The 288,358-nt window shown below is 42.3% G+C and overlaps 7 protein-coding genes across 15 annotated transcripts; 4 read left to right on the plus strand and 3 right to left on the minus strand.

The window, feature by feature from the left end:
- Positions 1 to 9,320: 9,320 nt before the first annotated feature.
- LOC125426482 lies at positions 9,321 to 33,663 on the minus strand. Of its 2 annotated transcripts, none has more exons than XM_048484791.1 (8): positions 33,523 to 33,663; positions 25,308 to 25,429; positions 21,442 to 21,580; positions 19,813 to 19,934; positions 18,814 to 18,924; positions 17,982 to 18,088; positions 15,427 to 15,517; positions 9,321 to 9,862 (listed from the first exon to the last, which is right to left on the minus strand). In XM_048484791.1, exons 1-8 carry the CDS (start codon positions 33,644 to 33,646, stop codon positions 9,746 to 9,748), a joined length of 933 nt encoding a protein of 310 aa, XP_048340748.1. In that variant the 5' UTR covers positions 33,647 to 33,663; the 3' UTR covers positions 9,321 to 9,745. The 2 variants fall into 2 exon arrangements, with proteins under 2 accessions (XP_048340748.1, XP_048340749.1); XM_048484792.1 differs by lacking the exon at positions 33,523 to 33,663 and adding an exon at positions 31,578 to 31,712.
- An 848-nt stretch (positions 33,664 to 34,511) lies between these two features.
- Positions 34,512 to 53,123, plus strand: SRP54 (signal recognition particle 54). The gene is made up of 16 exons (XM_048484790.1): positions 34,512 to 34,709; positions 38,766 to 38,875; positions 41,741 to 41,832; positions 42,754 to 42,838; positions 44,051 to 44,155; positions 44,730 to 44,796; positions 44,885 to 44,942; positions 46,024 to 46,174; positions 48,318 to 48,466; positions 48,887 to 48,987; positions 49,106 to 49,192; positions 49,340 to 49,413; positions 49,609 to 49,717; positions 50,145 to 50,315; positions 51,141 to 51,236; positions 52,665 to 53,123. The coding sequence occupies exons 2-16, from the start codon at positions 38,798 to 38,800 to the stop codon at positions 52,754 to 52,756; spliced, it is 1,515 nt and encodes a 504-aa protein (XP_048340747.1). The 5' UTR covers positions 34,512 to 34,709; positions 38,766 to 38,797; the 3' UTR covers positions 52,757 to 53,123.
- A 2,476-nt stretch (positions 53,124 to 55,599) lies between these two features.
- FAM177A1 (family with sequence similarity 177 member A1) lies at positions 55,600 to 81,012 on the plus strand. Its single transcript, XM_048484793.1, has 5 exons — positions 55,600 to 55,785; positions 60,215 to 60,394; positions 75,091 to 75,157; positions 77,829 to 77,926; positions 80,421 to 81,012. The coding sequence occupies exons 1-5, from the start codon at positions 55,705 to 55,707 to the stop codon at positions 80,631 to 80,633; spliced, it is 639 nt and encodes a 212-aa protein (XP_048340750.1). The 5' UTR covers positions 55,600 to 55,704; the 3' UTR covers positions 80,634 to 81,012.
- Positions 81,013 to 83,945: 2,933 nt separating this feature from the next.
- Positions 83,946 to 117,937, minus strand: PPP2R3C (protein phosphatase 2 regulatory subunit B''gamma). 3 transcript variants are annotated; one of them, XM_048484804.1, is made up of 13 exons: positions 117,663 to 117,835; positions 111,375 to 111,502; positions 103,634 to 103,738; positions 103,427 to 103,539; positions 99,968 to 100,065; positions 95,953 to 96,023; positions 94,378 to 94,510; positions 91,878 to 91,933; positions 91,717 to 91,792; positions 89,461 to 89,597; positions 88,371 to 88,508; positions 85,922 to 85,981; positions 83,946 to 84,358 (listed from the first exon to the last, which is right to left on the minus strand). In XM_048484804.1, exons 1-13 carry the CDS (start codon positions 117,709 to 117,711, stop codon positions 84,170 to 84,172), a joined length of 1,353 nt encoding a protein of 450 aa, XP_048340761.1. In that variant the 5' UTR covers positions 117,712 to 117,835; the 3' UTR covers positions 83,946 to 84,169. The 3 variants fall into 3 exon arrangements, with proteins under 3 accessions (XP_048340761.1, XP_048340760.1, XP_048340759.1); XM_048484803.1 differs by lacking the exons at positions 83,946 to 84,358; positions 85,922 to 85,981; positions 88,371 to 88,508; ... (7 more) ...; positions 103,634 to 103,738; positions 117,663 to 117,835 and adding exons at positions 106,695 to 107,592; positions 108,274 to 109,063; positions 117,843 to 117,937; XM_048484802.1 differs by lacking the exons at positions 83,946 to 84,358; positions 85,922 to 85,981; positions 88,371 to 88,508; ... (6 more) ...; positions 103,427 to 103,539; positions 103,634 to 103,738 and adding exons at positions 106,695 to 107,592; positions 108,274 to 109,063 and having other exon boundaries at positions 117,663 to 117,836.
- On the plus strand, positions 117,860 to 171,731 carry LOC125426484 (protein only RNase P catalytic subunit). 6 transcript variants are annotated; one of them, XM_048484796.1, is made up of 9 exons: positions 117,860 to 118,051; positions 118,430 to 118,567; positions 121,523 to 122,545; positions 124,346 to 124,393; positions 125,016 to 125,148; positions 139,962 to 140,069; positions 168,334 to 168,482; positions 169,969 to 170,164; positions 171,579 to 171,731. In XM_048484796.1, exons 3-9 carry the CDS (start codon positions 121,554 to 121,556, stop codon positions 171,705 to 171,707), a joined length of 1,755 nt encoding a protein of 584 aa, XP_048340753.1. In that variant the 5' UTR covers positions 117,860 to 118,051; positions 118,430 to 118,567; positions 121,523 to 121,553; the 3' UTR covers positions 171,708 to 171,731. The 6 variants fall into 6 exon arrangements, with proteins under 6 accessions (XP_048340753.1, XP_048340755.1, XP_048340752.1 ...); XM_048484795.1 differs by lacking the exon at positions 117,860 to 118,051 and adding an exon at positions 118,067 to 118,291; XM_048484798.1 differs by lacking the exon at positions 118,430 to 118,567.
- A 3,604-nt stretch (positions 171,732 to 175,335) lies between these two features.
- Positions 175,336 to 190,756, plus strand: PSMA6 (proteasome 20S subunit alpha 6). The gene is made up of 7 exons (XM_048485864.1): positions 175,336 to 175,538; positions 179,201 to 179,295; positions 180,746 to 180,827; positions 183,318 to 183,473; positions 185,002 to 185,180; positions 189,338 to 189,432; positions 190,549 to 190,756. The coding sequence occupies exons 1-7, from the start codon at positions 175,463 to 175,465 to the stop codon at positions 190,604 to 190,606; spliced, it is 741 nt and encodes a 246-aa protein (XP_048341821.1). The 5' UTR covers positions 175,336 to 175,462; the 3' UTR covers positions 190,607 to 190,756.
- Positions 190,757 to 238,106: 47,350 nt separating this feature from the next.
- On the minus strand, positions 238,107 to 242,853 carry NFKBIA (NFKB inhibitor alpha). The gene is made up of 6 exons (XM_048486945.1): positions 242,320 to 242,853; positions 241,048 to 241,156; positions 240,074 to 240,284; positions 239,738 to 239,826; positions 239,364 to 239,624; positions 238,107 to 238,699 (listed from the first exon to the last, which is right to left on the minus strand). The coding sequence occupies exons 1-6, from the start codon at positions 242,589 to 242,591 to the stop codon at positions 238,652 to 238,654; spliced, it is 990 nt and encodes a 329-aa protein (XP_048342902.1). The 5' UTR covers positions 242,592 to 242,853; the 3' UTR covers positions 238,107 to 238,651.
- Positions 242,854 to 288,358: the final 45,505 nt, after the last annotated feature.

Consider the following 288,358-nt stretch of genomic DNA (forward strand, 5'->3'; position numbering starts at 1 on the left):
AGTCCAAGCTAGCCTATTCTCATGAGATCTCAGAAACTAAGCAGGTTCAATCTTGGTTAGTGCTTAGATGGGAGACCACCAAGGAAGTCCAGGGTTGCACCACAGAAGCTGCTAATAGCAAACCACCTCAGGACATCCAGAAGCTGGTTGGAATCTGACAGCACTTTCTACCATCTATACTTGCTCAGGGCAACTGAAGTAAAGGGGTTGCAGTTTCCCTGGGCAAGTAAGAAAACTGAGATATAATTGGCCAGATGCTGTAACCTTTTTCTTGAGCCAAAACTGTCATAAATCCAAACCCAGGGGAGACTAACACTTGAACATATTACCCAAGTTTCTCTTCTTCTCATTCACCATTGTACTTGTCTCAAATGGATTACCAGGTTCAATTAAATATTCTACTTATCATTTACAAAGCCCACAAGTCCATAATGGGCATACAGCCCTGCCTCTCCATGCTCTGCCACAACAGTTCCACTCATCTGGACACGTTCTGAAGGTGCCACCTTGCAAATGGGGAAGATAGACCATAAGATGGATTCTCTGCTTTAGCTCCCAGCTTGTAGAATGGCCTTGCTGAGGAAATGGGGGAGGGCCCCCCCACTTGTTTAAGTTTGCAGAATGTTTAAGGGGATGGAGTGTAAAATGACACTGAACCTCAACATGTAATTGTGAAATAATAGGGGGACCATTCTCAAATACAGTGAAATAAACATTATTCTTGGATATTTATGAACCAAAATAGTTGAGATTGTTTAAAGCCTTGATGTACATAGAATCTGAAACAGGGGTCTGCAACCTGAATATAAGTTGGCTGTGAAATATACCCTTTGAAGGCTAGTACCTTCCTGTTGTCTAGGCCTGCACTTCAACTGTAAGGTAGTCTAAACTAGTGGTTCTTAACTTCTAAACTCCCCCCAGCCAGTAGTAGAGACCAGTTCCCATGGGAGGAAATTGCAGCTTTGGAGGGCAGACTCTAGGACATCACACATCTCAAAAAGGATATTGAGGAGATAGAAAAAGGGTGGTGAGAACCACAAAGGATTGCGAAGAGCTCCAAGCGGATTAGGTGAGTGGGCTCAGAAATGGCCAATGCAGTTCAATGTAGCAAAATGTAAAGTGATGCACATAGGGGCAAAAAATCCAAACTTCACATACACGCTACAGGGGTCAGTGCTATCAGTCACAGACCAGGAAAGGGATTTAGGCGTCTTAGTTGATAGTTCCATGAGAATGTCAACTCAATGCATGGCAGCTGTGAAAAAGGCAAACTCTATGCTGGGGATCATTAGAAAAGGAATTGATAATAAAACTGCAAAGATTGTCATGCCCTTATATAAAACAGTGGTGCGACCGCACTTGGAGTACTGTGTCCAGTTCTGGTCGCCGCATCTCAAAAAGGATATTGAGGAGATAGAAAAAGTGCAGAGAAGGGCAACAAGGATGATTGAGGGACTGGAGCACCTTCCCTATGAGGAGAGGCTGTAGCGTTTGGGACTCTTTAGTTTGGAGAGGAGGCGGCTGAGGGGGGATATGATTGAAGTCTATAAAATTATGCATGGGGTAGAAAATGTTGACAGAGAGAATTTCTCTCTCTTTCTCACAATACTAGAACCAGGGGGCATACATTGAAAATGCTGGGGGGAAGAATTAGGACTAATAAAAGGAAACACTTCTTCATGCAACGTGTGATTAGTGTTTGGAATATGCTGCCACAGGAGGTGGTGATGGCCACTAACCTGGATAGCTTTAAAAGGGGCTTGGACAGATTTATGGAGGAGAAGTCGATTTATGGCTACCAATCTTGATCCTCTTTGATCTGAGATTGCAAATGCCTTAACAGACCAGGTGATCGGGAGCAACAGCCGCAGAAGGCCATTGCGTTCACATCCTACATGTGAGCTCCCAAAGGCACCTGGTGGGCCACTGCGAGTAGCAGAGAGCTGGACTAGATGGACTTTGGTCTGATCCAGCTGGCTTGTTCTTATGTTCTTATGTTCTTACACCATTGCTGAGCTTCCTCCCAAAGCTCCACCTGCCCCCGCAACCAGCTCCAAAACCCTGGGAATTTCCCCAACTAGAGCTGGCAGCCTTTTATCTGTGGCTGACACCACAGAAGAAGAGTTTGGATTTATAGCCTGCTCAACCATGAGGAATCTCAAAGCACCTTACAAACTTCTTCCTCCCCCCACAACAGACACCTCGTGAAGTAGGTGGGAAAGAGAGAGTTCTTTTCATCCCAAGATGCTACTGGCCTTGAATTTAGCTGTTCTACTGTAGACCAACATGACTATCCCCTGAAAATATCACTATCACCTACAGCTGCCAGCTGAATTTTTCTAGTCCGTAATCAAGGATTCACAGCATATCCTGGAAAATAATACTTCTACCTCACATACTTTGACCTATATTATTTACCTGTAACCTGAAGGCGCTATTCACAAGCATCAATACATCATCCAAATCCATAAACTTTTCCCTGAAATGAACTCATATGACACAACAATATTAGCCATCCTATCAAGACTGAATTACTTGTATATCTTCTATCACAATACATTACTTTATGTGCCTGCAATACCCATTTACATTTACATTGGCCAGCTTGAACTGCTTCTACAACAAATTTATGCAAGATGACACAAATCAGACATGAAAAAATAGGAATATTCTAAAACTAGGGACTGAACATTTCAACCTCTCTGAATATTCAGTAGCAGACGTAAAAGCTGGCATACCAAAACAAAAGAAAGGTTTCAGAGGGTGCGTCCAGCATGAAGTGGTTGAATTGGGATTCACATGCAGATCTGACACTATCAAATTTGGGCTCAGCAGCTAGCTCTTGTCAGAGAATGATTGTATCAGAGATACACTATTCATCTTGCTTTGTCAAATCACCACCAGTAGGTAGTTGATCATAAGCATTCTGATTAGACTGTTTAGTCTTGTGATTGGATAACATTTTCTGTTGTGCTCTGCATACTAACCGGACACACCTATTTGTTAGACTGCTGGACCTTCCAGCCTCACTTTCTAGCCCAATACTACCTTTCTTTGATATTCCACCTTGTATTTTGCCAGTTTTTAAAGAGCCACAATTATCCTGATATTTGTTGGGTGTCAAACTCTTCCATGACAATCAGGTCCAACAAATTTCTCACTTGCCTTGCAGGCAATTTCATGGGCCAGAAGGTGGAAGAAGCAACAAAGCAAACAACTATTTTAGATCTGCTCCTAACCAATAATGATGACCTGATTAGTGGAGTGGAAGTGGTAGGATCCTTAGATGGGAGTGATCATGTTCTCCTGGAGTTTGTTATACAGTGGAAAGGAGATGCTAAGCATACACACATTCTAGACTTTAAGAAAGCAGATTTCAGTAAGCTCAGGAATCTACTGGATGCGATCCTGAGGTCAAAAATACTAAAAGAGAAAGGAGTGAATGATGGCTGGGAGTTTCTTAAAAGTGAGATCTTGAGGGCACAATTTCAAACAGTTCCAATGAGGAGGAAAAATGGGAGGTGTCTAAGGAAACCAGGATGGCTGTCTAAAGAACTTTCAACTGATTTAAAAAGGACATGTACAAGAAATGGAAAAGGGGGGAAATCACCAAAGAGGAATAAAAACAAATAACCAGGATGTGTAGGGAGAAACTCAGAAAAGCTAAAGCTCACAATGAGCTGAGGCTTGCTAGAGAGGTTAAAAACAAAACAAAAAGAGGCTTGTTTAGTTATGTCCATAGCAAAAGGAAGAAAAAAGATAGGATAGAGTCACTGCATGGAGAAGATGGCAAAATGCTAACAGGGGACAGAGAAAAGGCAGAACTACTCAACACCTTCTTTGCCTCAGTCTTTTCCCAAAAAGGAAATGGTGCTCATCCAGGAAAATGAAACCAAAGATACAGTAGGAGAAAATCACAGAATAAATAAAGAGGTAGTGCAGGAACACCTGGCTACTTTAAACAAATTCAAATCTCCAGGGCTTGGTGAGCTACATCTCAGGGTATGAAAAGAATTGGCAGAAGTAATCTCAAAACCACTTGCTATAATCTTTGAGAACTCCTGGAGAACAGGAGAAGTCCCAATGCACTGGAGGAGGGCTAATGTTATCCCCATCTTCAGAAAGGGGAAAAAGGAGGACCCTAGTAATTACCGTCCAGTCAGCCTGACTTCAATACCAGGGAAGATTCTGGAGCAGATCATTAAACAGACGGTCTGCCATCACTGAGAAGGGAATACTGTGATCACAAAAAGTCAGCATGGGTTTCTGAAAAACAAGTCATGCCAGACTAATCTTATCTCTCTTTTAGGTAGAGTGACAAACTTGGTAGACAAAGGGAATGCTGTGGATGTAGAATGTCTTGATTTTAGTAAAGCTTTTGACAAGATGCCCCATAATATTTTTGCAAGTAAGCTAGTGAAATGTGGACTAGACAATGCTACTATTAGATGGATTTGTAATTGGTTGACTGACCGAACTCAAAGGGTGCTTATCAATGGCCCATCTTCATCCTGGAGAGAAGTGACTAGTGGGGTGCCACAGGGATCTGTCCTGGCCCCAGTGCTATTCAACATTTTTTATCAATGACTTGGATGGTGGAATAGAGGGCATTCTAATCAAATTTGCAGTGCAGATGACACCAAAATAGGAAGGGTAGCTAATACCCCAGAGGACAGATTAGAGAGCTGGGCCAAAACAGACAAAATGAATTTCAAGAGATAAATGTAAGATACTACACTTAGGCAGAAAAAAATGAAATGCACAGATATAAAATGGGTGACACCTGGCTTGACAACATTACATGCAAAAGGGATCTGGGAGTCTTAGTAGACCACAAACTGAACATGAATCAGTAGTGTGATGCAGCAGCCAAGAAAGCCAATGCGATTCTGGGCTGTATCAATAGGAGTACAGTGTCTAGATCGAGGGATGTAATTGTACCTCTCTATTCAGCATTGGTCAGACCTCACCTGGAATACTGTGTAGTTATGGGCACCGCAATTCAAGAAGGATATTGACAATGGGTCCAGAGGAGGGCAACCAAAATGGTAAAAGGGCTGAAATCCATTCCATACAAGGAGAGACTTAGGCAGCTGTGTATGTTTTGTTTGGTGAAGAGAAGGTTAAGAGATGACGTAATAGCCATGTTTAGATATCTGAAGGGATGTCATATTGGTGAGGAAGCAAGCTTGTTTTTTGCTGCTTCAGAGACTAGAACCAGCAGCAGTGGGTTCAAGGTGCAGGAAAAGAGATTCCACCTAACCATTAGGAAGAACTTCCTGACTGTCAGGGCTGTTTGACAGTGGAATGCACTACCTAGGAGTGTGGTGGAGTCTTCTTCTTTGGAGGTTTTTAAAGAGAGGCTGAATGGCCATCTGTCAGGAGTGCTCTGATTATGTGTTCCTGCATTGCATGAGGTTGGACTTGATGACTCTTGGGGTCTTTTCCAACTCTATGATTCTTTGATTCTAAAACAGGAACTAACAAACCTGGTCACTGTAATCAGACACCAGACAAATCATAGACCAAACCCATAGTTTCCAAACAATTGAAACAGAGTCTCTAAATAATGCAGAACATTCTGTGGCATGTTCTGAAGCACAAACTTAGTTCAGCTCCTGAAGCACATACAAGCTTTCCCTATCATTTATACACTGCAAAAGAAAAGCTGTATTTTGGGGCATCCGTCCTTATTGATCTTGAAACTGAAGATTAGTTTTGAAGGAACATCTGACTTTACCTGGACACAGTCTGAAAACCTCTAAACCAATTCGCGTCCTGTTCCACTTATGATAGAAAAAAGAGATCTAGTCAGGCACAGAACCTCTTCAGCCTAATCTGGGGATAGGGGTGGGGGGAAGCACCTCCTCTACCTGGTATGGGGCCATGTCAGCACATTTGTCCACTCTGCCAGTGTTAGTGGCACCTATATCAGGGGGGAAAGCAAATGGCAGCAGTCGGGCACTACACAGCTCTGTGGCACTTGACCTCGTAGAGCCTGCTGCCTGCAGAGCCACGCCTGTCTAAAGGTGGACGCCAGCATGGCCGGGAGTGGGCTAGGGGTGTTTCCGGGGTTGACCCGACTTTAATCAGCTTCCACCAGGCTTTCGATCTAGGAATGCCTTCAGTTTAGCCAAGATAACTTGTGGCCTAAGTCTGTTTCCCCAGTTGAGCTGTCTAGGCAGCAGCAGGGCTCACCCCTCCCCCCCCACCACTGCATGCTGCATTGCCCAGAGCACCATCGGAGGTGGCACACTGCTGCTTTCATGGCACCATTCCCAGCTGCTGCTGAGCTCCCCGCCCTCTATCTGGATTGGTCCGTTAAATTCAGACTAGTGAAAATCCATATGAATACCAGGCTAGGAACAAAGGAAAATTAACCCCACCTCTTTTAGGTGATTCCATGGGCTGGACAACTGGCATTACTAGGAACAAAGGAAATATTGTTTGTATCAGACTGGAATCTTGTAAATAAAACCGAATTCAGTACAGATACTGTTAAACAAATCCCACTTTTTTGGAAGGTGAGAAGTGCAGGAGCAATGCTACAGTTCCTTTCTATGAGAGAATCCAGTGAAGACTTATGATGTTTGTAACAGCTTATTTAAAAATATAGAAGTATTGTACTTTAGGCGTAGTTTTCTAAGACAGACAATACAACTATTACTTTTGCATTGGTTACAGTTCCTGAAAATGGCAACTTCACCTCAAGGATGCCCAAGTTTTAGCCAACCAATAAAAACATTCAAGTTTTTCTGTACCCAAATTCAAATACTGGGATCAGTTTCTGTCCCGTCCATGAGCTAAAAGGTGTCAGCCTTCTAAGACCAGAAGAAAGATCTCTAACGGATTATTCAAGCCTATTGTGGAGTTCCTGATCACCCATCAGGTCTGTCAAACCAAATCATAGTGATAGGCCCATTCATGTTAATCAGTATGCTAAAACTCATAATTCCTAAAGGCTCTTAAAGGCAAATAAAGGCCTCTTTTTACATAATTAAAAGTACTGAATTCATACCAGTGAAAAGGTAATATGATGTGCCAGAGATATGTTGCCCCAATATATTGTGTTGCTCTCTTCTAGTCACAAGACACGAGGGGCTTTCTGTACCAATATGCTGCCTGATGTGATCTGCTGGACAGCACTGTGTTTCAAAACTGTCCTTTCTAAGGACATCCCAGGTAAAGATTAATCCAGTAAAGAGAAGGCTGCAGCAAAATACTAGAGTTATCCTGCTAGAGTCACTGTCCAGCAGGGTTATTAATACTTTTGAAAACCCTGACCATAATGTTTTGAATGCCCCCTAGTGGTAACTCCACTAAAAAAGAAGAAGAAGAAGAAGAAGAAGAAGAAGAAGAAGAAGAAGAAGAAGAAGAAGTTTGGATTTATATCCCCCCTTTCTCTCCTGCAGGAGACTCAAAGGGGCTCACAATCTCCTTGCCCTTCCCCCCTCACAACAAACACCCTGTGAGGTAGGTGGGGCTGAGAGAGCTCCGAGAAGCTGTGACTAGCCCAAGGTCACCCAGCTGGCATGTGTGGGAGTGCACAGGCTAATCTGAATTCCCCAGATAAGCCTCCACAGCTCAGGCGGCAGAGCTGGGAATCAAACCCGGTTCCTCCAGATTAGCTACATGAGCTCTTAACCTCCTACGCCACTGCTGTTGAACTGTTGAACTGATGAGGTCCTAATGTGGAAATTAGGGAGTTTGGGGAATGGAAAAAAGTAATGGTGAAATATGGGCAGTTTGTTAGTTTTAATTATCATGGTTTGCCATTTCTTAATAAAACAACATACATGAAATATTACACAGGTTTATCCCTTATTTTCTACTGAAGGCTGTTCAAAACCACCAATGTAAAATTGACAGTGGTCCATACTACTCTGAGTCACCCCATTTTACTGAATGTTGTTTGCATCTATAAGTAAGAATAATCTCTTTTGATCAGAACTGTGATCCATCTAGTTCATTATCATCTTTCAGACAGAGGCCAACAAATTGCTCTGAAAGGCAGTATAAACACAGTATGGTGGTCAAGGGCTTCCCCTGATACTGCCTCCCTTTTTTCCACCATGGCCAAGATTCATTGCCCCTGATCCAGAAAGCCTCAGATAGCCCAATATTGTCAGATCTCAGAAGCTAAACGTCAACCCTGGTTAGTATTCGGATGCGAAGTCCATCAAGGAATACCAGAAGTTATGCAGGAGTTTTCAAAACAAGAGATGTTCAGAAGTGGTTTATGGTCTCCCATCCAAATACTAGCCAGGACTAGCCCTGCTTGGCTTCTGAGATTTGAAGACATCAGGTTAGCCTGGGTTGTCCAGATTAGAGCGATTTGCCCTTACTGACATGGAACTTGACATACAGTTGCACCCTCACCCAATTTAGATAGAACCTTCTGTAGTTCTTCACAACCCACTTTGCTTTTCACTACCCTGAAAAATTTGGTATCATCAGCAAACTTGACCAATACACTGCTCATCCCAATTCCAAACAATTTATGTATGCATTAAATAATTGTGGTCTGTGTTCCAATCCCTGTGGACTCCCTATTTTGGATACAGTGAACTAAAATAGACTTTTTCTGGGAGACGGATATTTCATGTCCAAGTAGAAACTACATCTGCTAAAGTGGCCCTTATAATGAGTAGGGTTATTGGTGTATCTCTTCAGAAAGCTCCAACCACTTAATGTACTTATTTTTTCCCTATGAAAGTTGCATGCTTTATCATCTTATCTTGCTTTTCCAAAAGTCAACTTATTAAAAGCCAGCACTACAAAAAATGTATTTTTTTTTAAAAAACCCTATAATATTACAATAAAAATATATCACAACAAACTACGATGCTACAATGACACTCAAGAAAACAACCACAAGATGAGTTTAACATAACTTTACCAGAATATATATATTTTTTGGCCTGGCACTGAAATTCTAGTAATATATTTTTGCCTGGTGGACCTCACGGAATAATATTTCACAGGAAAAAGGAACCGCATTCAAAGCGACTTTGTCTAGTGTCAGCTGTGAGGGCCCCATCTCCATTTACTCACTTTTTCTTCCCAGTGGAACTAAGAAGGCACTGGCACTTGCAGTGTGTCCCTAGATGAAGGGGAAATTGGACTGAATCCTGGTCCAAGTGCTTAGGAGGTAGGTGCATGGGAGACAGCCTGCAAAGAATTCTAGCAAAAGGGTATTTGGTGCTGTTCATAAGGAACTCCCACATTCCACAAAAAAAGTAACCTGTACTACCAGATGTATGGAGTAGTTTGAACAACCTGGAAAAGGTGGAGATTCTTATCAAAAAAGCAGATGCATATTTTAGAGTACACAGTATTTATTTTAAAATGTATATACTGCCTTGCACGAATACTATCAAAGTGGCTTACAAAGTGTTAACACAGTTTGGTAACAAAAGTATCAAAGAAGTATATAAAAAAGCAAGTAGACATAAACAACAGCCAACATAAATACCATCAAAACTAAACATCATATTCAGCATCTAAGAATAAAAAGGACAAAATCTGTAGAAAAAATAGCACAGCAGCATTTTTTGTTCTTTAAGTATGGACTTCTCACTAAAGGGAACTAGATTCTCTTACTATAACCAGGTGAACATATCACGTCTCTGCCTTTCCATTTTAACCCCCAGAAATGGCTGTAGGCTCCACACTCTGCTCATTAAAAAAGAAATAAAACACTGCTATATGAGCCACAACTCTATAGATTGTGTAAGTATTTATATTAAAGAATCTTATATAAGTAAATTTGTTTCAGTGCTTCTCTATCAGCATCTTCCTCCAAGAATACATCATAGAGTAATGGGATTTCTTCTACCCATTGGCTGAGCTGAATGTCCACCTGAAAAAAATTGCAACATGAAATTAACCTTCCATGTGTGAATCTGCTCCTGTGAATATACAGACAGACAGAAACCTTTATTGGTATAGTTGGAATTAATATATACAACAGAGATGATACTTAGACCCATTCAAGAGCTAAAAACATAAATAAATAAATAAAACCATTAATAAAATTCTTGTTGGGTACAGATTTGACAATTTACTTCAAGCTGTTAGCAAAACTAGACAGCCATTGATTGGAAGCAGTGTGAATATACAGCACAATGCAGTAATGATGAAGGCATGTTATAAAGGAAATCAATTCAAATAGTAAGTTGCATGGTGGAGTTGTTACAGGCAAAAGTCTGCAAAATATGCACGGAGGCTTGAATGTCTTGGTGGCACTCAGCCATGGGAATGCACAACACAACAGTGTGAAACTGCAGGGTCAGACTACAGACCTATCTAGCTCAACTAAGTGGCTCACAGAGAAGTCAGGTAAAGGAAGGGTCCCCTGAACCCACCCAAACTATCAGCTAACCACCTTGGAATGGAGATGCCAGAGGCTGAACCTGAGACCTTCTGCATGCAAAATATGTACCCCCACCCCGGAGTCATATGGCTCCCTGATATTGCTTTCTTTCATTTGGACACTAACAAGTTACAGTTCTGTGCAGCTGGTGAACTGCTTTTGCCAGACTTCAAAAAAACTATTTTTGGCCTTTTACTGACTCAGTAAGGTCTCCCCCCCCCCCCCAAAAAAAAAGAACTGCTTTACAATGTGGCAAGTGTCTATTTAGCAAATAAAGGCTAGTGTCACAGGTCATTTTATATAGATACCATTTTCTAGAAATTGTATCAGTTCCCCCTGCCAAGTAAAACTTAAAGTGTAAGTCAGTTGTAAAGTATGGACATGGCTATCTTAGACACGGACTGTCTCCCATATGTCAACACAGCTATTAATTTTAATGGGATATCTCCCCCTGCTTTTAAGGTTCAGACCAATAAGGGCCATCCTTTATTCCCTGATCTGACAATGATCCGCTTCAATATTGTTAACTGAAGAGAATAAAGCCTTTAGCTGTTTTTTGCATTTTATTTAGTTATGTTGCACAATTATTCGAAGTGTTATTTCATGGATTGCATATCTTCTAGGTCTGTGGTACAGAGGGGTAAGCGGCAGTACTGTGGTTAAAGCTCTGCTCACGAGCTGAGTTTGATCCCAATTGAAGTTGGTTTCAGGTAGCCGGCTCAAAATTGACTCGGCCTCCCATCCTTCCGAAGTCAATAAAATGAGTACCCAGGTTGCTAGGGGTAAAATGTAGACTGGAAAAAGTAATGGCAAACCACCTCGTAAACAAAGTCTGCCCAGTAAACATTGTGATGTGACATCACCTCATGGGTCAGTAACATCCTGGGTGCTTTACTTTGCATTGACTAACTGTAATCCTGTGTAAAACTACTTCAATCTAAGGCCACTGATTCTAATAAACATAGACTAGAGTAACTTTACATAGGATTTAACTGTAGCTATTACTCCTTCGGCTCACCTGGAGGAAATGTTCTTTTACTAACTCTGCCAAAGTTATCATCATCATTAAATGAGCTGGTTGTAGCCAGAGTTATCTGCAAATGAAATATGCTCTGCATGTCCCAACAGGTGCAAGAGTAGGAGTTGTAAAAATGCCAGTGCAGAGGGGAAAGCAAGAAAAAACAGAACTGGAATACCCAAATTCAGATTTGTAATAAGCAAATGCAATCTGTCTCCCTCTTTTTAAAGAGAACAAGTTGCAGATACAAATACTTTATCCCAAGAACCATGGGTATTCTACACAGAGGGAGTTATTTTTACTATGTACCCTCATCATCTTCACTCTTCTTGTCCTTGAATTATCCTTAAACTGTTTGTGTAGTTTTCAAAGGTCCTTAATTAGGGACTTAGGACAGATCAGGCATTCTTCTTGTCTAACAGCCATCTAGTTCCCCAGTAGGCACCCTCTATGAGTTGGCAGAGGCATTATCAGACATGGCTCTGGAGACTCCTAGACTGATTATTCTGCTACAGATACCTCATTGGGACTAGCCCAAGATTTTGTAGCTTCTTTGATTGCCTTATAACTGGTCCAACATATGAAAGAGGTCACACCTTGGATTTAATCTTTTACAGCAAGCCTTTGAGGAAAGGTTTGGTTTCAGGGCTGGAGAGTCATCCTGAACCATTATCTACTTAAAACCAAGATGAATGTGACCCCGACACCCTGACACAAGAGGCCCAGTAAAAATGGTCAGCCCACAGAGACTCATGCATCCTACTAGATTCCAAAATGCTCTGGCAGATTTTAAGATTCCAAATATATTTTGCTCAGGCCAAAGTGAAAACAGGGAATGTAATGCTCTTTGCAACTATTGACAAGGTTGTCCCTTGCTGACCTCCCCTCCCCATAGGATGAAACCTAGCCCCCTCGTTTCCCACAGAGCTGGATAGCCTGAAAAGGACTGGGAGATGTCTGGAATGGTGCTGGCAGAGAGTTCTTACTAAATTTGACAGATCTTGCTGAAGAGCCCATTGTAAGACCTGTGAAGTGAAGGTGATAGCAGCACAGAAAGGTTACTTTTCTACTAGTACAGCAGCATGTTTGTACCAATTATTCAAGGTAGCTGAGAAATTTCTGATGCCTAAATCTCAGCCTCCAGTGATCCAGGAATTGACAATTAGCTGTGATACTTTTTTTCAAGCTTTTTGCTGATAAAAATATAGAAAATATGTTCCAATGTAGATGTCAGTTATAACACAGGTATACCAGAAGAAAGGTCTAATACTCAGACTTGGCTATTTTATGGATAATTTTGACCTAGTTTCTATGATGGATGTGGATAAGATTCCAGGATCTGTGAAAGCCACTACTTGTACTTGATCCTTGCCCATACTGGCTGATAAAATCATGTGAGAACCACATCAACAAACCCTATTATAAATTGCTCACTAACTCTAGATTCCTTTTCTTGGCCAAAGAGGAGGTTATTCATCAACTACTTTAAAAAATCCCTACAGAAAAATGATGTGGCCAATTATCACCTGGTTTCTAATACACCCTTCTGGGCAGTGATTGAAAGAGCAGTAATGGACCAGCTCCAAGTCTTATTGGATATCTCATCTGCTCTAGACTCTTTCCAATTTGGCTTCAAGCCAAGCTATAAAACACAGACCCCTCATCTGATTGCAGGGAAAGGCCAAGTCTGTCTGTTGCTGTTTTTGGATTTATCTACAACCTTTGATACAGAAGATGATGTCATCTTGTTGAGGCACTTGGAAATAGTAGTAGATTTCAGAGGAGGTGCCTTGAACAGGCCCAAATAATTCTTCATAGATTGGAAACCAGTTGCTACCAAAGGGCCAGGAGCATGCGGGAGGACTTTTTCTGTCTCCACTCAGAGATTCACCATGTGCCTACCTTTTATGGGTTTGAGAACATGGCAAAGACCTTCTTCCTCACCCAGGCATTTGGTTAGTCTCCCTGGAAAACCCTTCTACAGCTTCTGGCCTGGGGATTATTTTAATGTGTTTTTATTGCTATTTTAATGTGTTTTATTGCTATTATAATTGTTATATTTTATTCAAAATGTTTTTATTATGGGTTTTATTGTTTTAACCTTTGTAAGTCATCTAGATATGCTAGTATGAGGTGAGAAATAAATATCATAAATAAATAAAATAAAGTAGAACCTATCTTGTGGGGTTCCACATGACACAATTCTATTCCACATGCTTTTCAATCTCTGTGTGAAGCTCTTAGGTCAAATCACTTGCAGTTTGGGGGTTGGCTGTTATCAATATGCTAATCGAATACAAAAGACCTGCTACAAAAGACTTGGTTGCAGGCAAACACAACACTCACAAGTAGGTGCAAAGTGATCTGTATTGAGTTGGTGTAAAATCAATACTAAATCAATACTAAATAAGCATACACAGAACAAACCATCACCATCTCAGACACACTTAACTCAGAACAAACAAATGGAACACATGCAAGAACAAAATAAGGTACCACAACCAAAGTCTCTGTACGTGTCACAAGCATTAAAGTCCAGTCCAAAAGGCACTGAGTGGAGACTGTTGTGATGAAGAGTCCTTAGAAATGCTGGTGTCTCTGGTAATTCCCCATTTTGTGGGAGACTGCCTCGTTAGAAGACTTATTCCATGTTGGGAACATACAAGTCTTGAATATGACTTGTGGAAAATACCTTTCCTGTTTAATCAGGCTCAACCTCGAATTTTCTGTAGTGCCTCCTGAAAGTTAGTCTGGCTGTGAAGATTAAAACAACTAAGGACAGAAACGACAAAGGTCTATAAAGTTTTACAAGGGGTGGAGAAAATGGATTAAGGTAGTTTACAGTGCAATCTTAAAGAGAGTTACTCCAGTCTAAGCTGACTAAAATGAATGGGCTTAGACTGGAGTAACTCTGTTTAGGATTGCAATGTTAGTCTGCCCACCCTGTAATGTTAAACCTTGAGGTTAACCAGGTAAGTTGATGGACAATAAATTCTGGAGGGACAAAAGGAAGAACTTCTTTACCAAGCAAGTAATTAAATGGTGTAATCACAGTGAGTGGAAATGGCAGTGAGAATAGACAGCTTTAAAAGTGAATTAGACAGGCTCTGGAGAAGAGTCCATCAATGGCTACTAGCCATGGTGGCTAAAAACCATCTCTATATTCCACAGAAAAAATAATTGCTTTACACCATTCCCCCCTGAACTAATGGTGTTTGAATAGTTAATAGTTTATTCTCACTGTTAGGCCTTTGTCTTTTGTTATTGTTTACTGTTTTTAATGCATATATTTAATGCATTGCTATTGTTTTTATGTATTATTTATTGTTAGCCACTTGAAAGAAAAAATAGGATAGAAACATTTTAAATTAAAAGCAAAATACGCAGAAAGCAACCAAACAACATTAAAGTGAAGCAAGGTAATGCTACAGATCTGACAGAAGTCTATTTCAGTGTCTCAGAACACTCTATTGACCCCAAAGTCCCCAAGCTTTGATAACAGGGATTCTGATGGAGCTTCTAGTATGAAACTGTTTAAGTAGAATACACCAGTAAATTTCATTCTAGTAATCTGGCTTTTTAATGGGGCTATAAGTTTCTCTCTCAATACAAGTATCAAATTAGTTTATCATCACTAATCAGTACTGTTGTGAATGGATCATCTTCTATATAGCTGAGCAGTTTATAAATGTCTCAGACCTTTTGTTCCTCTCAGATTTGATGGTCTTTTGATGTATCTGTCGAAATGAAGTCTAGTCCATGAAACCTTATGCAGCAATATAATGCAATTATTTTAAGGTGCCACAGATTTCTTTATTGCCTAAAAACTAGAGATCAAGTTGAGATTAGGGGCATGAAATCAGATTCTCATTTGTTGGTGATAAGAGTAAGACCACAATGCCTCTTTCAAGAGAGAAGCGAATTACTGGTTTATTGAAGCGAATTACCAATTAAATCCCTAGCATTTTAATTAGATGAAAATGGCTCTTTATATCAAAATCAGAGTGAACAGGCTTCAAATACAGTTACTCACCTGAAAATCTGATAAAGATTCCCCAAGGCTAGGGACTGTGACTAATAATGATCCTTTCTTTTTTATATTTTGATTGATAAACTCCCAGGATCTAGGAAAAATTATTGTAAGAGTTTGTAAGAAATTCTTCCTTCAAGAATTTACCAGCATAGAGAATTCTTAACAATTTACAATGAAATACAGTCGTACAAAAGTGTGGGCTTTATGAGACTGTGTTTAATCATATTAGTTAAAAGTATATAATAATTTTGAGCAGGACAGTTCTAGATTCTTGTAGTAGCCTGAATGCTATCCCAAATCCTTGTTTCAGGAGCTGAGAAAGATTTTCTAGTGATGCAACGATGCTAGCACTAAGAAGGAGCTGCAATAGTATCAGCAAGCTTTTTCTCTTGATGAACAATTTCAACAGACAGAATAATCAGATCTTTTCCTGCCTATCTTATTTTCTTAGTGAATGAGTGCACACATTTCACAACATGCACACATCTACATTAAACACCCACACTAATCCCAGGAAAATAATATAATGCTAGAAACCTAGCCTGGCCTGCAGGAACAGTAGAGCCTTTTGAGGAACAAGATGTTGATTTTCTAGTGGTGGACAGTGAAGTTGTGTCACAGCTGACTTATGGCAACCTTAGAGGTGTAGCTAGGGAAAATGGAGCCCGGTGCAAAATCTGAGGGGCCCCCCCGCCCCAGTTTTAGTTTGTTTTTTGTATTTTTTAGTGTTTTTCAGTTTTTTGCCTGCAAGGGGCAGTTTTTAGGCTAGCAGCACCAAAATTTCAGGGTATCTTTAGGAGACTCTCCGGATGATACCACCCAGGCTTAGTAACATTTGGTTTCAGGGGGGTCCAAAGTTATGGACCCTCAAAGGTGTAGCCCCCATCTCCTATTAGCTCCCATTGGAAACAATGGGGGATGGGGCACCCCCTTTTGGAGTCCTTAACTTTGGACCCCCTGAACCAAACCTCACCAAACCTGGGTGGTATCATCAGGAGAGTCTCCTAAAGATACCCTGAAATTTTGGTTCACCTAGCCTAAAAACTGCGCCCCCTGCAGGCCAAAAACTGAAAAAAACACTAAAAATACAAAAGCGCAAACCTGAACCCCCCCGCCCCAGCCTGGGCCCGGTGCAACGCGCACCCCCTGCCCCCCTTGTAGCTTTGCCTCTGGGCAACCTTGCACAGTTTTCAAAGCAAGAAATGAAAGAAGTGGCTTGTCATCGCCAGTCTCTGCATAGTAATCCTGGGCCCCTTCCGCACACGCAAAATAATGCGTTTTCAAACCACTTTCACAACTGTTTGCAAGTGGATTTTGCCATTCCGCACAGCTTCAAAGAGCACTGAAAGCAGTTTGAAAGTGCATTATTCTGCATGTGCGGAATGAGCCCTGGACTTTCTTGGTTGTCTCCCATATTAACTAGGGCTGATCCTGCTTAGTGTACTCATTTTTCTTGCACATGTATTAGCAAGATTATAAGAAAAATGGCTTGTGCACCATACTTTGAGATATTATTCTGCCCTACCTACTTGCAGAAACTCAAAATACAATTGAGCTAGAGGTCACGATGCGATTGCAATTGCAATGTAATTTGTTGTCTTCCTTTCATCAGACTTATTTGATTCTTCTTCTGATACTGTAGTTGCTAAGTTTCATAACATCATTTTAAAAATTTGACTGAATTTTTATACACACAACCATTTTAATAAAAATTAGGAGATAAACTTTTCAAAAATCAAGACCAAAAAACAAGTCTTGTGTTACTGTAAATAAGGTCATAAACAAACTCCTTATTTTTTAAAAAAGTATGTTATATTAATGAACCTCCTTAAGATCTGTTAGGATCACTAGATCAAGAATTGTATGGTATCAGCTGTTTTAATTGATAGTTCACGACACGAAACAAGATGTTACACCTAAAAAACCCTAGAGGATTTTTTTGTTACTGCAAACCCAAACCTTTTAAAGAAAACACCAAAAGAGCTGTGAATTCATGGTACCGATTGAATCCATAAATACATAAATCATGACTGGCCTAATCACATTAAAATAATATTTCACATTAGTAAGACTTGACATTCAACGTATGTAGAAAGAAATAACTAGATTTCAGAAACTGAGTTTCCTAGTTGACAGTTCTGTGAGAACTGAAGCTAGAAAGTAAGTTTCTCCATTATGCCAACATCCCAGATCTTTGGGTATCATAATGCAGGGAAAATGAAGTACTTCAATTTCAAAGTTATTTTTCTAGTCACTGCTAGGAAAGATAAATACAAACTTGTGTTGGCAGTCTTTGTTTTCATTGCCTATTAAGTATTTGTGGCATTCAAATGGGAAAACAGTTTATTCAAAAGATTTATATCCAGTCACTCAGCCTGAAAAGAAGACTTTTAAGATGGCCTCTAATAACATTCAGAGTTTATTCTGATATACATTTCAGGTCTTTTTGTTCATTAAAAAAATAAAAATGGGTGTAGAATATGGAATGTAGTACTAGCTAGCTGTATTGCCAAACACATATTTCTGGTTCCTAAAGTCTAGAACACACAGCCTACCTGGCCTGTTCCTCTTTGTCAAGGAAGTATTCAAAGACATTGTTCATTACAACAACATCAGCCTTCTGAAGAAGCGAAGCCTGGGTACGTATGTCTGCATTAAGCACCTGAAGGAAGAGAATTTTCCAGCTTAGAATACCATGAAAGATTGTCATTGGACAGTCCTCATCACTAACACCTACATAATAGAAAAAGGTTACCTGCATCAGTTTCTCAAGCCGTTACACACAAACACTTACACTGAGAGATTATGATGCATTCTGAGTTGCAAAGGGATGAAAAACTGAATAAATGTTAAGACAGCTGGGGGAGATACAGGATGCTATCAGCATACGATCAAGTTGAATTGAGGGAAAAAGACGAAAGGATAGCACTTGTGCCCTATCCCAGTTACATTCATTAAATTAATTGTTGTTACCCACTGACTGATCTCCATGGAATAAGCATTACTCAAAATAAGTATGTACCAACAGTGTATAAGGCACAGATCAGAAAAACTGCAAGAATGGAAAGCCATGAGAAGGAACGCCTCAAAATCATCTTGCTAACTACTACATCTTGAGTTGTAGTCCCTCATTCATATTCTGAATCTATATTTTCCTCTGGCCACTTTTTAACTCCAAAATAGTAGAGATCACGATTGGTGCTGTTATGTAGCTGCCCAGAACCCGCTGACTGATTCAACCACATTCCCTGGAAGAACAGCTTCGAACAGCATATTCCCTAGAAGAACATCACTTAGAGTGACAGAAATTGGTGCATTTCTCTAGTTGCTTAGCTAACTTGCGATCACTCTGAAAAGAAAGCAAATGGTCAGATGTGAGCTTTTCACCTTTATTCTTTCACTGAGCTGGTATTTGGCAACAATAACTTCTTGCAGGTGACAAAAATCTGCATTCATTTCAACTCCATAGATCTGAGATGCTGAGCTGTAGAAGTAGCCCTAGAATGAAATTAAAAAGTCTTAGAGGTTTGTTTGTTTTTAGAAAAAGACATAAAATTAAACAGCATTAGAAATTTGCTTTCATTTCTCAGTAGAACTTGATTCAGAAATAGTGTGGTTTAACAATTTGGGGCCTTCCTTTCACAGGATCACATGTTGGCAGGGACATGGGGACGGGGGGGGGGGTGTCAAATGACCCAGGGCACACAAAATCGCCCATCACTGTTCGAGCCACCTCCTCCCCTCCCCAGGCCCTTGGGGGTGGGGCTTGGAGGTGGAGGTGGCTGGGCTGCCTGCCGCAGCACTCTATCCCCCTGCCCCCTCCAGGCCGGCTTCTTCAGGAGGCAGCCTGCAGGGAGGAATGGGGGGCTCAGACATGCATGGGGGCAGGGGGGATGCGGTGCCGTCCCCCCTAGAGCAAGGGTTGTCCACGGACACCATTTCCCCCCGATATACCTCTGCATGCCGGGCTCACTGCTCAAAACACAGCTTAAACATAGGATGTTTATGTCCAAGTATAATTTCTAACAAAAACTAGGTGGATATTTAACATATAGGAATGTCTTACAAGCATCCACAGCATTAACTCTTATGAATACTACACACTGAATTTAACAATTTTGTGGCAAGTAAAACAAAACCAACAGCTGTAAGATAAGTCTCACAAATCATATACTACCCTTGACTCATGCTTTCATTATTATAGTTTTCTGAAACCCTTTAACCCTCTGGCAAGAAAGCTGTCTGCAGATAAAATATGGCCAAACAAAATTTTGAACCAGACATCAAATCTGCAGACAAAAAAATTAGGTACATGAAAACACACACACACACAAAATCAAAGATACATAATAATTTTTTATACCAAATTCCCAAACAAGGTTTTACCCCAAACAGCACTGCACCGAGCCTGGAGCCAATGTCAACCACCATCTTCCCTGTCAAATCAGGTAGAACATGCCGGTATAGGAATTTCAGTTCCATGAGAGAAAATGAATGGGAAATGAACTCTGGAAAAAGCACAAAATAAAGGTATTGTTGGAATGCTGATTAACCACTGTAAAATACAGTTTGAAACAAGTCTTCCCTTCAGAATTTTCATCTCTCACTTGTTGAGTGACAAGAATACTCTCAATATCAGCCATTTGCAGATGCTTTTCAAGTTCTTTCCACCAGTCTGCTGTGACTTCAGATAAACTATCAGAAAGTGAATGGAAGTGATCCTGTCCTACTTTCAGGGCAGCAGGACTCTAAATCCAACCAAGGACATGTGGGGAGGGGAGAAGCAATTTAATTCTTCCACTACTGCACAATTTCAACAGAAAGATCCAGTCAAGTTATCATCTCATTCTTTGAGATTATTCTTTGAGGATCATTTCCCTCAGCTTGTAGACCAAACATATGGTTTGGAACCATTTTAAATTGCACAACTCCAGCATGGCAGGGTACAAAATGAAGTACAAATTAAAGCCTTTCACTTACTGACTTAGGAACTTACTCATTAAGATGAAATGGCCAACTTCATTTGTTTTTAGATGTCAGACAAAAACATTAACAGAATTGCCATTTGGAAACTGGAATCAGTCAATTTTTCAGTGACTGTAACTGAGGTATCATTTCGTTCTTTTGCCAGTGTCGTGTAACTGTTTTATTACTGATATGAGTGTAGAAAGATTCCCATTGAATTTCAGTGATCTAGGTACTTGATAGCCCTGATTTGAATGTTTTCAAAAAGAAAAGAAAACCACACTTGATTAACATTATATTTTTGTTTATTACACTCTTTGATTGCTGGATGGCCCATGAGCCATAATACAGATGTCACTGCTTCCAGCTTTTTCGCGTGATTGGTGTTTGGAATATGCTGCCACAGGATGTGGTGATGGCCATTAACCTGGATAGCTTTAAAAGGAGCTTGGACAGATTTATGGAGAAGTTAATCTATGGCTACCAATCTTGAACCTCCTTGATTTGAGATTGCAAGTGCCTTAGCAGACCAGGTGCTCGGGAGCAGCAGCAGCAGCATGCCATTGCTTTCACATCGTGCATGTGAGCTCCCAAAGGTATCTGGTGGGCCACTGCGAGTAGCAGAGTGCTGGACTAGATGGACTCTGGTCTGATCCAGCAGGCTCTTTCTTATGTTTTCGAAAGACTGGAATAGAAAGTTGCAGCACCAAGCACGCATTTTATGTTCAATGTATTCGGTGGTGTTCTCTTAACAAAGGAGGAAGGTAACCACCATCCATTAATTTTCCAACTACTTTTGGCAGCAAAAGCATCCATTTTACCTATTTCCCATCACATTCAGGAGCCCAATGACAGGAGTTATCTTCCAGAGCACATTTCAATTCAGAAATCATTTGGCTGTAGGGAATACAATCCCTGCTTGAGTACACCCTGGCATGGGCATGTATTGTATTTTGGCAGTGGAAACTCTGGCTTCACTTTATTTCTTATCACATACAGGACCTTCCTGGATTTACTGTGCAGACACTTCTGAGTGCATCACATGCTTACCTAATGGTGCTGTCTGATGAGAACCACAAGTTAGGCAATAATTTCTGCTCATCTTTCCCTCTTCACATAAGGTATCAATAATGTCATCATCATACAGGAATGCATCAATATGCACAGTGGGTTTTGTTTGCTGATGCAGCTGAAGAAAAACGATACACATTGAACAATTACCTTTAATATGCTACTTTAGGATTGAACATAATGTTCCCAGAGTGTTAATTACCCACAGAAGTAGAAGACTCACTATAGACAAATGTTGATTAGGGAACAACATCTATACATATAAAAAGCTAACAATGACTTTGTTAGTCATGCCCTAACGCCGAAACGGCTGGACAGATATCCCCCAAATTTTCACATGACGTCCCTCCCTGTTGCGGGCAGGTAATCGGACCTTCAAATCGCCGAAAGTCCATACCTGAGCCAGGTAAAACATCTTTTTCCTGGTGCACCAGGCCATGAAGCTGGCTCTGTTTAACTGTCACCTTTAGAATGTTCGTGCAGCATGTCTGTGGCCTGAGGGGTTGGTATGAGGGCTTAGAATGTTCACGCAGATGGCCAGAGATGAGCAGTTAAAACAGTAAATAGGTAACACTGTTAGGTAATATGAGTGGAAGTGAAACACATACACACTTTGCCGTGTGAGACGTCAGGTGGGGTTCACCCCCTCACACGCAGGTAACTTTCACTCTCTGTGCCTCACCCACTGCTACCACACAACACACATACTCTCATCCACATCCAGCTCATCCTCACACACCTCACTCTGCCCTCCCTCACATCCAACTACCACTTACCCACTTCCTCACCCATATTTGCCACAGCTCTCTTTTACTAAAAGCGAGCTGGAGTTTGTCTTTTTCTTCTAAGAAAATCTGCGGGGTGGGGGCGAACCAACACTACTGGTCTCCACTTCTTTTGCACGTGGCCCTTTAAAAACCCAGGGAGCTGGCTTCGATCTGAACGCCTCATCACCCTGCCTCTGCTGCCTGCCTGGGATAGCCTCCTTGCCCCAGTTCTGCCTCACCCAAGCCAGGACTGTGCGTGTCAACCAGCCTCATGGACAGCGGGATTCGCACTCTGGACAGTTCCGTTGTGGAATGAAAAGGGTTACCTTATACTAAAAAAACAAGACACCACTATATAACAATGTGAATTGAAAAGGGAAAGAGGGATTCCATTTGACCACCCCAAAAGGCTATGCTGCGGATCATTGGACCTGCATGGACATCTGTGTGGGTTGCGGACTGTGATGAGAAGGACAATTGCCACAGCAAAGCATGGCCGGGCCCCGCTAGTTTCAAATAGGAAAGCCAAGAGACAGAGTGCCTCTAGTGGTCTAACCAGCTAAGGAAAGGGAGTGAGAAGAGACTTCTGAGGAGGAAATCAGACTTGAGAGTATCAGTTTAAGGAAAGAAAGAGGTGACACAAAAGGATGGAAAGGCAATAAACTTAAAGGCCTATCTAGCTGACGCCTGCCCCCTGCTGGGTCTTCTTCTCAGTTGCTCTGCATGATAGACATTGTTTCTGTCAACACATAAGGATCCCAAATGCTTAAGGTTGACTTCTACTACAAAATTGTTGTGATATGCCGTACGGTGCAATCCTATACCCTTTTAATCTCACTGATTTCAGTGGATTTAGGAGAGGGTGACTCTGTTTAGGACTGCACTGCTCATGGTTCACCAAACCTTAGGACTAAAAGAGATGATACTTAGCAATAAATTTAGTCACAATAAAGTAGGTGTGATCTTGATCCAAGATTCTAACAATACATGATATCCATATCCATAGGTTACTATTCACCTCAAACTTTTTTCTACGAAGATTTCTAATATGTGCTGGGCGCCTTTTCAAAATAAAAAAACTAGAAACAAAAGGTAACTCTCTTGTAATGTCTTTGTGTGGTTGAGAAAATCTCCACAGAGTTTTACTTAAACCTGGCTGGATCTGTTAGTTGCAAGAGATGAACTCTGAAGTTTTAAAGAAAGTCAGAGAGATCTCCAGAGGCTATGGAGGCTAGTATACCACAAAAGCTTTTTTGAGGGGATTATGCCAGATCCCCTCTTTTCCTGGGCACCCTCTGGTATTAAATGCAGCATCCACCAGACCGAGTCAAAGACAAACACTCTGCAGGGTGGTTTACAATACAGTAAGCCACAGATCTAATCAACTGATCAAGGCCAGCTGATCAGTAGTGAATGACCCTTTAAGAGCCAGACAGTCAATGACAGTTGGTGCTTTGTCAGCCTATCCTTTGAGAACTGACTTTATAGTGAGAATTAAGAGAACTGACTTATGAGAGAACTGACTTTATGACTTGGGATCAGAAAGTAAAAGGGCCAGGAAAGAACATCTCCAGCCTCTTGAGGGTGTGGTAACATACCCATAGTCCTTCAGTGTAGAGGTGGTTGATAGGGATCTTTCAGGCATTGCTACAGCATCATACAAGTTGGACCTAGGCACATGGCCAAGAATCTGACAAAAGCATGTCACCTGTTTAGGGACAGATTTTCCAACTCACATCTCCATCATTCACAGGTATCTTGGTTTTCTTAACCTCTCCCCACAGCAGTAGCTCAGAGCATTCACTGGACTTCTAGGAGTCCCTCATGCATCCTTGGTATCACCAAAAACCATCAAAAGGAGAGCAAGATTTGAGTTCAATAGCATCTTAAAGACCAATAGTGTTTCCAGAGAATAAGCTTGCAAGAGTCAAAGCCTGCTTCCTCAGATACTCTCAAAAATTCATGCTCAGGAAATCTTGTTGGTCTTTAGGGTGCTACTGAACTTGAATTTTGCTCTTCTTCTGCATGCCAACATGGTGACCCACCTGAAATCAAAAATAAGGAAAAATCTCAAGATGGTTTATTCTCAAATGTAGGTTAACTTTCTGGAACTTCTTCAAAAAACCTTATGTTTATTTTTAATATGGTATGATGCTTGTTACTTTTAGGTGTACTGTGTATTGTATTTCTGCAGACTTTAATCTCTTCTCCTTTTCCCTTCAAGCATTAGCTCCGTATTTATTGCTATTTTGCATTTCAGAAAGTGGAACATAATATTATGAATTTAAATTAAAATGCTACTGAATTTAACAGGATATGAGGAAAATGGATTACAACAGACAATAAAAATAAAAGTAATTGGACTGAGTGAGGGGAAATAAGAGGAAGTAATTCAGAAGGGCAGCTGTGCTAACCTGTTGTGGCTTAAAAAGGGGGGGGGAGTCTTGTGACACTTTTGACTAAAAATTTTATTCCAGTATAACCATTTGTGGAGTAGAGCTTACTTTTGCCAGATGTATTGAATCCATAAAAGCCTTCAAGGTACTCTAAGGATCTTTTAAAATGATATGAAACAGTTGAATTAAAAACAAGAGTATGAATGTACGGCTTTCAACATTGGTGGTGGAAAGTGCCATCAAGTCACAGCTGACTTATGACGACTCTGTAGCAGTGGTGTAGCGCCAAGGGAACTGGGGGGGGGGGGGTGATGCACTGGGTGTGCCCTGGTGCGAGGGCATGGTGTTCTGGGAGTGGGGGTGTTCCGGGGCGTGGTAGGGGCACAGGGCACACATGCCCCGGGCGCAGTTCCTCCTTGGCTTCAACCTTGCCCTGTAGGATTTTCAAAGCAAGAGATGTTCAGAGGTTGTTTTCTATTGCTTGCCCTCTGCATGGACTGAAATAATTCTGAGTGAACTGTAACTGGCCCAGGGTCACTCAGCAGGCTTCATGTGATTAGGGTTCAGATTAGAGTCTCCCGCTCTTAACCACTATACCATGCTGGCTCTCCAAAGCTTTAGGTAGCAAAAATCACAAAATCATGTGCTACATTTACTACTGCATGAAAACAACAGAACTTACTTTTTGAATGGCAAAGTGCTCAGAAGCAAGCATTGCATTAGTGGGCAAAAAATGTCGAAGGTCTTCAGCAATACTTCTGAGAAGAACATCATCGTTATGGGATTTAAATTCATCAAAGTCATCTATAAAACAAAGATAATTAAATGATCATGGGGGCTGACAAGCAATCGACATATGTTGTACAGATGCGATTTGTACTTGGTTTCAGATGGAGCGTTCTTATTTGAAGGGCCATTTCCCAACTTGAGAACTGGCAATTTTCCAACTGGGAGAGGCTGTTGCTCAGTAGTAGACTACATACTATGGATGCGTGAGATCCCCAATCCAACATCAAAAACGCTTTTGAAAGGCTGGAAGAATGACAAAATACTTGTAGTTGCTTGCCTAATACGTTTTTGACACACAACTTTACTTCTTGTTCAGACAAAATATGTTGGAGTAGAAATTGAGAAGATCATGGTAGAATAGAAAGAAACATATATCAATGGGAACATTTATGAGGCATCTACAGTCATGAAATATTAATAGGATCAAAACTCCAGAGGTAAGAATTTAATTTGTAGGTAGTTATACCTCGAATTCAATACAGATCTGCATCTTCTACGTAGAGGCATCTTCACCTTGTTTCTGGCACATGATGCTCAGGTATATCATCTGAGAAGTTAATGAATTGCCAGTTTCTATTACCATGGGAAATTTCCAAACTAATTCAAAGCACTACTTGTTTTTATGGAAGGTACTGTCAGTATTCCAATAGTAAGACTAGTCCTACAGGTTCATCCAGTTTACCATTTAAATTGATGGAAGGGGGGGGGGGGAGACTATGTGGTTACTGAGTGTTAATGAAACAAACAAAACCCAGAAACCTAGTAATTGGAATCTAATTGGCTTACATTAAATGCACTTCTGTCAGAGGCAATGACTCTAAGTATGGCTGCAGAAATTACTGTTGCTTGGATCCTACAGAGTGTGGGTGTAAGGATACTTGGGAAACGGTCCCTTTCCAACTTCCTCTTTTCCCCAGCATTTAAAATTACTGATGCTGGAGGACACAGGTCTCATATGGACCTGGAAAAGGGGACACAGCAAGCAGAGAGAACCAGGAAAAAAATCACCCTACCCTTCCTTTTTCAATGGTGATTTGTTGAAGCAAGGGATGTCACTGGTACCCCCTCATCCCTGTAGTATCCTAGACCACATGGCTGTTTGTCCACAAGAGTCTTTCAATCTTCTGTATCAGTATTTTGGAGGTTGCAGGGGGCTACTGTGAGAAGGCAGGAAAGAACTGTGTCACCACATATGATCCCAGCCTATGTTTAACTCATCTCTTTGTAACTGTCAGTTCCAGACCTAGCCAACCTCCTCCTAATCCTGTAAGCTATGAGGGAACAGTCCATTTTGCTGCTTAAACAATTCGGGGGTGGGAAACTCACAGGATATGATTTACTCTTAAGAGCCACTTGTCTCCTTCACCTTTGGATCCCAAGCCTGAAGGGACTTGCTCTTTACTTGACAATATTTGCTTGGTGGCATGAGAGTATCACACATGCACACTTCCTGGTTCCTATGGATTTTCTTTGAAATGGGTAGGTGCATAGTTTAAGAAAGTACTTCCTTCAGAGTCTTCCTTTTATACAGAAAGCTGTTCAGTGTTACTTTTTCCCAGGACATTCACTTGAAAGGCACCTGCTGTACCAACAAGGGGAAGGAGATGATGAAAGTTCAGGCTTCCATTCCATCTCTTCCATTCCATTCCACCTAGTAAAAGCCAGGCAAATAGGGCAAAAAAAGTAAGATCACATACTTCCTTTAGGCATAGCAAAACTCACTCTCATGGTCCATCCCAACTGTAAAATGTCTGTAATGAACAGATTCTTGAGAGGATGAACAAGACTAAGAAACAACCTGTCCTATTCTCAGATGCAGAAAGACTATGGGATACACATCTGAAAAAGAAGTTGCCAATTGACAAAGCCACACAATTGGAGGAGTAATACATCTCAGAGATATAAATTTCTTTAATAAACTATAGTAATCTATCAAATCCCAGAGAAAAGGCAAACAATATAACATAAAGGAGAAAAACTCAACCCATCAAATGTAGTAGATTTACATGCTACCTTAAAATGTATTGAGAAGCACTTATTTAAAAATAGCAGGGTGCACTTTTATAACCATATAAAAATGTAGCTACATAATTTGCTGAAGCCAGATTGTATTCCATGTGAGGAAAAAGGAAGAATCTCTGTTTCTGCCTGAAATATTTTCACTGGGGGTACTCAGTGAGTGTAAAGAGGGGATTGGAATGTGACAGTTTTTGCTAGCACCTGCTTTGCTGTTTCAGTTTGTGCTATCTCTTGCTTGGCACTATTCCCAGAATGGTATGGCCTTGGTTGAGAAACTTGCCTGTGAAAGTTTCAAAGGAGGCTGAACCAAAGTTCTCTTGATCTCTGTCTGTACTTTTGATACTCAGTTCTCTCAAGAACTATGACCAGTCTAGCCATATTAATAAAGATCTTTCTGCTTTCATGAAGATTCTATTGTATGGACTCAGTAGAAATTCTCCCGGTACTTGAATTGTTACATCGAATTAATCCTTGGACAATTTAATCTTGTTTCCAAAGAACTTATTCAAAGAGGCATCAGAGGGATGGCTTGAAATACTAGGCACTCCCCTCACATCTGGCTTTAGCTCAGCTAAGAACACTCCCTCCCACAAAATATTTGTATTAAGTTTTTGTGATATTTGTATTGGGTTTTCACTGTACTGAACCAATGTTAATTGATTTTTAAGGGTAATGTTCTTTTGAATTGACTCATCAAAACGTACAGAATTCAGAAAAACCTTAAGAAATTACAGAATTAACATATGGAGAGCAACTTACAACATTCACATACACCTAAGTTGTACCACAGAAATGTACAACACATTGGCACCACCTAGGTATGTTTCCAACCCTAAAGCACATTTTGGAGGCAACCACATGTCCTATTCCAGAATAGGAAATTATTATTTAGGTATAGAGAAATTTGTCAATTAAGCTTTGAAATGCATCCGTGCAATGGTACCTGGAAACAAACTCTAATGGATCCAGTCATGAAGTAAGTGAGGAAATAGTTCTACATTGCTCTGAGAATCTAAATGTATGTGGGAAGCCACCCCACAGAATGGCTGGAAGGCATAGCCCAATCCCACTGAATAACTGGAAAACACATGATATAACTACCTGGATGAAGCTGAACAGGTGTGGGTGTCATAAGGGCCTTGAAGGAGACATATTGGAAGCCTATGTACATCATCTTATTTTCCATGGTACAAAAAATGTTGGTAAGAGGCGTGTTAGTACCCTTGACTTGAAATAAGTTAGAATATACCCATATCAACATAGAAGGGCAACCATACTAACTATCTACTCAAATATAAGACTGTCTATGGATTACATATGCTGAATAATGCATTTTTCAATCTACTTTCACAATTGTTTGTAAGTGGATTTTGCTATTTCACACAGTAAAATCCAGCTGCAAAGTGCATTGAAAGTGGATTGAAAATGCATTATTCTGCATGTGCGAAAGTGCACTTACTTTGGCCCCTTCCGCACATGCAGAATAATGCACTTTCAATCCACTTCCACAATAGTTTGCAAGTGGATTGAAAGTGCATTATTCTGCATGTGTGGAAGGGGCCTTTGTGAAATGGCAAAATCCACTTGCAAACAATCACTAAAGTGCATTAAAAGTGGATTGAAAGGGCATTATTCAGCATATGTGAAAGCACCCAGAGTAACCTAGCCAGTCACCTTGCAGCAGCATTCAGCATTGGTACACATACTGCAATGCAGAAGGCCAACCAAGAGTGGTAGATAGGAAAATATGTCCTTCTCAGCAACGATATTAGAAGGAGGCAGTAGGGATGGGTCAGTTAACATTCTAAAGCAGCTAACTGGTAAGCAGTTCTTGGTCCAGGTCCAGGCTGCAAACAGCAGCAAAGGCTGTTAGCCATTCAGAAACCAGATGTTTGCAGCATAGCAATGAAGCTGCTCCTTGTCTTTGATGCCACCTTTTGCTGGTTTCTGGCAGGGATTACTCCCCCACCCAGCTGCGGAGATGGAAGGATATAGCTGCCAGCCAACAACCCCACAGTCACTGTGATGCTCAAGTAAACGTGTCTTTAGAGAAGCTGGGTTATTTCAAGAACACTGATAGGTCTGGCAAAGCGAAAGTGGTGAAACAAGTCAGTGTCCTTCAAATACAGGAAAAGGCACATATAAGATGGTGGAAAATGCCAGCATCAAGTTATAAAGAAGACCACAGAAATACAAATTATAGAAATAGGGCTACACATCTTTTTTAGTATTGGATATATCAGCAGTCTTTAATATGAAAGTTGGTATGAAGAAACATGCTGTGGAATGGTTTGAATTGTTCCTTATTAGCCCATCAAAACCATGAGGCAGATCTCAAAAGGGAGAAAGAAATAAGAGGTGACAAAAATGGGAGATTGTGGGTGACTTTTAACTACTCTCATATTTATTGGGCTAAAGTGTGCTGAAGTCATGCTGTAGAAATGAGATTCCTAGATGTCATAAATGACTGTGTATTAGAACAGTTGGTCACAGAGTTGACCAGATAAATAGTGACCTTGGACTTGGTTCTGAGTTGTGCTTGATACTAGGTGCAAGATGTAGATGTTGTTGCACAACTAGGAATTGTGACCACTATCCTCTTAAGTTCAGTATTCATATTAAAAGTTGGTCCAAAGTCACAAACAATGACAACTGATTTCATAAGAGGAGACTTCACAAAAATGACTGGACTAATAAGAAGGAAGTTAAAGTGAGCTCCCAAAGGTGGTGGGCCACTGCGAGTAGCAGAGTGCTGGACTAGATGGACTCTGGTCTGATCCAGCAGGCTCGTTCTTATGTTATTAAAAGGGAGAATTAAGGGAGTCAAACTCTGGTAGTCTGAAAAACTAAAAAAGACTCCCAAACCTGGTGCTATACACACTACTTTTTCACTTCCATGGGAAACCTGGAAGGGATACTGAATACCACTAGGAATCACCAAAAGCTCTATGGTAAAATTACAACAACAGTCTTTCTATGGTAAAATTACAGTTTCTAGCTATTCCTAGAGCTACCATATTGGACTCCTAGGTTTTCCCCAGAATTGACTTACTGTGCACAGGACTTGGGAGGTCTGGGGATGAGGACCTCCTATGTCCTTATCTCCAGACCTCCCAACAGTTACCGTACCAGGCACAGCCTGACAACCCTATTCCAGGATGCCTGGAATATAACTCTAACTGAAACCACTTTAACTGAGGCACAAAAAGAATGCATACTTCAGGTAATACTGGGTGATTCTAAAAGGATAAACAACTCAAGCAAAAAGTTTTAATTTAAAAAGTGGAAGCTTTTCCTGACTGAAGTGAACAGAAAAGAATGAGGCAGTTGTATAACATCATAGTTCAAGAGGAGGCTTTCACTGTATTTTACTGTTTGTATTTCTTTGGTTTTACTGCCTTGTCCTCTACTCTTGGAATAGATGTTCTGCATTTGTGGTATGTTATACATTACATGTGCTTTTTTCACTACATTGGCTTCTAATTTTGCATTTCTAGTTCAATGTTTATTGGATGCCTTATGCTGTATGATTGTATTGTTTTTATAGGTTCCAATCCTTCAGTCTCAGCAAGAAAGGTAGGCTAAAATGAATTAAACAAATTAAACAAGGACAAGTTGGTCATGTGAGCAACAGAGAATTACAGGAATGGATTGGCAGAGGAACAGAATCAATTCTTTGTATTTGTTTTCACTCTGAAAAATGTGGTGCACATGCACTGGAGCTGCTGTGTTTAGTGTTTGATGGACTGAGTGAAACTGAAGTGATACAAGATGGGCAAACTGAAAACTAATGTCCAGATGACATATACTCAGATTCTTAAGAAACTCAATTGTGAAATTGTTGATCTACTTAACCAGATAGGCAACTTGTCACTAAAACGGGCCTCCATATCAGAGGACTGGAAAGTATCAAATGTTACACTGATTTTTTAAAAGGGCCTACAGCAGATCCAAAAACTTAGAGACCAGGTAGCCTAACACCATTTCCAGGTAAGATAACAGAAACAGATTGTGATAGACCAAAGGTCTGACTTAGTAAAACGAAGCTTTGTGTTATTAAAATATTTATATTAAACAAATAGAGCAACAAAGCCTACTGAGGGAAAAATCAGTATGGCTTTTGCAAAAGGAAGTCCTGTCTCACCTGTCACTTGCAGTTCTTTGAGAATCTTAACAAGCATGTGGATGTATGATCCAGTTAACATCACATACTTGGAGTTCCAAAAGGCTTTTGACAAGGTACCACACCAAAAACTTCTGAATAAGCTTGGGATTCATGAGATATGAAGGTAGGTCTTCTTATGGATTACAATTAAGAGACAGAAAGTAGAGAGAAAGAATAAATAGAAAAAATGGAGCAGTGAGGTTCACAAAGATCAGCATTAAGACTAGAGCTATTTAATTTTCTCATTTATTTAGAATTGGGAATAAGCAGTGTAGTAGCCAAGTTTGAAGAAGATACCACGTTATTCAGAATGGTGAAAACTAAGATTACTAAATAAACTGGCTGAGCTAGCAACTCTAAGGCAAATGAAGCTCAATATGGGTAACTGTAAGGGTATGCTCACTGGAACAAAAATATCCCCAAACTTAAAATATATTCTGATAGGTTCTGAAATGGCTAAGACTGAGAAGGAAGGAGATCTTGGAGTTGTAGTAGATAGCTCAATTAAAACGTTAACTCAGTGTATAGTAGCAGTGAAAAAAACCTGGGGTTTATTAAGAGAGGGAATTAATATAAAGTGGTCAATATTCTAAGGCCTTGTCCAGATCTATGGTACGGCTTCATTTGGAATACTGTGTACAGGCCATGTTGCTATGTGTCAGAAATGACACAAATAGCTGGGGAAAGTGCAAACAAAACCAAGATAAAGAAGTGATTATCATCTTTCCTATGATTAAGTCCAAAAAGTTTAAAACTTCTCAATTTAGGAAAGAAAGGCAAACAAGGAGGGACCTGACCGAGCTTTATCAAATTATGCATAGGACAGATAAGAGGAGAAAGAGGATTTTTTGTACTTCTCCAAAAACACTAGAATTTGGGGCACCCAATGAAGTTGAAGACCAATACATTCAGAGCAAAGGGAAATCTTTTTTTTTTAAATCAATGTCTGATTAAATTGAGGAATTCAACACCAGTGAATGTTGTAATGATCATGAATGGCTTTAAAAGGAAGAGAGAGAGATTCATAGAGGAGAGATCGATCATTGCCTAATAACCATACCTAGTAAAGGGAAACTCCATATATAAAGGCAGCATACCTCTGAATGCCAGTGATAGGAGGTAAAATCAAGGTAAGACCTTGCATGTTGGCCCTCCATGGCAACTAAACCTCTGATTTGATTCAGCAGAGTGTTTCATCAGGTGCAAGACTAACAGTTCATGTCAGTCTCCTCCAATTTTCCCCCTAAATCAGCTGATTATAGGCTACTACCCTAGGTATATTTTTTGGGAGTAAGCCACATCAAAAACCAATGGGGTTTCCTTCTGAATAGTTCTGCCTAGGACTGGTCTCTAAAATATTCTGGTTGTTGTGTGTTTTGCATGCTGTGTGACTGTGGTCTGGTAGATCTTGTTCCTAACGTTTCGCCTGCATCTGTGGCTGGCATCTTCAGAGGTGTATCACAGAGGGAAATCTGTAACAGATTTCCCTCTGTGATACACCTCTGAAAATGCCAGCCACAGATGCAAGCAAAACGTTAGGAACAAGATCTACCAGACCACAGTCACACAGCACAGAAAACCCACAACAACCAGTTGAATCTGGCCGTGAAAGCCTTCGACAATACATCTGAAATATTCGTTTCCCAGCCTTGCAAAGGAAATACAATAAAGTGTCCAGCGGGCAAACAGAAACCTAATTTAAAACAAAATACATTCTGAAACATTCCAGCAAATATAAACAGCAGCGCCAGGATAAAATACAGCTACATAAAACATAACGCATAAAAGTTACTCACGTTAAAACATAAATTACAATGCATACAATAAAGTTATTCATGTTTTACAGTAGCAATAAAGGATAATTATACATGGCCCAAAACACTTGGCGGTAGGTAAGCAATGAAATAACAAAGTCGTCGCTCACTAGTGGTTTTGATCCAATGCAGCAGTCGAGACACCTCCCCTGCACGCGCACCCTTCAGCACCTTCAAGATAGCCAGGCGAGCCGAGGAAAAATCCATACTTAGCGGCTCGACCCTACTGCGCATGCTCACAAACCCAAGCATTACTGTTGGTCCGAGTGCGGGAGTTAAGTTTCGGGAATGAGTAGTCACGGAATCTGCGTACGCATGCGCGGAGTTCTCTCTGGGCGGGAAGTTTACAAGCACGGCTGTCGCTTCTTTTCCCTTTCCCTGTTCGAGATGGAAGTGAACGAAACAAAATTCTGCTCCCTGGATAGGATTTATCCAGAGGTGGAGCAAAAGCATAGACAAATGAAAAGAAAATCCAAAATGATCAATTAAAGCAGTCGGGGTAGAAATAGCTTTTCTAGGAAACAATGTCGCTGCACAAATAACTACAGAGATAATTACTATCCCCCCACCCCATGTGATGCACTCCCCTCTTCGCTTGATTTACAGACTACCTTTGCTTCAGATCTTGGAAATTGTCAAGTCCTCTCCGAAGGAAATAATCACTGAAGATAGAGGCAAGGACCGCCTAGTTTTAAAAGATGCAAAACGACTAGAAATGCAACAGCAAAAAGATCAGGACATCTCCTGACCTGAATTCCAACACTGAATTATAATGTTGGAATATACTCCAATAAGTCCTCGGGTGATACCGCTCATTCATATAGATAGATTCTTCATATTTCAATTCTGGCATAGAACAGACTAAACATCCACCTTAGCCTGCAAACCCACATACACTCAGCAGGGAACGATTCCCACTGAGCAAAGGAATTTCACTTTCTGACCCTGTTTCGGTAAAATTCCTGGTCCTGCCTCCGCACTCAGTGGGAGATTTCGACGGAGAGCCTGAAGTGTCGCCTCCCCACTATGCTTCTTCCCCTTTGACACGAAGTAGGCGAGCTCACAGAGATACCCCGGAAGCGGAAGTTGTTTTTTAAAAAGGAAAATGGTGACTCCATAGGCTGGCCGGAGTGGTGACGTGACATTAGCCTTGGGTGTCAGGTTGGGGGGCAGAGCTGAGGGGTTGGCTGGGGTCTTGTCAGCGACTTTGCGAGGGCGGCTGTGAGGGTCGAGGCTCGCTGTTGCGCGGCCCTCGCGGCCGGGCCGCCTCTTCAGAGGTGAAACTCTTCTGCCTCCGGTGAGTTTCTGTGCGTGGCTGGGGAGTGGGGGACACTGCTCCTGCTCCCGGGATCTCCACTCGGCCGCAGTCTTCCCCGCTTTGTATCCATCTGTTTTTCTAGTCTTGGCCAACTTCTAACAGCTGGATAGCCGCATCTTTAATTCCACGGGAGCAGCTGTTGTGACGCCACAAAGTGCCCCAGTAGAAGACACAGTAGTCTCTTCTCGGTGGCGAAGCTTAGGTCTATGGAGTAACCTGGATATCGTTATGCACCCTTTTCAGCTGTGTCTACTCTTTTGCCTCGTGCAAATTATGCTTTTCATTGTTCATTCACACAACCCAGGGGTGAGATGTAGCAGTGATAGCAGATTTTGGAATTCAAGCTTGCTGGCCTGTAGGCACTAGTTGCTGATAGGGCTTCCTATAATGTATTTTTTCTTAATATTTGCATGAAGCTTGCCTTGTCATTTGCAACGTGTTTTTCTTTCCTGTTTGATGAATTAGGTTAGGTAGTTTAGTATAGGAGTTTCTCAACCTATGTATTTCTCATAACTATCATGCAACTGAATCCATTCCTTGTTCTTAGCGGGAGATAGTTCTGTACAAGGAAGTACCTTAATTTGGTTCTGGTTGGGGACTCAGGATGTTTGATTGACTGTGGGCTGGAAACTACAATAAGACCTGTGTTCTTTACTTAATTTTCTCAAATGATTAGATCTCTGTGCCTTGATCCACTTAATCAGAAATCATGTGCTGAATAGACCAAAGTTCCACCTTAAGCTTTGATTTCTCCTTCTGCTGTTTCACTTTGTTGATAAATGTTCATCAGCTGTTTAAAAGTTAGTGAACAATCCTATCAGTTTCTTCATATTCATGGGTATACCAGATATAAACAGAGGAAAGAGATGTCAGTCAACAGTGAAGTAAGTCACAAAGAATGAGTTTGATTGAAGGAGATCTTTTCAGTGTAAGAAAAGTGGGCAGATGGTCAAGCAGTTCCTCAAGCAGCCATTGATAAATTAAATGCTACCAAACTCCCTGGCCCAGATTGCATTTACCCAAGAGTTCTTAAGGAGCTCAAGAATGAAATTGCTGATCTTCTCACTTTAATTTGCAACTTATCCCTGAAATTGGCCTCCATCCATGAAGACTGGAAGATGGCCAATGTCACACCAATCTTTAAGAAAGGATCTAGGGGGCACCCTGGAAATTACAGGCCAGTCAGTTTGACATCTGTTCCTGGTAAATTAGTAGAATCTATCGTTAAAGATAAAGTTATAAAACATGTAGGGAAGCAAGACCTGCTGAGGAAGTGTCAGCATGGCTTTTGCAGAGGCAAGTCCTGCCTTACAAACTTACTAGAGTTCTTTGAGGGTGTAAACAGGCATGTGGATAAGGGGGAACCAGTGGTCATTGTCTACTTGGATTTCCAAAAGGCTTTTGACAAAGTTCCTCACCAGAGACTATTGAGAAAACTCAGCAATGAAGGAATAAGAGGGGAAGTCCTCCTATGGTTTAAAAATGGTTGAGAAACAAGAAGCAAAGGTTGGGGAAGTTCTCACAAATGGGAAGTTCTCACAATGGAGAGATGGAGGAAATGGTGTCCCCCAAGGATCCGTTTTGGGACCAGTGCTCTTTAACCTATTCATAAATTACCTGAAAGTAGGGGTGGGTAGTGTGGTGGCCAAGTTTATGGATGATACCAAATTATGTAGGGTGGTGAGAACTGCTAAAGATTGTGAAGAGCGCCAAGCAGACTTTTTATAAATTAGGTGAGTGGGCTAAGATATGGCAAATGCAGGTCTATGTAGCAAAATGTAAAGTGATGCGCATAGGGGCAAAAAATCCAAACTTCACATACATTCTACAGGGGTCAGTGCTATCAGTTACAGACCAGGAAAGGGATTTGGGCATTTTAGTTGATAGTTCCATGGGAATGTCAACTCAATGCATGGCAGCTGTGAAAAAGGCAAACTCTATGCTGGGGATAATTAGGAAAGGAATTGATAATAAAACTGCAAAGATTGTCATGCCCCTATATAAAGCAGTGGTGCGACCACACTTGGAGTACTGGTTCAGTTCTGGTTGCCACATCTCAAAAAGGATATCGAAGAGATAGAAAAAGTGCAGAGAAGGGCAACAAGGGTGATTGAGGGATTGGAGCACCTTCCTTATGAGAAGAGGCTGCAGCGTTTGGGACTCTTTAGTTTGGAGAGGAGACATCTGAGGGGGGATATGATTATGCATGGGGTAGAAAATGTTGACAGAGAGAAATTTTTCTCTCTTTCTCACAATACTAGAACCAGGGGGCATTCATTGAAAATGCTGGGGGGAAGAATTAGGACTAATAAAAGGAAACACTTCTTCACACAACGTGTGATTGGTGTTTGGAATATGCTGCCACAGGAGGTGGTGATGGCCACTAACCTGGATAGCTTTAAAAAGGGCTTGGACAGATATATGGAGCAGAAGTTGATCTATGGCTACCAATCTTGATCCTCCTTGATCTGAGATTGCAAATGCCTTAGCAGACCAGGTGCCCGGGAGCAACAGCAGAAGGCAATTTCTTTCACATCCTGCATGTGAGCTCCCAAAGGCATCTGGTGGGCCACTGCAAGTAGTAGAGTGTTGGACTAGATGGACTCTGGTTTGATCCAGCAGGCTCTTTCTTATATTTAATACAAACTGTGATGAAATGGAAACTTTGTTTACTTCTGGGTTGACATTGTTTGCTACTTCCTGTTTTTCTCATATGGGTAGATTTACATATGAGCATGTTAAAAGGATCTTCCCTTGTAGTATGTGTGCACCATGTTTTTTCATGGTGACTGAATTTGTTCCCCTTTCTTTTTTTAGTTGTAGCTCATAATTAATAAGGTAAACATTTGGGTTAAAATGCTTTTGTGCTTTCAGGTGATCATTTTAAACAAGCCATTATAAAGTTGCACTCCAAAATCTACTTGGTGTTATAGCTGGTCTAAATTTTTGCTTACAACCTATTAATATTTGGGAATATTTTCAAACTACTTGAGTCTAACTTATGCCACAGTAAAGTTGCCTTATTTGTCAAATTTACCTCTCTTTAGACAACCTTGTGATGTTATCAAATCTGGATGCCTCAGAGAAAAAATGTCAATCCTTTCTACTAGAAATATTAGGAAATCTTAAGTCAGAGTTATTTATTCTCTGTGTACTGCACCATTCCTCCAAGTTTTTTTTAGGCGAGAGAAGACTGACCCAAGGGCACACAGAGAGCTTATATAATGAGTCGGGACTTGGCTGTCAGATTACATGGTAGAGTGTAACAATGGGAGAGTCCTGATGGGGTTGCTTGTGGTGATGAGAGATTTGGTTTGGCTAGTCAGTAGGGAAAGCTTTCAGAGTGCTCAATCGCAGGAGCAGAATGTTGAATTTCATTTTATCTTAAGATATCTAATGGAAAAATGAAATAGATCAGGCTTTAAGAAATAGCTTTGTGATATTTCTAATTAAATATTTCCATCATTATTCAGTGATTACAGAGGAGGGTGGGAAGCTTTCTGGCTTCCATATAGAGTCTAAACCAGTGTTTCTCAACCTTCCTAATGCCGCGACCCTTTAATACAGTTCCTCATGTTGTGGTGACCCCCAACCCTAACATTTATCTATTTTACAGATGGAGAACCCTGATGCAGAAAGTCTTAGGCAACCCCTGTGAAAGGGTCGTTCAACCCCCAAAGGGGTTCCGACCCCCAGGTTGAGAACCACTTGTCTAAATCCAAGAAGGATTGGGGCAGTGATGTTTGATTTTGTATTGAATACAACCAATATGATCCACTGGGGCTCTTATTCCAAGCATAATGGCAGCATCTCTAAGTACATTAATTTAGCTTATCCATGAACAAAGGCAGTATTGTTAAGAATAACTTTCAGAGCATATATTTCACAGGCACTCTTATTAATTAGTTTTATACAAAATGAAAAGACACATGCTAGTTCTGAAAACAGTTTTATGTTCTTAAAATTAAGAACATTTGCTCACATGTAAGAGGGAACAGCAGGAATATCTAACATTCTTCTAATTTTTCTTTACAGATTACATCTGAATTGTCTTTGAAGCCGCCAAGATGGTTTTAGCAGATCTCGGGAGAAAAATAACCTCAGCGTTGCGCTCACTGAGCAATGCTACAATTATCAATGAAGAGGTATGTAACCTTCATGTATGTGATAGTTATAATACTGGCTGGAAGACAGAAATTACCATATGGGTCTGTTTACTGTCATGAGCAATTTGACCCTACAAAAAAAGTGACCCACATTGAAGCCATGTGGTTCAATTGAGCACATTATTAATCATGTGAAAACTGATTAAAAACTGACTTTGTGGAAGTTCTTGTTGCACACTTGCTTGCTTCTGTGAACTCCAGAAAAGAGAAATTTATGGCAGCACTTAGCTCCGTACACATACTTATTAATGGCGGATGATGGTTTGTTTGTGCTGTTTGGCACTATATGAATTATCCTTGTGCTCACGTTCCTCTCCCCTCCTTGCATACTGCTTATCCATAGAGATATTAATCCCGTGGACCTTCGTTTATCCTGATCATTGTACCTGGTTTTTTTCCTAGGAATATAAGTCATCTAGTTGTCTCATTCATTTACTAATTGTTCAGACTTGCATCCTGTTGTCAGGATAGTCTAAACCAGGGGGTCCAAACTTTTCAGTAGGAGGACAGCATTGTATATTTTACAAATGTTTGTGGGCCGCAAAAAATCAATTTATAGAATAAAATAAAAACAGCTGAGATTTAAAGGCAGTGGTCCCATGAAAATTAGTGATATTTACACAAACTTAACTTCTGACTGGCATGCACTCAACATTAAAAAAGCAGCAACAGAGATATTATGGAATAATGGTCTGTTAAATCTGGCTTTGTTTTAGCTAGCAAAAGTAGGACTGTGCAGAAAAATCCTTCCTTTTACTATTCATTTTTTTTCCTGGTCAGAATGAGGGAAAGCAATGACTAATTATATCATACCAAAGGCACAAATCCTTTCGCGTAGAACTAACAAAATTGGTACATAGTGCAGTTTCTGCTTTTACTGTGAGGCATGATAAACAATGGCTAGCTTTCTCTTCATCTACTATTTTTGCTCTGTCTCATTTAAGCTTGAATACATCCAACAGGAAGACTTGAAAAAGTACGCTTTCTACTGAAATCTGATTCCATCTCCTGTACTATTTGCACTATCTTGGAGAGATGCAAAGCTAACAGTTCAGCCGTATCCAGAATTTGTACTTAGTAGAAAGCCCTCCTCCTAACAGCAAGGCCTCCTCCAAATCAAATCCTGGTCATGTTAATTCATATTTAAAGCAAATGCTCTGCCAACGAAGAGCAGGGTTCAAAGAGACTGGTGCAAGGCCTTTGTGCGTTGCAGCCTGCTTTGTCATCCTTTCAAAGGGATTCTGGAACCAGAGGTATAGATCAAGCCAAGCAGAAGTCAGGGACCACCCACCCTTTTGCAGTAATTCCACTGTTGCCAGCCTATTTTTCAGATGTCATTATTCAGATATGCTTCTAAACCAGGGGTAGGGAACCTGCGGCTCTCCAGATGTTCAGGAACTACAATTCCCATCAGCCTTCTAAACTGACCTTGGAGCGCAGTTTTGCTCTCACTGGAGCAGTGCCTGTGACAGATGCATTTTTGTACATTAAGGCTTTTTGAGCAGGAAGAAATGATTCATGCACAAACACACACCAAGCACTACTGACAGCTCCTGTCAGCACTTGCTCGGTTCTGTTTGTTGGGCTCCCGCTTCTAAACCAGAAGAGAGTGACTAATTTTATGGGAGAGAAAAGGCAAATTCAGCACTTTAATGCACAGGCTGGAATGGGGCTGGCCTGCTGGGCTGTCTGCCTGGTGGAGGTTGCAAGACATGTTCTCTCCCTGCCTCCTCCCTGCCATGCATATACACAAGAGATGAACCAGGGAGATGGGGCGAATGCAACAAGTTTGTCTGCTTTCTCAGCTGAAAGGCTCTGTCCACAGCCTTCTAAGGTGGCTGGCGTGCCAGAGCAGAGTTGAGCACAGGCAACAGGAAGGACACATGAGCCCCCAGCCTGCACTTCCTCGGAGGTGGCCATCTGAGAGCAGATGCCTTGCCCTCAGGCAATGCACGTATTACTTTTTTGTCCTGCCTTTGCCTCAGTTTCAAAAACTCTAGGGTGGCTAATGGGAAAATAGGATGAGCAGCAATTCTCGTTCGATTCTGTTGCTTGACTGCATCCTTAAAGGTTTCATCTTTCCATCTTAAATAGATGAGGGGAGGGACAACCTCTGTCAGCTGCTCTGGACCATGCCTCCCATTCCCCAGCTGGCTTGCAAAAGCCTCCTGACCAGCAGTTGGCACACCTCAGCTGTTGTGAATTAGATTCTGTGGGCCGGATAAAATCTTGCAGCAGGCTGCATAATTTGGAGACCCCTGGTCTAAACAAATATGTTTTCTTTGTAGTTCATGGATCCCTTTTCCAGCTAATTTTTAGTCCATTTTTCATATCTGCATTACAATTATGATTTTCTGGAACATATTCCCTCTAATAGATGTAATCACTCTGAAAAGTCAGTGGCATTATTATGTTTGATATCACAGCTGCCAGTTCTTTAGCTGGTTGTTGGCTTTTCATTATAATTCGAGTCTCACCCAGAGCCTAGGAAGTTGTAACGTATCAGCGTAGTATTATTATGCCACCAGTGTTGTGATGCTTTATGGAGTGCAAGTGGATTAATTCCTGCCACATGGATATTGCAATTGAAATTTTAAGATGAAAGAGAACAAATGAAGGGGCGGCATGGATAAACAGGAAGACTACATGTTCAGTTTAATCTGATTAGAATTAGGATCAAAAGGCGAAATGGAGGCCTAACAGTGTAATCCTAAAAACACTTTTCTAGGACTAAGCTCCACCAAGTAGACCTGTTTAGGATTGCTCCATCAGTGGTTTTGCCAAAGGCTTCATATAAATGCTGGAGATTGCCTTCTTTCTTAAATGTCTATTTTTCTTTACAAGGTTCTAAATGCTATGTTAAAAGAAGTATGTACAGCATTATTGGAAGCAGACGTCAACATTAAGTTAGTGAAACAACTGAGAGAAAATGTCAAGTAAGTCAACTAAGCAACAAAGCATGTTCATGTAGATTTATTTCAAAGTAAGTAATTGGAATGCTGACATGGTGGGTTCGTTTATCTTTGTGTGCTGGCTTTTCTGCCCAGAGACAGGCACATGCTGCTTTTTGCACTTCTTGATTTCACACTTAACTTAAAACAGTTATATTTCATATTTTAAAATAATTGTTTGTGTCACAAATAAGTCTTGTATTGAACTGGAACGGCTTTTCTCTGCAAATGTTGTTTAAATGCTTATAAAATGTAATGTTTAACCCTACTTGAGTAGGTTTTCAGACCTCATCTTTTACCAATGGAAGAGTTTTCTGCAGTTGGGTGGGGGGATTTATTTTTTAGGCCAGTCCCCCCCCCCCCACACACACACACACAAACAGACACTCACAATGTGCCCAGCACTGGTCCGGCCAGGAAAGTTCTGTTCCTCAGGCGGAGTGTCACAGACAGTAATGTCATCTCTCTTCTTTCCTGACCTCCTCTTGCTCCTTGGAATCTACTTGATTTCCAACTGCAGATCTTCACATCCATTCTGAGGGCTTTCTGGCAGTCAGCAGTGGTTTTTCAAGGGGAAAAGGAAGGCAAGAAAGATTCACTCTATAGTTAAGTTTCAAGTAAAAATAACTGAAGGCGAAAAGCACTCATAATACACACAGGAACGAAGTTAGTCTGGCTGTGAAATTTGAATGAATATTATACTAATTGCCTTCTTTCTATGAAGTAAGTTATGTAAAATTTGTTTAGCATAGAATGATTATAAGCTGGCAGTAAATTATTGCCTCATACTTTATTAACACTAATTAGCATGTTTACCAAAAGTCCTTGAATTTAAACAATACTTGTAAGTTAACTTGTGTAGGTTGCAACTTGATCCGATGTTGATTTTTATGTATTATTCTATAGATCTGCTATTGATCTTGAAGAGATGGCTTCTGGTCTCAACAAGAGGAAAATGATCCAGCATGCTGTTTTTAAAGAACTGGTTAAGGTAAAATAACATTTATGGAGGGGTTTTTTTCCCTGAGTACCCATGAGTAGGATTCTGAGTAGACCAGTTCAGGATTACTCTTGCTTTTTTCCTAATCCATATTATTTTTTCTTATCAGTTATAGTTTTCTGCCCTGCCTTCCAATAATTTAGCCTTCAAGGTAGTTTGAAGTGCAAAAAATTCCTGAAGTTTAGTGGTTCAGAGCAGGTGGATTCTAATTTGGAGAACCAGGCAGTGGAGTCTTATCTGGTGAACCAAATTTGTTCCCCCACTCCTGCTGGGTGACTTGGCACTAGTCACAGTTCTTCAGAACTCTGTCAGCCCCACCTACCTCACAAAGTGTTTGTTGTGGGGAGAGGAAGAGAAAGGAGTTTGTAAACCCCTTTGAATCTCCTTATAGGAGGGAAAGGAGAGGCATAAATCCAAACTGTACTTCATGTTCATGTTCTGATATAAGCAGTCTTGAAAAAATTATCCTTAGATAGTGGATTCTTACATTTTAACTAAGACATGATGTTACAAAAAGCTGATTGTTCTCCATAATGATGTAACATTTGTACTAATGCAGGGTTTTCTGTCCTCTATCCAAGTCATATAATCTCATCCAAGATATAATACTGAACCATAATACGTGAAGTTTAATTTTGGCTTGGTGTGATTGGATAGTTGAGAGATCATGCCCCAATTTTTAGTGTGTGGGCTGGGGGAGAGACCGTGGTGGGAGAAGAGCAGGCCAGGTAAGGGGAAAGGACAGCAGTCTTCTCTGTGCTATTGCCCTTTCTGGGGAGATGGAGCAAGATTACTCATCATTTCTAACATAGAAGCTTACGAACCATAGAATGGCCTTGTTTAGTTAGGACTCTTACATATTTGTGCCAGATGAAGGGGCTTTAAGAGTCTAGCTTTTTCCTCACCTGGGAACTTCCATTTTATTATTATCACAGGATGCAAGTGTATCATAGGATGCCACTGAATTATTGTAGTTCCTTGTTTTTTGATCTCTTGGTTATAAAAGCTGCCTTGAGTCTTCCTGGAAAAGGTGGGGTATAAATGTTATAAATAAATAAAACTGTGATCTTGGTTATAAAACTGAAAATAAATTTGTTGCAGAAATGACAGTGAAATCTGTGAACTCAAAACTTTTCAAACATTCTGAGTACACTGCTTCTGAAAATAAGCTATTCAGCATGCATGCATACTTTTGTTTTCCAGCTTGTAGATCCAGGAGTCAAAGCCTGGACACCAACAAAAGGAAAACAGAACATCATAATGTTTGTAGGACTGCAGGGAAGTGGCAAAACAACGTCGTGTTCAAAGGTAATACGCTTTTCACAGTGTATACAATTTAGCTGGATATTTTCAAGGGTAATTTTGTGGCTGTGAAGACCTAATAAAATTTTATGACATGTAGAAAAGGAAAGAACTAATTATCTTGTATGTGTGGGAAAAGAAATGGATGCTACCAGAATTCAAGCAAGCCTTGCTGCTCCTTCATCAAGCAATGGCAAACCAGCATTTGCCATTATGTCTGACTTATACCAAGACCTGTGAATGAACTTTCCATAGTTGTTCCCCAAGAGCAATTGTAGTTATTCTTTTTCCTTTGTTTTTGCTATTGAGACATACCATGTCATATTCCATGCTGTTTGGAGAATGCAGAAAGGGAGTAGTTGAAAAGCCCAGTTCTGCTTGTGGTATGTAAAATCAGGGCCTCTGGTTTTAAACTCTTGTGTAAACATGCTTGTGGAATTGCAGTGTGATAGATTCAAGACACAACATTTCATGCTTTGTGTTGGTGATTACATCCTGTTTTCAGTCATTTGAAATTCTGTTTGGAGGCTTCTAATATTAAGTAAGTGTTATAGGTTTTTTGGAATTTTTAATTTCACAGTTGGCATATTATTACCAGAGAAAAGGTTGGAAGACATGTTTGATATGTGCAGACACCTACAGAGCAGGTAAATGAGCATTTGAGTTTTAGCTATTCAATTTTTGCAAAATGGGCATTGTTCTATGTGACTGATTAACAACGTTGCCGTTCCGTAGGTGCTTTTGACCAGTTAAAACAGAACGCAACAAAAGCAAGGATTCCATTTTATGGAAGGTACGTTTCGTTAATAACTTTGCTAAAAAAATCTTGTTGACACATCTTGAGATGATAGACATAGAAGTTCAGCATAGTGAAGCCAAAAAACTTATACACTTGGATCATTACATTTCTATAGTGATTTTTTAAAAACCTTAATCATAAAGAGGAACTTAATAACTTTGACTTGGTGTCATTATAAATCAGAGGGGAGCCTGTAGGGTAGGGGTCTGCAACCTGCAGCTCTCCAGATGGTCATGGACTACAATTCCCATCAGCCCCTCCCATCAGCCCTGCCAGCTGGTTCTAGTAGAGCTCTGTCAGGATTCTACTGTGCTGCTCCTCTGCATTCCCACCTGCAATATGATAATGTTGAAAGATTTCTGTAAGCCTGTCTATGAAAGGCAGTTCTTAAAATGTATATAATGGGCACATTTACATACAGCATGGCTAAATTTCTGTTCTCTGCATATAACATTCCCATTTTTGATGCGTTAATGGCCTCATGCTGCTTGTAAAAAGTTTGCTTCTTTGCTTCATTTCTGCTCGTTAGCAGGATACCATGACCTGCATTCTATAGTTATTGCCAACATTTTTGTTTATTTGTTTATTGTCAAGTCACAGTTGACTTAAGGCTAACCTGTACGGTTTTCAAAGCAGGAGACAATTTCAAGGTGGTTTGCCATTTCCTGCCTCCATGTCACAACCCTGATATTCCTTGGAGGTATCCCATCCAAATGCAACTGGAGTCAGGGCTAGAGCGTGTGACTGTCCCAAGATCACCCAGCAATCTTATATGGCATGAGCAGGAATTCAAACCTGGGTTTCCCAGGTCCTAGTCCAACACTTTAACCACTACACCATTCTGGCTGTCATTGCCAGCATCATTTCTCCTTTATTACTATAGGCTGGACATTCAAAGAGAGCACTATGTGACTCTGTGTGTGTTATAAAAATCCTTTTTAAATCTGGCTAGTGTCTGAGATCTCAAAATAGTTTGGCAGACATCTGCTTGTATACCAGGAAACTAACAGAATAATCTCATAAAAAGTAACTCTGGTTCTAAGAATTTAAAGTGTGTGTTTTCTGTTTGGAATAGTTACACAGAGATGGATCCTGTCATTATTGCATCAGAAGGCGTTGAAAAATTTAAGAATGAAAATTTTGAAATAATAATTGTTGATACAAGTGGTCGTCACAAGCAGGAAGACTCTCTTTTTGAAGAAATGTTGCAAGTTGCCAATGCCATAGTAAGTAAATACAAGGAATGTTCATTTTATTGGATTTTGTATAGCTGGTAAAATATCTGATGATAATAAAGACATATTTGGAGCTATAATAAATGCTGCTTACAGCTGAGTGTGAGCAATACGAAGCTATGTTTTGCCTTCTTGGGAAAAATTCATTAGACAGCCATGCTAGCTTTGATTGCCTACAAGAAATGTGTTTTTGACGGAACTGTTAGTATGTTCACATATAAGTTTGGTTAGTAGATTTATACAGTGTACTTGTATGTAAGTGTTTTGGAATGCTGTTACTATCAGTACCTAGAATGGGTCAAATAATCATGAACAGATTTCCATACTTCTTGGATCAGGGCCTGTCTTGGCAGAATAACAAAACTGACTGCCTCATGATAGCCTCCATTGGTCTACTCCCCTATTTGAGCCTGGCAAAACATGCTTATGTTTTTGTCCCACAGCTTGACAGAGTGGAACATGGGGCTATGTAAGACAGGAGTAACGCTGGGAGTACATGAATGTCCCAGCCCATCAGAGGTGGTGCATGTAGCAGCCTGTACCCTTACTGACCATGTGCTTCTCTGTAATCTTAATGCATGCAGGCTAGTCAGCACCCTAAGCAGTGGCAAAGCCACTAGGTGGCGGGGGGTTGCGCAACTCACCGGGCGCACCATTTCTAGTCATGTGGGGGTGGAAAAATCCCCCCCTGCGCCGCCCCCCCCCCCCCGGGTGGCGCACCACTCCACTTACTTTTAGGAATGGAGCAGGCCAGAAGCCTGCCTGCATTGCCTGGGCCTGGTGGGAAGGCTTCCGGCCTTCTTCTCCAGCCTGCTCCTTTCCTAAAAGTAAGTGGGGTGGGGTGCACGGGGGGGGGGGGGCACAAAAGCCAGAGTGTGCACCGGGTGCACTCTGGTCTAGCTACGCCTCTGACCCCAAGTCTTGCTTGATGAGAATGATCTCTGTTAGACCATGGGACTGTGACTTACCTTTCAGGCTTGAATGGAACTGGAGGTGGTTAACCACTGGTGCCTTTGCTTGGACATTGTCTGGTCAAGGTTGCTAGGAAGGAGAATTTGATGAAGAGTTAATAAGCTGCAGGAGGTGGATAAAACCAGAGCCATGCAAACAGGGACAGAGTGCTTTGACACCTCACTGGGGCAACACATCCTCTACCACTTAGAAGAATTTCCTTGCTACAGCTATACAGGGCTAACCTCCTTTAGTAGCAGGAGTAATGTGGGCTTTGACCAAAATATAAGAGGCACTGTGTGATGCAGAGATGAACTAGAAAGAAATTGGCGAGGGAACTCCCTTGGAGTTGAGATTAACCTCAGTGTTCACTAGGATGGGAAACTGTTGTAAGGCTCTCTCAGTATGCAGTTTCCGTGTGACAGCTGTGAAAAACAAGGCATGTCCACATTTTGAGTCTTGAGCAATGGTGGCTTTGCTGAGTAATTGGTAACTGGACAGTATCTTAACTGGAAGCAGAAGGGAAATGTTAATTAAAATGAACTGTTCTTACAGATGAGCAAGAAATAAAAGCCTAGTTTAATACATTCAGGAGCCCTGAAGCACAGAGTGATAAGCTGCAGTACTGCAGTCCAAGCTCTGAGTTCAATCCCGACGGAAGTCTGTTTCGGGTAGCCAGCTCAGGTTTGACTCAGCCTTCTACCTTTTGAGGTTGGTAAAATGAGCACCCAGCATTCTGGGGGCAAAGTGTAGGTAACTGGGAAGTCAGTGGCAAGCCACCCGTGTAAACAAAACCTGCCTAGTAAACATTGTGATGTGACATCACCCGATGACCCAGTAATGACCCAGTTTCGGCACAAGGGAATATCTTACATTATATGCAGTAAGGCTGGTGTAAATGGGAAATGCCCATTTTCAATAACAAAACATTGTTAAAAGATGCTTTAATGGGCACTTAAACTTTCATATACTTTCCAATATTTAAGAATTTAAAAGAGCAGCTTCAGAACTTGGTAACATATTTTAAACTATTCAACTTTAACATGTAGGCAAATTATCAGTTAACATTTTGAAACAGATTTTTGTTACCTTTAGCTACATTAGAGAGCTAAACATAAAGTGAGATTCAAACTGTTTTAAAGAGGGTTTAAGTCTTTTCTTTCTTGTATACGACCATTTCTAGCAACCTGATAATATAGTTTATGTGATGGATGCCTCCATTGGTCAAGCCTGTGAAGCTCAAGCAAAGGCCTTCAAAGATAAAGTGGATGTTGCTTCTGTGATTGTGACAAAACTTGATGGCCATGCAAAGGGAGGTGGTGCTCTCAGTGCGTAAGTATCATTTCATGGGGCCTATAATGATCTGTATAGCTTTTGAAAACCAGCTGTATTTAACATTTAAATGGCTCTGAAAGTACTTGCTTAGCCTGGTTTCCTCTTTTATCTTCATTCTTTTTTTAACATTGCCTTCAATGAAAAAATGTACTCGTAGACGTTGGCTTAAATCCCATATCTTCTTTTCATGTGTATTCCTCTCTGTCTATTGCAGAGGTAATCCTCTATTGTTGAGTGCATGTTCTTTGGGTGCTAGGTAGTTCTGCTCATGGAAAATTGTTGTGAGTTAGCTCAATTGGTGTAATGTTCTAAAATGGAATAGTTCAATGTGAAAAGGATGCCTGTAGGTTTTTACTTCCTAATTCTTCAATAATGTGTATTTCTCCTGATTGGCTTACTGTAACTTCTTCCTTGCAGAGTTGCTGCCACTAAAAGTCCAATAATTTTTATTGGTACTGGTGAGCACATAGATGACTTTGAACCTTTTAAAACACAGCCTTTTATCAGCAAACTCCTTGGTATGTATCAACTGCTGGTAACACGAGGGTTTTGTTCCAAAAGTTATTCTTCTGATTGTTTGTCTAGTAAAATGATGGCATTTATGTCTGTGGTTAAAGGAAGTTTTTTGTTTTCCAGGTATGGGAGATATTGAAGGATTGATAGATAAAGTAAACGAATTGAAATTAGATGATAATGAGGCACTCATAGAGAAATTAAAACACGGTAAGTTTTGCCAAAAATGTACTAATATGCTGCTGAGAAATTTAGCAGACCTAATCATGAACAGTCATGAATTATGGGTGATAAGCAGCTTAATTCTGGTTAAACTGTTAATTTGTAACCAAATTTCCCATTTCTGTTGCATTTTAGGTCAATTTACTTTGAGAGATATGTACGAACAGTTCCAAAACATCATGAAAATGGGACCCTTCAGTCAAATCTTGGTAATTTTGGCTGAAGCTTTATCATCTTATCAATTTAGAAAACAATTTTAATGTTTGTTTTTCTTTTGCTTGTTTGGGACATGTGCCATATTTTCTGTAACAAAATACTGAAAAGAACAGGCTGTATTTAAAGGCTGCATAAAACATTGCAAAGAGCTTGATGGTAGTACTTGAAACAATGTTATATTTTTGTAGGGCATGATCCCTGGTTTTGGAACAGATTTTATGAGTAAAGGCAATGAACAGGAATCTATGGCAAGACTAAAAAAGCTGATGACCATAATGGACAGTATGAATGATCAAGGTAAAATTTCTACTAGTTTAAAAACTGATGTAGCAGTGCTGGGCTGCCATTAATTATGTTCTCTGAATTAAGAAAGGCTCCTGGTGAACCGAATTCCAACAACTAAAACAAAAATCTTAACGTGGTGATTAAATAGAAATTGTCTGTACATTCTGGTAAACTGTCAACCTGGTAATATAAAATATTACCAGGTTGACAGGTTATCAAAGTGAACAGACAATCTCTATTTAATCACCACGTTACCACTTTTTAAAAATGATGCTTGGTAGCTTTTATTATTGCAAGTATAGTGACAGTGGCTTGGATTGTAATGCATGTTTTTCTGTGTGACTTTTTGCCCACAGTAGAGAATTCTTTGCTAGTAGAGAGTCCTGCAGTATTTCAGTAGTATCAAATGAGTTGATTCTGCTCTTGCTTCTGATTGTAGAACTTGACAGTACAGATGGGGCCAAAGTGTTCAGTAAACAACCAGGAAGAATCCAAAGAGTAGCAAGGGGTTCTGGTGTTTCAACTAGAGATGTTCAAGAACTCCTGACGCAGTACACAAAATTTGCACAGATGGTGAAAAAGATGGGGGGTATCAAAGGACTCTTCAAAGGTGAGACTCATATGTACATATAACAGTTGAATTGATTGAGAAGACTTTATAACTAAGTAGCTTAATTATAGAAATATCAGTTACAGGCTAACGTGAACATAATTGATACTTCTTGCTTTGTGCTTACGGATTTGTTTTTTAAAGGGAATATCATGAACACCCCTGTGTGGAAACATGGTATACAATTGGTAATCTAGGTACGTTCTAGAAATGAATTTGCTTGTCTTGCAAAAATAGTGACATTTTCCTTCAGAAAGTTCTTTTATCATTGACTCGGACCAAGCAAGGAGGCTGAGATGTAGGTGGTGGCTATTGGAAAGACCACAGTCATTTTTAAAAAAAAGAAAATACGGGACTAGAATTCATTATGCACCCTTTGAATTAAGTAATATTCCTAGCTTTAGTTCAGTGATGTAGTGATCAATACTAATATAGAGCACTTCAACCAGTATTGTAGAAGTGCAGGTGGAGTTCTGCTTCAGGAAAGCAGTTTCCCTGCCTCTTCCTCCCCACTTCAGCCTTCTATACCCTCCATCTGAAATTATGCTCCTGTGAGTCAGTGGACCTAGGAACAGTGCGGGAGCAAATTGAGAGTCAGCACCAGGACGGGGGGAGGGGGAAGTGTAGGAATGAGTAAAAAATCTTCCTAGCTTCAAATTGAAATGGTGTTTCATTGGAGGAATAGGAGGGGTTTTTTTTTACACAAATAGTAATTTATGACAATTTTGTAGTCTTTATAAATGTTGAATTTATGAAGTTCTAATGTGCATGTTTTCTACTGCCACCACCACCACCACCTCATTTATTATTTTTGCCCCTTTTCAGGAGGTGATATGTCAAAGAATGTTAACCCATCCCAGATGGCAAAATTGAACCAACAGATGGCAAAGATGATGGATCCTAGAGTTCTTCATCACATGGGTAATATATTTAATTACTGCTTTGTATAGCAGCCTCAGTACCTCTTGGAGGTGGACTTAATTTAGTCCTGGATGAGGACAATATTGTTAAAATAAAATTGTGTTCTGCATTCATCACTATATTTAATTTTAAATCAGTTGCACTTATGGGGATAACAAAAGCCATAAAACAGGGCCACAATACAGGGGTCTTTAACAACATAAGGCGTTAAATAGCATCTTAAAGATGAACAACATTTATTTTATTGTAAGCCTTCGTAAGACAGAGCTCACTGCTTCAAATGCAGGTGAAAGGTATGAAGAATCAACGCTCCTGACACAAGTTGTTCATCAGAATGACCAAGACATTTTCAGGCCCAGAGCTAAAGGAGATAACAGCTCTGACCAAAAAAGAAGAACAGGAAAGGAAAACACAGTTAAACATTTATAGGATTCAAGGAGTCTTTCTTTAGGAATAATCTTGGAGCCATCTTTTTCAAGGCAGCCAGAACCACTAATGGTTCGCACTAATGAATGCAAGTGATTTTATTTGCTTAGTATACATTACAGAAGGTGTCTCTAGATAGTCAAGGTGTATGGTATTTTAAAAGTCTTACCCATAGTTTATATTCTGTATTTGACCAAAACCTGAATAATTTTCCATTTATTGCCAACTTTACTTGTATTTATATGGAACTACATATTCTCTCCTTGTGCCCTTAATATATTCATAAACCTCAGTTTTTATTTCCTGAGATATTTATGTCAGGATGGCTTTTCTAACTAGTGTCTCTATCATGAAATCAGAACATACAGTAAAGTACACAACAACACTTTCCAAACTCTTTGGGATTCAACAGACATCATAATCATCATCATCAAATTTAGTATACCATTTAGTATACCATGCTCGAAGGGCTCTGGATGGTTTACAACAGAAATCAAACAAAACAGTATAATAAAACCAAAGCATAACTTAGGTATAAATACATTAAAATCTAATCCAAATAAAATCCCAATTATAGGTGGCGCCCAAGAGCTCCTTTGGTTCCTGTCCTGGGGGCCAACATAGCTATAACAATCGGCTGAATTCTGTATGAGGATACTGTGTATGAGGATATTGCAACCAGCTATGGTATAATTTGCACCAGCCCTATAGTTTTTGGAGATGTTAAACTATTCAGGGACTAAATTGCTATAAACTCATCCCAGGAACATTCAGACACAATTTCTTGGCACATTTGGATAGATATGGATCAGTATTTAGAGATCTACTTTCCGTGGTGACCAAATGGACACGCCTACTAGATAGTATGCTGTTGAAGAGCAGGTCTGCATGCCATTGTCAAAAACTGGTTTGTAACATGGCATGGGAGGGCTGTTATGCTACTATGAGGTTTCTCAGACTGTTGTAGTATCACTCATTTGTGGTGTCTGTTTATTCTTCTAGGTGGCATGGCAGGATTACAGTCAATGATGCGGCAATTTCAACAGGGTGCTGCTGGAAACATGAAAGGCATGATGGGATTCAACAACATGTAAAAGAAGCCTTAATAAACTGACTTGATTAACCATATTTGCTGGAACACCACTAAAAGAATAAATCTCCTTCTTACAGTGAAGGAGAGTATTCATGCAGCAAGTGATACTTTCTGAAATTTAATGCTGAGAGTTTCTAGATTTGTTTCTAGAAAGTGGTTATATTTTTGCTTAAATTAGTTCCTTTCTGTTTAATTTTGATGTTACACGAAGAGTTCTTAAGTTAAAATTAAAATCATGTACAAACAATATTTAGAGGAACTTTTTAATTGCCTCAAATGGTAGCCGTTATATTTGTAAACAATTCAGATCTTTGGTTAATGCCAGTATGTCACAAATATACTGTAAAATAAACTTATGTGGTTGTAAATTATGATTTTTATTATGACTTCTCTAGACTTCAGGGGTAAATTTCTAGCAAAGAAATAAGCATCTGACATTGTTCACCTACCTCTAATATATATCAAAGTACTGTTGATTAGCTTTTCATTCTTTCTTTCCTTGATGCAAGTTTTACTTTTGTCAAGTTGAGCACTACCAGACTTCAGGGAGTTTGGTTTTTTTTAAAAGGCTACATCTCTATTCCCCTAGCTCTGCACAGCTTTCTGTTTAATTTTGCACTGTTTCACAGAACTTTCCTCTTAGGTATTTCACATTACTCTGTTGGTACATTCTGACTCAAGACCCAACATCAGATCTAGGCTGAGATCTGATGATTTCCATGTATATCTTTAAGCTTCTTACAACACAAGCCTTTATTGGCATATAGCTTCAAGCTTCTTATATCTTCAGTATAGTGTACAGCTCTTTGAATTAGGTCAGGTGTTGCTTTGATTTTTAGGATCCACTGTCAAGTGTGACATAACAAGGAAAGCTCAGAAGCTGATATGTAGCCATTTTGGAGATCTGCACTGAACACTGGCTACATAATGGAATGGATCCAACGGTTCATTTGGTTTTTGGTGCATTTTGTCCTAAGCCTTTTAGAACTATATTAGTACCGAGATATGGAAAGGAAGAAAGTCACCCCTGAGTTGATTTAATCACAAAGTGTTTGGAGGCAATGAACAAGTATAGGGTTCTTAGAAAAATTAAATCATTATAAACAGATGCATGTACTTGAATGCTTTCCTTTAAATAGAAAACTGCAGTGTAAAGTAACTGATGCTTCTGACATTGGAGGATGATGAGAATAAATTCTTGTCCTGGTATTGGATTAAAATGTTCATAATCAACACGTATCCTTGACAACTATGTAGGGCAGATCCATGGCGTGTTCCAATTTACACAAAGTCAGACTTAGCAAAAAGAAGAATCATGATCAGAAACAGTTAAGTGTACTATTAATCACAGTCAACAAAATCATTAAGAGTGTCTCATTTCGCCCCCCCCCCCCCCGGTTGATGTGTACATGAGTGTGAGTTGGTACTAGCCACTGTTGCTAAATAAGGATAGGCAATGAACTCATTACCTTGTTTTAAATAAACTGTTTAAATAACTTTTCATAAAACAAAAAGCAACCATTGTGATTGCAGAGACAGTTCCATATGACAAATGCTTGTCTTCTTTGGAAATGCTCTGGGATATCTTAACCCAGCAGTTCTTGGCCTTGTTAAAAACAGGAAATATCACCACAAAATGGCTGCTAAAAGGCTGTGCCTAGTCACACAATATTGGGAGTTTCTAAGCCAAGAACATTGCTGCGAGGGAGGCAGTAGTTTCTGAATGGGTGTGCCTTGCTGTTACAACTGGCCTGTTTTGAAGTATTTCCTGCTGTAATGTGGGGAAAAAACAAGGATTGGCTTTTTTCTTTGAGGAAGAGGTGTTTTAGCGAAGGAGGATATGGGCGTTATGGTTGAAATCTCTGGTATAACCTTTTTCTTTGAGTATGCTAACTAGGACTCCTGTCAGTCTCAGTTTCATGCTGAGGTCACCAAGAGCTGCTGCTACCCAATGAAAACGAACTGAAGTAGAAAAGATTTTCTGTGATTCTAGCACCTCTGGTAATAGAGGGGAAGAAATTCACATTCTTCACTTCAGTAATGTATTTTAAGTAACAGGATGATTGTGGATGTTTGCTGTTGATCAGAACCTCAGTAAGCCAGGGGAAAAGATAACCAAGTAATATTGATATTAATACAGCGTTACATAGTAACGTCCTAAAATATGACTTTTTCCCTCTCCCAAACTAGAATCCTTTGACCTGCCCCTTTTAATTGGTGTTTGAAAAAAGCAGCTGTGTGGAGGTTAGATGCATAAATGCTTATTGCTTTTATTTTGTCACTAGGTGCCACACTCAAGACAATAAAAACATTAGAGTACTAGAATGCTGCTGGTCTGCAGTAGGTAAAGAGGAAGAAAAAGATGGCTCGTGTTTGCATCCAGGGTAGCAACATATTAAAGTGTCTAAAGGTTTTTTGTCTCCCCAACGAGGTATTAAACAACAGATAATGCAACTAAATTGAGTGTGGACTAAGACTAGGATTGACATTACTTCTGGTCCCCATATTTCCAGATGGGTCTCCTTGAGAGGAGCCAACAAATACTGAACTAACTTAAAGTCTATAGTTTAGATTCACCTAGCAGGTCGAGAGGCCTGCCCTCAAGCCTTGGCATAAACTGGCACCTGCAAATGACCCAAGCCCAACAAGAAGGTGGCATCCCCAGATCCACCTGCCCGGAGAAATCGAGGCTGGTCTCCGTGGGGCCGGAGAAGCCGCCGGGCGCTATTGCAACTAAAGGCCACCGTCGCTCCCTTGTTCACCTCTAGGGGGCCGAAGCGCACAGGCCCTGCCCGGTATCCCAGCAACAGAAAGGCGGGAGGGACGTGAGTGGCGGACCGGTCTTCCTATGAGCTCACTTCCCAGACCCTCTGCCCGCCAGGAGGGTGCGGGCCTGGTGAGCTCGTGGGAGCCACCGCCAGTTTCCCCTCACGTTGGGTCGCGGGGAGTATGGAGCAGGGGCTGTCTGCCATTACCCTCTACTGCTCACCCGCCGCCGCCTCTTCCTCCGCCGTCATGGAGCAAGAGCAGGTGAGTCCCGCGCGCGAGCCTTTCGGGAAAGAAGGCTGTCTGGTCTCCTCTTCCTGCAAGCCAGTCCTTCGCTGTGCCTTCTTCAGCCCCACCCAGCCCTGTCAGGGAATCCCGGACGACCCTTACCAAAGGGTGGGAGTCCTGTTGTGCATTTCGATTACCCTGCTGTTCTGTTCGCAGGGTTGTTGTTTTTTTTAAAAAAACTATCCCTTTGTCGCATTTTGGAGGAGGGGGGCTGCTTTAACAGTGCGATCCTGAGTAGAGTTACAGCCTTTGATTTGAATGACCGTAGAAAGGGGTGGCACCAATGACCATTGAACGGTGCCTGATCTTGCTTTGATGCTGCTGTTTGAACAACTAGATTGGATTCGCTTCGATTCTCATAAGCTCAAATCTGGTTGGTTTCTAACGTGCTGCTGGACTCCAGGCTGGCTGTTCTGATGCAGGCCAGCCCGTCCACTCTCTGAATCTATCTGTTGTTGAAACAGTTCTATTAAACTTGTTTGCCTTAGCGCCCCCCCACCCCCCCACACACACACACATTCGCACAGTTATGTGTCCCTATGAAGATGTGTGTGTTCCCTGGCATTCCATGTTGTTTAGAGTGTTCTAAAAGCAGGTTCACGCCATAAGAGGAAATAAACCCTTTCTCCTACTGTTTCTTTGCATTTCTTGCCAACCTGTAATCCACATGGACTGTGGTTAAGAGACACCTTCCCTTTGAGTCAGGGAAGAGTTCCTACTGCTGTAAAATAACTACTTTCGCTGTGTCTGTGCTTTAAAGTGATTCATCCTTTTTACAGTTTGGACAGATTTTTGTGGCAAAATTGCTGGTGATTTTTTGACTGCTCACTTGCTGGCCGTTGGGTGGGCACCTCTCTTCAAAGGTAGAAGTTAATAAGAGTTAATGGGCATGGTTGATTGAGTTGTAACAATGGAGCATTGTAATCTCAAAGCATTGCCATTATCAGAGGTGTAATTATTTCATGTTTAAAACCATGAAACTTCTTTATTTTGTGGGACAAACTTCATGAATAGGTTTTTGCTGATTGTCAGCTAGCCTATTGGGGAAGGAAATGTTATTTACATAGAAATTAATGAATCTCTTTGCTATATATATGAACTTCATTCTTCTCACAAATGCTGGAATGAAGGCCTGTTTTAAAGTACACCATCACTCAGAAATTTCAGTACTGATAACTGAAATTTTATATCAGCATTTTGTGTAAGCAGTCATAAGTAGCCACAGTTTTCCGTGTAAATATGAATTTACAAATAACATTTATTATTTCATTTCATTATTATGCCAATGGACTTGCATGTTTTCACATCACATGCATGTGTTCTGTCTTGATTTCTCCTGGCTCATCTTGTAAGCAAATACCCGTTACAAATCAGTCTGTTCAATATTAAATGAAGGCAGGTCTTTACTTTCAACTAATTGTGAAAACTTGGCGAGAGAATTGAAATGCAGTTGTCCTACAACATGCAAGTTGTTTAAAAGGGCTTCTAAAGCTGACACTGGCTTATATCAGTTGACCCAACGTTGTTTAAACAGCTTCATATGTTCTTGGTTCCTGAAACATTGGCAAATATTTAATAATATAAGTGTTTAAGTTATAGTTGTGAAGTGGGAGAGAGATGAAATTGTTAGTGCAGGTACGGGAAAATAAATTTAAACTGGTATTATGCAATTTAATTTACCGTCCCTTGGTCTAAAAGCAGACACAGTTCCCATGTTTGTGGTTTTGTGAAATACCTGTGTAATGCCTAAGAGGTTATTTTTGTAAGATACTTGCAAAATAAATTGTAATCTGACTTCTGGTTCTCATAGAAATCTAGACTTTCTGGTTAATGTTTGTTCAGAGTCTTTATAACAAGTGATTAAAACATACCGACTTAGTAGTTTAGGCATTCTCTGATATAAATAGTGGTAAGAAGAAGGTTGGAGGAGACTGTTAATGGAGCAGTTTATTAGTTTTAGAAACTTAAATTTTTCTGGATGGCTAGTAAATGAAATATATTTTGTAGTAAATTCAAGTTATTTCACTGCTGACATGCTTGTATAAATTTATGCACACAAAATCTCAGGGCCTCCTTGGAATAAAACACAAAATAGGAATCTATTACAACCACTGTTCATTTAACTTTCTGTTAGTTACAGGAATGTTCTCTGTACTATTAACATAAACTTCAGAATAATAGATATATGTACGGTTTGGGATTAATTTATGGTTATTGTAAACTGTACCAAATTTCTATATTGCCATATTTATAACTTTTTTGCTTGCTTGAATGTATGTTTCCTACTGTCTGGTTGGCTTACAATACTTAACCATCTGCTTCTCATTTGCGTATCCTATTTTTTAAAAAATCAATACACTTAACTTAAAGAGAATTTGCTGTTGCCCAATTGTTTTTTTCTCTAATTCATATCAACAATTTTATATACATTGGCCCCTGTTTCAAAATGTATCAATTTTTCATTCTAGTTTCTCAAATCTTTTGATTAGATCAAGGCCTAGAATTGATTTTAAATCAACGGTACTTCCCCCCAAGTATGTTTGCTTTTTAAAAGATAGTGGTGAGGAAGAACTAGACCCAATTGGGTGTAGTAAGAATGTCTTTCCATAACTACTGGCCAGTTCCACAAATCTTAGCTTCCAGGGCCGTAGTATGATTTTTAGGCAGCCTTTTTAAAATTAAGCTCTACCCCAAAGGAAGTATATACAGTGTAATCCCTATAATGTAGAGCATATATTATATATTGGAAACTGTATTATACTGAATCAGATCCCTGGCTCATTAAGCTCAGTACTCACTACTTCAGCTGGCAGTGCTTCTGGGTGTCGTATAGCCCATGTTGGGAAATATCTGCTCTACCTGAATCTCTTTGACTGGAGATATCAAGGACTGACACATGTCATGTCCTTTTCCATTGGGTCTGAGACCATCTTCTCAAACATGGCTAATGTGGAACCATACATTACTCTCTGTTCTTTTTACTTTTATATAATGCCATTGTCTGTGTTGAATATGGTAACCCTTGTGTAATAAAACAGGAGTTGTTCCATTGTGCTAACATTCTGTTATTGCGTTTTGCTTCACTGCCTTTGCAGCTATTCACAGGTTTTTTGTTACTTGACCTTTTGCAGTTTTCTGTTTCTTCTGGCTAAACCAGTTGCCCAATGTTAAATTTATTGTTAAATGATTACAAAAAAATGGAGACAGTCTTTCAAGTGATTAATTTAAAATTTAATGTACAGGACAACCATCAAGTGCTGAACAACAAATAGTCAGGGCTACACCAAGCAGCCCGACCCTGTTCAATCAAGGTAGGTAGTGGAACTCAATAGCTGAGAGCCACTTCTGGTTCTTCTGGAAACAATTCTCCAATATGTAATTTACCCATATTTCAGGAGAATAGTCTAGGTTCTTGCCTGATGGAGCTTGTGGTTGACAGGTGGTTCCCACCTTGAAATAGCCATGATCAGAGGAATGGGTAAGCTGTCAATCTCGCTGAGGTGTAGGCCTCATGCCAGGTATGGAATGGCAAGTTTGTAACTGAGGCTTTCCTGGGTCTGAATGCTGCTTTGTGGGACTCTTGGTACCGTTGCCAATTCTTTACATCTGGCAGAGCTGCAGAAGGAAGGAGTGATGTTGGATCTAGTATGCAGTAGATGGACCAACTAATGCACTTGATTACTTTTTGTGCTTTTAACACAACAGCACTGTGCTGCACTGACACAACTCTGTACCCTTTGAAACTCAAGTCTGTGAACTGGATGTTTCTGTAATTATGAGCCTTATTAGTGTAGCCATAATTTTGTGCATTCAGCAACTATTTTACTTTAGTGGAATGTTTTCCCTCTTGATTGAACAGGAACCACTTTAGGGGATACAGGTTAGCAGGATTCAGCAGGTTCATACCACTTTGGCAGAACCGGTTGTTAAAATGGTGCTTGTAAACAACCAGTTGCTTAATTATTTGTTAGCCTCTTAGTGGTTTCATCACATGCCAGTTGCTGCTTACTAAATAGCCTCTACCTTGTTATGAGTGCAGAGAAAATGTTACCTGTAATACAGATATGAAAGTGATAAGTGATAGTTCTCTGAATTTGCTTAGAACCTGGGTTGGGTATGTCGGGTATTTAAACTATTTCATTTGGGGGTTTAATATGTAACTGTTTGACTCATCATATCATGATCTGTTAACTTACATAAAAAATATGCCACTTCTTATCTGGACTTTCTCAGGTACCTTACATTTTAAAATGTAATATAACACCATAAAATCATTAAAATTAACAAATTATTAAAACTCAGGTCATAGCAAAAAAAACAAGAAGTGCAAATCATTTAGAAGCCTAAAATAAGTCTTATAAAACAGTTCTTTCTTTTGCATTTGATAGTTTCTTTTTTATTACAGTTGCATGCGAATGCCGATAGAGGCTTTGAGAATGTGGAACTTGGAGTCTTAGGAAAAAAGAAGAAAATTCCAAGAAGAGTCATTCACTTTGCAAGTGGAGAAACCATGGAAGAATACAGCACAGATGAAGAGGAAGATGAACAGCAGGAGAAAAGAGATCTTTTGCCTTCTGTTGATCCAGTAGGTTTTTTCCTTGATGATGTATGATCTGTTTCTTAGTTTGTAATCTGTTCTGATTTTGTTCCATTTTAACAAACAGAAGCAATGATTATATCATAAGTAGTTTTTGAAGAAGTTCTAAATCCCACCTTGTCCGTAGATCTGCTGTGTAGCCTTAGGCAACTGACTATTCTCTTAACCGCAAACAGCAATATGGGTAGGCTAGTATCATTCATCATTAAAATATGTATACCCTGCCTTTCCTCTTGCTTTTTCCTTTGCAAAACTGGGGTAGGAATTACTGAAAGAATAGGTTACTTTGGAAACGCTTGAAATGGCCAATAAGTCCAATATTGCTGGCCATAAACATAGAGGTGTGTATGACAAACTCCGACTGTTAACATTTTGTTTTTTCTGTACTGAATTCAAATTTATTTTTAAACTGGACATGTTTTCTGGCTTTGTTAAACTTCTCCTAAAAAAAAATGTTGACTGAAGTGATTTGCTGGAAGAAGGATGAGCGAGTTTTGGTTCTAGTCAATGGTTCCTCCAACCTTTCCTAATGCAAGCCAGACCCTTTAATACAGTTCCTCATGCTATGGTGACCCCCAACCCTAACATTTATCCATTTTACAAATGGAGAACACTGATGCAGAGAGTCTTAGGCGACCCCTGTGAAAGGGTCGTTCGACCCCCAAAGGGGTACTGACCCACAGGTTGAGAACCACTCTAGTCAGTGCCGGATTTAGATGAAGAGAGGCCCTAGGCTATTCCACTTGTGAGGCCCTGTCCAATCCCCCACCCTCATGATTAGAGGAAAATGGGGTCCACAAAATGGGGTCCATTTCAATGAAGTCCTGGATGGACAATATCAATTCAGAAATAAGTTCTAGTGTAAAGTTATCAGCTTAAGACATCATTATTTTAAAATGGAGTTCAAGAAGAATTACTGAAGGGTTGTTTAAAAACTGCAGTGTGTTATGACAGCATGTGTAAGAAAGGCCAATGACAGTGTCAAAAATATTATACACCTTGGCCGGAGGCTCCCTAGATTTTAAAACCCTAGGCTTCAGCATGCCAAAACTATAAGTAAATCTGGCACTGGTTCTAGTGATTAATTTTTTAAAAGGTAGACCAAAAACACAACTTCTGGTACATGTAGAATGGGATACTTTTGTATTGTAGTGTACTTTGTGTCCTCAGTGACAATAGTACTCCTATATGACGTGTAAAATTGCTCAGTTCTCTGAGATCTGGGTTTTTTATATAGAACTGTCATGGACTGTTAACAGGAGTCTGCTTTGTGATGCTTCTGTAAAAATCCTTGTAATGCAGGGAGTTCATAGCACTCAAATTTAAAACTAGGATGCCATCTTCAGAACCCTTACCTACTTGTTTACTCAATCTCAAGAAGAAAATATTTTACTGAATACAATGAATTTGGCATTAGGTATGTTCTGAAATACAAAGCCACAACTCGGCATCCCTCTGAATAGCGGTTCTTTCTCAAAACAGAGCGGTGCTGTTTCTCTACATTGTGGCATAAAAGAAGAAGAGTCGGAGGTGTGTTGCTGTGCAACTATTTTCAAATCACATGGAAAAAAACGATGTGTCTTTCTGCGTCTTTGCAGTAGACTTCATGAACATTTTAAAACGATGCACTAGAGTTAAAATGCATTTGTTACACTTTGTAATGAATATATAAAATGAAATACTCAAAGCATCTTTAGTGATGTCACTTGCTTTTGTTATGGTCTTCTTTGAGAAGAGAAACTTCTTTTAATAATGATCACCTGGAGAAGGACTGTAATTACCTAAGGTATCTTCTGTGCATCTCAGCAGTATAAATGAATTAGCAAAAAATAGGATCCCCAACTGAGCTTTGATGTCTTGGCACAAGTGTAAGATTTATGGGCAGGCAAATAGTTCATGTTCTGATAATACCCTGGTGTCAGTTCATTATTACAGTTGTAAATATAAAAGGCATGTTATACAGCCTAACAGCTGCTGCTTACACATGAATATGTATAATGGACATTCAGAATCTTAACATTTTGGAGCTCAACTGGCTTCTCTACAGCATATCTGCTAAGATGTGCAGAACTTAAAATGTTTTACTTCTGGTCAGTATTCTGTTATGTGCAACTCTGATTTTCACTGTAAATGCAGGTTTACTCCAGTATTCACAGTATTTGAAGCCGTTATCCATATCTATCTGTAACTAGCGGGGCCGGCCACTCGTTGCTGTGGCAATTGTCCTTCTCATCACAGTCCGCAACCCACACAGATGTCCATGCGGGTCCAATGATCCGCAGCATAGCCTTTTGGGGTGGTCAAATGGAATCCCTCCTTCCCTTTTCAATTCACATTGTTATATAGTGGTGTCTTGTTTTTTTAGTATAAGGTAACCCTTTCCATTCCACAACGGAACTGTCCAGAGTGTGAATCCCGCTGTCCATGAGGCTGGTTGACACGCACAGTCCTGGCTTGGGTAAGGCAGAACTAGGGCAAGGAGGCTATCCCAGTCAGGCAGCAGAGGCAGGGTGGTGAGGCATTCAGATCGAGGCCAGCTCCCTGGGTTCTTAAAGGGCCCCAGGCAAAAGAAGCGGAGCCAATAGTTTTGGTTCGCCTCACCCCGCGGAAGTTTTCTTAGAAAGAAAAAAGGCAGTGCTGGAAACTCCAGCTTCCCGCTTTTTTAGTAAAAGAGCTGTGAGTAGGAATATGGGTGAGAATTTAAGTGGGTAAAGTGGTGTGGTTTGGATGTGAGGGAGGGGCAGAGTGAGGTGTGTGAGGATGAGCTGGATGTTTATGAGAGTATGTGTGTTGTGTGGTAGCTTAGCTGGGTAGAGGCACAGAGAGTAGAAAAGTTACTCTCGCGTTTGAGGGGAACCTTCATCCTGGACGTCTCACATGGCAAAAGTGTGTATGTGTTTCACTGGCACTCGATATTACCTAACAGTGTTACTCTATTTACTGTTTTAACTTCTGGTCACCTGCGCGCCGGAACGTTATTCCTAAGCGGAGCATACTCACCCTTTAGGGGCACAGTGAACATGCTGCCGCGACGAACATTCTAAGGGTGACAGTTAAACAGAGCCAGCTTCATAGCCTGGTGCACCAGGAAAAAGATGTTTCACCTGGCTCAGGTATGGACTTTCGGCAATTTGAAGGTCCAGTTACCTGCCCGCAACAAGGAGGGACGTCATGTAAACATTTGGGGGATATCCGTCCAGCCGTTTCCGTGTTAGGGCATGACTAACCAAGTCACTGTTAGCTTTTTATATATATAGATTGTAGTCTTGTGTAACTTGAATAACTATCCTTTCTTCCTATCAATGTAGATTTTTGATCAGTTGTTTTTAAAAGTAGTGCAATAATAGAGAGCAAGCAAATCTATAAGTTAAGGACTGGTGCATCTGGTATTCTGTAATTAATCTAGATTTCTATCAATGGACTTTTAGGTATTCCATACTTGGGTGAGATGTCTGCAGTTCTGTTCTGTTTCAGATATTTCTATGCAGACTTGCCAGGAATACCGGTTTGCTTCCAATAAATTTCACAGTATTGCTGTCCGACACCCATTCTTTGTATAATACATAAATGCTCCAAGCCGACCTGAGACACTTTCCTCAAGTATACTTCTGCTTGGGAAGATCCACTTGCACAAAAGTTGCCGTTGTGAAAGGAAGGCACTGAACTGTCGTAGTAATAGTGCAAATAATATACAAATTAGTACAAAACAGTATTAATTGGCTTCTCAGCCGATGTTGGCTCCCAAGGCAGCTTGAAATAGTTCAAAATTATTAAAAAGGTAAACATAACATGTTGTTGATGGTGGAAGTTGGGATTTTTGCACTCATAAAACTTCAAGGTTTATTTTGTTGTATTTTTGTGTGTTATTCTTGCTGTTTTTTAACTTCATTCAAACAATTACTTACAGTCACATGGCATTTGATATTGCATACATGCTTAGTGGTGTTTTTTAGTTTACTGGTACACATTTTACCTGCTTTTGCTGCTGAAGGTTTCAGATAGATTTGTATCTGTTAATGGATTCTAAATCTTAGACTTACTGTCTAGATTTCTGGCTACCCCAGTGTACACTTACATCGACCTTATTGTATTATTATAACTTAAGAAGCTTAGTGCATTGTGGTATCTTGGTACGGTAGCCACTTGTTTGCTGGCAGTTTGGCTAAATCATTTGGTCTGTCCAGTATTAATATTTGCTGTTTTAAAAATTGACTTTTGACACATTGATTTCTAAAAGTCTATTTCTTCTCACCTGGAACAGATGTTACAGATTTCGTGAAAGCTGAACAAGCACAGAAATTGTGGTTCTTAAAGTAATTTCCAACCTTGTACTTAATTAACGGGCATGGAGTGCTTTTGTGCCAAAAGAACAGTTATTGTTCCTCTTTTTTTCTTTTCTTTTTTTTTACACGAGCTTTACTTGGCAGGAAATTTTTTTCTTCCAAGACTCTCAAATGGTATGTCTGCTTCCGGAGCTCAGGTTTTCCCATACCAGCTAAACATGTATGAATCTGTTTGTATGCAAGCCAGAGCTGTGTTTAGACATACTGATGTTTCCAAATTTGTTATTTTATTTATGGTTCACTAAGACTCAAGGAAGATTACACACTATAAGTCTGTATAATCAATAGGATGAATAATATAATAGGACTAGGATCACAGAAATATCAAATGTGGGACCCTTCCTGACTTCCCTAGGAGACAGGCCATTCCATAAGGTAGAGAACGTACCAGTGTGGGCAGTTGTTGATGGTGTTTGTTTGTTTTCATGGTGGCACATATAAAAGGCCCTATTCAGATTTGTGATGTTGTCATGGTAGGGCATAGGAGAAGAGGCAGTCCTGCAGATTTGAGTGTCCAAGGCCCCAAAGGGCTATTTATGCATTATCACTAATAACACTGTAATGTTAAGATTATTTAGCTGTGACTATAATATTATGATTATTAGATTGGCTGTTTTAGTGCAACTTCTGTTGTAAAGTTGATGTACTGTATTTAACAGAAAGTAAAAGGACCCTGAATGTCACACCTTCCCCTAAAAATGTTATCCCCTGAAAGATTTGTTATTATTATTGGATGTAATTGGAACTTGTATGCAAGTTTAACTATCCCCTCCCTTTTTTCAAAGGCATATTTAGAAAACAAAAACTAATTTTACATTTGAGTAAATGTAGTAACACACAAGGTTTCGTTTGAATTCACTGGAGAGTATTGAACCAAGCACCAGTAGAAAAAGCCTGGAAATCAGTAGTCCTCTTATACTTTGTGGAAACTATGCCTGAATTCTCATGACTCAGGTGGTGAAAAAGCTGCATGGGTTGAGGGAACCTTCATAGCTTTTTGTTTATGTGGTAGAAAATGAACTGTTGAGGAAAAGGAACCCAATGAAAAACTCCAGGTGTTGTGCTGGTGTTTAGGTGGGCACAGCAGTAAAAGGATACACAATGAATAATTAGATAATTTGCATATTTATGAATATTAATGTGATGAAGCTGTGCCCCCTTATGTCACCAGGAATGACTTCAGGCCACTTCCCCTTTTGGTACCAGATGTGATGTTGGCCACACACCCCTTCCATCACTTGACATAATGTCATGTGGCCGGACTCCTTATATCATCAGAAGTGACCGTCCATTCATACATTGGTCACACCACAATACATCAGTGGAAGTGACGTGACCAGGTGCATCACCAGAAATAATATTATCTGGCCACTCTTCCTTACATCAGCAGAAGCGTCATGACCTTATGACGTTTCTTATGTTCTTATGTGTAGTAATGCACTGCTGACCCTGCAGCACCGTGGTAGAACGTTGGGACGCCAACGGACCTCACGACCTTCTGAGGCCATACCGCACCCCCTCCTCATCCCCTAGTCACGGGTCATGAACTATCTGGCTCAGTCACCGGGCTTAGGGACAATGGTCTTTACTTGTAGCAGGTGAGGATTGGGCTCAGGCGCTACGCTCTCTCCGCTACGCGTAGCCAGGTGAGATCATGCATCACATGATGATCTCAGGCCTCCCGCCTCAGCTCTCCCGGAACTCCCCGGTCCTCCCTCCCTGCATACGATAGAATAACAATAAAGGTGCCAGGAACCAACAGCGGGAGGCTAAGCGGAGCCGCGGACCTCGGGCTCCAGCTATAGCGATCTCCACCAGATGTTATCTCAGCGTCTGCGTCACCGTTCTTCACGCTGACCATTAGATTCGACTACAAGCTGGTGCGAAACCGGGAATCCTCGAACCTCCACCTGCTCACATTAAGCGCAGGAAGGGCAGCGATGCCGAAGTCCAGCTGGATAGAAAGCATCCAGGGACCACCGTTCGGTATCGCCCGTCCTCTAGATCGGCGCATCCAGAACCAGCGTCCTAGGACACTCTCTGCGTCGCCCGGAACACGGTGAGTATGGGGCTTAAAAGCAGGGCTTATGACAAATGCGTTAATGAACTGAAGCGTTAAGCGAAATGCGGCGAAGGTCCCCGTAAAGAAGAGCTGCGCAAATTGGTTGAAGATTGAAGCTCAGTGTCCATATGGTACCCAGAGGGGACATTGAATCTTAGGACTGGAAAACATCCGGGCGCCTCTTCGCTGCAAGAGCCTCGTAGCGCCCGATGTCACTGCTACTGGCGATGGGGCACAATGTTGTATGTCGCCATCAGCCTGCAGACCTGCTCCCTTGCTGTAGGCAGCCCTCCTTCGATCTTTCACCTTCAATTTCAGCGGTACTTTTCTCTATCCACTAAATTGGGCGCCTGTCCTCTTCTTGCTCCTTAGCCCATTTCCATTCTCAGCGGCTCAGCGCCCCTCCCCTGCTCCGCCTTCATTTCCATACGCACCTCCGTCGGTACGTAATGGCGGGTTTCAAACTCTGCGCGGAAGCGTGTAGCCACGATCTGCAAAGCCTGGCGGAACGGTCGCGATATTCTCGCATTGTGTACGTCCATTTCACAGATACGAGGGAGAGGATGCGTTGTCCGGCGGTTGTCGAGTCGCCCTTAAGCTATAGCATCCTCACTGGGCTCAGTAAAAGCTGATTAGGGCGTAAAGTCACCAGTCCCTATGTGAGGCATGCTAGAGAAGGCAGTGTGAGGAATCACTTAATGGTTCGGGCGACTGGAGAACCCTGCTCCGCGTGCTCCTGGGCCCTGCACAATTTGTGATCAGGGCGGTTCATGGCAGTGCTTCAGCAGGCAGCCGCCTCTGTGCAATACCACCGCCCTTTAGCTTCGGCTTGATGCGCCGGCAACCCCAGCAATCAGATTGTCCTACCTGAGGCCATCATACGATGCGCCTCGAGTCGCCTACAAAGGCGTTTGTCAAGGATTCCCCAATGCCGGCCAGCCACTCAGGCTTCCTCCACCATCCGGCAAAAGCCAAGAACCCTATGCGAGTTTGTGAGCAGGCTCCAGGAAGCTCTCAAAAGGCAGAGTTGACGAGGAAGCTCAGAGGCGAGCTCCTTAAAGCGTCTTGCCAGGAAAGCATCCGCTGAATGCCGTAACAATGCAGGTATAGGTAGGAACCTGAACAGCGACATGCTTAAAACGCGCAGGATATCGGGTCAGCCGATCCTCTAGCGGACCTCCTGGCGCAGCCCTCTCCATTGCTAGGAAACAGCCCGAGGCAGATGTTTCCAATTGCCACCAGTCGGTTTCGTAGAGATTGCCAGGCTGCAGTAGGGGCTGCAACTGAGGGGAGTCTCCCCAGGGGAAGAACCCCAGAGGCCGTCCCGGGCCTTCTCCACCTTTAAACAGAACTATCCCTTATTGCGGGGCCTGACCTCCGCTTGCCCGGGCCAGCGTACACCCCAATGTGGTGGGTGGCATCCTGCGCAGGAGCGAGCCTCCGCGAGGGCAGCAGCAGCGCGGGCTCCTACGGCCCAAGAGCATCCATACGCCCTTCACACAGTTCAGAGGCCCAGGTAAACTGGGGTGCAGAGGCCGACATTAAAGCCGGCCGAAGTGACCCGGGCGGCCTGATCAGTGGCGGCTGGGGCACATTTGCGCACCTGGGAAGAGGGAGGGCAGGCCACACCAAAGCCCCAGGACTTTCGGGCGTGGTCATACGCCCTCCCCGTACCATAGGGAGGCTCGGCGAGTAAGCCAGCCCACTGCCCTCCCTCACGCGGACCACGAGCCCAGTATGTGGGTGAAGACGAGTGGCCACTGCCCAGAAAAATTGACTGCCATGCGCAACTCGTGGAGGAACAGCTGGCTGCGGGCATTGAGACCTCAACATCACCATGGAACCGCAGCCTGTCTTTGTGATAAAGAAGAGTGGCGATGGCGATTGCTACAGGATCTCAAGAGCAATACCTGCATCAACCGCGGGCCTCTTCAATGCGGTTTGCCGCCCCAACCTTATCCTCGGACTACCAGGTCGATTGATGACCTGAAGGATTGTTTTCTTTGTATTCCCCTCTCTCCGAAGACCGAGTACATTTAAACTCCGTTGCCCGGTGCTTAATCATCCAGCAGCCCGCGGCCCAGATACCAATGGGAAAGTAATGCCCCAGGGAATGCTCAACAGCCCACCTTGTGTCAGTTTTTGTCCATCACGCCCTATAGCCGTTTAAGCCAAAGCATCCGGAGCCATAATCATCATTACATGGATGATATCCCCTGTCTTGCCTGACCATCCCTACGCCAGTGGATATAGCAGCTGCTGGCCGGCGTACATTAAACAGTCAGACTGCATACCGGCTCGAAGACAAAAGTGAGCCATTCTTGTATCCTGGGGCATAAACTCCTCCTCCTACTCCGCTGTCATACCAGAGATGCCGTCCAGACCGCCCACACTCCCCTCCAGCTGCAGCAGCTGCTCGGGAACCCTCAACTGGAGTCCGTCCCTTCTTTGCCCTCACCACCTCCTTGCTCAGCCCCTGTTCGCTACTCCCGTAAGCCAAAACCCAGGGGACAGGATCCATGCCAAAAGCACAAGGGCCTTTGGGCAGTAAAGGTCTAGCCGCCCGATGGGTGGATGCGGTCCCCTCAGGATCCAGCCTCTCTCCCTCTTCCTCTTGAACACCCCTCTCCCCAGCAGTCCTGGGGTACACTTTCGACCGCCACAAACCTTCTTGGTAGATGATACCACCTACACTCATGTGCCCGCCAAAAAATCTCTCCACCGGGCCAGCTTTACGCCCAGATCTCATCAGCCAAGGCGTCGAAAGCACTATGGTAATGGTGGGATGGGACCCCGAAAAATGCGTCTTGCCTCTAAACAGACAGAGTTCCAGCATCTGGCAGCTTCTTCACCCCTCCAGCTGGCCTGGAGGATTTGCATTAAGGGGAGATCCTTTCCACCTCCCCAGACCCTCGCCTCCTCTCCTCCACTCTACCCCTGTCGTTAGGCTGGCGGCCTCTGTCCTCCGGCGCTACCATCTTAGCCGGCCGGGGGCAAGCTGTGGCGGCATCATTGCCTTTCAACAAAATGGCCAATGGCGGGCCGCTTACTACGCCCGTAAGCCTCATCCAGCGAGGCGAACTTCGCCCTTAGCCATTCTGGCCTTTCAAACCTTCCCTCAACCTTTCAACCTTTTGGTGCGATTCCCAATACGTAAGCGCCGTGATACAAGCCCACCTACCGGAGCCCTCGTGGCCCCAGATCGTCCAAACCTCATGAGTCTCTTCCTGACATTCACGGAACCTACCAGCACGTCCAGAACCTCTCAATGCTTAGAAGTAGGCCACATGCGCGGCCACACGGCTTCGGGCCCCTCGGCGGGGAACCAGCGGCCTTGAACAGTGCTACCCACATCTCCACCCTCTTCTCCGACCCTTTCAATCACGATTTCTTCCACCAGGGGCGAAAGCACTTCGCCGATCCTGTGGCATCCTCGGCCAGGCACAATCTATGGGTTAAATCTTGTTGCTCAAGTATCGCCTTGGCCTCGTCAGACCGGGGTAAATCCGAGGAGGGCCCTGGCAAATGACGTAGTGGGCGTAACCCTGATCCCTGCCCTAGCCCTGGAAGCACCTGCGTAACTGGGTATACTGGAATTCGTCTGGGCCACCCCACTCCGGTGAAACCACCGATGCGTCATCCAGCACCTCTTTGTGCATGGCGTTTATAGGCTGCCCCTCCGCCTAAAGCGGGATGTGGCATGTTCTCGCAGCCATGCTCCAGTTCTGCACCAGCTGGGGAATGCACCGTTAGCTTCAACCTGCGATTCCCTACAACAGCACCCGGGCAAGCAATGGTTGAGAGCAAATCGCCTTCAAAGTTCTGGCCAAACAAACCAAAGAAGGGGAGGTAGCCCCCCCCATTTAGGCCACATGCAACAGACGGTATCAAAGTGCTCTTCACCATCAATCATTTAAATCTGCTGGCCCTACCATCAGGGGCAACAGATCACCCGTGAAAAGACGCTGAACGATCAGACCCTCCCCGCCCAAGGTCTGCTACGCCAGCTCCCAGATCCGAACCTGGGGACCGAGCCCTCATAACCACGGGAAGGGGGGGTAATGCTTCCAGTCCTTCTCCCCACAGGTCCTCTGGGTTTAGCCCGACATGTCCGACCAGCTCGAGCGATGCCAAGCGAAGATGGAACAGGTCCCCGGAATTACCCGTCCATAAGCTGGCAGACACAATCAGCATCGGAGCGACCGAAGATCCAGAGGATCCGCCAAGAAACCAGAGCTCACGATCAGCCTAATCGAAGACTCCGCGCTTGGCCCGGCCGCCTCTAAACTTGCCAGAATCCCAAAGCTGCAGCCTCTGCGGCTATGCATTTCTTGATTCACAGCCATCAGCAGCTACTCGCACAACTACCCCACCCGGTGACAATCGGTCACCCTGCAGGATCTTCATCTGGCCGCCATCCTCTTTTCCTCCCAGCCCCGGCTGGAATTTGAATTACGGCCGGGAACATCCCTGATAGGTTAACCCTTGGAGACTCTCGCTGTTTTCAGCGGCGAATATTATTGAACCATGACTACTCTCACAACCTTGCTCGTGAGAATCACTGAACCTGCAATGCTAGAGACTATCAATAGCTCTCGATCTTGAGAAATCCATGGACTCTACGCATATCCACTCTGTAGTTTTGGTAGTCAAACAGAAAGAGCCATGCATTGGACGAATTATGCAACCAGATTTGCCTTCCTTCCGTACATCATCCAGCCTATGTATCATTTAGCCATGATTTATTGTTTAAATTTATTGCATGCCCTAATTTTTTGAAGTTATGTTATTTATTGTGCTGCATTTCCACCTGTCTGTCTGGGGCTCTCTGCTACCGCCTCACCATGCGATCCCTGCGGGCTCCACCAGGGCCGGTTGTAGCATACGCTCAGCTCTGTCTTTTCGATCCTCCTCAGCCGAGCGGTGCATACCTCTCAGCGGGTTTGTCTCCCTGTAACTTCCCTTGGCCAGGAGCCCGGACTGTTTCCTGTAACACCAAGACAGCTATTGGTAGTTGTATATGCCCTTCGCGAAGTCCATTAACTCCACCTTCATTGCCCTGGATGCCCTGGCCTCGAGGCAGCAAGAGCCGTCCAGCGACTTTGAATGTCGTACATGCATTGACTGTTGTTGTTATTTGCCATCACCAAAGCTGTGAGAATGCCATTATATGTGTTGCTTTAATCTCTCTGATAATTCTTAGTTGATTCATATGAAAGTAATCTGAAATATGTTTTGCCCCATTAGTCGTCCAGCCCTCTGGAGCTGGCTGCGGGAGGATAGTTGAATGTATTGTGCAGCTCTGCATTGGTTTAATTGTGTGCCTCGTTATCGGATGCTGTTTGCGTTCAATGTGGTATTAATAATTGCCTGTAGCGTGTGTAAAGCCCCTCGAATTTCCCTTACTTACAACCAGTTCACAATGTTACACAAGCAGCTCGGTCAGCTTGACCAGGCCGGCCCGGAGGGCAATCCTTTAAATCGCATAGCATTTGGTCCAGCTAAAATGTAAAGGAGAGATGTAGTAATGCACTGCTGACCCAGCAGCACCGTGAGTAGAAACGTTGGGGCGTAGCGGACCTCTGACCTTCTGGTCGCCACCGCACCCCCCTCCTCATCCCCTATGAGTCACGGGTCATGAACTGTCGGCTCAGTCACGAGCAGGGACAATGGTCACCTTGCCCCGGTGAGATTAGGCTCAAACGGCTACGCTCCTCTCCATACGTAGCCAGGTGAATCATGCATCACATGATGATCTCGACCTCGCCTCCCGCTCTCCGGAACTCCCCGGTCCTCCACTCTACGCCCGATAGAACAATAAAAGGTGCCAGGAACCAGCCGCAGCGGGGCTTCGCTAGAACCACCCGGACCTCGAACAGCTGGCGATCTCCACCAGATGTTATCTCCGCGTCTCGTCTCGTTCTTACGCTGACCACGTGGGTCGACTACACTTATGACCGTTCCATTACTGTTCTGCCCCACAAAGGAATCTGTTTGAGATGCCCTGTCCTTGACTAGGACAGAGTGGGGGAGACCCAAGCCAGGTTCAACAGTTCTTACAATAGGTTTATTACTTGAGAGAAACAAGACCCTAACTCCTCCCTTGGGTCTATCTAAGTCAGAGTCACCTTACGAATTCTTGAGCAGGTTTGAAGCTGTCGCAGACTGTGTCTTCTCTTGGTTGTTGTCAAGAAAGTCCACTCGTGTCTTCTGCTTCGCTTTCCAGTTTCTTTCCAAGTCTTTTTCTAGTTTTAACTGTATTGAAACATGACGTAGCTTTTAATGGCCACCATATAATAATATGGATGTCACAAATATTCCAGTGTCCAGCTACCCTTAGCACCTCCCTCAGACTGACTGGCTAGAACTAAAACAGGGGATTGCTGGGTAAAGAAAGGAAACTGCCTATTGGGAAATGTCTTAAAGGGACAGGGGCTAATGAAAATACCCTCCATTAGAAGACTTAACAATGAACTGAAACCGTGCTAACTATGGGGAAACTAAAGCTTAATGGGGAAATAACAAAAGCCTCTGTGGGGGCATAACAGTTACCCTCCCCCCCCCGTCTTCCGTGTCATCGGGTACACCTCACATATTTATTATGCATATTTGGCCAACCCCCTTTTCAGTCACCAGAAATGGTCTGTCTAATCCCACCCCTGCCAGCACCTGATGTCACTTGACCACCCATGCCCTTTTCCACATCCCCAGATGTCCTTTTTCCAGAGCCACCCATTGCTGCATCATTGAACTTCCACCTGCAGTACTCCCTCCCCCTGGAAAGGGGACATCCACCACTGGAAATGTCCAAGTATGGACAAGTATCCAGCAACATACCACACCACCTTGTTTAGTAGCAAATAAAATGTTTATTTGAAAACACTGAAATTCTGGACAGTTCGGAAGATTACTATGTCAGACTGCACAGGGGGGCCATTGAAATCCACAAACACCAAGATAACTTCAACAAGAAAGAAGAGACTCTGAGAATTAACAAAGCTTGGCTACCAGTACTTAAAAATACCAGCATCAGGCCAAGGGCATGCTGAGTTCATGGACAATGGACTCCACCTGGACACATGATTTGCATTCACCAATACTGCTGCTGCAAAGAATGCAAATGCGACTACAAATGTAAATGGACTGATAACTCCACCGCAATGTACAATGCGCTCAATCGCACCTTTGCGTAGCAAGTTCCGCCCAAACATTTCACTGATTGGTTCCCCACCCTGGGACATGATGGACAATATGTGCCTCTACTAAAGTCGATTCCCCTTCCTCATCACTAGACACAATATTAACAGACTTCTCTCTGTCATACACCTGTGAAGATGCCAGCCACAGATGCAGGCAAAACGTTAGGAACAAGATCTACCACAGCCCCACAGCCCGGAAATGCTGGGCTTCCTCAATTGTATATTGAGGGGAAAAAGCCTCCTCAATTGTATATTTATCAGAAAATGTTTTTTACGGTTTTATTGCTGCTCTTAAATGTTTAGTTATCTTACATTGTCATTTCTTATGTTGTACACCGCCCAGAGCCCGTTGGGGATGGGGCGGTATAAAAGTTTAAGAAAATAAATAAAATAAATAAAATAAAACCCATCACAACCAGTTGAATCCAGCCGTGAAAGCTTTAGACAGTGCATTCCTCAATCTATTGGATTGTTTTTTAAAATTATGTTGGTTTCTCTATTTTTGTGGTGCGCCTGCCTTTTGTGCTTTTGCCATCTGGGAGAAAAATGTCTCTTGTTGAGATTCAGTTCTACAAAAACTGTATAGCCTTTGCCAAGAATATTCATAGTGGGCATGTCTAGCAGTTCTCTAGCTCCTATAACGACAGCACTTTGACTACATTTCAGAGTTTTTCAGAGTAAATCTAGTAATGTGAATTATTTATTATTTTATTTTGTACTTTAAAAAAATCTCAATTCCCCTCCAAGGAATTCAGAATGGCTTATGTTGCTCCCCTGCCTCTATTTTTTGCCTTCACAGAGCCCTGTATGGTAGTTTAGGCTAAAGATCCAAACCTGGGTCTCCCAGATCTTAGTCTGACATTCCAAGTGGTACATTTTGCTGAATGAAAGGAGAAGCATTAGATGGAGAGGATTCTAGAACTTCATTAACTATTCATTAGCTATTCATTAACTATTCAGTCCTGTAGCACGCTGTCAAGGACAGTCTCCTCAATTCATGAAAAAGTACTGTTTTTTATATATTGTCAAATGAATAGAACAAATAAACACAATTAAATATTTACCTTTTTTTTTCCCCAGACGACGCTTACATGGGGGCCTTACTTGTGGTTTCATATGTTAAGAGTTGCCACATCAACACTCTCAGGTATTGGTCTATTCACTTTGTCTATTAGGCCAGGGTCCTTAACAATTTTAAACCTGTGGGAACCTTTATAATTCTGAGACAGGGTGGTGGATGCAACCACAAGAGTTGGAACCGACTGCCACAAGAGTTGGAACCGACTGCAGAATGGCTGCTATGGGAGGCTGTGCCACACATACACCAAGAGGAAATTCAAGTAGAGTGGTAATTTTAAAAACACACTGTGGAAAAAGGAGTGAGAAACCAACTTAAAACCAACACTGTAGTGCCAGTCATCACCAAAGCAACATTTTCATCTGCACAGCCAGTCAGATCTTTAATGGCCAGTCAGAAGCTGTGCTGCACAAGACCCTTGCCTGGCCCCACCCACTTTCTGAAAACACTCCATGGGTGCCAGGTAAAGTGTTAGTGGGCACTATGTTGGGGACCCCTGATTTAGCCTACCCATGTAAATGCTATGTTAGGCCAAATCTTGTAAAGTGAAGAAAGCAAGTGTGCATGCATTTTGATGTCAGCTTTATTTCATTTTTTGGTCCCCTGGTGATGGATATTGGCATGCCAAAAACTCTAGTCACATTTCATTCCTTAATCATCAGAAAGAAGTAAGGGTTGGAAGTTCCCATTTCTGCAAAGTATTGCAGCTTACCAAGGGCTGATGGAAGTCCCATTGATGCTGAGGATGCCAGAGTTGTGGAACAGCAATGCTTCTTTCAAGCTGCCAGTTTCTCTACCTTTCTCCTTCCCTAGACACTGCAGAAGCCATACCTTGTCCTACCGATGGTTTTTTTGAGGTTTTAAAACTTGTAATTGACATAGTGGTATATTGTTATACTGCTATGCCAATTTTCATTTTTTAAAATCCTGTAAAACCCCCCATGGAACTGGATGGGGTGGATGGCTGCTATAGGGTCTGGGATTGAGAAAACGGTTGCAATATGGGTCAAGAGAATCCAGATTTACCTGCCCATATGATATCAGTCCAGGTTCTGCTGAGATCTTTTCCAAAACATTGAAGCAAAAGAGGTTGTGAAACCCCAGGATGTGCAGGAATGTCCCATAATGCTTTATGAAAGCTGAGAAAACCCACTTTGCAACAGCATCAACACTGGGGTAGTGACCCATCTGGAAAGTGGTGGCATCATCAACGATCTCATTTACAGATGGGAATAGAAAGAGTAATAGAGTTGGAGGAGATCACAAGAGCCATCAAGTCCAACCCCCTGCCATGTAGGAATACACAATTAAAGCACTCTTGACAGATGGCCATCCATCCTCTGTTTGAAAACATCCAAAGAAGGAGACTCCACCACTCTCCAAGGCAGTGAATTCCACTGTCGAACAGCGCTGACAGAAAGTTCTTCCTAATGTTTAGGTGGAATCTCTTTTCCTGTACTTTGAATCCATCCTGTACTTTGAATTCCTTGTTGTAGTCTCTGGAACAGCAGAAAACGAGCTTGCTCCATCTTCAACGTGACATCCCTTAAACATGGCTATCATGTCACCCCTTAACCTTCTCTTCTCCAGACTAAACTCCCTAAGCTACTTCTCATAGGACATGGAATCCAGACCTTTTACCAATTTGGGTGCCCTCCTCTGGACCCATTCCAGTTTACCAATATCCTTCTTGAATTGTGGTGCTCAGAACAGTATTTCAGGTGTGACCAAGGCAGAATAAAGTGGTACTATTACATCCCTTGATCTAGACACTATACTCCTGTCGATGCAGTCCAGAATCTTATTTTCTTGGCTGTTGCCTCACACTGCTACCATTCAATGTGTTGTGACAGCCAGGAAAGCCAATGTGATTTTGGCTGGATCAACCAGAGTATAGTGTCTAGGCTGAGGGACATAATAGTACTACTCTGTTTTGCATTGGCCAGACCTCACTGGGAATACTGTGTCCAGTTCTGGGCATCACAGTTCAAGAAGGATATTGACAAGCTGGAACAGGTCTAGAGGAACGTGACCAAAATGGTAAAAGGGTGACCAAACGGTAAAATTCATGTGCATGAACTGGTTGTGCAGACACAATCTGCATAGCTCAGTGCTTACCCTTCAACATTAATACAGTAATACTCAGCGGCTTGTGAGCTGCATGGGGAGCTGTGACATGACACAGTTCCCTTATGTGGCACTTGCTCCATGATTCAGGAAAATGGGCAAGGCAGTGGGGCTTGCAGTTGTAGGGTACTTCCCACTTTGAGACTGCAGCTGCTGGAGAGACTGAAGGATAGGTGAACTGCAGTCTCTGTGCTATGGATAAGAAATTCCCGTGATATTACCTTCTAGCACTGAGATTCAGACATTCACTGCCTCTGAATCTTTTAAGGAGATGTGAATGCTTTGGGTTTCATTTTATCATATAAAAATGGAGGTAAGATGATCCGGGTCATTTGCTTTCTAAGTTTCATTAAAGGAACATTTCTGAAGTGCTTTTAAAAATATACTTCTAGGGCAGTTTCCAGGAAATGCCTGGACAAATTTCTCTCTTGAATGAAAAAAAAATGTCTAATTGGTCAGTTGTAGTTGAAATTTGGATTTTAAAAATTGAATTATAATCTAAAGAGGTGACATCTTTGCAGCATTCATCCTTGTACATGTGTTTAAGATATGATCTGCTACATTAAAGTGGATTCCTAAGTCTTGCTAAATATGCATAATTTTATTTATTCAGTGTGTGACTTCCTTGGGGAAAAGATCGCTTCTGTCTTGGGAATCAGTACACCAAAATACCAGTATGCCATAGATGAATACTACAGGATGAAGAAAGAGGTGTGTCTCTCTCTGTGTACATTTTGTCAGATAGGCATTATCAACATGCTAGCCTGATTTTTATATGCATTTTAAAGTGTCATGTTTCAGTTTTTATTCTGCCAATTCACATAAATCTATGTTACTTTGACCCTCTCCTTAGTCCATTTGTCAGGATAAGTTTTTTTAAAATGGGAGACTTGGAGCAAAGTAGTCCCAGACAAGTTATTTACAGGAGAAGCTACATTTATATGTACTTTTCCCACTTACTCTGATTTGATCCTGTGTTACAGAAAACACACATTTTCTATGTAACTCCTTCTGACTAATGTAATCTAGTATTTTTGTCAATATATTTGTAGAGTAAATTAGGTTTAGCCGTTGCCTCTGTAATTTTCCTTTATTCTGTTTTAAACTGTATTTATATCCTGCTTTTCTTCCCATTGGGGACCAAAATTGGTTTAATAATTGAGAGAAAAAATACCACAGAAAAAAACAAGAAAGGGAGCAGAAGCTTCTGATTGCCTAGGCGGCCTTCTGCCTTCTAGCTGATTTTGTGCCTAGCTGTAGGCTCCAACGTTCTGGCTGGACTGAATAACAAGAGCCTTTGGCATTTGATTTTCGGCACGCACCCAGCCCTATGTGAGGGAAGCAAGCTCAGAATGTTCCTGTCATGATTTTCCCCACTTTTTCTGTGGAGAAATTCCAAGGGAATTTTCTTTTAGGGTCAAACACAAAGTTACAAAACCTGTGTGTCCTGACATCTCAATCTTGGTAGCTGCTACCAGCCCCTTTTCACTACTCAAACAGCCAAGGGGCAAGCTTTGAACCTTCTTGGGGTTAAAGTCAAGAGTGTCACCTGGCAAGATAGACCACTTGCAGCATGAGTTTCACAGAACAATTAACTTGGTAGGTGTACCTACATAGTTTAGGTACTGGAATTGGATCCAGACCATTTGAAGACAAAAATACTACAAAATATACTTAAAAGGAATTACTTAAAAACAGAGGTGGGATCCAGCAGGTTCTCACCAGTTCCCGAGAGTAGGTTACTAATTATTTGTGTGTGCCGAGAGGGGGTTACTAATTGGGTCTGCTTTTCGTTAAGAAATTCCATTATTAGGTCCAGTAAAAAATCATAAAGTCCTGCTTTTGTTTCCTATGTGGCTGGTTAGTGAAGGTAGAAAAACAGGATAATTCTCCCTGTTGGGCATTGTTTTAAAAACATGTTTTAGTAATATGGTAAAGTTCCTTGTTTAAGGAAAGTAACCTACTTTTGATTTCTAGAAACAAAATTAAGTATTTGAAAGTATTAAGTATTTGACAGGCAGTCAATTAGAGGGAGGAAGTTGTTTCTGCTTGGACAAGTGGACGGATAGGACTTGCTATATAGTGAGTTTTAAAATTCATGGACTGAAAGTGATACCGAAGCTCGGAAATTAGGAACTTTTTTTTACAGTAAGAGTTTTTTACAGTAATAGAAAAATTATTAATGCCTTCGCCTCTCTCAATGATGCCCGACCATCACTTCTCCGTCAGGTTCTCGCCACTTGTAGCCCTGCATTGGTATTTCACGCCACTGTTTAAATCCCACCACCATGGGACCCTGCTACTAAATTTTTTGGATCCCACCACTGCAAAATTGTGCAACGATATTTCAAAGAGAACAATAGCAGTGAGGATTTAGAATAAGAAAGCCTAAGCCAGAAAAGAACCAACTACACAGTGAATAACATTGGTTCAAGATACAAGATGTTACCATTTCAGTAGGAATCCTCCATCATTCAAAAGTCTGCTGTGTCCAGAGTAAGCAGGGAAGCATTTCTAGCCCATAAACCGCAAAGTCCAAAGATGTATTAAGGAGCCATGAGAGAAGGTCAAATTACTTTCCACAAAACTAGGTTGAAAAGGCTAAACTTTATGGATCTCACATGACCAGGGCTTAGTGAACAATCAGATCCATGCCTGGTGATGTTAGATAATCCCACAACTTCATTGCTAGCCACGTGACCTCAAGGGTCAAAGTGAGCTAACAGGATAGAACTTATCTGCATCCTTTTCTTACAGATGGCACAGCAATAATTTCATTAGATAATTAATTGGAATGTGGCTGCACAGTTTTTTGATGTTGAAAGGACTGGTCCCCATCTCAGTTTTCATGGCCCAGGATTTGCTTCATAGCAAACACAGCAAAGTTAATTTTCAGTGTTCAAATTTTATTGTTGACCTAAAGCCTGAACCAATGTTTGAGATAACAAGAAACTGCAGAGAGGAACTCAGTTTCTTGACATTCTCCTCTACCAGAATGTAGAAGTGATGGATTGGATATAATGACTTCCTTAGTGTGGAGATAGCCTTTCTTCAGTGGACTTGGGGGTCACTATTATGGGCAGAAATAAAGTAATAAGAGTGCCAAGTTTTCGGAGTTTTGATTTGATACCAGTATTTGATACCAGTATTGTAGGAGTAACAGCAGTGAGTGCCAAGTTTTACATTGTGTGGATTTGTTTTGAAGGAGGAAGAAGAGGAAGAAGAGAACAAAATGTCTGAGGAAGCAGAAAGAAGATATCAGGAGGTACAGAACCAGACACAGGAAGGGAATGCTGTTCAGACTGATCAGCCAGAGGCTGCAACCTGTAATACATTCGTCAATCTCAACTTTGAAACAGAAGGTGACTGCCACCTTATAGTGGAAAGTAAACAGAACCTCACTCCAGTGTCTGCTTAGAATGAAAATGTTGCATAATGATTCCATGTGAATTTGTCAAAGTTTGTAGGTCTTATGTATGTTCAGTGGGATGTAATTTATTTAAACATGTGGTTGTGAGGGGAGGATTAATAATGTCTCTTGGTCAATATCAATCTAATAAAGGATAAGACATTTTGCTTAACCTATTAGATAATAAAATGCAAGTGATTTGGCCCCAAACTAACTTCTATCTATGCAGAACAAGTCAAATGTCCTTTTTTGTTAGAACATCTGGTGCCTTGTTGACAGTTGTGGACAGATAACTGCTTTTTGTGTTTTCAGGTTCATATATAATGTTACTTAATGAAATCTTGGTGGAAGACTGCGAGATTAAATAGAACTAACTCACAAAAGTATCTTCTGGTCAGATCTGCAACGTACCTTTACCCGGCTGACACCAAGAGCCAAAGAAGCGCTTCCAGGCGCCGCGTCCCCACAGCGCCTGGCTAAGCTGCAGCGCAGCAGCGTTCTTCCTCTCCCTCCAGTATGGGCGGCTGTCAGAAGCGCCCTAAACAACTAACCTCTTTAAAGGTTATTTGTTGAGAAAGATTGTTGACTTCCTGAGAGGATCGCGTGCCTGTATACTTAACCGCTACCGTTGAAGATCGCGGAAAAACATCGCCTCCGCTTACGGCGTCCTCTCGTGCGCCCACCTCACGGTGGTGTCGCCTTCCGCCCTGCAATCCTCCGACCTCCAGGGGTCCGGAGGAGCATGCGTGAAGCGAAACTCTACGCTTCCGCAAGCATTAATTTAGAAGGCTGCAATAAAATGGCGAGAAAAGCACCAGAAAGCGGCTCGATGTGAGCAGCGTTCCTGCCTCTAGCCACCGTCGGCCTCCGCGTTGCAAGTGCGCGCCATATAGAGTGACTCCGCCTACGCCGACAGAACTCCTCGCCGGCGCGTAGCTGAAATAAGCCGTAACGTGCAGAAGCGCCCTATGCATTCTTAAAGTTTGTCACTGTTGCATGTGTGTTCAGTTATACAGTTTATAGCAACATGTCTTTGTTGAATACTTGTTATTGTTTTCCAGATGACCTTATCTGACAATTATGTTGTCTTGTCCTATTATTCGTTTCGCTAAAGCATATTGTTACTGCTTAGTGGGAAGAAATTTAATATAAAGTGCTGTTGAGTCAGTTTGAATATGCAAATCCTGGCTTTATTAATTGTGCTGAAAAGGAAACTCACCTGAGCCTCCAGCATTTGAAAGTATTGACAATTTATGCATACTTCATAAGATTTTGGAACAGGTGCTACACTTGATGAATGTTAGGAGTGAAAAGCTTAAAAATTATATTTGCCATGATGTTGGACTAAGGTTTATTTAAAAAAAATGTGGTGTCATACTTCTGCATTCACTGTCCCTTCCACTAGCCAGAGTTTAAAAACTTGGCTTAATTAGTGGTAGGGACTGATTTTTAATTTTTTAATAAGATCTATTTATTGTGGCAAAATAGAGCAGTTTTGTAGGTGGGAGATATTCTGGCTCTAGAGTAAGGAAACACTTCCTCCAGGACAATCTGTAACTCATTTTCACCAAACAGCCATAGGACAAATATTTATAGCTACATACAGAACAGGATGCAAACAGCCTTCATAAAAAGTAATGGCTAAACTGTTTGTATTCTGTCTTTCAGGTGAACATTTGTTTCTTTAAAATATATCTAATGAATTTAATTTTGTCTTGAGTCCTTGTACTAAAAGTCTGTGCACTGTATAACATAAGCAGGGTCTAGGAGACAGCAGCACAATGTATACCCATACTGTTATCCAGTGCCGGGGGAAAACAAAAATACACCACCATCTGTGAATCTGGAAAGGCACAGAAGTTGATAATAAATTAGTGTCATCACTATTTCAGAAAGGTTAACCTCAGAGCGAAAATTACCTTGAGAAGCTTAATTCGAATATTTATGATAACTTTAACTAAAGATAGTCACAACCTGTTTAATTTTGCAGTTTGTATCCTTCTTTGACTATACAATAATGCTGGTTTCAAGTCAGCCTTAAGCTATATACGTCAAGTCTGTGTTTAATATCTTTGCACAGAGTGACAAGCCCAAGGCATCAGTAAATAAGAACTCACTATTTTGATTGCCCAGATCTAGAATGTGTGCTAACTAAAAAATTATTGCGGTGTGGTATGGGAATGGGCTCACTGTCATGGAGTTACTCTAGTCAGCTGTGCCTTATCTTTAATATTTCTTTTGTGTATGCAGATGGTACAGAAATGTTTCTTGTAAATGCATTAAAAGTTTATATTTAATATAATTTAAACCACTGTTGGGCTAAGAGTCATTTTTTTTTTTTTTTATAAAATGCGGAGTAAACTCCTTTGAATACTATTATAGAGGCGTGGTGAACTCTTTGGCATCTCAGATGTTATACCAGACTTCTTTGCCCCTTCCCATCAGCCCCTGCCAGCATGGCCAATTGGCCATGCTGGCAAGGGCTGATGGGAATTGTAGTCCATAACATCTGGAGTGCCAAAGGTTCGCCACCACTGCTATAGAGCATAGGTTCCATTTAAAATAGCTAGCAGTAGCTGCAATTCCTCTGCGTCAACAGATATAAATGTCCCTCTCTTGGATAACTGCACACAATGGAATCACAAAAAGGGATGCCTATTTTTAATTGCAGGTATTTGGTGATTTTCCTGAAATATTATGTATTCATTATACACATCTTTACAAATACTGTAGAAACAGGTATGACTCCAAACCCTGTGTATGTAAGATCTTGCAGCACTGCATAAATGAAACATTAATACTGTGATTAGGAGTATTTGGACTGTCCATAACTGATTGCTGGGCCAGCCTCTGAACACTTGTGCTTTCTTTAGAATTACACTGAAAGCTTCCCTGACCTGGATGGGCCAGGCTTACCTGATCTCATCAGCTTTTGGAAGCTAAGCAGGGTCAAACTTGCCTAGTACTTAGATGGGAGACCATCAAGAAAGTCCAGGGTTGCTGCACAGAGGTAGGCCATGGCAAACTGCCTCTGAATGTCTCTTGCCATAAAAATGTCATATAAATTGGCTGCAGCTTGATGGTACTTTCCACCATCACCACAGGTAAGCTTGGTAATCCACTGAAATTATAGATCTGGTATTAGATACAAATGACCATTTCAGACTGCCTGTTTCTTGCAAGAGAAGGCACTTTTTGTGTAACAAGAATTCAAAGAGTAGAGAATTAGGTATTGTTCAAGACCACAACAATATTTAGATGTAATTTGTCTTAACTGAAAATTGGTTTGCTACTCCCATTCATCAAATATTTCAGTGAAGATTTGCTATCAATTCAAGTTTAATTAAAACAAGACATTAGTTGCCTGAGACATTTGGGGAAAGATTCAGATAAAATCCATTATACAGTCCTTATACAAAGCTTTAGGTTTGCCCATCTGGGGCTGCATGGTAGCTTTACTGATTTGGGTAATGAATATGTTTAGCTCCAAATGGTCACAGTAACAGTTGGGTATGTCTCCATGGATACAGTGTATGCCTGTTAAATCATGTATCATCCAGATCTGTTGTGTTGTCATTATCACTTGCTACAAGAACTTCTCTGTTCTCATAAGTCCAGAAGCCATTAAGATCAATTAAAATGCTAGTGACAGTGTCTCCTTGGCTACTGTTGATTAAGTCCTGAAGGGAGATCTTGTAAGGATTCTTTGGCTTCACCATATCGAATATTTCATCCTAGAAAACACAGGAATTAACATAATTTAACAAAATAAATGGGAAAACAAAATTTTGCTCCCACTTTTAATATATCACTGTTCAGAGCAAGAAATACAGATTGACTTTACTGAAAAGAAATGTGAAACTATATAGCTCAAGAGGATGTTTACAGCTGCCTTCAAGTAGTAGTTTACTCCTGCCATAAAAATCTTAACTGCAGTGCTGGCTTGTATTATTAGAGTATGTTACTGGAGCAGGGAGGATGAAAATGGGACCTTGTTTTCAGGTCCCAGGCTAAACCACAGTCATGCTACTGTCTTCAGAGGGGGCACATCAAGAACATAGGCATAGCTTTCAAAGTTTGCTTTCACTAATAAAATACTGAAAATAGAAGTATATATTACAGCTACACTGAATCACTCCACAGGCATCAGCCTCCCAAGTTGAACACCCCTGTAGTAATGAGTTGGGCAAGTTTTTTTGGTATGCTACCAGATTCTTTTCCCCGTCCCCCCATGCTTTTGCAACACAACTTATTTTTGCACATAAGGTGCTGAAAGATGAAGTAGTGCACACAGCACAGCAGCTTCATGCAAATTTTCCGTCAGAGGAAGGGAGGCATGAAAGACTAATAAAACAAATAAATAAAAAATAGCTCAATGTGGTATAGTCCCATGAATAAAACCAAATGGTGACATTAACACGTTACCTGTTACCCTGGAGACTAATTTGATGAGACTTTCAGGTAGTAGTAATGTGCACTAGCTCTCAGCCTCAACTGCCAAACATGTATTGTGTGTATCCAGGGATCATTTCACTCATGGTGGAGCTTTTCTCTACCATAAACAGCTGTTTCTGTCAGAAGACTCAGATTTAAATAAATGCTCTGTCACGCATTACTTTTGGCAACTTCAGCTGCCATTTTGCTCATTAGTGTTGGCCTTCATAAAGAAGTGGTTTCATGTGGCTGAGAATGAGAAACTGGAACAATGTTACAAAAAGAAAGGCGTATTGGACTGTTAAATCATTGTCCCAGCTAACAAATAGTATTAACACTACTAATAACGACTAATAATTTTATTTCAGCTTCCTAGACACCAAAAACTGTTTAATTAAACAGAAGAACAGAAAACTGGGACTGAAATTTAAAATTCCAGAATTGTTCTCTTCGAGGCTTTATCTGCCCTGAGGAGATGGCTTGGCATAACACTTTAGAACTGAAGGCATATAGAAAAAATGACTAGTACTATTAAATGTGTTTTAAATATCCTTCTAAGTGAAACTAGCAGCCTGGAGAGCCCAGCTTGGCCTAAGCAGGGTTGCAGGGTTGGCCACAGTTAATATTTGGATGGGTGATGCCCTGGTAAACCACCTCTGCTCATCTCTTGCCTAGAATGACCCTTTGGATGAAGTCACCAGTAGCAACTTGATGGCACGGTCTGCTTCCATTAAACTGAGATGGCAGGCTGTCAGTTTGTTAACATAAACGTACTAATGCTAAAGATGCTCTTGTATTGTTAAAAGTAATTTTAACATCCATTAACTACTGTTTGCATACATACATGCATAAAGAGAACTTACCTTGACATCCTGAAAAGAAACTGGTTCTTGTCCATGTATTTTCATCTGTTCTTGAATAGCCTGTTGCAATGGTATAGATTACGGAGAAGTGTGATGAACTAAGAAAAACAACAGGCTCTCTCGTTCAAATCCCCATTAATTATGTCCCTGCTATAACAACTTTATGTTTAAATGTATCATAATTTGTGAGTGCAATACAACTGATCACCATGGCAGTTAGACGGTATACACAGTTAATGCTGACAGCACTGTTGTATGAATATGAAGGTGCCTTATTGTGAGTCATTGGTGCATCTGCCCTTCTGTTGACTCTAACTAGCTGCTGCTCTCTAGCATCTTGGGCAGAGGTCTTGCTCAGCACCAGCAAACAGATTCTAACTAGAGATCTCAAACGTGAGCCCTTTTAACATGCAAACCATATGCTCCTCCCACTGAGCTATGGCCCCTGCTGCCCATGATCAGCTATTTGGAGAGATGGGTGGCCCATGATCAGCTATTTGGAGAGATGGGTGGCCCATTTGTCTCCTGTGAGAGAGAAAGGCAAAGAGCGAATTCTGTCCTTCCCAAATAGGTGATCAGTGCTTATCAAAGCTGAAAGGGCAAACCATCTGTTCAGTCCATGTGCAACAATTCCTACCTCCTAGCCCATTTTGAAGAAAAGGGTTACGACTGAGCCAGACAGCATGCTTCATTGTTAAAATAAGCGTTTAACCCAAACTTTGAGATGAACTGTGTAAAGTGTATGCTGAAGGCAAAAATAATTGGAAGATGAAGGGCCAATTGATGTTTGTTACAGAGGAATTAATCTGCTTCATGCTGCTAAAAGAACACAGCTCAGGATAGATTTTAAACCTGCAGTGCACTTACTGGAAAAGCTTTGAAAGTATTCCAGATTTGTTTTGGAAACTCTCAGCTGAATTAGTTTACCCTCGAATTATTAGCAGCAGAATCCTTTTGTTTAGTAGGCACAGAATTGGACGTGATCAATACAAAGTGAACATTGGTGTTACAAACAAGACTTTGGAGTAATTTTATTGTTTTGATCTGAAGGAAATGTGTTGGATTTGACAGTGAAATCACCAAAGGGCATGCCATATAAAAACTGAGGCATGTCTCTATCTTTAGCATTTTGCATTCTTAGACAAAAAGAAAAGAAGAATCTCAGTTTCTGCTGGCATTAGGATTTATGATGGTATCTGAAGTAGTGCAATGTTTTTCATTATTTAATGTTTGATTCGGAAGATCTATCACTACATCTGTAGGAAGCACTTACTAGCATTAGGAAATCACAGCTAATTAAGATTTACTTTCATAATAGGATGATACTTTTCCCCCAATCAATTAGAAGATTGTAGAAAGAACACACTCTCAGCCCCATCCAAGAGCCGGGCGCCTGGCCGCAGCACCATAGTCATGCCTGGCTGCCACTCCCAAAGAGGCTTCCTGGCAGTGTGAGGAGGCTCAAGAAATGAAAAAGTCTCTCCACCGCCAAGAAGCCTCTATGGGACTCAATAAATTCACACTGTCCAAAAGGGTGGGATATGTCTGGTTTCCCAGCTGCCAGTGTAACACTGCGAATGGCTGGGAGAGAGCCAACTAAAGTCAGTTCCTCCCTGGTCACGCCCCTAGCCGGCTGCCTGCTACACTGGTGGCAGAGGTGCTGGGAGGCTGGCACCGTGTCCAAGTGGGGGGTGGTGTGGTGGCCGCACATAGGGAAAATTGCCCCAGGAAAGGCAAATCTGCCTGCAGGCCACATGCCACTTCCACCAGTGGAGTCCCTTCCAACCAATATAGGGCTCTAAAATATATAAAATGTTTTTGAAAAGTTCTGCTCTGATCTGGTTGTTGTGGGTTTTCTTGGCTGTGTGGCTGTGGTCTGGTAAATCTTGTTCCTAATGCTTCGCCTGCATCTGTGGCTGGCATCTGATGCAGGCGAAGCATTAGGAACAAGATCTACCAGACCGTGGCCACACAGTGCAGAAAACCCACAACAACCACGTGAATCCGGCCGTGAAAGCCTTCAACAACACTCTGCTCTGATCATTTGCAACCAAAACCTTCCCCCTCATTATCAACAGACAAAGTTCCAAAGATATTCATTATTAGTGGTCATTAGCAACTTATATATTTAGAAAAGTTTTAACTTAAAAATAAAGCAAGTTTCAGGGAAAATTTCAATTACGAGAAAATCATACCAGAGTATTTTTCTTTATATAATATTTTTCTTTATATAATTTTTCTTTATATAATATGCGCAATGAAATACATTCGGAACTTTTCTTTTTTAAAATGGCATTTTAAACATGTGTATCTTTCTTTAAAAGTTGCCAGACCCCTCACATGGAGCACTGGTGACTTAAAGTAATTGCCCACTGGTATTGAAGTACAGGCACACTGACTGTAACAACACGTCTAAAAAAATTACTACCTCTATAAAAAAGGAACTTACCCTAAAGAAATAATTGAGGGAAAAGACATTCAGGTAACCTTTGTTCTCTATATCAAGCAGTTTGAAAATATACTGCAGAGCTGCAGGCTCCTTTCTGTTTTCTAATGCAAGTACAAAGTCCAGGTACGTCTTGTAGTCCTAAAAGCAGATGCAATCATGTTTATTATAGTCCTCTTTCTAAATTGATTTTGCAAGCAGAACATAATTGGTGGCTTTTTCCCGGTGGGGGAGCAGTTAGTTTTCATTGACAGGCAGCAGGAAGTAGAAAATGGCTGCCGAGGAAAGAATAGAGTGCTGAAAATACTTGCTTGTTATTAGACAGCTGAACATACCCCTAGATTTTCATCAACAGCATTAAAGAGCAATCTGTGTTCAACAAAGTATGAACGTTTATACAGTAGTTTATCACACTCTTGGGTCAGATAATTAAAATATTCCCTGTATCATTTGTTCAATTGTCATTGGCTGAAAATGTCATGTGACCAGATGTCCTAAAACAGAGAAGTGTTAAGAGAAGGCATCTTGCTGCAGCATAATCTAAACAGTACCAAAGGTTTTTGCATTGTTCACATCATACAGAAGATAATGAAAACTAAGCATTGCTATTCTTGCACATTCCTTGCAAGAAAATGAACAAAAACATTGTTTCTACACAATAACCCAACTGTACAGGCAACTTAGGTAGGCAGACAGTGGCCACTTAGCTGACTGGGTTTAATGACTGAAATTACAGAAATGTTAGCAGAATGAGGGCCTAGAAAATTACAAATAATGTATCCATTATATAAAGTTTGTACACTCAGTTTATAAACTCCTTATTCTTTTTTTGCTTTTCCAATAGGAGGCAAACAGTGAAGAGTTCCCTGTTTTCCCCGTCCCAACAGTGAGATGTCTTATTCAGTTAGCTGATAGATCAGTCATGAATTCACAATGTGGGGTTTTCATCCACCATTCAAGTAATAGTTTTGCCTTCATTCTAGTCACTGTTCTGGAATTTCAAGTTATAACCTTTACAAACAGGAAGAATTATTTTTTTAAAAATGCTTTTGCTGAAAATTACTTCTATTGCAATATAGTTTCAAAGCAGTACCATTTCTCCATCATAAGTCAGACACTCTTGGAAGACACGGTCCAAAAATATGTTGGTCAGAGTCCCTGTTCCATAACGAGACAGTTCCTCTTTGCTAAGCATGCCATTGTGATCTTTGTCCAGATTTAAATACTGGCCTGAGGGAGGAGGGAGAGAAGAAAAAAGACAGTTCTAGACTATACACACAGCTGCAACATTTTAGATCTGTAGCAAGATAACCTTGTGATTACAATGGCTCAGGCTTTTGTGCTGAGAAACTTGATTGAGATTATATATATATAGGGTAGCAGAAACCAAGTAACAGAATCAACACTGGTGATTTCAACCCTTATCTCCACAATATTTAACACAGTCCTAAAAGATAGACCAGTACTATTACCTTTAGGAGGGTTTGAGAAAATAATTGCCCACTTAAGGCAAGTTCAAATGACAATGCTGAAATTTTGAGAATTATCTCAGAACACACAAAGCAGAGACTGAAGTTGGCATATTAATGAAAACAACAGTAAATGATTCAGCAATAATTATTTAAACATTTCACATTTACATAATATAGAGCAAATTTAGGTAATGGCAGGCCCAGAGGCCACATCTAGCCTGCTAAAGAATATTCTACAGAATGTTTTATAGGCATGGGGGGGGGGGGCAGGGGAGGGGAGGTGTTCTGTTGTACATCAAAGGTAGAAAACATTAGGGGAATTATATCTCCATCAGAAACAATGTGGGTGGAAATACTGAGCCCTAAGGATTACTTGACATCTGATCAAACCCTTGAGGCTTCTCTTGAGATGGTAAAGAAAATAAGGGAAGTCACTAGAGCAGATAATGTTAGGATACTGAGAGACTTCAACTACCAGCAAATTGGCTAGATAAACATGTGCTTGAGATGTTGCAGAAATTAGATTCCTAGACATCATAAATGGAATAGTTGGCCAGACAGCCAATGTCTTGGTTCTCAGCAGGGCTCACTAATTGGTGAGATACTGTAAAGGTTGTTGCACTAGTTGGGAGCAGTGACCACAATGGTATCAAGTTCAGCATTCAATTGAAGTTACTCCTACAGTCTAGAACGGTAGTATTTGATTTTAAAAGAGGGAACTGTACAAAAATGAAAACAGTTCAAAGGAAGCTGAAAGGGAATCACAAAAGAATCAGATCCCTAGAGAGAGCTTGGAAGCTAACTGAAGCCCATCACTAACTGAAGCCCAGATAGAATGCATTTCCCATGTTGGAAAAGAGTGCCTGTATAGTTAACTGGCAAAGGCATCAGACAAGGATGCATTTTATTTCCTTATTGTTCAATCTGTGTGTAGAACATACAGTGAAAGTTGGATTAGGTGTAGATGGAGGTGGAGTGAAAATTGACAAAAGAAACATTAACTATTTGAGATGTGCTGATGACACATTACTGGCAGAAAATAGTGAGGACCTGAAATGACTGCTGATGAAGATTAAAGCAGAAAGTGCCTCATCAGGATCACAGCTGAACATCAAGAAGATAAGAGTGATGAATACTGAAGAATTAAACAACTTTAAGGTTGATGATAAAGAAACTGAAATTGTTACAGACTCTCTATTAATCATCAACCTGAAGTGCAAGGATGTGTCCCTTGTGACTAAGATCAAGATAATTTAAACAATAGTATTCCCCAATTCTGCAGATTCAAAAAAGATTAAATATCACAGCACTCATGCAAATAAACTCACTTTGCCTAAAGTTGCAGAAACAGAATATTTTGTTTTGAAGCTTGTATTTCAGATTTTGCAAAACTGGGAATTAATTGCAGGAACCAACGCAGCAACAGGACACAGAAATGCAAACTATTTATATTCTTATACAATTTAAGCCCCCTCCCCCACCCGAAATAGATGGGTTCTAGATTAAATCAAGATTGAACTCACCCTTGAAGCTAAAATGACTAAACTGAGGCTATCATACTTTGGTCACATTATCAGAAGACAAGTAATATGAAAAGACAATCATGCTAGGAAAAACTGAAGGCAGCAAGAAAAGAGGAAGACCCAACATGAGATGGATTGACCATGAAAGCCACGGCCCTCAATTTGCAGGACTTGAGCAAGATTGTTAATGATAGGGCATTTCAGAGGTCATAAATTTATAGGGTCGCCATAAGTTAGAAGCAACTTGACAGCTCTTAACACACACAAACCCCCAGTAACAATTTAGCACCAGAGAATTCTGCTTTCAGAGACTGAAGTTATAGAATCCAAATTATAATGCAGGTGGGTCCCTACCATAAACCCTCAATGCAGAAGGAGCAGAAAACCAGTTGGTTTCTTGACTTTCTTTAGAAAGTTCTTCATCCCGTAACTGAAGGAATATGGAAATATTGAGTTAGAGCTCATTAAGTATAACAAGGACTTAAAAAAAGAAAAGTATACATCAAAATACCTACCTCTAATAGGTCATCCAGGAAGCTGCAAGCTAAAATATCCTGTATTTTTATCTTCCCTGGAAGAAAATAAATAAATAATAATAATTTACACATATCTATATACATATCACCTTCTCTTTCTACTAAGCTGCAGAATGGGTAATCTTTAATAGGAGGAATAAGAAAATTGAGACAGGCAGACCAACAGGAAGACTTTACTCTCTCTCTCCATCTAAAATGTGTGTTACCTGGTTACTGAAGAATAACTAGGAAAAAGTTGGGGTATGATTTGGGCTACAACAAGGACTGTTAGGCTTGCATGGGAACAAGAATATTAGTGTTTGAAAATCTTTCCATCAGTCAAAATAAGAGCAAATCAAAGGGCTATTAGCCCTTCACAAGTCTTGGACAACAGGCAGCTGGGAAATAATTAAATAAGAACTTCCTATTGATCCAAAAGGTATTCTTCAAAAGGAATTACATTCACATTTCTTTGAAAAGCAGAAATTCTGATACTTGTACAGTTTCACTATTTTATTGGCATTCCTGATGATAGTCCTGATGGACCTCATATTCCTTAATATAAAAATACTTTGTGGTTGGACTTGAAAATTTCCAGATGGCAAAACAGCAATATCTACCAAACTTCAGAGCAGCTCCAATATGTTCAATGCAGTATTTCAAAGGAACAAAGCAAAGCCCGAGACCTAGATCCACTGAATTTCAAAGGATATTTTAGGCTGTCTGAGCAGAAAGGAGAATGAGAAAACCACACCTTCTGCCCATGGAAGCTCCCTACTGGATCCAAGCCTAATGTAGAAAATTAAGATTGCTATGAGCTTACAATGGTGAAAAAGAAATAAAGCCCCGCAGCTGAATTTTGTGGGATCAGTATGATAACTATGACAAAGATGTCATGCATTGTGAACTGCCTCCTCCCATATCCAGGATTGGCCCTACTGGCCTCCCTGGACATTCCTGGGGACCCAAACTCACCCAGTGACATTGGCAGCCTCCTCCTCAAACTGCAGGGACCATGGCCCCAGCGCAATGATGATTGAGGCAGTGGGCCCTGGCAGCAGTGGGCTTGTTGGTGCCAGGTCTGACACAGCTCTGGGGCAAGTCACAACTGCCTCCTCTTTCCAGAATAGCTCAGGTGGCTCCTGGGCCCTGTTTACTCTGGGCTGCCGGGCCCTAAGGACCTAGCCTGGGAGGCCTCAGTGTCCAAGCCAGGAAAGAGGGGATACAAGGAAAGACTCTGCACAGCTGAGAAGGATCAGCAGCCAGAGTGAAAGGGATAAAAGGGGGAAAGAGAGAAGACCACATGGTAGTGGCGGTAAGTAGGAGAGAGAGAGAAACAGAGTAGAGAGAAAGATGGACAGTGGGAAGGAAGCAGAGAGAAAGCCAGCAAGAGAAGAAGAGAACTCCAGTGGGGAGTCCAGGTCCACTAAGGGTAAGGCCTAAAAATCCAGGGCCCAGGGACTAAGGACAGGTCGCAGATCACCTGGGAAGAGATGGAGGGCTGGTTGATGGGCCTGATCCCAGCACTTCAGGTGTTCCATACTCATTTGAACCTACCCAACTTCTTCAGTCCTCTTTAAGAGTCCTTACTTAGGGTTCCCCCCTCAGATGGATGGATTGAGGCAGAAAGGGTGCTGAAACTTTGGAACTCCCTGCCCTGACAGTCATCTGCTTCCTTTTGCTGTTGTCTTCCATCAGTGGGTGAAGACTTTTTTGGAGGGGGGGTTGGCAATTCCCTCACTAACTGTTAGCACTCCTCTGCACATTTTTGCCTAAGTATTTACATGTTTTATATCATCGATTTAAATATTTTATATATATTTATATTTTAAATATTTTAAAACGTTTTAATGTTTGGAATGTTATTGTCTTGGAGAACTTCAGTTGGTGGAAAGGTAGCATAGAAATGTTTTAAATTAATAAGAAAATCCAATGGTTAAAACTATAGCAGGTGACTGTCAAAACTGAGAGTATGTTTTTGCACATTGTGGTACAAATCAGCAGTGTCTCCTGCTTGTACTAGATTACTGCTTTTGTGAGGGCAGCACCCCCAGCCTAAACCAGTCTGGGCCTGCCTGGGAGTTTTTGTGTGAATAAGGGCCACAGAAAAGTAAAGACAACACAGCACTCAGCTTTGCTTCTCTTACCAGATGATTCTGCATCAACAGATGGTCAACTAAACACTGGTGTGCTACTTGCATTCCACAAAAGTCATGCAAAGTTAATGTTATTAAATAGTTCACAATTGTTTACCTGGTGTATTATCCTACCATTTAAAAAGACACATGGGAGAGCCCAAGCATTCAGGGTGATAGACCTGCTACAGAAGTCCTTCATGGGCTTAATCCTGCAGGTGAATACTGTGCTTAGGAAAAAGCCCCATAGTGCTAACAGGTTCCTGGATTCATTAGTTATTTATCCAATTTATGAGACATGCTTCCCCGTATGGACTCAGTTTTTTTAATAAGGTTTTTAAAAATCTGGCAACAGCTGTACTTGCCTGTTCTAAGAGGATCTAAAAAGAAGAAGAACTTCCTGACTGCAGTGCAGACATAGAATGAATAAAAGGATTTTTCTAAACCATCCAACTGTGGCAAAGTGGGGATGAGTTCCAGGATATAATTTTCTAAATCCTAGAAAATAAAACAAACAAACAAAAGTATAATTGTGATTTGAGCAGCAACTGTCCACACTTGTTAATTTTATAATACGTATGTCAAATCTTGTCTTGTCGTGGGCTTAATCCTCTGCTCCTAGAATAAAATACTATTGACCATCGTCTCATCCTTTTTATTGTGGAACTAAATATGTAATTTTTTTCTCCAGGTTTCAGGTTTTTATTCTATCCATCTAAATTTGTATGGAATATAAGCTAACTAAAACTGCGCTGAATTTAAGCAACTGACTGAAGAACTCCTGTGGATGTAGAATAACTGTTTTAAAAAACAAGTTAAGAGGCTATGAGGAATACTAGGCGTGTATGTGGAGTGTGTGAAATTTTTCTTGACCCAATACTTTCACTTCCAAGTTACAGTAACGTTATAAGAACTTGAGCAGGCCATTTTTCCCACCTTTCTTTCTTTAAAAAAAATCCTCCCCTTTCTTCTTTAACTCATAGGCCCATTATGCATGGAATGCTTTCCACAATGCTCTTCACTCCGCAGTGCGGTCCCAGTGGGGTCTCCTTTTGTTTCCTTGTTTATACACCAGGAGGTGCCCTACTGCCTGTTGCATGGGTTGCCTGCTCTCACAAGATTGTCAGTTTTTCTTCTTTAGAGCATATCAATGTTCCTGGTCTAGCTATTGTGCAGACTCATTATCATTAATGTTTTAGGGGAGGAGCTGGCTGTTAATCCCCCAGAAATATCTGAGCGGGAGCAGGCGGGGGGGGGGAGAGATTGGAAACCCCAAAGCAAGGGGAAACATTGGGGTTTGCCCACTCTCAGGAATCATGGGGCTTCCGAGATATTCAGCACCGTAAGTGTGAGCACATCTGTAAAGAAATCTGCTGTGAAGAAAACGTACCCTCGCTGTGCGGCAGAGCACCAGTGTATAATCAGTCATATTCAGCAACAAGCATGGTATATTTGATGCTTGTTGAGAGGCCTCTACCACAAGAACAACATAATTTAGGATACGGGTAAGAGGTTGAAGATATGGTTTGTCAAATAGGGAATTAACAAGACAGCCCTGGACCAGAGGCGTAGCACGGGGGAAAAGCGCCCAGTGCACTGGTGCATCCACACCTCTGCCCTGGACATTCCTTGCAGCTATTCTTTCTCTTAGGTACTTAAGCTAGTAAAACATTCTACAAGGAATGCTGCATGAACAAAAATATCAATTAGACAGATAATTCTAACACTGCATTATCTCTATCTAGATAGCTCTATCTATCTACCTAGATAGCTCTATCTAGCTTGAGCACAATACTACTTCCCTCAAATTTCCTAGGCCAATCTTCCTACTAATTATAAACATACCAGTTTCTCTCAAATTAAGAATCGAAAAGCAAATGCTTGGATAATGTGATATATCAGGTAAATACATTCCATGCTGAGCATATATAATCACTTACTGATTCTCTGAGATAACCTTGTCCAGCCACATCATATAAACTGAGGCCGATTCTTGTCTGGTATAGCCATACTGTCAAACCAAAACAGACATATTGTGATAGAATCTGGTTTGAGGCAAATAATACACTTGGCAGCACAAAATAATGTGTGACAACACTTTCAAAGAAAAATATATATATACTGGCTGTTGTGGGTTTTCCAAGACTGTGTGGCTGTGGTCTGGTAGTTTTTGGTCCTAAAATTTTGCTCGTATGTATGGCTGGCATCTTCAGAGATATGCATAGGTGTTGGGGGGAGGGTAGGGGGGGCTCTAGGCCTGGGCACAACTTCTGGGCATCATGTGGGGAGTGCGATTGGCCTCTGGTTTCTCCCTTCCCCTCCAGGAGTGGGGAGGTGGAGAAGCACTGCACTTCCTGTTGCCTCCTTGTCCTGCCTCCCCCCCTCCCGCCAGCCTTTCCCTTTCACTGCCTTGGTTGCTGCTATGCCACTTTCCCCCACCTTTGCTGGAGTAGGATAGGGAGGAGGATAGGGGATGGTGCTGTGTAGCACCAGCAAGGGAATTTGTGCGCAGACGAGACAGGCAGAGGAGGGGTCCTTTTCAGCCAGGTAAGGGGAAGCTATGCTATTGATGGAAGCCAGCAGGCAACAGGCGGGAGGGCACAATATTTGTGGGACACAGCAGGAACAGAAGTTGGACTTTACCAAGAACAGAGCTGACATTAAGTCCTTTCCCTAACTCATGAAGAGCTGGGGGAGAATTGTGGCAAAAAGCCTCACTCAGCCTGAAGAGCCCTTCATTCTTATTCGGTCTCTCCCTGTCTTAATTTAACCTACCCCACAAGGCTGTTGTGAAGATAAAGTGAAGGAGAGGAGGCTCGTGTATGTGAATTGAAACTCCTTGAAGGGTATTTAAGCAGTTACGGTTAATTGGACTGTGAAATTATTTTTAGCATGGAAGGGTCCATTTCATTTTTATCACGTACTCTTTAACCTATTGCAGTTTATAAGTATTGGATATTGGATATTTAATTTATATACTGTCCTCCGCCGGAGGGCTCATATATGTATCTTTTCTTCAGATAACATAAAGAAAATAATACATATAGTCTCAAAGAATCAGCAAAATACATGTCCCAATGTTCAATAAACAATATCCCATTTTTCACAAATGTACTTGATCTTCCTTCTCTTTCGTAATAAGTTAATTTAGTTAGGACAGGACAGGCCACTGTCTGTATGCTCTTACACCAATCCAAAAGTCATTCATGGTACTGTTATTAAAAATTTGCCTATGTGCTGGCTATACCTTTTTATGGTTTCTGTTTATAGAGACAGCAGTTAAACGGAAAGGCCTTCATGTTAACTAATTTAATTTGACTCAGTAGGCCCAGGAGATTGTTAATGCTTCTTTACAAGATGGGCGCTGACTGCTGCCTTGAATGAGACAGTGTTAAGGGCACTCCTTAAAAACAAAACCCAAACAACTATCCTAACTGGATTCAGATGGCTTTTGCAACTTCCGCCCTGTCCCATTATTGAGCATATGGTGGTGACGCAGCCTCTCCTGGCTGGTACAAACCTCAGTCAGTTTGGTTTCAGGCCCAAGTTTGGTACAGAGAATGCTTCAGAAGACAGGCAGAGATATTATTCTCTCCACAGCTTCTAATTCTACCATGGTAACTTTCTGAATCACTTTTCAAATTAGGGAGTTGGGTCTAACTTTCTGAAATGATTCTTGTTTGCTCCTACCTGGTGGATGGATTCCAGAAGGGAATTTCTTCTCCATTCCACAGCAACTACAATGTGGCTTGCCACAGAGTTCCTGCATCCTCTGCAGGTGAAATTTTCAGGGGATTTGAAGTGAGGTGTTTAGGGTTGCCAACTCCAGCATGGGAAACTCCTGAAAATTTGGGCGCACAGCAGAATACGGGGAGGAGAGGGTGCTTTGTGGGGATGTGAAATCACTCTGAAATTTCTGTTTCTTGTAAACTTTATGGACCATAGAGTCGTTCTCTCTGCCTTCCTCTCTTTCTTTCTTCCTTCTAACACAACTAGATTGGCTCAGCAGAACCCACTGTGGAGGCCGGGCTGAGGCAGTGGGGGTGGCGCAATTTCAGTGCTTGCCTCAGGCACCATTTTCTGGAACTACACCCCTGGAGGTAGCTCCATGGCAAGATAGGTTTCTTTCTGTGGCACATCTCATTATGACATACATCTGACGATGCCAGCTATAGATATGGGCAAAACTTTAGGAGCAAAAGCTACCCGACCACATCCACGTAGCCCAGAAAACCCACAACAACCAGTTGATTTCAGCTGTGAAAGCCTTCAACAATACAAATAGATATAGCTATAGATAGATATAGATATAGATACACACACACATATATACAGAACACACAGGGAAGCTATGATAAAATTTCCTAATATACTGAAATTAGTTCTCATAAAGTCAAATCCTGCAGATCTGCAGCAAGCTAAATAAACAGTAGTGCAGTAAGGGGAGGGAAGGAGCCAGGGGAGCCAGGGGGTGAACAAGCTGCCAATCTCACTGCATGCTGAACACAAAGAACTGCTTTTACTGGATGAAATTGGCAACCATTTTCCACTGAGAACAAATGCTGCCTTTACAGTCAACTTTTATACTAGGCAAATGAATTTCAAACCAGCATGTCATCAGAAAGCCAAGTGTCTATTTGAGCGAAAGACGACAGAATAAGATTTCAAACAAACATTTCATTTTATGACCCATTTCAGTAGAAAAAATGTTCTTTTTCCAACTGCAGATCCATGAGATGAATCATAGAGTTGGAAGAGACCCCAAGAGCCATCAAGTCCAACCCCCTGCAATGCAGGAACACATAATCAAAGCACTCCTGACAGATGGCCAGCCTCTGATTAAAAACCTTCAAAGGAGACTTCACCACGCTCCGAGGTTGTGCATTCCACTGTCGAGCAGCCCTTACTGTCAGGAAGTTTTTCCTGATGTTTAGGTGGAATCTCTCTTCCTTCACCTTGAACCCATTACTCCTGGTCCTAGTCTCTGGAGCAGCAGCAAACAAGCTTGCTCCCTCACCAACATGACATCCCTTCAAATATCTAAACATGGCTATCATATCACCTCTTAACCTTCTCTTCACCAAACTAAACATACCCAGCTCCCTAAGTCTCTCCTCGTAGGGCATGGATTCCAGACCTTTTACCATTTTGGTTGCCCTCCTCTGGACACGTTCCAGCTTGTCAATATCCTTCTTAAATTGCGGTGCCCAGAACTTTACACAATATTCCAGGTGAGGTCTGGCCAATGCAGAATACAGAGGTACAATCACAGCCCTCAATCTTGGCACTATACGTCTATTGATACAGCCCAGAATCGCATTGGCTTTCTTGGCTGCTGCATCACACTGCTGACTCATGTTTAATTTGTGGTCTTCTAAGACTCCCAGATCCCTTTTGCATGTAGTGTTGTCAAGTCAAGTGTCACCCATCCTATATCTGTGAACTTCATTTATTCTGCCTAAATGTAGTATCTTGCATTTATCTCTGTTGAAATTCATTTTGTTTGTTTTGGCCCGGTTCTCTAATCTGTCCAGGTCATTTGAATTCTGACTCTGTCCTCTGAGGTATTAGCTACCCCTCCTATTTTGGTGTCATCTGGCAAACCTTTTGCACAAAGTGACCCCCTGCACCAAAAGACTCTGTACAAACTGTAATTTTTGCTGGGTTCAAAATAAATGTTTTTTTCTTACATAATCATTACAAATATTCTGTTCAGTTTTGATGTTGCTCTTTTGATCTGCTATTCAAGGAAAATTTTTCTTCTTTTTTTCTAAACTCTTAAAAACAAATTTCCAGCAAATATTTTCCTTTCACCCATGGGGATAAAAAGATTGCACTTTAGAAAAAATTAAATGCAAGACACTCATTCTTGTTAGATTCCAACTGTTACCTTCTTGCTATGCAGGTTCTAGAACTTCTGTAAACATATTATCACAAGATTTCAAACAAACCCACCTTTTCTCATCACATAATTAAAAAACTGCATGATAGATATCCTTCCATAAGGATCACTGTGAAGTAGCTTGGTATAGACTTTAGCTGTGAAGAACTGCCTGTGGAACAGAGAAAAGTAACAATACTGAAGTCCCACAAATCAAATACAATTCCACCAAAACTGAAGTCAATTTAATGATTTAAAATTCTTCTGGTAATTATTTTGTGGCAATGTGAAGAGTAGGTTTGGATTCTCTTGTGCTTGTTTTGTGAACTGATAACAGAAGTATTCCAGAAATATGTGGAATGGGGAAGTAGAAATGAGGAACTAATGATCATCACTCTTAAGACTTTTAGTGTATATGTAACAAAGCCACATGACAAGTCTCACAAATTACACATATAACAATCTAGCAGAGATTTTCCCATTAGATTTCCTCGTCAGTGGACCAAATGGTATCTTATCTAGGAGATGAATGGACCAATTGTTTTCCAAAGGGAAACAGGCAGATTTAGATAGGGGTTGTGGTGATGAGAGAGAGCAGAAACAAATTATTTGAGGGGAAATAGTCCAGAGAAGATGGTTGTCCTCTCTCCCAGAACCGTGGCCTTAACTTAATGTCCCACTTTTTCAGCAGTGACATAGTCCACCTGGATAACATCCATTTGTTTTCAGCTAATGTTAGTCAACAAAAGTTTGTCTCAGAGGCACATCCTAGTTAAACAAAGTCTACAATTTCATTTGACTCAATATAGGAAGCCACGATCCTCAAGACCTGAGCATGGCTGTTAACGACAGGATGTTTTGGAGGTCATTAATTCATAGAATTGCCATAAGTTAGAAGCAACTTGGTGGCACTTAACATAAAACATAATATTAGTCCATAATTATTTAATCTGAATCCCAGCTTGAAGGAGCAGAAGAACAAAAATTATGTCAGGAAATTAATTACCACAGCATTTTGACAATTTATCTTTATTTCGATTCCAAATTTTGGTTCCTTTGAATTTTAGTTTCATTCTAAAAAAAAAGTCTTCAACACTTTTTACTGCAGAGGTAGAGGCAGAAATTGTGGGAAGCTTTAGTCCCAGTTTCGAAGAAGAAGAAGAAGAGTTTGGATTTATATCCCCCCTTTCTCTCCTGCAGGAGACTCAAAGGGGCTTACAATCTCCTTGCCCTCCCCCCTCACAACAAACACCCTGTGAGGTAGGTGGGGCTGAGAGAGCTCTGAGAAGCTGTGACTAGCCCAAGGTCACCCAGATGGCGTATGTGTGAGTGTACAGGCTAATCTGAATTCCCCAGATAAGCCTCCACAGCTCAGGTGGCAGAGCTGGGAATCAAACCCGGTTCCTCCAGATTAGATACACGAGCTCTTAACCTCCTATGCCACTGCGTAGGGATAGGAAGGGAAGCAGCAAGACAGCTGGAAAGATAGTATTTGTATTGCTGATCTTCAGTCTCATCTAAAGAGGGGGGGGGGCGCGAATCTGCTGGTGGGAGTGGCGCAGGGCCACGCTGGTGGATTTGCCCTCCCCAGGACACTTGGGTGAATCAGCTGGCAGGTTCCCTCTCTAGTACGAGGATGCAGCACAGGATGCAGCACCAGCGTTCCTGTGCTGCTGCTGGCATAGCAGAGGCAGTCCATGGCCATAGCCGGGGGAGTAGCCAACACTAGTCAGCTTCCTCCCAGTCATTGCCCTTGTTGAAATAGGGGTTTACTGGAGGCAGAGAGGCTTTTTTCGCTTTAAATCTCTCCATGCTGCTGGGAAGCCTCCATGGGAGCAGCAGCTCGGTGTGGCTGTGGTGCCAAGCCTGGGTGTGTGGGCCGTTGGATGGGGCTGCCTGTCCTAGAGCACTGCAATGATTTACTGCCACTTATCTATTTCAAAATTTAAAGAAACGTGGGTAATAATAAAAAGGAGGGAGGTTAGAGTGTCACTACAGCAGCTGTGACAATCATGTCCCAGAGAGCTCATTAAAATACACTGCACAGCACATATGGAATTTTTAAAAGATAAAGTTGGGCAACAAAATTGCACATGTGGAAGCTCTGCTGACAACACACTTGCCTTTGCATCAGCAACAGAAATGAAAACAACACAGAGAATCCTCACTGTGTGGGTACAATTGAACAAACCCATCTGAATGTGAATTTGGAGGAAGGGAGAAAAATGTACACCACTCTCATCTCCTTGGAGGAAGGATGGGATGAAAAATGTACTACATAATAAATCCTTTAAACAATGAGAAGGGCAGAGGGAAGAGCAGACAACCACTTGGTGTCTAGTGGAAACCTGTCCATATTTTATTCAACATTGCTACTTCAATACAGTCAGTAGAAATCTTGCTGCCATGGGTTTATTCTAATATTAAAAATGAGCAGTTCAATTTTACCACAGTTATAAATAAACTGCCTGCTATGGAGCTGTCTAGAAATTAAATAAAAATGTAAGAAATGGCAAATGCAGTTCAATGTAACAAAATGTAAAGTGATGCACATAGGGGCAAAAAAAATTCCAAATTTCACATACAAGCTACAGGGGTTAGTGCTATCAGTCACAGACCAGGAAAGGGATTTGGGCGTCTTAGTTGATAGTTCCATGGGAATGTCAACTCAATGCATGGCAGCTGTGAAAAGGGCAAACTCTATGCTGGGGATAATTAGGAAAGGAGTTGATAATAAAACTGCAAAGATTGTCATGCCCTTATATAAAGCCGTGGTACGACTGCACTTGGAGTACTGTGTTCAGTTCTGGTCGCCACATCTCAAAAAGGATATCGAAGAGATAGAAAAAGTGCAGAGAAGGGCAACAAGGACGATTGAGGGACTGGAGCACCTTCTTTATGAGGAAAGGCTGCAACGTTTGGGACTCTTTAGTTTGGAGAGGAGACATCTGAGGGAGGATATGATTGAAGTCTATAAAATTATGCACGGGGTAGAAAATGTTGACAGAGAGAAATTTTTCCCTCTTTCTCACAATACTAGAACCAGGGGGCATACATTGAAAATGCTGGGGGGAGGAATAAGGACTAATAAAAGGAAACACTTCTTCACGCAACATGTGATTGGTGTTTGGAATATGCTGCCACAGGAGGTGGTGATGGCCACTAACCTGGATAGCTTTAAAAAGGGCTTGGACAGATTTATGGAGGAGAAGTCGATCTATGGCTACCAATCTTGATCCTCTTTGATCTCAGATTGCAAATGCCTTAGCAGACCAGGTTCTCAGGAGCAGCAGCAGCAGAAGGCCATTGCTTTCACATCCTGCATGTGAGCTCCCGAAGGCACCTGGTGGGCCACTGCGAGTAGCAGAGTGCTGGACTAGATGGACTCTGGTCTGATCCAGCAGGCTCTTTCTTATGTTCTTATAAATGTAAGAATAGAAGATCACAATCTGCAATTTAATTGTTTGCCTAGTTAACTAAAAACTGAAGAGGAAGTAGACTAGATTAAGCCTTTTAAAAAGCAGCAGGCTTACTTGCACTTGGGTCCAGCTTTCTCGCCAACTTTCAAGAAGTTTTCATAGTTGATCATTGCTTCATCCCCCACCACTGGTTGCGTCTGATGTTTATCCAGCAGAAACCACAAATTCTTAAAGAGGGAATAAGATTAGGAAAAGATCATATAATCAGTTATATGCTCTAAAATTACAAATATTTACAAACACATTTTAATGTTTTCTTACCTGCAGTTCTTCATTGTCTAACAGCTCTCTACTTTTTCTCTGCAAAAAGACTGCTCTAGATTCTTCTCTTAATTTCTGCAATAGAATTTCATCTTCAGCTGGCAGCTAAAAAAGATAACGAGTTACTTGCTGGAGTAGAGGTAATTGAACAGACACCATAAAAATACATACAAAACGAGTCTATGGCCCAAATCAGCCAGTCTACTTGGCATCATCATGCAAGGACAAACAAATGAAGAATATGAGACTGAAGTGTGCCACCTGAACAAAATATTTTTTCATGTGCTCTTTTACTTATGTTAGTATCTATATAAGAGGCAGAACTCCACTCTCACTTTGCCTTTTTTAATCAATATGCACTTAGATAAATTTTACACATCTAACATCCTGTGTTTGTTTCAGGCTCTGCTTCTGCTACAGGAATTCTTGCACTCTGGTAACTTCCTTGTAACTTTGTTCTTTGGCTCTTGCTGACCAATGCTACATCACTAAGAACATACAAGGCAATTCCAATTCCTTGAGATAACCCCACAGTCACTTGCAGTGGTCAGTGATAAGGATTCAAATATGATACAAGCCTCTCGACATCTTTGCATTACCATTTACTGTGGATGAACAGCTGTACAACGTATGGCAGCCAATATCCAATGTACACATGCAGGTGGTCTAGACATACACAATAGCATGTACAAGTGTGGGTGGCCTAATATACACAAGTTTCCGCAGCATTGTTTCAGACTTCGTTATAAACTTTGTTTAAACCAGAGTTTGTTGCACAAACCTCACTAGTGGGCAAGGGACAAAATAAAAAAAGAAATAAAAAAGAAGGCATCCTTAGAAAATACCATCTGTAGCCACATTTTTCTAGAGCAGTGCAGAAAACTTTGTAGCCAATTCGGAAAAAAACACACAATACCCCTGGAATCTCCGAATGTGGGCATAATAAAAACTTACTGTTAGTGTAAGCCTAGTTAATATTAAAGTATAAAGTTTGCTTGAGAAACCCCAGTTTCACAGTCATCAAACAAACTACAATGTGTCAAACAGTCTGCCACTGCATATTCAGATTAACCTTGTGATGTCTAAATGCAGCCCTACTCTTCTGTATTTTACCATTACAGCTAAGAAAGCTGCCGATTGATATCCCCAAGGTCCTCATCCCCTAGGGACTCCTATTTTTTGACATGGCTTGTTTCCCCTTTCCCTGTAGAAGAAGAAGAGTTTAGATTTATACCCTGCCTTGTTCTCTTGTAAGGAGTCTCAAAAGTGGCTTACAAACTCCTTCCCTCCTCCTACCCACAACAGATACCCTGTGGGGCAGGTGTGGCTGACAGAGTTATGAAAAACTGTGACTAGCCCAAGGTATCCAGCAGGCTTAATGTGGAAGAATGGGAAATCAAACCCATAGACTTGTGCCTAGGGATTGATAGAAGTATGAATTAATCTGATATCAAGAGGTAGTGTCATGCTAAGGTGGAAGGCAGAGAAGCTCCTCTATCAATCATGCAAACATCAACCCTAAGAGGGATTCAGTTGAGTGCTGTTACCCCCCTCCCCCCGACCTTGGAACCACTTCCCAGATAATTTGATCCTAACAAAGACTCAGATCTTCAAAACATTAAGCAACAGGACCAGCTATCTCAGTGACGGGAATAAGAAGATTTCTACTCTTCCGCAATCATGACAAGTATCCATCCATAGATACTTAGCTATTTACCTTCCAAATCTCTAAAATGAAACATTTTGATACTCTCAGGAGGAACACTCCCCTCGACAACACAAAAGATTTCCATTCAGGTTGGTTCATCTTTCAATGATTGCATTTTTATTGTTTCCACATTTTCATGCCAACATTCCATCCCCTCCTTATTCTCAGAAAAAGAATATTATCAGTCCCACTTTTGTAGACAGTTGGAACTGATCCTGTTACCCCCAGCCTCTCATTTGGCCTCTCGTTTCTCTGTTCTAAGGACCTGTCTGCAATTCCTTCCTTGCCTTGTCAGTTTTACCCCTGATACTTGTTTGTCACTACTGAGAAGAACCCCCCTTCTATCCAGGAGCAGGATCATAAGTCTTGTTCCCCCGCCCCTTTAGTTTTATTCCTCATGAAGGAATAAACTCCAGGGAAAAGCTTTGAATTATATCTTGCAGGTCTTTAACATGTATAATGATTTGGGTAACACTTAGAGGGAACAATAAGCACTGAAGATTCTTGTAAGTAAAAGTTTAAACATGCTCAAGGAATCTGCACAATGAGTTTCTTGAATCAGAAAAAAAGTAATCACTTAGTCCATACTGGAAAAAACTGGAAGCTGACTAGAAAGCTCAATAAGAATAGGGAACATTTTGCTACTTTTTACTAAACTGAATCCGAAGGAGGACTGGGAGGTCTTCTTTGTGTTCTGAGGATGACCTTGTATTTGTGTCTGAGGTAATTTTTGAACCTAATTTGATCCTGTGGCCAGCCAGCCCATGATACTTCTGGTACCAAAATATAGACCACTCACTGATTCTCATCCTTCCAGTATACGCTTTATACAAAAAAAAGACACGTAGGAGGTTGTGTTTTAAAAGCTTAGAAGCACTGTTACATTCCTATATTCAGTTCATAGCTTGGACACAAGTAGATAGTACTCCCAAGTATATATAAGGGCCATTGCTAATTTCCCTTCTACCAGCATCTCTTCATACTACCATCATATGCCATGAGGGAAAGTCCATAGATCATAGGAGGGAATGAAAGGCAGAAAAGCTCCAGAAGTGCCTTCATGCCCACTGAGTCCAAACATGAAAGCCTAGAGAATTTTGAAAATAACCTTTTTTTAGGAAGTTCACTGGCCAAGAAAAATGTGTTCTTCCTACAGGACACTTCAAACAGTGAGCACATATGCTTGTGAACTGCTACATATCCTGAACTGCAGACTGCTAACCTTCCCAACTAACAGTAAAATCCTAACAGAGACCAAAGTAACTCTCCTTAGGATTGCACTGCCAACGACCCAATTTCTCATTCCACTTGCTTTTGAAAGATTTACCTATTAAATACACATATATCTTCACCCTGTATATATGACAAAATTTATTAGGGGGATAAGAAACAAATCACAGAATTATTGGAGAATCATACAGTGAAAATTATGATTACTTCATAAGGACATTAAAATGAACAGTGATAACATGTTGTAGTCAGGTACGTTTAAAAAAGTATTGAAGACTTGATTTTTTTTTCGTACTGAAAACCAACAAAGTTGACAACCAGTGGAGAAATAAAAGAGGTAGAAAAAAATTGCCGAGCACCAATTCTACAGGAAGGTAACCAAAAGCACCTGCTCAACCACACCATGTTTATTCTTTGTGGAGCTGCTTCCGGGTGCAACCACCACGCCTCCTTGGCCTTCCTCTCCTCCCCCTTGAAGATACCCCAAGTACATGTGGGTCTGGAGGAGGCACCTGCTCCTGGGACACTGTAGGGGTTGAGCGTTCCCAATGTAATCCAGAAAGGCCCAAACTTTCACACTGGGCAGGTGCAGGGGAGGGTGTCCTCACTTGGCAAGCTGCAGGGAAAGATTTCGCTGCTGAAAAGAACTCCACAAAAGTCTGTCTTAGTAGACTGAGCTCCTGGCGGAAGCGAACAATCTCAGCATCAGTTCGGTTGGCATCCAGGACATGCTGAGTCCTTTTCTGTTGCCATTCTTCCTGGCGGGCTCTGAGCTCTGCTTCAGCCACCCGACGTTGCTCTCGCCTGGCCAGTCGCATCTCCCTGAGGAGGCTGTTCTGAAATGACCGCTGCTGCTCAAGGAAAAGCCGGAATGTTGTGTCCATGGCCTCCCTCCCAACCCTTATCTCCTCAAGCAGGCAACGGATGGTTTCCTCCCTTGTCCGACGTCTTCTGGCCCTCAGCTGTGCCCTCCTGTCCATGGCTGGCCTTTGCACAGTCTCTGAGTCCTGTCTTGATCTTCCTATTTCACCAAGAGAAGAAAAGTCACAACAAAGTGTTAACATACCCAGTAAAAGGAAGTAGCTATAATAATGTATTAATTGTCATATCAAAGTAATTTTGCCAGAGTGAGAAAATTTGTTGCTACTATGTTTCTCTTTTGCTATGGATCTATTAGGAAAACAATGTTTTTCTGGTCAGCAAAAAGAGGCCAGATAAAGAACATCATCCTGACATCATCCTACAGATTCTCATCTTATGTATGCAGCCAGTTTTGTTAACTTGGATCTCTCTCTGGTAAAAAAAAACTTTAGGCAAAAAGAACAACAACCGTTTGATAGCAGTACCAGCATTATTCTATGCATGTGGCAAGGCAGGGTAATTTCAGCATCTGTTGAATGAGCAACCCACTGAAAGAAGTGTCTTTTGGTTACTTTGTGGCAAACACTTCCAATTCATGATTAAGTGCCCTTTCAGAAGTTAAACTGAAAACCAGACGGGCAGAAACTCAACTCAGTGGAACTTTCACGGATAAGCTCACGGATATGATCAACGTGAACAAAATTTCCTGTGTAAACTAGACAGGTTGGATGCAAAGAGACAAACATGGCCAGTACCATTCCTTTGTATTAGTAAGTGAAACAGAAGCAGCTATCCCCCCCCGCCCCCCTGAGTTATGAAAGAAATTACGAGGAATACTCACCTATGGAAACTTTGTCCTGGATCCCTGTTTTCAAACTCTGTTCCGAACAGTAGGTGGGAGATGATGGCTGTGGAGCCTGAGCAGCAGCTGGCCTGGAAGGCAAGAAGAAGTCTGGTTCCTGAAAAGCAGACTGCTGATCCTCTTCCAAGGCAGGCGCAATGGCCACTGTACTGGAGCATGAGGAGGAAATGGCTTGTAGCGGTAGCTGAAAAGTAGTGGCTTCCTCAAGTTCAGATTCCACCTTAATCTTTAATACTTCATGCACGGGCTGTGTGGTATCACTGATCTCATCATCAAAGGTTGCCTCAGACTCACAGTCTTCTTCTACCTTCCAGGAAATTTCTGGTATAGGTTCCCAGGATGGTCCTGGTTGCACCATGGTAGAAGAGGACTGGAGCTTCATTGTCTGACTTATGGAGGAAGGGACAGTTTCTGTTTCTCCTCCACAGATCTCATCCAACTCCCTAAAGAAACGGCAGCGAACTGGCACGGATCCTGCCTTGCTCATAGCATCCTTTGCCTTTCGGTAGGCTTTGCGAAGGTCCCGGATGCGGTTGTTACACTGGATTCGTGTGCGTAGGAATCCTTCCTCAGCCATCTTCTTGGCAAGTACAGCGTAGAGATCACTGTTGGTAGGCATATTTTGAACTCGGCGCTGGACCAGCAAAGTGTTCCAGTGACCCAAGAGGACTCTGGTCTCCTCATCAGTCCAGGTGGGTCCACGAGGGGCCCGGCCAGATGATTTGGATTTGCCTGGCTGTTCTCTCTCCATGACAGTTGGGAACGGTTCCTGGAGAAAAAAGGCAAAGTTGTCTCGGCAGACTGTGCCCAGTGTCAAGGAGGGATCTGCACCCACAGCATGAGTGTGTATCTTGCAAAGGGGCAGGACACAACACAGATGTGCTGCAATATCACTTCCATAAAGAAGGACAACTGAATACAGAAGAATACCTGTGAGAGCCCATCATAAAAGTTGCTGAATATGATGAGCAGAGGACAGCAACCCAACAGAGCTGCTTATGAATTTTACAAATTCCCAAACTACAGGGCAAACTGCAGAGCTCCCCCACCCCTAGTACAGCAGGTACTTCTCCCTCACAGAATCACTCTGATGTACATTTCCATTTAGAACTTCAACTCATGCCAGCTATTTCAAAAAACTAAAAACCATGGAGGGAAATACTGCAAAAATGTAACATGTAACAAGTCCAGAATCTCCCACTCAGGACACCCGCCACCAGTATACCAGCCCATCAAAGAGGATGTGCAGCTGTACTTAGCAGGAGTAGAAGTGGTGCAGGTATTTGAACTGCAACACTACAATATTTTAAATATAAGAAGGAATTTAGCATGATACAGTCAAAGCTTTACAACTAGTCACATAATCGTAGGGAGCAGAATTAGGAAAGGCCCAGGTGCTTGGGATATAGGAAAGCCATTACAAGTGAAAGTACCAGATCAGAAGGACCAATTGTCTAAATTCAAACAAGGCCATTTCATATTTACTAAACAGTACAATTTATCCTGTTTCTTATTAACCTAGCCAGTGTGGTGTAGTGGTTAGCATGTTGGACAAGGATCTGGAAGCTCCAGATCTGAATCCACACTCTGCCATGGAAGTTTACTACATGGCCTTGGGCCAGTCACATACCCTCAGCCTAGCCTACTTCACAGGGTTGCCATAAGATCAAAATAGAGGCAGAGAGAACAATGTAAGCCACTTTGGGTCCCCATTGGGAGAGAAAGGTGAGGTAGAAAAGTCAATAAACAAATCAAATAAATATATCCTATTACTTATTGCTTTGACTACTTTTTAAATTTTATCATTGTTCTTCAGTTTCAGTTCTGGGGTAGTATAGAATAATATTAGTCTACATAGCATTCAGTTGTGTCACAATTATTGTCATTTACAGATGTGAATTAAGGAAAGTGGAAACTGAGGGTGAGAGCTGCTGAGTAGTCTTGGACAAATCACTGAAGTGTTGTTCGTAAAAATGGCATCACTGTTTCAGCATACTATTCCAGAGAGGATTACATATTTCAATCCTCCTCTTCCCCTCCCCCCCACTGAAAACACAGCTGGAAGACAGCTAAATGAGAACTCTTCTGACATTTGCAATGCAATCCTATGTAGTTACTCTAAGTCCACTGAATTTAGACCAGAATAATTCTGTTCATTTCCTATGTGACATCATTTGCTTTACTCTTAGAAACACTGATTCATATGATCCCACATGTGCAATCTGAAATTCAGGGAAAACTTGACTGCAATGGTTACACAATTTTGCACTACTTCTACCAATTTCTTCTTCCCACTTCAGACCTCTCCTGTGTTAATCCTCAAAGTCCCTCATTCCCCAAGAGGAGCATTTCAGGACAATTAGTGGGAGGGGAGAGGCTGAAAAGTTCCATTCCACTGATGGAAAATTTATGCTGGATCTAACTCCTTGTATGCCATTTTTGTGAACTAAACCATAGTTCACAGCAGAAATAAATACTGAAGCTAAATCTTTCAAATATGGACAAGGCTCACAGCTGAATTTTCAGCAAGCCCTCCTGCGTGAGCAACTTGTTTTATTGATGAAATGTCTATGTGACCGCTCCAGAACCCTGCTTAGCAGCTTGATATGATGAAGACTTAACTGGAGGAACTTACAGCCACACTTGGCAATGAAATAGAGAATTCTTCCCTTCCTTTTCTAGAGAAGGAAAACTAAAACCATCAAGCATTGCCTCCCCTAGTTAAAAACATAGGATTCAGTTACAGGTAGTGATTCAGCTCTAATTATCTATTGCTTTAACTCCATACTTTTACACAAAGAGTAAAAAATGCTTTAAATGCTACATCCTGGGAATAAGACAGCTTTCTTCTTTAGTTTCTGGTCAAAAACATCTTGTACAGATAGGAACCAACTCACTCCAGCATTCACATGTATTGCACTTCCATGTATAGTAATGATTTGTTTTAATGACATTGACGGCTTGATTACAATTTGTTCTTTTCACAATGTGGAATGGGCCAAACTGCTCTCCTGTACAACAGACAGATTTTATTTAAAAATATTTGGAATAGTGGTAGAATGAATGAATACAGCACTTACCCTGTAATAAAATCGTGGTATGTTCATATAGGAGGTACTGGCATTTTTTCTTCCTCCTTTCCATTCCAGATAGTATTTTGTGAACAGCTCCATCTCTTCATCCTTCAGCTCCTGATCACTCCTTTTAGCTAGTTGACATAAGACAGGAGGCATTAACATACAACAGGAGGCAACATGGGCTAAATTAAGACCAAGCCCTTTCATATATAAGTGATTTAGTTTTGCCTTGATATCATCCTAGCAGACCAGTTATCAAAACAGTCTGGTTGGCTGACTGATACATGCATTATGTTCAACATGCATACAACCCTGCACAATTATATTTTGGCTTTTATGCCCTGTAAACCTGTTCCCTGAGACCAGCATACATTTCCTCCTAGTCAAAGGTCCCACAATGGGCTTCTCTTCCAAACTGGTCCCTCATTTTCCACACATAACTTGCGGTAATTTGTTTCTGATCTACTTTTGAAAGTTTCCCTTGAGCAGTTAGAATGCAATGGTAGCAAAGAACATGAGACTTGCTGGTAACAACTAGCTTTTATTATAAGTTGATGCATCAGGGAGCACGATACAATCTGGAATGACATGGCAAACTATCACAAAATTCATTTATAGTGAGCCTATATTTATTAACTGCATTCAGATGTTGCACTAAATCACAGCTTGATTAAACACCAGTTAAATATGATGCCTAAATCCTGACCTCACCATTCATACTGATAAGTAGAGAGGGAACAACCTGATTTTTAAAACAGCGTTACAGCCTAACTTGTGAATCCTGGTTTGTTGTAACTCTAGTTGGACGTCACATATTAACACAAGAATCCCAGCTAATTTGATAGCACCACTCCTGAGCTGCAGAATGGGTGAAAAGGCCTTGCTGTTGACAGTCACGAGCAGTAGATGAATTAAGATTTCTGAGACAGTCCAGATGGGGGCGGGGGCAAGAATGATTGTGCTGTGGCAGAGGACCGTGCCAACATGTTTGCTCCCTCCGCTGGCATAAGGGCACCCATACCGATGGAGGCTGCAAAAACACCAGAGTCCCACCACCCCACAGCTCCATGGCAGACAAACCCAGAGGTCTGGGCCAGCATATACAGGATGGGCTGGGACTTCCTGGCCCTGCAGACTTACAGTTTTGTACGACGTAAGCCTGTTTGTCCCATGGGGCAATTTGGGCGGCTGGAAGGGTTTAAATTTTCCCTCCTTTCCACACTGCCTGAAACCCCCCTGGAGGTGGCATGGTGCCACCTTCACGGTGGCATCTCTAGCTGCCTCCTGCACCTCCTATCTGGATTGCACCTTAAGTGAAGTAAAAAAAAAATTAACCATGTTCAGCTCATTGAACTGTAATGAATCCTGACATCTTCAAATGGATTATTACATAATATGTATCTTTTTAAACCTAAAATTATTTACCTTTCTCTTCATAATGACTAACACAGATAAATCCAGGACTAGAAATACGAGCAGAGGAAATTCTTTCTTACTAAATTCTAATGACCCCTAAACATCCCCTGAAAAACGTAAGCTATTAACTTTTTTCTAAACACTTTCGGCAGTGAGAAATTTAAACCTCTTATTGGTAACCAATGCCATTATCTAGCTAGTGTTTTGTGCTTGCGGAACTGGTAATTGCAGTGCAGGTTATAATAGCTTTTCAGCCCCCCCCCCCCCCCCAAAAAAAAAAAATTTACAGTTGTATGCCATGGTAACCCTCTCAGCAACATGTTGGAAAGGACTCTGAGGCCCAAAGAATCAAATATAAACCTCTTTTGTTAGAATCTCTGCAAACTCTGTAGATGAAAAAGAAAGGAAAGGCTATTGATTAAGGACATAATTTTTCAAAATTTATATATATTTTATAGTATGTATTTATTATTTACATAAAATATTCTTCTCGTTTGCTCTGTGTGTATATTAATGAAAATCACATCCCAAAGATGAAGCTGGAAGGTACAACTCAATATACAATTCAAAAAGATAGAGATGATTGTAATTAAATGGTCTTCTCTGGTTTTTGTTTATAGGAAAGAGGTTTTGCAAAAAGAAGAGTTTGGATTTATACCCCCCCCCCTTTCTCTCCTGTAAGGAGACTCCAAGGGGCTTACAGTCTCCTTTCCTTTTGCCCTCCCCCCCACAACAAACACCCTGTGAGGTGGGTGGGGCTGAGAGAGCTCTGAAAAACTGTGACTAATGCAGCTGGCATGTGTTGGAGTACATAAGCTAATCTGGTTCACCAGATAAGCCTCCACACAGTGGTGGGATCCAAACATTTTAGTAACAGGTTCCCATGGTGGTGGCATTCAAACAGTGGCGTAGCGCCAATGGGGCTGGGCGGGGCATGACGGGGGCATGGCCGGGCATTCCGGGGCGGGGCATTAATAATTTCTCTGTTACTGTAAAAAACTCTTACTGTAAAAAAAAGTTCCTATTTTCCTTCCAGCTGAGGTACATCTTTTCCTGTCCATAATTTAAACTCATTCTAGCAAGTCCTATCGTCAACTGCCAACAGAAACAACGACTTCTCCTCTAATTGACTGCCTGTCAAATACTTAATACTTTCAAATATTTAATGTTGTTTCTAGAAATCAAAAGAAGGATACTTTCCTTAAACAAGGAACTTTACCATATTTCTAAAACATGTTTTTAAAACAGCCCAGCAGGGAGAATGATCCCGTTTTCCACCTTCGCTAACCAGTCACATAGGAAACAACAGGGCTTTATGATTTTTGGACCTAATGGAATTTCTAATGGAAAAGCGGACCCAAGTAGTAACCCCCTCTCGGCACACACAAATAATTAGTAACCCACTCTCGGGAACTGGTGAGAACCTGCTGGATCCCACATCTGCCTCCACAGCTCAAATGGCAGAGCAGGGAATCAAACCCGGTTCTCCAGATTACAGTGCACCTGCTTTTAACCACTACACCATGCTGGCTCTCAAGATCATGTACTGTTGTCCATCATATGGACTCTTCACACAGGTGCTTGCTTTGTTAAACACAAAGACTGTTATAGTTCCAGATTTTCAAATAATCCCAATACCAGCATCAATTTTAAATGTCTCAGATTTTCCAACCCTGTCTTTTACCATAACAATCTGATACGATAAAGAAATCTGCGTCACAGATACAATCCATTACTTGTAACTGCCACAAATACAGTTACACAGACAATGAAGTGGTGGTATCCCTCATCCATTCTTGTAGCATTCTTTCCTACACAGAACATGCAAAACTCAGGGCTACTTTCTTTGACCTTTAAAGCTGAGATGCAAGCTCTAGAACCCCTCAGAGAAAAAGCATCACTTGATTTCATTTACTAGCTTTTTAAACTTCAGAGAATAAACTGAAATAGCTTGTAAAGCTTCTTCAACATTAGGAAAAATAGCAATCAGTACGAGGGGAATATAGCTTTTTGAATACACAAGAAGTGAAAGGAGGAGAAAGAAAAGCAGCAGTCTTGTCTTAAAACACCTTTGCAAATAGTCAGTTAGCAAAACTACACATGAACAGCTTCTCCACACAAACTTGACAGAGTTAAGCTTGGCTTTGTTCAGTTACTATTATGCAAGATCAACTGCAGTATTACAGATTTAGCAGGGTGCAAACAGGAGGACAGGTTTGTATGGTTTCCCTATTGCTGGTATGGTTGCTGATACAGCTCAGTGGCAATGGAGCTTCCCGAAGGCAGAATTCCCCACGGTTTCCCTGTGCTCAGACCCCCAGGAGCAGCCACCACCACCACATCCAGGGCTTTTCCAGGTTTTCAAAAACCAGCTGACCTGGAAAGCCCCAAGCTAGCCTGATCTTGTCAGATTTCGTAAAGCTAAGCAGGGTCATTCCTTGGATGGGCAACCTCCAAGGAATACCAGGGTCATAATGTGGAGGCAGCCAACAGCAAACCACCTCCAAACATTTCTTGCCTCGAAAACCCCACCAGGGATCACCTTAACTTAAATGGACACGGACAGTGATTCATCAGGTCAGAAAACCAGGCACTCTTCTACAAGTAATAGTACTACGAACACAAGAGTGTTCTTTTAAAACAATGGATCCCAAAGGGACAGATGGATTACTCAGGGAGAGGGGTGCTAAGAGGCAAAGAAGAAGTGGAGGTGGGTTTCTTTGACCACACTGTTCACTTATTTACAACTGGCCAGGTTATGACACCATATTGGCAAATGGCACATCAAGTTTCTACTTTGCATAATGCTGAAATCTGGTGGAAATGATCAGAATTTTTAGTAAATATACCACCAGGGCTCTAGACCAGTATACCGCTCTTTGAGAAATTGTCATTCCACATGTGTTTTTCTCTCCGTCATTTCTCAAGTGTTCAAGTATATTCTTAACATAATATTGTCTATGGTATTTATTTTCCTGTGGTCTCTGTTACTAACTGAACAAACTGAGATACAAAATGACATTGAGCTGAAGGCAAAGTTTAAGAAAGCGGCCATTTTCTCTACAGGAATTGACCTCTGTCCTCTAGAGATGATTTGTAAATCCAGAAGATCCCCAGGCCCCACTAAGAGTTTGGTAATGCTATTCCAGCTCAGCTAAGGAGCCTTTAGCAAGGCAGTTTAATCTTACTCTTTACTGGATTGGTGACAGAATAAAATGGGATACAGTTCCATACACACAGTCCTTCTGAAGACATTTTTTCACTTTTTTCTCATTGGAAAAACTGAACGTTTTGAGCAACTACTATGAAATATTTTGTCATTTGGAATGAATTAAATGATTAAAAAAGGTTTAACTCACTCAAAAAGTCAAGAATAAGAATCATAATGAAAATTCCTGTGAACATATTGCTAATTTTGTCCACAATATACTTATACTTATGTGTATAATGTAATACATTCTTGAAGAGTTCATCATTTCAGTATTACAAACTTTACTGCAACATCCTGAGGTGTCTGCTCTCCAAACAGCATTACTACAATACTGCTTTCTGTTCTCAATTTTGACTTTCTCTTGTTTCTCAAATGGCAAAAACTAAGGGGAAATTCAAATAGACATGCTCTCAAGGTTCTGTACTGGGACCTCACAGGGAAAATCATAAGTTCATGTAGTTTCCTCAGTGAGTCAAACAGAAGCTTCTGGGGCCAGTTCAGATCAGAAAATAGTTGGGGGCAGGGAGTAGTGATTCCAACCAGATTGCATTGCACCTCGGAAGTACATTCTTATCACATTCTCCATGGAGAGTCCATGTGTCTGCCAACGAACTTTGTAACTCATGAAGCAGCCATAAGATATAAATACACAGGCAGCACAGGATGCAAAAGTTTGATGCTCTCAATGAACAGGTATATTCACAATTTTGCTTATCGAAACCTGAGGCTTTTGTACTTTTAGATTCCACAAATATGCCAAATAATTCAATTTCACATGCTAAGTAACAAATGGCAAGCCATGTGGCTCAAAATGGTAAACTGCAGTACTGCAGCCAAAACTTGGCTCATGACCTGAGTTCAATCCCAATGAAAGTTGGTTTCAAGTAGCTGGCTTAAGGTAAACTCAGCCTTCCAGGGTGGGTAAAATGAGTACCCTGCTTGCTGGGAATAAAGTGCAGATGACTGGGGAAAGCAATGGCAAACTATCCTGGAAACAGTCTACATAGTAAGCCTCGTGAGGTGAGGAATGACTGGGTGCCTACGCAGGGAGACTACCTTTATCTTTAAGTACAAATGAAACCTTTTATGTTGCTAAAGCAGTAACATAAATTAAGGTCTGTTAAAAAAAATCCCGCCTTCAAAACGTCTAGAAATTTTAATTTTTATAGGCGCATTCTCATGATTTTCTTCAATGACGACACGTGTGTGTGTACAAAGATTTATTGAAGAAAATGAGTGGGATGGGGAAGAATGACAAAAGTCACACAACATTATTAGATCAAAGACATTCTCCTAGAGGCAAGTCAGACTGTGCAATCCTATTTACATAGAAGAAAGGCCCACTGACCACAGTGGGACTTACTTGGGCTTGCACAGTGCCCTGTCTTGGACATCCCAATCTTATTAGATTTCACAAGCAGGGTCAGCCCTGGTCAATGCTTGTATGGGAGACCATCACGCGTCCTGGAGGCAGTAAATGCTGGAGCCGGCCAGCCAAAGGGCAGTGCTTAAGCGGCGAAGGCCCACATGCGCCGAAAGCCAGTAACCGTCCCCCAACTGTCAGTTATTCGCTCCTCGTACCCGGCCTGAGGCCGACTCTAAGGCCAATGCCGCTAGCAGACAAACGTCAGCGATCAAGCCTCTGTCCCGGCGCAAAGACTTACAGTCGGTGCTTGCGGCCAGACGGCTTTTCAGCGCCTGTTTCCAGTCCATGTCCCGCGACGCTTCCGCCTCAGCCGACCAACTGTCCCGCTCCCGTTCCCCGCCACCAACAGCCGCAGATCCGGACAACGGTACCCGAATCACGTGATCTGCTCCCCCCCTAGTGCCGCCATCTTACCTACCGGCAGAAAAGCCACGGCCTCAAAGGCCAGCTTTTTCCTCAGAACAGGTGCCCTTAACCAACATGGCTGCTGAAACCTGCCAAACAATTGCTGCCGGTTCTTACCTCATTGGGCCCTGGAGATCACGCGTAATAGTCAGCTGATCCAGAGACAGCTCTGAAATTGGCCGAAGGGGCCAAGAAAGTGAAGCGCGTGAAGACCGCCTCTGGGTATGTAATGGGTAAAGCATAACTATATGGAGTCCATGGATGTATCATGGTATTTATTTCTTTATTGTGAGGAGGCTGTAACTCCGTGTTTAAAATGTATAAGCGAGTTTTCACCGTTCGTGATTCAAACTACAATTCCCAGCATTCTCCGCGCTGTAGTTTTCCGGAAGATGTTTTCTACACCATGCCGAGAGATTGATTCGCTTTTACAATTGGAGAACTGCCTTTTGTAATGGTCAAGTACGTTGGTGGTGGGGGCTTCGTTTTGCCTGTATAAACTATAACATCATTACGAAAGTGTGTGGGGGAACAGAAAGTCAAGCTCAGGTGTAAAGTGGGCTCTGTTTGTCTTTTTGTTGTTGTTCTTTCAATGTGCAGGGAATGATAGTGTGGTCAGAGAATCATGACTACGATTTCTACGATTCCTGAAATCTCTTAGTTTTGTGACTCTGATAGGGATTGTCATCACACTCGTACTTTTAAGGAGGAAGGTAGCAGACAAAAACAACCGAGAGTGTAAGTAGAGTATAATTGATTCACACGTCACCTCTTTCTACCCTGGTGATCTTTACCTTTTCACAATCTGATTTTTTTTACCAGTTTCTTCTCTCCCCTACAGTGGGTTATAGTAAAATTCTCTAGTAGCCAAATAATGTTGCTTGGCATGGTACTGTGAGGTCAAATTTAGACCTGGTACACACATGCACGAGAATGAGGAGACTGGATGCTGAGGTGGTAGAATGGAATGCATTACTTCAGATTGTAGGTGGACAATCATAAATGAACACATTTTGGAATGTTCTTTAAAGGTTTCTACAAACAGAAAAATAGTGCAGTAAGTAAAAGAGGGTATCCCTGCTGTCCTGTTTTTGTATTTGTACTTTTTTAATGGACTGGAACATTTAATTGTGGAATCTACCCTCTACAGTCTGAAAAGGTGTGATCCATTCTACCTCCTGAAAGGTCAGCCATCTCATTACAATTTTATTCTCCTACCAAGCTTTATTGGATATTCTGAGAACTGGAACGGTTAGGCTGCAATATCTCAGTGAGCTCACTCTTTGACTGCTAATTTACATCACTGTCTGCTTGTTTCTTAGCAGAAATATGGGTCCATTGGTTTAACAGGCTTTCCTGAGCCAGATCCCATCCTGTAAATGGAAAGCTTTCCTTGTGAATGAAGGTCGCTTAAATGGAGCTTTCTCTTGTGCCAATGAATTGCTTGTGAAACTGTGCGTGCATGGTTGCACACTAGACTCTAAGCAGTAAAAAGGATAGGGTGTCATGAAACTTGCAGTATTTTGGAATGGGAGTGAAAATCGTCAGGAATGTGTCCAATAGAAAATAGGAAGAGGTAACATTAAAATGTACTCCTCTATGCATTGTACTAGCAAAGGTTAGCAGTAGATCAGCTACTTCTTGTTCATCTTGTTTAAATGTTAGCAGTTAGAGATTGAAGGCAATTACATTATACTTCTTAGCAGATTTGGTGTTGGGCTAAGTGAGCAGAAAGCTGCTGTTTACCCGTAGAACTCTGAAATCTTGTTTGCTGCACCACGGACAAGAAAAAAATTCTCAGTTTGCTAAAGTCATGTGTTTGTATAAATATCTGTATCAGTGATGTAGGTATACATTTTTTATGGAGGGGTTAGGGGGCAAGGCCACACCCCCACCCGCCCCTGAGGTGTGTGACCACACCTTCCAAAGCCCTGCCCTTGGCCTCAGTGCTTATAAAAGCAGCTCTCTGAGGCCAGAGATGGCAGACTCCCCTGCCCTGCCTGCCCCGCCCCCCACCAGCTGGGTTCCCAGCTTGTAGCAGCAGTCCCTTCTCCCTCCCCTCCAGGTGGAGGGGTAGCTAGGGAAAATGGAGCCTGGTGCAAAATCTGAGGTTTGCGCGCCCCCCCCCCCCCCATGAGTGGCTGCTGTGATGCTGGAATCCACCCCCAAACAGCATCACCTTCAATTATGTTTAAATTAGTGAGCCCAGATTCTCCTTTTAAATCCATCTTAAAGGGAGAATCTGGGGTCCCCAGTTAAAACAATATTGAAAGTGATGCTTTTTTGGGGTGGATCATCTCCCACCCTGAAACAGCATCACTTTCAAGGTTTACTCTGGGGACCTCAAATTCTCCCTTTAAATCCATGCCGAAGGGGTTGGATTCAAAAGGAGAATCTGGGGAAATCTGGGGGGGGGTCAATTTTCCTGTGGTAAGGGGTGCAATTGTTAAGCTAGCAGCACCAAACTTTTAGGGTATCTTTAGGAGACTCTCCTGATGAGTACCACTTGGGTTTAATTAGAAGTTTTGGTTCTCCAGGGGGTCCAGTTATGGACACTTCAAAGGTGGTAGCCCCCATCTTCATTAGCTCCTATTGCCCAGAAACAATGGGGATGGGGCATCCCTGCTTTGGGAGTCCATAACTTTGGACCCCCTGAGACAACCTTCTTCACCAAACCTGGCTAGTATAATCAGCAGGAGACTCTCCTATTCATTTCCACCTAGGAGTTACAAGTGAAGTTTGGTTCAGGGGGTCCAAAGATGGATGACCCCTCAAAAGGGTAGCCCCATCTACTATTAGCTGCCATTTGGAAAACAATGGGGGGATGCACAGAGGCACCCCACTTTGGAGGTCCATAATTTTGGACCCCTAAACCAAACTTAAGCTTTGAAACATGGCTGGTATCATCAGGATTGTCACCTGACGATAGCCTGAGAGTTTCCCAGGTGCCATTTTAGCCTATTAGGGAACCTGCGGCTCTCCAGATGTTCAGGAACTACAATTCCCATCAGCCCCTACCAGCATGGCCAATTGGCCATGCTGACAGAGGCTGATGGGAATTGTAGTTTCTGAACATCTGGAGAGCCGCAGGTTCCCTACCCCTACGCTAGCCTAAAGAATGCGCCCCCTGTAGGCCAAAAACTGAAAAAAACACTTTAAAATACAAAAACCCCCACAAATGGTGGGCGAAGCTTCGGACATGCAATGGGGAGTTTGAACCCGAGAAACCCCCCTCACCTACGTCCTTGATCTGTATGTAAAATATTGTGTTGCTTCAGAAAAGTGTTAAACCATTGTTTTGCTTTTCTCTAGCCTGACCTCACTTGAATATTTCACATTGTTATACTTTTTTGCTGCTGTGTGCATTTATGACAGATGAAAGAACATCAACTGATTTTTTCAACCTTTTGAGGAAAGAGGTGCTTGCATTTTGAAATGGTTGTAATGAGACTTTTCTTCTAACAAAATTAATGAAACGGCTACGTTTGCTGGTGACTTCTATCCAGTGGTGGGATTCAGCAGGTTCGCACCACTTCGGCAGAACCAGTTGTTAAAATGATGTTTGTAAACAACCAGTTGTTAAATTATTTGAATCCCACCACTGCTTCTATCCCTTCTTGTCCCAAATTTTAACTAGATTTTTAGTGTTCTTTTGTACTGCAAATGACACTTGTTCTTGGGTTATTCCCTTAGAAACCTCTTGCAATTTTAACTTTCTGGCATCATGGCACACTTCTGCCAAACAAGCAACTGGGTATTACAGACTTCGATGAAGACATATAAGATATTCTACCCCATTCTGCATCTTCACAAGTTACCAACTGTATTTGGGTGCTTACTTTCTACAACATTGTCCTGGTCTGCAAAACCCATGGATCCAAAAGCAATTTGTAAGGAGTCTCCTTGGCTAAAATCTAGAGAAAAAGAGGATAATTTAAGGCAGAGCAGAGCTGAGAAAGATTATTTCTCTCCCCGCCCTTTCAACGTGTTTGCTGCTGGAGCTTCCAAAAGGAGAGCAACAACTCAAGACACTCTTACAGATGTAAAAAAATCCATATCTTCTAAAAAGGCAATCCTCTGTCCTCCAGAAAAACCTTTAAGTGTGGAGGAGTGGGCAAAGATGGTTGAAGAATATGGAGAAATTAGAAAGTTTGAAGAGTTAATGTTAGAACAAATGATTGCTCACCACAGTCCCATAGATGTGGCTAAATCCTTGCTTGTCGCAGTTGCTGATCGAGAGGGGGATATTGGGTATAGTCTCCTAGTGAAATACCTGGCTCTCTGTGTCTCTCACAAAGAGGTGGAGGAGATATATGATATCCTGGACATAATGAAAACTAGATATAAAGTTTTAGAAACATCAGCATATGGTCTCCTGATCAGAGGCCTGAGCCATTCTCAACGCTGGAAGGAGGCATTGCTCTTGCTGGAGGAGATTAAAAAAGTCATGACACCTACAAAAGGAAACTATGGGGATTGCATCAAGGGGGCCCTTTTTAACCAGGACTTAAGCCTAGCAGGTGAACTTTTTAATGAGATGGTAGCAAAGAATTTGGTGCCAACCCTGGATACCATACAGGCTTTCTTTGATTTTGGTAAAAGCGTGATGGATGACCACTGGAAAACCAAAATCATTCATATCCTCACTTACTTAAGAGATAATCAAGTGTATCCTGGAGAAGCACAAATGCAGAGCATCAATCAATGGTTTGAAAGGTAAACAAAGATATAGATTTGCTTAATTGTAGTCTGTCTTTCCCATAGTCACTCAAGGTAGATTGCAGTGTACAGAGAGAGGCAGGAGATATAATCATGTCGTATAGGAGACTAAATGAACAATGTAATGAGTAGAAATAGAAGATAAAAATTTGTTTTTTTGTATTCTGCTTTTTCCTACTTATAAGGAGTTTCAAAGCAGCTTATGATCAATTTCCCTTCCCCACCCCCCACAACAGACACTTTGTGAGGTAGGTGGGGCTGAGAGAGTTCTGAGAGAGCTGCGACTAGCCCAAGGTTACCCAGCAGGCTTCATGTGGAGGAGCTGAGAATTATACCTGAATGAACCAACTTGAATGACAATGTGAGCAATAGTGTGAATATACAGCACACACACATACATATACATACAATGAAAAATGTAATATAGAGGAAAGGAATACAGAATTGAATGACAATGTGAACAACAAGCAGCATAATGTGAGCAGTGCTGAATGTAGGATTGTGGAGGTACAAGCCACATTACCTACTCCCATATGAAGGTGCTCATCTGGACCATATATCTAATACTGGTTAAGATAGTTCAGAGTTATTATTGTCTGAAGGTTATCATACAGACTTAAACATATTGAGTGCTATAAACAATTTGTTAGCCTCTGGTTTTGTTTGCAGTTTGGTACAACATAATCATGACATCCCACATTGTTAGATTCCCTCACTTTCTTTCTGTGTCTCTGTCATAGAGCATAGCAAAGTTTTGTCTCTAATTCTTCAACACTGACATCACGCCCACATTTTCAGATGTCAGCAGACGCTCTAGAAATTCTATGGTAATACCATAGAGTTCCTAGAGCATCTGTCAACATGCTGATTTTGTTTGGACATTACATTAGCATATAGCCTTGCATGAGTTCTACCCCTTGCCGTGCCTCTGAAACTCCTGGGGAAGCTAGACTGCTGCAGAATGTCTGTGTTGGAATGTACCAACCTTATAATGAATTAAAGATCTTGTATTTGCATTTGTAATAGTAAATAAGGAATGTTCCCTCAAATAAGGAACAAATTAAAGTAAAATCCCTCTGAGATCAACAGGCATTATTTTCAAGTAGGTGTGCATAGCACTGGTTGATCCAATAAAAAAGTTTCATGGATTTTGTTCTTGAATTTTGAATGAACAGATAATGGCTGCACAATGTTTTCTACATAGGATTGCAGCCATACATCTTGATTTTGAAAGCCAGTATCCTAGTATAGTGTGACTAAACTTGGGCTGGAGAAAATATCCAGCAATGAAGTTCGCTGACTGACTTTGGGCTGTCCTCTCTGTCTTACCTACAGGGCAGATATGAGTAAAAATGGTGGGGGGGGGGGGGAGGGGGCCATATAAGCTACTCCAAATTCTTTGTAAAAAAGGACAGATATATAATAAAACAAATAAAACCTAGGCATATTTAGTCAGATGGCCCATGATGTTCAAAGGCAGTGGTTCTCAACCTGGGGGTCGGGACCCCTTTGGGGGTCGAACGATCCTTTCACAGGGGTTGCCTAAGACTCTCTGCATCAGTGTTCTCCATATGTAAAATGGATAAATGTTAGGGTTGGGGGTCACCACAACATGAGGAACTGTATTAAAGGGTCGCGGCATTAGGAAGGTTGAGAACCACTGTTCAAAGGGTTCTCCTCAGAAGGAAATGCATGAGAATTGTGCCCTTAATGTGATTGTAGTGACAGGATGTTCTCCCCGCTCCCCTTTTGATTAGTTGTTATACCGGATTTTAATTTTTGTGTAATCTCCTGTAGCCTCCCTGGAGAGAACTGGAAAGGAAACTTAACTACCATAAAGAATAGGTAAATATATTTCTTGTTTTAAAGCTCTACACAATATTTTGCTCTTAAATGGTCTGATTTTGAGAGCCAGAAGAAAAGGTTTGTGACCCTGACATCAGACTTTTCTTAGGCATGTCATTTTTCTGACAAATTACACAAAGGTAAATCCTGAGTTTTCTTTTGGGGGACAAATAGCTCCAGTCTATACTGCAACACGACTCTGGGCACCTCTTGTGAGGGGAGAGCGGTTTATAAATCAAATAATTAAAATTAAATTAAAACAGTTTCAATCTATACTACAGTAGATTCAGGCAGTATTTTTTCAAGATCTATACCACCAAAATAAGATTCTGAAAGTTAAAATTATTTAATAAAATATTTCTTGAATGACTTTGGAAGTTTAGAGGTTTAGAAGTTTAGAGGAAGATGTGATGAATCAATGAAATAGATATGAATCAGTTCATTTTTCAAAATTCTTAGAATTTTTATTTTGTATACTCTCTTCTTTCAGAGACCTTCAGAGAAATTTCATATTATATACTCTGTGCTTTCAGTAGACTTTTCTGAAATTAATTTTGACATACTGATATTTTATGATTATCTGATAGATTCACTGACTTCTCTGGTTCTATTGATATTGCAGTGGACAGTGCCCTTCCTGTAATCGGTTCTTGGAAAATATTGATTTGAGCCCTGAAGAATACAACATTCTCAAGGAAAGAATAATAAAGGATGTAATACAAGGGAGAGATACATTTAGGAAAACAACCCCCGAGGTGAGTTGCAAAGAGCATGTATTCATGCTGATCTTATTTGTAAGGATGTCTGTACCTGTCGCCCTGCTGCAATATTATTGCTTCTGGCATAATGTTCCAATCTATAATGCTGATCCACCCCACCCTGAACAAAGGCCCCTTCTGGACATGCAGAATAATGCACTTTCAATCCAGTTTCACAATTGTTTGCAAGTGGATTTTACTATTTCGCACAGTAAAATCCAGCTTCAAAATGCATTAAAGTGGATTAAAAGTTTATTATTCTGCATGTGCGGAAGGGGCCTTTGTTTTTAGTTCTAGTTTGGGAGGCGAGTGTAAACCATAGTTTGCCATTTCAGATGGAGCAGTAAGGGAAGAAATCTCAGCTGCCAATCATTTGTGTAAATCAAACCATGATCTGACATTCGGTTTGAACTGAACCACGGAGTTTCTCAGATCTATTGTCTTGCAGTATGTAAATGGTCTTCTGTAGGAAGGAGACTACCTTTAGTAGTTTTGTTTAGAATTGAAAGCAATGGCCGCTAGGTGGTGCTGATATATCTCAGATATGATTTTAATGATCACTAGCCTTAGCCAAATCAAAGATTCTACTCTTATCCCAAAATAATTTTGTAATTTAATGTAGCTTTTGGATGAAAGCGTCTTTTTTAGAAGTTTAGGCCATAGTAACATTTTGAGGGCATTGCTATTTGTAAATTCTCCGACAAAGAGACATTTAGGTATACTTTAAGTTGAGTTCCGAATCATTTTCAAGGTGTTGGTGCTGACCTTTAAGGCCTTACGTGGCTTGGGACCCTCGTACCTGCGAGACCGCATCACCCCATATGTCCCTACACGGCCTCTCCGCTCGGCTGAGGCCAATCTTTTGGTGGTCCCTGGCCCCTCAATGATGCGGCTGGCCTCCACACGGGCCAGGGCCTTTACGGCTCTGGCCCCGGCCTGGTGGAACACTCTTCCACCAGCCAGCCGGGCCCTGCGGGACCTTGGGGAGTTCCGCAGGGCCTGTAAAACGGAACTGTTCCGCCGGGCCTTTGGAGGGACCAGCCGCTGAAGGTGCCCCCCCCTTTAGCTCTTAACACCTGAGTCCTTCTACCTAATAGGACTCGCCACTCCCTCCCTCTTAGGGGAGGATTTAAAATTAGGGTATTTGGACGCCTCTTATTATTCTACTGCTGTTTTTTAAAGGTTTTAACCATATTTATTTGTACTGAGATTCATGTTGTACACCGCCCAGAGCCCCTTGGGATGGGGCGGTATAAAAGTTTAAATAATAAATAAATAAAATAAATAAATATTTAATATAGGTAAGTGGCAACTGTCACCTTCCATATACACCTGTGTACCAACTAATTGTGCAGCCATCTGCTGGCTATCCCATTGCTGAGGTTATTTCATCTGGCATCAGTCAGACATTGCATCTGTAATTCTGAATTTATAAATTAAAAGTATAGTCTAAAAAGGAAAAGGGTGATGTTTCTGTAAAGTTGAACAAATTCTCAAGTTTGAAGAAAAGCTCCAGAGGTGGTTTAAAAACAAAACAAATAATTTTTAAAAAATGCCAACTGAAATCTCTGTTGGTGTGAGGTCAACTGGGCATTGTATATGTTGACTATCTGTAAGCCACCCTGAGTCCGACCTTTTGCTGGGGTAGGGCGAGATTAAAAAATCCAGTAATAATAATAAAATAATTTTAAAATGCAGTTGGGTAAGTGGCAACTGTCACCTTCCATATACACCTGTGTACCAACTAATTGTGCAGCCATCTGCTGGCTATCCCATTGCTGAGGTTATTTCATCTGGCATCAGTCAGAGACAGGATTTTCCACATTGCTTCAGCTCTGTGAAATGGACTCCCTGAAGAGGTGAGAGGGCTCCTCTTTTGGGAGATCTTTGGGAGGCCCTGCAAGGCCTGCTTGTTTGCCAGACATTTTGAAGGGGTTTGAATGGCAGGAACCTTTTAAGGGGGGGTGGAGGAGATTTTAGGCTTTTTAAATTTATTCTGATTTTTGCAGAAAATGTTTTTAACTATTGTTGCAAGCCTCCTTATACCATGAAGAAAGGCAGGATATAAATGTTGTGATAAATAAAATGGTTAGGGGGTGGAGGAAGCAACAGGAAGTTGTGTTGGGAGGGGGTGAACAACAGAAGAAGCAGAGCCTAGGGAGGGGACAACATTTTCTTCTGCATCTCTTTCATTATGTATGTCATGTATGTATGTGTGTGGTGTTTAAACCAGCTGTACTGGTTTAGTATAATGGCTAAAAAGAGCAAGCTGAAGTCCTAGTTTAAATGTCTCCTCCCTGTTTAAGTTCTCAGTTTAAAATATCAGGACAGTCTTATAACACCTTGACTTTACAAGGCACCACTGGCATAATGTATGTGAAGAGATACACTATGTATAAATGGCATACATTGGCTGTTGTCATTTTCATGAATACTTTGCTCTTCAGTGAGAATTTATTTAAGAAAATATTTATACCCCACCTTTCCTCTTGACTCAGAATGCCACGAAAGCTGTGCTGTTCAGTCAGAATACCAAAGATTTTTAGCGGCATCTCGGTGAACAACTGTCCTTCACAATGGGTCAGTTTTGCATTTGTAACTCATGCTTTTTTATGAACTCCTGTGCATGAGGAACAAACATTGAGGTGCCGAGGCATTGAGAAAAAAGAGAGTGTGCCTTGTGGCCAAAGCTAGGATGGTATATGTTGGCTTCTAGCAGGCGGGTAGTACTGGCCAGCCTTAGAATTTCTACTTCTTAAGCATTCCTGGCTAAAAGCTTACAAACACATTGTGTTTTGAACAAGTCTGAAAGTAGTGTTGCAGTGGACAAAGTGAAGTAGTACTACTTCACACAACACATGGTGTGTGACATGGTGACATGGTGAAAACTGGTGGCTTTACAAAGGAATTTGATAATGAAATGGAATGGAATGGGGGTAGATCTATATACAACTATTAGTACGATAGTTAAATGGAAACATATTGATCCTGAACACGAGTTCAGGGTTTTTTCAATCTGTCTTCTGTTAGAGCTTCCCAATAGCATTTGATTGGATGCTATTGTAAACTAATTAGCCTTCTGGTCTATTCAGTAGTGCTCTTCTAGATAGTCTGTGTAAGAAGAGCCCTGCTGGATCAGACCAGTTTGCTTCTAGTGCAGCAGCCTGCCTCACACAGTGACCAAGCAGTTACCTTGGAAGACAAGCAGTCAGTTCTGAGCAGAAAAGTTGCCTCCTGGTGGCTGGCTTAGTGGTGGTGGAATAGACATTTCCTGAAACACATATTTCTTGGTTTCAGGATGAGTTTTGTTTCTTAATCAAATAGGGGTGTAACCTGGTGCCTTCCCAAGACTTTGGAAAAAGCTGCCACCCTTCTTTACTTTTCCAGGGGACCTTTGTTCTTACTGTTCTTACTGAACACAAAATAGTTGGGATAGATAGGTGAATAAGGGAGCTCTGAGAATAGCAAGAGGCACAGCCTCTCTGCTGTATATTCTCATGCTCCCACAGAGGTCTTGAAGGCCAAGCAAATTATTTAGATTGGGACTCAGAAAACCCTATTTATCCTTGACTCATTTGGATATTTATGTACTTCTGTTGCAAGTGAAGGCAATGCCCCCTACCCATTTCCATTGGCCCTTTATCAAACTGTTAATTAAGCCCTGTTACTAATATCTGTAATTGCAAGAATGAAATAATGAGAATAATTTGAATGTAATGGTACCTAATTATTGCTTTGAGCAAATTGTTAATTAGCCAAAGAGGTTCAGTGGCAGTTTAATGAATCATTAATTCAAATCATTTCCCACTAGTTTCCTTGCTAAGATCGAACTCCAGTGTCTTCATATCTTGTTTTAGTCATTGCTCGCTCACTATCATTGGGATAGGCGAAGGGACTTCATTGAAAAAATAACCTTTTGCTTCTGAAGAAGCTGACAAGAAGCTGACTCTAGAGTCAATTCAGGGAAAACATTCTTAGATACTATGACAACATTTAACAAGTAAAAATGATCAAATAAGTAACAAGTGAAAATTATCAAATAAGTAACTTATCTATAGTGGCGTACTAAGCAGATCTATCTGCTTCTGATATTATTGCCTTCTATGGAATTAGAAGGGTGCAATTCTGGATAGGATGCCATTATGGATAGTGATGCCTAAGCCCTGTTCCTGACAGCTGCATCTCTCTGCGCCGAGCTGCAGCTGCCATCTTTCTGCATTCTGCCAATTTCCTTATAATCCTCTTTCTTGTTTCTTGCATTCCTGGATGAATTTTTCTTGTCTCTTTGTGCTTCCTGCGCCTTTCTTTCCATTCCATATAAGTCCCCTCCCGGTTTTATCTCATTCGTTCTTGAACATTCTCTTTGGTTGAGAAAGCTAGCTAAGAAAACCTGTAGGATGGAAATGCATCTTAAAGCAAATATATCAAGACTTATTTCATATATCTATTCCGACAGACCCCTGAGGCACATTGCAGAAAAAAATAAACATAAAATATAAACTGACACACATATTGCTAAAACAAATCCAATAAAATACAGCCACGTGTGCAAGCCCACTGTTATCCATCTGGTGCCAGGTATGACAAGATGGAGGGATGTTGGTTGCCCTTAAGTGCCTTCCCACTGACTCGTGGCTTGAGATTTTTTCCCTCCAAAATTCTAACTGTCAATTATGCATTGACTGAGTTACTCTTTTGTTTATCATTATGCAGCATGAATGTGGTAGTTTAGACTTTGTGTATACACTTTGTATTTTCACACTTATATAAATCAAATTAAACAGTTAGAATGGTCTTTAGTTGTTCAACAGGGCACTTCACAGACAGAAAGATCAGCAGCTTTGTAGGGACACCAAAAGATTAGCAGCTTTGTAGGGACACCAAAATAATCTTTTCCTTTCTGTCAGAAAAAAAACCTGACAGCCAAGACTTGTACAGTTTAAACAAAGAATCAAATGTTTTTATTTTCAAGAAATAAATCAGGAAGTTTTTCTGGCAAAGGATAAAATTGAAGTTGGTTTCTGAAAGGTTACTGTTTTACAAGTACCGGTAGTTTCAATATCTTTTTACAGTTGATAAAAGGACCCACCAGGATAGTTTTCTGTTTGACTCTCTAGTTAATGTGCTAACAAAATCTTACTTTCTATCCTCAGGTATATATAACTTGCACAGTTCCTCAAACATTAAGAGAGTCTCTTCTCTAGAGTATTTATCTCGCACAGTGCTTATCAGAGAAGGGCTTGCGACTTTCCTCCAGGAAACCCAGTTGTTTCTCTGTTTACCAACTAAACCAACTTCAGGAGTTTCATGGGGAATCAAACCCGGTTCCTCCAGATTAGAGTACACCTGTTCTTAACTACTATGCCACTGCTGCTCCATAGGCTGGCTTGCATCTCAGGTCTCTAGCATAGCAGAATAGACGCTCCCTCCAATAATTTCGCCTACTGTTCTGTTTTCTTGGTGTCCACTTCAATTGGAAGCAGCTGTTGGTGGAGCTAAAGATGAATACCCAATGAGAATTGGCAAGCAGCCACAGGATACATTGTTTCAAAGAAGATTTCATCTAAATTTGAGAAAGAACTTCCTACCAGTGTATTGTATTCAACACTGGAACATTATCCTTTGTGAGATGGTAGATTCTTCATTGTTGAAGGTTTTAAAGTATCGATTGGATACCTACTCATCAGTGATATTATAGTTATATTATAGTTGATATTATAGTTGTAGTTCCGGCATTGGCAGGTTCCTTTAAACACTTTTTTTGTTCAATTCAAACAATGGTTCAGTATAAGGCCTAGTGGAAGTTTCTTTTACTAAAAACTCACGTCAAGCTGCTTATGGCTTCAAAGAAGTATGTAAGGGAAATGGAAGAAATCCAGATACAGTTTCCCCCACTGAGCATAACATCTTCAAGGAAAAAGAAGCCAGGGAAGGTGCAGTCCATCTGGTTAGCACCTGAACTTATGGTGGGAGAAGGTTACCTGGAAGCTGACACAGCAGCAGAAGGTCTGGTTTAATTGGCAAACACCTCTGATTGGTTTCATCATCTGGCTAGCAACATGTTTCATTGGTCAAGTGACACTGTTGGCCATACATTTGATTGGTTAACAGACTCAGGCTTACTCAGGTTGTTGAACATGTAGCGAAGATCTTTTAATTCAAGTTTTGCCTAGGCCAAGTGTTTTCCCCGAGCCTTGTGTCTTTTTGCCATGTGTCAGGATTGCAATTGATGGTGGGACTTGTCTTGATCTTGGTGCCTCATACTTAACTTCATCTTGAACTCTGGACTTTGAAACTGGGATGGACTCAGGTCTTTTGGTAACATCTGGATGGTGAACCAGTTCTTGTAAAGGTGCTTACAGTAGTTAGATTTTTAGAAGGTAAAGTTAGTCCCCTGTTCAAGCATCAGGTCATTTCTGACCCGTGGGGTTACATCTCATCAAGACATTGAAACTTTTAGCTTTATATTATCTGCACTGTACATTATCCTTCTATAGACTATTCTTGCACTACTGTAATAAATCACTTCAGTTGTATTTTGTGGCTTTGTGAATTCAGTAAGCTTCAATCTGAATTTGGTGCTTTGGCCTTCATTGGCTACAGGTACCAGATTAAATTGGTTTCTGAAACTTGCCACGTAAGTGTCCTATCTTTCTAAGGTGACTTCCTTGATCTTAGTCCCGGGAGGGCTAGAGGCATGTCCCTTAATCTCTTGCTGGTTAGTAAAGGAACTGATGGCTACGCTATCTCTGAAGCATAAGGACTCACGCTTTGGCTTTTGGGGGACTGTCTCGTTTGTCCTGCCCAATCCAAAGGATTTTGGCTTAAGGTTCCTTGACAGCAGAGGTTTGGACTCAAATACTTTCGTGGCCCCTTCCACTTCTGAGATTAAGTAAAGATAAAACATTTTAATTAAATAAAGCTCTAGCTAGGTTTAAATTCAAAGACACAGTGGCAGAATTATAAAAAGAGTTCACCCGCGCCTTCTTAAATAAGAAGGCTTTCCTGAGAAAGGCTTTCTATAAAGATGTACCACGACCCCACAAGCTCAACTTCTGGCACCCAACAGCCTCGTTTCCTGTTGAGATTGCCTGCTTTGGGTTGAGAAATTCTTGGAGATTTGTGGGTAGAGCATGGGGCGAGCAGGGTGTAGGCAGGGAAGGAACCTCAGTTGGGGTATAATGCCATAGAATTCACCTTCCAACACAGTCATCTCTTTCCAGGAGAACCGATCCCTGTTGTCTGGATAGTTGTAATTTCAGACCTCCAGGCCCCACTTGCAGCCCTATTTCCCATAGCTATGGAAATTAGAGCAGGGCGCAATCAGATTGTAGTCTTGCCCACGAGGCCCCAATGAAGAGACGAGACGCGGAGATTTCATCTGGTGGCGAGAGCCAGCAGCAGGAAGTGCGGGATCCCGTGATCCTGGCAACTCTCCCGTGCGCTCGCCCCTCACACCTTTTATTAGGGTTTCAATGGGGGCGTGTAAAGGGGTCGGGCAGGCGGGAGAGCGGGAGAGCGGGAGATCATCATGTGATGCATGATCTCATCGGGCTGCTACGTGCGGGAGGAAGCATCCTGTCTGGGTCCTAATCCTCACCTGAGGGCAAAGGGCCCTTTTGTCCCTTTATTATGGGACACCTGGTGATCGTGAGTCGGGTAGTTCATGACCCGTGGCTCACGGAAGAACCGAGGGGTTGGGGGAGCGTGTGTGTGCGCCGGAAGAGCCATGCTGCCCGGACACCCGGCATGCCAAGCTTCTTTCACGGTTCTGCAGGAGAGAGTTCGCGGGCTCCCGCACCCTACATCTCCCCGTTTCTTATGTTTTTTTTGGGAAGGAGGTCGAATTAGTTGGGGGGGGCAATTTAGGGGGGGATGCCTTGCTTCCCCAGGAATGGCCCGCCTCCAGTTAGCGCTGAAGGTTGTTTGTGCAACTTATGAGAGGACTTAGCGGATTTTGCCACTAAGGGGGGGAAAAGTCAAAAGGTTTCTTACAAGCGTTACAAGCAAAAGCAGATATACATTGAACAAAGACAAGACCGAAAATGAGCGCATACGATCAAACCAATGAAAGAATTGTACAATAGTGCTCGAAAACCATACACTCCTGGCAGCCAACTTCCAAAGGGCTGACCACCAGTGGGAGCAATACATGCGTGATTTTCCAGATTTAGATACAACATCTTGCAATTCACGCACTTTCATTATGGATCACTGCGGGAATTATCAGAGAGATTAAAACAACACATATTATGTACATTCTCCCCACAACCTTGGTGATGCAGTAATAACAAATAATCAATAGCGGCACGATTATCTGTAAAGTCGCTTGGACGAAGTTCTTGTTGTTTCGGAGGCCAGAGCATCCAGAGCGGTGGAGGTGGGAATTAATGGACTTCGCAAGGAGGCACAGGCCAGCCCGACCAATAGTCTTAGCGTTATAGGTGGCGAAGTCCTGGGACTCTCCCACCAGGGAGGTTTCTTGCAGGGAGACATACTCGGCTTTGGAAAGGGCAACTCGCGCGTTGCTCCGGCAGGAAGAGGTTGAGGGGAAAGAGCGGAAATGCGGCGACGGCCGCTTGGGCTCCCGAGGGTGGAGCCTGGGGCAGAGACGATGGTAGGCGGCATGCAAGGCATAAACAAAGAGTCCCGCCGGAGAGGCGAGCTGAGGGGATGTAGTTGAAGGTTCTCTCCCCGCAGAAGTCCAGAGACCAGCCCTTAGGGAGGAGGATGTTCCCATATATGGGGGGAATGTCCTCAACATGTGTGCAGTTCCAGTTGGCCGAGCCGGTGACTGGGCTCGGGCCAGTTTCCTGTCCCGCCACATCAGCAATGCGGGTGCAAGTGCTGGACTCGTGGTTGGCGACGGTTTGGGTGATGAGAGAGAGGGCGCCGGCGGCGAGGGTTTGAACAACGGGTCCCCAGTCGGCGCTCATGGAGTACTGGATAGATGAGGTGTTCATGAAAGGGCTCAGGCCAGACTCTTCCAGGAAATCTCCAGGGGCTTTGCAGACAGGGAGTAGGCAGGAACTTAGCAAGCTTCCCACCCCGAGATATTGGCCCAGGCAGAAGGATGAAACGTTGGCAGCGGCAGCGAACTGCTCCCAGATGTTGACTTGACTGAGCTCCAAGAGAGGGTGACCGAGCGTCACCGGCAAGAGGCAGCAGAGCAGGCAGATGACGGTGACTGCGGAGTTTGCGGTGATGATCGCAAAGATGGCAGCGCAGAGACCCTCGGGTGTCTCAGGGCAGCCTTGCTGTTGCAGCAGCTCTTGAGCTTGGCCGGTCGTTGCCTTGAAGTCTCCCCAAGTCATCTGGGTCCTCAAGCCGTTCTGGCGCTGGCGGCGGTTCCGTTGGGGCCGCGGGACCGGATCTTCCAGAGAGATTCGCTCCATCTCCGGGATCGGGTTGGTTTCCTTCTGGTGCCATTCCATGGGTTGGCTGGACATGGCGAAGCTGGAATCCACTGGGGACCTGTAGGGAGAGGGATTGAAGCATACCCCCTTCCCCAGGTTATGAGGGGCCGGGCCCCGCCAAGCTTGGTCTTGGCTCAGGTGGGAGTGGGGCCTGAGGGCAGGTTTGAATTGTCATCAATTTCAATTCTGCGGGGGGGCAGGCCATGGAGGCCCCACCTACTCCCCTTTCTTTAATTTGTTTGGACATGAGCAGGGGGCACGAAGGGCAGGCGACTCCTATGTGGAGTTGGCTTCAAAGACGTCATAAGAATCGCGTCGGAGCTTGAGGGTCCGAACCCCAAGAAAGGGGGGGGCGAGTGGACCCGTCGAGGTAATTGTGGGTATGCATACTTAATTTGCAGGGACAAAGGGACTTTGAAGTGCGTTCAGAGAAGGGGATCTCGTCAGAATCAGCAAAACAATCACACACTCTGGGAGTTGGTCTCCTGGGACAAAAGGACTGGGGAGGTTCCACCCTGGGAGGCAAATACTTACCGTGATCGCGAGAGGGGTTGAGGCAGACATGGCGTGTCAGAATTTGGGATCAATTTGGAGTATCTTGGGGAAATGCCGCCTGCCGAAACCACTCCTTAAGGGGCGGCTTCGGCTAAGCGCCTGGCCTTGTACATTGTATTGATACAGCTGCCAGGCGCTAGGCACCCACAACCCAAGCAGGTTTGTGAGTGAATTTGGTGCGGCAGCCCCTTTTTTAACCTGGGGCCTGTCCTGGCAGTGCTGCGGTACCAGGATGGGCCCAGATTTTAATCCAGGGAGGGCCAGTCAGCCAATTGGCCCTCCCGCCTTTGCTGGTTGAAAAAATAGAATGAGGTGAGAGAGAAAGAGGGTGTTCCAGAGCGGGGCTCTGGGGTGGAGGTAGAAAACACAGTCAGAGCTGGGGGGTGGGGATCTCAACGTGACCAGCTGTTATCTGTTCTTCTTCTGGGGAGCGGCCATGGCGGGAGTGGATTTATCCATCCCAGACTAGAGTCGTCTCTACTTGACTCATGAGATCCCTTCCCCACAAGTTAACATGGATATCCAAAACGATGGGGCGGACTGTGAGCTGCCGCTCAAGCCCTGGACTGCAGACTGTGAGCGGGTGGGTGCTCCGTCTCGCGGTCTGCTTCCCCCCCCCCCCCCCAGGTGTGCGGGCCCGCCTCGGTTGGCCCCTGATGCGGCCACTCCGCTGCTCTGATGACGTGATTACGTCGGGCGCCCGGTGTCCACAAGTCCCTTGAATGGACACCCTTCTAAGAAAATAGTGAAAGCTCCAGGTATGCAGGCTATGGAGGCTTCCGATGAGCATTTCTACCGCCGCCACGGTGGTGCCGGTTGTGCCCCGATGGCGATTTGGGCTCGTGGCCTTTATTGAATTGGCGGCGGAGGAGCAGCGTGATGGTAAGGGCAGGAGGATCAGCTGTGCGCAGCTTTGGTTCCAGCTGGGCAACTCCTCGCGGGAGGTTCCGTCCACACACCTGGAGAATATTATTATTGTGGAGTCGATGACTCCCGGGACGACAAACAGTCCCTGCTCAGCGGCGGAGAGCTTTGGGCAAAAGATTAACGGACGGCCTCTGGGGATGGGATCGCTGTACTGGGTCGGAGCAACGAGGATCTCATGGGGGAACTTGAGGGAAAGAGGTTGGGTGCAGGAGAGAGAGATATCGCTGGGAGGAGGTGGTTTGGGATCGGGCCTTGGTTCTCGGGGCTGGTTTAGTATTCTCCTCCTTGGTCCTGGGCTGGGGAGAGGCCCGGGTAAGAGTTTCCCAACGGGCACTCGCTCCTCCAGTGAAAGCCCTCCCAGCATCGGGGGCATCTGGTCCGGGGCTTTCCCAGGGGCCTTCGTCTCCCAGGGGAGAACCCCCCTCCGTTGGGGTTGTAAGCCCCCCCACCGGGTGACCTACAATCCCTCCGGAAGTGTCCCTGCTTGCCCTGTAGTTAGGAAGCTACACTTTCGTCTCTGGGGCGTGTCCCCGGGTGGTGGAGAGTGCTGTGGCTAGGAGAGGCTGGCCTGATGGGCGGAAGATCCACGATATCCTGGCAGAAGTGCCTTAAGCATGTCGGCCAGCTCGGGGTTCTTCCTAAGCCACGTGGATCGCCCTCTGCGACACTCAGCGGAGGCGTTCTCTTTGGCGGTGCAGAGCGCATAGAGGAACTCATGTTGGGCTGCGTCGTTGTCAACTTGTTCTCTGCAGGATACTCCTGGAGCCTGTTCAGGAATTCAAGCCGTAAGGCTCCTGAGGAGGCTTCTGTCGAACGTTGGAAAAGCTCTGGGGTTAAGTTGCTGTCCGGCAGCGGGCACTCTTACAAACGCCTTTGTAGGCGCGGAGTCAGAGAGCAACCTTTAAAGGGTGGCTCCGGCAGGATGACCTGCTTGCTGGCCGGAAGAGCTTAAGCCTTCGAGCCATAGAGCTGTCGCGGCGAAGTATAGAGCACAGCCAGAGGCTGCCCTCTGCTTATGCCATTGTTGGTGATATTCGGGCTTTCCCAAACAACATCATATTGCGCAGGGTTCAAGAGCATGCGAAAAGTGGTTTTCCCAGTCCTCCGGAACCATTACGTGATTCCGCATGACTGCTTCCAGCATGCCTCTCACATAAGGGCTGGTGATCCCCACGTCCCGTATTGCCTTGCGGAGCTCAGTGAGAACGTTATAGCCTATGGGGCGATACTCGACGACTCGCTGGATGACGCCGTCCTCCCCCACGTGGTCAGTGAAGTGGGCTGGGCAGACGGGCGTAGGCCGAGGTCGGCATCGTCTTCCGTCAGGGTTTCCCTTCACTCTGCAGATGGAATTGCCAGGTAATACGGCTCTGCTAGAGTCTGAAACTTCAGCGCCATTCTACCATTGGCATTGGACGGAGGAAAGCGGTGGCTTCCAGAAACGGAGGGGGAAGCGGAGCAGAAGGCTACGGAGCAACAAGAGAGGAGGCGGCAGAGCCGCAAGACGCAAAGCGGGAGAGTTTGAAGCGGGGAGAAGGACAGGCAAGGCCCTGCTTAGTGGATAGAGAAAGTTCCGGACTTGCGAAACTGTAGGTGAAAGATCAAAAGGAGGGAGATCCATGGCAAAGACTTACCGTGTGGACTCTGCAGGCTGATGGCGACATAACACTGTGTCTCCACGTCAGTAGCAGAACATCGGCGCGCTGAGCTCTCTGTGCAGAGCAAGCGCCCGATGTTTTCCCAATCCTTAAGATTGAATGTCCCCTTCTGGAATTTACCATGGACATTGCCTATCAATCTCCTCAACCAATTCACGCCAGCTCCCCTCTCTTTATGGAGACCTCTGCCGCCGTTTCGCTAGCACTTTCAGCTTCCGCTAGCGTGCTTGTCCAAAAGCCGTGCTTTTGCTGCCTGTGCTAACTACGGTGGTCTAAGTCAGACGAGAGAGTGTCCTAGAAACGCTGAAGATCCCTGGATGCGCCAATCCAAGCGGATGGTTACGTTACCGAGGGGTGGGTCCCTGAATCGCCAATCCAGCGGATTTCCATCGGTACCGAGAAGCCCTTTCCCAGGCGACGGTAAGGCATGGCGGAGGTTCGAGAGACTTCGGGTTTCGGCACCAGCTTGGTAGCGTCTTGCCCACAGTAGACCCCCCAATGAAGCATACGAGATGCGGAGATTTCATCTGGTGGAGAGGGCCAGCAGCAGGAAGTGCGGGATCCCGTGATCCTGGCAACTCTCTCGTGCGCTCGCCCCTCACACCTTTATTGGGGTTTCAGTAAATTAACCAAGGGGGCGGGGGTCGGGCGAAGGCGGGAGAGCGGAAGGTCGGGAGAGGGAGAAGCGGGGAGATCATCATGCGTGATGCATGATCTCATCGAGGGCTGCCTACGTCGCGGGGAGGAAGCATCCTGTCTGGGTCTAATCCTCACCTGAGGGCAAGGGCCCTTTTGTCCCTTTGTATGGGACACCTGGTGATCGTGAGCCGGGTAGTTCATGATCCGTGACTCACGGGGGGAACGGGGGTTGGGGGAGCGTGTGCGCCCGGAAGGCCGTAGCCGGCACCGGCATGCCAGGCGCTCTTTCTACGGTTCTGCGGGGTTCGCGGGCTCACCCCTACATCAGATGAGCCAGGCACATAGAAGAATCTAGACCAGTGATGGCGAACCTATGGCACGGGTGCCAGAGGTGGAACTTGGAGCCCTCTCTGTGGGCACGCGCGCACAGAATTCATCACGGGGGGGAAAATCCACACTCAGATTGTAGGGAATCAGGAACTGGCCTATCAGCTCTGTCACAATTGGCCATGCTGGCAGGGGCTGATGGGAATTGTAGTTCCTGAACATCTGGAGAGCCGCAGGTTCCCTACCCCTGCCCCAGACACACATCTAGATTAGCCTGGGCCATTGAGCACAACGTGCGTACACTGCGGTGAGCAGGGAGGACTTGGCTGGCAGGCCTGGTGCCTGTGCTCGGGGTGGCTGCTGCCCGAGGTGAGGTGGCGCAGAGGAGGCAGAGATGCTAGAGAGCGCACAGGACTTGCTGGAGATTAGAGCAGGCTGGCCCCTGCTCGAGCAGGTGGGGCGGAGGAAGAGGGAGCCAACCGTTTTTTTCTAAACTAAAATCTCAGCATTCAGGTTAAATTGCCGGGTTGGCACTTTGCGATAAATAAGTGGGGTTTGGGTTGCAATTTGGGCACTCGGTCTCTAAAAGGTTCGTCATCACTGATCTAGAACTTGTTTACCTTCTCACATAATTGATGGCAAAAATAGTAACTATTATGAAGAAAGGGGACTCATCTTCTACATTTGTGATACTTGTCCAAGACTCTTGCATGAACTCTCTGGAGCATGTCATGGCAGGTTCACTCAGACAAACAAAACATTTCTGGTTCTGCTTTTTTTGATGCTACAAGAAATTACATGAGTAATTAGAGGGGTATGGTTATACTTGTTAGAAAAGGGTTCATTTAAGGAGATGTGCCTTAAACTGTAATAACCTGCCCAGTGCATTTGCATAACAAAATACTGAGGAGTTCCCAGAATAATATTTGCTTACGGAAACTTGGATAAAACATTTAAGAAACGGGTTGAAAATAAGGTGTTGAGATGTAATGCAGGTTGGATGTTTTACATCAGTGACTAATATCAAACATTAGAACAAAGTGTGCACTATTAATTATTGATTAAGACTATGACAGCAATATGTTCTCCAGTTTTGGTGCTGCTAGTCCGCACATGCCAGTTCATGTGAAAGCAGAATTTAACCCCATCCACCGCTACCAATTTTGTTCTTGCATCATATGGTCATGCAGTATACAGCTCTAATAAGACAGAATGAAAGCAAGAAAAATTGATGAGTCAGTTGGGTTGCATTTGTTGCATTTCCTTTATTTTTAAACTTTTTTTCTAGGAACTTGAAGAATTTCAGGCTTTTGTGAATAAGCGTCCTCCTTTTGATATTGTGATAGATGGCCTTAATGTTGCCAAAGTTTCTGCCCGACACAATTCTTCTCAAATCGTAAGTGCTGCTTTACTGTTTCTAAGAAATTGTGTGGTTGTATGAGTGTCTCTGTACATATGTTTACCACTAAATGAGTGTGAAAATGAATGCGTGGACTGAAGTTGAAGAAAGAAAAGAGACCTGGGTGAAGCAGTTATTGACTAACAGTTGAGCTACAATTATGTATCTGTCTCTTCTGTATGAACATACAACGTTTTTAAGGCTTCCTGTTACCATGTGTACACTTCAGCAGTGTGCTTCTCCCACCTGGCTTGTTTTTGCCAGATAAATCATAATGTGTGTAGCTAACTTATTAGCATGAGCTATACTATACTGATAATATACTGATAATACTTATGAGCCCACAGTTCATTCATCTGGGCCCACTGTGTATAGATTCTCTGTGTGGGGCTGAACTGCCCATGAGAAGGAGACGTACAGGGCAGTTCTAAGCAGAACTACATTCTTCTAAATTCATTAAAAGCATAGATGGGTCTAACTCTGCATAGGACTGTGCTGATAAGCATGGTAATATGATTTTGAAAAGATCTTTCTTAACTGTGAAGTCTGATAAAAATGAAGATATGTGTTGTGTTGACTAATTAAAATAATATCAGGGATTTTTTAAAAAAAGAGTTTAAACTGCAAATCATGCAGACAGTTTAATACAACATTCTGTTCTGCGTGCAAATATTTCAAGTTTTGAACTTAAAAGCCTACGTTAAAGAGGTCTGTAATTGCAAAACAGAGAGAGTGAACTCTGTTCACACCATTGTGGAGAGAGTATCAAATCAATTACATAAATCTTATAAAAAACAATAGGTGGGTTTTTTTGCATATTATATAAAATGTCATCAATTCCAAATGGCCAAAGAAATTAGAATAATTATGTTTCAGTATATCAAAACATGAGATAAAACTGTGTTTTGAGAACAGGATATAGAATACAATCCTAGAATGTCTGTGTAATTACATCAAAATATGGGGTACCAAAATTATGAAGTAAAACAAGAAGTGTACAAATTGTTCTCTTGTATGTGCAAGCCGAAGGAAAGGTTTCTTATCCAAGGACTAGTACATCTGATGCTGCATTCTCAAAGACCATTTCTGAAAGGCCAGCCTCAAACATACTGGTAATACAGTAATGTGGCAGTCTGAGGCTGTGGCCAGTGGCATAGCTAGGGGGAGTTGGGAAGCCAGAGCCCTGGTTGCCACTTCCAAGGGGCGCACTATAGGGCCATGCTCCCTCTCACAACTACTCCCTGGTCCAAACTCTGGGAAGTTTGGGGCAGGGGGGTTATTGATCACTAGCAAGTAGGGTTTGCCCTGTCCCCAATCTCCATGCAGAGTTCAGGAGCAGGACCAGCCATCTTGCCCCACCCCTGATCTCAGTGTGGAGGTCAGGAGTGGTCAGGGGCGACTGCACTTTCCTGGTAAATGTTTTTATTTCTAGGGGTGGGAGTCAAAACTCTGGGGCTTGTAGGTGCACAAGTTGAGCTTTCTGTTGGGTATTGCCTGCTGCATTTTAATAACCCCGCCCCCCCACACACACACACACCATCAAGCTGATATGTACTCAAAATTAGACTTTTATTGAAGTTTCATGACATTTGCATTTGTGCATTCAGTTGAAAGTCACTTAAGTTATGTACAATTTCAGGTGTTAATGAATATTAATTAAAAAAACTTATTGGGGATTCTGACAAACAAACAAATATTTATTCTACTAGCAGGAATAATCTAAAATCTAGCCTGTAGCTTGAATGAGGAAAACATGGCAAATAGAAATATATACAAAGGTACTTTTTGATTAGCAATTCCAGACCATTAGTTTTGTTAGTCTACCCATGCAACAAAAATAAACAGGGGTAATTGTTGTACTAAAGGCAAGCAAAATGTTATTCTAGCATGGGCTTCTGTGGACCAGAGCTCACTTCTTCAGATATTACGAGTGCATCCTCACTTTGCATTTATTTTATGTAGGGAGTTTGGGGAGAAAGTGAGTCAGGTGGTCACAGAATGCAGGAAATAATGTGACTATACTAACATAAAATTCTAACCTAGTTTTAAAAATACTTTTTTTAACATAAAGATGAAATTCTCTACCAATATTTAAAGGAGAGAACTCAAAGAACAAAATAAATTTAATACCTTTTGTTAGCACTAATCAAACTGGCGCAAGGTTTTGTGTAAGGTTGCAAGCTAACCAGACCTCTTCATCAGGTTGTGAATTTTACAGAACTGAAAAAAATAAAGGGTGATGGGAAGCACATTTTTCAGGTCAGGAAGAATAATCTTTGTGTATAAAGGAAGTGCCAATTCAGACACATCTGCTTCTATCATAAGCGTAGGCTGGCTTGCATCCTCCTGACTTCCTGTAGAATCATCCAGTGTTTTATTATTGGATATAGCCCCTATGCCACCTGCTATGTAATTGTTTTCACTCTCCTGTAGTTGCCAATTTGTTATGCTCTGTGCCTAATAAAGGTTTATATTATTATTATTATTATTTTGTTATGTCACCCACCACCTGTGCTCAAAATTCCAAAGCATCCACAGCAGGGGCGCACTGACCTAAGGACATGGGACAACCATGGCCCCGGGCACATGCCTTTTGGTCACTTAGGGAGGCACCAGATGCCCCCCACATAACAAAATGGCATGCGCCCCCCGCCTACCGCAGTGCCCCGCCCCCCTCTCGGCCACTCTGCAGGTTGGCTTCTGCCCACCCCAGGCCCTGGGGAGAGCAGCAGTTGCCAGCCTCCAGGGACGCACAGAGGGGGTTGGCTCAGCCCCTGAGCCCCACCCCCTGGCCTCTGTGCTTTTAAAAGCATGTCCCTGGAGGCCAGCTCCTGCTCTCCCTAGGCTCTGGGGAGGGCAGAAGCTGAGTTGCAGGGAGCCTGGGGGGCGGGGCTCAGTGGGCGGGGCTATGCACCTGAGCCCCGCCCCTGGGCACGAGGTGGCACTTGGAGAAGGAGTTGTAACCGGGTGCCATTTTCCCCCCAATATGCCTATGGTCCACAGGCTCAACAAGTTGGGCACCTGTGATTTAATATATATCTTGCTAACTCTCTGCCTAAATACTGTTATCACATCTTTTTTACTTTTCATCACTAAGAAAATGTATAAGTAAATCACACTGAAACACAATGTAATAATTTCAGGTTTTTACAGCAAGAGGCATTTTCTGTAATTATTTGTAAAAAAGTGTGGAGGATTCAACCTGAGACATGAGAAAACTTTATGGGGGATTTTCCAGTGTTCTGTTTTTCCAGTCAAGCCAGCTGGATCAGAGCAGAGTCCATCCAGTCCATCTCTCTGCTACTCGCAGTGGCCCACCAGGTGCCTTTGGGAGCTCACATGCAGGATGTGAAAGCAATGGCCTTCTGTGGCTGTTGCTCCCGAGCACCTGGTCTGTTAAGGCATTTGCAATCTCAGATCAAAGATCATTTCCTTTATAAAGTTTCACTTGGCCATTGTCAATGCTATATTGTCAATGCTATATTAGACAAGTATGGTAGTTTTAAAGTTATAATTGATAGGTTTTCATTCTTATTTATGTGCCTCTTCTCACATAGTGGAAGGGATAGTGTAATCATCAATCTGATATGGAACTAACAAGTGATGCAAGTGATACCATGGAGAGTGATAGGGAAGCGGAGGTATTTTCCATGCTGCAACAGGCTTGTGTGGTTTCCCCACAGTTTCTTATCAGCAGCAGGAATGTGGATTCCACATGGCAGATTTTCCCTGCTCCAGTTGCCCAGGAGCATCAATTGAATATTGTCATTACATTATCATAGTCTTTGTGATCAGGTTCTCAGAATTCTGAGCTTTCATTTTTTAAAAAGTTCAGTCTCTCTTCCCTTTCAGTGAGGAGAGAAAGGGGAAGAACAGGCAAATGTGTATTGCTGCAGTGAAGAGGGCTAGCTTTATTTTTTTTTTCAACTGAAAGCTGGGAATACAGAGATCCTAGTAAATATCACATTATTATGATATTCAGTTGCTGTTTTTTAAAAAAACATTAAAAGGTCTTCAGTGATGGTGGGGGGGTGGCCTCTGGGAAGACAGCAGCAGGGGAAAGGGACTCCATGTGGACATGACCAGGAACACCTAATCTTTCTTGCTTACATAACACCCATCCATACTTTGCTGTGCTCTTTCCCAAAACTTTGCAGCTAAGCAGGTTTGAGAAAGGTCAAAGAAAAGCTGTGGAAAACCCAAGAGGTGCTCAAATACATCATCATGTTATTGGAAAGCAGGGGGGAAACCCCACACTTTCTATCAGCATTGAAATTAGGGGAAATAACCCATTTGAAAAAGTTGTGAGATACCTCACTGACATCTATGGAAGAATGTTAAGTTCTGTTGAAACAAATGAGTGGACAGTTATGTCTATGGCACAGTTATTTGATGAGCTAAAAATATTGTGTGCTCCTTTGCAGGGTTACTCCAGCCAAAGCCCAGGACAATTTATGAGCTTAGAGTGTAATAACAATGTATCAACAGTTTCCATGCCTTTGGGTTTTTCCCTTTAGTATGTGCTATATTTCCTTTATATTCTTCATGTCCAAATAAATAAGCTGAATAAAACAATTTAGCACATTGTTAAAAATATTGAGCGCATTAGAAAATTTTCAAGAAAAATTGGAAAACTTTCTCAGTATATTTTCCTCCAGATTAGCCATATCACTCGTACCAAAAGTTGCCATGGTCAGCCAAATTGTCGGGAGGGAGAGGTCCTTCCACTTTCTGATTTTCCATAAAAAACTTACTTTAGCCACATTTGTCTCTTTCACTTCCCTTCTTTAGTAAATTTAAAACCCACAAATCCCCACCTTGGAAAATTTTATCTAAGTGTCTCTACAATTACGCCTTTTCTTTTCAGAAGTATTTTCATTTTTGGCCTGTACTAATAGTATGCCAGCTAATCTGCTCACATGCAGTGGTGTGGATGCAATGGGGACATCCGGGGACAAACGCCCTGTTGAGTCACGTGGGGGGAAATCACCCCCCACACTTTGGGCTGAGAGGCAGGCCTTGGCCTGCCCCTTGGGCAGCAGCTGAGCCAGCTGCAGCTCAAGAGCAGGCTGCTCGACCGGGCAGAGGGGGTGGCTGTGGCACAGCCAGCTTGCCAAGAGGGGGACACCCCACCCCAGCCTCCTCCTTGGCGTACCAGCCAGTGAGTGACCCTCCCCACCCCGCCAAGTAAGGGGGGCGGGGGGACCCCATGGGGGGTGGAAAACGTGGAGTCTGTCCTGGGCTCAGTTTTCCCCAGTACTCCTCTGCTCACATACTTTGACTTTCTGAACACTGCTGCTTTAAGTTCTGCTTTTGCGGATTCCTCCTGGACACCCATTCTGGTGGGTGAGTCATTTTATGTTTCCTGCAAGAAACCACACATTTATGTAGCATAAACCTCTTGACCTAGAGCCACTTTGTTAAGTGCAAGATGCAGGTGTATTGGACATGATCCCACAATTCTTTCCTTAGATAAGAGCACAAAAGTATAGGAAAGGATGTCCTTGATTTTGTCTGATCCATGTCCCTTCATTCCATAGATATTACAGGAGTAATGTGGGATATTCTAGGAGGAAGCAAATCCAGCATTACTCCAGTAACATAACTCAGACCTAAGTAAGTAACAAGAATATCTCTTGTAGAATGTCTCTGAAATAAGGCATAATCCCCATAATTATCCCCTCGGGGATCAGGCGGTATAAAAATTGAAGAAATAAATAAATAATTCCCACATAACTTCTCCAGTAATAGTGTAGTTGCAAAACTAAGGCAGCAGTGCAGTAGAGAAAGTACAGACCCTCTCTTCCTTAATAGCTGTCTAATCCTGCTGGTTTGAAGAATGCAGGATTAGAACAATAGCCCAGTTCAAGGAACTCTTTACATGCAATGTTCTCGCAGTGCAGTGAACACATGTGATGCTGCCTTATATTGAATCACACCTATAAAAGCAATAATTTTGTTTCTGTAGTGGCAATCTTTTAATTTATTTGTTGGTGTTTTGCTTGCTGTGTACTCTTTAATCTTTCTCAGCCTAAATGTGTATGAATGGTTTCCCATATCTCTTTCTCATAAAAGAAAAGACTGGATTACAAAAGTCCAAGTAAGCTGAATTTCCGAATTGGGCAATATTACAGACTTCCCATATCCTAATGACGTAATTGCCGTGCAGTGATAAGAGTTGTCAGGAAATATGCTTTACAATATATAAACAGGGAGATGGAGAAAATGGCAAAAATGCAGGAAGTGGTCAAACTGATTGCATTCTAATACCTATTATATTTTGAAGTTTAGGAAAATTAGGTGTATCATTAAGGTTTTTTTAAAAAAAATATTTTATTGTATCATTTGAATTTTACAGTTTATAGTATTTTCCTTCTTCATACATTTTCAAACGATACTTTTCCCCCTTTTCTCCCTCCCCCATTACTTCTTCTTCATAGTTTTGTCACACAAACAGTAGTAAGTTCATTCTTTGTAGTCTCTTCTCCCATATTTCTTCATCGATTCGAGCTTCTTTCATCCAGTCCACATATACTATCCATATCTTCAAAATTTCATTCTGTTTATCTTGCCCCGTCTTATTTTTGGATAATATATCGAAAATATCAAGTGTCACTTGTTCCCAGATAAATTCTAACCATTTCTGAAGTGTCAATTTTTTCTTTTCTTTCCAGCCCAAGGCTATTGTTACATGTGCTGCTTTAATCATTATTTTATACATATAACTATATTGTTTATCCACCCTTCTGTCTTCCATTACACCCATGAACATTAAGTCATTATTTAAATCAATATTTGTCTTCACGGTGTATCACTAAGGTGTCCCTGGACAACTTGCATCTTTGCAGCTAGTACGTAGGCAGCCAGTCATTAGAAGTCAGAATACAAAGAGCAGCATATGAACTATGTCAGGGGTCCCCAAGCTTTTTCATCCAGTGGGTGCAGCCACAAAATGGCTGCCTTGGGAGCCAGAGCCAGTCACAAAATGGCCGCCACCACTTACCTTCAGACACAGTGGAGCTGCTAAAGCAATACTTTTAAAAATCTGCACAGTCAATCAGAAGCCCTTTTAGGCAAAACCCCATATGATCACACCCACTTTATAAAAACACTTGGTGGGCATGAAGAAAAGTGTGGGTGTGTGCCATGGTGCCCATTGGCACCATGTTGGAACACCTAAGCTATGTGTTTAAACAACCGTTTTTGTTATTAATAATTAGCATTATTCATGGTTATCAAATTATTTCTTTAAGAAATAGAGATGGAAATTGTTGTAACCAACTGTCAATACAGATTTCCATGTCTGATAAGATACCACCCCTAATTAGAAGCCTGGGTAAAAATGTGTATTTTGGCCTGGTGGCTTTAAAAAAAAGTTAACTAGGTGCCAGGTGAACCCGAAGGCGGAGGGCATTCCAAAGACAGAGTACCACCACAAAAAAAGCCTTGTCTCTAGTTGCCAACTGCCTCATCTCTGAAAGTAGGGGTACAGAGCAGGGCTTGAGAGTCAGATATTAACTCAGCTGAAAGTGGTTGAGGTACAAAATAAAGAGCACCTTTTGTTGTTTCACTCATAAAGCCCTAACCACTGTGGCTGGCCTATCTATTTAAACCTGGGTCTTCAACAATCAAATATAAAACAGCACAGACCATAGCTTGAGCCCTCTTGCCCCAGGAGGAGTTTCGGGTCTGTCCCTTAATATTTCTTCTTCAAGGACAATATAACTTTCTTTCTGTACTTTGTGGACCGTATTTTTAATCACTGGCATAAAACAGAATTGCCTGAGTTGCTTAATGTTTATCTGCCGTTGATGGGGCAACCACAATTTGTTGTCACCGGGATGTGCTTGCACAAATTGTGTTCCTGGTTTTTGTGTGGGGAATCCCACCGCATAAATGATTCATGCTGCATCACATTGTTGCTTCTTCTGAGATGAGATACCTTTTCTCCCCATCTGTTTCTTAATCTTAATCCTTAACCAGTTCTTTCAGAATGCTTTTCTCCCACACAGTGTCATCTTTCACCTAATAATGATAAACCTAAAACAGAAAGGTATTGTAAAGTTTCGAAGCCTTGTGTGCTTTAGTTATTAGTTAAGTAATTCCTAATGAGTGGTTTCCACAGCTCAAAAAAATTAATTTTGGTTTCACTTGTCCGCTTGGTATGTTGCTATTCACAGCAGCTTCTTTCAAAGGGTGAAAATAATTACATTTAAAGGTGAGATTAAATATTTGCTGATTTGGGCAGCCCTTAACTTCATTTGGAAAATAGAGCCAGAGCCATGTAAATTCCCACAGGAAGTCACTATCTGTGACTTCCTGTGGAAATTCGGATGCCCATTGTTTGCAACCCAGAACAGGTCAGGCACGTCTGACCATTTTCTGCCTACATGAATTCCACCTCACAGGAATAATTATAACATTCAACCTGGCAGTAGGCAGAAAGAAAAGTGCAAGGGTGTAAATACTTCCAAGTGGTAGCACAACTATTTGGAAACAAAGACTCTTAGTTGTACATTTTAGCAAAGCAAATATTCAGAACAGGAAATCCTTCTGTACTGGGGAAAGTTGTATTTACGTTCATTTTGCATCAGCAATCTTTCTGTGTCAATAAACAATCACTTTTGGTTGAATAAAGCAAGGAGTTGACTTGGTGAGTCATTGCTGAATAGATGGTTGTCATGGCAACCATATGTTATGGTGCTTTTTTTCAACTGAGAGTCTAAGTAACAATATAAACTTAATTCAGATGATGTCATTTGTATACTTTACATGATCATTAGATATTAAAAATAAGCTTTCTAGGATGGCCATTGGATACATTTTTTTATCCCATCCTTCTTTCAAACAACTGAAAATATTCTTTGGCCCAAGTGTTACGAAGACCTGAAAGACCCAGGTCCCAATCCCAACTGTGGCATGGAAGGTGGCTTGGGTAAGCTTGGGCCAGTCATACATTCTCAGCCTAATATTCTTCATAGGGTTGCTATGAGGCAAAAATGTAGGAGAACAATATAAACCTCTTTCAGTCCCCAATGATTGTAAATGAAATGCTTGTGTGTGTGTATTTATATATTTCCAGTCATTTATGATATTCCTGTTGTACTGGCTCTATAAAAAGAACTGTTTCACTACCGAAAATTTTTGATTGTCTAATCCCCTTTGCTTACTTAGATACTGCCAACACCTGAATTTTTAAAAATGTTCAATAATAAGAAAGTGTGGGGGGGGGGGGAGAGACAGGAACTTTCCTTGCCGCAAAGGAGTGCAACTTCACTGCTTTATTTTTCATTCTTTTATTGGGGCCTTCGGGGAGCTCCCTACCATTTTTTTCCTGGGCATGAGCACTGCCCTCCAGATCGTTCTGGTAGCTCATCCACATGACAGTCTTCATGGGTACTGTTGGAGTTTGCTCAGGCTCAGTTTCTGGAGTATTTGCCTTCCAGTTACACAGATGACACACTCTACCCTGCTCAGCAGACTGAGGGTAGGTAAGCTCTTTCTCTTTTGCTGGACTTGGAGCTTTCATTGCTCTCAAAATGCTCTCCTTTCCCTTTCTTTACGTTTAACCCCCCCCCCTCCCCGTTTTTTTCTCATGGCTGGCTGCAGAAGTAGAAAGAGGGGTTCCCCATGACACTGAGTTTAAATCTCACCATGTTGGTTGCAGAGTTAGTATTCACACATGCTTGAGGACACATGTGAAAGGGAGAGCACATGGCAACAAAAGGGAGGGATATTTCAAAGACGAAGATGTAGTGGCTGTTCTATTGAGTTGGGTTGCACTTCAATTCATGCACCTCTCTTTATTAGAAATGTTGCTTTTGGTTGAGATAAGATTACAGTCATGAGTGCATGGGTATGGTGCCTTTTCCTGCCCAGCTGCTGTTTTGCTTCAGTTTAAATTCACAGGTACTGTTACCTGAGAAAACTCACAAGTACTTTTACCTGAGTAAACAATTTAGTGGAAGAGGGGTTATTTTCTATTGAGGGAGTACAGAAGAAGATAAAGTATCCCTCAACCCCAGTGCTGCAGTTCTGATGTAAATTTCCACTTCCACAGTGCTTATTGATTTCAACTATCTCATCTACCAATAATTTGGCCCTAAGATTGTAGCCTAATGCATAAAACTATTTGAAGTTTCTAAGGCCTTCTGTCTTGACAGACCTTCACTCTTCTAACATAGATTGCAGATATATCTAAACACATGTGTCATTTGTAGCATTGTTCCATAGAACAATTGAATTTCGCTGGAGAAAAACAGCTTTTGATCCTTGGGAATTTTAGCTTTTGATCCTTGGGAAACACTTTCTGTGTTGCCTTATGGGCCGAGTTTCCCCAGCTATGTACCATGTCACGTTTGCATGTTGCTTATTATGCTGGGGCATATTTACATGGGGCAGTGGCTGGGCTTGTGAGCATCACCTTGGACCCATGTGAACTGAGCACATGGCTTTCAGCACTACTTGTGCTCCCCTGCAGCTGCTCATTTTGCAGGCAGTGCTATTCTTCAGGATTTTTTTAAGGAATCCTCACAAGGCACATTTTTCAAACTGCCCCTAAAAATAACTTAAAGCTCTACCAGTGGAACAACAATGTATTAGTCCCTTGGCAAATGTAGTAGTCCCTTGGTAACAAAGCTGCCAATAATGAGAGAAAAATATCAGTGGATAGCAGTGTTTGATTGTAATTGACTGAGACCTATTTTTATTTTAACTTCATCTTTCTCTCCAACGGGGATCCAAAGCTGCTTTCATGGTCCTCACCTAATCCTTATGGAATAACAAATATATTGTGGCAAAAGCTTATATGAACCAGAGCCCATGTACATGATGCTGGAAGAAATATATGTGGAGTACAAGCATAGAAGCCCTAGTGGTGATGACCCTCTACAAAGAAACAATTCCTTTCTGTACTCACCAGCTAGTTTCTCTTAGTCTGTACTGAATCTCTATACAGATTCCAGCTTGGTGTACTTTGCTCATCTTGGGAATTATCTGTTGGGAATTGACTGTACCTTTTGTGATGGAATTGCTTACTCTTTGGTTGGATCTTGTCATTGGTTCATTTCATAGTGATGCAACCTACTGAATTGCTGTATCTCATAGCCTCATTTAGCAACTACGTTTGCAAAAGCGTATGTCTTAATGGTTTGTCTTTATGATGTTACAAGATTTCCTATTTGTCAATAGGGGGAGTCTTCCATTGTCAGCCATCGTTTCTATAAACATATACTGTGTTTTCAAACTAGACTCTTCATTGGGAGAACAGGCTAAATGATTTAATCTTTTTACAGTTTCATCAGCTCCTAGTTTAATGATCACCTATATTCCTTTGTCTTGTTCTCAGATGATTTACCAATCTTGATAACAGAAATGGTTGTGGTTTGTCCTCAGGGCTCATAGCTGCGTGTTTTTAGAATGAGTACCCTTCTGTTCCCTGTTCATGATGTTACCAAGTTCATCCTGCATAACTTCTACATCCTTTTCAGTACAAACCTGTGCTGCCTTCGTTTTATTTGCATACGAGTGTTTCCTCAGGACATTCTTACTTTCCTCCTTAGGGTCACCAGTACAAAGATTGAATAAAATTTGCTGATTTCTGAGGAACTTCATACTTGGGTCATTTCAATCTGTAATACAGTTGTTTCCTAAATTCATGTAACCAGTTTTTCACAGTAACTTAACTGATACTGCTCTTTACTACCTCAGGCAGTGGATTCCATCAATATCAATGATGTTCATAAAATTAGCATATCTTGGCCACATTTTCTTTATATGGCCAAGAAAATAATAAACCTAGTGGAGGATGGTCCTATGCAAAAAGGACTAAATCTTGTCTTATTTAATCCTGTTTTGCCTTTTAGAAAACACAAATCTGATAGTTTCAGATTTCCAATTAAATTTTAGTTTTGGGATGGGCAGAGGCTGGGACTGGTGGTGCAAAGTATGGTCATATCATAGCTGACTAAAGGTGACTCCATAGAGTTTTTCAGGAAAAAGACCCTCAGAGATGATCTGCCATTATCTGTATCTGCATCCTCCTAGACTTCCTTGTTAGGCTTCCATCCAAGTTCTAACTAGGGCTGATCCTGGTTAGTTTCCAAGATGAGACTAGCCTGGGCCATCCAGCTCACAACAGTGGACACAACAGGGTATCCCACTTGAAACTAAATAAATGTACATTTATACTTTAAACTAAATAAATATACATTTGTATTAAGGATTATGGTTTACAGCAGAAAAGTATTGGTAGTGGTAGAAAGTGCTGTCAAGTCACAGTTGATTTACGGTGACCCTGCAAGGCAGGAATGACGAACTCATTTGTTATGGGGGCCAGGTGTGACATAAATGTAATTTGGTTGGGCTGGGCTATGGCAGGGAGGAGTGGCTATCTCGCTAGAGAGCCCCCAGCATGCTCCCCAGCCAGACTGGCACTGGGGTCCCTGTCTACCTTGGCTTGAGAAGGCTTATTAGTCCCACGAGCCAGCTGAAACACCCCCCCTTGTTCCCGATCTGGCCTAATGAGCCCACATGGGCTTGCCAGGCATGATCAGGAGTAAGGTGGGTGTCTCAGCTGGCTCACGTGCCTGGTAAGCCCTTTCAAGGGGCCAGATCCAGCCCCTCAGCCACATGTTTAACAGCCCTGCAGTAGGGTTTTCAAGGCAAGAGACATTTGGAGGTGGTTTGCCTTTGCCTGCCTCCATGTGAACTGAGAGAACTATGACTGGCCCAAGATCACACAGAAGGCTTTTATATGGAGGAGTGGGGAATTGAACTGGTTCTCCACTACATGACACTGGCTCTAGGTTTTACTTTCCCAATGTACTGGGAAAGCATATGGGATCTGTAGTAGTCTCCAAGGCTCTCCAGGGTTTCTCAGATAACCAATAACTTAGTCATACAAGTGTTTCCTCATCTCAAAACCTTCTGAAGATAATAAAAATACTAAATAATTAACACTTCCTCATCTTAATTATTTTGTCAACATTGAATATTTTCTTTATAACTAGGTCACCAATCTCCAGGTGATGGTTGGAGATCTCCCACTATTACAGTTGATCTGCAGGAGACAGATATCAGTTCCCCTGGAGAAAATGGCCCTTTTGGAAAGTGGGCTGTATGGCATTATGCCCCAAACCCCACTCTCCTCAGGTTCTACCCCAAAATCCTCCAGGTATTTTCCAACCCGGAGTGGCAACTCTATTTGTAACATACCCTTCTTGCATCATGAAGCTGTATAACATGAGGTTGGTGGGAGGGGTGGTAAAGAGCAGTATCAATACAATTAGCATGACTAGGTTTGGAGAAATTGCTCTGTCATCCGTGTACCATGCTGTGTTGTTAAACAATTGCTCCCATTGTGTTGCAGTTGTTTCATAGAGGAACTGTGAGTAAGCTTAGCCTACCTAGTTGCAGTTGTCATTTTGCAGTCTCATTTAAGCCTTTACACGCATCAGTTTATATTTATTTTAATCTACTGTGTTGGATCTTATAATACATTTATAATAGATTTCTGCTAATGGATGGGATTTCTGTCAGTAGAATTAGACTTCCCCACTTCATCCCTTTCATGGTAGCCCAAAATGCCTCTTGAAATGCTTCTCCTTGGGGAACGGGAGCAGCATTTCTCCAATACGACAGGCATCAGAGATTTGCTGTGAAACAGAATCCTGTTTTATTGCAGTGTAGGGGATAGGTAAAAATCGCCCCCCATTTCTTCTGTAAAAATTTTCCAAAGAATTGAACCCAAAGATTTTATCTCTGTGATTAAATAGTCAACAGAGGTATATATTTCTAGTTCTTACTTTGTGCTTGTTGCACCCTATCGTCTCTTGTTAATGGTAGACTGACAGAAGAGGCTTGTTTCATTTGTGGAAACCTATCTTCGTATCAGAATACCATCTTCTGCCCTGAGTGATTTTTCATTGATTCACTTTAAGTCTAACTGTTACCGGTGCCTTCAGGAGGTACATGCAACAACACAAGGAGCAGAGTGGTTGAAAGACCAAAGAACCAATCCTTAATGTATGAAAATATGTAAAGTATGAAGCACTGGAGATCTGAAGGGAAAATGTTTCTTTTTGATGCCCTTTTGCATTTATTATACCAAAGGTTTGGCTTGCCTAAAAAGAGGAATGCTGCATCTACACAACAACTGTTTCCTGTGTAGCATTCTTTGCAAATGCAAAAGCAGAGGTATTTTCATTGGTAGTGATATCATCCACAAAACAGCTTCCCTCACATCTTCCCTCAGCCCTCATTCTCGCCCTTCCATTGTTATCACAGAACTGGGTGCTTTCCTACCTAAAAAAAAATTCAGCAAATGACATGTCACTACAGCCATGTAGGGCTGTATTGATATATCTACTGATGGAAAGTGCCATCAGGTCACAGCCAACCTATGGAGACCTCAAAGAGTTTTTAATACAAGAGATGAATAGCAACTCTGGAATTCCTTGGTGCTCTGTCATCCAAAAACTACTCTTGGCTGCCCGTGCTTAGCTTCCAAGGCTTGACAAGATCAGGTTAGCCTGGATAGGGAATATATACTCTGCCTCATCTGAATTCCTAGTTTCCATTTTTGAAAGCTCTAGCCCCTTTTATTGTAACAATATAAGGGGAAAAGCTTGTCTCTGCAATAACTTTAAAAAAACAGGTCAACTCACAGCACTTTTAAAAAGATGCCGTTCAGGAAGAACTAGCTGTCCTGGGAGGATGAGATGATTCTGATATGGCCTGAACCTGAAAATGATTCTGATATGGCCTGAACCTGCAAAAATGCACACTTTTCTGTCTATCTGGCATGTAAATACATTTTGATATGATCACATCAGGGTCAGGATGGGAGCAGAGACACAAAATGCATGATGGAGAGACAAGGGCCTATTATGCATGGAACACTTACCTCGGGGCTCTTCAGTACACAGTGGGCTTTCAGAGGGATTGCCTTGCGGTTTTATGTTTACACATGAGGTGTCATTCTCTGCCTGCCCCAACATTGGCTTGCTCCTCTCAATGGGCCTCTGCAGCTTTTCCTTGTTCTCTTAACTCCACCCATCAACTCATCTTAAAGGCACAGATCTCATCACATCGTAGTTGCAAGATAATGGGTTTTGTTAAAGCCCTTTAAATTGCATTTATATTGAAATATTTGTGATAGCAGGTATATCAATAGTGTAACCCTTTTCCCAACATAACACTACCCCCAAAAGAAAGAGACAAAGCCGTTCCCTGGACCACATGCTGCTAAACGGGACCATGTGCTAGATCCCCCTCCCCTCCCCTCCCTTCCCTTCCCCTCCACACTCTCTCTCCCTACAACTGCTGCAGTCAGGAAAATTGTTTTAAAATGCAGTCTTGTTTGAAATAAATCCCTCCCAATCATAAGAGAAGGCGAAATTGGAGCAGGAAGGTGGGGTGGAGACAAAAAGAGCCCCTGCTTGTGTTGTTCATTTGCAAAAGCCAAAGGGGGAGGCTTGTTTTTAAAACAGAAGCTTGTCTGAAAGAAAGTTTTTAAATGCCCTCCGGATTATTGGTGAAGGCAGAACAGGGGAGGTGGGGTGGGGTGGGGTGGAGCCAGAAAGAGATCCTGATTGTGTTGTTCCTATCGATGTATCGATACAAGCGTTTAAAGAGGTGGGAAGGAGTTGGCAACAGGGAGGAGGGCAAGGGGGAAGAGTGGGGGGGATGAGACTAGGCGTGGTGGCTGTGGGCAGAGGGAAGAGGTCTGGGCAAAACCATGCTCACTGGCAACTCTGCCTGCAAGGGAAAATTAAATTTGTACCTGAAGTGGTCTTGCTTGCTTTGGGGAGAATAGAAAGTGAAAGAAGGCTTAAGGAAATACATCCATACAAGAAACCTTGCAGCGATGCATATTTGCCCCCATCACTCAGCAGATGCCTTGTGTGTAATCAGCAAAGGTTGTGTGGATGCTACAAATAAAAACCACAAAACACAGCTGTGGATACCAAACCAGATTATGGAGAAAGCCACCATAATTGCTGTATCAGATGATGAGCCATAGTAGCACATATATTAGCTGTTTTTTACTTTGTCCATAAGGAGGAAGCATAGATTCTTGTATGTGCTAAAATGTTTACAATGAGTCAAAGTCATTTTTTCTGTGTACAGAACATCTCTCTCATTTCCATGGGATATGGGTATCTGTTAGCACAATTTTTTGATCACACAATTAATCAGTTGTTATAGTTAACTGATGCACTTAAGTCCTTGTGCAACTTGGCCAAATCTGGCTGTGTTGGGAAAGCATGGGTGATGTTCAAGAATAATTCTGTTCTCAGTTCACGTTAGGGGAGAAGGGAGTGACTACTGCCTATAACTGCACTAAACCCCTGTCTTCCCCTAAAGCCAATGTACTGTTCATGACATCTGTACCTATTAACAGAGATGTGAGCCCTTCGGGGATAGAGTGGTCTATCGAACAAACGAATGAATGAATATCTCCCCCCCCCCCACTCTTGATTAATAAACTGATACATAAAAGAATGCTGGCATGGAATGTAGAATCTTGAATATGTTTATGTATGTTTTATTCTACAACCATGTGCATCTTCGAGGGTTTACAATGGCAGAACTGTTGGTGCTGGACTAGTGTTGAAGTTTGAGAAGTTAGTATTGAAGGTAGATGAAAAGCTGAAGTCCAAATTCTGCCTCATTCCATCCTGGCTACAAACTTCTCACCTGTCCCTCTTCAAGCACAAAACTCCCCTTGAGTTGTCATTCCTTGGAATGAACAAGGCTTAGGCACCTGATGATCCTGTCTTATAGCATTATAGAATTGTAGGAGTTGACACTTTACTTGTTCCGTGCTGCAGTTTACATTTGCAGTGACACTTCATACTTGCAAGAAAGCAGAAAAGTGATATACAAATGGAATATACTTGCCACTCATATAGATGACTTATTTGCCTGATTCAAAAAGGCTTTCGAAAATGTGTTTTAATCTTTTATATTACCAAGCTGAATACTATGGAGTTCAGCAGTAAATATCACATGATGGGAACAGCAAACCCGGAAGTATTAATGCTAGCTGTGTAGCATACATATACTTACCCATGGTATATTTCTGGCAGCTCAGACTTGGTGCACAGCCAGCCACAAAAATCAGACTTTAATCTCAAAAAGGCCTGGGTTTCCCCTCCATGGTAGGCAGTAGAAGGGGATGTTTTTTTGTGGGTCATTATCTAACACAGAGGTAGGGAACCTGCGGCTCTCCAGATGTTCAGGAACTACAATTCCCATCAGCCCCTACCAGCGTGGCCAATTGGCCATGCTGACAGAGGCTGATGGGAATTGTAGTTCCTGAACATCTGGAGAGCCGCAGGTTCCCTACCCCTGATCTAACAGGAGATTCCCTGGCACCATAGCTCAAAAGAAACTAAGAAGTTGCTCAATCCTACAGCTGCGTAAAAGTAAAGCATGAAGAACTGTTTAAAAATTAGCATCCACAACCCTTTTCTAATACATTGCTAGCTTTTATATCCTTATATGTGTATCACATTGAGGTTAGTGGTTGGCTGCCACGCGGACGGGCAAAGCAACGATGGCAAGATACCATCAATGCGGATCTAAAAGTTACAGGTCTGCAACCAGACATCATGCTCCATTGAGAGAAGTGGCGTTTAAAAATCCAAGCAGCAGACCCTGCATTAGTGGGACAATGCGAGGAGGAGGAGTAGAAGGAGGGGGGGGAGGAAGAAGAAGGTGGTGGTGGTGGTGGTGGTGGTGGTGGTGGTGGGGGTGGGGGTGGTGATGGTGGGGGTGGTAGTAGTAGTAGTAGTAGTAGTAGTAGTATGTGGATGGCAGCAAAATGCAAATTAATTATCTGCATTGGCAGAAAATTGAAAAAAGGGAAAGATGCACATTCACAGTTAACTTTTCCCCATTAATGCCAGGTTTTTTTTACCATTTTTAAACTTTGAAGTGAGGATTAAAAATTATTCTTCTGATTTCCCTCAAAGATTACAAAATGAGCATCATGCTGCCCCTTGCCTTAGATACAAGTGGCATGCCAGTATAGGGCACACTTTGTTGAAGGAAGGATCCTGCTTGCATTGGTGGTGCTAAAATACAGTGTAGTGTTCACTCTATGTGAAATGATTGTTGAAACTAGGCTTAAGAAACACATACAAATGCTTTTGGGAAAGTACATATCAAATCTTGGATTAATAAGATTACAGATGGTACCAATAAAAGACACCTCTTACATTGTTTATTCAATTTATTTCAGTATCTTGTATTTCAGGGGTGGAAATCAAGATACAATAGAGGGCGCAGTTACAAAAGAGGTGATTGATATTCTTCCCTGACTTATTACATTATTAGCTCTCTGTCATCCAGAAAGCAATAGATGGGCAAGATCAGTTTAGCTTAGTTCTGTATTTTCAACAATCGATTAAGGATAGGGTGATGCAACATTTTTTAAAACTGCATTTGATTTACTTAAAAAGCAACTCCAAGCACACCACTGAAGAAGGTGGAAAAGATGTCACTGACATTTGTTTAACCACTGCAGTCATTTTAGAACCTGTGACACCTTATCCACTGATACCAATCAATGCAAAAGGAGTGCAAAATTCAACAGATTAGTCATAATCAAGAGGGTTGTATAGCATGCAAGCTCTTCACTGGAACAAAAAAGATTGTTTGCAAAGATTGTTACAAAGCCGAGGATATAGGTACCATGGAGTGTATATCTGAACATGGACAGTTGTAATGGGTTGAAGTCCCAATGCAACACACAGCTCTCTGGGATGGCCAGGCTATATGCCAAATTGGTATATGATTATGAAACTATGGTGTATGAATGGTAGATCAGCGTGCCAGTTCATTCAGTACAGCGCAAGTGGCAGCATGGAATATTGCAAGGGGTTTTGTTGGATTGTGGTACCGTTATATATATCTTTTGATATTCCTATCTCCTTTAGCCTAGTACCTTGTAGCCTTGCTTGCCTATAATACTATGCTGCAGATTGAATGAAACAATCCTTTCTGAGCCCATGGGTTCAACAGATTTAGAAGGACATAACTCTGCTTAGGATAGCATTGCAAGTTTTTTTTTTTGCAGGAAACTGTGTGAGGGCTTCATATTCATTTAATTAATTTACTGGTTTTTTTAAAAAAAATCTGCACTTTCTCCAAGAAACTCAGGGTACCATCCATGGTTTCTTCTCATTTATCTTTATTGTATCCTTGTGAGATAGATTATTCTGAGAAGGAGATCTAGGTCAAAGTCATCTTTCAGAGTAGGGTGGAGATTTGAACCCTTGTCCCTAGTGTAGTACTCTAACCAGTATACTACATCAGCTCATAATCTGTCTCAGCGGATGGCCTCAATCCTTTGGAATGAAAGGAGAGTCTAGATGGGAGATGAATGACTTACTCTTTCTTTTTCTCCCTCGGTGTTATTGTTTATTCATTCAGTTCTACTGAATCTTTTAAACAAGATGACTGAGATTTCACATGGCATTTTTAGCTTGTACACACCACTGGGGAAAATTCCCTAAGAATATTGGATTTTTTTCACCCTTTGCAATTTAGAGATTACATTTCCTATGGATGTGATATGATATTTACATTTTAGACATTGTTTACCAGGTTCTGTGAGGGTGAAAAGTGGGCCTTATCTGTTCCAAATTAATTTACTGGGTAGTTGTTACAGGTTAGGACTTTGTCTCCCAATTTCATTGCTGCCATAATGCCTGAATCCCAAGGTGAGGCTGGAAGTGATGTCAGAAGTCACATTTTTCATTATTTCCACTCTGATCATAGCTTTGATACCCGTTTGCGTTGTGTGGCTTAAAAAGAAGCTCTCTCTGACTTGAACCATATCTACAAAAAATTCTTTACAGTACAGTTGTGACTATGGTACTGTTGAGTTTTAGACTGGTCCTGTGTGTTTAGAGATGTTTTAAGGCTTGCCTTTTGTATTTAGTGACAGTCAACTTAACAGAGATAATGATGATGTCCCAGTAGAGGAGTCCATGTTTGTAAGGCCATACCGTTGAAATAGCCATATTTATACTTTGTACTGGATAGCACGGATTGGCCATAAGTGGAACCTTCTGAAGGGACCTCAGTATTTATTGTTCATGTATTGCATTTTGTATTTCAGCATAGAGCACTTTTGGTATCATTAGAGCACTTGACACTTCACATGGTATTTATGATATTATTAGCAGCTTAGATATGGTGGTTACTTTCCTTTTTAACTAACCCTACAGGGTTGTCATAAGGCAACTATGAGTTGACTGTTAAAAAGGGATTGCCAATCTCCAGGTGGTACCTGGAGTTAATCTATAATTACAACTGATCTCCAGATGAGAGAGATTAAATCCTCTACAGAAAATGGCTGCCTTGGGAAGTGAGCTCTGTTATATACCCCACAGAGGTCCGTTCCCAGGCTGTACGCTCAAATCTCCAGGAATTTACCCTCCAGAATTGGCAACCTTACTTGATGGTGAGACTTTGGTGGTTGAACAGAGTCAACATGATTTTTCGACATTTTAGATTTTGATGGATTAGTTTTTGGTCGTTCGGCAGTTTTTTTGTTTGAGTTGAATGGAGGACATACAACAGCATTGTTTTAGTCGACTGCACCATCAAGTTATTCATTTCAGATTAAGCATCTGGAACTTTATTACCTTGAAAAGGAGATAAAATATTTCCCATCATTTGTAGATACTTGATTCTGCATCATGGTTTTGAACAGAGCAGAGCAGCCCCCAGCAGTGATCTTTTGCAAGTCAGTCCTGAACAAAACAGCAGCTTCGTGAAGCCTCAGTTGACCTCTGTTAATAAACCTACGTAACCTGGTGTGGAGGTTCATCTATATTATGAGCAGAATGTGACCAGAAGGAGCTGCCTCAACCCATGATGTACCACACATATGTGGGAAATGTAATGCTAAAGTGAAGTGCTTCTTCTAATAGTGAACTGTTTACAAAAATAATTTTAATTTAAGTTTAATGAAGATTGTAAATCCTTGTGTATATGCAAGACATTTTACTAGAAGTTGAGATTCAAGGTCGGGAAATCCCAAACTGAGATCTATATTACTTGGTAGTCCCCTCATCAGTATGTTATTACTTTCACACTTTTGTCATGGGTTATTTTTGGGATACTTTTTAAACCATACAATGGAAGATGAATCTATTAATATCAGGCACAAATGTATAAGCTAGGATACTGGCATTATTCATCTTTGAATTTCAGTTTTATACAGGGAACCCCACCAAATTTGAATAAGAAAACCGCAGACTCGATCTTCTTTTCATCCCCTCTGAAACAGAATGGAATCTGAGCAGCTATTTGAGGCCAGAACATAACCTTTAAAAGATTTAGGTTACTTGTTCAGAAGAAGAGCCTCAACCTGAATAAATCAGTGCTTCCTATATTACTGATATGACGTGACTGTGTGGGCATCCAGGATTTAGAAGAAGAGTTTGGATTTATACCCCACTTTTCTCAACCATAAGGTGTCTCAAAGCAGCTTATCAACCCCTTCCCTTCCTCGCACCACAACAGACACCTTATGAGGTAGGTGGGACTGAAAGAGTTCTAAGAGAACTGTGACTAGTCCAAGGTCACCCAGCTGGCTTCATGTGGAGGAGTGGGGAAACAAACCCGATTCTCCAGTTTATAGTCCACCATGTTTAACCACTATATCACACTGTTTCTTTAAATTCGGCAGATGGACCCAGTAATGTCTGATAGCCCTTGCAGAAAAAAAAAGCAGTCAGAAAAATTCCTTGCTCCTCCTCCTCTCCCAGCATTCAAAACCACTTTAGGTGATGATTAGTGCATTTTCTTTCATTCTGTTTGCATGCCCTGGCAGCATACAGATACCAGATCTCATCCACCTGAGGGAAAGGAATGCCCACGCCATCTCCTCAGCTGGATTCAGTCTTCCGCTTAACTGAGCCCTTGGCCAATTTCTGATTCAAATTGAACATTAGGGGCACTGAAAGGTTTCACCAGATGTTGGGAGAGGGGTTGAAACATCCACATGGCATCATTTGCAAACCTTCCACTGTACAGGTTTTCCACTGTTTTGCTTTCCCAAATCTAATGTGATATCTTTTGTGAAAAATCATAGTCATCATGTATTTGCATACTGTGTAGAGGGGAATGTACGCATTTTAAGTCCTATCTATATTGGTGCAATTTGTCTTTCATGTGCACTCCACATGAAGCTCCCTGATGCTGCTATTCTGCCCTACACCATACTTTGCCTTTTATGTATGTTTATGGCAACCCAAAAAAGGGCCTTCTTGGTCATGGCACTGAAATTTATGGAAACCCCCTTCCCCTCAGGAAGTTAGTTGGCCTCTAACAGCAGGTGAAGACTTTTTGTCCTGTTTTTATGTGGTATGTTTCTGCTGTTTTTATGTTTCTGATTGTGTGTCACTTCAGGAACTGTGAGTTGGGTGGAAAGGTAGTATTAAAATGTTTTAAATAAATAAGATAAAATGTCCAATTCTCACCAGCTCCACCTTTCCCTGGCTTGATGGCAACTTCTCATCTTGTGCCATAAGTCAGCTTTGAGGAAATTTCAGGCTTCCTTTTGTATACCAAAAGGGCTGTTTTTGTGATACATTTGTGGTTATGCATAAGTTGATTGGCTTGTAGCCGCTCTTGGTCTTGGAAATCGCTTAGTGTTGGCCAAAGCTGGTGAGTCACTAATGCCACCATTGCCAGCCAGGACTGGAATTGCATGAACTGAGTGCACATGAAAGGTCTCAAATTAGTTCTCAAGAAGTGGCTAGGAACACAAAGTTCTGCACTTACATCACCAGTGGAAGACTGTGAAGTATTTGCCTTCTAAAGTGTTGGGTAAAATAATAATCTTTAACCTCTGGGCAGCATGTTCTTTCTGAAGTGCAGCCCAGAAGCAAAGAACTTTTTGTCTTGCTAGAATGAATTGCTTGGAATTGCAGTGTTTTGTGCATTATCAATAGAATGGTGTTCTTCAACTGGAGGAAAATGACCCCGGAAGATACTTTGCTTATGGGGTTTTCCCGTTACTAGATAATATTACCCCGTTTTGGCTCATATATTAGCTTTTTACCTAGTGTCTAAAAGAATGTTAGCAAAACTGGAGATGACCTCTAATGTCAGCTCATTCCAGGGACCTGTTTCCATTGGAGGCTGTGATTATACAGAATACAAAGCTGCAACCTGACACTTGTTTTATCCAGCACCACTTTGTTCAGATCTGGCTGAGTTTGCTTGGTGTTCTTGGTTATTTTAGCTTTTGTTTTTGGAAAACTGCTGCTTTTATTCTGGTCTCCCTACCTACCCCAACTATAGGCCAGAACTGATAGAATTTTGCAGCTACTACATTCACCACTGGACTTTGGATCCATTTCATGAGTGTTTCCCACTTTTGAGACTGGGGGAGAGTTTCAAAAATTGTTGGGGAGGGATTTGGCTCAGTAGGAGACCCATGCTTTGCATGCAGAAGGTCAGCCTTTGGCGACTCTAGTTAAAAGGACCAGGCAGTAGGTGTTGTGGGAATCAAAGGCCTCAAAAAGCCACTCTGGGAGGAAACAGTTGAGAGCAGAAAGCAGGGAGAGGGGAAGGTTCAACCACCTCTTCATTTGCTGTTTCTGCTTCCAACTCTTTCCCCTTTCTTTGCAGGTGGGGTGGGGGGGCTGGAAACATTGCTAGCATTCTGTTGGTAGATGAAACTTGGCTGTTGAGAAAGTCTGTCCCACTGAGTAAGGCTGCATGAGTGGAGCTGGTGTTTCTTTCACCGCTGGAATTATGCTGCATTTCTGTGACTATGTTCTTACAAGAAATTGATAATTTAATAAATATACATTTCGTGTTGTGACTGTTAATTTATTCAAATTGTATCCCCCCCCCTTAAGTGTCACTGTATTGGCAGAGTGGGCTGGTGTTTGCTATTTTGCATCATTTATTCTGGTTGCTAGTCATTGGGAGTGGTCATTCCCACTCTGCCTTCAACTAATAGAAATCTTGACTGGATCCAACAGAAGGACTTCTGTCCACAGACGCTATTCCCTCCCGCTGCAGCTCAAAGTATGGGGGGCATTCTGGAGGGAGGGAAAAGGGGGCAGCACATCGATGTGCTTGATCCAAGCCCCTTGTTTTGCCTCTCCTGCTTGCTGAGACTTTACCAAACGTTTCTCACTCTACAGTATCTTTGCAGTCGTAAGGACTAGACTCTTGCTTTTTAAAGAGACTCACAAAAGGGAGGGTAGAGAATCCCTTAAGAAGCTGCTATACATATTGTGTGCTTTTACAAAATGGCCACCTACGGTATGTACATGTCTATTTTCATGGGTAGATTTATGCCTAAATCCCTGAAGCAGTGGAAATGAATTGGTTTCAGCTTGATGTCATAATTTGATTTGTCCCATTCCTTTCTTCCTCACTCCCTCTTTTACATGTTTGGTTTATGAGAAATAATCCATGGTCTCGACAGAAGTTCAGTATACAGAGTTTTGAGATCCAGATAACCAATGTCCTGCTGGGCATAAAGTGATCAGAATATAACATTTTATTTGCATTTAGTGAAAAGCTATAATTGTTGCAGGTTAGGATCCATTCTGCTACTGTACGTTGCTCACATAAGCATTTCTAGAAAAATTTTAACTTTACTCTTTACAACTTTATAAAACTAGATTATAGTTCTGACCAGGTCTGTGATCATCAGAGCTGTTCTAAGGGTCTGGTAAGCAAAAACAAAACACAAAAGAGGAGAAAATATTCCACAGGCAAAAGGCACTGTGAACTTTTGAGCCAAGCCTGCTTTGCTAGGGAAACACTGTCATAAGCGCTGAGATGGTAGGTGAACCTACTTGATTTGTTGTGTACTGCCCTCCTTCTCCAGCACATACGCTCACTAGAACACATGAGGCTGCCTTGTACCAAATCAAATCATTGGTCAATCAATCTCAGCATTGTCTAATCTCACTGGCAGAGGGCGGGGAAGTCTGGGAAGTGAAAATGGACCTGCAGCAAACCAAGTGCAGAAAAAGCCAATTTTGCAGGCACAATTAGGTTTAGCAGTGCCAACAAATGGACACTAGGTCATCCCGTGCTTCATTGTGCAAACTGGTGGCAGCATAGCGGGAGGCAGTTGGTGAGCTAACAGTGATTGCCTTTGCCCCTTGAAGGGACTGAGCCCAGTGGCAGAGCTGCTGCTGGGCCTTGGCTCTTTGTGCTCCTAGCAGTGTCCCACCAGGATTTTTTTCTGTGAGTGAAATGGCCAGTCCATTTCTGGTCAGGGCTCTCCAGAGCACCCGACCTTTGATACCCCCTGTCGCCTGATTCCATAACTGGAGATGCAGAGTATTGGGCATGAAGCTTCTTGTGCTCTACTACTCAGCCTTAGTCACTCACTGATTGACAGAAAACTGCTACGTATTTTGAATCACTCTCATGGTATCAAAGGTGAATGCTCTTGAAGGTGATTTCCTCATATGATACAGTTTCAGCAGGTTAGTGGCCTTTTAGCTGAGTCATTATCCATAGAGCTTTCTTACGAAAGTATTCAGGGAATTCCCATCTGAGAAACGTTCCCATGTTTTGAGGAGGAAGGTTGTTATAATGAAAGCCATTCCTTTTTAAAAAGCATGACACAAAAGTATATTATATGATTTAACTATTAATTTCTGTGATTAAGAATTTTGGATGCTGTATCCTGCTTTACACCATGATTTGGGTCCATTTAAATTCAGTTTTCATTAACAAATTTCCATTGATTGAAAAAGTGTCAGAAATACATTTCTGCTAATAACGATAAAATAATCCTGGGGTTTTCCTATACTGATATATATTAAATCATGTGACATCCAGGCAACAGAATTCCAATCATGTAGATGGTCACTTTCAATTAAGCCCCAGCTAACGTCTTTTACTCATGCTACTCTCTTGAATCACCGATACAATTCTTGACCATGAGGCTATCTGCTCCTGGAATTCCAATTTTCAGTTTCTCCTCCGCATTCTCTTGTAATCTTCAAGACCAGCTGAAATAACTAGAGTGGTCTAGCCATTTTGATAAAACTTTTAATTGACAGTCCTATGATAACTGGTCTGTGAATGGATAGATGCTTTGGAACATGTTTGAGTAAATAAGTACATGTCCCCAGGAAACTATTCAGTAACCTTTACTGTAGGTATTTTTTATGTACTTCCATCGTAGAGTGAGGATTCAAACCAGGTTCTTATCCAAACTCTGACCAGTGTACTACCCTAGCTGGTTTGGGGTTTAAAGGAAGTAGGCTTTAAAAATAGCTATGCCACTTAGGTTCTGATCTTTATCATAAATCTGTTGTTTTAAGCACCTAACTGTTTCATTTCAGGTGGATCGCCATGTTGGTCTGCTGTAGAAGAACTAAATTTGAGTCCAGTGGCACTTTAAAGAACTTCAAGATTTCCAGGGTATGAGCTTTTGAGAGTCAAAGTTCTGACGAATAAAGCTTGGACTCTTAAAAGCTTATACCCTGGAAATCTGGTTTCTCTTTAGGGTGCTACTGGACTCAAATCTAGCTCTTTTAACAGTAAAATAATTGTGGCTATTATTTGTTACGTAGATAGAATGGCATGCATGCACATTTTAAAGCAAGGAACCTTTGCCTATATTCTGACAATTTGTACTATATTTAGTTTCTTTATGAGTAAAAAGAGGTAGAGGTGATTTGTCACATGTTCCTTTCTTGACAAACAGTTATGCGTGGGAACAGTATCAGACAGGAAATCCCTCTGCCATGAACCCAGTATAGCTAAATATAGACCACCCCAGTCCTAGTCAAGTCTAATTTAGATAAAATAGGTCATTAGATGAGTAACAAGTGGGTAAAAGGAGATTGCTTTCAAGTGCTTAAAACAAAAGCACGGTGTTTCCTTTTGGGGGTTTAAGTAACAGCAGCTTTTTGTATGAACATGCAGGATAGCTTTCAGCTACTCTTTGGTGGTGACTGTGGTTCTTTTTCAAGGGTGTTCAGGTATTTCTGCTAGAAAGCTTAGATCTGCCCTAAACAGGACTCTTGTTCTGTGTGACAAAATCTTCCATCTTTCACTCCCAGGAGGATTTTCTTCCTTCAATACCCCTTGTGGCAGAACCCCTTCCTTATTTCAGAGGGTTCTCATCCCAGACAACCACCACATTCCATTATATAGCCTGTCCATTATGTGATATTAAACACTATCAACCCCCTTAGTGATTGTTCCAATCTCCCCTTCCTGGATCTCACTTAACAGGTGCTTCAGGATGTTTACATATTCTGAGGGTCCCTTCATATTTTAAGGTCAGACCCCTGCCCCCAGCAATGCCATATTCTGTTGGTGTACTCAGACCTCTCTCATTTCTCGCTGTTTAAGCTGTTGTTAAAACCTCTGCCAAGTTCCATATACTTTACTCAGTAATCTTCAGGATACGAAACCAAATCTTATTTGACAGACACACATGTTAAGGAAAGTTAAGAATTAAAACTTAATGGTGATCCGAAGCACCTTACAATATCGTTGTCCTAGCCATCATTTTATCCTCACAGCAACACTGTGAGATAGATTAGGTGAGAAAGTGACTGGCCCCAGGTCACCCCCAAGCTTCCATGGCACAGTGGGCATTAGAACATAGGTCTTCCGGATTCCAGTCTGACATTCTAGCTATTGTGTCACAGCTCTCTCTGATGTCTCAAGTGGTGCTAGGTTTCACTGAGTTCATGTAAGGACAGCCTCGCCCTGCCTAAGGCAGAAAGGCAACCTGAGGTAGCCCTGGCTTTGTGCCCATTCTTTCTGCGACTTTGCTTTGTTTCCTTTACTTTCTTATCCTGCTTGACCCACAGCCAACTCCAGATCAGCTTTGTAGTTTCACTACAACCTCCCCCTAACCACCAAGCCATTTAGAAAATGATGGATCATGATGGAAAGGGACCAGAGGAGCTAGTAGCATTCTAGGGATGGAGAGATTTCTTTAATGACAAGTTGGTGGAGAAATGCACATGTCTATAATGATCCTGAAAATTTTCAGCCTAGGTTTTGCCAAAGAGTTGTTGTTAGGGTTAGAGTTCAGTAGTATCAGCTTCAGTAGTATCTGCTGTGACAGTATGATTTGGATAAGCCCTTACAATTTTCAGGAACTTCTCAAGTATTATGCTAGAAAGTGAAAGCAAATACAGATGGCTCCATGCATTAAAAACTTGTTTTTGTTTGCAGTATCCTAAGTTCTTCAGTTGTCAGTTGTTTTTCCTCTTTTTTGTTACAGCTGCTAGATGTTGTCCTCTGCTTAGCAAAGCATAATTTGCGATTGCTTGTATTGGGACGAAAACACATGCTGAAAGGATCTCGCGATTGGGACCGAAGAAATATGGCCATTATGCAGAAGAAAGCAGACTTCTTCTTTACCGAAAATGTGTATGTACTGATGAAAATGAACTGTAGCCATCTTTCCAAAAGAGAAATGTAAATGTAGTTGATTCCAAGATGGAAAAAATAGCCCTAGCACCAAATTGAGCTCCAACAAAAGTTAACCATGAACAACAATTAAGGCTGCAGTCCAAAGGGGAAGGGGGGCTGAAGCCACATTGGAAGTGGGGGAAGGGTTACACCAGCACTGGTGTCACCAGTGTCATGCTAAGTGGCATGGACAGTGGCGTAGAGGGACTTATCTCAGCAGCAAGGCACTGCTTAGCTCTGTGGTGCTGGGAACTGGAAGTTTTGCTCCATGTCATCGTTTCTGCCCCATAGGAGGCTGTGCCAGCTTTCCAGAGATGTTCTCATGGGCGTTCCCATGGGCAGACCATGAATGTTTCCCTTCAGCTGCACAGACTTATGCCACCAAAAAGTATGGTGTAATTCATAAGCCTCTATGGGTTTTCCCAGGAGTTTCTCCCCCCCACCCCCACCCCCAGCACCTGTGCTGCCAGTTGTCTGGAAGCAGTTCTGCATCAGGAGCCTGATGTACCGCTCCCCCCACCTGTATTGGGCTGCCCATCGTGGAACAATGGATTAACTGTATTATTGTCATTGTACATTGTTTAAAAGTTTGCAATATTGTTGCCATAAATTTGTTTAATGTTTGGGACAAGAGACGCAGCATTAAGAAACTCAGCTTTGTACTGGTAAACCCTATATTATCTTCTTTGTCTTAATGTCTCGGCTGGTATATTTCCTGTGTTCAAATGTAGTTAGGAATGTAAAGCAGGTGATCATCAGTGAAATAAATACAATGCAAGGCCCATTGTACAGCATAGCTACAATGAAATTGATGGATTCATTTTACATTACCCTGGGGAGTAGAAAGTATTGCAGACAATACAAAATATTCTTGATCTATTGTATCATATGCTTACTTGCACTGCAACAGGCTGGATGAATTCAGCATTTGCTCTTCTAACCATGCAATCCTGTGTTGAGTTACTCCAGTCTAAACCTTTGCAAATCAGTGAGTTAGATCCAGACTGAATTTTCTGTCAGCCAAATGAACCTTTTCTGCTGCTCTTTTCTGACTGCAGCTTACTGGTCTCCATGGAACTCTGCTGTTAGGGAAAAGATACCCTGAGGAGCTACATGCACAACATTTGCAATGGGAAGGGGAGAATCAGTGGAAATGGTCAATTAAGTCTGAATCCAACCCCGTCAGTTTGAACTTGAGGACTGAACTGTGTGTATATTAAGCGGCAGCCTCTGCCTGGTGCTATTGTATCTCTCAGATGTGTATCACGGGTAGTGCTGGAAGGAAAAACTTTCTTAAACATTCTGTTTCTTATAATGTAGATGTTGTTGTGGCAGATAGGGAAAAGTGAATAATAGTTTTGCAATTAATGACAGAAAATGTTGTTTTATAGCTGTTCACTAGGGTCCGTAGTGTATGATGTCTCTTCATCTTTTCCTGTTCAAGGTCTGAAGATGATCCCTTCCTGCTCTATGCCACACTTCATTCAGGCAGCCATTGTAAGTTTGTTACCAGAGATCTGTTACGTGATCACAAAGCTTGTCTTCCTGACAGCCTCACTCGACGCCTCTTCTTTAAGTGGCAGCGTGGACATCAGATGGTGCTATCTGACTATGTACCAGGAAAGAGGATAAAGTTTGAGGTATTCATTTGTTACATTAGTCAGTTCAACATTTATGGTGTGTTAGCAGTGATAATCTGGTTTGATGGGCTCTTCACAGAGTACCGGATAGTAAATTACATACGTTCCCTAAAATGGGGAGCTTGATTTTTGAAGGAAAATAATTTAACTCTTGTGGTGAAAAAGCTCTGCTTTGACCTTCAGGCTCTGTTCCTCCATGTTCTCTTAGGTGTCTGGTCATCAGTGGCCATCCAAGGTCTCTGCCTGGCACAGGCAACCCACTTGGCTTTCCCACTTGGCATTCCTAATATTATCATACCCAGCAGTTTCAAGACTGCTGGCTTTGTAAAAGCCTTTTAATTACTGTCTTATCAATATATCAATATTGTAGCCCTTTCCAAAAATAATCTGCCTCCTAAAGGAAAGAGGCAAAACAATCCCCTGGACCACACACTGCTGAAGAAGGGAACCATGTGTAGAACTGATATTCTCTCTCACTCCCCTCCCCCCCCACACACACACACTTGCATATACTTCCTGCTGCTGCTGCAGGAAAAGAGAAAGGCTTATTTTAAAATAAAGGCGTTTTTGAAATAAAAAATGTAAAAGCCCTCCCAGTCATCGAGGAGGGCAGAAGCAGAGTGAGGTGGGGTGGAGCCAAAAAGAGACCCTGCTTGTATTGTTCCTTGGCAGATTCTTTAGCTTAAAAGGTTACAGTTGTAACCTTTACCTTGAAGATCCTGCTCAGTTGTGCAGTTCTGCACTTGGCAGTGGCTGCTTCCAGAAGACTTCAGGTAAGAGTTCTGTCTGCCTTGATGGAATCAAGTTTTATCATCTCTCTTTCTCTTCTCCCTGCACAGGTCAAATAAGCTTTTCCTGGTGTCTCCAGGAAAAGACTGTCCTAGGGTTTTCAGCCTCCAAAAATTTGTTCCTTGCTAGATTGCACCATTCTAGCTGGGGTGGTGTGTGTGTCTGAAGTCATATTCTGTCTAGCTAGGCCTACTATTTGCATTTGAACAATTGTAGTGGTTGAGGCTGGCTCCCCCCTCCTGCCTGTTCTCTGTAAGAGAGATGATACATTTTAAAAACTCAGCTTGAAGGTTTTGCTTAGGTTTTGCATTTCCTGACACACTTAAAGAGTTAAGGGATTTTTTTAAAGGATTGAGATGATAATATGGGATAAAGTTTTATTAAGTGACATCCAGCTCAAAATAATGTTTGGTGTTTTATTTCCTTAGGAACTAATTCATTTATCAAATCAGATAACCTTTTATTCTTGAATGGATTTGGAGAAGTGGCATTAAAATTTTCTAAACAAAATAAATAATCCCTTTTTAACATTTGAAAGAAGGGAAAATGTATGCTAAGAAATATACATTATTTATATCGTTTTATATGGTAAAAGCTATATAACATCTACCTTTGTACTCCCCAGCCTGTACTGAATTACGATACCATTGTGCAGACTACAGGAAGCACATGGCATATTCCCTACGACGACAGTCTCTTGAAAAGATCTTCTTACGAAGTGCCGACAAAATGGCTTTGTCTCCAACAGAAATAAAGGACCCATTTTTCTAAACTGTCATTGTGTGTGTTGTAACTTTATTATCTTAGACAAGCCAGATACTGACAGCTATTATGGAATTCACTTTCCGTCTCTCTAGTACATTTCTTATTCCACCTTTCCTTCAAGGAGCAAAGTGCTGTATACATCCATATAACAAGCCTATGAGGTAGTTTCAGCTGAAAGATTGACTTAAAGTCACTGAGCAAACTTCAGGGCAGAAGGGAGATTTGAAAGCAGATCACTTACCAGTAGCTCCTGGTCCAACACATTAACTGTTATTCCCCACAGGCTGTTCTATACGAAAGACTTTTGTGTTGGATTGCATGATCCATCAGTGGAAGGGACTGACAGTTATTGATCTTCCCAGCTTTTCCTCTTTCTCCAGCAGCCATTTCCAATCCTGTGAAAGTTTATTCCTCAGGTTGCAGTACCTTTGTGGACTAATAGTCATGCAGGTCAGGAGGCTGTGGTGAGGTATGACCAAAAGCTCCCCTCCTGCCTCCCTCCTGAATGGGAAATCCACTTATAGAAGAGTAAGGAGGGGGTGATTTCTCGTCCCCATTGCAGTCTCCCAACGCAATGGCTATTATTATTATATAACAGGGAACCCGATTTTCCTTTATGCCCAGCACTGATTTGTGACAGTTAACAAAATTAAATGACATGGATTTTTTTTATTATTAGACTGACAGCTTACTATAAAACCCTTAAGAAGTATACATATTGGGAAACAAATGGTTCATCATATGGAAAATCATCAGAAGATTATGTATATACTTAGGGATACCAAACTCCAGGTGGGATCTGGGAATCAACTGAAATTATATCTCATCTTCAGACTACAGAGATCAGTTCTCCTGCAGAAAATGGATGCTTTGGGGGTTGATTCTGAAATGTACCCCACTGAAGTCACTGTCCTCCCCAGGTTCTTCCCCCAAATAAAGGTACTGGGGTGACCACTCATCTAATTAAAACACTAAATGATGCTGGAAAACAACACAGAAACATAGGCAAATGTTGCTCCATAAGGAATCATTTTCTCCCATACACTCAAACTGCAGTTTTGCTTTCTCAGATATGCAATTTCCCTATTAGGATCTGGCAACCCTAACCCCCACCCCCCCACTGGTGGCCAGGGGGATCTGGCAACCCTATAATATAGTAATGATTATTCTCCCCCATAACACATGTATGTTACATCTAAATGCTGGATCTGTTTTCATTTAATTAAAAGCAATTTTAAAAACTCCGTAGATTTAAAGTTTTAGAACACAGATGTGGCATTTTATTTTAAAACAGCTTAATAAACAGTCAGGTGAACATAGATGACACTTAGAAAAAGTAATTTTAACACACACCTCTTTTGCCGTCAAGTCATATCTGACTTATGGCAACCGCTGGTGTGGTTTTCAAAGCAAGAGATGTTCAGAAGTGGTTTGCCGTTGCCTGACTACCCTACTATTCCGTAGGGACTCCCATCAAAATACCCGGGTCAATCCTGCTTAAGTCTGAGATCTGATGAAATCAATGCTGGATTCATAGTGATAGAGTGGGGGTGTGGGTGGGTGTCATTTGAGGAGTGAGGACTAAGGGAAGCTCAGTTCTTTAAAGGTGCATTAATCCTTGTCTGTAAATATATTTGTATGCACCCTAAAGTAACTCTGTGAGAACAAATATGCTGACAAAGAGGTCAGTTCATTCAAACAAGAGCTGGCATCATCCTCAGCTTTGATTTTCTTCCACAGAAAGAAAAAGGAAGGGTTTTTTGAGAATCACGTTTTCACGCGGCTCACAACCGCGACCATTCGCTCGGCCACGGCTCTCAGCCGTGTTAAAACAAAAGAATTGCACATAACGCGATTCTTGAAAAATCCAGGTTCCAGTGGAGAACTCAAAACAGATCTGCATTAGGATCAGGATCCATGCAAAGTTCTCCCCAACCTGGTTTTTAGAAACGGGTTTATCCTGGTTTAATTGGCCCGTGTGCAAAGGGCCATAGTTAGGAGGCTGCCTGAGCCCGCTAGGGTGAAGGGTTGGTGACAGCATGCTTAATCAGAAGTAAGCTTTCCAGTGAATTGAAAGGGCTTGTTTCACGCTAAATGTGCCCAAGACTGTAGTCTTAAGGCTGTTTCACTCATTAGTTTTCAAATAAATAGCAGCTTTCTACTGTTCCTGCTTAGGCCAAAACAGTATATATTGCTGCTACTGTTACTGCTTGTGTAATAAATATGATATGCGATGTAACCCTTCATGCATCAGACAAATTAGAGCTATAGCTCACAAAAAATATGGCACAATAAATTAGTGTTTCAATTTTGACAATAAGACTAGTGTTTTGCTATAGCAGATTGACATGGTTGCTTCCTTTTCAGACGGGACTGTTGGTTTCTGATGTCTTATTTTATGGCAGTGGTTCTCAACCTAGGGGTCGGAACCCCTTTGGGGGTCGAACGACCTTTCACAGGGGTCGCCTAAGACTCTCTGCATCAGTGTTCTCCATCTATAAAATGGATAAATGTTCGGGTTGGGGGTCACCACAACATGAGGAACTGTATTAAAGGGTCGCAGCATTAGGAAGATTGAGAACCACTGTTTTATGGGATTATAACGTGGGGCGGGGTCCATCATCCTAGGTGCCTGTTGCCATTTACTTTATAACATTTTGGTTACAAAGTAAATGGCAACAGGCACCTGGGGTGATGGACCAGGGAAAGTCCCAGTCTGTAGCTTGTGTGTGCCTGCCAAGGACAAAATGTACTTCCTAAGCACCTAAGCGGTCAAAGTGCTTCCTCTTTCCTTGGATGGTGAACAAACTTTAAATTCAGCACATCACATAGGAGGATTCCTAAAAGGAAAATAAAGGTACTGGGGTGACCACTCATCTAATTAAAACACTAAATGATGCTGGAAAACAACACAGAAACATAGGCAAATGTTGCTCCATAAGGAATCATTTTCTCCCATACACTCAAACTGCAGTTTTGCTTTCTCAGATATGCAATTCCAAAATAGCCGATGAGGAAGGACAGATAGAAGCTATTGAGTGTTGGGATTCTGGACAATCGTACCACTATAGGGGCAAAGGGATAGCTGTCGTCCTCTTTTCTGCCGGCTCTTTGCTAGCCGTGGATCTTGCACATCCTCGTATTTTTCCGGCTATGAGGACAAAGCACCGAAATCTGAGCATCTTAAATTTCTGTTTATTGTTGCCAATAAAAAGATGCCCGTGCCCGCACAAAGGAGGGGACAAAACACAGAACCTGCATGCTCTGATCATATTTTGGCTGACGAAAGAAATTCCAGAAAGAATAACAGATTTATTTGTGTATAACTGTCAATCTTACACAATGTTAAAACAATCACTTTGCGTCCTGTACGCTTCTGACGCTTGGCAGAACACGGGCTATTCACATAACCCTGATGCACTAGCCTCAAGCTTTAGGAACCTAGAAACCAATCCCATCGACGATGCGCATGCTCAGGAAGCAACCGCTTCTATACGTATAGTACGCAGGTTCGTGGTGTCTTTTTGCGCCTGCGCATTCTACGCAATGACTAAGGAGTGAAGAAAGTAGGAAGCGAAGCTGCGACACTCGCGTTTTAAGAAGATAATTCACAACTGCGCCTGCGTGAGAGTATGTGGCCCCGGAAGTATTTCTCCGTTGTCCACCGTTCGGTTGCTGGCGGTGGGCATTGCACGCCGTGTCTGCGGACAGCTTCTGTTTCTGTCCCCCTTTTTCTGTGTTACGATGTCCCGAGGTTCCAGTGCCGGCTTTGACCGGCATATCACTATTTTTTCCCCGGAGGGGCGCCTCTACCAAGTAGGTGAGTGTCTGGTAAGAACCGCCCAGTCATGATGCAGGGCCCCTGTGTTTGGTAATGAATGAAGGGAGAGGGGGGGATGCCTAGCAATAGGAACAACTGCTTCTGCTTGTCTGTGGCTTTGGGAAATAACATGGCATTGCTAATAGGCAGGTGCTGTTCCATTTCTGGACAGGCAGAATGTAAGATACATCCCAACAAATATATATTTCTGTGGAGAGAAACCGTATGCGCCATGGGTGCAAGTAAGATGCCTCTGTTGTAAAAACATAATAAAATCTGCAACTTAAGGCGCAGCGGGAGCCAGTCTCAAAAGCGAAACTGAAACAGATCCATCTCTGTTGGGTGGTGCTCTCATGCTCTAGTAAATGCAAAGGAGAAGAAGAAGGGTCTTCTCTCTCAAGAGTTGCTAGTGTTTTCATTCTAAGTTGCACCGTCTGGCATTCCACACTACTGTTAAAGCCGCAGGATCTTTGTCCTTCCTTTGTATCAGATTGTTTTGTTTGGTGCAGATATATAATCGGGACACAAGGGTTAACAGTGGGGTAAACAGTTGAAAGCAAATCATGACATGCCACACACTGGCACAGTTTCAAACAAACAAGTAGCATAACCTTAGGAGTTAGTGTAATGGTTTCTTAAACACAGCTGATTAGTATAGATCATCTAAGTATTCTGTCATGTTTGACAATCAGATATGGATGGTGCAGTCTTAACATATTCTTAGGTGAAGAAAATGTTCTTTTTCAAGGCACTACTATTGTAGGCTTTTTCCTTTTATTTTTTTACCTAAGTTTAATAGTAATATTCCCAGTTATCTGAGAATGTTGCCTATATTTATCTTTTCCCCAATGTAAGAAGTTTGAGACTATTTATTATATTTCACTTTTTTTGTGAATCTCAAGGCAGATTACAGAAGTGGAAAACAATGCATTCAAGACCAGTGTAACACATACCACAAACTGTGCATTAAAACAGAATTGGAGAACTTTGAACAAAAAAAGAGTAGAATAATCCAATAAAAATATTTTTACTGAATATTTCCCCTTTCTGCTTTCATTCTGTTTCCTTTATAAAAGTGCTTACTTGAACAATTTCTGGTCTCATCAAGAGGTCATTCCACAACGCAGGAGTGACCACAGAGAATTTTCGGGGTATAGTGACTGTTAGTCATTTTCAGGATGGCACCTTCAGAATGCTTTCCTCAGATGGACTAACCTGTGACTCACAAGGCTCATACCCTGCCAGAAGTTTTGTTAGGTGGACTCTTGCTCTTTTGTAGTGCTACAGACTAACACAGCCACCCATTGTGATCTGTATGTCATGCTGTAAAGTGTGCCTGTTTATACATATAACTTATGTTACATGTATAACTTTTGAAGTAAAGTTAGAAATGTCCAAGTGCATTAAAATTTGATGTGGGTACAAAGGAAATTTTGGATTGTTCTCAAGCTTTGCCTTGGTGTGGCACCAAATGATTCCTTAGTATACTCTTTTAACAAAATAATCCAATCTGTGTGCCTGTAGTTAGATTTAAACAATTATCTTTTACCTGGGTTTTAAAAAAACACAAGACTTAGGATAAAATAGGATAAAATACTTCTTTAGTAGTAATTTGTTTCAACCCTGATATGACATTGGTTTACAATTACACTTTAAATGCTTACATATGTATCATCTTTGAAGAAAAAATGATAATCTCCATCTGAGTGTAGACAAAGACCATGCTTCCTTAATGCTGTTATGCAGCCTTTGATGCAGCAGGTCATGCTATTTTGTTGAGGTGCTTGGAGACAGAGGTAGGTATTGGGATGTGCTTGGAACTGGTTCAGATAATTCCTTATGGATCAGACTCAGAGGGCTGCTGTGGGAAACCAGCTATCCTTAATGTGAGGTGTATCCTGTGTATTTCAATAGGGAGTAGCTATTATCTGCCATGCTTTTAATCTCTGTGTAAAGCCCTTGGGGCAAAGCATTCATAGTTTGGGGGTTGGTTGTTATCAATATGCTGATGATATCCAGCTCTATGTATCCTTTTGCAAAAATCTGGTGATGCAGTAGATATCTTGAATTGCTGCCTGGCTGCCATGGTTAACTGGCTGAGAATAAACAAATTCAGACTGAACCCTGAGAAGGCCCACTTTTGATGGAGTTCAACTGACCCTTTCTAATTCAGGCAAAAGCCTTTGGTTCCAATATCATTGGGGGAGAGGGTTATGCTGGTTCCAACATCACTTCTGGAAAAGCAAGTTAATTCAGCTACAAAACGTGCTTTCTTTCAACTCCCCCTAGTCTATATGATAATTTCTTGGCTGATATGACCATCTGGATCCTTACCACAGTAATTTTGAGACTAGACTATCATAATGCACTATACAGTTGTCTCCCCTTAAAATCAGACCAGAAACTCCAGTTGGTGCAGAATATTATGGCTCCGCTGTTATCAGGAGCTAGACAGAGTGTGCTCATTCTCATTCTGCAATCACTGCTTGGCTGCCCATTAGTTACCAGGCTCAGTTACCATTAGACACTGGCTCTTCACGGCCTTATTCACTCTTGTCTGTGGGATGGCCTCTCCCCCTCAACTCTGCCAAGACAACTTGACTCGTCTGAACAGGGCCTTCTATGGGTCCCAACCTGAAAATGGGCAAAATCAACAACTGCCCATACACATGCTGCTTCTGTTTTTGCTCCACCTTACGGAATGACCTATTTGAGGAGGCCTGAAAGACCCCCACTCTCATAACTTTTTGTAAATTATGCAAAACTGAATTAATCAAGACAGTTTTACTACACACGTAATAGGGTTGCACTATAGGAAGTATTTATTATGTTGAATAGATTATTAAAAACTGGGGTCTATACTATTGTACATAGCTTTCTGTAAGTAGAATCCTGGCTGTGTAAAATGCTGTCAAATCACAGCTGACTCAGGTTGACCCCATAGGGTTTTCAAGACAAGAGACATTCAGAGGTGGCTTGCCATTGCCTGCCTCAGCATGGAGTGGGGAATTGAATGCCATTCTCCTTATTAGAGTCTGCCATTCTTAACCACTACACCACCTTTTGCATTGTTTAATGTGTTGTGTTAATACTTGTGCTTTGCTGCAATTCCATTTTTTAGATTTCTGGTTGGTTCCACACTTCTAAAACCTTAATAGTTTTTCATAGCTTATTGAATGTCTCATCTTGTTGATTGTACTGACTCACTCTGTGTAATCTTCATTGAGTCCCAGTGAGAAAGGCCAACTATAAACATTGTAAATAAAAATAAATTCATAAATAAGACGTGTACAGCGGAATATAAGTTTAAATCAACATTTATATCCAACTGATCTGAAATTATGGTAAGAAGAGTAACAATATGTCAGTCTATTGAATTTTTCAAAGGCAATTAATTACTGCTGAACTTGCAAATAAACTATTAACATATGGGAAAAGTGAAAATGATGGTCGGGTTGTCATAAATGTTTTATCAGAGAAATCAGTGGGAGAGAATTTGCTTTTTTAAGCACTGCTTTTGTGTTGTGTAATACTGTAGTTCTTCAAGTATTGTACATGCTTCAATCAGTTTTTTGTGCCAGTTTGCACCAGAGAGTTTGTAGCTATTACTGTTACCATAGCCTTAATTGCAAACCAGTAACTGTTTTCAATGTACCATTTAGAGTATGCATTTAAGGCCATCAACCAGGGTGGCCTTACATCAGTAGCAGTGCGTGGGAAGGACTGCGCAGTTGTTGTCACACAGAAGAAAGTACCTGTAAGTAGCAATATTTTGGCAATATCTGTAATACTGATTTCTATTCTGATTTCCTGATTTCTACTTTGCAGTAATCTTGATTATTCAGTGTTCTGAGCTTTTGCTAGGGAAATAAATAGAGCTTGTTGAAATTCATAAGAATAAGTTCTGGAAAAACATAGATGGAAGTATACAGAAGCTTTTTAGGCACTGAGTTAGACCAAGTCATCTCTGTGTTGCAAGAATTGTGAATCTTTCTCCAATTTCCAGTAGTTCTTTTCAACCCCAGGAAAATTGATTCCCAGTGTTTCAAAACCATTGTGGATTAACAGGAACATGGTTCTGCAGGGGCTGAGCTGAGGATAGGAAAAAAGCAAATCTCCCCAAGCCAGGTGTGTATCACCCTAGGGACATGGGGACACCCATGTCCCTGGGTGCACGCCTTTTGGACTTGTGGGGGGGCGCCAGACGCCCCCTAATGTGACCATACACAGCATGTGCCCCAGCCACACACCACCAAGCCCCCGTCCCCCAGGCGCTGGCTTGCAGTGGGTTGGGACTCGGCGGTGAATGGCCACAGCACCCGCCTGGGCCACCCGCCACCACCAAGCCCCACTTCCGTTGACCTCTGTGCAGGCCGGCTTTCGAGAGCTGGCTTTTCTGCACAGCTGGGGGCATGGCTTGGCGGTGTGCCCCTGCCTCCCTGTGCCCGGGTGTGTGCCCCCCCCCCCCCCAGCCTCCATGCAGACTGGCTTTCAAAAACTTTCAAACGCCGGCTTCCCTGCATGGAGACCAGAGGCGCAGCTCGGGGTGTGGCTCCGCCTCCCATGGCCCCACCTCCAGCCCCCCGCCTCTGTGCAGGCTAACTTTTCAAAAGCTGGCCTGCACAGAGGCAGGGGGGCTGGGGGCAGGGCCATGCCCCTGAGCCATGCCTCCAAGTGCAGGGGGTAGGGCCAGGGCTGAGGGACACCCGGAAAAGGAGTTGTCTCTGGGCGCCATTCCCCTCCTCCCCCCGCCCCATACACCTCTGTCCCAAGTTTCGATTATAATTGTTCTCTCCCTCCTTCCTTGTTCTCCAAATTGATTGGAACGCTTGATGTGTGACAGTAATACAAACTTGGCTCAATTATGCATGTCAAGTAATAGTGCCAGATACACTGCAATACCTTTTAATTCCTTTTTTCAAGTAATTACTTGAACAATATCTTGCATAGGAATTAATCAAGTTGGGCTACAATAACCTGGTGGCATGATTTTGTTAGTATATTTCTGGTTGCTCAAAGCTCTAGCAGATCTTCTGCTGGTTTTAACCTAAGAATTCTGATATTGGTTATTTTTGGTTACTGGAATAGCTGGTATTTACATAATGAAGAAAGCAAACTCTGTTAGTGGGTCTGCCAGTGAAGACTAACGAAGAGTGCGTTCCAAAATTCTGCACTGTTTAAAATTATTTTTCTGCTTCATCCCTTAGGACAAGCTACTGGATTCTGGCACAGTAACTCACTTATTCAGAATAACTGAAAATATTGGATGTGTAATGACAGGCATGACAGGTACTAAAAATCACTTACACCGATTACAAAAATGATAAAATGTTTTCATATTCCTAAACTATGTGATGGATAAAGGGATGGTCCAGAGATAAGAACATAAGAACAAGCCAGCTGGATCAGACCAGAGTCCATCTAGTCCAGCTCTCTGCTACTCGCAGTGGCCCACCAGGTGCCTTTGGGAGCTCACATGCAGGATGTGAACGCAATGGCACCTGGTCTGTTAAGGCATTTGCAATCTCAGATCAAAGAGGATCAAGATTGGTAGCCATGAATCGACTTCTCCTCCATAAATCTGTCCAAGCCCCTTTTAAAGCTATCCAGGTTAGTGGCCATCACCACCTCCTGTGGCAGCATATTCCAAACACCAATCACACGTTGCGTGAAGAAGTGTTTCCTTTTATTAGTCCTAATTCCTCCCCCCCAGCATTTTCAATGAATGCCTCCTGGTTCTAGTATTGTGAGAAAGAGAGAAAAATTCTCTCTGTCACCATTTTCTACCCCATGCATAATTTTATAGACTTCAATCATATCCCCCCTCCTCTCCAAACTAAAGAGTCCCAAACGCTGCAGCCTCTCCTCATAGGGAAGGTTCTCCAGTCCCTCAATCATCCTTGTTACCCTTCTCTGCACTTTTTCTATCTCCTCAATATCCTTTTTGAGATGTGGCGACCAGAACTGGACAGAGTACTCCAAGTGCGGTCGCACCACTGCTTTATATAAGGGCATGACAATCTTTGCAGTTTTATTATCAATTCCTTTTCTAATGATCCCCAGCATAGAGTTTGCCTTTTTCACAGCTGCCATGCATTGAGTTGACATTCCCATGGAACTATCAACTAAGACGCCCAAATCCCTTTCCTGGTCTGTGACTGATAGCTCTGACCATTGTAGCTTGTATGTGAAGTTTGGATTTTTTGCCCCTATGTGCATCACTTTACATTTTGCTACATTGAACTGCATTTGCCATTTCTTAGCCCACTCACCTAATTTATCAAGGTCCGCTTGGCGCTCTTCACAATCTTTAGCAGTTCTCACCACCCTACATAATTTGGTATCATCTGCAAACTTGGCCACCACACTGCCCACCCCTACTTCCAGGTCGTTTATGAATAAGTTAAAGAGCACTGGTCCCAAAACGGATCCTTGGGGGACACCACTCCCTACATCTCTCCATTGTGAGAACTTCCCATTTACACCCACCCTTTGCTTCCTGTTTCTCAACCAGTTTTTAATCCATAGGAGGACTTCCCCTCTTATTCCTTGATTGCTGAGTTTTCTCAATAGTCTCTGGTGAGGAACTTTGTCAAAAGCCTTTTGGAAATCCAAGTAGACAATGTCCACTGGTTCCCCCTTATCCACATGCCTGTTTACACCTTCAAAGAACTCTAGTAAGTTTGTAAGACAGGATTTGCCTCTTTCTCAGCAGGTCTTTCTTTTCTACATGTTTAATAATTTTATCTTTAATGATAGATTCTACTAATTTACCAGGAACAGATGTCAAACTGAGTGGCCTGTAATTTCCCGGGGCCCCCCTAGATCCTTTCTTAAAAATTGGTGTGACATTGGCCATGTTCCAGTCTTCAGGGATAGAGCCTGATTTCAGGGATAAGTTGCATATTAAAGTGAGATCATCAGCAATTTCATGCTTGAGCTCTTTAAGAACTCTTGGGTGAATGCGATCTGGGCCAGGGGATTTGGTAGCATTTAGTTTATCAATGGCTGCCAGAACTTCTTCCTTGTCTACCACTATCTTCGCTAGTTCCTCGGATTCGCCTTCCAAGAAGCATGGTTCAGGTGCAGGAATTTTCCTCACCTCCTCTTGGGTGAAGGCAGATGCAAAGAATTCATTCAGCTTCTCTGCAATCTCCCTGTCATCGTTTAGCACACCCTATGTCATCTAACGGGCCTACCGCTTCCCTAGCTGGCTTCCTACTTTTGATATACTTGAAGAACTGTTTGTTGCTGGTCTTGATGTTCGCAGCCATGTGTTCCTCATAATCCTTTTTTGCCTCCCTTACAGCTAACTTGCTTCTCTTTTGCCACCATTTGTGTTCCCTCTCATATTCTTCATCAGTCAAACTGGACTTCCATTTTCTAAAAGACATTTTCTTTTTTCTGATAATTTCCTCAACCTCTCTTGTTAACCATGGTGGCTTTCTTTTGGACTGGGTGCTGCCTTTCCTAACCTTTCCTAACATCCAGATGCTGGATGTATTTCAATCTCTGGAATTAAACTGGCCAGATTCCTTCTAGTTCCTGTGTCAGAAAGTCAGCTGGTATCCCCAGACAGATTGCCTTGAGTCTCTTTGCGAGGAAAGAGTGGGATACAGATGTATTAATTGCACAGATTCATGAATTGTAATGGGTGTGGGAATGTTCTTACTGCAATCTGCTCTGCTGCTTTTATATGTACATTTAACTAAGATTCTTTTTAAAATGTGTTTGTTGGACAAAGCATGGAAGTTAATCAATTCCTTTCCTTGGCGTCAGCTGACAGCAGGTCCCAGGTGCAGAGAGCTCGCTATGAGGCTGCCAACTGGAAATACAAGTACAACTATGATATTCCAGTGGATATGCTGTGTAAAAGGATCGCAGATATTTCTCAGGTCTACACGCAGAATGCGGAAATGAGGCCTCTTGGTTGCTGTAAGTATAGTAAAATATACTATACTAAAACATACTGGGAAGCTAGGGCTGCTGTGCATACTTACTACAGAAGCCTCATCAGGGAAGGGCGGTCTATAAATGTAATAAAATAAAATGAATAAATACATTTAATAAAATAAATAAATACAAGGACTGCATTCAGACTTTCCTGTGACTGGCACTGGCACAGCTTATTGCTGAAGTCATGTGTTTGCCTCCTTCCTCCCACTGCACACCGAATGTAAGTGAAAACGTTGTTTATTTCTAACCCTCTCTCCCCTGTTGCAACAGGCTCAGAGCGCCTCATACATCAATTCCAATAAATTCCAGGTGCCTTAAAATACTGTTCTACAAAAGGTTGAACCGTCTAAAACTAAATACCCTACCCCTACATCCGTATTAAAATGAACCCAAAAACATCAAAGGAGAAGGGGATGCAGGAAGTCCAGCTGATAAAACTGTTGCTGCCCTTGACCATAGGCCTGGTGGAACATCTCTGTCTTTCAGGGCCTGCAGTACTGGGATAGATCTTGCAGAGCCTTGGTCTCATGAGATAGAGCATTTCACCAGGCCAGGGCCACAGTCCAAAAGGTTTGGTTCTGGTTGAGGGTTGCCAGACATTTTTGGGGTCAGCAATTGCCAGTAAATTGTTATTTGCTGAGAATAATGCTCTTTGGGGTACATATTAGGGTGGTACAAAGATGGTATGAATCAGGTTATTCCGTGGGAAAGGTAAGGTACTTGTATTCAGTTATTGCAGTGAATTGAAGCTTGATTCAAGGCATCTCAAGCTCAGACATATTTCACTGTGCTTCCTCTGTGCATGGAAGAAGGCAAGCATGTCCTGCCGTGGACTGAGGCTGAAACACATGGTTATTCCTAAACTTTGAATGATGAGAAAAACTTAATGTTAAGAATGGCCTCTGTGTGTTGTTGGGGGGTAGATCTACAAGTGTTCCAAGAATTTGATATCTGCTTTTAAGTTTTCAAGATGTGCTATAGAAGAAAGCTATAGAAGAAAGCAGCATTTCTTGGAAGAAAGTCCTGTTGAACTAAAAAGAATTTGCTTCGGATTTATATATAATTGAAATACTAGGCATTGTTTTCAAATGTTCTTTTGGTTTCATCTGTCTGAAATCTGAACGTTGGCTTTTTATGAAAGGAGTATACAAACTGTTTTAAAAATGGAGAATTATTTTGCTTTTGGAATTGACAGTATGAAATTGAGGTCTAGAAAAATGGACAAAGCGTATAATTCCTAAGAAGCAGATGTTGTGTTCAGGCTCAACCATGCATTATCAAATGGCCTGTGTTGTGCTGACAAAAGATGGCTTTTGCCATTCCCCTGCTGTTTGTGATAATAATAATGGAAAATATGCACACACAAAAACCCTTTGTAGAGTCAACTCTGCCCCCACACCCAGGAAGGCAAAAGTATATGGTGTAAAAATAAGTACTCCCTAAACATCTGAAGTATTTGACTGTCATTTCTCTTGGGAAAAAAACACCATGTGCTTCTTCGTTAAAGGCATGATTTTGATTGGTATTGACGAAGAGAACAACCCTCAGGTGTACAAGTGTGATCCAGCAGGATACTACTGTGGGTTTAAGGCTACAGCTGCAGGAGTCAAACAGACAGAATCCACCAGCTTTCTGGAGAAGAAAGTGAAGAAAAAATTGGACTGGACATTTGAACAGACAGTGGAGGTAAGTCAGCAGAAGCATATCAAACTTAGGCCACAAATTCACACACACATGACCGCAGCAGGGCTGCACATCTGGGGCTGGCCTGTTAAAGTTCTTAATCAGCTGTAGAAGATGGACAAGGTTACTATAAAAAGTATTTGCTCAGTCCTAGAAAGTAGCCCTTTTTTCCTGTTTTGCTCACCTTCCCTGAACATTTTCCTGGACACAGAATATTCAGATGAGTAATTTATAATGTGCCTGGGTTTGGGGAAGAAGAACTTGCCAAACTGGTGTGTCTGCAGTTTTACTGCAAGGTCTAATTAGTTCTAGCACCATGCCGTGCTGTCTGGCATCTGTTATTAATAATCCTTTTCACAAAAAGTGCAGTAATGGTAACAATATTTGGTTCTGGTGGGTTTTCTGGGCTGTGTGGCAGAACCAGTTGAATCCAGCCATGAAAGTCTTCTACAGTAACAATTTTTGCTTTCCCTTCTTCCTTTGCAGTGTGCTTGTTATCCAGCTGTGGGGTTTCCCTTTCCTTAATGGGTTTGTGTACTTGGCTCATGTGACTTTTGTTTGCAGAGTTTGTTGATCAAAGGTGTTTAAGTGTTGTGTGCTGTCACATACGTTTGTTCAGTAAAAGTTTGAGAATCACTCTGGGCTGACTTCTGATGGTCATTCTTAATGGTTTAAGCAGCACATCACTGCAGTTTTGCTTCATCATAAGTACTCTCCACTAGAACGAATTGAATGTGCAAGCAGATGACCAACACGTGTTGGTTCTTCTGAATGGTTTTTGGGCTACTGCTGTTCTAGTAAGCAAAGATGCCAACATGCTGAAATCATCATCAACATTCTTTTTCTTGCATGGCAGGCCAAGTGTACACTGATCGTAGCCATGTATCTATATCTGGCTCACTGGACAAGCAGTGTGTTGGATCCTGTCATCTATTCACTCAAGGATCTTCACATAAAGATTGCAGAGCTTCCTCATGTTTTCCTTTCTCCCCAGCACAGTCCCTTTCAGCCCCAGGACAGTTGATTGCTGGGTCCATGAGACCTTACATAAAATAATAGCCACACAAGTCAGTGGGCTGCAGTTGGAAAGGGATTGAAATCATGCCCTCCTTTCTCTTCCCTCAGAGGCCTCTCCACTAATCAAAAGTGTCAGGAAAGGAAAGGTGGGCCTGGGGGCTTGCATGTTCTCAATAGGACTTTGTTTTGTGAGAGAGCTTGGCAGAGCAGACATGTCACGCTATAGTTTTGAAGAGTCTCACATGTTGACCTGTATCATGTAGGTGGCTGCAAGATAGTTGTAGAAGAAGATTGAAGAATAATTCATTCTTACCTGGGAATAACTGATTCAGAGTATTGTTAAAGGCCGGATTCAACTGGTTCTGGTGGGTTTTCCAGACTGCGTGGCTGTGGTCTAGTGGATCTTGTTCCTAATGTTTCACTTGCATCTGTGGCTGGCATCTTCAAGGTGTATCACAGAGGGAAGTCTGATATGTGTAACAGACTTCCCTCTGTGATACACCTCTGAAGATGCCAGCCATAGATGCAGGCGAAATGTTAGGAACAAGATCCACCAGACCACGGTCACACAGCCTGGAAAACCCACCAGAACCAACTGATTCAGACTTCTTTCTAAGTAGTGATGTGTAGAATTCTGGGGGTACTATGGAAGATAGACAGGCCACCTCTGTGAAAGACCCATCCTATGCCATCTCATAAAAATATGTCCTTGGAAATAATAGCGTAGCAAATGTTTATTTCACAGATCAGTTCAGATAAACTTCAGACCATACTTTGGAGCATCAAAAATGAGCTAAGGATGTCACTTTCCTACAATTGTATGTTGTAGTTTTAGTCCTAGCCACATTTTGCTGTGACATCCAAATCAGCAAACTCTGATTAGCTCTTTCTTTCTAGATCAGGAGGGGTCTGTTTTGGAGGAAAAGTACCATCCCTATTTCCTTGTTTTGGAAATTGGGGCAAGTTAGTGACTTCTAAAATGGAGATTGAAAGGGAAGCTGCGTAGGGGGCAGGGTTTGCAGTTCATTCCCAGTGTTCCAGAGATGTTTATTCTGAACTTTGACTGTAAACATCTTTGACTTCAGATAATGAAGGTTTACAGAAATAAAAGCAAGCTTTTCATCTTTTCATGTGTTTATTTGCTCTGGTTTTTATATACGTAATTTTAAAAATGCATTTGTTTCTTTCGCTTTGTAAGAAGCCAGAAGCTGTGTTTAAAGGTCTCACTATTTTTGCAGTCTTTTGCAAATACTTGAAGATGTTCTGTACTCTGAAACTGTGTTTTCTAACAGTTATTTAAGAACATAAGTAAGAGCCTGCTGGATCAGACCAGAGTCCATGTAGTCCAGCACTCTGCTACTCGCAGTGGCCCACCAGATGCCTTTGGGAGCTCACATGCAGGATGTGAAAGCAATGGCCTGCTGCTGCTGCTGCTGCTGCTCCCAAGCACCTGGTCTGCTAAGGCATTTGCAATCTCAAGGAGGATCAAGATTGGTAGCCATAGATTGACTTCTCCATAAATCTGTCCAAGCCCCTTTTAAAGCTATCCAGGTTAGTGGCCATCACCACCTCCTGTGGCAGCATATTCCAAATACCAATCACGCATTGCGTGAAAAAATGTTTCCTTTTATTAGTCCTAATTCTTCCCCCCAGCATTTTCAATGTATGCCCCCTGGTTCTAGCATTGTGAGAAAGAGAGAAAAAATTCTTCTCTGTAAACTTTTTCTTCCCCATGCATAATTTTATAGACTTCAATCATATCCCCCCTTAGACATTTAATAATTTGTTTAATAATGCAGTCATGTAGGATGGCATTGCAGGTAACTAACAGTTTCCTTGAAATCATAAGGCAATTATAGCCCACTTCTCCTTTTCTGATCTTGCCCTTCAGTCATTGCAATGAGTTTAGCAGTGTGTTAACAAAAGCAATACTTTACAGAAATGTTAATGTAAATTAAGTCTTGAAATATGAGAGAAAAGCAATCTGCAGATAAATGAGAAAAACTTTTTGACCAACTTGCTTTGTGGGGGAGGGGTTCCCCTCCCCAGCCCTTCAGGTGGGAATATTATCCTTGTTAAGTAAAGGGTTGTGTGGTTTCTCCAGAAAGTTATAAAATAAAGTTTTAAAAATTTATTACGCAGGTGGTTCAATTTTCATCGTATTCTTCTCTGTTACCACTTGAAGTGATTGCAAAATGTTCTTGGCTTCGTTTCTGTGATACTTGAGAAGACTTGGCAACAGATGCAGATAAAATTAATCTGCAGTTATCCCTTCCATTTCTGTGTCTGATCTGCAAATTCACACCAAAATAATTGAGACTTGCGACTTACCCCATTTCACAAGTGTAATGGGGCTCCTGGGCAATGCTGGTGGGATAGTGAACTTTAATCTTGTTCATACTTGCTTCTTGAATTTTGTATTGCCAAAGATGAGTGTTAACATACAATGCCTTGCAGGAGTGTTTAGCCATCTCCCTTGTTAAACAACTTCTAATTTATTATTGGAATTTGTTTCTGCTGATGTTGAATGTGTGAAATTGGCTTTACAGATCCTATTTTTATTTTATGTAATAGTTACAAAATTCAAGACTCCTAATGGAATTTTTGCTGCTTCTGCAAAATTACAGCCAGCTGTTGTGGGGCTATGGTACAGCCTGCATACGTTTGAATAACTATCTGGATGTTTTTAATTGTAGATGTAATCATATTCATATGATTGGCTAAACCCATCAAAACCAATCCGAGTGGTTAAGATTAACCTGTTACAATTTGTTTGAGTAAATTATTAGTCTATATTTGTGCTCCTATAGTTATAATTGAGGGGAATGTTGGTTTGAGGTAATAATTTTCAGAAGTCCCTTTTAATCTATTAAGAGAACCCTGAACGATTCTTGGCCCAAAGAGGACAGACAAGAACCTTCCATTTTTAGATAATGAATTAATGTTTGAAAGAATCAATATCAGGGTAGGTGTAAAGGTTAACAAAACAGAACGTGCATTAATTACAAGAAACAAAATATGTTGTTAAAATCACAGGGACAGGATTAATGTAAAACTGAAAGAAAAGTAAAATTGCAAAATATCTTTACATTAAATGTGACTTCATACGTTCTAATGCTTTTCTTGTATACCTTTGTTTCTAGACAGCAATAACTTGCCTCTCTACAGTATTGTCCATTGACTTCAAACCTTCTGAAATAGAAGTAGGAGTTGTCACAGTTGAAAATCCTAAATTCAGGTAAAGAGTGCCTGGAATGTAGTTTGAGCCTTGCCTTTTCTTCACATCGTTCAGACACAATTTCATCTGGCTAGACCTAATCAGCTTTTCTACTGGTAAAATAGAAAGGAGTGGTTTCTTTTGACTGCCCCAAAAAGGCTTTGCTGGCATCTGTGGGACCTGCATGCATGAAAACCATGTAGAACTGGTGCAGTAGAAGGGAAGGGATTTGGATGAGATTCAGCTAAAAAATTGGCTTGATCTGTCCTATCGTGTCAGATATTGCTTTTGTAACTATACACAATTGCGCTATTGTGTAGTCTTGCATTCAATTACTGTTCTGATGGTGGGGATGAGGGAGTTAGAGGAAGTGAAAATGGCCAAATCAAAGTAGGCAGGGCTACTTAGTGCACTATGCAAGTTTTCAAGTATCAATACAGTATTTAAACAACGTACAAACAAATAGAGTTGCCTTGTTCGGAGTCACACCATTGGTATGACTAGCTCAATGTTTTGTGCTGCAGGGTCTGGTGTAGAGAAAATCCTCTCCCCAGCATTTGCTACCTTAGATCCTTTACTGGGATGTTCCAGGGATCAAACCTGTGACCTTCAACAGGCACTCTTCAGTAATCTCCAGATCTACACATACCTTGAGAACATACCTTGTGGTTCCGGATTCAATCCCTGGCATCTCCAGTAAAGCACTTACAGGGTAGGAAGCTTTGGAAAGATCCGAGAGCCTGGAAAGCCATTTCAGATGTTATCGACAACACTGAGCTAGGTGGTAGACAAATGCATGAGGCATCTTCATAGGTTCACAGTGGTTTTAATCATGAGTCCAAGTTGACAGTCATGATTTTATTAGGGTGCTTGTGATGCGTGTCTGCTGCATACAGAAGCAAGGAGCTGGTCGTGGCTTTGAAATAGGGATATCAAATTTTGGCTGCCCTTGTTGGATGCCAGATTTTATGTGTGCTGGTAATGCTACCCCTTCTCCAACTGGGGAGTGTCTCACATCCTTTCTGTATGAGTCTCAGTGACAAGAGGCATCTTTGTTCAAGGTTCAGTGGATTTCCTGATTGTGCAGATACTTGAGCTGAGGTATAAACTTTTATTTGTGTTTTCTCTCTCTTTTAGGATCCTTACAGAAGCAGAGATTGACACACACCTTGTCGCTCTAGCAGAGAGAGATTAGCTCTATTTAGAATTCCTAATTCTGTGACTTCGGGCCAGAATATTCGGTGAAAACAAACTGGGTTAATGGCTCTGGATTATGGGCTTCAAATGAAATGTTCACTATCTGATGTATTTTACTCTGTACAAATAAAACAGAAGTTTTGGAAAACTTTGTCCTTTCTCATACCTCCAAAGATACCTTAAAGTGGATGCCATCTTTAAACCAACAAATTCTTAATGACCATTCTGTTGTTGCAAATGAGACTGCAGATTCCATTCTCAGTTTTAATGACATTGGACAGAACCTCCTGGATTGCATTTGCTTAATTTGTAGTCATGATCCAGTGGATAATTCAGTCATATTTTTTAAGTCTACCCTTCTCCAGCTGTATGTGGGTCTCTCCATTTTATCCTGACAAAAACCCTGTGGGGTGGGTTAAATTGAATAAAATTGATTGGCTCAAGGGCTGTGCTTCATAGATAAGTTGGCATTTGAATCTGGTCCCCAAGTTCTAGTTCAACACTCCTAATTGGTATTGAAACAAAATCTGTGATTGGGGATAATTGCTTTTTGAACTTTCTGATATCATGGTGCTGATTTTATCAGTACTCACAGATTCTTTCTTAAAAGAAACAATTCCCCAGCTTCTTTATAGTGCTGTTGAAGCACATGAATGTCTTAAAAATAATGACCCCTCCAAACCACATGGGTTTCAAATAATCTTTGAAGGCTGGTTATTGAGGCTCACAGATTGGATATCGTGTTACAACCACTAAAGGTGCATTTTTAAATGCTTGCATTTAACTTTGCGAGTTCTCATTTGAGACTGAATTGGTTAGGTGGTGGAAAGTCTCCATTTGCTTCTCTCCCAAAGCATGTTCCTTGTGCATGAATTTATATAAGGTGTGTTCTTCGACAATTAGTCTGCAAGAACTTTCTCCATTGCTGTTGGGACTGAAGCTAACTAAATTAAAGGCTTAATACTGTCCTCCTCCCAATTATAATCTTCACTTCAAAAAATTTTTTGAATATTCACCCTGGGGAAAATTCTATATGATTCAAAAACTTGCTGCATTTTAAACTTTACGCCTATTAAAGGAGCGTTTTTATTCTCAGGTGATTTGACAGAGCTGAAAGTGATTCCCACGTTACTTTAAAGACAAGTGATGCAAATCTGCTGCTTGAGGGAGCTTGTTTTAAGCAAGCTTGATATGATTGTTCTCTCGCCCCATTTTCAGAATGACTGAATGTTATATACCCCTTTCCTATGTTGTTGGGGAATTACCTAATTTTCTTGAAACTGGGAATCTTAAATTGTCAGACCAGTTCAAAATTGTCATCCCAAAGCTACTTGAATAAAAAATACACAAGCTTGAATATGAACTTCCTTATTCTGCTTGGAAAAGGCAGGGGGTGCAATTTTCACCCTCCCACTGTAGTTCTCCCCCATGCTTTTCTGGAGGGAGAGAGAGTTCAGCAGTGCTCAGGAGTATAACTTCTGGAGTGTGTATTAGGACAGGAACAAAAACAATTCTTCCCATTTAGCACAGCTCTACTTCTAATAGATAGTGTCTATCCTGTTCTTTATCATGTTCCTACAATTTTAAAATTACATTGCCTCGGTAGAGGGTGCATGAGAATTGACTCTTCATATGTGCAGCCTAACCCAGGGCAACTGCTTGGTTTTTTAGTTGCATAAGATGTATGAATCATAAGTGGACAAAATACAGAAAACTTGGTGCAGCATCCATATGCCTATGAACACAATGAAATACTTTAAAGAAGTGATCCTTTAATAGGTCGTCCATGCCTGCTGGTCCATAAACAAGTTTAAGTTATGTATGAACACTTTTGCTCTCTTAAATCTAACCAAACAAGTACCACATTGCTATTGGTCTCCTCTAGGTTTGTTCTAACTGTGATTCACTTAATACTATTTCTGGTTTCCCCACTCAAAGGAAAATATTTGGAGGTATATTGGACTCAGTTCATAATAGAACTTTATTAAATAATAATCACATCTCTAAGGTGTAAAAGAATAAGATGTCTTTGGAACTGATCAGATGGAAAGGGTTTTGTTTGAGTTTACAAACCTTATTGGGCGGTATAGATTTGTAGATCAAGAATACTTATTTCCCTTTCCTCAGATAACAACCTCCTAAGTGTGTTGGGAGTCTTCCCAATTAGCTAAGAAATTTCATAGTATACTATTGCTTTAAAATGCAAAAAAAAAATCAACCTTGGGAAGTATATGTGATTTTGCTAAAGCCTCATCTTTGAATTTTCGGTCATGCCATTTGAAAGCATCAATGTTGGTCTCATTTATTGCTGGAATAGGTCAACATTGTTATTCTTTAAAAATATTATGAGAATGTAGCTAGTGATCAGCTGTCTGGGTTTTTCTTATTAATCACATTTTTATAGGTCACTTCCTCCATGAAATTCAGGCTAATATGGTTTCCTAAGAAAGCATTCATTTGGTGCTGCTCTTGTAATCCTGTGGCAATATTCAAACCTGAAATGTGTTTTACTCAGTGATATCTTTACTCATTTTGGCTGCTGTCTAGGGTTTACCAAGAGCAATTAAATATTGTTGCTATAGAGCCAGTTTCTCTAGTATCAGTTTCAAGCATGTAGTAATTAAGACTTAATATGTGCCCAAAGGTTAGTTTAGTTCTTTGCTCAAAGTAGTTTAGAGTCTTAATAATGATGAAGAATAGGAGCTGTGGAGAAGTTACATTAGCAACCTTGGGAAAATATTTTTTCATAAAAACACTAATGTATAGGGAACAAAACAACCTGCATTGGTTGACATGCCAATAGCAATAATCTGTAGTCAGCATTTTCTAAATATTGTACATTTGGTAAATTTAGAATTATAGCTTGAAGGAAATTCTGTCTTCAGTGTATAGATCACTTTGTGTATAGATCAGTTAAGCCACAGCTTAGAGATCTAGCTCATTAAGAAAGGACCTACATAGATGTTTGAACATAGAAATGTAATCAATACAAAGTTCTGTAGTGAAAACTTATTTGCCACTGGATAAGAGAGGGATTTTCTATGCAACATTATTATATCTAGTATCCCAGGAGGTAATTTTTCTGCCATCGAATAGGAGGAACTTGACTGTGTTTCAGGCTCCCATATTCGGATGCAATTCGTTTTGTTGTGTAAATCATAGCTTCAGTAACATCAAATTCCTGTTGTTGCCATATTGTGGAATCATAAGCAAATTTGTTAATACATTCTATGAATTCAATGTATTTTTATTGTAGTACTGGGTTCAAGTAATCAATGAGCTTTTTCTTACCTTAAGCTATCTTAACCATATTGGTTTTGATCCTGAGAAATACAGAGGCCGTTTCTGCACAGCCGTAAGGGCGCCTCCACGCCGGCAAGAATTCCGCCGCGTGGAGGCGGAGGCCGTTCGCATGCAAGCATGCAGGCAGCCTCCAGAGAGGCTGGCAGACGGCAGGCGGGTCCGCACGGAGCCGCCTCTTCCCCTTCCGTTCTATTTCACCGTATAGCCAGCCCGTTGCGACCTGCTGGCGTCGCTTGCCGAGCAGCACGCTGCCCTCCGACCTCCAGGGGTCGGAGGACAGCGTGGCGGGCTGCGACGCCAGCAGGCCGACGCGCACGGGACACGTGAGGGAACAGGAAACAGCGAGCGTGTTCCCCGGGCGGTGCTGTTCATTGGCATCGCGGAAACACGCTGTGGAAGGAAAAACAACCCTTTAAAGCAAAGGAAACTTTGCCACTGCACTCACCTGACTCTGGGAGTCACAATTTCAGACTATTAAAGGGTTGTTTTGGAGTGGAGTCAGGTCGGCGCTGCTGCGTTGCAGCAGCGCCGCCTGTGCGAATGGCTCCCTGGGGACGGCGTTTATCCCGTCCCCAGGGCGCCATTAATGGGCCGTGCGGAAACGGCCATAGAAAGCAGAATTAGAGGAGCGGGGTTTCCCCCAATTCCCTTCCCACTGCCCCAAGTGATCAGAGTTGTCCCCTGGTCCTGTTAGGTGTGCTTATGCCACAATAAACTGCTATGTTTAAACCATATGCTGTGCAGTAATGTAGTCTGGACAAGCAGAAGCTATGTTTAACAGGGTTGCAAGTTAGAACTGCAATAGGATCAGCCAGACCCAAAGACAATATGTTTGGTAGCATCTATTGTGCCTAATGGAAAATTGAGCAGACTTTCTTACTGTTGTGACTGTACTATGCATTGCGGGGGTGGGGGTGGGGATCAATCTCCCCTTCCCTCCTTCATCTGACTTATTCCTTTCTCCCAACTCCTTTACAGTTTATATTATGAAGAGAACATTGGAAGGGACAGTGTAGGCACCTAGTCCAATTCACGGCTCAATGCAGGATCACCCTAAAGCATCCCTGACAAGTGTTCATCCATCCACTGCTGGAAGACTGCAAGTGAGGAGGAGCTCACCACCTCTGTGGGCAGCCAATTCCACTGCTGAACTACTCTTGCTGTAAATTTTTTCCTAATATTCACTAGGTATTTTTCCACACATAAGTTAGACCCATTATTGTGAGTCCTATTCTCTGCTGCCAACTTGAATAGTCCCTGCCCTCCTCTAAGTGACAGCATTTCAAATACTTAAAGAAAGCAATCCCCCCCCCCCCGCCCGCCCTTAACCTTCTCTGCTCCAGATTAAATATTTCCAAGTCCTTCAGCCTTTCCTCTTGAGGCTTGGCCTCCAGGCCCCTGATCATCCTTGTCGCTCTCTTCTGCACCCGCTCCATTTTGTCCACATTTTTTTTAAAGCGAGGCCTCTAGATCTGTACACAATACTCCAGGTGTGGCCTGACCAGTGCAGTGTACAGTGGGATAATGACATCTGATGTTATGGCCCTGTTATTATACCCCAAGACCACATTAGCCTTTTTTGCTGCTGCATCACACTATATCTTCCAAACATATTGTCTAGACTCTAGCAGTGCCACCTGTACTATAAAGTCTTATTCACACACTGCTATTCAAGAAGTATGTCTGCTATCCACTATGCCTGTTTTGCATTTTTGTCACTCAGATGTAGAACTCTGCACTTATCCTGGCTGAACTGTATCTTTTTCACATCTGCCCACTTCTCCAGTGTGTTCAGACCTCATTGGATTCTGTCTCCATCTTCTGGGGTATTCACTACTGCTCTCAATTTGGAGGCACGAAGCTGGGTGCTCAAAGATTATCATAGTGGTTGGGTTCATCAGATCAGGTAGTCCTTCACGTATGTTGGTGCCAACCATACAGGGCTCTAAAGGTCAACACCAGCACCTTGGATTGTATCTAGAAGCAAACTGGAAGCCAGTGTAGATTGGCTAAGATTGGAGTGATATGGTCCATATAACCCAATTTGGTCAACATCCTGGCTGCAGCATTCTGTACCAACTGAAGTGTCCAAATACTTCTCCAAGTTGTATCTGATATCCTGTGATCGTGCTATTATTTAGGATAACCAAGGAAATGACTGGTTCTTTTGCCTACTCTGTTTTACTGGGTTCGAGATCTGGCGGAATATGCTTTCTGCCAAGGAAACTTTGCCACTGCACTCACCTGACTCTGGGAGTCACAATTTCAGACTATTATTTAAGGATCACTGGTTCTCTAGATGTGCATGTGCGTTTGTTTTGAGCTCTTTTTGATAGAGGTTGCTGCCAGGCTGAGACGGAAGGAGTTCAACCAAACTTTACTGTGGTATCAAAATCAGCTGGTTGTGAATAATCACATGACAGTATTTCGTTTTAGACCCTTTGATAACATTTCACTAAAGTGTGTCATATACTAAGGGGACAATAGCATAGTGGATATTATCAGAAAGGGAAGTTATGTGATTTGCTCAATGAAGGAATCAATGCTTTGAAATGCTTTGAAAACAGAATTCTCATTTATTGATGACAACCATAGGAAAGCTATTGGCTTATATTGTCAGAACTGAACACAAGGAAACAAGCAAAGCATTATATTCCTCCAGCACAGATACGTCAGACCCCTTCCTTCTCCGGAGGTGAGAAGGCACCCACATACACACACTCACATGTTTTTGTGGGAAGAGGGAAAGCAGTCACATGCACATACGTACACACATTCCAAAAAGGTGAGAACAGGGAGAGAGGGATAAGAGCCTCTCAGTTTCCACCCCGCCCCCCTGCATCTGCAGAGACATAGGACTACCTAGTACCAGCAAACATTCCAGGCTTGTTTGAGCAGGAAGCTTTCTGTAGATAGAAACATGGCAGGACCCAGGCTAACATATTGGTGGGTCATGACAATTAGGCTGTGAGACTGAAACCTGGAGAAAGATGTGCTTAAAAAAAATTATAGGTTCCCTCCTTCAGTATTTGATGCAAGTCAGATACTAGGTTAATAAGCAAGGGAACACTGGCCCTGCTGCTCCTCCCATTTTATGATTCTGAATGTCCTGCTTTTGAATCCTTAGGAGTCCTCCTCCTTTTTCTTGTCCACTGAATTGCATCATCGATCCCTCAAGGGTGTGGAATGCTGTTGATCACAATCCTGAGATTATTGTGATATGCATAGGTATATAAGAACATTGTTATTTGATTTTAAAGTTTATATTATTTTATTTTATATTTATTATTTTATATTATATTATTTTATATGTTTCATATTTTGTTGATTTGGTGTGAACTGTCCTGAGCCTGAAAGGGGAGGATGGCATAGAAATCTAATGAACTAAACATTATAAAGCAGCATATTCCCAGATAACGAGTCAGTGGCTATCCCCTTTACAGAAACAAGCACTTTCAGCAACGCCAGGATTTCCTGAAAATGCCACCTATAGAAGCTACAGGTTTTTGTCTTGCTCATCACAAACAACTGGAAGTTTGTTGCCGCATTGCTAACTATGGTTGGTTTCTTATTTACTGTCACAGCAGCACCGCTTAGCATTGGGCAGGTACCTTGATGGATGACCTCAACCACTTTCAAGGCAAGGGAGCTGGCTTGCCCATTGCTGGGACAGTTCATTATCTGCATCACCTCCCCCAAGTTGAGAAGCAGGATAAGGGCTGTGGGAATCCGCTTCATCTCTGGGCAAAAGCCACTCCTCCTCCTACGGTTGTCTAGCAGTCAGGATGGGTGGTGTCTCCTGATAGAATCTAGGCAATCAGCAACAGCTGCTGTCTCTGCCTACTTTATGCCAAATAATTGGAAGCTCTCAAATAATACGTGACCTATTTCACATCCATCTCTCTCTGTGTCTCCTGTTTGTCATCCCTGCTCTACTGGCACAGGAATAAAAACAAAATAACAATTTGAAAGTATCTCTAAGCGTATGTATGTTTCCCAATCTATATTCCCCTTGAATCCCACATATAGTTAAATTCCTTAAGCTAATTAGCAATCCTCTATTTTTTTAAAGTTTTTTTACACATTAGAATATAAAGGCATGATCCCAGGGAAAGGACGTGCATGATGTCGAAGAGGAAGAGGAAAAAGAGGAGGAGAAGGAGTTTGGATTTATATCCCACCTTTCTCTTCTGTAAGGTCTCTTAAGATGGCTTACAAGCTCCTTTCCCTTCCTTTCCCCACAACATACACCTTGTGAGATAGGTGGGGCTGAGAACATTCCAAAGAACTGTGACTAGTCCAAGGTCACACAGCAGGTATGTAGGAGTGCAGAAACACATCTGGTTCACCAGATAAGCCTCTGCCACTCAGATGGAGGAGGGGGGAATCAAACTCGGTTCTCCAGTTTAGAATCCAACTACTCTTAACCACCACACCACGCTGGCTTCTCCTAACCACTACTCCACACTGAAGATACTATCATGCATGCCAGCAGTTTCTGAAATGATACATATATTATCTGATAACCTTATTATGTTCTAAGATGGCCTTCAAAACTAAATATTATATTGTCCCGGTGCAAATGTTCCAGGATTCTCTAAAGTCTTTCAAAGGGTCCAATGCTCTAATTAGTTTTTTTCCATCAGGACTAGTTCTGATGTAACCTTTAGGAACTATTTCAACAGATGCATTTGCATGGAAAAGTTTCATTGGAATAGGTCATTGCAGTCACCTGGCTCAGTCTCATTAACTGTCACTCCTTTTGTTTGTAATCTAGCTACAACTCATAATACCCCAATTTAGAAAGCTGTATGAACTAACAGTCTCGGCAAAAACATTTTTAGATGTCCAAATTCACCAGAAATATTCCAAAGTTTTAGATGTCCAAATTCACCAGAAATATTCCAAAGTTATGCTATGTTTGTGGAACTAGGTAACACCCTTCTAGTAACTAAATAGAGAGAAAAAAACCATGAAGATTAGATAACTTCAGTCCTCACATCCTGTCCACCTGTGTCCTCTCTGCTTGTCCTGCCTCTTTTGAACCCATTGGTGGATCTGCTCTGATGTCGCAATAGGTCTGGGTTAATCATGTGTGCTGGTTGTTTGGTCCTAGTCTTCTTGGAAAACCTGTTTAGCGTTCAGACAGCATAATGCAAGCTCAGGCCATGACCACTTCTCTGTCTGCTTTGATATCACAAGTGGGTCAGGCAACTTTCTAAGATAATATTTGGTTATGGCACCAGTGCTTTTAGGTAACTGCGTTAAATTCAACAGCACTAGCAATTATTTACACACAAGCATTTCCAATAACACCTTGCTGGTACACATCAGCTGAGTGACCTTGGAGTCTTTTGCTAGAAACACACGCGCACGCGCACACACACACACACACACACACACAGAGAGAGAGAGAGAGAGAGAGAGAGATCTGCTTATGGCAGGATGTTTTAGCAGAACTGACTTTCTGTCTGATGTAGTGTATTTTAGAGAAAAGCCTTAATTCCTCCCAGTTGTAGAAAGAATTTTATTCATGAACCTCATTTTTACTGCATGATAATGTCAAAAGGATTATATATCTTTAAGAGTCAATACTGAAAAAGAGAAACGAAGTCATGTCCTGGGATTTCCCTACTTTGGCCACCATCTCACAATTAACATATGAGAGGGGCAAAATGGTTCCTAGGTTTTATCACTTCAGACTAAAGATGAGAGCTAATATGCTTGAATACTTCCCTTTCCAAGATAAGAATATCCTGGCATTCAGAAAACAAACATGTCAGTTGTGTGTAAGGATTTATTTTTAAATAGTCAAGGCTTCAGCCAAGTGAACCCCAATCTGCAGTTTCAGTAGATATAACCCAGATAAATCAAATTATATGTGTAGTTTCTCAGACATTTGGGAGACTTGTACTGAATCAATTGTTCTTGTTTCGTTACTGTTGTAAAATAAAATTATACTTTTGTGCTCTGTACCACCTAATCAGAGGGATCCCTTAAACAATAAGATAAAAGGATGAAAGTCTTTTCAGAAGTCTTTTATCCCATATTCCTGGGTGAGGTAGATACAAGCCAAACTATCTTGTGTTAATAGTCTGCACTACACTAACAGCTATTTTCTCTTATTGCGCTATATTTTTCAAGAATCATGCAATTAATTTTGGACATGCTGAGGCTGGGAATTGTTATTCAGGTGGATAGCACACACTGCTTGACCTACACTAGACTTGCAACACTAGACCCAGTGAAGTTGACAAGAAATTGACATGGTCTAGCAACTTATAGTAGATCAGGTGGTGACTCCACCTCCAGATAGCAGGATCTGTTGGTTTCATCAGCCCCTGCCAGCTTGGCCAATTGGCCATTCCGGCAGGGGCTGATGGGAATTGTAGTCCATAACATCTGGAGTGCCAAAGGTTCGCCACCACAGTGCTAGACCAAAGACAGCAAGGGGAAAAAAAGATGACAGGCAATCTCCCCAAATGGAGATTGCGTGAAAAGAACAAGGAAGCAGCAGGTGGGCAAAATAGTGGCTTGGAAAATCCTGTGTTAACAAAAAAAAACCCGTGGGAGAAACCCACTGCAAAGCAAACAGCTGTGTTGTAAGTAGTGCATGCATAAGTTGCCTGTGTCTTCTCTTTTGAGATATTTGGATAATTTTTAAAAATATACAGCTGATTTTTAGAAAGCTAAAAGAGTGAAAATATAGAGTCTGATGCACTGTAGTGTTTCATGGACTGTAGCAGATGTGGGAAGGTGAAAAAGTCATGCTATGCAGGCAGAAATGTTTCCATCTATGAAAACGGTCTAGTGCTTCATTGCTTGAATGTGATGTCACAAGTCCAATTTGTGTTCACTGGGAATCCAGGATCTAAGCATGGATGTCCAGCTGGACACACAATTACACTTTGAAAAAATGTTCTTTCTGTTTGGCCTTGAAAATAATATTAAGGCCTCTCTGTAGATATTGGCAGTAAGTAAGAAGTAATGTAAACCCAAGAAGCAGTTTGGCATTCAGAGAAAAGGATGGCTTGAAATGCTTATTCCAGTGTTAGCCACAGTTCTCAAGAATGTATCTGAAGTTTTGCAATAGGTTGAGTAACACTAAAAGAGAGCGACTTCTAAGCAGATGCAGAGTATTTGCTCTTCATAACCGAGCAAGCAAAACTAGTCTGCACACAGTTCTTGAAAACAAGGTCAGCTTTTCCAGGTCAGGATTTGTGGCTTCCTAACAGATCACCCCTCCCCTCTGCCCCACACATACTTTAAGCACTGCCAAGTTAATCTGTTTGCATTGGCATGTTTTGTAGTTATATTGAAGCTCAGCCTGTTCCTGTCAGAGAAGACACAACATGGGATAGAGAGAATTCTCCTGCCCCTTTCTGTCTTCTCCCACAGGAAGAACGAGGAGACTGAGTTCCAGTTCTGAAGGCAACAGGTAGGCTTTGACCACCTCCTGTTCTCAGCTGTTTTCAGCTTAGAGAATACAGACTGTGCGGGGAGGGGTAAGACTGAAGTATTTGTACTCAAGTTTACTTCATACATTCCAACTAAGATTTTATTTACATAATTTATTTATTTGCTTTATTTACATCCCACCTTTCACCTCAATGGGGACTCAAAGTGGCTTACATCATTCTCCTCCACTTTATCCTCACAACAACCTGTGAGGTAAATTATGCTGGGAGTGTGTGACTGACCCAAGGTCACCCAGCAAGCTTCCATGGCATGAGTGGGATTCAAACCTGAATTTCCCAGATCCCAGTATTACACTTTAACCACTACACCACGTTGGCTCTCATAACATCTTTCAAATATTTTCCTCCCTGTTGTTGTTACTATTTTTAAAACACAGATTACTGCCGGCTACTTATCTTCCTGACAATTGCCCCTCTCTCTGTTGCCATAAAAGGTAATCTATGTGTGTTTGTGTGTTTCTCAAGACCTGCAAATATCTAAACCCACAGATTGGGCCCACAGAAAAATCTCAAAATGTGCACAAAAAAATGGAGGTAGGGGGAATTCCCTCCCCAAATTGTAGTGTTATCTGCGCCTGTGCAGCAAAAATATGCCTCCAGAGGCGGCAAGGCTGCAGGTGGGTGGGGGACAAGTTGCTACTTGAGCTGCTCACGTATTAAAACAATCTGAACTGAAGAACCAAGTAGCTAAATGAGAAGATGAGGACCTTCCTCCATCCCTGGCATGCCTAGACCTGGTGGGCTTCTTGCATCACCAGAACAGCTTCCCTCATCACCAGCATAGTGATAGTATGGTTTCCTCTGTGGTGGCCAATGTCAGTGTGGCTCCCTGTTGCAGGTGCGGTTGGTAGGGAGACAGATGCACAGCAAGGTGACCCAGAAGATGTTGGGGGCAAGCGGGGAGATGGTTAGACACAGCCTCAAAACTTTAGTAAAGACTCAAGGACATCTAGCCAATACAGAAAAATTTGACCCCCCCCCCCCCCCCCTTAGGATGCTAAAAGAGGCAATCTTTCTAAACTTAGCAGAGTTCCTGTTCTCGGGAGAGAACAATACAGTGGATGATGGATCAGATGAGTCAGTTTTTGATTAGATTTTTAAAAGAGTTGATGAATTTACAACTCAAGATATTCCAGTTCAGAGTAAGGGTCGAAGGTTCTCCAGTAGTTGGACAGGAAGGGAGTGACAGGATCAGCTAGAGAAGAAAGGGCTCAGGAAAGCTGAGTTAAGGCTGGCATTTTCATTTATTTTGTGAGCTAGAGAACAGGTGTGCCCTTTCCAGGGCTGGGCTATTGTTAACCAGATGGCTGCAGGAAAGGTGTTGCTATCTGCTATGCATATTGATTTGGAGTGGGAAGCATGTTCAGGTGAAGCCTCCCTTTTGGGATCCAAGTCCAGAATTAAGATTTGGCATCCATTTTAGTCTAACCTACCGGTATCTATGCCATCCATAGAGTTGACTAGTAGGGCACTGTCCAAAAACAGGGAAAGGAGGAGGGGATAAAAGGGAGGTGGAAGACAGACACAGGGTGATGGGTAAAGAGGAGGAAAAGTAGAGGAGGGAGAAAAGGTTAGACAGGGTCAAGTGGAAAGTGAGACAGAGGTAGAGAAGAGAAGGAAAGGGGAAAGAGGGGGAGAGTGAGGAGGGGCACCGCTAGTCACCCTTGCAGCGACTCCAGCGAGATCCAGGCCATGCCAGTCCATGCTGACAATGTCACCACCTGCCGACCAGCGACTCCCAGGGGAACCATAGGGGCTAGCCTTGTCATTTTTCAGGCTTGCCAGCTGCTCCTTGTCCACTAGGAGTGAGGATGGGCAGAAGACTGCCCGGGAATAGGAAGGAGGGATGACCAGGTGTAGGAGGAGACTCTCCACAAAAACTGTTTGTATTCAATCATATATCTGAGCCATTTTTTCTTCTTTTTCCCAGGAGGTTTTCAAACTTCCTTTGTCTTCCATAAAAAATCTTTCATAGCACTTTTTGCTCTAATTGCAGATCTGCTGTTTCTAGCTGTTATACACACTCTCTGCCATTTTGGTGCACCATTATAATTTTTAAAAAATCTGCCACACTTTTTTAAAAAAAGACCACAAATGGAGATTAATAGAAGACAGTATAGACAGGCTGGGAATGAGTAATAAAATGTACTTTCTGTGTACTCTGAAATTGTATTTTACTGTTTGAAATGGTAAAGTCCACTTGGAAAAAATCAGTACATTGAAAGTGGATTGAATGTGCGTTATTCCGCGTGTCTTCAACTGGCATAGTGGTGGAAGGGAGTTTAATTTGCAGGTCCTTGCTGATGCTATCCCAGCATATTAGTACAGAACATGCACACACAAAATGGCATCGAGTTGGGGAGGTGAGTAATGAAAACACTGGAATGCACATGGACATGGTGATGGGTGCTGCACGCAATGTGGAATGCCCATCCCAACGTGCTTTGTTGGAAATTGCTTCTAAAACAAGCTAAATGCTGGACAACCCTACCATCAGGAAGACATCCAGGTGATTTCCCCTCCTCACACATCTGTTCTGTTTTGCAAGCAGTCTGGAAAATCACAACACACTGCTTCAAGCCCTAAATCCCATGTACTCATTTAAACATGGAGGAATTGGCTTTGGTAAAATGTCTGCGTCAAAGATGACTTTGTAAACAAAGAAAAGCAAGTACTGCTCTGACAGTTTGTATACACTGGCATCTTGCTGCAGTTATTGTGGATGAAGGGATTGGTTGCTTATGGAACTCCTTAAAGAGCAAAGAGGAAAAGAATGGGACAAATCCTTGTAAGAAGCCCTGGAAATTCCCAGCATTAACTGCTTTGGCTCTAATGACATAGTCTCTCTGTAAACAAGCTGGCTTATGTTACATCCTCAGCTCCAAAGTTGTTCCCAGGAGGGAGGAATGCATTCCATGAAGCTACTGGAACAGATTTCAATCAGAGGCTTGCTTTTGTTTCACTAATTGACTGGCTTGATTGATGGAACTCTGCAAGCTGAGACTCATTGGATCAAATATGAAGACTCTTTTCAAGATAAGCCAACTCCTTGCTGGATCAATAGCAAAGCTGGATGCCTGAGCTATGTTGCTGGGCAGTTTGCTGCCTTAGAGCATAGACTTTTCTCTACAAACCAAGGCTGCAGTCTAATGCATGCTCGCCTGGGAGTGAAGCCCCATGAATAAAGCAAAACTTACTTCTCAATAAGTGCGCACAGGATTGCATGCAATACGCAATTGGTGGAAATTCAAACCAACACAAAAAGTTCATGAGATAGTCTACTCTCTCCCCTGCTGCCCAGCAACAGATTGAACTATTTTGCTTAGTTTTCAAGATTGCTGATCATTACACTTCACCAATAAATCTAGCATCCCTGAGGGTAGGGTCTGAATCTGCAGAAGTCTGCTTGCATAACAAGAAGGATGCTTATTGGTCCTCAAAAGCAGAGTGAAAGAGGCAGGAAAGGGCACCTCTGCTCTTGGAAAGAATTGTAATTGTGAGAATGGGTGCTAGCCTGTCGTACAGAGCAGCTTTCCTCTACCTGTCTGAAAGTCGATAAGAGCACCCCCTGTGTACAGGGTACAGTCTATGAGAATTTCATCCCTCTTGATTGGGAGACAACAAAGCTACAGAGCAATATGTTGTCAATCAAAATCAGTGACAACTTCATTTATTTTATTTTTATTTGTGTGATTGATTTTCATACCTCTTTTCCCATATGAGTGGGGCTCAGAGCAGCTAACAATATTCTATATAATTTAATAAAACAAGCACATAATATAAACTATAAAATCAATATAAACTACAAAACTGGAGATTAACCATAAATCTCATGTAACAACTCTGTTTACATGATATAACAATATTAAAGAATCCAAAGACAACTTTTAATGAAAAAAACAAACCTTAACCAAAATACAATTTCAGATGCCTAGTGGGGTAAGAAAGTGAACTTTGACTCATAAAATCTGGAAAATTTTTGTTGGTTCTTAATAAAGTGCTACTCGGCTCTAATTTTGTTCTGCTGCTGCAGACTGGCATGACTCACACTGTTAAGGATCCCTATGTCTGGATTTCAGCATTTACTACATATGTGTAGTGTGTAAAAAGTCAGCTCGACTGTGCACCAAAGCTGGATTTATACACAAAATGCACGAATAGTTTAGGTCTTCCAGTTATGTGAGGGGTTCTAAATAAATAAAATATATTGGGTTTTTGTTTGGTTTGGGGTTTTTTGGTAATGCTATGGCAGTCACTTTAACTTGACACAGTCTCCGGTCCAATGCTGGATTTACCTATAGGCTTGGCAGGCTGAAGCCTAGGGCCTCAAAATCTAGGGGACCTCTGGCCAAGGGGTGTATTATTTATGACACTGTCATAGGCCTTTCTTACACAAGCTGTTATAAAAACAGTAGTCTCTAAGCAACCCTTCATTTCAATATAATACTGTCTTAAACTGATAGCTTAACATTAGCATTGATTTCTGTATTGATTTTGTCCTTCCAGGACTTCACTGAAGTGGACCCCATTTTGTGGACCCCATCTTTCTCTATTTGTGTCGGGGATTGGGAGGGGCCTCAGAAGTGGAATAGTCTCTAGGGTCCCTCTTCATCTAAATCTGGCACTGTTCAGGCCTTAGTTTGCCTTAATCTGACTCAGGTTATGCAAAATTTCATATTTTCTAGAAGCAGACCCTACATTTACCATTATTTATTAAAAATACTTTCAGTTTGAACTATAACTTTCTCCTTGCAAAGTGATGCCTCATTACCCTCAATATTGTCAAAGACTGTTTGTGTGTCTCTATTTCCACAGGCAATACAACTCCCTAGTCTCTGCTGGCACAGTTCCTGGTTTTTGCTTCCCACTGTCTTTGGCAAAGCTGAGCTTCACTGCTCCTAGTGTGATTTCCTGTTGCTGTCTTCTGCAAGGTATCGGTGAGACAGCTTGCTTGAAATTTCCTTTTTTATGTGCTGTGTAACTGGCATTCTCTATAGCCTAAACTACATAATCTCATCCTTGGCTCTGCTTCTGACAAAACGAAAGCTTGTTCTATCCTTCCAGCCACCACTAGTCCAAAGCGGTTATACCAGGATCTTCCATACAAACATGCTCAAGATCTGAAAATGTTTGGCTCCAGTCTACAGGCTCTGAGCATTCTGGCAGTCATCCAGAGAATTCCAGCAGACTTTTTGTGTGTGTGTACAGCTTCAGAGCAGGCAGCTTTCATACAAGTGCCAAGCCCGAGAGTTCAAAATGTTGTTGTGGCTAACTTCAAGAAAAAGCACCTGATGCTTCACAAAACATATTTACATGTAGGATCTCTTGCCTTTTAATCTGGGAGGGGTCATGGCTCAGTGGCAGAGCATCCACTTGGTGTGCAGAAGGTCCCAGGTTCGATTGCCAGCAACTTCTGTGAAAAGGATCAATCAGGTGATGTAAAAGATCTGAGACTCTCTGCTGGTCAAAGAAAACAACACTGACTTTGATAGACCAATGATTGGTCTCAATAAAAAGCAATTTTGTGTGTCCATGTGATTTGGACTGGCTCTTTCCTATGGTATAGCACAATTTATGTGGCTTATGAGTGCCTTCTTTCTTTGTACCAAGTCTGAAAAATGGTATGACATACCAAATAGAGTGTAGCACAAGTTAAGGGAGACCAGATTCAAATATCTGGGCCAAATACAATCTCGAAGAGTTACTGAGAGCCACCATAGGACCCAGGAGGAGGAGGAGGAGGAGAAGGAAAGGAGGAGTTTGAGTTTATACCTCACCTTTCTCTCCTGTAAGGAGTCTCAAAGCGGTTTACAAACTCCTTCCCTTCCTCTCTCCATAACAAACACCTTGTGAGGTAGGTGGGGCTGGGAGAGTTCCCAGAGAACTGTGAATAGCCCAAGACCACCCAGCAGGCTTCATGTGTAGGAGTGGGGAAAATCCAGTTCACCAGATAAGAGTCCACTGCTCATGTGGAGTAGTGGGGAATCCAGGGGCATGTGGAGTCACATATCCCCAAGCAGAGGCCATCTGGTCACATGAGGAGCAGAGAATCGCCCCCCCCCACATCCCTCCTCCTTTCTCCCTGCAGACTGTGGCCCAGCCTTCAGGCCTAACACCGGAGCCCCAGCCCCGGACAGCGCCACTGGCAGCTGGCACAATGAGGCCGGAAAAGGAGCCAGGGAAGGAGGGAGAGCCGACCACGGAAGCGGTTGACCCCTGGGGAGAGGAAAAGGGGTCAGACAAGGTCTGCAGTCAGCCTGGCCGGCACTGCTAAAAGAAGAGCTGTGTGGCAAGCTGGCAGCAGCTGGTGGGTGGGGCGCAGCCTGGGCTTGGCTGGAGAGGTGAGGCCAGCTGTGAGCTGGGACAAGCTGGGCCAGGGAAGGCCAGATGTGGCTGAGAGGGAACCAGGCTGATTGGGCTGGCGGTTGGCCAGCCCTGTGGGGAGGAGGTAAGAGGGCACGAACGCCAAAATGCGGGTGGAGAGTTGGTGTGTGGAGAGGAGAGTGAGAGGACAGGCGAGAGGAGAGAGAGGGCTAGAGGAGATGGAGAAGGAGGCTGAAGAAGGCAGACTGATTGGAAGGAAATGGAGGAGAGGGGGAGAGAGGGAAGCAGAAGGAGAAAGATGGGCGGCCACTCATGGCAGGGGGGCGCGCGAAAATTTGGGGGGGCACTCAGTTCTTGCCCTGGGATCCATTTGCTGTTGGTAAGTCTGGGGGAATTGAACCTGGTTTTCCAGATTAGAGTCCACTGCTCTTAATCACTACACCATGCTGGCTGTTGTTACTGCTGGGAAAATTGAAAAAAAAATTATGTTTTCTAATGAAGTTACTTAAATGAACCTCTTCACACTCTGCTACACCCTCCATGGAGCCAGAGAATGACAAGGTATGCGTATCAATGACAAAACCACTCACTGGAAGCAAACAAATCCTTTCTTTTACTTTGACACATATTTAGGCATTCATTATTACGTGGTAAATTCCTTGATAGTACATTAATATTGATTTGACTTTAATAATGTCTGTAATCATTTTGAAGAATTGTTGTTGTAGGTAGGAAAATATATATTTTGTAGCCAATAGTAGTTGACATTGGAACTCAAGGAATTTAGTCCTGGAATGTGGCAGAAGCCAACACCCAGGAAATCCCACCAGCCCAGAACAAAACCCTTTGGCTTTACAAATTAAACCTGGTGACGGCAGCTCCAGATGCTCCAGCCATTGAAGAACATTCCTGCACCCTCATTGGACTGTTTAAATTTCTTTTTGTTTTGGAATCAAGAGGCGGGAGCCTCAGGACAGGACACTGTACAACACCCATTGATAAGGAAACTCTTGGGTGTGTTATCGATGGCCCAGGTTTTGTGAATGGGACACTCTCCACACCCTGCTTCTGCGATGCCACGAGGAGACGTCCTATCACGAGACTTCACAACTCCATTCATGAACTTGTAATTGTACCTTTTGTTGGGTTGGTGTTTTACTGTTGCTGTGAGGTAAGGCACCTGCTCCCTTACCTGCCCCCTTTTGCCTGCCCTTGCCCCTTCCCGGATGGTGGATATAAAACTTGATCTGCGCTGGGTTTCGGGCGCACCTTTTGCTGAGCTACTTTCGAGGAATCATTTGCTAATAAAGAAATTCTCAAAGAATCTCCGGTTTCTCGCACCTTTCCTTTTGTTTTGCTGCCACGAGCTGAAATCACTTGGGAACACCCTTGAAATCACTTTATGTTACCGGGGCAGCAGTAACACTGTCAAAGATCCCTCTGCTCCCTCGTACACACTCTGTGCCTCTCACATTCAGAAGCATATGTGCAAAATGCTTAAAGTATGCTGCCCGTTACTATTTCCAAGCAAGACTTTCTCCAGCCTCCAGATGACCCTGGAATTTTGTACACCTAGACCCACCTTAGTGGCCCAGCTATTCTGTAAATCACCTATCCTCTGAAAATGCCAGCCACAGATGCAGGCGAAACGTCAGGAGAAAATACTACTAGAACACAGCGATACAACCTGGAAAACCCACAACATCCACCTATCTACTTGTCTGCCAGTCACATGTTATCCTTCCTTCTTCCAATGAGCTCAAGGTGAGATGGTCCTCCTATCTTCCATTCTATTTTTACGCAGCCCCTGACCCTCATCACCACTCAGTAGGGTAAAAAGGTAAGGGTAGTCCCCTGTGCAAGCACCAGGCCATTACTGACTTATAGGGTGATATCGCTAATAGGTTTGCCCTGGTACTCATGTATGCACTTCCAGGTGCTTTGTCTCAGAAGTGTCTCATACCCAAAAAACAGCCAATCTGATACTCTTTGCCTCATTGGAGTAGAAGATCCATCACCTTTGGGTCTGCACTGCAGGATTGTTCATTCTGAAACAGCTGTTTCCATCACAGAAGGATGTTTGACTTGGAAACTTCCACCATTTTGTGAATGTCTCTCATACCAGCCATTTTGTGACTGGTCCCAGGGTTGGACCTGGGGGATGGTGTGTGTTTGTATGTGACATAAAAATGTCTTCACCTGCTGTTGAAAGACAGTAGCTCTGTTCACAATTTAAAGTGAACAGTGTATACTTGGTATTTTTTCAATATGTCATTTGAGTAATTCTTTCAGCACATATATTGCTGAATGTCTGATAGAAACCCCACATTTATCCAGGTACTTGTCTCTGGATTCATCTGCAAGATGAATATATGTTGGTTCCTTCTTACAAACAGATTTATGTGAACAGTTATAGATTTGAATCCAGTAATACCTTAGAGACCACCAAGATGTTCAGGGTATAAGCTTTCAAGAGTCAGATGAAGAGAGCTTTGACTCTCGGAAGCTTATACCCTGAAAATCTTGCTGGTCTCTTAATAGGGTTGCCAATCTGGAGATTATCTGGAGATTTTGGGGTGGACCCTGTGAAGGGTGGGGTTTGGGTATAATGCCAAAGCACCCATTTTATCCAGGAGATCTGATCTTAGTCATCTGGAGACAATAGTAATTGAGAGAGATCTCCAGGTACTGCTTGGAGGTTGGCAACCCTGTCTCTAAGTTGATATTGGATTTGAACCTAACTGTTGTACTGCAGACTAGCAAGACTTCCCTCTGAAACTAGATTTATGTAAAATGTGAACAGAGGAGGGGAGAACTGTGTTTGCCATTTTGAATTCCCTGGGGAAAGGACGGAATGAAAATCATTTTGTAAAAAGCTGCTGGAGAAGAGAATGCAAGTTTGTGTGGGGGAACAAACAGGGAAGGGACTGCATAACAAGCCGCTTTCCCCATTTCTCTGCTCAAAATGGCAAAAGGTAAACTTCAAATCAGATTTCTGGGTCAATGCCCAGAAAGAAAATTGGATCGAAGGTTCACTAAAGTCTATACTTTCCTTTTACCTCAGTTTCGCTCAGTTTCAGTTCGTTTGGTCGTACACTCTAATAACTTGTCACACAACGTTGCCACCTCCCACTGATATAAAACAGAGGGTGAGTAAAATCAGCTATCTAAAGTAGCAACGGCTGTTTGTCCCTGCAGCTTTTGTGTGATCAGTTGCTGGGTTTTGCATGAGATAGGGCACACTGCATCACATCACAGGAACTATATCTGTTTCCTTGTTTCTTCATGCAAAACAATGTTCCTCTTTAAGAGGAAACAAGTCTTTCCTATGACTGGTGCCAACAGTACAGGCACACCCCTTTGCCAGGATGTTGACCCTGGTCCAACCTTCTCTCTCAGTCTCTCCATCTGTCTGTCAAAACTAAGATGACCTTCACCATTATTATTAGCTAATTATTAGCTAACATATTAGCAATGGTGCCCATCAAAACTACTGTGGCAAGAAGATCCATACGTTATTTTCAGTCTTCTGCCTGTCAATTTTAACAGATGTCCCCAAGTTGTTGTTTTTAAGTAACTCGTACCTATTCATACTTTCCATGCTATATAATTTTACAGATTTTTATTATGCCTTTTTGGCTGCCATTTTTTCTAAATGGAAAAACCCATAAATCTTTCTTCACAATAGGTTTACCACCTATTCCTTAATCATATTAGTCAGTCTTTCCAAAGACCCACATGACTGCCACAGAAGTGTTTCTCAAACAGGACCAAGCAGCATAGAAAAGTATAGGGAGTTTCAGAAGCAAGTTTGAATTGTGGTTTTGAAAACTGCTATTTTGGTTCATTTTTTTAATCCCACAAGTCTTGTGTAAACTATTGGGTAAGTCTAAAATAGCTCCTTGGACATTAATCCCATGTCCCCAGGTGCACACCGTTTTGTCATGTGGGGGAAGCACTGGGCACCAGCCGGGTCCTTGCGCCCGGCCTCTCCTGTGACGTAGCCACCTGGCTGGCACCTGGCAGCTCCCTCCATGCTGGAGGGCTGCTCCCCCATCTGAGCCACCGAGCCCTAGGAGCCAATGGTGGGTGGCTCAGGCGGGTGCTTTGGCAGCAGGCCTCAGCAAACAGCTTGGCCAGCAAGTAGCACTCCGGCATGGAGGGAGCTGCTGGGTGCCAGTCTGGCTCCCTCTGCCCCCTATCTGGCTCCCTGCACCCCCCGCCCCATTTATGGCAGCCAGCAGGGAAGCTGGGGAGAGCAGGAGCCGGTGGCAGGCAGCTCAGGTGGGTGGCTCTGGTAGGCGCCGCAGCGGCAGGCTGGCTCCTGCTCTCCCCGGCCTCGCTGCTGGCTGCCATAAGTGGAGCACGGGAGGGGGAAGCGCAGGGAGCTGGGCCGGGGGGAGGGGGGCAGGGGCGCGGGGAGCTGGTCATGTCCCGGGCACCATTTTCACCGGGAATGCCTCTGCATGAATCCTTACACATATATAAAAGACCATCTTCCTGAGGGCTGCCATCTTGGCCAGTATTAAAGAAAATAAAATAATTCAAGCATTCTAAATAATCTAATTTGGAATATTCCATAGAGTAAATGATGCTCAGGTTTGGCTTGGAGCCTGCAAAATTTTAGAGCTCCATCATCTCTATGGAATGCTTATGTAACAATGCAACCTTTCCTCTTTCAGGGGAATGGATTGGAATTCCAAAATGTCCTCCTGGCATTAAAAGAAAATCCTTCTCATTCAGTTGTGTGCATGTGTAACCCATACCATTTTAACATTTGTATTTTATGTTTTTGGAACATTTGGGCTTTAGGGGCTAGAGAACTGGAGGGAATTCATTATTTCCTTGCAGGTCGAAGTTGAAGAAATACCTGCAGCAGCCACAGAAGAGCAAATGGGGAAGAAGCAGCCCTATACGTCTAATTAATATTTGGATCCCCCTGGGCACTGTTGGTATTTGTTATTGTTCTGAGTGCCTTTCCTGAAGGCCACTGAACATCCTGTATAGCTCAGTTGTACTATATGCACAACCACTGTGATTTAGTTATAATTGTAGTTGTTACATAAGTTGTTACATTCATATTAAATGTTTGTTAATGTGAATGTTATTATTTTGTTGAAGCAATTTCCCATTTGTTTAGCAAGCCACAAGGATACTGCCATTTTATTGATTTTTAATTCCCCCCCCCCCCCCAAGTCTAATAGAGATTTATGTAGCCAGAGATGTGCTGGGTTACATATGGTTGGGCTTTTTTAACTGATTTCAGTGGGCGTGTTCAAGCAAATTGGGTAAATTATATTATCCCTTCCAGTCACTCTGAGCTATATGCCAAATTTTGGGAAAAATGACTAATTGCTTAGTGTTCATCAGTGTAATTCAAAAATCACTGGGAAGTAACAGCAATTTTATACTGCCACCCACCCTTTAGTATATAAATTCTTCCAGAATGACCTTTTTCGGCTTCAAGTAATGAGAAGGAAGCAGGAAGGCAGTCTGAGCATTTCACAGTAACTCAATCTAGCATTATTAATCTGCATTTCCTTTTTATAGAGTAGGCAAAGGTGAGTCAATTGTCGCTTTACAGCTGTGAACCAGTCATATGCCTCTGTGACAAAATCCCCAAATACATATTTCATGTCCTACAGCATTAAGACTGGTGGGAACGAAGCACTGCTTGAGTGATGAATGGGGATTTCTTTGAACCAAAAAGAAATAGAGAAGTGGTGCAGAATAAAATGACTTGAGGGGCTGTCAGAAAGTGCCACCTTCTTACACCCACCACTGAGAGGACATCATGGAACACATCCCATACCCCTCCCACACACCATGCACAGACATCCTGCCAGGAAGAGCCCACAGTAGGTACCCCATCATGGCTTTTCTAACCCAGTGATCAAGAAAACCAACAAACTCTCCAGGGTTGAGGCTTAAGTTCTTTCATTAATGTTCATAAAACTGCACACAGCAGTTAGCATTGTGTAGAAGACAATGATGGGGGCTGTGTAGGCAAAGAAGAATGGGGCCATAACAGTAAGGTCATAGAAGGCAGCATGGTAACCTAATTGATAAGTCAATGAGGAAGAATAGTGCAGTGGAAAAGGTGGTGTGGGTTTGAGTCCAGTGGTGGGATTCAAAAAAATTAACAACCACTTTTGGTTGAGTGGGGGGCAGGGTGGTGGCAGGCTGCCACCCTCTGCTCAATCGGAGCTGGCTGCCGCCCCCCTGCTCAATCTCCATGGAGGGAGAAGGTGAGGCTGCAGCAGCCAGCAAGGTTGCGGCTTGCCGCTTGCTGCTTCCGCCTCCTCCCTTGAGCTCCATCAATGGGGCTCAAGGGAGGAGGCAGAGCTGCAGCTGCCAGTGGAGTCCAGCAGGGCTGTGGCCACCGGAGGCCCTGCTAGAGGTTTCCCAGGCCTCCCAGCCGCTACCCTAGCCCAGGAAGGCCAATGCCGGCAGTTTGAAAGTGCATATCTCCACCAAGAAGGCTGCAAACTATCTTTACAGGCAATCTCATAGCACAGCAGGTTTGGAAAAAAATGAAGCAAAGCAGGGAAAAATCTGGAAACAATTGTGTCAATGCTAAAACAACAACACCACCTTCGAACCTTCCAGCTTGGTTGCCAAACCAAACCAAAAGCTCTGCGTAGAAGCAACCCAAGTTAAGGACACGCAGAACTGAATCAATGTGGCACTACAGCCAATCAAAACACCTGGCATATTTCCTCAACAAGTAACTATCTGTCTGATTCAGTCTAGCCCAAGGATACCTTACATCCTGCCCCACCCCCTTCATTTCATCCAGCCATGCCTCCATCATGTTCACTGAGTTGATCACACATATTTCTTGCTGTTTTCCCAGGAGGCTATGTTATTACTCATAGCACCCTGTTCCCGCTGTTTCATGTAGCAGCTCGGCTTCATTTGTCACAGCAGCAAATGAAGCAAACTTCTCTTTTAAACCTACCCTGTCCAGTCCACTTCAGATTTTGAAAATACAGTGGCGATAAGTGGAAAGAACACATAACGGAGGGAAAAGTTACTCAGTTCTCATCCTAATTCATTGACATACTACAAACTTTGGTGAGGAATCTAGTAGCACTGCCTTCGTGTGATGATGATCCTCTTCATAACAATGTGTTATGCTGAGCAGGTGATCTGTCTTCTAATGCAATACAGTGCAGAATTTAAAATATGCAAACAAGTTCTCTGGGAGCATGACTGACATAGGCTTTTATGGTTAAGTTATACCTTCCTGTTTCCTGGGAAAAAAACCCTGAGAATCTGATGATTCACCAGATGCATAAAGCTGTACTTCCAATGAATTGTATTAGTTGTCCAAAGGAAAATAAGCATAGCAAGGAATACAATTTGACAAAAATTTGAATCCATTCTAAGATATTTTAATCAAATAATTCTATTTCCTTCCTGTTGAATTTCTTGAAGTTCCTCTTGATTTTTTTTTGATAAATGAAAGCCCGAGTGTTTTATGTTGACATAATACAACTGCTTGTCTGTTTTAATTATAACTTCAGTATGTTTAAGAATAATAAAACATTCAGCAAAATGTGATAAATGAATTCTAAATCAAGGAGCTAGTTTTTATTGCAGCATCTGCCAGTTGATTCTGATTATCAAGTGCTATGAAACTATCTGGAAACTGACTCTACTGATTCTCAATTATCCAGATATATTTGGAAGGATGTAGCTCCTGAGAGAGAAAGGCACGCACGCACATACACACACACACACACACGCACAAACACAAAATAAGTCAGGTCCCCCCTGACCACCCATGGGAGATGGAGGGGTAGGGTATTAAATTAAAAAGGGTATAACTCTGCTTAGGATGATACTTCTACATAATGAGGAGTCGCAATTATTACCAGAGAATAACATGTTTTTTTCAGGAATTTTTCTCACTTTTGATGACCTAAGGGTACTTCCTTTCAAACAGAGCACAGCAGGGTTTCACTGAGCAACACATTCATTTCCTCTTTTGAGAAGCTCTATGCTATGACAGTATCTTATGCCAAGGGCAAGAACCAGATTCTATCCTAATTGGTATTTCCTACCTCTAAAATGGAATGGGGTGGAGTATAATAAAGGAAGACATTTGTTTGTTTACATTACTAATAGGCAAACCTTTCTCACAGGGACTCAAGGTGGATTACACAGAGTGAGTCAGTACAATCAACAAAACAGGACATCCAATAGACAATGCAATAGTCTGGAACCAACCAGAACCAACCAGAAATCTAAAATATAGAACTGAAGCATCGCCTAAGTATTAACATAAGATGTGCAAAAATTATACCGTAGGATCCTATTTATAGTAAACTATGTACAACAGTATAGACCACAGCCCTCCCTCATAATTTATCCAAATAAGTTTGTAAACCATTTTGTACAGTGCAACCACATTACCTGTTTAAGAAGATGCCCTTGAAATTCAGTTTTGCATAGTTTGCAGAAGAAGAATTCAGATACCTTTATTGGCAAAAAAAAATAAATTAAAATTTGTTGAACAGTAATATCAATAAATTATAAAAGTGGATTAATAGTTGCAGAGCTCAGCCATTTTACTTCAGTTTTTGACAAGCCTTGGTTTTTAGTAGCAGTGAAAGAAATTTAACAACAGCACTGGTAGAATCTGGGTCCTTATCTGATAAGAATAAGGAAAGTTGCTTCTTTTTACTTCCGGTTGTTTTAACTATTAATAGTGGGGTAATCAGTTTCTCTCGCAGATCAATATGAAGCTGGCAGTACAGTAGTATGTGGGAGACAGAATATGGCATATTTTCCCACATATGCAGAGTCATTTGGATAACGAAGAAATCTTCCAGAGAGAACAGATTATGGAATGGAATTCAATCTGGCCATCATAAAAGCACATTTATGGGAAGATAAATCAAGAGCAGATTAATAGGTTAAATTGATGTTGTGGTCAAACTGAATACCTAAAAATTTGAAGGAACAAAATTTTGGTTCATGAGGAAATAGTGTTGTTATTTCAAGGTCATGAAGTTTTTGAGTTATTGTCCTCAATAAACTAGACTGGTCAGACTGAACCAAGTAGTCACAGTCCATGCCAATAGATCTGATCATATGAATAATTTTTCTGTTCCAGTTGGATTCATAAGTGTCTTTTAACATTGATGAGAGCAAACTCAAAGATTAGAATTAAAAAGTGCATTCAGCCAATATTTAATGGTAATTGTCTGGGCTTTGATTTTCACAAAGAATTGTTTAATTTCTGCATAGATCATAGAATAACTAACATATTTAGGCACTCCCATTACCTGATGGAGAAAATGAGCTTGTGGGTATTCAGCCACGTTGTTAAAAGCATTAATCCACACAGGAATTCCATATAGAAGTTGTGGGATGACCTTTGCATTGAAGGTGGTGTTTGGGGCAGGAAAAAGTTGGATTCCCTGATGGTAATAGAAGTCTGAGACTGCTGATAATGTACCCTTAACTCATTTGATATCTTGAGATCTGTGTAGTGACCAGTTTAGACTGTAATAAAACTTCAGTCCTAGGTACTTGAAACATTTAACTTGCTCACTCGACATCTTCTGCTCTCTTCTACCTCTGAAAAAACCATCACTTTAAATTATCAAAGTTAACTGTAAGAGAATGAAGGTGACAGTAATGTGTGTGTGTGTGGGGGGGACTCTGTTTGCGTGTGCCCACAGAGACGGCTCTGAGTGCCACCTCTGGCACCCGTGCCATAGGTTCGCCACCACTGGATTAGAGGGATGAAAGTCAAGAAGGGCTTTGTATGCACTAGCCAATACCTTAAATTAAGCCCAATAACAAATGGGCAGCCAATGGAACATCTGCAGAATTGGGGTAATATGCATGCTCCATCTAGCTCCCAATAATAGTTGAGCTGTGACATTTTGCACCAGTTGGAGTTTCTGAGCTGATTTTGAGGGGAGACCAATGTACAGAGCATTACAGTATTCTAGTCTCAATGTTACTATTGCATGGATCCAGGTGGCCAGATCAGCCATATCAAAGTAAGGAGCCATCTTATGGGGTAGGCTGATTTGGTAGAAAGTGTTTTTTGGGGTTTTTTTTAGCTGTATTACCGGTAACTTGCTTCTCCAATTATAAAGGTGGGTCCAGTGAGGAGAAAAAGGTCCTTCATGACCTCCACCTTCCCAGCCAGCATTACCTCTGGCTTTTCAGGCTTCAGTTGTAATTTGTTAACTTTTAGCCAGTTCACCACAGCAGTCAGTCAGCTATTTATGACTTCTACTCCATCCCCAGGAGATTTTGATAAGAATATATAGAGCTGGGTATTGTCATTATATTGATATTGATGACAACCAGCCTCCAAAACGGTGAGAGATTTGGGACATGAGAGGTTGGCTATCTTGGTCCTATGGTTGTGCTTGGATCTGCAGTTCTTGACAGCAATCTCTGTTTCCTGGCTTTGGTATTTGGCCTCATAAAGAAGGAAGCCCTGCTTTTCTTGTGAATTGCACTGGCAGGATAAATATGCTCTCTGCCCTCAACCATCTGTTTGAATAAGTTTAGCCTGGCTTTCCCAGAAAGTTCTGATCTGCTGATATCTGCAAGAAATAATTACTAGATAGGTGAGTTTGTAATTGGTTGACCAATTGAACACAAGGAGTGCTCATCAATGGCTCATCTTCATCCTGGAGAAAAGTGACTAGTGGGGTGCTGCAGAATTCTGTTCTGGGTCCAGTGATATTCACTGTTTTTTTTTATAAATGACTTGGATTATAAAATAGAGAGCCTGCTAATCAAATTTATAGATGACACTGAATTAGGAGGCATACAGCCCCATCCAAGAGCCTTCCTAGTGGCATGGGGAGCCTTGATAAGTGAAAAAGCCTCCTTGCTGCCAAGAAGTGTCTATGGGGCTCAATATACTTCTGAATTCCCGACCGCCAGCATAACACAGTGAATGGCTGCAAGGGAGCCGACTAGTCAGCTCCTCCCTGCCCATACCCTTGGCCAGCTTGAGGCACTGGGACACTGGTGCCATGTTCAGTGCTGCATCCCAGTGCTGGGTTGGGGGGAGCGAAAGTGTTTCTGCATGGCAGGAGGTTGGACTGGATGACCCTTATGGTCTCTTCCAGCTCACACACACACTCAGAAAGTATGAGATATAGATATTTCAATTATTTTGCATGATAGGGCATCCTGTTATGTATGTCCCCTCCTATAATCTAAATGTTTACCACCTCACCTGCAATTTGCAAGAACTAGATTATAGATTCTGAGTCCTGGTGGGTGAAAATAAACTGTAAAGCAAAGAAGGTTTTGTAAAAAATATGCTTTCAACAAAGAAAAATAGATGGGGTTATCAGCTTTCAGATCCAGTTGTACTTGATGTGAAAGTTACAGGCTTTTGTTAAGTTATAATTAATTCAGAGAATTAATTCTGTCAACAATTCTGGGAAATATATCCCTACAGCTACTGCTTAAGAAATTTGTTGGAGTGAGATATTATCACTCTTGTTGAGATGTTCACCTGTCTTTTGAATGTCCTTTTCAGTGCCAATTTAATCTTTCCACAGGGGGTTTTATTCTAAATTTGGATAAAGATGTGTATGAGTTTGTGTTACTGGTTACTGATTGAATTCTGGCTCATGTACAAAGTATTGATACCTTTAAGACCTTGAGTGATTTGGGGCCCTCGTACCTTTGAAACCACATCCCCCCTTGTTTCCCATGCTTTGGTCCTCTGATAGTAACCTTCTGGCTGTCTCTGGTCCTAAGGATATCTTGTTGGCCTCAACCAGAGCCAGGGCTTTTTCAGCTCAGGCACCAGCTTGGTGGAACTCTCTGACAGCTGACACCTGCAAAACCTTAATCAGTTCCACAGGGCCCGCAAAGCAGAGATGTTCCACTGGGCTTTTGGTTGAGGCCATTCTGTAAACCCGTGATACTCCATCTGAAAAGCCAGCCTCCCAAACTATGAACCATACATCATAAATAACATCTTGTGCTTGTCCATCTGATTCATCCCCCTCAATAAATAAAGATATGAAGATGGGGGTTGATAATTTTGACTTAGATTTTATTTATTGATTCACCATCTATATGGGAATTGAATTTTAGAATTGTATAGCAATTGCTTTTAGTGTTAATTTATGTCAATTGTGTTGATTGTTGGTTTTAATCCTGTTTGCTGCTCTGAAGTGGGCTCTGACTGGAAATTGGGGTGGTGGTGTATAATTTAACAACAACAACAACAACAAAGTGTTGGTGCATAAAACACTGGACATCACAGTGATCCAAGACAAGAAAGGGATCATCATTGATACAACAACAACAACAACCCTTTATTAGCATTTCAACCATCATTGATACAACAATACCTAGTGACATCAGGGTTGCTGAAAAAGAACACGATAAAGTCACTAAATACCACGATTTGAAAATCAAGATTCAGCAACTATGGCACAAACCAGCTATCATGAGCCTGCCCCTGGGTACTTACCAGGACACCGAGGCAGAACCTGAGGACACAGTGCAGCCAGAGTTGGCCTCTCCTGGGGAAGACCAGGCAGCAGAGCCAATGCCCAGTCCTTCCCTGCCTGACGACATACAGATGGAGGAGCCTGCAGATCCCCCTAGGACCTCAGTGATGAGCCAGCTGTGCATAGGCGTGGAGGAGGCGTGGCATGGCATTCCGGGGCCGGGGCAGGAGCAGAGGATGCACCAGTGCACTGGGCGCTTTCCCCCCTTGCCACGCCTCTGCCTGGGCTCCATTCTGAAAACACTAGAGTGGCACTTGAAACACCTTCAAATTGACAAAATCAACATCTGTCAGATTCAGAAGGTAGCCCTGCTGGAATCCACACAAATACTACATCAATACATTACAATGTCCTAGGCCTCTGGGTGAGGCTTGAATTTTAATAAAAGGCCAATGACCAGCTAAAGAACTGGCAACTGTGGGTCTTAGACAGTTAAAGGATTTAAAAGTTAAAATCAGTAACTTGAACCTAATTGGGAAGCATATCGGCAACCAATGCAGCTGGTGGAGAACAGGCTGAATAGGAACTCTCCAAGGGTTCTTGTTAAGACCCTCACAGGTGCATTCTGTACTAATTGAATCTTCCAGAGTCATCTCAGGGACACAGAATGAGTTACAGTAATCCAGCCTGGAGGTAACCATTACACAGATCACTGCAGCCTGGTCAGAGAGAGAAATAGGTGTGTTCAAATTGCTGAGCATTGTAATGATGATAAAAAGCTGTCCTGGTAACAGTCAAGACTTGCTGTTTCATGCTGAACTGTTATTGGATTATGCCCTTCAGTTTTTTCTTGCCATCAATTTTTGTGCATTAAATGTGAGTTTAGTTTTGCTTTTTTCAGTTTATTTTTTCATTTGAGTTTCTTTAAAGGCACACTGTGTAGCCACTCTGTGAATATTTCCCCTTGAATCTGAGACTTTCAAAGCTCCAAGCATTTATTCTACAGATTTATTTAGATTATTTTACTGCCTACAGTTACTCATGGGTATGTCTCTGTGTAGGATTTTCCTGCATATAATTGTGGGCAAGATTTCAGGCTTTTGATTGAACTCATATTTCCCCTAAAGACTCAATAATTGTGTACAAGATCATAAAACTATCAGAAATTTAAAACGAAATCTTACAAACTAAATTTGGCAAGGAAAAACTACATCTCATACAGCAACATTTAAAACCTCAAATCCATTCATTTTCATGCCATCATAACCTTTGGTCACTAAAAGCTGCCTGACAAAGCAAGGGATGTAGTCATATGAGATGCAGTCATTTCTTGCTTGGGGGAAATGAGCCACAAAGTCTTGGTTGCACAGGCAGAGATCAAACTCCAGTGCCTCAGTAGACATCTGGACTTCCCCTTATTCACATGATGTTTCTTCACTTGAACTTTCTTTTGCCACACAAGGGTAATTAAAGGAGATTTCTTGGTTGAGTCAGCCAATCCAACAGGAATTAATGTCTGTTTTTCCCCTTCCTTAGTCAGCAGTCACAATAGGATGAATGTGAATGAGTTGGAAATGTGATTGTTTGAAGCTGGAATCTGTTCAGTCTTATTTATTGGATAATAATTATTGGAAACTTCAGCTTCTGTGTGGTATTTTGCAATCTGAGCTTGCTTCCACATGGAACTCTTACCCCTAAATCACAGCAGATTTAATTCTGGTTTATGCATGACATTGTCATGCTTCCATGAACTTTCCTCAGCACCAATGCAATTTTCCCAAAACCTGCACTGGCATGGAAGATTGTTCCCAAGGTGCATTTGGAGAAGTATGGAGTATGTGCCCTGACACACATCTTGTGCCACACCCAGAAGCATTTCCCTTCCCCTCTGCCAGCATGGCATGGCCAATTGGCCATGCATGTTTTCCAGATTAGTACCAGCACCTATTTTGTCAGCATGGCCAATTGGCCATGCTGGTAGGGGCTGATGGGAATTGTAGTTCCTGAACATCTGGAGAGCCGCAGGTTCCCTACCCCTGGTGTAGTGGTTAAGAGCAGGTGCACTCTAATCTGGAGAACAGGGTTTGATTTCCCGCTCTGTCACTTGAGCTGTGGAGGCTTATCTGGTGAACTAGATTAGCTTGTGCACTTCAACACATGCCAGCTGGGTGACCTTGGGCTAGTCACATTCTTCGGAGCTCTTTCAGCACCATCCATTTCCCGTGTTTGTTGTTGGGGGAGGGGAAAGGGATAAGAGATTGTAAACCCCTTTGAGTCTCCTGACAGGAGAGAAAGGGGGGATATAAATCCAACTCCTCCTCCTCCTTCTTCCTCTTCTTCTTCCTCCTCCTCCTCTATCCCCAAGGGGGGATTTTTCTTATTTTAAAAAGTATTGGTAAGTATACCACTGAAGCATTTTAGTGAAGTACCTTCTGTTAAGTTTTATCTCTACGGGAACACACCTCTTGCTGATTTTTTAAATCACAAATGCCTGTCTGTGAGGAGGGTGGAGGGGAGGTGAAAGGGAAAGCACAGATAATATCTCCATGCGTAAGTATAGATATTCACAGCCCTGGTAATTCACAGTGATTATCAGGGAAGAACAGGGAATCACCCATACGCAGAAATAATCTGTGCAATTCAGTATATCTAATCTAATATTTCTCTTCCTTATTTAAAGGATTTTATCCATATTTCGTATGTTTCTGTAAAAGTATACACACTTTTAAAAGATTCGGTGTATTGGCTATTTTTTTTGCAGTTATTTTCCTTTTCATGGTTTCTTTTTGAGATTCAATGTATTGTCGAAGGCTTTCATAGCCGGAATTAACTGGCTGTTGTGGTTTTTCCAGACTGTGTCACCAGACCACAGCCCAGAAATCCCCCAACTGACACTTTTGAAATTCCTTTATCCTTCTGTTTTTTCACTTCTAAAAATGAAATCCTAACCAGTGCTTCTATTACCCACTATTCGTTATTCTGAAATAAATCAAGGACAGAACTTTGAAGGTTGCTGTGGATTTTGAAATCTCTTCTCTTCAGTGCTATTGGATTCAAATTTAACTCTTCGAGTGCAGACCAATCTTGCTGCCCTCAAAAGCTACCTTCTCTCCTGCCTGAAACCCTTTTAAGTGATGCCATAAACAGGCTATCTCAGGGGCATGAGGGATCCTCTGTTGAGAGCCTACACTGAATGAGGCTGGAATAGCCTTAGCCATGATACCTAATCTCTTCAGATCTTCTGACCCTGAGCAGAATTGTTAGCATCTGTAGGAGGTGGTAACTCTTTCTAGTCCCGACTGATTGCTGCAGAACAGTCCTGAATTTCGACCACATAGGTATATGGGTGCCAGGGAAAGTCCCTTCCCTACCCAGGAGAGAGAGCCAGACAAGTTCCTTGTCTCTAGTACAGCAGCTGTCATTTCCTCCTCGCCCTTTCTCATATGATAGGCAGCATGAACTGAGCTGGTTCTGGGGAAAGTCAGTCTAAATGAAATTTCTCAGGGCTAGGATTAGATTTTTTCAGTATTTATTGCAAACTCCCACATAGCCAACAGAAACAAAGGCAATTTAAAAATCAAAATAAAAACACATTTTCTATCCAATTCAAAACTTGCAAGTTTTTCCAATGCCTTATCCCCCCCCCCCCCGATTCTGTACTGTCCTTCCTCATTCCCCCTCCTTTGTTATTCTCTTCTATGCCTGCTTTGCAAGTGGGAGAAACATTTCAAGGCCTCATCTTGTTAACCCCTAATTTAGGATTTCAGCATAAAGGGGGGGGGGAGTTATCTCTGATCAATCAGACAAGGGGGGTGGGCAGACTACCTGCAAATGTTCCCTTTAGAAAGGTCAAGAAACCAACTAACTATTTCTCCAGGATCGTGTGAACTTTGCACTCAGCACAGTTGGGGTTGTGTGCAAAGACAGGAGCAGGGTGCAGATGCAAAGGGGGCACTGCAGAAGTCCCATGATGTGAGACAAATTGTACTGCCTGTTGTCACAGGGACGTGACAAAAGAAATAACAATGTTGGCAGCTGAAAACTATTGTTGCAGAGTATATGCAACAGATATTTAGTGTTTATCAAACCAGAATAGTGTTGGAAAAATCATTAATAGAATATTAGCAGAGTAAAAATCATTAATAGAATATTAGCAGAGTAAAAGAGAATATTAGCAGAGATCTGGGGACAGCTGCTGTGAGTATATAAAAACAGTTACTAATAAAGGTAAAAAGGGTTACATGGAATAAAAACAACAAATAGCTTTCTAAACTAGTTCTAACTGGATTACTTTATTCAGGCCCATGTGAGCCCACATGGTGCCTATGAGCAAGGCAGAGATTCACCTCTTAAGGTGAATCTTCTTGTAGCATCTTAGAAAATATGCCTGACTGCCTGACTGATTGTGAGACAAAGAAACATAGATAACTTTATAACCTCTGACCTACCTACTTGGTCTCACCTAGGCAATGTCAGACTAATTAGCCAATGACTTAATCAGTGAACTGTGACCTCAGTACCTAATTAACATGCACATAGTTAACCCCTTCTTGTCAGGACTGTGACTGACACTTGCAAATCCCAACAAATAGTGGTTCGGGGTATCACTGTTTGTTTAAATAGACTCATTTGTCTAACAGTGAGAGCTGTGCATAGAGGCACGTGACCAGGGAAAGCCAATCTGAAATGAGCTGTCAAGCAAGGATGGGGGCATCGCCAGTGTCCTCCTCCACTGAGGGGTACAGTGATCTAGGCATCAAACTCTGCATGTAGTAACTCAGCTAATGTTACGTAGCTATGATTCTTATGAAAATAGATTTTCTTACAAATAGAAAGGAGTTCATTTATTGAAACAGCTGCCCTGACTTTCATAATCTGTGTGGGGTAGAGCCATGCACGGACTCATATGGTGTGATATAAGTCAGGCAGGCTTTGGGTGTGAAAAACGCAGTATCTTTAGGAAACTTTTGGGTGACTGTGGTGGAGGCAGTAATATGGTATTATAGCAGGGGTAGTAAGTGGATGGAGTGGATAAGCCTATGAAGATTCGATGAGCCTAGACATATAATAATTGAGTGTAGAAGATTAAAATTCCCTTGCCTCCACCCGCAGGAAAGCAGGTTTTCAATTACTTTAGAACTGACTGTGTTTCTTTTTATAGGGAGTAGAGGAATTATTAATTGCAGAGTATCAGTGAAGCATTTTCTGAACAAAATACACCCCTATGCCTGAGCAAGAGACAACTGAATCAGTATTTGAATTGCTGGTAAGTTATTTGCATTGCGAATACAGAAGGAAATCTGGTTTGACTCCCCTGAGAAATAAGTACTGCAACTGCAACTCTTGTTTTTGTGGCATGTTTTTGTATGACCTGATATGCCTCCAGGCCTATGCAGGTTCTGTCTTTAGCAAAATATTGGGAGAAGAAATGCTGAGAATGCTATCGTTCAGCAGTACAGTATAGTGCTTCATGTGCAATTATCTTAGAACAACATTCTTCTTTTTATGCACACTCAGCAAGTGTTATGAGGCTAAAACAGTATTGCGTACTGTGTCTGAAGGGCCCATAATTGCTGAGCCATCTGGAATCATTAGAGGATTGTGTTCTCCACTCCATCTTAAAGATGTGGAATTGAAAAGAAACAGAATAAGATCCTTCCTTTCAAATACTCAATTAAGGTTTTTTCATATATATTTTCACATTATGGATTACATAAGAACATAAGAACAAGCCAGCTGGATCAGACCAAAGTCCATCTAGTCCAGCTCTGTGCTACTCGCAGTGGCCCACCAGGTGCCTTTGGGAGCTCACATGTAGGATGTGAACGCAATGGCCTTCTGCGGCTGTTGCTCCCGATCACCTGGTCTGTTAAGGCATTTGCAATCTCAGATCAAAGAGGATCAAGATTGGTAGCCATAGATCGACTTCTCCTCCATAAATCTGTCCAAGCCCCTTTACGTAAATAAATTGCCTAGGTGGGATTGGGATCAGAGGCGTAGCTACCATGGGGACATCCGGGGACAAGTGCCCCGGGCGCCACCTTGTGGTGGGCGCAAAAATTGCAGGTTCGTTAGTGGCTTTTTCTATTTTTCAGGGGTTTTTCCATTTTTGGCCTGCAGGGCGCGCAGTTTTTAGGCTAGCAGCACCAAAATTTCAGACTATTGTCAGGTAGTCTCTCCTGTTGATGATAACAGTTGCTTGGTGTAATTTGAATTAGGGGTCTGACAGCTATGGACCCCAAAATGGGTGACCTCTATTACTCCATTTGTTTCCAATGGGAGCCTAATAGTAAATGGGGTTCCATTTTGAGGGTCCATAACTTTGGACCCCTGAATCAAACTTCACTAAAACCTTAGGTGGTATCATAGTGATAGTCTTCCTGCTGATACCACCCAAGTTTAGTGAAGGCTTGTTTCAAGGGAGTCCAAAGTTATGGACCCTCAAAGGTGCCTCCATCCCCTTTGTTTCCAATGGGGAGCTAATGGTAGATGGGGCTACCCCTTTGAGGGTCCTTTCATAACTTTTGGGCTTCCTGAACCAAACTTCACTAAACCTGGGTGGTTTCATCAGGAGAGTCTTCAGAAGATAGCCTAAAAGTTTGGTACTGTTAAGCTTAAACATTAATCCCTCTGACAGAGCACCCCAAATTTTCCCCTCACCAAAAAAAAAATAACAGTGCATCACTTCCAATGTTGCTTAAACTAGGGAGCCCTGGGTGTGTTCAGATTTGTGTGTTGGGGCATGTTCTATAATGCGATGGTGACTTTGAGATGACCTGGTGCAAAAAATGTTGTTTGGTCGTGGTGGGGGAGGGATGCTGCCCCAAATTAAGGCGAAAACTCAGATTTTGCCCCGGGCTCCATTTACCCTAGCTACACCCCTGATTGGGATCCCCTTTTATGTGAATCTGATCCTACCTTCCCTTTGAGACTTCCTAAGAATTAGGTTATCCATATACACCGGGCTTGTAGAAATCAGGCTGTCATGCTACATGGCTAGTGTCACAGGCGTCCCTTTCGGGGAGATGTGACAACTCTGTCTTTGGGGCAACTATGCATTGATAGCTTCCTAGTTACAATAGTGAGAGTCTTTTGTGCATCTGAAAAGGAGGAGAGTCCTTTTATCAGATTATTCTAAAATAAAAATAAAAAAGTTTGAAGGTTTTATTAAATATTACATTAAATAAAAATGGCAAGATAATGAACAAGCATGAACAAGAATCGTTAAGTCAGAGCAGTCTCTTTGGCATCGTCTTAGGCTCTCTGTCTCACTCTGAAAAAGTCCCTTTTTCTAACAAAGAGCAAGAGTTGTTTTGGTAAAACAATTTCTCACAAAAGAACACCCTGACTCTACACATTATGGAGATATCTGTTCCTCAAAAGTGCTGGCATACCACCATTGGTCCCCAGACATGACAGAATCGCATTCAGAGCTAATGGGACATCCAGTTGTCCTCTTTCCAGGAAGACCTACTTCTGTGCCTGTACATAGGAAACTCCTGCATGGTCATGCCTTAAAAGGGGGAGGAGGAAAACTTTTGGAGCCCATAGGCACATTTGGAATTCTGCCACAGGGTGATGTGTGCAACCACAAAATGGTTGTCACAGAAGGTGGAGCCAACCACAAAATGGCTGATGCAGAAGGTGAAGCCAAACTACGTATACAGACTTACTCAAAGGAAGTTCAAGCACAAGGGAGAAGAGGTGTGTGTGTATGTGTGTGTGTGTGTAAGAGTGAGAGACACAATAAAACCAACTTGGTGGTGACAACTGCTATTGAAACATTTAAAAAATTTTTAAATCTCTTTAGCTGATCAGATCTCCAATTGGCAATAAGATAAGCCCCACCTGTTCCCATTCACTATCTAAATACATATTGTGGACCCCAGTAGGCCCCATGTTGGGGACCTGTGCCTTAAGAAAGTATCTATCCATTCCTCTGTCCATCCATCCCTCCATTCTAATTTTTTTTGCAGTTTGCAGTGAATGAATGCTGAATGACAACTACTGGGGTTTTTCTTTAGCCTGAAACTTTAATTTTATTTTCCACCATCTCTCCAGAATACTCATCCATCCCTATTTTTGGAAGTCAAAACAATCATGTCAGGACTCTCCATGTTCTTTTGAGGATTTGTGGGAAGAACCTGGGAAGGGCAAGAGCTCAGCAAGAACATGATGCCATATTCTCAATAAAGCTACCGTTTTTCTCAGGGGAACTGATTTTGGTACTTGTACAACCAGGAGAACTCCTGTCTTCACCTAGAGGTTGACAACCCTACCAGTGCTACTCTACTGAGGATGATCGTGACAACCTGTATTCTACCTCTCCGTAAAGTAAGGTCTGAAGCCCTCCTTTCTTCAATTTAAATTATTCTTTCTCCAGTGGAAGAACCACTTATTCATTTATTGAATGTTTATGCTGCCTATCCAGGGAAACTGCCCAAAGTGACTCACATATTAAAACATTAAACAGCACTTAAGGAAGAAGAAGAAGAGTGTGGATTTATATCCATCCCCCCTTTCTCTCCTGTAGGAGACTAAAAGGGGCTTACAATTTCCTTTCCCTTCCCCCCTCACAACAAACACCCTGTGAGCTGCGTGGGACTGAGAGAGGTCCAAAGAACTGTGACTAGCCCAAGGTCACCCAGCTGGCATGTGTTATAGTGCACAAGCTAATCTGATTCACCAGATAAGTCTCCACAGCTCAAGTGGCAGAGTGGAGAATCACACCTGGTTCCTCAGATTAGAGTGCACCTGCTCTTAACTACTACTCCACACTGGAAAGAGAAGGTTACTTAAGCAGGAAGAACTTCCTCCAGCCTAAATTGCATATCAAGAATGAAAAAGAGGCCAGATTCAGGCAAATTGATATTCTTCTATTAAAACCAATGATGCTAAAACGTGCATCACTTTACCTAAGTTACCCCTGATATGCATTACAGAAACAAACTGAGTAATCTCTTCAGCATAAACATTTTCATAATTTCTTGGCTTTTGTCTTCTCTGGATGATGAACATCAGATTATGGCTTGTTCCTAGAAGAAGTTGCTTACTGAAGATGGATGTCATCCCTTTCTCCACTTGGATGCAGCCAGCGCTCTTCCTCAGCCTACAAGTGTCAAAACAAGGTACTCCAGCTAACTCGCCACCGCTGTGCTGATTGCAAGCAGACCCCACTTGCCAGGAAAGATGTAAGGCGTGAATTGCTAGGCTGATAGAATAATGATGTGACAACATGATAGAAGAGCAGAGCAATCAGGGGCAGTCTCGTGATATTTGTATAACAACAGAAATATAAGCTGTTGATCAGTGAGCAAATGGTTTACTGTAATCCAAGAGGACAGAGGGAGAAAAAATGTATGTGCATGGTTGCAAGTAAGCTGTATGGTGCAACTGCAGCTGGGCAATCTAGACCAGGAAATAGGAAGAATAGTTGACCGTGGGGAAATTACCAGTCTTCTTCCCGTTCTTTGCTGGAAAATCCAGCTTAGCAAGACAACATGCTGGGAAAAATACAAACTAAGAAACACATGCAAGAGAATGTATTTTCTATTAAGAACTTTTCACGTAGAAATTGCATGACTGCATAATTAAATAGAGTATCTTTAACAGCAAAAAGAAAAAATTCTTTGGTAGTTAATACCTTAGTGTTTTATTGCCTCACCATGGTTTCTGTGTGTATTTTGCTGTTCTTCTGTATTGTCTTTGTGTGTTAATGCTGTTAACAGGACCACAATGATATTAAAGGCTTCAAACAGATTAACACTAAAATGGGAATTGTTGAAAAGTGGTTAGGCACCTCAGCTCTCAGAGACATCCAAAGCAACTGTGCTAAGAAGGGAAAAGCAACAGCAACAATACAATTTATGGACTTAATTTCTAAAAGGTGTGGGGTTGCCAGTTCTCTGTACACATTCAGGGGCATTGTCTTCATAGGTCTTCGCAGCTCTGTTGTTCTGAGGAAATGCAACTGCAAAAGGAAAACACTGCCTAGCAGACAATTGTACTGGTAGATGGCAGATTCATGTCTTTGACAATCTGTGCAACAAAAATAGCTATTCTGCAGGAAGCAGATTAGACAAGCTGCTGTTTTGGTTGCTATATTGCAACCAGAAACTGGCTATCAGACAGATCAGAGCAATATCAATATAGAAATAAGTCCTTCTGAGTCGAATAGGAATTACTTTCTAGAAAGTATGGTGGGATTGCAGCCTGAATTTTTAAGCAATGGCGTGACGTAAAGTCAGGCAGGACTCTTGGAGAAAGGACAGCCATGAAATAAGTACAGATTTGCCAATCTCATCCCCCTTTCACTAGACCTGTTAATTTACAGTACATTCCTAAAGACTCTGCTGAATTCTGCATGGGGAACATAAAATGGAAGTAGGGTGCAATACAAACTGTTGTGGGGGGGGACTACTCACAGGTCCCAGCCCCCAAATTAGTTTGCCCCGTTTTATTTCCCTCAACCCAGTCAGGCAGGAGACGCTTTATCTTCCACCCGTTCCTTTAAGTTCCATACCATCCACTGTTAGGGAGAATCCAGCGGCCTGCCATTCTGTGCAGGTCACCCAGCAGGTTGTGGGCAGATTCTCTGAGTGCATGACAGGGTACAAAGTCCCTCAAGCACGTTTTCTCTCTGTGGCAGCGAGTTTGCCTGATCTAATGCAACATGTTCATTATTGCCCGGCCATTGCAATGAGGTCCCTTTTTCTTTTTCTTTTCTTTTTGTGTGTTGCACATGCACAGCTTTGCAGGTGCAGTCAATCATATTGTGGAATGATCAGCATGGCTGCGGGGGTTCATTTCTGTATGCCTGCGCAGCTACGCATGTGTTGCAGGAAATTTAGAAAAGAGAAAAGCACCTGCATGGGAAGGTGTGAAAGCAATACAGATTGTTTCCATGGGCTCCAATCATTGCCTGAATGGCACACATGTGAATCCACCGCTGCCTGTTAGGAAGTAAAGTCATTTTGAAATTAATTGGATTTACTTCGGAATATAATGCACTGTTATTTTGCACTGTTATTTAAATATTTGTTTCCTGCTTTTGTGCCAGAAAGGACTCACAGTGGCTTACAACAATAGAAAAGTTCAGTGGAAGTAAAAGAAACCAAAATGACCAACTAGTTCTGGGTTACTGCAAATGGCTCATGGTTATGGACATAGTTAAACTTTATACCTGGAAAGGCTCAGCTCAGATGTTATTGCTGGCAGCAACATTCCTCAAATGACTCTTTCCTTTCAATTTTTAGCTCAAACTAGCACACAAATTACATCAGCTTCTCATCAAACTATAACAACAGATAAAATATTAAAGAGGAATATCAATGTGTGGTTTAAATTGGCTCTTCTACAGTGTTGAAGAGCCACAAATCTTGCCTAGGACAATACAGAATATTTAATTCCCAAAATTTTATGATGAGAGCGTTTATGTTATCTTCCCAACAATGGACGGCAATTTTTGCTAGTTAAATTGGAAGCTTTATTCCACTGCAGGGTACTTTCTCCTTTCTTTCCGAATTCCCAACAGGGCACTTCTTTGACATTTGCCAACATTTGAATCCAAACAGAAACCTGTGGGCTGTATGTTTTGTTCCAACCTCTCCCCTTTCTTTGATATAAAAACACAGCTTTCTTTTTGTTTTAAATATTGCTTGTCAACCATTATTTTTTACTGCTTGGCATGGAGAGAATGGGAGAGTTTGATCCACTGGGAGACTGGACTCACTGGAAAATTTCTACTGAGAAGGAGGGAGAGCAATTTGTGCCAAATCCTCTTCACTCTGGCTGAAGATCTCCAACTCCCTCCTCCCAGGAACAGTATTTGGGGACATTTTGACCTTTAGCAGGAAGGAGACTGACAATTTGTGGTTGGCTGATAGAAATTCTTCCACCTGTGGAGATTTTTTGGTGAAATCCAAGCTATGTCTTGATATCTGGATGTCAAGTGAAGAGATATTTTATTTCTTTATTTCTTTCATGTTTTTAATAGCCTGCCTTTCTCACTTGAACTCAAAGCTGACTACAAAGAATGTGTCAGCACAATTGACAGGATGGGATATTCAAAGAACAATGCAATAGGAACTGTGGCTGTAGAACCAGAAGTCTAAAAATAAAACTGAAGCAAAGCATAAGTAGTAATTCGATGCACTAAATGTTGCAAAAGAAAGAAAGAAAGAAAGAAAGAAAGAAAGAAAGAAAGAAAGAAAGAAAGAAAGAAAGAAAGAAAGAAAGAAAGAAAGAAGGATTCTATTTTCAGCAAGCTATGCATAGTAATCCAAACCACAGTCCACTTATCCAAATAACTGTATGAAACATTTGGTACAGGTTGACCCTATTGCCTGCACAGAAGAAGCAGACATTTTTAAATATCTGAGTTTTGTGGACATATGACCAGCAAGACATTTCCAAGGAGGGGGAGGCAGGGAAGTCAGGTTCTGAGGGAAACCCCTCACTTATTTTATTAGATTAAATCAGCAGAGTTTCCACTTGATCCCACCCAGTGACGTAATGCCAAGGAGGCGGGGGGCGATGCACCAGGGGTGCGCAGGTGTGGGGGCATTCTGGGGGCATTCTGGGGACATGGCAGGGGCATTCTAGGGCGTGGCGGGCGCAGGGGGGGCATGGCAGGGATGCAGGGAGCACACATGCCCCGGGCGCAGTTCCCCCTCGCTCCAGGCCTGCTCCCATCCAGTAATGTACTTTAAAAGCAATTTATTACAAAGGAAACAGGAATCTATATGACATTAAAAATGTGCAAGCAGAGCACATCCCAAAATGGCAAATGATAAAAAAGAATAGAAAATACACGTTCATAAATATTTGCTTTAACCTGTTCTGTTTCTGTTTCCAATTTCAACAGTAATGTACATGTTTTTTTAATTAAACCAGGTTTTCTTATGAGATGTTCTGCATATAGATTGAAGAGAGAGGGAGATAAAATACATCCTTATCTAACACCTTTGCCAACTGTAAACCATTATGTTACTCCATGAGAGTCATCATGATGTAGTGGTTAAGGTGTTGAACTAGGATCTGGGAAGTCCAGGTGTGAATCCCCACTCTACCATGGAAACTTGCTGGGTGACCTTGGGCTAGTCATGGGGTTGGGGAAGAGGAAAAACATGGTTTTGATCAAAACTCACTACACTATGGATTAGAGCTTTGGAAACAAAACAGATCTTCCCTACCTCCCCCTATACAGATGCCCTTGGAGATATAGACCTTATCATTTTCACCTTATCCTCCAGTTATCTGTGAGAAGGAGAGGCTTACAAACATTCTAAATGAATAAATGTAAGGAGCTTCAGTAGGGGGAAGCCCTGTGCACGTGCAGGAGAACGCCATATGTGGCTTCTTGAATTGAGAAGTTGTGAATTTTTGAAGTTTCATAGAAGGCTTCCTCATAGTTTAAACAGAACAGAGGCAGAGGGGATTTCCCTACTTCCTAAGAAAGCTGTTTTCCATTCCTAGTTTCCTCTTTTCACCTTTATATGCCAAAGGTTTGTTACAAGCAATTGTCATTGTAAATCTTTCCTTTACCAGATCCTGGTGTGTGCAAGAAAGAGCTTGGTTTCCTTTCTTCTCCTTAGCGTTCCTGGAAAAAACAAGCATCGAATGGGAATACAGTAGGATCAATCAGCACGGAACACTCATTAAAGTGAAGTTAACAACTTACCCACAAACTTCCCCAAAAGTCCCTGTGCTTGGCCTCCCAGCAGCACATGACTAAGAAATATCGTACTGCTTTGCTGCTCTCATTTCCGATTCCTTGCAGCGATCAAAGACCTTCTACAGACGCACGTTAATTATTGTTAAAACTCCAGAGTCTTTTGTGTGAGTGGTATCATATATGCTACCAAATGAATTGGGAAGATATTTAAGGGTCAGGTTTCAGAGGGTAGCCATTTTGAAATCAAATTAATGGGACCTTAGAGACTAACAGGATTTTCAGTGTGTAAGCTTTTCAGAGGGGTCAACATGCTGTTCCTGCCTCATTTTTTTCCATATTAACAAACCAGGGAGACAAAAAAGGAGGCAAAGAATTAGGAAATCATGTGCATTAATTCATGGAGAAGGGAAAGAAGATTCAGACTTCAGTCACCCATTCCACCCATTCACACAGATTCAGAAGGTTAATTCTAAAGTGGTCTACTGAGCATCCTAGACAAGTTTATTCAATAAGATTTAATTCCAGGGCAGAGTTTTTGGGATTGAGATACCAGATTAGCAGAATTTGGGTCTCTGTTGGGGGGCAAATACAATGAAATAAACAAATAAATAGAAGTTATGTAATTAGAACCAGCTGTGTTTTCATCAAAAATCAAACTAATATAGACTCAATCTGCAAATTTAGCAAATTAACATCTACGTCTGCTACCAGGAAGTATTCAAGTATGACCTCTGATCATGCTGGCAAAGAAGAAAGGGAGGACTAGGAATTATCCTGACTCAGAATAACGACATCTGGTCATTTCCATGAAGTCAAGATCCAGTGCAAAGCAACATGGATTCAAACCTTATGATCCAACGTTCTGCGTACAAAGCAATTGTGGCTGAGGTCCAAGGGCATTTCTCTAGAAAACTAAGTCAAGGCCAACAAAGGGTTACATTTACAAACATGATTCAGTCATTTTGCACATCTTCAAAACCCCTTTCAGATGTGGATCTGACTAGTACTTTCTCCCCCCCCCCCGCCACTTTCTCCCCCCCCCCCCCCACTTATAAACTGCATTGACACTGCGGGTCTTTGATAGAGAAAGGGCCAAATACATTAAGTTTCCATCCTGTGGGCTGTGGATAAGATGGTTCTGTTACTACAAACCTCACTGCAGTCAGCAGGGAAATTCCACTGTGCATTTTCACATATGCTCACTAATGCACTTTTAATCTACTTTCAATGTACTTTAGCAATCACTTGGAAGTGGATTTTGCTACTACACACAGTAAAACCCAGTTGCAAAGTGCATTGACAATTCATTATTCAGCATGTGTTAAAGAGTGAAGACTAAATATTCTATCAGCTTGCTCTTGATTCTTTGGGGAGGGGGGAGTTTGGGTCCAGTGGGACTATTAAGACCAATAAAGTTTTTATTATTGGTATAAGCTTTTGTGTCCATGCACACTTCAGACACACTGAAAGCTTATACCAAGAATAAAACTTTGTTGGTCTTAAAGGTACCACTGGAGTTAGGCTTTTTTCTGCTGCTTCAGACTGACAGGATATGGAGATCACTTTTAAGGGAGTTTGGGCACCAGCATCTGTGAGCCAAATAAAGCCAAACAAATGACGGATTGCTAAAGCTGTGTGGGATAAGATGTAAAACCAATAGTATAGTGCAGCACAAATGGTCCAAGGACATGGGGATTTTTGTCCTACTGAAACAGGAAGCAGCAATTAAATTGGAAGCAGTAATTAAACTGGAATTCACTGCCAGTGGATGTAGTGAAGGCCATCAGCATAGCATAAGCATTTTATTGTCATTGTGCACGCACAACGAAATTTATAGATGGCTTTAAAAACAATTTAGAAAGTCACAGAGCATAAGTACTGGTGAGTAAAGGGAACTTCCACAGTTGGAAGGTGGCCTTGGTCTCTACATCCTGTTTGTTTGCCACTGTGTGAAACACTACACTGATCTAGATGGACACCTGGTCTTTATGTCCTTATGTTCATGACACAGTCAGGTCTATACTCCTGAGTCCTGGCCAGAGGTGTAGCGCCAATGGGACGGGGTGCAACGCCCCTGGTGGAATCGTGGTCAGGCCATGAAGGGGGCATGCCAGGATGGGCGCTGCTGCGGCAGAGGCACACCGCGCGCCCTGGGCAGAGTTTCCCTTCGCTCCGCCTCTGCTCCTGGCTGGCTCTATGGCAGTGATGGCGAACCTATGACTGGAGATGGCACTCGGAGCCCTCTCTGTGGGCACGTGCACACAGCGTTCGTCATGTGGGGGGCGGAAAGTCACCCCCCCACATCTAGGCTGGCCTGGGTCACTGAGCACGATGTGTGCGCACTGCAGTGAGCAGGGAGGACCCACAGCTGGTGGGCCTTGTGCCTGTGCTCTGGGTGGCTGCTGCCCGAGGGGGGGGGGGTACAGAGGAGGCAGAGATGCTAGAGAGGCACAGAGCAGTGCGCACGGGACTTGCTGGAGGCTAGAGCAGGCTGGCCCCTGCTCAAGTGGATGGGGCGGAGGAAGAGGGCCAACCGATTTTTCTAAACTGAAATCTCAGCATTCAGGTTAAATTGCCAGGTTGGCACTATGTGATAAATAAGTGGGGTTCGGGTTACAATTTGGGTACTCGGTCTCAAAAAGGTTCGCCACCACTGCTCTATGGCAGTGTTCCTAACTAAGATATCTGCTGTATTTGATTTGCAAAGTTTTTGCCAAAAGGTTCCGTGAAGTTCTCACTGTTGCACAGAAAGCATGGAGATGAACAGCAACTTTGATGGGAGACAATTCAAGCTAGGGGTAGTTATCCCCTCTCCCAGATTCAATATTTCAGGGTGGTGATTGCCATTCTATATCCTGTATCGAGACACTGAGCTGGATTCAAAGAATGAACTCTGGTTGCATAACAGAACCTTCCTGCATCCTTTCCTCTTCTCTGGCTGTCTGTGCCCCCTAAAAAGCCAGCCCTGAGGAACTGTGCAGTGCAGGCTGCAGCATGAATAGGAAAGCCAGAAAAATAACCTCCTTGCAGAAGTGGAAGTGCTGTTTACGTAAGGACACTTTGGGATACAATCCAGTGTGATTTATTATCAAATATAAATAATATATTTTCAACAAGTGGCTCAGAAGGCTTGGCTGACAGTAACCCATGCAGGAAAATGTGTTCATACTGTTAGTCATAGAAGATCAAATAATAACTAGGCTCATTTTCTTACATACATCTTATGTTTGAATTTCGTTATTAAACCTCCATTGGGATTTTTATGAATATGTTCGAACAGAAATTACACCAACTTATGTGTGAGCATTCTATATTATTATTATAATATAGCTCATTATATTATTATAGCTCATGATGAGTACTTGAAAGAAGGCCTAGTTTTAAACTGATTACATTGGTGGCTCCCTAATCACTACAATTAGGGGAAAGACCTCATGCAATAGGTTTTGCTTGCTACCCCCCCCCCCCTTTTTGTATCATGTGCAAGTGATCGTAGATTATTATCTGAATCCAAAGCAAATTTAAGCACCCTAAAGCCCCACTGGTTTTAACAGATGACTTCAGCATAGGCCTTAAAGTGGCAATTGGGGCAGGGAAGGAGTAGCTGTGCCTGGGATGGTACAGCCATGACGCAACCATGCTGTCTCCTAAGAGGCTTGCAGCACCATAGCCAAAAAGCAGAGTGACATATTCTTCCCCTTCCTCCATTTTTGCTGGCGTGTGGGCCGGTCAATGGGGACGTTCCTGAAAGGGATCAGGAAGCCAACTAAAGTTGGGTCAGCCCCCAGGAACACCCCATTTGGCTCTAGTGTGAGCTTCTGCACTACAAGGGTGTTGTGGCCACAGCTGTGCTGGTGCCTAGCTGTCATGCTACCGCACAGCTGCCCATCACCAGTTTAAGTGCCCTGATGTCAGTGTAAATGCCCCCTTCACACCACCTTCTGAGCCCTTTAGGCCCCCTGCACTTTTGGATGGTACTGTCTTCCCACTGAAATCAGTGAAGATTTAATGTTTTGCTTGGTTAGATGATACTCCCTGGTGCCTAACATATTGCATGTATGATTTTCAAACCAATGTAGGGTTTCTAAAAAAGATTTTTATACAAAATTACACTTTACACTTGGCTATCCCACCTCTGATCCCTTCCCTGGACAATTAATGAAGGAGACTAACTGAAGATATGAGCATGTCTGTTGTTGCTTTTGCCTAACTGGACATCCACGAGGAAAAAGTGAACAAACGAGAACAGCTGAAAGATGATTTTCACCAGTCCAGTGCATTTTTCATTTTTTAAAAATAAATATACATATTACGAGTACCAAAAAAATTATTCACAACATTTACAACATATACATAATATACATATTGGAAGGCACAAGGCTTTATAATATACAGTCTGGATGTTATTGTTCACTTTCCTGTGCGTGGACCACAGATATTCTTTGGGCTCCAGGGTGCCTTTGTCTGCTATGCACAACAAAGCACACCTGAGCTCAGTCTCTGGGATGCGTTTCATCAGCCTGGTGGACGCATATGGAATGTCTTTCCAAAGGGCAGTGAGAATCAGGCCAGCCCTTCTGCAGAACACTGACTGATTACATAGCTGGACCTTCTGGTTCTTAATTCTGCTCATTTATTTGGACAACCAACTCTTTGGTGCAAAAAAAGCCCCGTTTTCTCCAGGTGTCTGACAACCACAATTCATGCTTGGACTGTGATACCTGTTGTTAAAACAACATGCTCTATGCTGTGCAGTGTGATAGTTCAGTAATTGTTCGCATTTTGTTTGCAACCCTCTCGCTTTAACAAGGCACAAATCGTCCTCCAATAACACAGTCGTCATACAGAAGCTAGAGGGGAGAGAGAAAAAACCAAGTTAGCACATTCAGATTACATTTTGAGAATTAGAATATTAGCTTTGTTAGAACATCCAATTTTAACATCAGTACTTAAATTTTAAAATGGGACTCAGGAGTCCCTCATTCACTTCAGGTAATACAAAAATACTCTCTATCCCTGCTCAAATCTACTTTTCAGTCTATGGTCCCATTGAATATATACCCAAATCGAATAAAAACCCTGATATCACAGAAACTAATATATGCAGAAACAGAAAACAATACACCTTGCTAAAATTTTAAGTAAAAAAATACCAGCAGATTATGTAGCAAATCTGCTTTTGAAATCATGTTTCTACAAACAATTTTATTTGCACATTTCTAAATGGTGAGATGATATCCTAACCAGAGTGCCAACTGATCAGGCAAGCCAGTCTTTCTTGTAGGCAATGCAGTATTTTGTTTCACTTAAATGGACTGATCTAGCAAACCCTCTATGACTTTTGAGAGTCTGCTGTTTAATCCAATTAACCGGTGTACTTTCAAATAAAAAGGCACCCTCCCCCACATAAGGATCTCACATCTTGTTTCCTAACAGACCAATGGCATACACAGGTCTATAAATGAAAGCAGAAGTTGGCCTTTGGTCACTCACAAAGAATAACCAATTACTTACTTCATCCTCTGTGAACTCTGATTCAGATTCACAGCTATCTTCATCTTCGCTTTCGGGCAGCATCTGTAGGTCCAGTGTGGTAAATGGTTTCAGCTGTTCCTGTATGACAGAGTTGTTTCTCCCCCAAGTGAGCTGGTATGGAGAATAGCCTTGATAGGTGACTTTGTTCGCATCTGCACCATGTTTTAACAGGAGTGACACCAGTTCTTCATTCTGCAGATCTACAGCCAAATGCAAGGCAGTTCTACCATTGCATGGTTCCTGTTTATTGGGGGGATGCAAAATGGCCATTTGATTAGTGCTAGCAAATGGTAAGCTGGTTCTTTTTCATATAATGTATTTAAGCTTGCTTATTTACAAGTACTGCTACCCACCTTAGCATCAACATCCACTCCTAAGGACAGGAGACATTCAACAATGGCCAGATATCCTTGAACTGATGCCAAATGGAGACATGTGTGGCCTGTAAAACAAATACAAAACACAGAAAATTAAATACTCTAGCAGCAACACATTACCATTCAATGCAAAGGAAAACTGCTGCCAGGTGAACAAATGGTACGATCATCTTTCCACACAAGCAAGCAGCCAACCAGCTCACTGGAAAACAAGGCTACAGCACGAAGGCCACTAGATGGAACACTTAATAAACTGGCCAAATCCTGTACCTACTACAGTGCACTATTTATCAAGCCAGAGTCCATGCTTACCACTGTAGTTGCGAAAGTGGAGGAGGGAACTGAGATGGTGCTGAGGGGAGTACTGTGTGAGAACACCAACACCCCGCAAAGATCCTTGTTCACAAGTGATGTGGAGAGGTGTGTTTCCTCGGAAGTCTCTGATCTCTGGGTTACATCCAGCTTTCAGAAGGGCTTCAGCGATTTCTGGCTGATCTGTAATCATGGCCAAGTGAAGTGGCGTCTACAAATTGAAAGCAAGAAAGAACGGTCATTTGTGAGGCAAGCAAGGAAATCCCCTTTAGACATGCATCTAAGCAAACAGCCGTCTTTCAATGACTAAAGACATCCTGAATGTACTTCCTTCCTCCTTGCTGGTTCCACAGGTGTTCACATATAAGTGTGCTCAAGACCTTCTCTTCCCTTTAATGTACACCTTAAACATTCATAACTTTTCCTAACCTTTAGAATTTATCAAGCCCACAGTGCTGGAGCCAATTTATTAAAATGTTGTGCTTGCACAACTGAGAATTTTCACACACTGCCTTCAAGCTTCTCAAGAGTCTTCTGCCAAGGAGAAGGGCATTCATATTTCATGATGGGACCTTTGTTGGTGTTTGTGGCTGTTGAACAAACTTGGCCAGTTATAAAGAATCTGATTTCCGCATATTACAATGTCTAATTTCAGGCTATTGAAGGCCAAGAGGCAGACCTTGCACAGATTCTGATAAAAACCCAGCCTTATTAGTTCCAGTCACCCAAGGGGTTATGATGAACGGGACACAACTCTAACAGCAGACAATCTGCTAGTGTAGCAAAAATGGACTAATGTCAAGAAACCTTGCTGTTTACTCTTGGCAACTGTTGTATTTATTATCTAACTTTAAACATTTTATTTAGGAAGTTCTCAAGTATGCCTTTGACACCTTGCTTGACATTCAGTACCTGCCTGAGGTAAACTCAGGTGACACCCCTCCCCCCCGCCCCCCAAAATCAAACTACAGTACCTGGCCTAGCTTATTCTGGAAATTCAGGAAGGCTTTGTCACATCCTGTCTGGTGAATGATTTCCAAACTCAAAGCCTTTTCTTCATGAATAATAGCCAGATGGAGAAATCTGCAAAAGAAATGGGAAAACCCAATGGTGATTATGATGATCAGCAAAAAAAAAAAAAAAAAAAAAGCAGCGTTTGTTCCTGAGGAATCACAGAGGAGGAACTTGTGCATCAGCTAGGAGCGATTTCGAAAGCCCGGGGTTTTCTGGGCAGCGTACTGTTGCCGCCTGGTATTTTCCGCGGTGTTGTTCGGAGCTGAGTGTTCCTGGCACCGCGCCCGGGACTTTCCAGCGCGCTTCCCCCTCCGCCCTGCTCGGCGCCGCACACCCAGAGGCCCCGCCCACCGCCGCCAGAACACCCGGCCTCGCGCTCTCCACGCTGGCAGCCCGCCAAGGAGGGAGGAGGGGAAAACCCAGCCTTGCAAAAAATCCCCGGGCTTTATGTAACCAGAGATCAAAGTGTGTGTCGCCCCACCCCCCAGCACTTGCCCCCGGCCGCCAGAAACCTACGAAGGTCCAAAGCCTTTTTTCTTTCTCAATTCGCTGGACGAGGTTTACTAATAATTTAACGTTGCAATCCTATGCAAAGATCCTTCCATTTAAACCCACCGAAACTCAATGTTTCAGGTCATTAATGCACAGGGTTGCCTAAGTCAGAAGAGATACGACAGCATTTTACGCACACGGACGCAGGATAGCACTGGAAAGCATTGCAAGGCTCAAACCAGGCTGAAGCCAAGCCTGCGTTTGATAAAGCGCGTGTTTAGGAAGCTGCAACATTTTAGAAACCAATCCTGATTTTATAATCGAGCCGGCTCCCAAACACCTTCTCGGGACTTTGAGGGGGCAACAACTGAGGCCCAGCCAATATTCTTCCAATGCACATGAAAATTTCAGCGGAATTTATTTGTGCTTCTTTTTCTCGCACACAACTTCGGTAACAGAAACTTTCAAAAACGATCCCGTTCAAGAACTAAAACGACCACCCCCATTTTAAACTTAGATCGCGCCTTTGCAAAATGCAAGCGATCGCCTTCTTTCTCCCACCGCCCGACTCGTTCCAAAAAGAAGTGAAGAGATGCCTTGACAGGGTGGTGTTGTCACACTGATATCTATGGGATCGGACTCCCCGAGTAAAAGGGGCCCACTCTCACTGTGGGAAGAAAAGAAAGGTCCCAATCCGACCCTCATCATTTGCAAACGCCACCCAAGCGCGAGCGACTTACGTGTCTCCGTCTTCGGTCACTTGCTGCTTCCAAGCCGGCGCTGGCTGGCAAGGCGAGCTCTGCAGGGGCGCGCAGGTTTCCTTGGGCTGGAGGCGAATGTCCTTCAGCTCCTGGACGAACTGGTCGTACTCCTCCTCCTTCATGGAGTCCAAACCGCTGTCGTGGCGGTCGTCCTGGACCAGGCTGAGCTGCCGGTCCTTCTTCAGCATATCCCGGGGGTGGCCGTTCATCGTAAAATCCACAGTGTAATCCAGGGGGCTGGGGTTAAACATGGCACTTGTGGGGGTTACGCTGCAGAGAGAGCGAGCGAGGCCAGACGGGCGACTGGATCCGGCTGCTGTAGGCAAACTGTGGCGAGCGGCGCAGGCAAGCGGCGCTTGGCTATACAGGCTCGGCCAAGGGGATTTCTGCGCGGGGCGGAGCTCGGGGCGGCGGGGAATTTCCCAGTCCAGTCAAACAGAGAGGGCGCGAGCGAGTCCCGTCCTGTCCTGGAGGAAGCCAAGGCTGGCTCTGAGGAATTCCCTGCTTCACTTGCTCTCTGGAAACTTTTGGCTTTTTCCACAGAAGGGAAAGTACTTTTTGCTGCACTCAGTGATTCAGGCGGCTCCCTTTCCTCCTCTTTTGCTTGCGCACGACCCAACCCTGAAAAGCCCATCGCGGCCCTTGTTGGGATTTCCCTCCCATTCCTGCCTTGTATACTCAAAAATATTCTGGTGTGTCCTACAGATTCCTGACAGTGGGGAATGGGAAGACGTTTGTCCTCAGAGCAGGTCGAACTGCTCATTCAATTCGACTTGCTTTTTCTCTGAGGAGGACCTTGTTTATCCTTAGATGAGGGGACCCTCCTTCTTGCACAGGAGTTGGGCACATGTGAAGAGTTCTGCACATGTGAAGAGTTCATTTCTGAAGTAGCAGAATGCTTAAGACACAAATGGAAATGTTACCTTTCCATACCAGTAGCTGCAAGTAGGAGCACAGCCTTACGACCCTTATACTTTGTCAGGCTGTTTTGGCTTACTTTAGAGGGATTTTTTTTAATTACATGGTACCATTAAAACCCTCTCTTTAGCCTAACATTCATGCTGCCATTTCAGGATTCCGCTATCTCATTTAGCTCCAATGGCCATGCAAAGCATACTGGAATGGAACTACCGTATGATTGCACTGAGCAAGTAGTCTTTCTGGGAAATCCTGAACAAAATCTAGTCTTGGCATGACACTGGTCCACAAATGCAGCAGAACAAGCCGGGAGAGTGTTGAGTAGAAAAATAAACTACTTACTACTGCAGATAAAATCCAGTGGTTTCAGTATTTCACTGTGTGAAGAAAAAAACCATTTCCTCCCTGGAAGTTGAAACTAGCAAGACAGCTGGACTCTGTTCTGCTAATGTTTTACTTGCCCTGACTGACAGCCCAGGTTAGCTTGATCTCATCAGATCTCAAAGCAAAGCAGGTCTGGCCCTGGCTAGTAATTGGATTATGTAAGGAATACTAGGGTCATAACATGAAGGCAGGCAATGGCACCTCTCAGCATCTCTTGTTATGACTTGATGGTTTAAAAAAATCTTTTCACTGGCAGAGTGGCAGAGATATTTTTTTTTACATGGGGGAGCATTAAAAAATGGCACTTCACCAAAAATCTGAAGTGGTTACTGTCCACTGTACCACCGCAGGAATCCATGATGTGCTTTGCTGAATGTGTAAAATAGAATTTATGCACATCTGTTCAGGACAGAGTAAATATGCTATATTGCTATATTTCTCTGTCTCAAAAGGTACATCTCATAGCCAATAGGCTGTGAGCTACCCACGATGAAATACTCAGCATAATTTTTTCCCTTTTAGTTGTTTTTATATAATGTATTTGATTATATATATGTTCTTTAGATTCTCCTTGTTTATATTGCTATGTTGAAATCAGCAGGTTTAGAAGGGTGTAGCTCTGCTTAAGATTGCACTTGCTATGACTGTTTTTCCCCTGTGAAGTTCATTGCCTTGACAGCTAGAACACAGATACAAACATAGCAAGTGACTAATTTTTTTGGTGAATTTCATTCAGATATTAATACTACAGGAATGCTGCTTGACAGTGATAGGCAATATCTGATTATTTGTGTTCCACTTTATTATCTGCACTGGAAATCCCATTTCTGGAAAGACAGGCTATAGCAGTGGCTGTCAAAGTGCAGCCTGAAACCTCCAGGATCCTTAATTAGAACGTGTCTAATAGTGTGGCCAACCCCCAGGTGGTTGGTGATCTCCTGCCTTTATAACTGATCTTCAGGTGACAGATATGTTCACCTGGAGAAAAGGGCTGTTTTGGAAGGTGGACTCTATGGGATTATAGCCATTGAAGTCCCTGCCCAGACCCTGCCCTCTTCAGGTTCCATTCCCCCTAATAGCAAGCTATTTCCCAACCCAGCCCTGTAATCCTATTTAATAGCAGACCAGCTTCCCTGAGAGAGGGCATGTTCACCATCTTTCCAAACAATGGAAATACAGAATTTAAATGTATTCTGACATACATTGTTTTTGGAAACCAACCCTAGTAGAGTAATCATGGAAATCTGTGGAGATGCATCAAAGGCAGAAGTGACAGGAATCTGGAATTTACAAGCCTTTCCAATCACAGTAACAAGAATGTACGCTTTCAAATCAGTAAAATATTGGCATGTTATTAATGTGGGGAAAGGCAGTTCCTGAGTGGCAGAGTTGCTACTTCCCATTCAGAAAGTCACCAGCTCAATCTCTGATGTTTCCAGCTCAAAGGACTTAGGTAGCAGGTTTTGGAGAAAATCCATTTATCTGCTGCAGAACCTTGAGAGCAGCTGCCATTCAGAACTGACAATACTAAGTTAGATGGGTTTTATATGGTATAAGGCTACTTAATTCTTCTCAGGTTGGAAATGAAGCCTATGTTTTGCCTTTCTCATGGACTACTTGCACAATATTGTCTCCATTTCCCTCATGTTACAATAGGGCTTTTGGGGATCCTGACCTTTATGGCCCAGGTATCAGATCTCAGAAGCTAAGCAGGGTTGATCCTGGTTCGTGTTTGGATGGGAGATCACCAAGGAAGTCGAGAGTCATGACCCTGAGGCAGGCAGTGGGGAATTGCTTTTGTTCATTTTCCTGCCTTGAAAATCCTGAAGTATTGTCATACATTATCTGTGACTTGACAGAACTTTCCACTTCCACAGGGTGGTTAATCTTCCTGTAGCATTCTTGTAGTGGCAGGAGAGCAGCTGTGCAGCAGTTTTGCACGTATTTTCCTTCCTCAGCCTCCCTGCTGCCTCCGTGTTCCCTCAAGCAACCAAAGGGCCTTTGTGAAGGTGCTTTGTTTGCAGTCTCTTCTAAAAGATCATATCAGAGCAGGTTTTGCACTGACAGTTTGACAGTTTTCCTCATTGCTGCTACAGTTGCAGATACAGCACAGCAGCAACAGAGCTTCCATATGGAAGATTTCCATACGTTGTCCCTGCCCTAGTCTCCTTGTGTTACCTTAAGTAAGCTGTCTCCATGAGTTGTAACTGAGATCTATAACCTCTGTTTATGGGGATTGTTCAGGTAGAAAAAACTCTTAAGGCCATTATATCGTTATAACATTCTATTAGATTCTCTCAATTCCCAACTTTTACATTTGAACAAGTAGCTTCGTGTGATTGCAAAGATGTAAGGGTAAATGAATATCTCCATAATGATAAGAGCAAGATATTTTTAAAATAATAGTTATAATGGTATTTTTAAAATAACAATATAGTACAGGGGTGTCCAACTCTGGCGCCTCAGATGTTAATGGACTACGATTTCCATCAGTCCCTGCCAGCATGGCCAATTGGCTGGTGGGAATTGTAGTCCATGACTACACACCCCTGATATAGTACAACCCAATTGAAGATTTTTTTTAAAAAAATAGCATGGTAGTGGATGACAGGAATTGTCTGATGTAGGGGACTGGAGCAAGGAAAATAGCACTGATGTGGGTGGACTGGGAGTATTCAGACTTTCTTTTCTACATGGGATTCAGATTTTGCTGCCATGCAGAAAGGAAACTTGGGGAAAAGAGGAACATCCAGGGAGGTGCATGGAGGCTCCACAGTGCTGTGGGGAAATGGGGGGGGGGGGAAACTGCTTTCCAATAGCATCCAGACCAGACCGCCCCCCCCCAAAGTGACCCTGGTTGCCTAAAGCTTTCAGAAAAGCCATTGGCTGGGGATAGGGAACAGGCAGGACAACTCAGCTGTTGTAAGGCCTTCCTTAAAAAAAAAAGACATAGTTTACTTGCTAAACACTTGTAGTGACACCTAGTGGCCTTTTGTAGAAAATATCTTAAATTATAGGGCATTTTTAATTTATATGAATATGCAACTAGCAGTAAAGCCTATTGTATGAACAAATACAATGGGCTCTAGAAAACTGTTGGTGGGTTAATGGTTTCCACCAAGGGGGCCAACCCCTCCTCCTCTCCACTTGTCCCATAATTTACTTCAGATAACAAAAACCTATCCTAATTATTCAATGAAAAAAATCTACTTACCAATCCCCCCCCCCCCCAAAGACAGGCTTCCCTAATTTTGAAAATGAGTCCTCCTTTCTCAGATTTCCCCCCCCATGCACAGACAGGTTCCCTTGACTTTGCAAATGGGCTCTTCCAGCTGAGCTGTGGCTTGATAAACTGTGTTCCCTGACAGAAAGTTCTTCAAAGTTCACCACAGGGACTCCGCCCTGATAGGAAGAATTACAGTGTGAGAGGAGGAGGGGAGTATGGCTTCTTCCTGCACTTTCTCCCCTTTTCAAGGCTAACTTCCACCAGGGAGAAGTACACCCTGGGGGGAGGAGGGGAGTGCAGCATCCTACAGCAAGGACTGTTTGGAAGGGTAGTCTTTGCCCCTCTAGGAGGAGCTGAAATCTGGGCCCTCCTGAATGGCTGAGGACTACACTTCCCAGCAGCCCTTGTTTTTTCTGGTTCATCATTGGGAACACGCTCGATTACATAGTAAAATACTCAAAATGGCTTTTCTGTAAATGAAAAACCCACACTAGCTGAGCATATTCATCTGATTTCAGTTGTGCATTTTGTTGTATCATGGGGGGAAGGATGAGGACAGAACACAAAGCACCAAAAGAATAAAGAAGAATCCATTATTGAAAGCAGAACAACTTCCCTGGGGTTGGGAGTGTGTGTGTGTATGATTGAGAGAGAGACAGAGTGGGAGAAGGAAGCAGGCAGCAGTGGCATACCAGGAGAAAATGGCACCTGGGGCAACACCTGCTTAAGTGTCCCCACATGCCCCCCCATACCCCACTTACCTCAGCCAGCGTAGCCTGGTGGAGCTAGGAGCCTGCTGCAGGCCTGCTGGGCACTTCTTGGCTCAGCGCCGCGAGGCCTGGCCCTGTGAGGCTGCCCAGGACCACCACTGCTCTCCTCTGCTGGCTGAAGGACCAGCCGGGCCAGGAGCCGGCCGCTGGTCTGCTGGGCATGCCTTGGCCTGCCCCCCCCCCCCAGGCTCCTTCACCCAGCGAAGGAGGGCGGTGGCAGTCCTGGGCAGCCTTTCAGGGCTGGTCTGGGCAGGGGTGCCTTTCTACCGGAGGGGTGGGGGGGGAGATTTTGTGCCCCCACGTGATGTAATGGGTGGTGCCCAGGGTCAATTGACCTCCCATGTCCCTCTGGCAAGTACGCCCCTGGCAGGTAGTAAGGAAGTAAAATATCAGACATTGGTCAAGGGATGAAGAAAGCCAGGAGGGTTTGCCCCATCAGTGGGCACACTTGGTCTTTGGGACTTAGCCCACCAACAGTTGTCTAAAGCCCATTTTCTTTGTTCATAAAATGTTACTTTACTGTTAGCATTAATACAGAGGCTCCGCCTAGGTGGTGTGAGCCCTGGGTTTGGATCCCTCTATAGTGACTGCAATACTGAGATTATTGGTGACCATCAGAGGGCGCAAGTACAGAGGAGCGGCCCGTACTCAGCTTTGTACTGTGTTTTTAGTGGCAGCTTTGGCTCTTTTTGTTTCCCCTATGGAGCCTGGCTGTTGTCAATACTACTATTGTGGATATACATGTCTCCCGTTGGTGTGAGCATCAGGAAATCATTTTAGTGATATCCATCCGGATGGACGTGCCACGACATCCCTGTCTAGGCGACGGGCGGATTTATGCCCGCCCGCGGAGACTTATGGATCCTATTGGATTCCTGAATGCTCTGCGGGACCCTGAACCTACCGGCACCCTTGATGGCCTGGTGGAAGACTGGAATTCCCGCCTTTCCGATGCCATCGAGGTTGTTGCTCCCCGGCGCCTTCTGCGCCCCCGATCAAAGCTGGCTCCTTGGTATACTGAGGAGCTACGCTGCATGAAACGGGAGCTCAGACGGCTAGAGCGAGTGTGGAGGAAGTCTCGTGACGGAGCCGCGCGAACATCTTATAGGACGTTTATGAAGGCCTATGAGATGGCAACGAAAGAGGCGAAGAGGGCATTCTTCTCCTCTTCTCTTGCATCTGCTAGCTCTCGCCCAGCACAATTATTTCGTATTATTCAGTCACTCACCTCATTGTCTGAGGGCTCTACAAATCAACAATTGACTATCAGCTGTGAGGCATTTATGAGCTTTTTTCGCAGACAAAGTCGCGTCGCTCCACCAGGACCTTCCCGCCACCTTAGACACAATAAGTGAACTGGCGGCTCCCTTGCCGCCTTCTGGCCCTTGTGTGGCCCAGTTTTCCCTGCTCGCCGAAGCCGTTGTCGGCAGGGCCCTGGCTGCTGTTAGACCTACTACCTGTCCTCTGGATCCGTGCCCTCCTGGCTTATTAAAGCTTGCCAGGGCGGAGCTACGACCCCACCTGTTGAATATCATCAATAGCTCCCTTGAGCAAGGAGTTTTTCCGGGTGGGTTGAAGGAGGCAGTGGTCCGCCCACTCTTAAAAGACCATCGCTAGATCCTGGAGATCTGGCCAATTACCGCCCCGCTTCGAATCTTTCGTTTCTGGGGAAGGTAATTGAGAGAGTGGTGTTGGAGCAGCTTCAGGGTTTCCTGGAGGACACATCGGCTTTCGATCCCTTCCAGTCCGGCTTCGCGGCTGGGCATGGGACGGAGACTGTTCTTGTCGCCGCCAGACATGCTCCGTATGCAACTTGACCAAGGCGGATCGGCGCTGCTGGTGTTGTTAGATCTCACCGCAGCGTTTGATGTGGTCGATCACGATCTTTTGACCCACCGCCTGGCCGCTTCTGGGGTGTGAGGCACTGTCCTTCAGTGATTGCCTCGCTTCTCCGGGATCTGACCCAGCAAGTGTGGTGCGGGGACTCAGCCTCCCGAAAGTGCCCACTTCAGTGTGGTGTACCTCAGGGAGCGCTGCTGTCCCCGGCGTTATTTAACATCTGTATGCTACCCCTTGCTCAGTTGGTACGGAGCTTTGGGCTGACCTGTCATCAATACGCTGATGACACTCAGCTCATTCTGTGGATGGAGGGGGGAGCAGCCACCGCCCCTGTAGCTCTCCAGCATTGTTTGGAAGCGGTTGCTGGTTGGTTGAAGCAGAGCAGGCTAAAACTGAATCCATCAAAGACGGAGATCCTTTGGCTGGGCCGGGGGGGGGTGCAGGGGATTTTCAGCCGCCGGTGTGTGAAGGGGCTACATTGGCACCGGCCTCCTCCGTGACGAGCCTGGGGGTCCACCTGATTCGTCTCTTTCAATGGAGACCCAGGTGGCCCATGTAACCCGGGTTGCTTCATCTCCGCAGGCCCGGACGGCTGGCCCCCTTCCTCTCCCAAACGGATCTGGCTACTGTGATCCATGCAACGGTCACCTCCAGGCTAGACTATTGCAACTCGCTCTACGCAGGCCTTCCTTTGCGGCTGATTCGAAATTAAAACTGGTCCAGAATGCGGCGGCGCCTACCACAGGAGGTGCCGCCAGAGATCATATTTCACCTGTGTTGCGCCTCTGCACTGGTTACCGGGTTGAATTCAATCATCTTCAAGGTGTTGGTGTTGACCTTTAAGGCCTTGCGCCGCCTGGGGACTCCCCGCACCTACGGGACCGCCTTGCCCCATATCGTCCCAAATCGACCTCTGCGCTCAGCAGAGGCCAATCTACTGGTGATCCCTGGCCCTCAATGACGCCGCCGGGTTGGTTTTCCACCTGGGCCAGAGCCTTTACAGCTTCTGGCCCCTGCCTGGTGGAACACTCTACTCCAGTGCTATGCTGGCCCCAAGTGGGATCTTAATGATTTCCGCAGGGCCTGCAAGACAGAGTTGTTCCACCGGGCTTTTGGAGAGTCCAGCCGCTGATGGCCCCCCCCTTTTTTTAACATCTGTGGACCCTGCTGTCTCTCTTCTTCCCTCTTCTTCCCCCTCTTCTGTTAGGGGATGTCTTAATAGGACACCATCGATATATTGATGCTAGAACGCTGCATTTTTAATTGGGTTGGTTTTAAGTATATAGAGCTGTTATTTAATGATTGATTTTATTGTGCTCTATCTGTCTGTTTGTTCACCGCCCTGAGCCCTTCGGGGGAGGGCGGTTTAGAAATATAATAAATAATAATAATAATAATAATAATAATAATAATAATAATAATATTAAGGCACAGCACAATTTGCATAAAAGATGATTTAAGGTCCTTCTGAAGCTATCCATTTGTATTGCTTTTTATCATTTTAGATTTTTTATCATTTTATATTTATATACATATCCCGCCAGTCTCCCAAGGCACTCGAAGAAGAAAGAGATATTGGAAAAGTTATTGGATCTCATCTTATCTCATAAGGTTAAATATTTTGGGATCAATCTGAGTGGACAAAATGATGCCTTATGTAAAGAAATTATGCAGTAGCATGGAAAAAATACAAGAAGACTTACATGGATAGTCCAAAAGGAAATTATCGTGGCCAGGAAAAATTGCCATTGTTAAAATGAATTTTTTGCCAAAGCTTATTTTTTATTTAAAACATTACCAATATATTTATATACAGTAAAGAACTTTGAATGAATGGCAAGGTCAGATTAATAAATTTATATTGTATAGCAAATAACCAAGAATAAGAGTTACAAGATGAAAAAAAAGGAGGAGGCTTAGCTGTGCCCAATAATAAATTATACCACCATGCTGTGGGACTTACATGGATGTACCAGGGGAGCGGCAAATTACCTAGGTGGCTGGGCACTGTGCTGATCCATAGTATCCAACCTGGAAGTTTCCTTCAATGTCCAGGCCCACTGGTGCAAAATGCTGCATCGGCGTGGTCGGGGGCATTCTGGGGGTGTTCTAGGGGCATTCCAGGCGGTGGGGCCAACCTTAGTTTGCCTCCAGTGCCTGGCTGGGTCCCGTGCACTGGCAGAGCTGGTGGCAGAAATATGCCATGATTTTTGTGGCATTTCTCTATTCTGCCTTTTGGGAGAGTTCCGGATTTTTTTGAATGTGTGAGTTGACCTTTTTGGACTCCTGTGCTGTGGGAAAGCCCTTTGGAGAGGGCAGGGCAATGCCATAGTTGTGCCATCCCTGCCCACCTGTCAGCTCTGAATTGGGCTGTAAATTCTCTAGTCACACCTTTAAAATCTCCCATGGAAGCATACTATGACAGAAAGACAAGAAAGAATAATGATGATATAATTTATAAAGAAATGATTAATCCACAGGGGAAAATTAATTCGTGGCAAATGATACTGAAAGGAGAAAATCAGGCACAGTCTAGGCCAGGGTTAGAAGAAGAAGAAGAAGTAGTAGTAGCAGTAGCAGTAGCAGTAGCAGTAGTAGTAGTAGTAGTAGTAGTTTAGATTTATAACCCACCTTTCTCTCCTGTAAGGAGACTCAAGGTGGTTTACAAACTCCTTTCCCTTCCTCTCCCCACAACAGACACACCTTCCTCTGGATTACATTTCCCAGAGGAAAAAATCTGCTGCTATTTGTTATGCATTAAATGTGTGCAAATTATAAAAAAATATTGGGCATAGTACAGTCGAGGTTAAACGCTTGCAAGTCCCTTTTATTTCGGCTTTCGAATTAAGCCTGATACAGCTTAACTTAGTCCAGATATTGCCCTGTAAATCAACCAGCTTTCTAGGAGGGAGAAAAATTAACAAGTCTGCAATGGCAGCAAGTTTCCAGTTCATAAATGTTTATAGACTTTTTAGCTTTCAACATCATTGTATTCACAATATATTCAAAACATATACTTAAGGGATTTGCAATTCTGTATAGTCCCACCTCCACCAAACACCTGGCAATGGCTCTGAACTTCCATGACACATAGGTGGTCTGATCGAAACCAAATCATCCTTTGTCCAGGGATAAATAGACGGAGACCTCCATTCCTACTCTGTTGAAGAGAGATTTAACTTTCCAAAGCTTTTATTCAGAAAATCTCGTTTGTCTCTAAGGGGATCCATCCCGGACTTGAATCCAAACATTCTTGCTGAGATACTAAACTGGTTTCGTATTCTGTTTCTGGGGTTTTATTTTATAATTAATGCAGTCAATTGGTGTGGTTTAAGAACATAAGAACAAGCCAGCTGGATCAGACCAGAGTCCATCTAGTCCAGCTCTCTGCTACAGAGTCCATCTAGTCCAGCTCTCTGCCATCTAGTCCAGCTCTCTGTTTACAGGGTTGCCAACAGGCTTGGTGGGCGTAGAAGTGTCTTACCACTTTAATAAAAGCTTGATGTGTGCAAATAAGCAGCTGATACTTAGATTATTAGAACAATACAGTAGTGTTTGATTGCAATTTTTAGAAAGCCCCCTTGTGGCAGGGAGAGGAAATAGCTGCAATTGAGGCGGAGAAGATGACTGGTGTGTGGAGAGGGGTGGCGGCGGGGAAGCTGGGAAAATCCAAACTTTCCCACCCACATGGCAGCCATCTGGGGTTTCCCAGAACTTTTCCAGAAAACCAGTTTGGGAAAGATTGAAGATATGATGGGAGATATCAAAAATGCATTATGCTGTGGGAAAGCAGATCCCCCCCCCCAATAGAACTGAACTTGGTGAAAATAACCCAAGTGGAAACAATCTACATCTTGAACTATTTTCCCCCTGCTCCCTTATCTACCTTTAAGGTACCAATGATAACGCTTATTGACAGAGAACTTGTGTTAAGGGATTTCTGACTATTGTATGGTTGCCAACACACTTGGAGAAAAATGTCCTGTTCTTCAATAGAGATTCATTGTGTGGAAATGGGAAGTTAAAACTTTTCACTGCATGGAAATAAATAGCATCACCCAGTAAAATGACAACCCATTAAGCTTCTGTTCAAGGGACAGGGCATTTGTCCATAGGTAATTGGCAACTTTATTAGCTTGCCTTGATCTTAATAGCCTTACTCCTGTGCAGAGGCGTCCACATATTTGAAGGTACTAGGATATAGAGGAAAACCTTTATAATAGATATACATCAATTAAAAATCCATGCTTGATTTAACATTTAGTTAAACTACATGGTAATTGTCACTTTAGCAAATGACAGAGTTTGCTACACAGATAGTCATCCTTCCTCCAAACTTAGTCTAGGCCAGGCTTTGTTGTAATTAGGGATAGAGAATGTGTAATTCTAAAAATGGCTCTGCCAGCTAGTCATTTGTCATGTCAGATTTTATGCTTCTGCCACTATCCATCTCTTCTTTATCTAAACATAACAGCACCAAGGTTTCAGGTGAAAACTTTTAACTTTGAGGAGGAAATGGAACTTTTGCTTGAGCAGTTGGGGTCTGTTTCAAAAGAAAAAAACACCTCCCAAAAACCACTGAGCAGGCTGAGATCTCAATTTTTAGTACTGCTGTTCCACTGAAACCATATCTCAGTATTGACTTGAAGTACCTTGCAACAACTGAGAGAATATTTGAAATCAGTCTGGTCTTGAAGCACTGAAAAGAGGCTGCATGGGAAGATGAAATGTTCTCGTGCCGCTTCTCTGATCAAAAGAATTAGTAGATGAATTTCTTGATTTTCCACTGTAATAGAAAGAGCTATCTAGGAGTGCTGCCTTGGTGCTTCTAATTTACCAGAGGGGTCCCCCAGCTGTTACCTCCTGAGATCCACCTAATTATCCCTGTGGAGATCTGTTAACTCTGTCCTCCCAGTTAATCTGAAGGGCTTTGCAGGTCAACAAACAGGGGAACAGGATGAGTCAACTTCATATGTCCTTCTCTTTCATGCCCATGGCATTTTTGGGAGCAGAAACACCCAGCTAGGGCAGAAGAGGGAATATTTAGTGTAAGAACCTGATAGTTCAGCTTGAGGAATATATTTAGGGCAAATTTTAGAATCAGGGCACCTGGTCAGAAAGGAAATCCCTTTTAAAAAGCATCCAGTATTTTTCTTCACACAAAGTCTCTCCTGCTTGTAAACAAATAGAAATACAGGCACAGGAACACAGTGAGGGAAAAAATGTTAATAACATAAGAACTTTTGGGATCAGACAAGTGGTCCATCTAATCCAGCATCTTGTTTCACACAGTTCTCTGGACTTAGAGACGAAAGCCCTTCCCTATTGCTGGTTTCCAGCAATCCTACAGATTTGCTCCCATGCATATCTATAGTGGAGCAGGTCAGGGTGTGTGCCCTGGGTGCCACCTGAAGGGGGTGCCCTCAGCCACCCCTTCTTAGGAACACCAATTGGTGGGTTAAAGAAAAACCTGAAGAAAGGAGCAAAAAAGTGGCAATGGCCATAAAAGCCAAAGCAGAGCTGGAGCAAAGGCAAAAGGAGGTGGAGCAACAGGGCAAATGGACACTTTCCCTCCCTTCCTGCTGCATGTGCATCTTGAGAAGGGTAATGCATGAGTTGGAAGGAGGCAAGAAAGGAGGCAGGAGCAGAGGCTGGCCAGGTGCCTGCTGAAGCAGCCTCATGAAGAACGAGGGAGAGAAGGAGACCACCAGCCCAGGCCAGAGAGCAGCACAGCAGTGCCTGGTGGGGCAGAAGCTGTCCCCACTGCTGCTTCTTTGCTCTTCTTGTGCTTTGCTTTCTCCCTCCCCATGCCACCCCTTTTCCCACAGTGCCTAAAAAGTGAAAGGAGCATTAGAGAAAAAAGAAAAGAAAGCAAGTGTGTGAAATGGTCCCCGCCCTACAATCCGGGCTCTGACGCACATTTCTCTAGGCAAGGTGAAAAAGAAAGGTGGCAGGATACAGGGGAGTCCCTCATCTGGGGCTTCCAGTTGTTGAAGGAAGCCAGAGGGGAGAAGAGAATTGGGGTGGGAGGGGTAGCCTTAAAGTCACGTATTTATCACCCACCACCCCAAGAAAGTTTGCATCTGAATGCAGAGCCAGACTGGGGGGGGGGAGGGGGGGTCCCTTTCTGCTTCAGTCTAGTGACTTCCCCTCTCTCTTCCACACTCCTGACCTATTTTTTAGAAAAATGAGTCTGGCCAAACTGCTATGCCATTCAAAACTCTGAGGGAAAGGGGCTTTCAGTTTGCCTAGCATAGCACTGATCCTGGATTCCCCCACCTTTTTGCTACAGCAGGCTAACACTGCTACCATTCTGCCTGTGGGGCCAACAAAATCTGCTACCTGCAACATCAAAAACAAAATGGTTCCCAAGTATGTGCCCACTGGATTGTTTTGGGGGGGAGGGGGAGGAGAGTAAAAGATGCACGTGGATCCACACTGAAAGTCCCTGCACAGCATGAATTGAGGATCCAGAGTACTTAAAGGCCAGCAAATTCTGTCTGCAATAATGAGTATCAGGCTGTAAGACTGCTACAATCTTGCACATACCTACTAAGGAGTAAATCCTGTTAAAACGAGTGGGACTTTCTTCCGAGAAAATACATCATGAAGATGTATATTTGAGCCAACGTATTCTGCAGCTGCACTGCAGAGTGCATATATTCTATCATCATCTGTTCTAGTCAACATTCATCAGAATTCCATTATGAATGGGGGTCAGGGATTGACCCTGCTTTGGGTGACCTCATTTCCCCCTCCCTGGGTCCTTCTTGGGGTGGGACCACATGGGGGACCCCAGCAGCACCACCTTGGGTTGCAGACCCCCCCCCCCTCAGCAGCCCCACTGAACTCCAGGGGCTTTCCTGGTGGATGGCAGCCAGGCTGAGTCCAGGTGAGAAATACGATGTCAGGTTTTAAAGGAGTTTTTACCTGCAGCCCTGCAAGGTTGCACTTGTCAGGGCTGTTTGATGGGAAGGCAGGGGTGGGTGGGGATTGTTTGCTTCTGCATTACCAAGGAGGGCAGGAGGGCATGGGGAAAGCCTTGCAGGTGGATCTTGGAAGGTTTACTTCAGAGTAAGCCAGTGGAGGGTAAGCTTGTAGATCATGGAAGGAAGGAAGGCCGGGATCATCCTCAGCCATGGTTGTCGCGGGTTGCCAACTCCCGGTGGGCAAATCCCAGGACATTTGGGGGTTGATTCTGAGTATGTTGATTTTCTTCGAGGGGAAGGAATATAGAAAGACAGAAAGTGTGTGAAAGAGGAAAATAGCCTATTGGGTTTACCAGTATCCAGGAAGATGTGAGGTACATAGTGCCCCCATCCTCTCAAATATAGTGTAAGCCTATTTAGATTTTTTGCATCAACCAGAGTATTAGGTCTTTTGCATCAATTGAAGACTGTTCCCTTTAACTGGAGCTGCCAGATATTGAACCTAGGACCTTCTTCATGTAAAACGCCAGAACCACAGGCCATTCCCCCTGTTTTGGTTTTGTTCAGTAGGGTGCTAGTGGGCTAGGTGAGCAGCAATCTACTCATCTAGGTCAGGAGATCAGCAATCTTGAACTACCCTGTTTCCCCGAATATAAGACATCCCCAAAAAATAAGACATAGTAGAGGTTTTGCTGAAGTGCAAAATATAAGGCATCCCCCGAAAGTAAGACATAGCAAAGTTTTTGTTTGGAAGTATGCCCAACGAACAGAACACAGAAAAATAAGACATCCCCTGAAAATAAGACATAGCGCATCTTTGGGAGCAAAAATTAATATAAGACACTGTCTTATATTCGGGGAAACAAGGTAGTTGGCCCTACAGGAGAGGGGACTCTTCCAGTTGGTTTAACCTTTTACCACAAAGAGAATTCCTCCCACCCACTTCTTTCAAACAGGTTGACACACTACCACCATCTACTGGATACTGTAGGAAGCAGCCAGCAAAGAGAATCTCTTCATCAGTTAGAAACTCTTACCGCTTCTGATGCAGAGTTGCAGAAAGTGTCTTAAAGGATGGCCAAAACATCCATGCTGTCTACCAAGTGAAGTTAATCTTTATTTTGAAAAATATGGACATCTTACTGTGTCACATGGACTTGTTTTCCATGGCGAAAAGACAGTACATAAACTTCATGCTGGACATCAAGGCATCAACAAATGCAGAAAACGTGCATACCAAAAATGTGTATGTATGTGTACGCACGCACGCACACACGCACGCATGCACACACACACACACTGATATGTAGATAGTAATAGCAATCTATTAGAGGACGGAATAATCCCCAGGTGCTATTGGGATGCATGATAGTCTAATCACCTGGAGTTGGGAAAACAACCAGTATATATGAATAATTATTATTTATATTGTTTTTAAGTAACTTTGTAACTTATTATATATTCAAAAGGGGGGAAGATGTGATGAGATGTGTGCCTTGAAGAGTTTAAATTGATGGGCAGAATTAAGAGAGCTGGGAAAAGAAGTTAGAGCCTGGGACGAGGAGAGTTCAGATTGAGAGTGTCTGTTAATTGTTCTGATTGCTCCTATTGTTAGTTGTAAATAAACTTGTTTAAACCATGATGGTGGTCATCTTGCCATCCATCACATAAGAGCAGTCATTTTCTCCAGGGGAACTGATCTCTTTCAGCTGGAGATCATTCATAATTCTGGGAGATCTCTAGGCCCCATCTGGAGCTTGGTAGCCTTAGCAAATGGTAGGGTGCATTTCTGACTTCCACATATATAGTTTGTCGGGTCACGTTCCAGGCAAACCTATTTTGTCTTGCATAATTTCACCCCTAAATCACTAGGCAATAACTGAAAGACATCTTTGAAAGCTCAATGAAAATATCAACCCGATGAGATAGATAATGATGGGTAGCCATGTTAGCTTGTCTGTAGCAGCAGAAAAGAGCAAGAGTCCAGAAGCACCTTAAAGACTAAAAATGTCTGGCAGGGTATGAGTTTTCATGAGTCACAGCTCACTTCAGATACACCTAGAATGTGAGCCCATTTGTCCTTAAGTACAGAAGAGTGAATCCAGACACACAATGGCAAAAATATGCAAATGTCAATAACTGGTAATTGACAATAGCAGGCATGATTGAATTGGGTGTGAATCCTAGGTTTCTGTTCAGTCCAGGAGGGTGTATTGTCTTGAGCTTCATTATTGAGTTCAGCAGTCTTTCTTTCTAATATCTTTCTGAAATCCCTTTGTAAGGGAACCCTGCTTTTCTCAACTGTAAGGAGTCTCAAAGTGGCTTACAAACTTTTCCCCTTCATCTCCCCACAACAGACATTTTGTGAGGTAGGTGGGACTGAGAGAGTTCTGAGAGAATAAGGTCACCCAGCAGGCTTCATGTTTAGGAAACAGATCCAGTTCACCAAATAAGAGTCCACCACTCATGTGGAGGAGAGGGGAATCAAACCTGGTTCTACAGATTAGACACCACCTGCTCTTAACCACTATACCACACTAGCTCTCCCAGGTGCTGCATCACAACTGCAACAACTGAGTGTTGGGCAGCAAGGGCTGTCCCCCCCCCCCCGATTAAAATTCATACATGCCTCCGCCCTCTTTGGGAAGTTCACCTGCTTCCACGCCAGCAGAATAATCACCTCTGCATGAGAACCTCTTGACCAAGCCGTTGGGAAGGTAGTCTTCCAGCAGAGTACGACAGCCATAACAAAATAATCTATAACCAACATAGTACCACCTGCGCAGTCTAGTACACAGAAAAGAGATAGTGAGAAATATCCCAGAGAAATAGATTGTACTAAGCAAAGTCAAAAAAAGAAAATCTTTATAAAAAAGAGAAAAAAGGGGGAAATGGTGGCTGGATTAAAAAAAGGAGTGGAAAAGGACAAAACAAAATACAAGGAAGATACAGGAATAATACAGAGATACTCAAATGAAAAACAACATACTTGGACAAAATATGTTCCCTATACTGTAGCAGAGGGGCATCAGATATGCAGCTTGAGAGGGCTTAACAGGCCTGTGACCTCGCTGAAGAACACCCTCCCCATTTACTCCTGATCTAGCCTGGCCATCCTACTGTGGGCTCAACAGTCCAGCCACCCCCCTCTCCAATCTGGCTTGATGAGTCTGGTGTGGGTTGGCTAGCCCTTTGCTTCCGATCTGACTTCAGAAGCAGCCCCCGCCCCCCATGCCAATATGGGCTGGCGAGTTCACTGAGGCAGTTACAATTTCCCTCAATGCCAACCATCTTCCCCCGTGTATGCCTCACTGCCAGTCTACCAACTGAAGTAGGCATCCCCCCGCCCCGTGTGCCGATCTGGGCTGGCAAACTTGCTGGGGGCTTGCCAGCTGAGGCAGCCATACCTCTTCACAGGGCCTAGCCCAACCAAGTCACATTTATGTCATATCTGGCCCTTGTAACAAATAAGTTTGACACCCCTGCTGTAGCAGGTCCCTCAGATCATCATGGACAGAGTTCGTAGTATGAAAAGACAGATCACATAAAAAGGATAGCCTCACTTTTGCAAATCTATTCAGAATCCCTTTACTTGATTAGAAAAATTATATGGCTGGTGATTGATTTCCCCACAGAAACTTTCACGTACTTCCTGCAAATTACTCACTCAAACCATGTTAGCTAAGGACAGCTGTAATGGTCTAAATATCCTTCAGTCATTTTGGATGATTTCCTTTTTATAATCAGTTGTGTGTAAGTACTAATTAAACTATAATAGCATTAGGTTCGTTAGGTGATATAGAAAAGCTCTCCAGTACAGAAATAAACCTTCATAGAATTATAGTTACATAAATATTGTAAAAGACAGAACAGGATGTTAGGCAGTGTCTCTGATTTCACATGGATGCCTTAAGGTGTTGTGTATGTGTGTGTGGTGGTGGATGGTGATCCTAAACTCAAGTGGGGAAAAATTTAGCTGGAAGAACTGCAACCTTCCGCATGTTTTTTTTAATGGAGATGGGTTCTCCTGCCCTAGAGAGGAAGGGAAAGAGCACAGCTCCAAAGAAATGCATCAGAAAAAAAGAAAAGTAATGAGACAATTTCATAAAGTAGAGAAAAATTGGCAGAACAACAGACATGCTGAAATTTAACACTTTGCTTTTTAATGTTCTTGAACAATTTTGTACTTGTGGGACACCTAGATCTTTACCATTTTTAACAATAAAGGTTAAAATTAAGTCTTGTAAAAGTGGTAAGATGGCTCTTGTATGGAAATGATGTGGCATGGATTCATGTTCTCGAAATGTAAGAACAAAATAGTATGTACAAACATCTATAACATCTATACAAAATTCCTTCACAACATTGTATTCCTTATATAAAGAGCCAGTAGAAGGAGGAGATGCAATTTTTTCTTTTGCTGGAGTTTGCTAATTATCACTGGGACCTGCAAGATAAAATCCTGCTCCCCCCCCCCCCCAAAAAAAAAAAAAAGTTTGAGAAAAAGTTTGAGAGCTTTCAGTTGAAAAGCTAAACTCCACTGGCTTGTTACTGGTGCTGTAATAGTCATGTTTAAGGGCTAGTAATTTGCTGACATAAACGTATTTGAATAGAGCAGGTTGATTAAAAGGATCGTGCTGTAGTTCCACTGTGGCACAGCAGATGGTGCTAGTTCACGTGCTCATACTGAGCCTCTGAGGCTTTCCAGAGTAACTCTCTTCTTTCAGAAAGAAAGCTTCTTGCTCCTCACTCTCGATGTCACAATTCATTTTCTCTGTGATCAAAATCTTTAAAAAAGAAACAAAAACAAATGTAAGCTATCTGCTGCAATCTAATTGTGACAGAGTGGAATTCTCGTACCTAATCAAATGAAAGAAAATGTTATTCACTAGATTGCAATTAGCATTCACCAACAAATTTAATTGTGAAGATTTATTCTTACACATGGTTAATGGGAAAGCATTTAGATAATTACAAGTGTCTAGTGCCTTTCCACTGCTAATTGCTTTTGCTGAATGATTCATTTCAAGGACTGCAAGTGAAACTTTTATTAGGGATGTGATAGGCTATCTTATGGCAAACAATTGGAAGATGCGCAATTAGTTTGCAGTTCATGTCAGAAACGTTCTGTGTGACTTTGGGGGTCACTGAATCTGTGGGACTTGGGACTCCTTCATAAATACCCAAATCCAAGCCTGAACTTATTACAAATCAGCCTTGAGTTCTGGTGTTTTCTGTGTTTGTGCAGGTGAGGGGCGGGGGGGCGGGGGAGAAACAGAAACAGAATAATACACAGAAAGACAATACGCAGAAAGAGAATAGTTTCTCATCACTTTCTGCATTGTTCATAATAGTGAGTCATTCTATCATGTCTTATGTTGCACAGGTCATAATTTCATCTCTACTCCCAGTTGAAGGATATGGCCCAGGGAGGGAAAGAAGAATAGTGGAGATGAACAACTGACTTCACAGGTGGAGCTGCCTGGAACATTCTTTCCATCTAAACATTAAGAAGAACTTGCTGGCAGTAGAGGCTGTTCCACAGTAGAATACACTGCCTTTGTGGTAGAGTTTTTTTCTTTGGAGGTTTTTAAACCGAGGCTGGATGGCCATCTGTCAGGAGTGTATTTCTGCATGGCAGGGGGTTGGACTCAATGGCCCTTGTAGTCTCTTCCAACTCTATGATTCTATGTTAGCACTCTCTTCTTCTAAGTCAAAAATCTTAAGCAGTTCTTAACAATAACAGTAACAGTATACTGTAATATACTGTAATAATATACATTACAACTTCCTAGGCCTCTTGGTGAGGCTCGAATTGTGGTTGAGAAAAGTGGGGTATAAATCCAAAGTGGCTTACAAACTTAATCTCCCCACAACAGACACCTTGTAAGGCAGGTGGGGCTGATAGAGTTCTGAAGAACTGTGACTAGCCCAAGGTGACCCAGCTGGTTTCATGTGTAGGAGCAGGGAGACAAATCCAGTTCCCCAAATTAGAGCCCGTCACTCATGTGGAGGAGTGGGGAATCACACCTGGTTCTCCAGATTGGAGTCCACCTGGTGTTAACCACCACACCATGCTGGCTCTCCTACACCATGGATCATTCAAATGAAACAAGTATTAGCCAGATTACACACCCCCATATCTGAAGGAGAAAGTGGCTTTTATATTATATACACCTTAAAAGAAACGATAAAACATAACCGGCAGTAATCATTTGGCTTGCAATATAAATGTATTTTGTAAGCCGAATTGTTGTAGAATTTAGTTTGGAATAACTTGGGTGTTGCTTTTAACCTTATGTAGTAAATGGGTTTGCCAATGCCTACTTAGATGAGTTGGGAGATGTATTCAACAAGTGCCTGTTGGTTTGTTGGCCGCTGAAATGTTGTTGGTTGGTAAATTAAATGACTGAAATGCTGTTGGTTGGTCATGTAGCTGATCAGACATTGAGGAATTAGCCTCTATCTACCAGAGCAGATTCACAGCTTGGGGATACCGCTAGGTCCACTTCTGCCTATGTCTTCTCTGCGGAATATCCTAGTTTATCTTATTCACCTCTTACAAGTCCCCCTTGACTGGCACAATGTGACCATGCTTATCTATATTCTGTGATCATGCCTCAGTTGGATTACTGCCATGCATTTTATGTCGGGCTTCCTCTGAAGACTGCTAGAAAATTCAGCTTGTGGAAAATGCTAGATTGCTTGCCAACATGAATTCTGGGAACACATTATGCCAGTATTGAAAGGCTTACTCTGGCTACCACTTTGCTTTCCAGAACAAGCCATAGTTTCATTGTTACATAAAAGCCCTGATCAGTTTTGGACCAAGGTATCTGGAAAAGCACTTACTCCCGTTGGTGCCTGCCTGCTGTTATGATCTGCCTCTGAAACTTGGTCCTGTGTGGCCCATCAGAATTAAGATGGACATGCAGTAGAGCAGGGGCCTGTACAGCGGTGTCATCTTGACTGTGGAGCTTCCTTTCCATGATGATTTGCCTGACAACAAGCTTGTAAATCCATAGGTGTAAGTCAGTAAAATTTCTGCTTTCCTATGCCTTCAATTAATTTGTTGGTTTCCCCCCATTCCTTCCTCTAATTCATTGGCCCTGATGGCCCTCTTTATTGCTTATCTTTATTGTTCACAAGATTTTAACCAGTTCTTGGCATACTTTCATTATATAAATTTTTGTAGCCCTATTATTTTACAATATTATTGTTTACCATTTTAATTAATTTTATATTTGATGTTGGAAGCAGCCTCATAAATGAGACTGATGGGGGAGCTGTGTAAGAGTTTAAAGCCGTTAGTAAGATCTCTGTCTTCTTGCGCTGAACATGTGGAACATGAAGGCTTAATGCACGTTTCTAAAAATATAGTGGGCAAAAGCTAGGGACCGCTGACTTGCCATAATTGCTTGGAACACATCAACTATGGGTTGGATGCTTTCTTTGGAGCAAGAGTTCTTTCTAAAGGCAAGACATGCCACTTGGCAGAAGGCAGTTGTAAGATCCAACCCTGTGTCTTTAGGACCCAGCAGTACAACACCAGTGTCCAGCAGCACTTGCTTTTCTGAATCATCTGTGGAATTTGTAAGGCTCCTCCTGTTTGAGTACAATCCTGAGATTGTTTATTGTAAAGCAAGCTTGATGTGGGGAAATGGTTTTAGGGCTGCCACCTTATAGATGATCCTGCTGTGGCAATTGCTATACTATTAGGCTGTGAGTTTTCAAAGAATCCAGTGAAAGAGGAGGTTTTGCCAGCTGCTTTCAACCTTCTGCTTTTGTTCAGCAAGGTGTTGTTTTTCCATTATATTGGTCTGGATATATTTTGTTGGTATCTCTTAGGAAATACACAAAAAGGGACACAATGGATATTTAAAGCAGGTATTGTTGCCTGTTTCAATGTAAATATTTCTTCTGTGCTCCTCCATGAGAAACATTTCACCAACACAAATTCAATTGCCCTTCATTTAAGACAGTGTATCTGCTGACTGGAACGGGAACCCTTGTCCCGGCAGTTTCAAGCCACCCACACCAATTTCAAGGCACTCACACCCACACCCTTCCACTGTCACAATCCTTTCCTTGTTGACATTGCCTAGAAGTTAGTTTACTAATCAGTGTTCTAATAATTGATGCAGCTTTGTGACCCATCCATCCTAAACACACAAGGGTATGATCTCATCAAAAGCATACTTTCTTGGAAGGAAGGGTCATTGCAAACTCAGACTCACTTCCCAGCAAACGATGATCATTGATGGGAGGAGGCTGAAGCATTTACCTGTGATATCATCAGTCCCCTTTTTCCTGGTCATGCTGTTTCACAGTAGATGGGAAACACTGTTCTTAATAAATGACTTCTACTCATTGTTTATATATCTAATTTCCAAACGTGGCCCCCATCTGCAGATACTAAAATCCATGGATCGGGGGCCCACTTATCCCCAAACAGATGTTTCTGAAGACCTGGGGGACCCCTAGGTCTGCAGAAAAATGTGCTATTTAAAAAAATAATTGGGGATTTGAATCCTCCCCACAAATAAAGAAAGAATTATCTATGCAAGTGCAGAGAATGCACTTACCTTTTGAAACGGTGGCTGCTGTTGCTGCAGGGATCTGCTTTGAGTCTGGCTGCTCCTGTGGCCTACACCTGAAGTGGCTGTGGGCCTAGCCATGGTGGCAGTGGATGCCTGGTGCAGGTCTAGGCCCACTGCAGAAGCAGACACCAAGAGAGGCTCTAGGCCTGTGCACTGTGGTGGTGGTGAACTTAAGGTAAGGGGGCCTGGAGCTGCCATGTGGGGTGGTGGTGGTAGAGATGGGATCCCTCCTCCTTGTGAGTCTTGCGAGTCTCCTTCATGTATATTCTGGTAGCAAAACTGGCCAAATCTTTGGATATTTGAAGCTGTGAATGAGCAAGACAGATATTTCAACACATTTGAAAGGGACCCCAGGTTACAATAAGAAAAAGAAAAAAGTGAAACATAAAAAAGGGGTGGGTTAAAAAGCTGAAAATGATAAAAGGAGTGCCTGTATCTTTAAACAATGGATTCCCTCAGTGGCTGTTCATCAGCAGTCACAGCTGTGCTCTGTGTCAGATAAAGATGTTTGTATGGTCAGTTGATGTGCAGCGTTTGAGAAAATTGTATGCTTCCACATTAGAATATAGTCCCAAATGAATATGATAATTATCATTCATTTTTATGTGCTGCCTTTGTCAAAACCATTATTTTATGCATTATTCAATGTTCTACTTTGACACAAGTTCATTGAATGACTATCATCAAACTTTCAATATATGCAGGGATCAGGGCTAGGTAGGCAGTAGGACCCAGGTGAAGCATTCTATAACAAAGAAGGTCCGGCATATTGAGTTCTGTGGTGCAGCAATATACTATCTATTAACATCTTTTTGTGAAATACAGTATAGGCTCTGTCAGCAAAAGCAGGGAGAAGGGGGAAGGCACTTTCTAGGCCTATTTTGGTTTTTGATGGGAGACTCATTGGGATCAGGTCTGACTAGAGTTGCCAGTTCCAGGTTGAGAAATTCCTTGAGATTTTATGGTAAAGTTTAAGGATGGTAGGCAGAGGCGGGATTCAAATAATTTAACAACTGGTTGTTTACAAGCACCATTTTAACAACCGGTTCTGTCGAAGTGATGCGAACCTCCTGAATTCCACCACTGATGGTAGGGTTTGGGGAGGGAAGAGGCATCAGATGGATGGAAGGACATAGATTCCAGCCTCCAAAGCAGCCATTTTCTCCAAGGGGATAAATCTCTGTTGTCTGGATTTAAAATGTGAATGGGTTTAAATCCCCATCTTGTTGTGGAAGCTCACTGAGTGATTTTGTACCAGTTGCATACTTTCTGCCTAATTTACCTCATAGGTCTGCAAATAGGAAGGAGGAGAGTACAATAATATAAGGTGCTTTGGTGCCTGTTGTGGAGAAAAATGCATTATAAATGGAGAAGATAAATAATAAATATAGCTAAAGATGGGAGGCAGATAAAAGGTAGGTTGATGAATAGAAAGAACTAGATAGGGAATGGAAGAGGATATGGGAATTGCCAGAAGGAGAGAAAGAAGAAATAGTGTGTGGATGGGGATACAGGGGAAAGTGATGTGCCCCCCAACAAGTTTTTGATGCTAGCGCCACACAACCGGGCCATAGTTTACCTAAGTAGAGGTTCCTGGGTTGGGAGGAGAAGGGAAGCTTAAGACAGAGGAACAGATAAAGATAGGTTGGCTGTTGAGCAGGAAGGAGGTAGGGTTGCCAACTCAAGCTCACCCAGCAGGCTTCATGTGGAGAAGCAGGGAAAAAAACTCAGTTCACTAGATAAGAGTCTGCCTCTCATGAGGAGCACGGGGAATCAAGCTCAGTTCTCGAGGTTAGAGTCCACTACTCTTAGCCACTACACCACACTGGTAACCCATTAAATTCCCATATTTAAATGAACTTTGCCTGTGAATGGGTTATGATTCTCCCCACCTGCATCAGCCCATCTGAACACAACATTTTTGTGAGGAATTTTTTTTCTTTTCCAAGTAGAGATCTGATTATTTTCTTCTGTAAGAATAGACAAACTTTTGGGTGGGGCAATAAGAGTCTTCGAGCTATGTTTTGGGGAGGAATAAGTACATAATCACACCCCTAGGATACCCCATATAGGCTAAAAATTAACGCCTAGCTGCTGACATTAATTTCAGGTCCCTGTAAAACTTTTCTACCTTCTGAATTAGAAACAAATCTCATGAGAGAGCCTACTGGGCCCTCTGCTCTTGGATGGTTTAATGAATTAATCAATTTTCTCCTATTAGAAAATGGAAGGTTCTTTCTTGCCAGCACACTTTGCTCTTCTTTCTGTGCGTGCATTATGATAAGTACATTGCATTAGTGGTTTATAGGATGAACTTGTGTGAGTCAGGAGCAAATTGTTTTCAGTGTTCTTTGTGAATGGACGAGCATCCTTCTGGGTATGATAAAGTGGCAGTGATAAAAGGAATAAAACCTTAATTGCAAAGGCATTTGGATGGGAGGGGGTGTTTGCTAATAATTAGCCATATTTACAGAAGAGAGTCTTCATTACAAATAGAAAAAGAATTTCCTCCTGCTGCTACTTGATTACAAAGTTTCTCATCATGATCAGAGAGAGGGAGAGAAAGAGAGAACTCTTAATGAACATGAGAACGTAAGAGGAACCCTACATGGTTAGGCCAGTGGTCGACCTAGTCCAGCATCCTGTTTCACAAAGTAGCCAACATATAGGCACAGAAACCAGTTCCTTTGATGTGGTCCCTGGCACTGGTGTTCAGAGGCTTGCTGTCTCTGGATATGGAAGTTCCCTTTAGTCATCATGGATAGTAGCCATTGATGGACCTATCCTCCACGAATCAGTCCAATGCCCTTTTAAAGTCTTCTCTGTTAGTGGCTGTCGTTGCATCCTGCTTGTCTTCCAACAACAATGCATCCCTTGCAGATTCTCACCACTTTTAGCCAAACAGGAGGCACAGCCACATAATTTGAAAAATTGGAAGGTAAATATCGGTGGCTAGTTGTCCAGAAAATATGCCACAGAACAGTCATCCGCAGAGTGCAAACATACAGTCACCTTCCAGCACCAACGTACAGTTTTAGAAAGAATAGATTGTAAAAAAAAAATCACCCATCATAACATATTAAATGCAATGTCAGTGTGGGGTTACAGTGGTAATGCAACTCTGTTTGTTTTGCGTTTCCCATTGTCAGGTATTGTAATTGAGATGGCTGAATGCAGAATGTTTCAACAGCTTTTTAAAAAGAATATCTCAGATGATATAGGTGGTGACACATTTTATCATCAGGCTTAGAGGGCTAGTACAAGAACAAAATGACTGTTATCAGGTGTGAATTAACATACAGAGAGGGTCATAGGAAGTTGGGAGAAGGTGACAGAAGTAATAATTCCACAGTGGTAGCCATGTTTAGTCTCTTGTGGCACCTTAAAGACTAACAACATTTTTTTTTCAGCACAAGCTTTTATGGACTAGAGCCAACCTCAGTGGCACTTTGGGAATATACATTGGAAGACAACTTATATTTGTTGTTAGGAATGGTCTCCAGATAACTGCTATTGATTCCAGAAATTTAATTTGATTTAGTGGATTTTACTGTAATTAACACTGAGATCTGTAACAACACGACTCTTAATAACATTGACTAGGAAGACAAATTACAAAATTAAAAGTACATCTGACCTGTAGATTAAATTATGTAAATGTTTACTAGTGTTAACGGATTTTGTTAATTTGCTGATTTTGGTGCAGCTGATTTGGATTATTTTTCTCCCTGTTTTCTACACTGGATGACAGGCAGAAATATTCAAATGAAGCAGATGTTGTGGGATTAATATCAACATGTGAATAGGTATTTTTGAGAAACACAAAAATGACACTTGATAGGTATTGTAAGCAGCCAGAAACTGATAGGGTACTGTAAGCAGCCTTTAAAAACTTTATGACAGGCAGAAATTCAGCAACAGAATTTTTCCTGTCCCTGCCACTGTGAAAGTCATAACTGGTGGATTTTATGCAGAGACTTAATTATGGACAAAATGTGGTAATTTTATGACACATGAACTATATCCATTTTATATAATCATCTAGTGCATGGGCTGATGGGATTTGTAGTCCATGAACATCTGGAGAGCCGCAGGTTGCAGACCCCTGATCTAGTGCCACACACCCCCTAACATTGGGGACAATCCAATTTCTCCTGCACATACAGCTCACAGTGTTTATTCATGCTCAAAAAATGAGCAATCTGTGCATATAGGCTTGAAGAGGAGTGGGTTATTGGGGCCTATTCTTGGTGTCACAGGTGTGGCCAGAAATATAAGGGAACAGTGGTGGGCTTGACCAGAGAGATCATAAAGGATGTTGCAGCACACCTAAACAAAGCAAATCTGGTCTTTCGGGAAAGTATTCAAGAAGGGAGTTTAGAGACCCAGAATAAAATAGTGTTGAAGAACAATAAGAAGAAAGCAAGTAGTAACATAATTATATGGTGTGTAGATTAGAAACTATCTAACCCATTATTATACAATTTGCTGAAGCCCAGGTGCAGAAGCGTCTCAGAACTTCAAGAATGTCCAGCTTCAGAGAAGTGAAGATGGGATGGGAGTACAGGTTGAAGGTCAAAATATATTCTTATGTATGAGAAACTTGTCATCATTATTTTAAAATAAAATTTGATATGATAAAAAGTAGCATATACAAACTCACTTTTTAATATATTCTAAGAAGGCAATTTAAGTACATAACCTTGCATGGTGTTTGAAGTTATGAGATATGAGTTAGCCAACAATGTGCATCCTTATCAAAGGAGACAGTTAGCTATTGTTGGAGCTGATGTAAAATCCTATAAATATGAGATATTGTAGCTTCTTCTGAGAAGAGGTAGTCACTTCTGAGATTGACCCAGGGCTGCTTTGGGAAGGATTTCCCCTTCAGCTGTGTGGCAGGGAGGACTGAGGCAAACAGACTTGACTGGCCTTGGACAGCTGATCGGATGCTGGGCCTGCTGAAGGAGGGGTGGAGGCTTGGAAGGGGGTGGGTCTGGAAGCCTGATGGATGGTATAATGCTTTGGGGATTTAGTCTATATTAAGAACACAATGGTAATGCTTTAATTAAAAGTTCAGAATAGAAGAATAGATTCTCTAATAATATTTACCTGTGTGCCATTCCCAGTGTGAACCTGTAGTGTTGCTGAGGTATACCTCTTCCTAGGAGTTAAGTGACAGATAAGCTAATTAGATCATGCCTAGGGTTTTGTGAGTGCATGCCTGTATCTGAAACTGGCCTGACCAGAGTCTTCTAGAAGAGTGGGAAACTTGTGTAGCCATTCATAATAAATCATGTCTGGTATACTACATAGACTTGGATCCTTCAGAGGATTGCCATAGATGAAAGAAGCTTCTTATCCAACTCAGTTGGGAAAGTTAATATCCCAGTCACCAATCTCTGGGCTACTTCAGCTAAATTCCCAGGCTTTTCCAAAGCCATTGGAACAACTTCACAAAATAAGATTAAAAATCTAGCAATTCATGTTTCTCCTCATTCCTAACTTCATGTAGGTCAAACACAATTGAGATTGTCTGGTGGGAGGGGGGTCTTCTGATGCAAAAATCAATTTGGGCAATCTGCCCCCCAAACAAAAGTTTTATCACTATTAAGAGGTGCCTTTTCAGTGTTGTAACTACTTGTATTTCAGTGTTCCTCACAAAGTACACAATAATTACCCAGCAGCAGCAGTCACAATTTCTGATGGCAAACTTCACAGAGGAAGGTTCGGACATTCCTTTTGTTCAAAGATAAAGACTGTATGGCCAGTCCAGGACCATAAACGTATCTTCCAGATCCTAGTCTGACATGCTAGCCACTATACCATACTTGCTGACAGCAACTGACTTGCTGTCAGTTAACTTGCTGTCAGTTAAGTTATTAATCAGACCATATTAGTCTTGGAGCTTGAATATACCGTGTTTCCCCGAAAATAAGACAGTGTCTTATATTAATTTTTGCTCCCAAAGATGCGCTATGTCTTATTTTCAGGGGATGTCTTATATTTCTGTGTTCTGTTTGTCGGGCATGCTTCCAAACAAAAACTTTGCTATGTCTTACTTTTGGGGGATGCCTTATATTTCACACTTCAGCAAAACCTCTACTACGTCTTATTTTCCAGGGATGTCTTATATTCGGGGAAACAAGGTAGCACTTGTGTAACTAAAAATATCTTTCATGTATTTTTGTATAAATTAGGTTGGTTCACACAATTGTAAATGAAATACCCTGTACACATGTTCCCACTAATATCCATAATTAAATGTGTGATTCAGGGATATTTATACAGCCATACCAAAGTATGATTGATCTTTTAAACTTTTATTCTCAAAAATCATAAAAGGGACATGTAAATAGGAGTATTGTGTGTGTAGACATTTGTATAAACAACAGGGTCATGCATTAAATATATATGTGGTGGAGATATGTCAGTCTGCATAAGGCAGTTGCCCTATCATACATACAGGCATCTCATTGGCTTCTAGTGGTGCTTTTGAAAAAAGCTCTCCTAGAATGAATGACATGCAGGACATTATATCAAATAGCAGGGTGTAGTGGTTAGAGAACTAGGTTTGATTCCCCACTCCTCCACATGAGCGGTGGACTCTAAGCTGGAGAACTGGGTTTGTTTCTCCACTCTTCCATATGAAGCCTGCTAGGTGACTTTGGGAGAGTCACAGTTCTCTCTAAATTGTCTTAGCCCTAACTATCTCACACAGTACCTGTTGTGGGGAGGGGAAGGGGATTGTAAACCACTTTGAGACTCCTTAAGGAAAAAAGTGGGATGTAAAAACCTGCCGGGCGGAGCTACGACCCCATCTGTTGAATATCATCAATAGCTCCCTTGAGCAAGGAGTTTTTCCGGATGGGTTGAAGGAGGCAGTGGTCCGCCCACTCTTGAAAAGACCATCGTTAGATCCAGGGGATCTGGCCAATTACCGCCCCGTCTCGAATCTTTCGTTTCTGGGGAAGGTAATTGAGAGAGTGGTGTTGGAGCAGCTTCAGGGCTTCCTGGATGACACATCGGCCTTTGACCCCTTCCAGTCCGGCTTCCGTGCTGGGCACGGGACGGAGACGGTTCTCGTCGCCGTCACAGATACGCTCCGTATGCAGCTTGACCAAGGCGGATCGGCGCTGCTGGTTTTGTTAGATCTTACCGCAGCGTTTGATATGGTCGATCACGACCTTTTGACCCACCGCCTGGCCGTTTCCGGGATACGGGGCACTGTCCTTCAATGGATTGCCTCGTTTCTCCGGGACTGCTGCCAGCAAGTGTGGTGCGGGGATCAAGCCTCCCGGAGATGCCCACTTCAATGTGGGGTGCCTCAGGGAGCGCTGTTGTCCCCGCTATTATTTAACATCTATATGCGACCACTTGCTCAGCTGGTACGGAGCTTTGGGCTGATCTGTCACCAGTACGCTGATGACACTCAGCTCATTCTGTTGATGGAGGGGGGAGCTGTCACGGCCCCTGCAGCTCTACAGCATTGTTTGGAGGCGGTCCGCTGGTTGGTTACAGCAGAGCAGGCTGAAACTGAATCCATCGAGACGGAGATCCTTTGGCTGGGCCGCAGGGGGGAGGCAGGGGATTTCCAGCCGCCGGAGTGGGAGGGGACCATTTTGGCGCCGGCCCCCTCTGTCCGCAGTCTGGGGGTCCACCTGGATTCGTCTCTTTCAATGGAGACCCAGGTGGCCCTTGTAACCCGGACTGCATTTTTCCATCTTCGGCAGGCCCGGCGGCTGGCCCCCTTCCTCTCTCAGGCAGACCTGGCCACTGTGATACATGCAACGGTCACCTCCAGGCTTGACTATTGTAACTCGCTCTATGCGGGCCTTCCCTTGCGCCTGATTCGGAAACTGAAACTGGTCCAACATGCAGCGGGCTGCTTTGCTCACAGGCGCCTTCTGTGATCATATTCAACCTGTGCTGCGCCAGCTGCACTGGCTTCCAGTGGAATTCCGAATCATCTTCAAGGTGTGGGTTTTAACCTTTAAGGCCTTACGCGGCCTGGGAGCCTCATATCTGAGAGACCGTGATACCCCATATGCCTTACTCGCCTTCTAAGCATCAGCAGAGGCCGATTTGCTGGCGGTTCCTGGCCCCTCGATGATGCGGCTGGCCTCCACACGGGCCAGGACCTTTACGGCCCTGGCCTCAGCCTGGTGGAACACTCTTCCTCCAGCTGTCCGGGCCCTGCAGGACCTTGATGAATTCCGCAGGGCCTGTAAGACCGAGTTGTTCCACCGGGCCTTTGGAGTGTCCAGTCGCTGAGTGGCTCTTCTTCCTCCCCTCTCCTTCCCCCCCTGCATCTTCTTGCACATACCATCTGTTGCACTTTACCACCTATTATCCTCCCAGAGAGGAACCTGACCCCTCCCTTTTCTTTTACTGGGGTGATCTAAATTGAATTGGCCATAATAGGGCACCTATTATGATGCTAACCGCTGTTTTTAAGTAGCTTTTAATGGATTTTAGTATTATATTGTTGTTATCGATTTAATTAATTGTATATGTGAATGTTGTTCACCGCCCAGAGCCCCCAGGGGATGGGGCGGTTTATAAATCGAAACAATAAATAAATAAATAAATAAATAAATAAATAAATAAATAAATAAACCAGTTCTTCCTCTTTTTCTGAATGGCAGTTGTGCAGTAGAAGTGCATTGGGGACTGATCTAGAGCAAGTTTGGGGTAGGAAGTCCTTTGGGTATGCTGATCCGATCACATAGGTCCCTATGATATGTTGTTATGAAATGTGATCACTATGCAACGTCATTATGTTGATTATGTTTTGATTATTGATATTTGATATCTGAAACATTGTTTATTGTTGTTGTAGCCTAATATTTGACTATTGTTGCTATGTTTATAATGTTGTATTGTTCTATCATGATTGCTGATGTTTTGATATTTTGTAATGCTGCTTATTGTTGTGTGTATTATGTGTGTTGTACACCGCCCTGAGCCCTTCGGGGGAGGGCAGTATAGAAATTAAATTACCATTACCAATTACCATAAAGGTCAGCAGTAGCACCTTGGACCTAGAAATAAATTGGGAGCTTCTATAGATGGGCCAGTACTGGAATTACATGGTTCCTGTGGTCCCATATGCCAGCCCTGCACACTAGATTTAAAACCTATTTGCTCTCCAGGTTCTGCAATGGTGAGTTAGGGAACTGGGTTTTGCAACTTCGTGGAGTTATGCCTCAAGCTTGGTGATGTGTACAGAAGACATGTCATGGATTCTGGCGTGTTTTGGATCAGGGCAATAAATCAAAACACTGCTTAGGCTCCTGTTTCACCCTTAATCTGGGACTTCTGCATCTCTGAGCACTGCTAATTTCTTGAAATCTGCCAGCTACTGACCTTGCTCTCTCAAACCTCTTATTGGGAAACTAATTAATGGAATAATTAAAAAAGGCAGGATCTGCTCTTGTTTGTCCTGATCAGGATGTTAAAAAAGCAGAGTACTTCTAATTAGCAATAATTAAAATTTAATTAAGAATCTCTCTACAACCCCCTTTCCCCACCCTCAGCTGGCAGCACGGGGTTGTGGGAGCTGTTCTTATCCCAGTGGTGCTGAATCATGGCTTAATCACAAATCCTTAGATCACAGCTAATCCAGCATGTCAGCCCGGCACATTAATCACTGCAGCTCTCCAGCGGAGACAAGCAACCTCCCAGGCCTGTAGGAAGCAGGGCCAATTAGTATTTTTTTTAACCACATGATAAAAATGTATAGATTGCCATCCGTCCTTATTTACTAGCTGATTACAGACATAATTGCTTTATTGTTCATATTGTCAATAGCTTCTTTCATACTGTGGGATAATGGCATTAGAAGGTTTCAGAAAGAAGACTAATTACTCAAACTCACATTTCCAACTTGCAGATCTTGAAGATGAACTGGGGATTTATGGCCACTTCGTATGTTACTCTCTTCTTCCTTATGAAGAGACAATCTTAGTATAGGGGGGAAAGGCATACTCATGTGTATTTTTCTGTAGTACCGGTTTCATCGTGCCCATCTTCCCCACAGCAATTCATATAAAAACAAGATATAGTGGCATTTACTTTAAAATCTTACTCATGATATAGATTGCTCATCGGTATATGCCGGAAAATATATGTATTTAAAAATAGGATCCTGATAATAAAAATATGATTTCTGAGAACCAAAAGGATTTGTACATCAGGTACAGATAGCAATGTCACAGTATATAACAGAATCAGCAAAATAGATCTCTGAAACTATATTTCATATAGGTTTAAAGTTAAACTTCTTTATTCCCCATCATGCACCATCTCCTTTTCATGTCAATAATTCATTATGGGAATATGAATAAAATTGGTTATAATGATAAAAGTAACAATAATATGAGAATTTTTCTCTAGGCAAAGCAGTAACTATAGTTTACTTACTACATTCACCAGTAATTAATAATGAAACACTGGGGGGAGGGGGGCAGCATAGAGGTATTTTTTTTAACTACCTGGCCAAGAAATATAGATCTCTCTGAAGCCTGGTAATTGTTAAAGGGAGGTCCCCATTATCTTAATTATGTTTCTGGAGCAAACATTATTCCAGTATGATAAAAGATGACATGACACTAAGGTAAAGCTAGAGCAGATGTTACATGAGTAACAAGGCAATATGCCCACATTCTGGTAATTTCTCCCCCCACTAGACATGTTCTCATTAATCTCTGATTAATAGGATATGAGTATAGTAAATGATGATCATCTATTGTCTGTCTTTGTGCAACGCCATGGAGAGAGCAATTTGTCAGCTCGGCTTTTGTGTGACTATTTAATGGAAAAGTGGGGGGAGAGAGAAAAGACGCTAATCTTCTAATTGGCATCTATAGAGAAAGGTCTAAGAACACTGCCTGCCTGGAAATAGCTTATGTGCAATTCCTATGCCTGTGTGACTGGGACAGAGGCAGAGGTAGAACTCAATGTATCTTTTTTTTCATAATTACTGTCTATCAAAAAAGAGAGGAAAAAATACAGCCAGGAAACTAAAGAAAGGAGAGCTTCAGAACAGAGCACAATTGCATAAGTCTGTTATGTTCCAGCCCCTTACATGTCAAAGAAGCACTTATGGACTGGTGTGACTTTCACGAAGGCAGAAAGGTGCCTCTTATACTGAGATGAGAAAAGAAAAAAAGGAAACACACCACCTCCCCCATACAGGAAAATTAACAAGAAAACCACAGACAACGAGAAATAGCACAGAGTGCACCAAGAAAAGCCAGATAACATCATGTATCATCTGCTTTGTTTCTTATTTAACTGCACTATTGGGGCATGAAGGGCCTGCTCTGGCCAAAAGTCCTTTTAATTTCAGTGAGAGAGGTTGAAGCAAATACTTCACCAGGAAAGATTTAAGCACTAAAGTCAGTGGCACAACTTTACCCTATGGCAGTGATGGCAAACCTGTTGTGCTTGGCGTGTCAAAAATTCTGAGGATGACTAACTTGGCTCTGCTGGAATGTCACCCTCCCCCCCCCCAAAAAAAAACACACACAAGAGAAACCATTATTTACATATTCATTTATTTTAAAAAATACAGTCCAATCAAATGTGGCACTATGTATTATGGAAAGAAATGTCAAATAATTACCAACATGAATCAAAGTCAAACAGGGAGGATAGTTATTGTTGGGTGTTGATGAATTCTGTCATGTCACCCAAAACATTGCGGCATGTCACCTTTGACACCCATATAATAAGTTTGCTATCACTGCCCTAAGGATACTGTCTGAAGCACACTTCCCTGGGTTTCTGCCCTATTGAATGAAGTAGAACTGACTTCTGAGTCAGGCCTGTTTAGGATTGCCCCCTAAGTTTGAAAATGGATCACTAGCCTTGATTATAAGACAGTATACAAATTAATGAAATTAATCATAGATACATATATACTGATCCTTTATGCCCTGTTTTTAGGCCCTCCAGAACAACCTCTTGGCAATTAGGTGCCAGTGTGTGAAACAGGTTGCTGGGCTAGATGGACCACTGGTCTGATCCTGCAGGGGTTCTTATGTACCGTACTTTGCTGAGTCCAGATAAGTTTGCCATAATGCCACAGAACAAATATTTAAACATTCATTTACTGGGCTGAAGAGCAACCCGTTCAATTGGTTCAGTTCAATATGTTTTAAACTCTTAGCAGCCTTGGTAGCTTGTAAGAGCAGAAAGGCAGAATACAAATTTTGTAAATAAATAAAAATCTCTGGTGTAGTCAACAGAATTGTTTAATTAAGCCATTTCCCCCCATTCCTGCACGATTCTCTTTCTCAAAAGAAACCACCATGAGAGAAATGTCTCCAGTCACCATTTATACTACTGGACAGTTTTGAGCTGCATTGAGAGGAATCAGGTGAATGCTACAGATTAGATTTGCAATATTGATCTGGGAAAAGCAATACTATGGACAAATAGATTAAAACACACCATGGAGTCTAGTGTAAAACTAGAAAAAGGGTGAAGGATCGAATGTGCAATAAATCCAAATATGTGGCAAATCAATTCTGTGAGCAGCTATAGTTTAAGCTTGTTTCAACTGATGTACTATTTCCCCGGAACAAAAACGAAATAAACAAAATTTGCTGAGAAGAATAAAATATTTATATGTTATGAGATGCTTTTTTCTTTTATAAAAGCCTTTGCTTGAGACAGAGTACCTTAAACAAATGTTTTTTGTGTGCACAGTACAGGTACATAAGCCCATGAGCAGCATCTGAATAGTCTACTGTTTTAGCCTGCATTCAGAAGTATATTCCAATTATGAAATCAACAGGGTTCTTCATTTGTAAATGGGCTTTGTACCAAAAGATGATTGTAGAATATTATAGCTGGAAGCTTCAGTGTCTGAAAAAGCCAAAGTGGTGTGTAAAGTTGTGGTCAGTTATATATGCTTTTGTTCTGCTGGAGGCTGCACAAGTATGGAGGGAGATCTAACCACAGACAGCTCAATCCCTGTGCTGTTTGGCCCTTTACAATCCATTGGGGTGGCTCCAATAGTTGCATGACTGTCCTACAGCAGGATCTTTCCTGCTTCCCACTTCCCTAAGCAGCTCCTCCAACATGGCACAGAAACCTCTGAGGGTCAGCAGACCCTTGTGGACAAAGTGCCAGGTGACATTGAGGACTACAGCAAAGATGGGGAATTGCGAACAACCATCCTTCTTGGTTCTTGTGGGGAGTGCCTGAAATGGAACTTGTTAAGCAAGCACAGGTGCAAAGGAAAGAGATTTCAGCTACCAATGCCATAAGGATAAAGGGTTTTTGGAGCATGTACAACAATCCTCTCTCTCTTTGTGTGTATGGGTAAGATCCAGTTTCTTGCATAGTTGTAGGATCCAACCCATCAAAACCAACAGGACACTAACATAGTACAGGGGTTGGACTGAATAGGCTTAGGTTTCCTTTTTCAAAAAAAAATTAAAACACATTGGCCAAGAGAGCTTTATAGGCTTCTTAAACATTCATTTTTTTAAAAAACAAGGACTGGGAGATCAGAGAAGGATGGAATACTCATCCACAGGTGGCAAGCTGTTCATGTTTGTCAACATGTTCCTATGTGAGCATTTGAGGTTACCCTCATGAATGTAGTTAGTGGGACAGCTGAAGCATTATAATAGTTTTCCCATATGCTGGGGGGTGGGGAGGGCTTGTGCAGAAGGAACCTGAAAGAATGCCCTACTTTGTGATCGCAAAGATATCACTACTGCCTATCTCACAGGATCTTTTTAAAAAAAATCTGACTATTTAACTGCATTTTGTATCATACATTAAAATTAAATGTAAATTACACTGTTGTAAGTGAATGAAAACAGAATCTATCAAAGGAATAATCCATGGCATTCCCACATGTTCTAATGGGAGCTGCCAGCTGGTGAACATGATGGGAATCTGTCTCCAAGGCTTGCTCTTGTGGTCTGGAATTTTCTGAACAGCTTCCCTTGGCCTTCGCACATGAATACACGGCATCTGTCCATCATTGATGTTAAGTTGTCACATATTTTCCAGCTGATTACTTTCTGTCTCGTACATTGCTGGTGCTCTCCATTGTTTGCTGCTTCTTTCTCCTGTAAAGTTTCCAAGCTTATTTGCACTTTGAATGTTATTTTGCCTTAGAGGAGATATTATTGCTGATCAGTTAACAATTGCAGGTGCCAAACTGAAACATGACTTATAAGGGCAGCTCAAGACCTTGTCTTTGCTTCTTAACATAATTTGGTTTAGTAGCTTGAATTGGCAACATGTAAAACAATTACCTCCAGTGGCAGGCAATAGTATCTGGTGATATTTAAAATGTAATGTAATTAGAATATGCGCAATAGTATTAGCCTTGCTGGAGTAGAAAACAGTGATAATTTAGGGGCAGACAGGAACTCCAAATCTCAATCCAAGGAATGGCTCCTCAATAATAAATGAAGGTTGATTTTGTTTTATTTTAATAATTGATGTGATTAGACAGATTTGATATTGCAGACCTCTGAATATCCTTGAAATATGTGAATTATTGAAATCTAGAGTAAAACTCAGACTTCAAAACCTTTCATCACCTCTCCCTGGAAATTAGACACTAACATTCTGTCAAAGTCAAATACAGAAGCAATTGTTAAGTGTTGATAAGCAGCAGTTACGAGATGTAATCCACTGGGAAGTTTTTGATCCAAAATGAAACAGCTTTCTACCCCTGCTAGTCAGGCAGAAATCTAATTACTCTCTTCTGATCTACTATGGAGAGTTAAACCAAAGGGAGGGCGGTTATGGACACTTTCATTGATTTTTATGTCAGAAATCAACAAGTGCAGACTTGACGCTTTACACATACTTGCTTAACTGGTGTTAGGAATCAAATACTTCAAACTGTCTTTCCCTGCTATCAAGTCAATAAGCATTTTGGACTGTTTTGTTCAAGTTGTATTGTCAATGTTATCAAAGCAGAACCTTTTGTACCACCTGAATTCTTATTTGGACATGTAAAATTGAGGTATTTTGGACCCCCCCCCCCCAAAAAAAAAATAAATCTAAGAGAAAGATTACAGTAAAAAATAGTAGAGGTTTCCAGGGCACTGTTATTGTTCCTACAGCATAAAGCCAGGATAAGTGATTTTGTACGTTGTTTCAAATTATAACAGGATATTAATGTTCTTATTCAGACAATAAATAGGACCACAGAAAGAAACTGAAAATTATGGACAGTGACTTTCACTCTCTGCTGGAAAGCATCTGTACAAAACACTCCAGGGACATGCGTTCACATATATATATATATCAATCACAAATCAAAGTGCCCCTATTCATTAATATAGTAAATATAAGATAATCTGAATGGAAATAAAAATAAAAACAACAAAATTAAGATGTGCAATCCACCTTAAGTCTAATAAAGATTATAAGTGAAATAAATAAATTGTAACGGCTTCTGAATGTGTGGAAGAATGTGATATAATTTTAAAAATAAAATCAAGTAAGGAGAGAGTGACTCAACAGATAGGGAACATTTTCCAGTCAGCAGAGAATCTCACAAATCTTACCATCAAAAATGATTGCACTGACAGACCTATCTTTTCAAGGTGGTGTTTACACTAATCACACTCCTAGCTTCTTTTTTTGGGCAGGGAGTAATCCCTTAATATCTTTGGCCGTTTCCGCACGGCCCAAAAACGACGGCCTGGGGGCGGTAAAAACGCCGCCCCCAGGCCGCCGTTCGCACAGGCGGTGCTGCTGCATCCAGGGGTCGGAGGGCAGCGTGGGCGGGGCTTCCATGGCCAGCAGGCGACAACGGAGACATCGTGAGTGGGGCGGAGAAGGGGGAAGAGGCGGCTCCGTGCGGAGCTGCCTCTCCTGCGGGGGCCTCTGCTTGGCCTGCTCGCACGCTTGCGTGCGAACGGGTTTGCGCCCCCACGCCGGCAGAACTCTTGGCGGCGTGGGGGCGCATGGCGGCCGTGCAGAAACAGCCTTTACTTTTCCTAAAAAGTAGCCATGAAGGCAATTTGAAAGGGGGGGGGGAATTAACCCTTTCCCCTGTGCTATGTCCATGTTTAAATCACCATTCGGTTTGCTATTAGCTCCAGTCAAGAAAAGACAAGAATATTTTTTAGTTAACTAACCCAAGGCCAAACTAGACATGCTGGGGAGATCTTTGTCTATTTTGAAGAAAAAAGAATCTGTGTAGACAATGGAAATTAAACTCTGCACCTGCACATCTTGCACCTGTTTGCACTTGATATTTCGGATATCACAGCCAGACTGGCAGAAAAATGCTTCATGCTCCAAAACAACAAGAAGAAAAATTTGGATTTATATCTTGCCTTTCTCTCCTATAAGGAGACTCAAGGCGGCTTAGAAAGTCGTTTCTCTTCCCTACAACAGACCCCTTCTGAGGTAGGTGGGGCTGAGAGATCTGAAGAACTGTGACTAGCCCAAGCTCACCCAGTAGGAATGTAACAGTGTAGAAGCAAATCTGGTTCACCAGATGAGAGTCTGCAGCTCATGTGGAGGAGTGGGGAATCAAACCTGGTACTCCAGATTAGAGTCCATCTGCTCTTAACCATTGTACCACACTGGCTCTAAAAAGAACTATGGCATGGGAAAGGGAGAGGATTTAGCTCATTCTTCCTTCCTGTGTGCAAGGGCTTTCTGTTCCTAGGCGCATTCTCTCATGTGATCCTCTGCCTGCTGCCTAAAGCATTTCAGTCTGGGAACAGTTTTACCATCACATCTGCTGTTTATGTGAACCAGGCCTATGGTCCTTGGTTAATTACCCTGAAGAAGGCTGGTTGGCTTTGGTCAAATTAAGAAGGCCTAAGTGGCTGCTGGTTATAGCTTAATTTTCTTAATCTGCAGATTTCTACAGGTTGAACGGGCTGCCTGCTGGAGAAAGGCAGGAAGCTTGGATATAGCTGGCTGCACTGGTGAATGTGTATGCAGGCTTGAATGGGTCTTTGGTTTCACTAAGGAGGACTTTAGCCAGACAATCGGTGCATCAAATTGAACATTTGTATGCAGCATTTTTTTTCCAGAGCAAGGTGTTAGGATTTGTAGTTATTGTTTTTCATTGCAACAGTTCTTTGGTGCAATAAAATCCTGTTATTTAGCATTGGGCATAGCATGGCCAGCATCCCACAAATCACACATTTTCATGCCACTTAAACAGTGCTCAGGAGTATGTTGAGCATCATGCTTGTTTGTTTATTCACATACAAAGCAAGCCCCAGATCGTCATATCCATAGCTCAGCTGTCAGGCCTGCAGACACAGACATACAAACGGGAAGGAGTGCAGCCTTGAGATTATTTTGATAGCTTTTCTTCCTTGTGTCCTGGGAGATAAGGCTGATTCTCCCACCGCCACATTTCTCCTAAGTGACTGACAGCCCCTTCAGAGCCGATCAGCCCCCTTTTTGTGCCCTTTCAGTCACTTGGAGGTTATCAACTAAAACTGCACTCAGCATTCAATCACATCTTTCCCCTGTGGCAGTAACTCCTGTTAACACAATTAACCTTCTGATGGGATTGGGAACATAAAATGAATTGGGGTGGGTGGAGGAATAGAGGGAACGGGAAAATGCATTCCCGTGTTACAGATTAAAGGGCTACATTTCAGATGTTTGTGGCTTTTCACCCCCCACCAAGGTTGCATAAAAGGCTCTGTTGGCAGGGTGCTGGTGAGTCACTATATTTTAACACCCTCAAGCCTTCATTTTCTTTGTTAGTTACTAAAGGAAAGCTTTTGTACAAACAATAGCATTTGACTGTAGCAGAGCTCAAATACTGATTATATTCCATAAGAGGAATTTGTGCAGCATAATTCTAATCATGTTTACTCAGAAATACCCCCTACACTACATTCGTATATAATTTTATGAAAACTTTTAAAAAGACAAACAGATGAACAAAAAACCCAAGCAGAAACTTAAGGGGGAAAGGGAGGGCTCCTGATTCCCCCATCCCCAAATATAAACACAGTTAAAGATTTGCAACTTGCTCCCTAGTTTTGTTTGTTTGTTTGTATTTGTATACCACCCTTCCCCACAGGCTCAGGACTGCTTCCAACATATTAAATATACAGACCTAAAACATAAAACTGTAACATACAGTAAATATACCAAATACATAAGCCCAAAACATAAATATAGAACCGATTAAAAACCCTAGATGGCAAATAAGATCAGTTTATGTTAAAACAACACATAAATAATCCTGACAGTCTGAACAGCAGAGGGGAGGGGAAGAGGGAGAACATAGGATGGTTCAACCGCAGATGCCTCAACCATAAGCCTGTTGGAACAGCTCTTTCTTACAGGCCCTGTGGAATTACATCAGATCAGGGCCAAAGTCTCTCTAGATAGCGCATTCCTACCTAGATAGCTAGGTAGGGACCAAGGATGTAGGTAAGGGGGGGTTCTCAGGTTCAACCCCCCCATTCATGTCCAAAGCTCCGCCCCTCAATTTGTGGGTTTTTAAAACATTTTTAGTGTTTTTTAGGTTTTTGGCCTGCAGGGGGCGCACTGTTTGGGCTAGCAGCACCAAACGTTCAGGGATTGTTTGGGGGACTCTGCTGATTGTTACCGCCAGGAAAATAAACAAAATATTTTCCTGAAGTCAGGTTGCCTGGCTACACTGGCTCCATGCCCGGATGCGGAGACTTGTGTGGTTCAGAAGCCTTCATAAGGTTCACAAAGAATGTATATGTATGATTGTGCCAATGCTATATGGTTTCTGTTGTGTTTGTGTCATTTTAGGATGTAATAAATGCCCCTTTTAAGTTGAATTTAGGATGTGCCTGCAGCTTAGGATGTTAGTATTAGTTAGGTTCTTCAGTTAGCTTAAGGTTTTGTTATTGTTAGATTTAAGAAAGCTATGCCAATAAGTATTTGTGAAGTCTTACCTATAAGAATAAGTACATGTGATATCCTTTAAGGTTTCCCTAATGTTTAAGTTAGAAATGTTATTTTTGAAATTTGTGTCTGATAGTAAAAGCAATAAATTGTACGCCCTCTTCAACAACAAAGCTTGTAAAAACATGAATCAGCTCAATAAAATCATAAAGTGAAAGGGGAAGGGGCAACAGGCCAATTCATCTTGGCTTTGCTGTTCTGACCACAAAATTAAGTTTCATGAAACCTAGGAAAGCTTTTAATTTAAAGATTTGTAAGCTTCATTTCTGTGTTATTAGTCAGACAACGTATCTAGCATAAGCTGCTTTAAACTGAATAGGCAGACAGAATAGGCACTTTGTTGCAGATGTGAGTTTAAGAAATGCGTTGTCCCTCATGGCTGCATCCATATATCATAGGAGATTGCACTAGAGCAGAGGAGTCCAACTCTAGTGCTTCAGATTTTCACGGACTACAATTCCCATCAGCCCCTGCCACGTGGCCATGCCAGCAGGGGCTGATGGGAATTGTAGTCCATGAACATGAGCCAGAGTTGGACACCCCTGCGCAAGAGTAATCATTCACAAGTGAATTTTCCTGAACAATCCAGCTGCAAAGGATTGCTATAGTGCAATGTCCTGGGTTAGTGGGTTTTATGAGCCAGCAGACCCAGGAGTTTGTTTGCCTCACAAAACCCTTCCTTAAGAGAAGAATCACAGTGGACAGAGGACAACATGAAATTTACCTACATTAGTATAACCTAAGCCACTCAGTCCTTACTATTCAGCTTTCCTCTTTGCTAAGCAATTAGAATTCTCAGAAAAGTCCATTCAGGGGAGGAGGGCTGTCAGGTACATGTGCGCACCCCCCCCCCCCCAGTCCCTTGCCAGTCATGCAGCTTCGGTCTGGTGGCCAAAGGAATGAGGCAAATGCAGGGTGCTGAGGGGAAGGTGGACTGGTATACACATGTACACACACAAAGCTCCTTTCCAGCTGCTTGCACGAGGAGCGTCAATCTGGCATCCCAGCCAAAGGCAGGAGGGCCCTGGGCTCGCTTACCTGCTTTCTCAGAGCCTTGAAGGCTGTGCTGAGCAGCAGGGCATCCTACGGAAGCAGCCCTCCTTCCTTGCAAAGGAGCAGCCGTGTGGTGCATGGGTCATGTGCCCACTTCCCACATTACATGCCAGGAAAGGACTAAGAAAGTAAGAAGGAGATGGTAGAGAACCTAAATGAATCCTTTGAGTCTGTCTAGCTGGGCAGTTAGCCATACTAGAACTTCGGTTTTCAGGAGAAGTCTCTGGAAAGTTGAGATGTGATGAGAAAAAAAGTTCTGGCTTGATTGAAAAGTTCTTTTTAAAAAGTCACTGCATCCAAGTTGCATATAGGAAACTCAAATGTGAAATTGCAAATCTCCTAATACCGTAATATACGGCCCCCCTACTAAATACCAACTATAACACCCATTTTAAAAAAAATCAAGAAGGATATGAGAAATTACAGGCCTGTTTTACTGGAATCTGTTCTTGGTAAATTGATTGGAAATGTTCTTAAACATAAAATTATTAAGCGTAGATAAACTCTACTCAGGAAAAATCCAGATGGCTTCTACAAAATGGGACATCTTACTTTATTTACCATTTAGAATTATATAACAGTTTTAACAGACATATAGAAAAGGGTGATCTGGTTGAAATTATGTGTTTGCCCTTCACCAAATACATACAGAAAATTTCAAGTTAAATCCTTGGCATTTCTAGGGTTTTTTTAATCATTTATTTAGGATCAGGTAATAGGTGGTGTGAAAGACCTGAGATCCTGGAGAGCTGTTTTCAGCATGAGTAAACAATACTGAACATGATGGACCAATGGTCTTATTCAGTATAAGGTAGCTTCACGTGCTTATGTAGTTTGCATTAGGAATAGTGCTATTTAACCAGTTCATAAATGATCTTGACATTGTAGTATAGTGAACTCTCCAAGTCTGCAGATGACAACATCAAATTACTGAGGAAGGTAAAAACTAAAGCAGATTTTGAAAATCCAAGAGGATCTCTCTAAAGTGAGAAAAAGCATGACCAATGAGTTTAAGCGCAAGTAAGTGTACAGTGTTGCACACTGGACCAAAAAACCCCCTGGCTTTACCCTTGCACTGATGAAGTCTGAGATTGGCAAGGAATGTGATTTTGAAGCCATCGTAGATAGCTCTAAGAAAATGCTTGAACAGGATGTGACTGATAGAATTCTGTACTATGGATCGTTAGGAGGAGGACTGCAAATAAAATAGTATTGTAACATCTTGTACAGGTCTATGATGCAGCAGTGTTTGGAATACAGTGTACCGTTCTCAAAACTGATTAGCCTGAACTGGAAAAGCTGCACAAAACAGCAACCAAAATGACAGAAGATCTCTCCATCACTCCTTTTAGAAGGAAAGGCTTTGGGGTTTTCAATTTAGAAAATAATATGACTGAGGGGACATACACAAGAGATGTTTCTGCATGGTGTGGGGAATAGCCATACAGAGAACTTTCTCTCCCTCTCTCAGATAACTTGAACTCGTGGGCACTCAATGAAACTGGTGGATTCTGGGCAGACAAAAGAAAATACTTCTTCACTCAAAATGTAATTAGACCGCTCAGGGCCTTGAAGGTTATAACAAAAACCTTGAACCTGATTCAGAATTCCACTGGCAACCAGTGCAACTGCTAGAGGACATTTGCTTTCTCACTGACACCCCAGTGAGAAGCCTAGCAGCTGCATTCTGCTACCAGCGTTAGTTTCCGAGTCAGTCTCAAAGGCAAGTTGCAATAGTCTAGCCTGGAGGTGACTGTCCAATGGATCACTGTGGCTAAGTCAGGGCTGGATAAGTAGGGGGTCAGCTGTCTAGCTTAACAAGATGATAAAAGGCTATCCTCGCCATATTGACTTCAATGGATTTAGCTTCAACCTGCTCTTTTCCAACCAACTAGCCATGGCTTCTAGACACCGTGCCAGCAGAATTGGGGCAGTGGCCAGCTGGCCATCCATCAATAGAACAAGCTGAGCATCATCAGCATATTGGTGACAATGCAGCCCAAAGCTCTGAGCAAGCTGTGCCATGGGCCACATGTTGATGGTAAACAATACTGGGAAGAGGAGGATAGCCTCTTGCGGCACCCACAAACTAGTGAATGCCTCTCCATATGTCACCTGCTGACCCCAGTCCTGGAGAAATGAGACCAGGCATTTCAAGGCTGTACCCCTGATCCCAACATCAGTGAGGCAGTGGGCCAAAAGACCATAATCGACCATGTCAGATGCTGTGGTGAAGTCAAATAACACCAGCAGCACTGACCTGCCTCTGTCTAGCTGCATTCGTAGCTTGTCTGTGATGGCGACCAGCACAGTGTCTGTTATGTGGCCAGGCCAGAAACCAGACTGGAAGGGGTCCTAAGTGATGATTTGCGAGGATTAACAGCTTGGAGGAGCCTACCTAGCATTGATGCTAAGCTTAGCCCTCCTCCCCCAAGATAAATGAAACCTGAAGATGGGAAAATGACATTCAAAATGCAGATGCACATTTTATTGGTTATTTTGTGTTTCATCCTCTAACTGGAAAAGAATATTTTGATATTGGGTGGTGGCTTAATAACAGGTTGATTCTCTCACACGTTGCCATTGCTTGCAGTTTTTTGACAGTTTTACTGCTTGATTCATTTTGGACCACAGTCAAATGCTAGCACAGGCAGAACTCTATTAATTCAGTCATTATTTGGAAAGCTTTCAAATTGAACTACTTCATAATATAAAACTTCTTTTTTAAAAAAAAATTAACCAGTTGTGCGTGTGTGTGAGAAAGAGACAGACAGACAGACACTTGGGATACAAGTGGGTTCTTGTCCTCACCAAGGCCATACACATTAAATTGTGCCACAAAACTGAAGAGAACACAATTCTCAGCTCATCCCTTTGTTGAAAGATTACCTCCTGAAAGCTTAGGGCATCAGAGGATTATGGATCAGCAACCAAAGGGGGATGCACCCTGGTGTGATTTATGGTGTTTAAGGTCTTTGTGCTAGATAATAGTGCAATTCACATAGCACTTAGTGCTAGTAAGATTTCCTCTGCATTGGTTTGAGTGATCACAGATAATATACTCTTTAGCACTTTAGGTCTTTATTAACTCCTGAGAGGCAGGGAAAAACCCCCTGAATGTTTGCTCTCAATTCAGAAGTGAGGTACCTACAGTTATGTCATATTTCAAGTAAGGAACAACTAACTTTATTTGATTAGGCAAGATGAGCAGTAAACTCTGCTTTCGTTTTAGACAGTAGACATCTCAATTCAAGTCCCATTTTTTTTCATAAACTCACCCTTGGTAAATCACCACTGCTCCACAATGGCAAGGCAGCTATGAAAATAAATGAGAAGGGATTGTGGAGGGTTTTGCTTGCAGGCATAGGCACAGATAGTTGT

Source organism: Sphaerodactylus townsendi, linkage group LG02, assembly GCF_021028975.2.
Source record: "Sphaerodactylus townsendi isolate TG3544 linkage group LG02, MPM_Stown_v2.3, whole genome shotgun sequence".
NCBI classification, from domain to species: Eukaryota; Metazoa; Chordata; class Lepidosauria; order Squamata; family Sphaerodactylidae; genus Sphaerodactylus; species Sphaerodactylus townsendi.

What these genes read in the sequence shown, in the direction of transcription:
- LOC125426482 (XM_048484791.1), bottom strand. Translation starts at nt 33,646, where the DNA reads ATGCGCAGTAGGGTCGAGCCGCTAAGTATGGATTTTTCCTCGGCTCGC. An exon ending in TCATCAGACAGCACCATTAG is followed by an intron (nt 19,935 to 21,441) that starts GTAAGCATGTGA and finishes TGCTTTTTCCAG; the next exon opens with AGTTCATTTCCCATTCATTT. An exon ending in AGCTCAGTGAAAGAATAAAG is followed by an intron (nt 18,089 to 18,813) that starts GTGAAAAGCTCA and finishes CTCTTCCTTCAG; the next exon opens with GTGCTTAATGCAGACATACG.
- SRP54 (XM_048484790.1), top strand. Translation starts at nt 38,798, where the DNA reads ATGGTTTTAGCAGATCTCGGGAGAAAAATAACCTCAGCGTTGCGCTCA. An exon ending in CATAGAGAAATTAAAACACG is followed by an intron (nt 49,193 to 49,339) that starts GTAAGTTTTGCC and finishes GTTGCATTTTAG; the next exon opens with GTCAATTTACTTTGAGAGAT. An exon ending in GACCCTTCAGTCAAATCTTG is followed by an intron (nt 49,414 to 49,608) that starts GTAATTTTGGCT and finishes ATATTTTTGTAG; the next exon opens with GGCATGATCCCTGGTTTTGG.
- FAM177A1 (XM_048484793.1), top strand. Translation starts at nt 55,705, where the DNA reads ATGGAGCAGGGGCTGTCTGCCATTACCCTCTACTGCTCACCCGCCGCC. An exon ending in CCGTCATGGAGCAAGAGCAG is followed by an intron (nt 55,786 to 60,214) that starts GTGAGTCCCGCG and finishes TTTTTATTACAG; the next exon opens with TTGCATGCGAATGCCGATAG. An exon ending in ACTACAGGATGAAGAAAGAG is followed by an intron (nt 77,927 to 80,420) that starts GTGTGTCTCTCT and finishes TTTGTTTTGAAG; the next exon opens with GAGGAAGAAGAGGAAGAAGA.
- PPP2R3C (XM_048484802.1), bottom strand. Translation starts at nt 117,711, where the DNA reads ATGGACTGGAAACAGGCGCTGAAAAGCCGTCTGGCCGCAAGCACCGAC. An exon ending in TCTGGCCGCAAGCACCGACT is followed by an intron (nt 111,503 to 117,662) that starts GTAAGTCTTTGC and finishes TATGTCAACTAG; the next exon opens with CTAAAAGGAGTGATCAGGAG. An exon ending in CCAGGACAAAGTTTCCATAG is followed by an intron (nt 107,593 to 108,273) that starts GTGAGTATTCCT and finishes TTGGTGAAATAG; the next exon opens with GAAGATCAAGACAGGACTCA.
- LOC125426484 (XM_048484796.1), top strand. Translation starts at nt 121,554, where the DNA reads ATGGCACACTTCTGCCAAACAAGCAACTGGGTATTACAGACTTCGATG. An exon ending in TTAGGAAAACAACCCCCGAG is followed by an intron (nt 125,149 to 139,961) that starts GTGAGTTGCAAA and finishes CTTTTTTTCTAG; the next exon opens with GAACTTGAAGAATTTCAGGC. An exon ending in GACACAATTCTTCTCAAATC is followed by an intron (nt 140,070 to 168,333) that starts GTAAGTGCTGCT and finishes TTTTTGTTACAG; the next exon opens with CTGCTAGATGTTGTCCTCTG.
- PSMA6 (XM_048485864.1), top strand. Translation starts at nt 175,463, where the DNA reads ATGTCCCGAGGTTCCAGTGCCGGCTTTGACCGGCATATCACTATTTTT. An exon ending in GGGGCGCCTCTACCAAGTAG is followed by an intron (nt 175,539 to 179,200) that starts GTGAGTGTCTGG and finishes TGTACCATTTAG; the next exon opens with AGTATGCATTTAAGGCCATC. An exon ending in GTTGAAAATCCTAAATTCAG is followed by an intron (nt 189,433 to 190,548) that starts GTAAAGAGTGCC and finishes TCTCTCTTTTAG; the next exon opens with GATCCTTACAGAAGCAGAGA.
- NFKBIA (XM_048486945.1), bottom strand. Translation starts at nt 242,591, where the DNA reads ATGTTTAACCCCAGCCCCCTGGATTACACTGTGGATTTTACGATGAAC. An exon ending in GTGACCGAAGACGGAGACAC is followed by an intron (nt 241,157 to 242,319) that starts GTAAGTCGCTCG and finishes TTTCTTTTGCAG; the next exon opens with ATTTCTCCATCTGGCTATTA. An exon ending in CAGAGTTCACAGAGGATGAA is followed by an intron (nt 238,700 to 239,363) that starts GTAAGTAATTGG and finishes TCTCCCCTCTAG; the next exon opens with CTTCTGTATGACGACTGTGT.